General features: G+C 42.8%; 24 protein-coding genes, 2 long non-coding RNA genes, 2 other non-coding genes and 1 pseudogene across 45 annotated transcripts; 16 read left to right on the top strand and 13 right to left on the bottom strand.

The window, feature by feature from the left end:
* Positions 1-12,929: 12,929 nt before the first annotated feature.
* apln (apelin) lies at positions 12,930-33,636 on the top strand. Its single transcript, XM_076149028.1, has 3 exons — positions 12,930-13,582; positions 26,194-26,366; positions 29,372-33,636. Exons 1-2 carry the CDS (start codon positions 13,516-13,518, stop codon positions 26,358-26,360), a joined length of 234 nt encoding a protein of 77 aa, XP_076005143.1. The 5' UTR covers positions 12,930-13,515; the 3' UTR covers positions 26,361-26,366; positions 29,372-33,636.
* Positions 33,637-49,394: 15,758 nt separating this feature from the next.
* Positions 49,395-61,037, bottom strand: vimr2 (vimentin-related 2; the record flags this gene model as incomplete). The annotated part of the gene is made up of 10 exons (XM_076149271.1): positions 49,395-50,384; positions 51,991-52,115; positions 52,260-52,370; positions 54,726-54,857; positions 56,002-56,133; positions 57,131-57,226; positions 59,937-60,056; positions 60,138-60,296; positions 60,383-60,527; positions 60,859-61,037. Coding segments are annotated over 10 exons (1,242 nt in total), but the record flags the coding sequence as incomplete, so codon positions are not given.
* Positions 61,038-61,734: 697 nt separating this feature from the next.
* ocrl (OCRL inositol polyphosphate-5-phosphatase) lies at positions 61,735-75,980 on the bottom strand. 4 transcript variants are annotated; one of them, XM_076149021.1, is made up of 23 exons: positions 75,565-75,980; positions 74,935-75,014; positions 72,585-72,676; positions 72,224-72,262; positions 71,753-71,866; positions 70,204-70,389; positions 69,867-70,122; positions 69,592-69,765; positions 69,400-69,501; positions 69,171-69,285; positions 68,942-69,058; positions 68,569-68,750; positions 68,241-68,352; positions 68,040-68,149; positions 67,727-67,862; positions 67,475-67,585; positions 67,115-67,280; positions 66,634-66,869; positions 64,439-64,558; positions 64,245-64,329; positions 63,963-64,093; positions 63,656-63,767; positions 61,735-63,471 (listed from the first exon to the last, which is right to left on the bottom strand). In XM_076149021.1, exons 1-23 carry the CDS (start codon positions 75,610-75,612, stop codon positions 63,347-63,349), a joined length of 2,949 nt encoding a protein of 982 aa, XP_076005136.1. In that variant the 5' UTR covers positions 75,613-75,980; the 3' UTR covers positions 61,735-63,346. The 4 variants fall into 4 exon arrangements, with proteins under 4 accessions (XP_076005136.1, XP_076005137.1, XP_076005138.1 ...); XM_076149022.1 differs by having other exon boundaries at positions 63,963-64,090; XM_076149023.1 differs by having other exon boundaries at positions 69,592-69,762.
* Positions 75,981-76,623: 643 nt separating this feature from the next.
* Positions 76,624-81,023, bottom strand: LOC142999569 (protein eva-1 homolog C). Its single transcript, XM_076149172.1, has 7 exons — positions 80,551-81,023; positions 79,038-79,243; positions 78,809-78,932; positions 78,569-78,724; positions 77,982-78,125; positions 77,820-77,891; positions 76,624-77,314 (listed from the first exon to the last, which is right to left on the bottom strand). The coding sequence occupies exons 1-7, from the start codon at positions 80,639-80,641 to the stop codon at positions 76,938-76,940; spliced, it is 1,170 nt and encodes a 389-aa protein (XP_076005287.1). The 5' UTR covers positions 80,642-81,023; the 3' UTR covers positions 76,624-76,937.
* A 1,696-nt stretch (positions 81,024-82,719) lies between these two features.
* On the top strand, positions 82,720-86,543 carry clic2 (chloride intracellular channel 2). The gene is made up of 6 exons (XM_076149173.1): positions 82,720-83,036; positions 84,374-84,483; positions 85,153-85,278; positions 85,366-85,466; positions 85,555-85,736; positions 85,927-86,543. Exons 1-6 carry the CDS (start codon positions 82,983-82,985, stop codon positions 86,086-86,088), a joined length of 735 nt encoding a protein of 244 aa, XP_076005288.1. The 5' UTR covers positions 82,720-82,982; the 3' UTR covers positions 86,089-86,543.
* Positions 86,544-86,766: 223 nt separating this feature from the next.
* urp1 (urotensin-related peptide 1) lies at positions 86,767-88,301 on the bottom strand. The gene is made up of 5 exons (XM_076149209.1): positions 88,152-88,301; positions 87,811-87,939; positions 87,652-87,692; positions 87,451-87,556; positions 86,767-86,935 (listed from the first exon to the last, which is right to left on the bottom strand). Exons 1-5 carry the CDS (start codon positions 88,252-88,254, stop codon positions 86,904-86,906), a joined length of 411 nt encoding a protein of 136 aa, XP_076005324.1. The 5' UTR covers positions 88,255-88,301; the 3' UTR covers positions 86,767-86,903.
* Positions 88,302-90,576: 2,275 nt separating this feature from the next.
* Positions 90,577-93,690, top strand: c1galt1c1 (C1GALT1-specific chaperone 1). The gene is made up of 2 exons (XM_076149047.1): positions 90,577-90,725; positions 91,144-93,690. The coding sequence occupies exon 2, from the start codon at positions 91,158-91,160 to the stop codon at positions 92,115-92,117; it is 960 nt and encodes a 319-aa protein (XP_076005162.1). The 5' UTR covers positions 90,577-90,725; positions 91,144-91,157; the 3' UTR covers positions 92,118-93,690.
* On the bottom strand, positions 93,689-95,898 carry mcts1 (MCTS1 re-initiation and release factor). The gene is made up of 6 exons (XM_076149048.1): positions 95,721-95,898; positions 94,654-94,806; positions 94,462-94,559; positions 94,237-94,370; positions 94,034-94,101; positions 93,689-93,948 (listed from the first exon to the last, which is right to left on the bottom strand). The coding sequence occupies exons 1-6, from the start codon at positions 95,729-95,731 to the stop codon at positions 93,867-93,869; spliced, it is 546 nt and encodes a 181-aa protein (XP_076005163.1). The 5' UTR covers positions 95,732-95,898; the 3' UTR covers positions 93,689-93,866.
* A 413-nt stretch (positions 95,899-96,311) lies between these two features.
* On the top strand, positions 96,312-103,738 carry cul4b (cullin 4B). The gene is made up of 20 exons (XM_076149102.1): positions 96,312-97,200; positions 98,082-98,197; positions 98,345-98,448; positions 98,582-98,651; positions 98,784-98,857; positions 98,941-99,103; positions 99,396-99,485; positions 99,647-99,729; positions 99,812-99,879; positions 100,006-100,124; positions 100,220-100,412; positions 100,502-100,606; positions 100,701-100,811; positions 100,945-101,030; positions 101,137-101,235; positions 101,343-101,456; positions 101,539-101,644; positions 101,755-101,927; positions 102,019-102,171; positions 102,568-103,738. Exons 1-20 carry the CDS (start codon positions 96,735-96,737, stop codon positions 102,661-102,663), a joined length of 2,589 nt encoding a protein of 862 aa, XP_076005217.1. The 5' UTR covers positions 96,312-96,734; the 3' UTR covers positions 102,664-103,738.
* A 153-nt stretch (positions 103,739-103,891) lies between these two features.
* On the top strand, positions 103,892-112,433 carry lamp2 (lysosomal-associated membrane protein 2). 3 transcript variants are annotated; one of them, XM_076149003.1, is made up of 9 exons: positions 103,892-104,055; positions 105,777-105,889; positions 106,437-106,647; positions 106,755-106,916; positions 107,012-107,238; positions 107,392-107,511; positions 107,728-107,782; positions 107,882-108,052; positions 111,060-112,433. In XM_076149003.1, exons 1-9 carry the CDS (start codon positions 104,010-104,012, stop codon positions 111,200-111,202), a joined length of 1,248 nt encoding a protein of 415 aa, XP_076005118.1. In that variant the 5' UTR covers positions 103,892-104,009; the 3' UTR covers positions 111,203-112,433. The 3 variants fall into 3 exon arrangements, with proteins under 3 accessions (XP_076005118.1, XP_076005120.1, XP_076005119.1); XM_076149005.1 differs by lacking the exon at positions 111,060-112,433 and adding an exon at positions 110,640-111,053; XM_076149004.1 differs by lacking the exon at positions 111,060-112,433 and adding an exon at positions 108,502-110,514.
* Positions 112,434-112,599: 166 nt separating this feature from the next.
* atp1b4 (ATPase Na+/K+ transporting subunit beta 4) lies at positions 112,600-119,030 on the bottom strand. The gene is made up of 9 exons (XM_076149006.1): positions 118,923-119,030; positions 117,957-118,025; positions 116,790-117,006; positions 115,151-115,279; positions 114,919-115,026; positions 114,394-114,593; positions 114,142-114,198; positions 113,890-113,982; positions 112,600-113,791 (listed from the first exon to the last, which is right to left on the bottom strand). Exons 1-9 carry the CDS (start codon positions 118,923-118,925, stop codon positions 113,630-113,632), a joined length of 1,038 nt encoding a protein of 345 aa, XP_076005121.1. The 5' UTR covers positions 118,926-119,030; the 3' UTR covers positions 112,600-113,629.
* A 2,033-nt stretch (positions 119,031-121,063) lies between these two features.
* Positions 121,064-129,047, top strand: tmem255a (transmembrane protein 255A). Its single transcript, XM_076149162.1, has 11 exons — positions 121,064-121,204; positions 121,543-121,637; positions 123,787-123,929; positions 124,387-124,449; positions 125,888-125,977; positions 126,139-126,204; positions 126,343-126,431; positions 126,669-126,740; positions 127,099-127,261; positions 127,345-127,491; positions 127,586-129,047. Exons 2-11 carry the CDS (start codon positions 121,580-121,582, stop codon positions 127,727-127,729), a joined length of 1,035 nt encoding a protein of 344 aa, XP_076005277.1. The 5' UTR covers positions 121,064-121,204; positions 121,543-121,579; the 3' UTR covers positions 127,730-129,047.
* Positions 129,048-129,115: 68 nt separating this feature from the next.
* Positions 129,116-133,098, bottom strand: zbtb33 (zinc finger and BTB domain containing 33). Its single transcript, XM_076149161.1, has 2 exons — positions 132,998-133,098; positions 129,116-132,051 (listed from the first exon to the last, which is right to left on the bottom strand). Exon 2 carries the CDS (start codon positions 132,047-132,049, stop codon positions 130,124-130,126), a length of 1,926 nt encoding a protein of 641 aa, XP_076005276.1. The 5' UTR covers positions 132,050-132,051; positions 132,998-133,098; the 3' UTR covers positions 129,116-130,123.
* Positions 133,099-133,620: 522 nt separating this feature from the next.
* Positions 133,621-134,626, top strand: LOC142999497 (mediator of RNA polymerase II transcription subunit 4 pseudogene; annotated as a pseudogene).
* Positions 134,627-135,003: 377 nt separating this feature from the next.
* On the top strand, positions 135,004-137,811 carry nkap (NFKB activating protein). 2 transcript variants are annotated; one of them, XM_076149124.1, is made up of 8 exons: positions 135,004-135,645; positions 136,019-136,099; positions 136,258-136,322; positions 136,409-136,504; positions 136,596-136,638; positions 136,743-136,943; positions 137,042-137,191; positions 137,324-137,811. In XM_076149124.1, the coding sequence occupies exons 1-8, from the start codon at positions 135,191-135,193 to the stop codon at positions 137,496-137,498; spliced, it is 1,266 nt and encodes a 421-aa protein (XP_076005239.1). In that variant the 5' UTR covers positions 135,004-135,190; the 3' UTR covers positions 137,499-137,811. The 2 variants fall into 2 exon arrangements, with proteins under 2 accessions (XP_076005239.1, XP_076005237.1); XM_076149122.1 differs by having other exon boundaries at positions 136,406-136,504.
* Positions 137,812-138,104: 293 nt separating this feature from the next.
* On the bottom strand, positions 138,105-139,178 carry ndufa1 (NADH:ubiquinone oxidoreductase subunit A1). The gene is made up of 3 exons (XM_076149125.1): positions 138,934-139,178; positions 138,756-138,845; positions 138,105-138,189 (listed from the first exon to the last, which is right to left on the bottom strand). The coding sequence occupies exons 1-3, from the start codon at positions 139,033-139,035 to the stop codon at positions 138,169-138,171; spliced, it is 213 nt and encodes a 70-aa protein (XP_076005240.1). The 5' UTR covers positions 139,036-139,178; the 3' UTR covers positions 138,105-138,168.
* A 372-nt stretch (positions 139,179-139,550) lies between these two features.
* On the top strand, positions 139,551-143,278 carry upf3b (UPF3B regulator of nonsense mediated mRNA decay). Of its 2 annotated transcripts, none has more exons than XM_076149156.1 (10): positions 139,551-139,804; positions 139,970-140,076; positions 140,820-140,857; positions 140,947-141,045; positions 141,179-141,289; positions 141,440-141,483; positions 141,580-141,762; positions 141,861-142,018; positions 142,111-142,420; positions 142,503-143,278. In XM_076149156.1, exons 1-10 carry the CDS (start codon positions 139,694-139,696, stop codon positions 142,662-142,664), a joined length of 1,323 nt encoding a protein of 440 aa, XP_076005271.1. In that variant the 5' UTR covers positions 139,551-139,693; the 3' UTR covers positions 142,665-143,278. The 2 variants fall into 2 exon arrangements, with proteins under 2 accessions (XP_076005271.1, XP_076005270.1); XM_076149155.1 differs by having other exon boundaries at positions 140,751-140,857.
* A 760-nt stretch (positions 143,279-144,038) lies between these two features.
* rpl39 (ribosomal protein L39) lies at positions 144,039-146,072 on the top strand. Its single transcript, XM_076149059.1, has 3 exons — positions 144,039-144,125; positions 144,392-144,495; positions 145,854-146,072. Exons 1-3 carry the CDS (start codon positions 144,123-144,125, stop codon positions 145,900-145,902), a joined length of 156 nt encoding a protein of 51 aa, XP_076005174.1. The 5' UTR covers positions 144,039-144,122; the 3' UTR covers positions 145,903-146,072.
* Positions 144,990-145,122, top strand: LOC142999977 (small nucleolar RNA SNORA69). The gene has a single exon (XR_012963572.1). It is a non-coding gene; the product is annotated as a small nucleolar RNA SNORA69 (small nucleolar RNA).
* sowahd (sosondowah ankyrin repeat domain family d) lies at positions 145,864-148,123 on the bottom strand. The gene is made up of 2 exons (XM_076149057.1): positions 147,880-148,123; positions 145,864-147,672 (listed from the first exon to the last, which is right to left on the bottom strand). Exon 2 carries the CDS (start codon positions 147,564-147,566, stop codon positions 146,595-146,597), a length of 972 nt encoding a protein of 323 aa, XP_076005172.1. The 5' UTR covers positions 147,567-147,672; positions 147,880-148,123; the 3' UTR covers positions 145,864-146,594.
* On the top strand, positions 147,471-149,519 carry LOC142999468 (uncharacterized). Its single transcript, XR_012963316.1, has 3 exons — positions 147,471-147,572; positions 148,685-148,754; positions 149,398-149,519. It is a non-coding gene; the product is annotated as an uncharacterized LOC142999468 (long non-coding RNA).
* Positions 148,243-150,158, bottom strand: pttg1 (PTTG1 regulator of sister chromatid separation, securin). Its single transcript, XM_076149058.1, has 6 exons — positions 150,106-150,158; positions 149,450-149,536; positions 149,122-149,255; positions 148,956-149,037; positions 148,620-148,775; positions 148,243-148,533 (listed from the first exon to the last, which is right to left on the bottom strand). Exons 2-6 carry the CDS (start codon positions 149,529-149,531, stop codon positions 148,454-148,456), a joined length of 534 nt encoding a protein of 177 aa, XP_076005173.1. The 5' UTR covers positions 149,532-149,536; positions 150,106-150,158; the 3' UTR covers positions 148,243-148,453.
* An 807-nt stretch (positions 150,159-150,965) lies between these two features.
* septin6 (septin 6) lies at positions 150,966-166,145 on the top strand. Of its 5 annotated transcripts, XM_076148962.1 has the most exons (11): positions 150,966-151,053; positions 153,074-153,188; positions 154,910-155,105; positions 156,038-156,224; positions 157,901-158,062; positions 158,801-158,897; positions 159,703-159,871; positions 160,066-160,198; positions 160,344-160,534; positions 161,981-162,027; positions 162,955-165,536. In XM_076148962.1, the coding sequence occupies exons 1-10, from the start codon at positions 151,024-151,026 to the stop codon at positions 161,982-161,984; spliced, it is 1,284 nt and encodes a 427-aa protein (XP_076005077.1). In that variant the 5' UTR covers positions 150,966-151,023; the 3' UTR covers positions 161,985-162,027; positions 162,955-165,536. The 5 variants fall into 5 exon arrangements, with proteins under 5 accessions (XP_076005077.1, XP_076005076.1, XP_076005074.1 ...); XM_076148961.1 differs by lacking the exon at positions 161,981-162,027 and having other exon boundaries at positions 164,914-166,145; XM_076148959.1 differs by lacking the exon at positions 161,981-162,027 and having other exon boundaries at positions 164,252-166,145.
* Positions 166,146-166,894: 749 nt separating this feature from the next.
* On the top strand, positions 166,895-171,883 carry nkrf (NFKB repressing factor). Of its 2 annotated transcripts, none has more exons than XM_076149030.1 (3): positions 166,895-166,970; positions 167,654-167,778; positions 168,522-171,883. In XM_076149030.1, the coding sequence occupies exons 1-3, from the start codon at positions 166,966-166,968 to the stop codon at positions 170,774-170,776; spliced, it is 2,385 nt and encodes a 794-aa protein (XP_076005145.1). In that variant the 5' UTR covers positions 166,895-166,965; the 3' UTR covers positions 170,777-171,883. The 2 variants fall into 2 exon arrangements, with proteins under 2 accessions (XP_076005145.1, XP_076005146.1); XM_076149031.1 differs by having other exon boundaries at positions 166,913-167,278.
* A 73-nt stretch (positions 171,884-171,956) lies between these two features.
* On the bottom strand, positions 171,957-175,581 carry LOC142999449 (ubiquitin-conjugating enzyme E2 A). Its single transcript, XM_076149037.1, has 6 exons — positions 175,349-175,581; positions 174,191-174,271; positions 173,976-174,001; positions 173,291-173,380; positions 173,065-173,153; positions 171,957-172,937 (listed from the first exon to the last, which is right to left on the bottom strand). Exons 1-6 carry the CDS (start codon positions 175,390-175,392, stop codon positions 172,809-172,811), a joined length of 459 nt encoding a protein of 152 aa, XP_076005152.1. The 5' UTR covers positions 175,393-175,581; the 3' UTR covers positions 171,957-172,808.
* Positions 175,582-176,194: 613 nt separating this feature from the next.
* On the top strand, positions 176,195-176,266 carry trnae-uuc (transfer RNA glutamic acid (anticodon UUC)). Its single transcript has one exon. It is a non-coding gene; the product is annotated as a tRNA-Glu (tRNA).
* A 250-nt stretch (positions 176,267-176,516) lies between these two features.
* elf1 (E74-like ETS transcription factor 1) lies at positions 176,517-208,587 on the top strand. 4 transcript variants are annotated; one of them, XM_076149034.1, is made up of 9 exons: positions 176,517-177,299; positions 199,456-199,790; positions 203,551-203,743; positions 204,045-204,149; positions 204,287-204,448; positions 204,580-204,663; positions 205,365-205,557; positions 205,810-206,166; positions 206,799-208,587. In XM_076149034.1, the coding sequence occupies exons 2-9, from the start codon at positions 199,719-199,721 to the stop codon at positions 207,586-207,588; spliced, it is 1,956 nt and encodes a 651-aa protein (XP_076005149.1). In that variant the 5' UTR covers positions 176,517-177,299; positions 199,456-199,718; the 3' UTR covers positions 207,589-208,587. The 4 variants fall into 4 exon arrangements, with proteins under 4 accessions (XP_076005149.1, XP_076005147.1, XP_076005151.1 ...); XM_076149032.1 differs by lacking the exon at positions 176,517-177,299 and adding an exon at positions 186,094-186,353; XM_076149036.1 differs by lacking the exon at positions 176,517-177,299 and adding an exon at positions 186,095-186,353 and having other exon boundaries at positions 203,572-203,743.
* Positions 183,287-185,931, bottom strand: LOC142999450 (uncharacterized). 2 transcript variants are annotated; one of them, XR_012963314.1, is made up of 3 exons: positions 185,785-185,931; positions 185,524-185,682; positions 183,287-184,502 (listed from the first exon to the last, which is right to left on the bottom strand). It is a non-coding gene; the product is annotated as an uncharacterized LOC142999450 (long non-coding RNA). The 2 variants fall into 2 exon arrangements; XR_012963315.1 differs by having other exon boundaries at positions 185,524-185,679.
* Positions 208,588-214,771: 6,184 nt separating the features above from the next.
* tnmd (tenomodulin) lies at positions 214,772-256,419 on the bottom strand. 2 transcript variants are annotated; one of them, XM_076149211.1, is made up of 7 exons: positions 256,276-256,419; positions 254,029-254,163; positions 232,061-232,201; positions 227,161-227,268; positions 221,201-221,360; positions 220,604-220,710; positions 214,772-215,382 (listed from the first exon to the last, which is right to left on the bottom strand). In XM_076149211.1, exons 1-7 carry the CDS (start codon positions 256,321-256,323, stop codon positions 215,173-215,175), a joined length of 909 nt encoding a protein of 302 aa, XP_076005326.1. In that variant the 5' UTR covers positions 256,324-256,419; the 3' UTR covers positions 214,772-215,172. The 2 variants fall into 2 exon arrangements, with proteins under 2 accessions (XP_076005326.1, XP_076005327.1); XM_076149212.1 differs by having other exon boundaries at positions 220,604-220,704.
* Positions 256,420-280,896: the final 24,477 nt, after the last annotated feature.

Raw genomic sequence — 280,896 nt, 5'->3', positions numbered from 1 at the left:
GCTCTTGGCCCACGAACCCCAGGATAATTGGTTTAGTTTCCAGGGACTGAATCATAATTTGATCCAATATTTCAACACAGCTGTGGTTTAATGTCTCACTGAACCTCTCCCATATTGCGGACATATGAAGTGAATCATAGACGGGAAGACCTATCTCAAAAACTCCTCACATTTGTCCCGGTACCACACCAGAGACTGAGCTGCATGTACTCTATGACTCCACTGTTACGCTGACCTGATGCCATTAACTTCTAAGCAGAGGGCAGCGCTGAACTCCCAGAGCCACAGGTGTAACTCAGCGTGCTCAAGCGATCCTCATTCATGTGGACTCGACAGAATGACATCCATTTTTGTTAGATGTTATTTTCTCTCCCGCCCCATGCAGTTCAGTAAAAGTTACAGATTTTGCCCAGGAAGTTTTGTCAGAACGTTAATGCAGCCCATAAATCAGCCACTCGCTGGATTATCGAAGAATATCCTACAGAGCAGGAGTTTGGAGCGCGTCCAACACATGAACAAAGAGCTGCCTATCTCTCCCTCTGCTCGGCAATGCACTTGTTAAACTTTATCTTCTTCGGCTTCCTGTAAGGCCTGTACAGCGCCGCAACGTAACACTGGATATGCTTCTTAAATTGTTTTTCTGCTCCCCTCTCTCCCCTTTTTTTAATTTGCTGGTCACAGTTAGAAGCCAGTCAAGTGGGACTTGGTCAGTAATTGGAGTCTCTGCAGTGACTGCCTGCAGCACGGCACCAAACGATGCACTGGGGAGGCTTCCTAGGGAAACCTCAATAAGGTCTTCACACTTAAGAGTAGTCGTCATTAGGGTTTTTCCACTGTAGTGAACAGTGCACGACTTGTTGGCAACCTCTGAAAAAGTCAAAAGTCAAAAGGAATTGCAGGCATTGTTCTCTTTTAGGCGTATTTCTTTGGTCTCACCTCTATTTTCCATTATCCGCCAGTCATTTCCCAGGGCATAGCTTTGTTGTCCAAAGTGGGTCAAGGTCTATTCAATTCGCACCAAGGTCTCTTATCCATAATATCAGGCGTTTGCAGTACTTACAGTTTGTACAGTACATCATTACTCTGCATGGATTATTCTGGAAATGAATCCCACTGCTATTTGTCCTGAGCAAAAATCAGCTCAAATGGCCACACTTTGACATTGTCTCTATACGTTAACAAGATGGAGTTTCAAACGAAAACTAAAGCGATCTAATAATTGAAGAATGTGTCGATTAAGTAATGCAGATGAGACAGATGCTGAATGATCTACAAAGCATATAAACGTCCTCATTCACAACACTCTGGTTGGTAATAATTTACGTCTGGATTGAATTTACAGCCCAACGCGGACTCATCCAACATATTTGTCTGACATTCTCTGCAGTTTGCAAGATATTGACTGAGCTGCACTTGAGTAATAAGCAGGCATTAAACAGTGATGCTCTCCCCCCTTTAGGGATTATGTACTTATTTCAGAGCGCACTTGGTACAAAAGTGAGAGCATAAAAAAACGTGTTAATTGCAAAACTGGATTCACTGCCAAGTCAGTGGTAGTAGTAGAAGTACTGTAACTCCTCAAAGGTCTAAGTCCCTCTAGTTGACATAGAAAAGAGTCTGCAGGTTTCGTGTGAAGGGAAGAAAAAAAGATGAAAGGGAATTCAGTCCAAACTAGCTTTCAAACATTTATATTGCTCTGCCTCTTGAGATTTGTCATAACTCTGGAAAGTGAGATCAGACCAGAGCTCTGCAAGGGAAACAGATCCCACTGGTGCAGGTATAGCTCTCAGGAGTGAGCGTATACATTTCAGCCTTAAGATGCGGCTTCTGGAGCTCAGCGTATATATTATGACAACCAGACCACACTATGAATCACGGCTGGTTGCGATCATTTCCTGATTAAGAGTACGAAAATTCAGACCCGTCTCACACCTGGTAATGCACGTTGGGAGTCCTGACACGCAGGCACATGGGTGACATTGTGATGAATGGGCAAGTGATGAAACACAGAGATTCTGTGACCCTCCAACAAACAGTGCCGCCACCCCTCAGGAGGACGGAATATATTACATTCGCAGCCTCCGGCCTTGGAAAGATGTCAACATGATGTAGCAAAACTGCAGAGAGAGCTGCACAATGCTCGATTAAGTCTCATTTAGCTCACCGGTGCTGACAGTTTCATTTTCAGTGCCGAGGAAGAGAGGCTACACATGATATTGAAACCTCCTGTAATACAATGCAGTTGTGCTCCCGAAATCCAAGTCATTTTCGCCACTGATGAATTCCACAGACTGAGAAACATAACTCTGCGTCTTTAATCATGGCACGGAAGGAAGCAGATGAAATGATTGGGCTGCAGCATCCTAATTAAAACAGGAAGAGTGATGACTTGGCTGGTTTTTAGCGTCTTATCGTTTTGGAGACGTTTCACCATGCCGTGACTCGGCTCTCTGCGTCTTCCTCTAGATAGCGAGGCTACGGCTCAGGCTTCCCGACAGGCCCGGGCTTGACGTAATGTACAGCATGGCGTCACCTCGACAACACACGCCGCCCACCCAACATCATCAAGATACCGCAGAGCACAACTTGTTATGAAACAGCCGTGATGCAACAAGAGCATAAACAAAACGGAGAAAAGGCAGATAACTCCCCTCAGCTGGAGGTTTAGCGTTCTGTGTTGGAATTGCAGGAAGTGGTAGGTGATTTTAAAGATGTAAAACTATTGCTTGTACAGAATGTCCATAACTCACAGGCTATTTAAAGGCTCCTCTTGGCCTACATAATCTTTAATCAGTTAGGGTGTGTTTAAACAAGAGGGTCGGCCTGGTCACATTAATGCAGTCCACTGCTGTAGCACTGAACCGCGAAACTTGACATTAATCCTGAGGGTAATGTGGCCCTTCCTGTGGCTAATGAAATCTGAAGCTTTTAAATGGCTGCACCTAATGACACTCCCTGACAGTTTTTGAATTAAGCAGCCATGGCTGCTGGGACCAGTCTAAATAGCACACAGATGGCCCACACCAAAGTTCTGTCCACCTACCCCCATTTGTTTTTGCCCTTGGGCTGTTGCATGTGATGTCGTTCCTATTTGAGCATTAAAGCAGCAGAGAGATTTAAATGAGACAACAGGACCCTCAGCTTAGCTTTAGTCAACACTGAGAGATGCACAGTTGTTTTATTTGTTTATTCCTATTTCTAAATCAACAAAACTTACTGCTGCATTCTCTATGATAAACATGAGCTCCTTCAATGCCATTCAGTTTTCAGGATTCAGTTTTGGACAAAAATGTTTGGTGATTACCAGGTGGAAACTATTATCTTTATACTATTATATATTGACAACAACAACAACTTACTAAATTCCAACAGTTACAATGGCTGGTATGAAATTCCCTTTTCCATTCTTTTGTTTCTGCGACATCATATTCTCAGGTAGAGACATTTGAACGTTGAAATGTTCTGCACATCATCCAGGTCTAAAAAGGTCATTAGGGGAAGGAGTGAGGAGTTCAGCCAATCACAGGCCTCCGTTCAGGGGCGGGTTAGGGCGTCAATTATGGGCCTCAGTTCTATAGCTGCGAAATAATTGCAGAACAATGCTGGTAAGGCATCACAGCACACGTTTGAAGTGCATTTTGGCAAACACAGGGATATTAAGGGATTAAGGGAAATCACATGACAGATTTTTCTTTAGCACCGTTTCATCCTTTCACAGCTTTAAATTATTTTAATTTATATCCTATTTGTATATTTTTTGTGTCCAAATGTGTTTAATGAAAGTCTGGCTGTGTTATAATGCAAATATACAGCAAATGTCTCACATTTAATCTAACACAGACTCGATTGTGTCTGCCACTTTGTTGATTAGTGCTTCAGTTTACATTTTTACTGCAGTTGGAAGCAATGGAAAGGGATTTAAAGGGAGTATTTGGTAATTTCACTTCACTGCCAAAGAGGCTCAGTAAAGCCTCACAGATGCATGGAGACAGATCTGAAAAAACAAAATAGCCTAATACTTTAACTTAACTGAAAATGTATATAACAACACATATTCTATCCAATTGTACAGTAATAGCTTGTGGTTCTGCAGTATCTGTTCTCACGTTATCCTTTGTTGTGCTGTCAGATCTTTTTCAAAGTCTTATTAATCCAGGCAAGCTGCTCTGGAGACAGTTGAACTTGTCACAGCTGGACACAAACATGAAATCTGAAACCACATAATAGCTGATTTGATTGCTCTAAATTTATATAATGAGTGCAATCTTCCCAAAGCGGAACTTCAATTCATTTACAAACAGAACAGCGAAAAGAGAGAAGGGAGTCGATCTTGGAATTTTCTGAAGCATTGCCATGATGAATCAACATCTGTACACTCATTTCTTTCAGATGCTACAAACAAAACCATTCCAGCAAACCACTGAGGAAGACGGCAAACGCTGCCAAGGGAGACGGAGTGTGAAAATGGCTTGAGAACACAAAACAAAAAAAAAAGATAACACGGTTTATTTTATGTGCTTGAATTACATCTGAGGGGAACATGTTTCTAGAAAGCTGTCACATTATTATTTTTTGTTCCTATAAGAAATGAATCCAGGAAGCGAGGATTGCCTCCCGAGGGAAATCCTTGGATCTCCACGATATCAACACAGCCCAAGTTACTCATCCTGTGTCTAGCCGTTTTTTCCTTCGCCTGCATCGATCAACACCGAAACGTAACGAGTTGTGAGGTTTTCCAACAGCAGCAGGATTGCGTTCTTTACCCTGTATGATTTAAAGTGACAGCATACATAGAGCATGCCGGTTCTTATCTAAACTCAAGAGGCTCCCACAGTGTGGAACAGGCTCAGTGTCCAGATAATGAGCACGGCACAGAGGATCCTGGACATTTGATCACACACACATAGGATAAGCAGGGGCGAAATGCTTCAGCCACCATCTCCCTCAGCCGTTTAAACTAGTTGGAGTGATGATCAGAGCGGGGGGGGAAAGGGGATGTGCTGCCATTTTGATACCTCGATCCACCCAGCACCTTTAGCCGTCATCCAGGGTAACGGTGAGAGGCACTGCGTCGCCTCCTCGCCTCCTCTGGATGTCTCCGAGCGTTCAGGCTGAGCTGTCAGAGCGGCTGGGTGACGGCGCTGCAATCCAGACCTGCCGATTCCTTCCCCACAGAAAACGGCTCAGAATAAATATGTTGCCCAACAAAGACATTATTGAAGGGATAATGCAGTGGGAAGCATGTCACAAATATTTCAATCATTTCAAGTCTTTCAGCCCCATTAGGAATGGCACTGATGCAGAGGTTGGTGACTGCAGCAGCAGCAGCAGCAGCAGCAGCTTTGGGCGGCTCTGCAGATACATTCGTCAAAATGAGAGTTTGTCCTCATCCTTCCAGCTCTTCCAACAGCCAATAACGTCTAAATTCACATTTGTGTGGCTTGTTAAGGGGCAGCAATCAGCCCATTATCACTCAGCTTCACCACAATGTTCCATGTTATGAAAATTAGACTATATGCAAAAACCTGGATGTCCTCACTCACACACTCAGATCATGCAGGGATCAGATCCTGTCTCACTTTGCTTACATGGGGTGAAAAAAACCCCAAATTGGATTAACATCACATGACTAGAAACAGGTGCTACACTGACAGAGAAAGAGTGCGGCTTAAGTAAGGTTGTGCGATCCGGTTTGATTTCCAGCTCTAATCAGGGGAAGCGCTACTGTGACTCAAGTTCTAATCAGCTTAGGTTTTTCTTATTTAACCTTTATCAGTGCCTTTCCAAAGGCCCAAGCAAATCAGCTACCTAAACAAAACCCAAACATTAACCCAAAACCTTTCAGAGATTTGTATTCCTTGCTTGCTTAGACACTGCAACATGCAAATGATTTATGCAATTTGAGAACGTGCACGTACCAAACCGAGTGCGATCAAATTCACTGTAGAGTCCCAACCAGGCCAAATGACTGCAGGGGGTGAGAGGTTGGTTTCGACGGGTTCACGGCGCCGAGCTCGTGATGTGCTGTACCGGTGTGACAGGAATGTTAAACGGCTCCCGAAACCTGAAGCAGGAGAAACGGGCGCCGACATACAGTACAGCCTGATCCACGCGCTGAACTCTGTCAGCCTGGTCACCTGTGTCACACTCATAACTTAAGACTATCAAACGCATCCAGACTCCTGCAGAGTGTGTGTACCTTTTCACTTTATTCTGCATTTCTTCCACACTACTTCACCAACTACGGTAAACACATTTTGAAAAATTGCTTGCATCCGATCGTCTTATCAGTGCTTTTTCTTGCCAAACATTTTCATAATGAATGATAGTGATTTGAAATGTTTTTGGACTGCAGAGCGAGAATATGTAATGTGGAAAACAGCACTCGCAAAAATAACTCAACGCAGAGAACATTAAGCCGGACATCGGCAATTACAAAAAACCACTGACGGCCAGCAGGCTGCAATGTGCAATAACCATCAGAACAGTTTTATAATTGCTTTGAAAGCACAGATGGAGACAGTTCAGTGGAAGCAAGTCGATGATGTTTTGCTTACACTCCAACTATAGACTTTGTCTCACATCAATACCATCAACAAATGTTACGTTGCAAGCGTGTTAAGTGTATACCGGCTACTGTATGTGTTTACATCACAGTGCTAAAAGGCTTGGTTGACGCGGTGTGTGTGTGTGTGTGTGTGTGTGTGTGTGTGTGTGTGTGTGTGTGTGTGGACAGATCTGGTGCTTACAGAGAGAGCATTATCCATTTGTTCGCCACTGTCAGATGTAACAGCAGAAACAGGAAAGTCTGGCAGGTAGTGAAACCAAATAACAGGAACTGTTCAATTGACCCCAAACATCAGCTGCAAGTGTTATCCCAAATGTTGGCCTGAACTAAGATTTATTACTGCACGCATTCATAGATAGAAATGATGTGAAACTCAACTCCTTACGCCTAAAGTTTAGTTTCTGCGTAACTGAGAAAGGTCAGACGTTCCCAGAGAAGAAACACGACGAGTTCAGAGACATCCATTCATCAAGTGCCGCCAACATGCCAAAAGTACAAAGGACAGCAGATCTTGCGCTGGCTCCATTTCTTTTTGTTTGTCGTTCTCTCTCTTTTCACAGTCGTGTTTAACGTCTTTAAAATAGTCGCAACACAAAGACCATAATTCTTTTTTTGTGAATGGAACATATAGAAGGAGTTAGCGGCGCCTCTATACTGAAGTCTACTTTAGATTTGATGCCATGAGTGTTCACGTGACACTATTTTTCAAAATGCATGAGAATGTTAAAAAGCAAAAAAAAAATAAATAAATTACAAAGAAATCCCAGTAAATCCTCCATCTGCATTTCATTGTGGTAACATATAAAACCCTGTTTAATGGGTCTCTAAGCTCATGTAGAGAAATGCCCCGTCATCTAACCCCGCCCGGGGCAGGTGGGGACCACGGTGGCTCATATAAAACAGAAACAAATTATGCTCGGCATACTTGAAGTTTGGAGTGCACCATAAAACATAACGTGTGGTTGATGAAGTTGCCTCTTTCACGTCCTTTACTCTTTCTGTTCATAACCGTAACAGCTGGGGAAATACTCAACCAGACCTGCCTAAGCTGTACAGTCATGAATAATTTACCTTGATTCGACGTAAAACGCTGAAACACAGGATTGTTGAAGTTTTGCCTCCCGGTAAGAGCAAAGAGAATTTATAATGAGGAAGGTGACAAGTCATCAAACATGAATCAAGAAACAAAGAGCTGCCACTTTTCCAACAGATCCACAAGATTCTGATTGACTTATTTGCAAGAAACATCTGAAATTCATCGTCCATCTTTTACTCAGAGGGCAATACTGCAGCGTAACAAGAACATGATGTGTATAAATATTCAATAGAACGATATCTTCTCAGGAATTAAGCAAATTGAAGCAGATGTTAATAATATTGTGAGGGTTTAAAAGTTAAGTCTGTCTGTTGTACTACTCCGAATTTTTTTCCTAAGCCACACTTCTCTTTGTCCTTAAACTTCCCAGAAACTTCCATCAAGGTGAAAGAAATGAAAGGAATCAGTGAAAGGTTCAGTGCTCAGGTTTCCGGCAGACAGTGATCTTCAGGTGATGGAGGCTCGGGCTTTGTGAGCTTTCAAAGAGCCTTTCAGAGACACCTTAGGCTTTTTTTTTTCAGCGCCCGTCTTCTCCCTCAGAAAGCATGTTCTTATCTCTCATCTGTCAAGACACTTTTCTCCATCTCGCTATATGTCAGCAAGACCGAACGACTGCGGCCCTCAGCACTTAAAAAAAGAGAGAGAAAAAAATGCTGTCCATTAGAAACAAATCAGCCATTTCTAAACTGCGTGCCACTGGGCAAACTGATTCAAAATTCAGATAACTGCAACAGTGTTGAATGGGAAGAGAGCAGGTATCTGCTTTGGCTACTTCTCCTCTTCCGTTTAGCTTGTTTTGACTCCTTTTGATCCTCTGTTACAATACCGGGATGATCACCTTATCCCCAGCAAACTGAGAGAAAACACTCCTGGAGAATGGCTCACTCAAGGAGCAGGAGTAATTTGTATGAGCGCATGGGAGTGTGTAAAAATCTGGCCTGCAACCAATCGACTCCCCACTCTGCAGCACATTCCCATTCACATCAACAAGCGCAGCAAATTTTAAGGGCGAGGAGCCAAAGCTTAAGGTGGTTTCCTCAGCGCGGGCGCTCAACACATCCAGCTCTGTGGGTGATGTCAGAAAACGGGGCGTGTTTCACCTGCCACCTGGAGAAAACCCCTCAGCAGATCCTACTGATTACACGCCTGGAGTGAGAAAGGATTCAAAAGACATCCTCTATTTGTTGTTCTACTATATCTGTAGAGAAATCAGTGCCTGACAGGCGCATGGGGGCGCGGAGCGTGTTTGGTACATGCTCTTTGGGTTTGATCGTGCCCGTGCTGCACAGAAGAGTGGAAAAGATAGAGCGAATCACAAGACGGTTCCATCGTTTGGTAGAGCAGCTCGTGCAAAACGGGGATAGATTTAAAAAGGCATGTCGAGCAGGTGCGACATCACAGAGGAAAAAACTCAACTGATATTATGATTAATAAAACTGCTGGCGGGAAAAAAAAAGGCTTCTCGGGGAAATATGATGTTGCCTTTTTATCTGTAGGCGGTTACCCCGTACTGTCGTCTCTCAATGGATCTGTCTCCAGGGAGTGATGGACCATATTGGACTGATTATAGAGACAACCGGCTGAGAGTCATGCAACACCACAAGCATATTCTCCCAGGGGATAATTTGTCAAGTCAATTCAGAAAAATTGCACAAAACACAGCTCTGTGTTAAACAATCACTTATGCTTGATGAGTATTAAAGATTTAAAGACGATACTATGAAATGACTTAGAGGCAGATAGTGAAGGAATCTCATAAAATGTGATCAGACCTACATTTATCTGGTTAATCTGGAATAACGGCACCGAACAAATGAAGATGAATAATTTGTCAGAGCGAGAGGAAGGAGGATGGTGATGATGATGATTATGATGATGAGGAGGAGGATGGTTTGAATTCAAGCTGGACCAGCAGCACTCATGTCAAGGGTTTGTGATTATTCTCCGTATATGAATACATTAAGAGCAACAATAAAGGAGATAAACCCCAGATGGAGAATTTAGGCAAACAAAAGCCCCCCAATCCATCATGATTTCCTCCTAAGAAGACAAATGACAAAGCTCTTACTGGAGATGTTTGCCTATTTTTCCAAGATACCCATAAACTGCTGCATTTCCAGGCACCTGCAGCCTTTTATAGCTTTCTAATGATCACTCGGAATTTCATTCAAGTGTAAAAGTATGAAATTATGGGTCTGAGCGACCATGACAGAGTAAGACTGGCCACAGAACTGGCAGAAAATTGCTGCCCTATGTTCCAGAGGCTTGGCGAGCTCAGAACGTTTCCCAGCTGAACACGCACAGCCGCTGATAATGTCACGATTAAAAAGGCAGATAAGTTAAACCACCAATCCTCCGATTCTCGCATTTTATGACACGAAGCACGAGCCGTCTGAGGGGAGAACACATTTGTTTAAAGCTTCAGAATGGCTCTGATTCTCTCATCTCTTTAAGAAGATCCAGACTTTGAAACATGCTAATGAAGATGTCAGCCTCCTCTCATCGCTTATCTCTCCAAAGAAGCTTAACTAATTAGCAACCGTGACCCAATCTCACAACGAGGTTCTGTATTCACATGAGAAGCTCGCTGAGGCTGATTTGTTTACCGTTTTAATAAAGGTGCACTTTATCTGACGGATGTGATGGAAATGGAAGCGGATGTTGAAATGTGGAGTTCACATCTGCACAATAACAACAACAACAACAACAATCATCCCAGCGAGCCCTGCCACTGTTCATTCAATCAGCAAAGTGACAATACAAACAAACATCCGCACACTTCATTAGCATTTCAGATATAAGGACCTTTCTATAAAAGCGGATGGTAAACAGGAAAGACTTTAATTGTGAAAATGGTAAATAATGCAGCAAATCTGGTCTCCGATCAGGGGGGACTAATTTAGTCACAACTGCGACCTGTTGACAACTCCACAGGATTTACCAGCTGATGTCACAAAGAGAAAACGTGCCTCAGAGGAAACACAGGGACTCCCCCCCCCCCCCCCCCCCCATCAGTCTTTATCTCTGGAATGTTCGGTCCGGCAGTTATTAAAAACTCAGGAATCAGGAAAAGTCGTCATTGCTGACTGAATCCAGGCATACGCAGGATTCCTCTATCAAACGTTTCCTGTAAACAGCCAAGTGCTTCCTGTGTTGAGGCCAATGCGGCTGTATTGCTGCCCTCTGACTGCCGCTTGTGTCTACCGTGACTCATTGCGCATTTGTGGTAGGAAAGAAGTCGAATCTCGCGCCGGCTTACGCGCACGTCACAGCATCACAGTCCGCCGAGTCCAAACGCTGCACTCGGAGGAAACACCATCTGTTACATTCTCATTACGGGCTTTGCTTCCAGCTAAGACAATTAAAGCTAATGGAGTGCAAATGTTTGAGCCCTTATTGCCAACTTCACAATGCTTTACACATTCATATCCATAGCTGAGACATTTTAATGACCAGTACGTCTAAAATCGTAAATCATTGTAGGTAGAACCGGCACCTGGATTGCAGTAGGTTCAGGATAGTTGCTTCAATGTCAGCTCCTACACATTAACAGACCCCCCAGCGCAATGAAACAGCCAATGTTGAATTACACTGAATTTTGAATTACTCCTAACTACTCCTAACTACTAAGTGGGCTGGTAATGGCGCTATAATCCCCAGCATCTCACATTCGGCACATTTGGAAAGAATTGCGCTTGGCTTTCAGTCAGTGATCAGTGAGCACCTTTGAGAAAACGCTGTGAACAGATTCTTTTTAAAGCACTTGGGCGAATTATCTTCCAGCTAAAAAAAGGACAGGCTTGGATAAGCATCTTTAGCCCCCGGGCTCAGGCACCCCCGAGGTGAGAGGATTGCTTCACATGAAGTGAACGCTTCAAGTGCCGCGTGTAAAAATGGAAGCTGCTCTTGTTGTTAGGTTTTAAGAGGGTGGCAGAGACATGTTGCCCTCTGGGACCCGGGGCCTTAAGGAGACAATGGCCGGGCTGTGTGAAGCAGAGACTAGGGTCACAGGGCCCCTCTTCTCAGGTCTACACCGTAAAAGTGACTGTTTAGTGACAACACATAGAAAAAGGAGGTGTGTGGAGCTCTTTGCTGGAGGGGGGGTTGTGACCAAAGGCACCAGAGTCCATCCATCATGTGTCACCGCACCCTCGTGGGGACTCGGATCTATGGAACCACTGATCTTACAGAATATTAAACGGCTGTGTCAGTGCATTTTAAAGTTCATTTACCTACACGCTTGGTGTTTCTATGCACTCTGTGTCCTTGGGTGGAGCACAACATGATGTAATGTGTGGACCAGTGATTAGCAGTGATTTATCTATGACACACTCACAAAATGTATGTAACTTCCTAATTGAACTTCTTTGCGAGAAAGGAAGTAGAGATGTGACCCCTTGATGTTGGCCTATGGCTGAAGGCGATAAGAAAACATGTAATGATGTAATTGCAACGTCTCGCTATAGTTCTCACAATTCAGGAGTAAGAAATGCAACGTTTCCCGTTTATTGTCTGATAAACAAATGCAAAACATAAGTTGTCTGCTTTCATGGCGCTGCAAGGGAGGCGGCTTTCTGGAGGCTTTGTTCAGGCGAAGAATAAAATCTCTGCAACTAATAAATAAATAATAAAAACAAATGGCTGTGAGGCAGCGAAACAAACAGCTCGTGCTTTGAGCTCGGGCAAACGGCTGATAAGTTTTTTCCTGCGGTTACTCCCCAATGTCACGGACGGCGACTTCAAACGGCGCGGGTGATTTACGCTGTACCTTGAGCGAGACGGGTTCTGCCAGTGCTGCTGTGGGTAAAGAATAGTGCGAGGAAGAAAAGCTCTATACAGCTGGCGTGGATACAAAAGCAGGAAAACATGAACCTCATCTCACACCTTCCCTTCTTTCATCTGCTTCCCCCCCATAAGCTGGTATTTTTGATTCCTGGATTCCTGGCAAGCAGCCCTGTTTGCAATTCAAAGAGTTCTCAACAAGAGCATCTGTTTGGGTATTATCATAAACCTGCATACCCCCCCTCACCAGCCCACCCTTCACCTCCTTCCTCCTCCTCCTTCACCCTATTCCACCCTCCCAGCCCCTCTCTCTCTTCAGTCCGTGCGCACTTGCATGTGTGCGTTTGGAAATAGGGGGTGGGTGCGTGTGTGTGTGTGTGTGTTGAGGTGGAAGAGTTGGAGGGGGCGGCTTTTCCGTGACCCACAGAGTCAATGATACATAAGCCACATGACCAACTAGACTCCTTATCCAAGGCAAACAGGACTCACACACACACACACACGCTCGCACCCAAAGACAGACCTGCAAGCTGACTCTCAGCACATTCACAGCTTCACTGAACTTGGCTCATGCTGCCATTTCTTTGACAGAGGAAAACACACACACACGCATTCATACACACACACACACACACACACACTTCTACGAGAGAGCTTAGATAAAGACGTGCCTTCAGTCTTGGAGTGGCGCTGTCACACACTGATATACAACTACGTATTTAGACTCACAAAAGCAGTCAGGGAGCCACCACACACACATACACACACGCATTCCCAGGGACACAAACTGACACACTCACTTCTCACATACACACACAGGGGAGCAAACAGTCTCTCTCTCTCCCTCTCTCTTTCTTGCTCGCTCAGCTGCTCTCCCTCTCTCTCTCTCTCTCCCCCTCTCCCTTTCCCTCCCTTCCACACACACACACACACACACTGACACACACACACACGCGCACACACACACACACACATACACACACACACACATACACACACATACACACACACACACACCACTACAGTATATCAGCGAGTGACTAGCGGAGAGCCAGAGGGGAGTGCAGAAATGAATGTGAAGATCCTGACGCTGGTGATTGTGCTCTTGGTGTCTCTGCTGTGTTCTGCCAGTGCTGGTGAGTACAGGAGCGGCCAGGCTTGTCGCTGGCTGCCTCTCTTTGCTTTCTATTTCTCTGCTGTTAGCCTTGGGCTCGTGCAGGCAGCTGTAGTTGATCAGTTACCCAGCATGGTTAGCCTTGTGTGGGCTCTAAAATGCAGGAATATCAGCACCTGGCTATATACAGTACTGCACTGCAGTGGTTATACTGTCTGCTATTGTACTGCTGCTGGTTTTTTAATCTTAAACTTGAAAGGGGTTTGTGCTCATGGCTTTGATTTATCCTTATTCTCCCAGCCTCACCTTGATGTGAGCAGAATCTGGGACTTGGGAGATGAAATATTAAGAGGCTTTTATTGATGGACATTCATGTGTGTGGTGAGCAGAGCTGTTCTTGAGTGATACACAGGCTGGATGTATGGGTGACTGTTGTGGCTGTTATGAAATGTACGATATGCATGGCACATGTTCTCTAAGCTTGAGTGGCGAATGGAATGAATCTGATTAATTTATGGTTTAATGGGTGCCATCTGACTTCAGTGCTATATGATTATTACATGACTGTGAATGTGTAGCAAGGCAATACGGCATCTACATAAGCGTGTGTGCTTCCTGTGGTGATAATAATGAGGATTGTAATTGTTGTATGCATCGGTGAGGGGAACACAGATCCAAGATGCATGGGTCGTCTCTTGAGGGGCTCAGTCTTGATGCCTTGTCACAGTAAATTTCCGTAAAGTGCTGCCATGTACTGGACTAACTATCCATTTCAATGTAGATCTAAAATGTCACATTTATTGCAAAAAAAACAACTGCAACTTGGGAGCGTAAGTCAGAAGCTGAGCCTGAGTCTCTTTCATGGCTCGTGTGAGTAGATGTATTTTAAGAAATGTGGCTGTGGGGTGAGTTTGAAGACTGATGGCCAGTCTGCAGATGTGATGCAGGTAACATTGTGGTGAGAGAAAACAACAGTAAGGCCTGAGTAAATGCATGTTGGGGATTGTCACCTACCTATCAACTGCAGCTGCTTGGAGCAGACACACACACACACACACACACACACACACACACACACACACACACACACACACAGACAGACACTGTATTTATAATTAAAATGTATTACACTCTGAATTGGCTCTATGTGGCATATATTATAAGATGCTGCACAGACTGTGATTGCAAGATGGTTGCATGGTCTGTATGTTGTAAAATATAGGCCATCACATACAGAGACGAGATGCTGTACCGACCACTTGAGCTGTATACAGCAGTGGTTGTAAGACACTGTATAGACTTTGTGCTTGCGAGAGGCTGTCCACTCTGTGTATCGATCCAGAGCCACAGCACTCACAGTTCCCATGCTTCCCAGCACATTCGTTACAGCGACATGCTATTTTTGTCTGAGGCTCTCAGCACATGAGTAAATGGGAAGCAATTATCTAGCATTATGGTCAGTGTCGTTTTTCACGCCCTGCGTGTGGCTAAGCATGTTCCACGCCTGAGAGCCCACCGTGCTACACCAGTGACGGGAAAAACAAGGCTGCTGTGCCTCTGGCTTTTCACGGGAGCTGATCCTGCTCAACATTGTTTAAGTCATGCCGCTAATGTGCTTCTCTGTTCCCCGGCTGCTGCTGTAGTATCAGAGCTCCATTGACAGAGAGGGAGAGAGAAAGGCATGGAGGGAGTAGGGAAGAGGAAGAGATGCAAGTGTGTTGCGGTGCTGATGGGTGTGGGGAGTGATGCTAGCTGGAGTGTGTCTGCGTAGCACAAGCCTCTGCTACAGTGTGCGCTGTCGCGGGAAGGTGTCGGAAGAGGCTCTGCATGTAGGCAGTGGGTGTGAAGCCTTTCATCTTGAGACAAACGCTTTTCCAGTTCAGTGGGCTTTTTCTCTCTCAGGCATCTGTGTGTGTGTTCGTGTGTGTGTGTGTGTGTGTGTGTGTGTGTGTGTGTGTGTGTGTGTGTGTGTGTGCTTGTGTGTGTGTGTGTGAGGGAGAGTGAGGGGAGAAAAGACACACGCGGCAGAGAGAGAGAGAGAGAGAGAGAGAGAGAGAGAGAGAGAGAGAGAGAGAGAGAGTGTTTGTGTGTGTGTGTAAATGCAGAAAGGTGTTCTGAAGCAATCTGAATGTGAAACTGAATCTGGTAGACTGATGCAGGGTGGGGATGTGTGTGTATGTCTGGGATTAAATCTATGTATGAACTCACAACGCAACAGGCAATTCGTCTCAACAATCTAACGCTACTTACAATATTCATTCAGAACACTAAAAGAGCTGTGGCCTTCTCTATGTAATATTAGCATCCTTTAGCTGTGCACTTCAATTACCCATCCTCGAAAAAGCACTCTGCTTCATGAGTGGGCTTCAGCTTCAGCCATGTGGTATTCATAATTCATCCCCAGGCCGATCACTCTCCCTCCCTCTATAACTCTTAAGACTGCTACATAAACAGTGCTTATTCTCACAACAGCGTGACATCTCGGCTCCGTCACAAAATCTCTCAGACATCGAAACTCCATTTTTCAACGCTGTAAAAACACCCTGCCAATCTCCACCTAGGGAAGCACGGAGGCAAAAACAACAGCGGGCTAGCTTGGACGCACATGCGCACGTACGCAGGCACATAAACGGGTGGTGTAATTGCTCCGCCAGGTTGGAACAGGTGAGGCAGTTCAGGAGCTTGAGAGGGGGCCCGGATCACAGCCATTATCTAGGAAAGGAACCGTCTGCTTGGGAAGGGGGGGATTTTATGAGAGCTGTCAGCGGCGCTATTATTCCATATTAAACTTTGATGTACTGTTGGGGCTGGCTGCACTGTGGCACCAGCATGCATACATAGTATAGCCGGCCTCGTTCAAACGCTGAACCGAGCGTTACGGGTCAAAGCAGTGCCAAAAAGAGGAAGGCTACGCACACGGGCGTTTGGAGTAAGGCACCGCTGAAGTCTGATTATTTTGTTAAACAACATCAATAGACGCAAACCAACCGTAACCAGGAAGCTTTAAATCATAATCCTGGTTTCTGGGCGCTGGAGATTTCGAACGTAAAGGAGGTGTTTGTGCCTGCGGACGTGATTACGGTGGTCATGGAGAGAACAAAAGCAGCTAAACTTTTCCAGATGTGGGGGTATAACATAATAACACTGAGCAAACAGTTGAGTCAAAGGGGGAGCAGTGGAAAGGTTATTACGGGATTATGGAGAATCACAGAGCCCCTTTTTTTTTAAGCACAGGAGCTCGTGAGCACCAGCAGGGTTTAGACTATGTCATGCACGTTCACAACACACACACACACACACAAGATGAATGGATGAAATGCATTTCATGAAGAACCTGGATTTCCTCGTCATGCAGCATTACGAGTCAATAGAGCCGAGCGCCTGCAGCATCATTATAGGTGTGTGGCTTGCCTGCTTCAGACAGAACAAACACACAGATGGAGAGAACGCGCAAGAGAGAGAAAGAGAGAGAGAGACAGAGAGAGAGACAGAGAGAATATTTCATGGGATTTGTTTTGACTCTCCTTGATTTGTTATCCTCCTGCCCATGTGTCTGTTGCTTAGCCTTTGTGAACTTGAATAGTAGCATGAGAACCATGTTTTCATGATCCACTCTGTCTGTATCATCATTAGTTGGATTGATGATATGCAATTCAGCGCCATTGTCGGCTTCCATGAGGAGATTTTCAAAAGGCTTTTCCGTGATACACCACTTCACATCTGTATAATATCACCCAATGTGAGCTTCATGAATGGGACTCGCAATGGCTTTGGATTGGGTAGGAGTTGAAGAGCTTTAGAGAAAAATCATAACTCATTTGGTAGGGATATAAGGCTAACCTTTGGGCCAAAGCTCCCTGGAGAGCTCGGCGGTTGAAGACTTTGGCATATGTGACTGCCGGTCTGGTGTAATGTAATTCAGAACCCTTTGAATGAATAAATCTACTCACTTAGATCTTCCCTTGAGAGTATAAGCATTGAAGGGGAAAAGCAGAGGCAGTAAAAGACGGGCCAGGGGACAGGAAGAGACGCTATCTGAAGCGTAGAGGTTGGATAAGCTTTTCATGGTGGAGGAACCTGTAGATACATGGAGAACCTCACAGCTGGTGGTTCACCCTGTCCAAGAGGAGAATTTAGGGGTCATTTCTTCCGTTTATTTTGTTTCCTTATACATATGTCTGTCCATGTCTAGCTTCCTTAGAGCTGTAAGGGAAGAACCTGCAGATTGGGGCATAGAGTGGTGGTGGGGTTGGGGAGGGCCGGGGGGTGTCTTTGTTAAACAGACCTCATGTGATTGCCAGACCTTATCCTCGGGCGCATGGTACTCCTTACAACTTAATTAGAGCCAGATACTTTCAAAAACTGCTGTATTTTACTTGCGTCCAATATTACAGTGATTTATGACTCTCTGTTTGAACATTAAGTGTTACATTTATAGCGGTAGACCCAAAGATCAGATTCCTGATCAAGATCTGAGTGGACATTTTTATTAACAGGCTGCCAGACCACAGAATAAATATTGTGGTCTTTTGGAATGACGGTGCTTTAATTACTTTCACACTCAATTTGTAGAAAACCCAAAAGGACAAAAAAAAATCCTCCAGTAAATTTCCTTGAAGAAGTACAAATGCATTGCTATGGAGAATCAAATAAATATGGTTTTGTGGTATTGTCGTTCTATAGGCGCCATCACGGGCCAACAAGCTTTCATATTTGGCTGAGAGTGACACACAGCTGGTCATTGTTAAGATCTTCAAAGCCTGTTGTGGGCTTTCGTTACCATGAAGATGACACTGTGGATTGAGGCTGTAGATTGGATTGTGCAGAGGGACTAAGAGTTTGGGTCCATTTAGTGATGCCCCCACTGGGATCTGCCTAACAACAAGCCTTAGGCACCGGTCCATATCTCCTGTTTAAGCCGTGGTGAACCTCCTATTGTCTCCAACTGTTTTGTACCTTAAGTACTCACCTTATATAATATGGAATGCTTAAAAAAAACATATCATGAGATCTCCTCCATCTTCCACACATCTGGGTCCCTTCTGTGACAACACATATCATTCATTTATGAACTCATGCATTATTCATGACGATCGTTCTCCCTTTGATCACCAGTGTTATTTTCCCTGGGAGACTATTTCACACTTACACGTCTATGCTTAAACATTGGTCAATCAAATGTTCTGCCACTGACTGAGGGCTCCTGCAGATTTTGCATTGCAGCAGACAAAACTGAACGACTGTGTGAGAGAGTCGTGAAGAAAGATTTGGTGGTTTATCCAAAATGCATATTAGACCACTGATGGCCAATTTATTGCTCTTGCGCCAACATTCAAGAAAATGTTGACAGTGTCGGTAATTTTTTACCAAAATCTGTTACACCACTGCTTTGACTCGAATGTATAAGCCAAGCAATAGGAAGAGTGAAATGAAGGTGCTGCCAAGAAAGCATTTATTTACTACAAATTTAATTAGCAGAATTGGCATTCCAAGTTATCTCCCGAGCCATAGCTGGCCCCATACTATCAGCCTCCTCGTCCTTTGATGTTTCCACTACATAGAAGCACCGGTGCTACGGCCAAAATACGTTGATGTTGTTTTGCTTGATTTTCAAAGTGGTGCTGAGATGACAAGTTTGGGATGTGTTACTGCCTGCATCCTTGTTTTTCTTGTGCTCTCCATACTCTTTGATTTCCCAGGGTTCATTGCACCTGCCCATTGTATCTGACAGGTCTAGCACAGATTCTGACTAAGATTTTATTATATCTATCCCAGACAGTGTGACACTCAATCATCAAACATTGCTATGATCGCGCAGTTTGTAGGAGGCATAACGGTGTTGATCTCCCCACATCCTGTTTGCTGGATCGGGAGAGGGCCTCATGCTCCGTGTTGGAGAGGGCACCCTGCACTCTGGGCCCCTGAACATGAACAGATGTTTGTGAAAATCAAGAGCAAAACATTATATGGAATTCATAAACAAGTATCCACATCGTGCAAACAGTTTATCCTCACAGCTGATGAAAACCTCATGGACTGCAGAGGAGCAATAAACACTGTGTTTCAGTTTACCTGCAGTGGAAATCTCTGTGTGTGTCACTGCCTCACAGCATGAGTGAACGGACTGCCACAGTGGACACACATAAACATGTCCAAAATCTGAATAAGCATCATTTAACAATTCAACAATTTAAAAAATTCCAAATAATTTCACCTGACCTGAGACTCATACATATCTACTTCTTTTTAAGGAACAGTAAATGCAGTTGATTATAGCATGAATGAATCAGTCAATCTGGTTCAGCTGCAAAGCTGTCAAATGCACTGTTTTGTATTGGTAGAAAGGTAACCGCATCTGATGCAATGTTGATGCTATTTTCCTTTAAGAGTATATGCTATAGGGAGAGGCGATGGTTCCCTCAGGCTTTAAAAGCTGCAGTGAACCCTGTGCAGTGACGTTGCTCTCCCTCTCTTTCTGTTCCTCTCTCTCTTTCCCACATCTCAAATGGGAGAAAGCATGCAGGTTCACAGCATGGGGGGGGAGTGTGATGACACATGAGAGGGAGGGGCCGTGTTTCACATCTGATTAGTGTGCCCATGGAAACGGATGGTTGGAGGATCCCTTTGCCCTTGACATGCAATCTCTGGAGATTAGGGCAGTGGTTGGTAGCTTTACCTGCCTACCTGCCATGCGCGTAGATGGAGTCCGTTCTGCAACACCAGCACCTTCCCTGTTCCTGCGCTCGGTCATTTCAATGGACAAAATGTGATAAAAATCTCCCTTTGAGGCCATTTTTTGTTTGCTCGTCTGACTGCCCGTGTTCAGCAGGCTCCAACCTACTGTAACCTCATAGCCAAAGATTCACCCCTTCAGCTGGAGTGGGTTTGTGAATAAACCAACAGGCAGTCAAGTGGTGAGGGGAGTCAGTGGCTTCATTAGTTGGCTCAATGCTGCAGCTGGCCCTTTGAACTCGCAGCGCTCTGATCATAGCAGAGCAGGCAGTCTCACACCTCATCAGTACATACATGCTCTAATTCAGGAACATATACAGCTCCACACTTCACAGGCAGCTGACTAACTCAAAGAAACTGGCAGGCTGCAAAATTTACGCGCAAACTTTCTTCAGGTCGACAAGGGGTTAATGTTAAAAGCTGCAGTAATGGGAGCAACTTTTCATGCACTTTGGTTTCCTCAGTGGAGTTTGCATGGACAAAGCAAGCCTTCAGTGAAGCCACAAGCCTAGCATTATCACAAAACAACAATGCTGCATATCAAACAGGGCCCAGCAGAATTGGAAGAAAGCGCTTGCGACCAAAACAAACCCCCTGAGAAGAACACTCAAAGGCCAAACACTCAAAGGCAAGAAGAGTGGTCCAAAAGAGGTGGAAAAACAGCACAGACACAGTCAGAGGGCTGAGCATGAATTCACAAATTGTGCTCTGAAATTTGTAAATTGAGAACCTGGTGAATTTCAACTGACAATGGAAGTGCCTTTCACAGTGGCTGCCATGGTAACATGGTCTGAAAGTCGGCAAGCAATCGGTACCAGTTTTTGCCAAGGCCCAGACTTACTGGAAGGCATGCGATAAGCAGCATTTGCGACACAAAATGTTGATTTGTGAAAGCTGAGCAACGAGGGACCGTCTCCTTGCTCAGGCACCATTCCATATGTGAAGGATGAATGTGTGAGGAAGCAGCTAGCAAATCCCCACTACATTACTGTAATGCTGAGGAGGCTTACTGGAGGTTAAGAGAATGTTTGGCTTGCTCTGGCACAATTAACTCATCTTATCCATGCCTAACTAATCCTGATCCCCTAATGTGCTTATGCTGCGGAAGCATCTCTGCCTGTGACATGTCTCTGCCTGGCTGTGTGGGTTAGTATGTGTGGTAATGGCAACGCTATAGAGGGATTCATTAGCTGAAGCTACTCCTCTCCTCTCCTTTTAGTGAATGAAAAAGGGAGGCACATGATGGAGACAGCAGGCTTGTTCCTCCGACGTCATGGTAATAACCATGGCTACACACACAAGGGTATTTATTCTTCCTCCATCCAATATTGTTTTGTTACCCATAAGGATTGCACATGCACATAATAAGACACAATTGGATCGAGACAAAGCACATTACATGTACAAATTATGCTCTCTATATTATTGTGCATGTAGAACAAAAGCTGTCCTGTAAGTCCTTTACTTATTTACACATTTACGGACGATACACTGTTATGGATTAATATGGTATTAATAGTGTCCAAGGAACTTTTAATAAGAATCCATCCTCTATCCACTTATTGTACTTTAATTTGGTCACTGACTTAATGTTTACTTAGTGTGAACAAGGAGAGAACACCAGATCTAAAACATCATGACACCAGCTCCCTGAACATTACCTTGGGAAATTTGTATCGTCCAAAGAGGAAGTAGAATCACTCTCCTCTCCTCATTTCCATTCTGACAGCTGCTTGTTTACACATCAAGATACATCTGTACCAGCTGCTGTGAGCAGGAGTTATGGAGTTAAGGTGACACATAAGTGATGTACAGACAGAGAAAAAACACCGCCGAAGAAAGATTAATGTTTTGGAAATGCTCAGCCAACCGTGAAAATGGATCAATGTGACTGCACACAATTGATTCATAATCAGTGTGACTGAGAGTGATGAGCAAGACGAGTAAACAAACAAATAAGATTCGAGAGGACAGCAAATCAATTTGCAGCGACACAGACAAAATTAAACGCAGCAAGGATTAAATTTTGGCATCCATGCTTGACTGTGTGTTTGTATTACAACAGCATGAACCATGAACACAGATCAGCTTACTTGTTGCTATTCAGACTCACAAACTGATATAGTTTTATGTGTTATTTCCTAGCGGTAGAAAATCCATTATGCTGTGGCTGCATTTACAAGTGCAGACATTTGTTTATTGGTACTTTTGGCAGTCCATACACACAAATCAACTTTACTACCATCAATAAGCAGCTCTAATCCATTTGCCATGCTCTCTGTGTTTCTATATTGACACACTGCTCTGATTTACAGTTTGCTCTTGCCAGCCATGAGGGCAGTTGATGAACTTGGCATTACCCCAGAGGACATCCATTTCTCTTCTTTGACTAGATGGACAAGGGCTGGAAGATGTATATCTCTCCAGGCCCCGGTGATTGCAGATTCGACAGGGATAAGCTGTCAGTACTGCACTTTCGGTCAGGCCATAATAAGACGGAGGGCCAGCTATACGAAAAAGACAACATAACAAATATCGCCTTTGGAAGTGGTGGAACTAGGGCAGGGAAATAGGGAGCAGTCAACCAGCGATTCATCATTAGTCTGGAGTCTGGCCAGTTTGTGACACTGGCCACTATTCTCTCCCCTGCCTGATCACTTTCATTTCTCTACTTCCGCCCTTACTACTCTCCTGTTTGAGGAGGAAGCAAGCGTGTAAGCAGCGGTGTAGCAATAACCAGGCATTCCTGAAATTCTCCCTTTATTAAACTTTAATTTGGGAATTACCAGCTGCGAGGAGACAAGTTGGGATTTGGAAGGGAAGAGGGCAAAGCCACAGGCTCAAAGGTCACCAAAGAGATAAGATGGCTGATATTGCGAGACATATGTTATCGTGCCTTTTACTCTCTGAACATAAACATGGGAAGATCTCATGGGAAAAGATCAAATGGGATACTACAAAGGCTGGATCGAATTTCAGAGCAATAAGATAGCCGCGATATCTTTGTTTATGGAGATGAAACATGCATTATCCAATGACGACCCTACCATACTAACAATCAAAAGGTCTTATCCAGACGTAAAGGATACTGCTGCATTCAATCTATATGTATTTGACGACAGATGGGCAGAGATACATCGCCAGATGTTGCTGTTTGACATACCTGTCACACCATGATGCTTTTCCTAAGAGTTAATCTATATTGCCAGTGTTATCACTCCTGCCCAGCTTATTTTTAGCAGCTTCCATTACACTTTTTTATCCTCTAGCCAGATTGGATGGGTTGAGATTTGTCAGGAGAATCAGGAGATGTTCTCCCTTCAAACCCCAGTGCAGTGCTGTGGCTGACAGCTTGCCATGGCAGGAGACATCTAAATTGTCTCATTATGGACCTGGGTTATGACAGCCTGAGCCACCCAGAGAGGAGCAATGGATGGGTTGTGTGAGCCAAAGTACAATTACTTTGCCATCTTGCTTTGCGATGTGTGTGAGTGTGTGTGTATGAGTGTGTCTCCATGTACGTGTTTGCACCACCTGTTAAAGCAGCTCCTCGCTCAAACATCAGCTGCAGTGAAAGACTCAGTAGCACTGTTACTGTAAGTATCACAGCAACATGGGAAAAGCTTGATGTATCCAAGATAGAAAATGCTGGATAATGCAAGGTGCAGACATAACGTAGGACATTGGGATCGGAACTGAGCTACAACTGGCAAGGTGCAACTGCAATCTGTACACCCGAGTCACATTTCTGATATAAAAATCTGTCCACAAGCTGAAAATGTCTCGTTCGCTTTTGAACCAGGAGTTGGTCCAGCATCTGGAATGCAGACAGCGACAGCCCACACAAGAACATCACAAGTTAAAAATAGGTGCTGCTCATCTGTGGAGCAAGGAGGGACCACCGCGTATAAATAGTGGAACAATCTGCAATTGACCGCGATCTGATCACAATGCAGGCAGAATCCTGATAACAAGGCAAGGTGTAAATGCAAGTCTAGACATGGGACATCAGTATCCAGATAACGTCTACAGAGATCACATTTTAGAGATTACATTTTAAAATAAGGTGTAAAAGTGGCCTAAACACTATAAGTGTGTCCATGGGAAGCTGGGCTCTTTAACACAGGTTAGCCTCAAAATCTGCTCAAACACTGAATATTTTACTGTTGTACCTACTTAAAAAAATAATCTGCCCTCAGAATGTCTGAACCCTTATTTATTCTGTATCTGGAACAATAACAAAAGGATAAAGCTTAAGATTAGTGCGCCTGGGGTCAAAGATGGGCTTTAGATGCGGAAATATGCTGGAGAGACTTTCCTTGCTGCAAATGAATTAGGCCAGTGTTAGCCCACAAACAGTCTGTAATGTGCTCGTGGAAGAAGATTAGCATGGAAATGCAACACGAGACGTGTGCCATTTCAGGGATATACACTGAAAACATTCAATATGCTGCCTCCCTCATTCATACTGTTCAACCCCTTAGAAGCAGGGCACCTTGTCCTTTGTCAAATCTTTCTGAGGAAATGGTTCAGAAATGTAAATATTCTAATGCTGAAGGTCATTAGAGTTTGTCATCTTTCCAACACATTTTGGACTCTGCTCGTGAAGAAAACTGCCCTCCATTAAAAAAAGATTGCGGTTGAGTTTGAGTAAACGGGTTGTAGAATTTGTTTGGGAATTGTTTAAAGATTACAATCAGAGCACATTCCTGCTGCTCATAGCTGTGCCTTGTTCATATAGCAAACACTCTGGCACAAGTGTCATATGCTGAAGGATGAGTAAGTTGAAGGCACCAGAGAGGTAGGGAAGAGACGACGCATAACACTGGTCAGTGAATCAGGAATCCAGGATAATCACAGCTTGCTCCTTTCGCCCACTAACGCAGTCGACTGGGTGTCTTAGCTTAAGATGCGTCTTCACCCTGGCCCTCATAAACCCAAGGAAAGGTCATTCCATGGGGAATTCTAAAAATGGTGCCAGTGTCTCTCCAGGAAGGAGACTGGAATGTCATGACCCCATGTGAGTGATGGCACAGTAAAATTTGGTCGAGAGAAGTGAAGTTGGCAGTGAAAATGAGGGTTTGGGTTTGACAATTGGAATCCATTTACGAGGAATGATCAATAGGCTCTGCTTAGCTATTACTGAAATGACCGGATTTAAGAGATAGGTGGATTGTGATCATCCACCTTAAACATCTCATTACATGTATAACACTCCAAAAAACCTCATCTTTAGGGGAGTTCTTTCAGTCCGGTTGAAAGGTTATAGAGACCCTTGAGGTGGACCGAGCCATTTGGAAAAGAGGGGCTTAAGGGGATCAAGCCACACTTATTGAGAGATGACTGAGAACATCTGGGATCACTCTCAAACACAAACGTGCACATGCTCACACACAAACACTTGCAAACCCAACACACACCACACACACGCACACCATACATCCTGTGAGAGGGACACTGCTATTAAACTCATCTCTAATCTTGGATCAAACACGGCTGTGAGATGTACTTCAACAAGGTCTGGTACTGTGTAGGGTTTGTAATCTTGAGGGAGAGTGACGAAGATATGAGACACAAGGGTTTGGGTTTCCTTCTTAGACAGGGCTAAATCTGCCCTGCTTTGGTTCTACCAGTTTGACTTGATGAACTACAGTGCTGGGTGGGCTAGACGAGGCCCACACACACACTCTCACACACTTATCTATATATGTCTCTTGTTTCCTCATCCATTACCTCAGTGATCCCCAGTCGGATTTTGCTATGCATTCTTCTCAGTCACTGATGGACTTGGCTCATAATCAAAATGTGATACACTGGGTGAGGAGGAGGTTGTGATATAGCATTAGTGGAGAGGCCATTTTTGGGGATCTAATTGGACCTTCCTCTCTCTGCGTCCTCCAGGTCCCATGGCCTCCACGGAGCATGGCAGAGAGCTGGCAGAAGCGGCTACAGTGAAAAAGGTGGTCCAGCAGAACCCTGCGAGGGGTGGTCAAAGCCACAGACCAGCCGGGTGGAAGAGGAGACGCCCACGGCCCCGTCTTTCCCACAAGGGGCCCATGCCGTTCTAAGGCAAGGTGGGTTTCTAACAAAGAAAATGAGCTGAAAGAGTCCTGTATGTTGCCAAAGACAAAAGCATACCAACAATCTCTGCTACGTTTGCCGATCTGACCCACATGTGCTGATTCAATCACAATCTACTCTAAATCATAACTGCTGACTGATGGGGTAATATGGCACGTTTTGCATTTTTCTAAAAATGAATGATGTTGAGACTAACGCCTCTGAAACTCACTGTTGGCACAATGCGCTAGGGTGCTTAAGATCATGAATGGGAATCCATGGAAAAGACTTGAAAATCTGAATGACCATCAGAGCCAGCCTCAACTCCAACACAAGGATGTTATTGTTGGCACAGGAAAGTCTGTGTTTTAACAGATTATCGGACTTTGGCCTACCAGCTTGCATGCCTTCATAGTACGACCAAGGCTGTTTTCGAGGCTACATAATTTATTTCCTCATAGAGTTGATAGTTATACTTAGAAACCTAACCTTTGAGTAAGTTCAGCTGGAATAAATCTTTGTCTTTCCATCTGATTAAGTCACTTAAATCCCTTTACTAAAGATAACACTTTGGAGAGCTCAGTTTCTCACCCCAGGAGTGTATCTTTTCCTTCAAGAATAGTTTACTTATAGCTAAGTAAAACACAGCTTTGTGTGAAAGTTCTTTCATCCAAAATTTGAGAAAACATTTTTCTTATCACCTATTTTATATGGACCCCAAACCAGCTCTGTATGTCAGCAAAAAATAGATCAAGATTCATCAAAAGAATGCATACAATAAGTTAAACAAGATGATCAAAGCGATGTGCACTCAAGACAAATCAGGGCCGCTCTTTATGTGCATGCTGGACTGGTTAATGTTAGCATGTCATGGTGAATGGAAGGCAACAGCAGTACAATTATGTCCTTGAATTAAGAAGCAGAGGATCCATTCACACATCTCTCCCAGACCCTGTGAGAGAACTCCACGGGACACAATATCCCTGTAGGAGGTGCTGACCATACAACGCTATCCTGCAGAGGGCCACCATAAATTAACCCCATAGTGAGAGGAGCAACACAGAAGTGTCATTCCTTAAGCCATGGTTAATCAGTTCAAGGGAAAAGGGATGAAAGTGAAAGAAGTTTGGAAGCCCTAAAGCAGTCACATAGATTTTACAATCCATAGAGAATTATGGATCATTGTGGTTTTTTTCCATTTTTCTGAGGGGTTGAGAATTCTTTTGAACTCACTCCTACTTCCCATACGGGACTTCAGAGGCAGCCGCACAACGGTGAAAACAAAGAAAAAAAGGCCCTTGCCAGGGAATTCTATACTTGAAGGACAACATGGGACCTCCAGCTTCCCATGATCTGCCAATAAAATGTGAAAAATCTCTGTGAGTGAGTGGTCAGTGCCAGAATGTTGGCCACACAATAAGGGAAGCATCAGGAAGTTGTGAAACTCTGTAAAAGTGAACGGCTAACTGAGTCACAATGAAGTCTCCACAAACACCACTTAACAACACAACCAAGATTTCCCTTTCTTGTTTCATTTCCCTCTCCGGCTCCTCTCGTGCCTCCCTAAGTTCATAGTTGACCTCGTTCAAGGATTTCTTTATCCTAAATTCCACATCCAGGCCAATTTCCACCACATGACCATTCTTCAGAATCAGACGGCGCATTCGCAACAGTTCCAGTGGTAATGCCCTTCGTCGAGTAAATGATCCAAAGAGACAAGATACTGAACCTTTTCACAATGTAGTCCTAGCAGAGAGCAGCAAGGAATTAATTCTTCACAAAACCTGATATCTACCATCGACCCATTCAGCATTGAGACTTCGTTCTTCTTCATCCGTCTTGCTCTTTTCCTCAGCCTTAGCTTAGCAGCTGGAGATGCACTTTGTTCCCCCTCAGTATACATAAATGTCATGTCATTATTGGCCTCATTGTAATTACCGTGCTGTATAAATAGAGATTAGGAATGATAGACTTGACAGTGTCCATCCACAGCCCTATCCTCTTCCTTGCATCTCGCGACATCACCTCATTTCAGTATCAAGGGCAGCTCATCCATTATTCCCCAAGACACCTAAAGGCAAATGGTGGAACCAGATTGACTTTTCATCATTACACATTCCAGATGTGAGGGACTCCTAACGAAAAGATGGCGACCTGGGTCACGCTGTTGTGCATCTGAGTATACTCAGACTCGAGTGTGCTAACACGGCTTTGAGATCTAAACCATGCCAGTGACAGTCTAAAAGACGACAGGATATTACAGATTTACAGCTTCAGGCGATTTTTGAAAACCCACGAGACCCTCAGTGTGAGAAAGCTCTGTAAATGAGTCTAGTTTCAAAACAATGTAGAGCAGGTCTGCAAATCTTCCCACTCGCTCATGAGTCTGACTATAACTGGGGCTTCTAAACTGAGATCATACAGCGGCACAAACAACATAAGGACAAACAACAATATACAGTAGTTATTCGATATAAATCAGTTCTCAGACATTACATGAGCACAAAAATATGCCATCGTTGAACAAGAAAAAAAACTCTTATCCGTGAATGAACCTTGTTGTCATGCAACAAAGCTTTGCACGCCACTCTGTTGAAATCTGAGTAAATTATCACAGGACAGGAGGAGATAAAAGGCGAGGGGAGATAAAAGATTGTTTCATTGACAAGATCTGATCCAGTGCCCTGAGCGTAGTATAATGTTGGGCTTCTGTTTCACAGTGCCATACTGTATATAATTGTTTTCCTTACTCCCTGCTGCACATTTCAATCAGAGCCCATGAAATCTGGTTGTTGCATGTCTGGGATAACCTTGTCTTTATTGTTTTCTACGCTAACGTTGTACAAGTGCGAGATAACTCACAGCACAGTAAAAGCTTGTGTCTAAGTTCCTTGAGGGCACCCTTATTGGAGAGGAAATTGAAATGTCTGCATGACTCATGAAATGTTTTAGTACATGAAAACAAAACACAGGCTGATGGAGCTTCTCTGATCTTTGTTGTATTTCTTTCCCTTGGCAGGCACTGCTTCGAGCGCCCTCCCCCAGGTTCTGATTTCTATGCTCTTCCTTCGCCTTGGGGGGCCTTGCAACGGAGGGCCTACGCTTGCCCTGCCTGAAGAGTGATGTCCATAGCACCTGCTGGTTCTTCAAGCAACTTTGTCCACAAAAAAATCAGGACAGGCCGCTCACCCTCAGCTCTGAGAGGAATTGGGGGCAGGGAAATGAGGGTGGGGGGTGTTGAGCCCGAGCTATCAGATTCTAATTCTCTGTCTCTCTCTTTCTATCTCTCTCACTCACTCACTACTTATCTATCTCTATCTTCTCCCAAGTGTTTTTGTTTTTCCACCATTTGCTTAATAGAGCCCAATCACACACTTTGCATGACATGTGGTAGAGAGGGAAGTCTTAAAGCATCTGTCACTTCTCCATGGTGTGGTATTCCCATCTCTCAGATTCAAGGTTACTGCAGCCGCTAATTCCATTGCTGTGTGGCTACATATGGCTTTACGAGCTGAAAAGGGCGCTGATCATGCAGAAGGGCAGTGTTGGTTTAAAAAAATATTCACTTATGATACTCTTACCTGTCTGCTGCAAAAATGAATCCAAGGTTTTGCATTACAAATGGATGTGCAACAGCATTGCATTAAATGACATTATAAACCATTGCCCAATTATCATTATTAATGGTGCTTTGTACCTTCTAAATACAGAACGTCCACATGCAGAGTAAAATTGGACTGACAAGAGAACACACATTGTCAATACGATCTATTTAAAGTGACAGAATAATTCTACCATTTAGGAGAATCTTTAATCCAAAGCTTTTTGGTGTTTCTGAACTCGGTAAGACCACAGGGTTTACTGAAGCACTCAAGGTCGCTGTCAGTGTCCCAGCGTGGATGAGTCCTTTGACCCCAAATCCCAATCCCAATCCTCTCCCCAATCCCAATCCCCAGCCTTCTCACCACACTGCTGCCCTGCGCAGCCGCTCTACACGACTGTTAACTGGCAGTGGCGGTCCGCTCCACCGCCTCGCCTTTTAATGAAGTGCCAAATAGTAACCTTCTCCACAATGCTGCCAGGAAGGAAAGAATGGAAGGTAGGGAGAAATGAGAAACACATTACCTCTTGTTTAAAGTCTCGATACACTGACACATTATGCATTATCAATTTCTACAAAGAGAAATCCCACGTAAGATGACGAAAACCAGGCGCGCAGTTAAATTAGACCAAAAAAACATTGTCGCAAAGCAAACATCAGCTCAGAAAATACACCACCATGTTCAGCCTACCACTAGTGCTCCGGCTGATTTACTACTCAGCACAAGGCTGGTTTGACCCTTTGACCAATTTCTCTCACTGATGAAATGCTATGCCTTTCCATCATACTGGAATATATTAATGTTTATGTTTTATCTGTGTTTAAGTAGTTTTATTTCTTTTTTCTCAGGGTGCTGTGATAGAAGCTTGTACTAGAGCAGTATATTTTGTGCATTTATTTAACAAAACACACACACAATACATTTATAGCTTATATGAGCATATTTTCGTATATCTTTACTCTCCCTCTATGTATACAGCAGTATAGCCATGTATCCAGATTCAGTCCTTTCCCTCCATACAATATGTTGGGAACAGTTGCCTTTATAATCTGCCCTGCCACAGCACAGGTGGTCATGTCTTTGATCATTACACTCATTAAATCCTACAGCTAATCTTTCTCAGACGGATCTCCCCAAGGCTGGCCAGGGCCACTTACAGTCTGGACTCATTGTTAAATTGGCTTAGACTGAGACCACACCCATCCCACTTTACAATCCCCAACCCCCTGCTGATATCGGTAACACAACGTAGAGGTATAACCCGTAGAGAAGCCTCCTTTCAATACCTGCACATGTATTAGTGGTGCGAGCAAGATCCAAAATAATATCTAGAGCACATTCCACTGCAAACCAATCAGCAAACACCCTTGTTGGAATCAGTTTGGACCAGATATGCAACTGGCAGGTTAACGTAGATTTCCAATATTTTTTCCCTCTCACCATGTCTCATGCAAATATTATTATAAAACGTAGAGTCTACTTAGACCCAGCACGAGAAGCTTTTATTAAGAGAGAATCGAAAATCACAGTGGTAATCCACCCACAGCCAGGTTCACCTTGATTAAAAATGTATTAAATCCTAGGGCACTGTGAAGAGTAATAATTTCAGTTCCACCATTATTTTTTCATACCCTCTCAGACAGAGATGTAGATTTCATTAATGCTCCTTGGGAATGAGACAGCTTTGCTCAGGATGTCTCGTGTATTACTGGGGGAGATAGTAGGAGGATATGAGCTGGGAATGGAAGCTCTCAGCCACAGGGGTTGGGATGCAGGAGTCATGTCAAGGGGTTCAAATCAATATTTCCCCATCTCAGAAGTTTTTGTTTAAGGAGCCGAGCAACGTCTGTATCCGCACTGTTCTTCATGAATGTATCCACACCATCTGCACCAGCCACGCTGCCCAATCAGAGACTAGAGCAAACCAATGTTTATGGAAAGCACCCTTTGATCTTGGTCTGGTTATCAGTTGAATCCACAAAAAGCCAAATATCCCATGATCCAAAGCCTCCAGTTTCAACAAGTCCCAACAAATAGACGTGGCTTTGCTCCAAGACTTCTCTGTATGGGTTTGCAAGGCTGCACTATTGCAATTCCATTATGCTGCTGGAAAAATACACCCCGAAAACAAGAGTCTCTTGGTATGGAATGGTTTTCCAGTGTATTGTGACAATTTTCTTGTCTAATTCTTGTCTAGCTGGTTGTCCAAAGCTTACTTTATGAATACAGTGTGAAAAGCTGTATCTTTTGTGGATGTAACAAAATAGAAAAGTAGTCTGCAGCACAATATGTCGTGGACACGTGAAAGCTTTCAGGCATTCTTTTCTTGTAGATCATAGCCCACAGCCCTCCCCTGCACATCAGGTTAATGGGCCTTGTGGTGTGGAAGGACAAGCACGTCCAGGCTCAAACTGAAATGGTAAACCAATACATTATGCTCGGGGAGCAAAACCATTTTCCTTAATGGTCTTTTCCAGCAAGGCTTACACAAGAGAAACGATTCCTATCCTCTCAATGTTCCCCTCCAGTTCCCTTCCTTCTCTGTGACCATCACAAGGCCTGAGTAATGTTCCTATGCACTTGTTAGCATGTTTTCCTGGTAGAAAATGTTTGTTCCGAGAACTTACCCCCTTTACGTTTATTTTCTTTTTGTCCAAATGCATTTGGCTGGGAGTGTGTAAGGAGAGGGGATGAGCAGAGAGATAGATGTGTGTTGCTGGTGGAGCTGAGAATAAGCTAGCAGCAGGTTATAAAACATTAGCTTGGTCGTTGGTCCACCCACTGTAGACCGTTCACCCAAAAAAAACATGGATCACGGAAAAACACAAGGTTCTTATTTGTAGTGCCCTAGTGTTATTCTATCCTACCGGTTCTTGACCTGATTAAATTCCTTTAACACGACATTGAACCAAACATTTCACTCATTGTGGAAATGAAAGAGTTGGCATGCAACACATTCCATGATTTACCTTGTGAATCTCTACGTCCATCGAACTGTATCATGTTGGCCTTCAGAGTGGGTGTCTGCAGGATCAAGTGGCTGATATTCAATCCAATGCATTCACACATTTCCACTGGCTGGGCAATCCAAAGGATAACTAGATTTCATCTCCCATGGGAAATGAGTATGATCTGTCATTATCTTGGAGCCTCAAAATGAGACTTCCCATACCCAGAATAGAACAGGCCCCACCTCCCTTGATTGCGACACACTCTCCATCTATATAACCGCCGTGTCCGACATCAGCTACAGTCAGAACAATCTGAGGAGAGATGCAGTCTGTAGGCTTACACGCCATTGCAACAGTGTTAGTAGGTCTCAAGCAGATACCATTGAAAGACAATGTATTACCCCTGAAACTTATATTCTGTTTATGGTGTGTGCTCATATTACTCACCAGGCCAAATGTACAGTCCCTGTCTCTGTTTTGATGTTGAACTGGGCAAAAATAAATGACATAAATAAATAAATAAAACAAGTGTATCAGAAATGGTTGAAATACTGTGTACATATTTGAACTTTTGGTTTCTAATTTATAAAAGATAAGCTTTAGCTCTTGGAGTACTTATTTTATTTTTTTCCTTTCATGCGTAGCTTTGTGTTTTTATTTTCTATTTCTGTAAAGTGTGTAAATATATCTTTATGATAATAAGTAATATTAAAAATCTTATTTTAAGAAAACACTGCGTTGTGTCTTTTTTGTTTGATGAGAATGTATATTTGCATTATAGCCACAGCCTATTTCACAATGTGACTGTGAGCAGGGGACAAAGCCTAGGAACATCAACAAACAAGCTCGTTTGACTGAAATGTGAGGCTCAGATCAGAAAAATCACTCATTAGCAAAAGAGAATTACTTACATTTTTACCATTTTACTAAGAACTGCATTGTGTCATTGTCCAGAAACATCATCCACTCCACTGTCAGTATCACCTTCAGCTGAATTCTGAATAAATCTTCAATCACTGCAGTATGCACATACCTTTGGAAATGTAAATCAACTCCCCACCCATTAAGCAACTCCTCACCACTGACAGGTTGCCTTCCGAGAGCTTATAGTGCATACTAAGCATGCTGTACATTAATGCATCACAGCTGCTGAGCATGCACAGAGACTTTAGAAAGGTCCAGATGCACTACGATTCAGCAGTTGCACCGGTTATGTCTACATACAGTAGAGTCACCCCCAATTTTAACTGCTGGGCAATCATAAGATAATTCAGTAAAGATGAAATGATTGACGTACTGTCAAAATATATTTTGTTCTACACAATCCCGGTGTACAATCCTTTGTCTGTTTTTTTTTGTTGTGCAATCACGCAGTACATTTAACATTAGCAATGTTATACTTCAGTATATGATGAGTAAAGTCAAACTTAACTAAATCACTAGATTCTAAAACAGCTGGAAAAGTAAATTAGGCATTTGACATCGAGCACATGATTTTCTCATGTGAAATAAATGCTCTGTTTATCTGTGAAGAAAGCCCGACTGATGCATGGGGTAAAATGTCCATGGGAGCCATTCTTCCTCAGAATCCCTCATGGGGACCACTGAGGGAAGTGGCTGGTTAACACGCAGAGCTGACATGTCATGATGGACAAGAGGTGAACCCTTGAGCCCCAGCAGCCCCCAAAAGACGCCCAAGGTTATATCATCTAGCCTGGGTCAGCTGTATAATTGGTCTAGGGGTCACCGAGACGATATGGAGCGTGACAATGAGGATATAGAGTTACAGTTTTTAGCTGGGCAGTGAGGTCCACTAGAGGGGCATTACTGCGAGACCAGACGTCTCTTTGAAAGAGTTCAAGGTCCATCTGCAAGAGTAGCTCCAGTCCTGTTCATTGTCACTTTTGGAATGTGTGTCATTGCCTTTCAGCCACCAACGTGCCGCTCAGTAAGTGGGGGTGAGCGAAGGAGAGGTTGGTATATTGAGTCTGTTATAAGAAAAAATTGAAAACTTACAGCCCGATGAGTGAGGCAATGTGGATAATGAGTGTCAGACACAGTTGCAAAGTCTCTCGGGGTTCTTTTAATTATTGACAATATCCCAAAGCTAGAGAAAGATTGAAAGCAGTGGGATTTATAGAGGGAAAGTACGCGTGGTGCTCTGTGCCGTCTGTACCTTGGTGAATGCATGTATCTCAAAACAAACTGCGGGATGTAACATCTGGATTTCTTTTGGCACAAAGTCCCAAAATCAACTTCTGCCACATCATAAAATCTTTTTACTGCAGTTGGCTGCCCCACAATACCACCAACAAAGCCCCCAGAACCACTGACAAACCAACACTGATGGATATTTCCCAGCTCACTGCTGTCATTCAGCCACCTGGATTCCTTGAACTATAATTATACATGCACGCTGTGATTGCAAATTAAGGACACATGCAAGGAGCAGGTGTTACAAGAGTTTTTAATTGGATCTTTATTATTTGTATCCATGTAATTCCATATTGATGTAGCAATAAGTAAAAGATTCAAGAGAGAGTGTGCATGGGCATTTCTGCATCTGGTGAATGCAAACCACTCCTGACTGCAAACAGAGCCTGGAGCCAGGTAAGAGGCAGAACAACAGACTGTGTAATGCAACTCAGCTGTGTTAACACCAGCAGCTCTGCAGTGGCGACGGATCACTGGAGTGGCCGTAAAAACAAAGCCAGCACAAACACAGGGCGGGAGAAAGAAATGGCAAACTGCGGCTGGGGGTGACATGGAGAAAGATAAACTCTTGGCTCTGTGAGGTTTTCAAGATGGAGATTCCCCAGATGACGTCTTTGGGATTTACCCATCCACTGGTCATCTTAAACACAGCTTGATCTTAGACTCTGCAGCTTTCTCTGAGATGGTTACCTTGTCGACGAGGAAAGATTTCTTCCAGGATTATTCCGTACTGGGTACAGCTTAACCACATTAGCCTTATCTCGCAAGCCCGGAACAAAGCCAGTGCACTAGCCCGTGGGCCAATATAATCAGGGTCATAACTTTCCCATCATTAGAATGGCACACATTGATGACGGCCGGACTTGGGTCACAACACGTTACCTTCCTTAAGCCTCTGAGCCAAGACGGCACCTCTCCTGTGACAGCGCGGTTGGCACAAGTCTCCCTGCCATTCTTCCCTGGTCGTGGTTACACAAGTGTGAAGTGTCCACAGAGCAGTCTGGGGTTATTGCGGGGGTAACTCACGCTACATGGAGTCTTAACGGTCTCATATGATGTGGTAAACAAGAAACCCCCTGTGAATTATGGGACATTGTAAAACTAACCATAGCCCTTTGTGCTGTGCTGTCATGTTAGAACACTTTCCTTTGAGTAAGGACTTTTTACGGGAGTGTTTTCTGTTGTTGTTGGGACGCTTGTAACATTAACATTTCCGCATGTTTTCCCTCGAGTTACGTTTGTCCTTGAGGTTTTCCTTCGATAGTCCTATCTCTAAACGCACTACGTAGTGCAGGCCTCACATGTATGCGTCGCGTGCACACAGCCAGGAAACGAGTGAGCAGATCTTGAGGGTGTCAACCAAAACGACATGGTTATCAGTTGCGTGCATGGCACAGATTATCTGATGGTCTGACAATAGCACATCCTGGGCTGTAGAGAGATCGTTGATGAGTTCCATTCAAGGTCGTGCCAGTAAAGCCCTCTCCCCCTTCGTCTCCACTCAAACCCCAAAGCATTTAAAGAAACAATTTGCTGCTGATCAGGGGAACCTTGCAGTGTTATTATCTTGTTAGGGCCAGTTAAGAGGCCATGTCTCTGAGGGGCCTATCCCCCCTTGTCAGGAAGGCGTCACTTTGCGATGTGGGCTGCCATGCGACCACAGAGGTGTTAACAGTTCATACCTCTTTTCAACGAAGACACGCAAATAGATACAAACAAGTCACAAAGACATGAGTCACTTTACTAGCCTGGAGATATTTCCTTCGTCTGTCAAGTGGTAAAATCCTCCCTTTTCTCTCTCAAAGGTGTTGATGGGTGTTTTTGTTTGAGCCCAGTGAAAGTTCACAATATATAGAAAAGCTGTGCCCAGAAATAGACAAAGTATGGCAAGCGGTGAACCATGTGAGTGCAGGTATCCAAATGATACTCCATAATAATCCAAGCAGGCTTCACATCAAACAAACACACCATAAATCCATTCATACCTCTCAGGTTGGGACACATGGTATTTTGAAACAAGAACAAACAAGAATAGTTCTAAAAGCAGTGATCATGCTATTGCTAAATTCCCATTCCACTTTAAACAGCAAAGAGAAAACACATCACTGACTTCTAGCGGGAGCAAGGCCTGAGTCATGCGAACGAAAGACAAAGATGTCGTGACACACCCCTGACCTTTAATTGCCAACAGCGGAGTGCCGAGGGGCAATGATTGGCTGCTTCTTGGCGGCCTGTGGCCTTAGAGGATGAGAGCCATCATGCAATTGAACAGGATCAGCAAATCACTGTCAGATGCCCACCCGCAAGACCTCTACTCAAACCAAAGCTATTTTCCCATCAGCATTAGAGGGATTACAGACAACAAGAATAAGAAGAGGCCAGCATTACAGTAAATGTTAAATAACCCTTGTCGTTGCGTGTCAACAGAGATGCAATAGTCTCAAAGGAAAGAGACAGTTGGTATGTTTACATGTACACTATAGAGCTATTTCACCAAACATATATGACTTTTTGCTTAGTTGGCTTGCAAGGAGATGCATAATAGAAAATGCATGTCCGAAATGTTTACATTGATTGTAAGCTGATGGGATGTTGTTACATGCTTGAGTAAATCGACTGGTTCACCAACATTGATGTATGCTGATTTCAATCAAATGATGGTGTTTACACATTGGGGGAAAGAATGTCTTAAATGGGGAAGAATAAAATAATTCAAGTGGATGTTAACATACAGAGCGATCATGACAGGGCCATGCTGAAGTCTCTTGAGTGAAGTAGGTTTCCTGAAATGTAATCGAGTAAAAGAAACATTGGCTTCATTCATTTGATAAAAGATGGAAACAAGTTGCCAGTGCATGCCCCTGATAAATACATTAGAGTGGAGATAAAGACATCAGTCAGCAAAGGAGCATCTGGGTGATGTCCAGGCATTTCCAATCTGCCAACACAGATTAGATGATCTCCATTTAAACTATAATAACAGATTCCTGAAATCACAGCCAAAACTCCACAGTTTAACAAGCTTTTGAGGATGTTCTAGTAAAACCATTCCTATTAGCCTGTCGGGCAGTTTCTGATGTCTTAATGCAGGTCAGCTTCCAGACCTGCAGCTGCACAAAGAAAGACCATCAGAGAGAAGAGGGCGGGAGGGGGTGAGGAATAAACCCAGAATCAGCAGCTCTCCCTCTCCCTCCTTTCTTATCGTTTCGCACAGCCAGTTGAGAAGAACACAGACACAGCAGTCTCAGACACAGCCAAGCTTTCCTGGCATCTCTTCCCCCCACTATGGAGAGACGAGTTTGTCCTCCCATCTACACCTCTGTGTGAAGCCCACCACACATCAAGCATCAGCAGCAGCATCGAGTCCGTTCTTAATTGGCCAGCTGTCCGACTGGTCAGAAGTGCAAATTACGTAGAAAAAATATAAATATAATTTTTACAGTCAGTCGTTCAAGCCATATAGGGACACACATTAAAACTGTACACGAGAGTGCAAGCAAGAGCCATATGCAAATATGAGAATTGTCCTTGCCCCTACAATCCCACAGGAGCAAATCTGCATTTTACCATTTCTCCTTCAGGACATTAATTGATTAAAAATTCAGCATATGGTAATACAAAGCTTTTGAGTGTGGATGTGCTTGCAGGCAATAGATGCAGTCGAGTCCCTGCAGTAAATCAAAGTGATGTCTTATCAACTAATTATCTCAACTGAATTGTTTATCAGATACAAAGCCTGAAGACTTTCTTCCACTACAGTGTTGTGCATGTCTCTGTGTGTACTTATGAATATGTGACGTGTGACACGAGTGTAATCTCTGGCCAATATCCCCATGCAGGGCAAGTAAACACAGACATGAGCAGTATAGAAAGCAGACTGACCGTGGATGCCACAGGGAGACATAATGGAGACAAGTGGTGGAGACAGGGTGGACAGTGGACGAGGGCCAGCGGGTTCAAGCTCATTGCACTTCCTGCGGTTGGTTCTACTTCTTTTGTATTGGCACCTTGTTGTCAAATCTAAGAAGGAGGTAAAAAAACAAACATCACAGGTCATTTCACTGTTGTTGTCTCTTGTTTTAACTGTTTCCTGAAACACGGCAATTTTAAAATACACCCTTTTTCAGCTGAAAGTGAAAGGACTCTGTTTACGTGGTCAAACTGATTCCAAACATTCTAACAATGCCCTGGAACAATAGGTTTTCTGTCCTCGTCGCTAACTCACTGAGGGGTGGACAACATGAGTGGCAGTGAGAGCTGTTGAGACGCAACACACACACCGGGAAATTTATGTCAGCCTTCCATATTTAGAATGATAAGATTTAGGTTGGCAACTTTGAAGTGGAGGTTTAACACTTAAATATGACTGAAACATGATAGGCTCTAACCTATTTGGCTATTTGAAACCAAGTATAAAACAGACTATATTTAAACAAACCACAATTAGAACAAACTATATGTACTGTATATATAAGAGGTGAAACATAAACCAGATGAACAATCCAACCACAGAATGATTGATGTACTACCGACTACGGTTCGTAATATAGGTAGACTGATTTTAGGTAGTTATTGCGTCTATCCTTGAACGTGGGTGTTACATACACAGAACTCTAACACACACCTGAAACACATTCCACCTTTTCCTGTAGAACAGCTGGCTACAACGAGTAAACAACAGCAGCAAACCCAAAGGCCGCGATAGAGTGTTCATCAAATCAAACCTAGACCAACCAATCACATCCCAGACAAACACTGGGATGCGGGGGGCGAAGGAGGGTTTAGGTACAATGTACACGCTGACTGATAAAGAGAACACTGATTGGGATGATTCGATGTGACTCAGATAGCAAAAGGTCAAATATGCAGCAGTCACGCACACATTGACAAACATCGAGTGAGGAAAAACCACAATCTAGGAAAGAATATTCCAGGAATCTTGCCTTAGTAATATAACGGAATATTCCTAAATGGGCATGGCGATGTTCTTGGATGTCTCAGTTGGTATCATATTCATTATCCTGTACAAAAGAAAAGAACCCCTTTATTCTATAACTCAAAATGCCATTAAACATTCCTATTATTGCGTTAAATCGTGTCTGGAATCACTACCATTAAGGGTTACAACAAATTTATACGACCCTTAATAAAACAAAGTGAAGCCCTAACTGTTAACCGTGTGCTCCTATTTAACTGTGAAATTTTATGGTATGAAATTTAAACATTTAAGAGCACCTGGATTTGTAATGTGGCTGTGTGTGTATATTATGGGATGACAAGATTTTTATACAGCGACATGATTTGTGTGCGAAGTGAAATAAAAGCGAGACATAATAGCTCCCTCTGCGCTTATAGCATTTAAAAGGTCATCATCCACACCATTTATTTCTGCATGTTATGGGACATGCATAAAAATTCTAAGAATAAGCTGTTAGTGGATCCTGGGACTTCAGAGGATTATAAAGTGAGTTACCATCAATATTTTCCACATTTAAACACAGAGATGTTAGATTCTGTGACCTCAGAGGCTGTAATGAAGCAGTGTACATCATTTTGACCATTAAAAGCACACTCTCGGCTTGTGGCGGAGTAGAGCGGGCTCACAGGGGCCATCTCTTCAACAGCTACTCCACTCGTGTAAACATGACCTCTGTTAGACTAACAACAGCCTGAAAAATTCTAAAAGTAATCTCACTCCGCAGGGATTCGCTATAAAACCAGACCAGACACTTTGAAAATCCCCACGTATGCGTGCGTCAAACACGCGGCTTAGCAGAGATAGAGAGAAATTCAGTGGCACTTTCTGAAATGTGGTTTAAGGATAAATCATTGGTGCTGTCTGTGGAGCTCAGAGGGCTGGAGGTGAATACCATGTGTTCCAGTCATCACGGGTTCAAATCCAGCTCATGACCTGAGCGAGACATCATCCGTTTCCTTCCCGTGTTTCCTGTCACGTTCCAAACCTGTGCTATCTGGAAGAGCAGAGGTTTCCCATAGAAACCCATAGAACCTAGGCAGATAATACTGATATTTGGGCCTTTTCCAGCTTCAACTTCAAAATGATGGAACTGTGAACTTTTGAGTACTTCTGCCTGTAAACAGCACAGTGTGAAGGAATTCAAAACTGAAAATGGATCACAAAACAATGGAATGTAGAAGAATCTTCCAGAATTATTAATTAACTGATTCTAGTGCAATGCAACCCTAAAAAACTGAAGACAAATTGACGTAGCCACAATGCGCTGGCATGTTTTCTGATTTTTCAAGAAAATAAGACTTCCAGCACAACACTAATATATATGTGTATGTACAATATTCCATACTGGAATTCACATGTAAGAAGGTATTTACCAGTTACAAAAACATTCAACATACACACTGTATATGGAAAATGTACTTTCTGTCATATCTGTTCACAGAGATTTATAAATTTAACTTCAAAAGGTGATGAATCTGTTTCTCTGTATAGTCTTGAGTACATGTCAGAAGCTGTAATTAAGGGAGGTTTTGTCCACTTATTTACATATTAGCAATTGAGTATTACTTTAAAAATGTAACTCGGCGTCTGTTACTTCAGGTGTAAACCCCGTTGGTAACGTCATACCTCAGGGAGAAGCCGGTTGCCATCTTTCATATTTGTACAACGATGGTGAAACAGTTTAGAAGTCTCTCACACAGGTGCTCCGTTTCAATAAACACGCAGTGAAGCTCCGCGTGCGCCGACGTCACGTGTCGAGCTCACTTAACGCATGCGCAATGAGTCTCCCGGCACTTAACGCATATTAAGGCTTTAGGCTAAATTAAAGTTTTTCAGTGAGTTTAACCATCGCTGGATTCATCTGCGAGGTGACTGCAAGTACTGAAGCGTAAGTGGGCCATTGTTGCTATGGTTACCTGCAGTTTAATGCAGCTTGAGCAGTGATTATTAAATTGTTGTTGATCAGAACTATGTATCTGCTGTTGCCATGTTATACAAACTCTTTGGTGTAATTGTGCCTATAGATCTTGCTCCATGTTTCTGTAGAGTCACAGAGATACTGGAGTTTTCAGAATAAGAAATCATGCCTGTTAATAATTACAGACTGTTCAAATGTAATTTAATCCATCACTCTATTTATTTTGTCTATTCATTCATATTTTCACATGTTTTTTGGCATAAATTCAAAGATTGTGTTTGTTTGTTGCTTTTATCCAAAGCGACTTACATTACATTACCACCCTTTGCAGAGGGGGGAGCAATTGAGGGTTTCGGTGCCTTGCTCAGGGGCACCTCAGCAGGGACTCGAACCAGCAACCCACCGGTTCCCAGGCAGAAGCTCTACCCACTGAGCTACTGCCTCCCTAAATGTACATCAATGCCTACCTAAATTTACATTAAATGCAGCATGTAAAACATTTTAAATGTCATGTAAAACAAGTCTTTTTTTTGCTCAAAGTTTACTGAGCAGTGTGTGCAGACTGATAGACACTGAGATGCAGAACTTCCAGTTAAAACTGTCCTGCAGTGCCTTTTGTACTTGATAATAAAAATATACACAATGTAATTCAATACTATAAAACTGCAGTACCAGCTGCAGTAGTGAGTCCACACAGAGGAATAGTGGTGAGGTTTAACAGCGAGGACTCACTATTGACCCCAGTTATTGGCAGCTCTCGTTGACCTTTCATCACGTGCCAACAACACAACTCAAATGGCACCAAAAGGAGCAACCAAACAAGCCCCTTTGAGCTGGACACAGTCAGAATGAGAGGGAGAAACAGTTCTCTGCCTAACCTGGAAGTCTCACACATTATTACCTCACTGGATATGCTTCATTTACAGCCCAAAAAACACACGCAGCAAAATCCAACCGCAGCTGAAGTGCAGAGATAGAGATCAGCGACTCCTGACTGTGGCTCATTTTTCAGCCGTTATTGTTCATAATGGGCAATTATGACTAGTCCACATGCTTTTTATACCAAGAAACACAGTCACCGTTTCATCACTGTGCTTTTGTAACTGTTTTCAAACTGATTTCAGGCTTAGAAAAATATTCATTGTATTTATCAGAGATTCACCAACATCATCAAGTTTGTCCATTACATGCAATTCCATTTCAATTGTGCACCAATTACATTTTTCCAGTCCAGGACATACAGTACGCTTTCAAGTTCCATACCCCGACTCACATAGAAGATAGTGTTTGGCTTTATAGGGCAGTATTGCCATAAATCATTTTAAACCATTAGAAATGAGGCCACTGCATGCTTTTGCGTCACCCTGAGGTCCTTCCACTTTCAACACCAGCTTACTGTTCCTTATACACTGAATGTTTAGGGACTCTGTCAGCATCCAGCCGATCGCTCCTCATGAATTGGGAATGTGAAGCATGTTAAGTGTTGATGGGATGTGGGTACTATGTGACAACAGATGCCTCAACTCTACTCGATACGGTCCAGTGCCAAGATGAGCAGGAGACAGATAACAGAGTAAGACATCATAAAGAACCCTGAATGTTGCATAAGGTTCCACTTATAAAGGAGTAATGTTGTACGATCTTAATTCCAGGTCAATGAATATAATTATGATACATGGAGAGGGATGTGATGCAGCACACATCGTTGGTGCCATCAGATCTGACACGTAACCAAATCACATATGACATGCAGCAGCGTTCATAAGAAACACTGCGTATAAACCTGTGCTCTAATACGCTCGTTATCACACATAGCTCTCTCAGCCCAATAAGCAGCAATGCGGACATACAGACAAGCTGGATCTCTTATGTATAATAAATCACGGTCTTCTGTATTCCCCCAAGATCCTTCCTTTGAATGGGGAGACAGATGTTTATGCAGTTGCCATGGCAAGGGGCGTCCTTTAGCGAGGGAGCAACAGAGGTGTCGCACGATCCGCATCACCCTTTCAGGAGAATCAGACAGCGTCGGTTGTGTCGGCTGCAGAAATACCCTTCTTCTAAGGGTAAACAGGCAAGGTTGGGAAAGAGGACACACACACAGCAAAACATAGGCAGATTTTTATTCTTGCATAAATCAAGATTCCACCCAAAAACGACTGGGGGTGTTATTGATAGCATCAGTACGGAAGTAAAGATAAATATTTCCAGAAATATGGGCTGAATCCAACTATTATAGGTTGTATGTTCTGTGTAAAGTTTGGAATTTGTAGCTTATTTAGGGAAGTATACATGTTTCTCATTAAAATGAGAATAAAACAGATCAACATGAAACTATGAGAAGCAAACAGATCTGTAGTTCCCTTGATACTAAAGTTTGCAGGGCTTGAGATATACAAACATTAAAATTCATGTGGACATTATGTGGTTATATTAAATGAGACGCTGCTCTGAGTCTAATTATCTATTAATAGGGTTAATATTCTCTCTCAGCTCGGTCGGCAGACTTGCTGGTGTATATTCAGGATATTTTGATTGCGGCTAATAAAGTGTTTATTTTAATTCAACCATATGTAAATAATTTCCCATAAAAGTTGTAATCCATCCAAGGTTATGGTCCAATCCATGACAGAGAACTATACTTTAGGTACTCATATGAAACCAATTGAGATTTAACATGTAATTCTATAATGCTGCTATGATGCTGAAGGCACTTGGCACAAGCAGAAGGAGCTACGCACCTCTGACACACTGGGCTTGGCGGAGGCCAATCAAATCTGAGGTCTCAGCATTCTGGAAACTTTGAGGTGCAGGTCTGGGGCTCTATCTGGCCCCTTCACCAACCATTTGTCTTCATCTTCAGGATGGCTGCTGGCTCTGGCCTCCTCCCCTGCTTGTTTGATGATTAAACACGTTTTGATTTGCCGGGCCATGTTGTAAACTTCCTGTGTGGTTGCACCGTCAGGTCTGTGTTCCACGCCGTTGCTCCCTAAAGGCCTTGCATGAACACCATTATTATCCCTGCAAATTAGACCAGTTAACCCACCCCTGCTCCAGCTCACTCTTTGTTAACCCCTCATTTTTCACCATGTCTGGACTCCGGACCCAGGGATTGTAGAAGCCAGGCCCCCTGCCTCACCTTCCCCATCCACCCCTGTCCCGGCAGATCTTAACCCCTGTGAATATTAAACAGCGCAGACTGCAGGAATGCCTCAACTAAATTGGCAGCAGATGTTCTTGAGGGGATTTGGTTAAGAAGTGTTTGGTCTGCAAATGGAGCTGTAAAACATTGCTGGACTGACATGTCTTCTGGTGAGCCTCTAAGGTGAATCGGCAAAAGGGCAACGCCGTCATCTCGTAGCTCCACTCAGGCTCACCGGTGTCTGAACACTCAACCGTCCATTTAACGGTCACTTATGAAGAGGAGACAATCTGCTTCAACCAATAGTCAAGATTAAATTGGTAGATAACCTTCTTAACACTACAAAGCAGAACCAATTTGCTCCATGTGTTGTTACCCTTCATGTGACTCAGTTATATAATGACACATATTGAATACATTTTGCAGATTTCAAGGCACATTTTGTCAGTTTACAAGCTGATTACATATAAAACAATAATAACATTAAAGAAACACGGGACAGGAGAATGGAAACTGTTGGTACCTGCCGGCCGTGTCAGCGTTGAGGGGAAGCAGGCCTATGTGTCTGGGTGTCTGGGATAAGATGAATGACTGGCGCACAAAGAAAATGATTTCGTAGTTTGTTCCAAATTCTAAACCAGCCATACCTCCAGGCTACGACTGCCGACATAAACTGTGACACATGTGATTTCTTACTCCCGGCCCAAATTATGATAGTTTGGACTACTGGTGCTCTGGTTCCAAGTCCTCAGAGGCACAGGAAGAAGAATTGGTCACGGGCTTAAATAAGTCAATGGATGGCAACAATAGTAAATGGTAAGGGTCCTTTCAAGATTCTCAAGCGTAACAAAAGCATTTGCAAACCTTATACACGCCCTTCTGAATTACTTAATAAATTACATTTGTGGAGTGTTTACATTTAAGGTAATTTGATGATCACGGATTATTAAAGGCCCTTCTGGAGGGTCAGTGGGGTAAAGGACATAATGGAATGCAATTTACTGGTTCCTTTTTCTTCGTTGTTTGCTATCCCTCACTACATTTATATTTAAACACTATACTTTGATCTTTGTCTGTATTGAGATTAAGATAAATGAATGAAATGATGTCCAAACTAGTTCACTGACATTGTTTTTTCTGTGAATTGGTGCATTTTGCAATAGCTCAAAGATCAAATCTATGCACGCAACAATTAAAGCTTAAATACCTTGTGGTTCTCCAGCAGAACTGTGCTATACTGGCCTTAAACTACAGTACAGCTTGTTTCTTTGGTACTACTCTTCCTAACAATGTCCTGCATGTATACTTCCATCACCCCCCCCCCCCCCCCCCCCCAGCTACTTCACATAATGAAGCCACATTCCACAAGCAACAAAATGATATTAAAAAATAAAGGCACTGGCAAGTTACTACAGGATAGTGATTCATTAAAAACACAGACAAGAATTGATAAGAGACCTGTACAATAGAGACATAACAAAAGGTCCCTATATACAATAGAGATGTGAATGTAAGGAGCGACCAATCTGCTGAAGAGGTGAGGGTTAACAAGTGAACTAAAATCAAGACTGGCAACGATCCATGCGGGCCATCTGCCAAGAATCCAATACAGCAAATGGTTGGATCTGTGTAAGCCCTGGGCTGACAATAAAGTCTCTACACTTAGAAAGATGCTAACATCCTTTAATGGGTATGAAAGCCACTGCAGCAGAATACAAATCCTGTCTGTTTCCTCGTGTTCCCTGCAGCTCTGACTTTTATCCGCTTCCACCCAGTTCACCCTGTGAAGTTGATTAATTGAACACATAGGGGACAAAGGGGAAACTTTTATCAAGTTTGGCTGCGACTAACCCGCTGTGTGGAGTTTGGGGAAATCAACAGAGATGGGGGGGAAAAACGAACTGTCTTCACTTTATCTCACCATCGCAAGACAAGTCAGCACCTAAGCATTTGCCAAGAAAATAAAGGTATCAAAAATTCACTTGGATGGGCGATCACAGATATGAAGAGAGAACGTTGGAGGTGTCTGCCACCTGCTTTGGGACAGACATGTGGGGGCGGGGGGGATGGGGTAAATGTGGGGTCATGGCTGTCAGCAGCCTCTCAGTTATACTCGCCAAGTGGGAGTGTAGATTTGAGAAGGGCAAAAACTATACTGATGACATGATGGGGGACGCTGGGGTTATACAGTCACACTACCACCATCCACATTCCTCGTGGCATGGTGTATAAACCTAGTGTGACGGGGCTGGGTGTGTGTGTGTGTGTGTCCGTGCGTGTGTGTGTGTTGGGATTTGGGCATAAACATTCTTTTGAGGAGGCGATGCTGGTTTGAGGCTTTTTTTTTCTCAGGACTCCTGCCCGGTGTTGTGTGATGCTCCTGTCTCTCCCACAGTGAAAGCCTGTCCACGACCCTTATTAAAAGAGAGGGATGCCCAGTTCCTGCTACCCTCAGGCATGCCAGTACCGCCACAAGGGAGAGGGGCCCCATAATTTATTATTTGTTCCCCTCTTGTTAAGGAAATACTTTCTCAATAGCTCCTTCTCCTTTGTATATTTTTACTGTTCTTATTCTCTTCCGTGATTCAACCCTGTTCTCTCTTATTTATTTGCTTTCCAAACACCAGCTTGGTCTCTTACTTCCACACTGACATGAAGAAACTTTAAAAAATTACCTTTCTCCTCACCGAAGACAGTGTTTATTTGCTTGGGCGTCCTAGAAGGGATAAGAGTATTTTGGGGGTACCTATGTATAGGTGACAGCTGAGCTGAGTCATACAAGCTGACCTTGGTGCACGTTACCTCAGGCCTTAATCAAATTCTTCTGCTGCAGATTAAAGATCTGTTGAGTGATACATTGGCCTCACATGTTGTAATTTATAGAGCAGACTGCTGCCACTCTTAATGTAAAGACATTCCTTCACCATGTGACATTAATAGGATGTTATGACCACAGAATATGTTGTGTGAAATGGTTTAAATCAGCACGATCACTGCAGTCACGGTGAAACGTTCAGTCTGAATCCAAACATTACTCAGTGGGGCCAGACTCTGCTCTGTTTGTTGGTACTGGTCAGTTGTTGCTGCTTTCTCAACCCTCCCCATCCGCTGAGCCCTTCCAAGGCCAAAGGATGAAAAGGCCAAGCTGTGCGCTGATCACTGACCCGTGACTCGGCTTTGAAAGCCTCGTCCCTCAAATCAAATTGACCGGCTTGAAGGGACAGAGGTGCCAGAGTCTTGCCCCGGGCCACTCGGTGTCACGAACAAGCTTTGAGGGGTTAACAGGCATTTTTCTCAGTTGTCAAGGCCTTGTGATGAGGGCAAAGGAATACAGAGGGGGACAGAGGTCACCACACTCACAAATATCAAGAGTTTGCAAGGGATTTGAATGCCTTATAAAATAAATAATAATGGCTGGAGTGAGGTGGGCAGGTTAAGGAATGCATGCAGAGGTTTTGTATTCAAATTATAATAAGTGCAAATATTGTGTAATCTATGTCTGCCACTACTAATCAAAGAGAATTTGTACAGATTTCAGTCAAATTGAAAGTTTTAACATACAGATTTTGATTCCAAGTACAGAATGATCTTAAGTTCTTGAAGTTTGTGAAAGCAGAGAAAACTCTTAGGGCAACACGTTCAGTCTTTTTTCTAAAGAAACAGATATTTTATTATTAACAACAAGACGGAGACAGATTAGTCCCATGAGAACTGAGGGTGTTGGGGTAGAATGCAGACTTTTTATCTGAGTGATATAGAAAGGAGAACCGAGGGGGAAATATGTCTTCTGGGTCCTGTCCTCTGAGAGCTTGATTGAAGACTGCGACCCTGAGAAAACAGATACAGCGGCTTCCTCCCCGGACCAGCCATGTTTCATGTCGGGACAATTAAACAAGTCACCGCGGCCACCCAGCCGCCTCAGCCCAGGCCCACTCCTCTACCTCAACCAACTCCATTATTACACACGCCGGCTTCTCATTACTACAAGTGCACCGTGCGGCTAATCTTATCTGATCGGTTATTAGCGGCGTTCTTCATCTTTATGACAGAGCTAACAAGCCTTTGAGATCATTAATAGCTGCCAACATTCAAATCTTAGGTTAAGCACGGAGACGAATAGACAGAGATCATTCTGCCCTTTATACAGTTTAATTCAGAGGTGAAGCTCTTATGTTCACAAAAAGAAATCAGACTGCATGAGGCAATTTGCTTTATTTAATTTAAAACCAAAGCACGTTCTGATGCAAAAAATGTAAATGACTGCTGGTTATTCATCTTTACATTAACTGACAAGCTGAAACTGATGTAGAATATGAAGAAATAACTCCCAAGAAATGGATTACCAGACGCTTATTTCACAAATGACAGCAAATTGCGACATTGCTTTTCAAAGACGACATAATTAATCATACAGCCTTTCTTTTTCCCCGCAGAGATCCAGGTGCACATTCTGTACGAGCTGCAGAAAAACAACTTCATGAACCATTTGCAACACAAACACGCCGCACACTTGACCAGCTTGATTGCCAGTTAAACCAATATGAATGCATAACTGTAAATGGAAGATGAGCCACCTTGTTTGACTCAAGTTGCCGAAACCGAGTGAGAGCTGTCTATGTGTTTGTTAACAGTGCAGAGGGCGAAGGTTAAGAGCCGGTAATCAGGCTGTGGAAGTGATGGATGAGGTGGTTTCAGGAAGGGAATGTCTCCACGGAGCAGCGCAGGGTTGGTTGTGTGCGTGTCTGTATGTGTTTGGGTGAGTTTGTGTCTTGTTTAAGCGAGAGGGGGACAACGCATTTATGAATCATATCAGTGAGCGTGAAGAGATAGAAACCACTTAAGGAAATATCCCCGCCAGACACGGGATGGATACACACTCATAGTAGCGCAAACTACCATCCTCCCTCTACCTTTAGGCAGCTTCATCTTTCCTGGAGTCTCAGGGTCATCTGCCAGCGACCTGTTATCAATGGCCCAAGCTTAGGCCTCCAGACGGCATTAATCTGTCATGATAAGTTTACATCGGCTCAAATTGCTGCATGGTACCTCAAAAGCTTCATCCTATGGCTGTTTTGGGTCAGGGGTTTGGTGTTTCTCTTTGTCTGCTTCTAATCCACATGTGGGGGGGGGGGGGGGGGGGTATAGCCAAACTTCAGCAAGCCAGCGTGTCTCTTCTGCCTCCTTTCACAGGTCGCACAGCCTGTCCTCCTCTTCCTCCACCAGACCCCTGAAATAAAGATAACAGGTGACCAAAGTAATCAGAGTGAGCGATACTAAGCAACTGCAGCTCAGGTTGACTTGACAGAGCGCTAATGGCAGCTATTGTTTTCCAGATCAATGAGCTAGAATCAAGACAAATGATGTTTGCTTGTAGAAAGGTTCCTATAAATCAAGAAATCAAGGTTTTTCGCCTGAATTATAAAGAAAAACGACCTGGTAGATGGAATGTTTGCAGTGTAGTTGATCTATGTGTTGCTGTAACCTGCAGCAGACCTCAATGAACAGCAGAATGAATTAGAGTGTAATATGTTTCACATTAACACGAGTGCATTAGGGAGAAAAGGCAACGAGCATCTGCACAAACTGCTCTGAGGTTCCTTCACAGGCAATAAGCCATCCGATAATGGCAGCTCAGGGTCATTATGGTCTGTTCTGCAGACAGCACGGAGAGGAAAAAACAACCCGGCATTTTCATCTTGTTCGTAGTTTTAATCACGGCTGAGAAAACATTCAGTAAATAAAGGTGTCTGCCTTTCCTTTGCCTTAACTGTCTGTCTGGTAATGAAAAGGCTTTAAAACTGTGGCGAATCTGGAAATGTGTGTATATGGGGGCTGACATTAACAGGCTGCTGTAGAAAGGAGCTGGCAGTGGCCCAACACAGCTCTGACAGTGTGAGGTCCTCTTCATCCATTCTAATGAGCTATTGTGTTGGTTGCCTCTTCCTGAGCTCAGGCCTGCAGCAGGGCCCCCTGGGGGTCAGATGCAGTTGGATGGGCGATGGAGGGGCTAATCGAGTAGCAGGAGGAAGTCAGTGACGGGGGGCTAAGACTGGCTGAAGTGCGTCACTTTACAGACCAACATGGCAGATGGTTAAGCAACCTTAGTGGAAGGAGAGCATGACATGATGTGACTTCAAGGTCACATAGAGGAAACGGGAGTGTGGTCAGAAGCTGCTTCCTGTGATGTCAGCCCTTTGTTTGGAGGAATATGTTATTATGGAGCTGGTGGATGTCCAGCTGACATCATATCAGATGTTTGGACAATACCAGACAAACATCATCTCCTCACACACAGGATCTTACAGAGGTATTCCTTGTGTTATTCACGGAGAAGATTGTGTATAAAAGATGAGGTCAGACGGTGACAATGCTTCTGCTCATATGTAAAGAATGTTAAAGGAGATAACATCAGGTTGAATGAAACCTGCTGGAATCCCTATCCCAATATCTGTAGGTGCTTTCTTCACGCTCCTTGGCAGGTTTCATATAATATCTGGTGCATTATTGAGCTCTGTAGGAAAAGTCTGATTTCATTTCACCCCCTACAGCAAGGGAAGGCACAATGGAGGGGTGAGAGTCTGCAGGTTTTCATTTCAGACAGAGAATACGGCAGATGATTTCACAGACGGGCACACAGGACAGACCGAGCAGTGAAATCACTCGGTGTAGTCTTACTATAGAATAAAAAGCCTTTATGGTCTCGGCTCTCAAAGGCATACAGTGACCTGAGGCTGCTACACGGAGATGGTCTAATATCTGTTCCAGGGCACTTGAGCAAGGCAGATACCCACAGATAGTTAGAATAAAATAATGTGTTGTTATAGTTTTCTGACCTGTAGGCAGCAATCTCAATGTCTCTGGCCATCTTCTCATTGAGCAGCTCCTTGTAGTCTTCACACTGCTCCTTCATCTGGGCGTGGAACTCAATCTGCTGATGCTTCATTTCATCTATAGTGCACTGAAAATCATGCACAGCCACACACACACACACAGGTGGGGATTTGTGGGTTGGTTAGGGCAAGATTACAGGACAGAGTTGCTGGTCGAAACCACTGGTGGTCCATTACAGCCTACGATTATGATGATCAGTGCACTCTCTTACCTCCAACTCAGCAATTTCGTCCATGTACGCCTCCTTCTTCATTGGAATCTCATCCTCCAGCTCCTCATTGCACTTCTCGAGATCGTCAAGCTCCTTCTCCAGCTTGGAAACCTACAGAAACATAAGAAAACAAACAGCAGCTATTCAATCTAAATGTAACTGTGCATAAAGAAAGATCTATACGGGTGCAGGAGTACAGGTTCTTGCTCAAGATCACATCAGCAGGGTAAATAATAGTTAACATGGTGCTTGAACTTCTTGTTAATGACCTCTTCAAGCACAACAACTACCTGGTTAAAACAATCCAAACCAACCTGAACGTCGCAGATAGAACAGGTTACTCTACAATCTACAAACAAATGAATGGAGGAGCATCCCGCCCCCTTGTCTGAGGCGCGGCACCCTGCTGTGAGTAATTACAGCAATCACAGAAGTTCAACAATTAGCTGTCAAAGCCAGATGGGGATCCAGGCAGCCAAGCTCGTCTTTTATCGTGATCACAGAAGTAGAGGAAGACCCAGTTAGTACTCACAGGCTGATTGTGACTTCCCCAACCTGGTCTCATCGCTTACTCACACTCCCCTACATAATATGTGAAGTCTGGCTGCTTGTGTGTGCATGCGTGTGTGTGTGTGTGTGTGTCTATATGCAAGTGTGGTCATCCTCATCAGTGCCCACTCTATTATATACAATTCCGCGTCATGGCTGATTTCACTGCAATCTGTTTGTTTGGCCATGTTGCGTCTCAGCGAGAAACCAGACCCCAGGCATCCATCACAGGCACGGAGAGAGAGAGATAGACTGAGAGAGAGAGAGAGAGAGAGAGAGAGAGAGAGAGAGAGAGAGAGAGAGAGGAAACAGAGCAGATCAAGCCATGCTGTCCATTCGTCAGACTGGAATAAGCAGAACTAGGACTTGAGTGGTGCACGTTAGGGAAAAGGAGACGGTGTTGTGAGAATTGTGCATCTGCGTCTGTGGAGGGCAGTGTTTGTTTAAGGAGCTGCATGTAGAGCAGAAGCCACACAGTAATAAGAAGCCAACCGCTGTGTTTGTTAAAACTGGTTAGCTGTCAAGCTGTGGTCTGACCACTGATGGACTTTCACAGAACAGAGTTGAGTTGGAGCGCTTACTTACTCTCGCCTGCAGTCACCTGGTTATGTTTCTGGAGTCGGTGTTCTGGTTCATGTTTTGTTTTTTCGCCAGCCAGTCTATGCTTGTTTATTGTCTTAATACTTTACAAAAATAAGCAGAAATAAAAGTTTGAGACATTATTTCCAATAAGGAACAATATGTTTGAAGGTTTTCTTGTCTTAACAATGCAACTTTGAAGCTGCGGTGTCCCCCTGGGCTCCATGCTTGGGCTGTCATTATTTCTCATTTATATAAATGACCTATATAGTGTGTCTGCCATACTTTCTCCTGTAGTATTTGCAGATAACACCACTTTGCTGCTATCAAACTCAAAGTTTGATTAAGGAGGCTAATTATGGGTCATTAACTATTGAAAAAACAATTTGATTATTTTGCAGTTTCAAAAAGGACAGAAAGTTCATCTTGATGAGAACTCGAGCTTGAGAGAACGTATCAATTATATTAAAAAACACTAAATCTAAAGGAATGATTACAGCAGTAAGTCATTTTCCCTTTTGTAGCCCTACCTTTCTTATTGCAAGACACATATTCCAATTCTCTCCTCAACCTTTTTGTACATTTTGCTAGAATCGCAGCACATTCCGAGCCACACACTCCATCAGCTTCTTCATTTCAGGAACTTGCTTCACCTTCACATTTGCAGCACCTTTTGTTCACAGCTATTTTAAAAATGTCAAGATGGAGTCCATGATTAAACCCCCTGGGCGTCCTGCGTCTACCTGCACGCTATATTGTTTTTATCTTAAAGTTCTCCGGTATTTTTCCACTTGAGCAAATAAACTAAAAAATGAAATCCAAATGTCATTCAATTAAGGCTCCTCGCTTTCCTAATATTTCCCATTGGTCGATGAAGGATAAAGGACGAAGGTTTATTTCCTCTTCTCCGACTGTAAAGGAAGTCTGCAGCCAATGTGTGGGAAGTTTGAAGAAGTTTATGATGAAGAGGGTGAACTCTGCAGGCACCATGAAAGACTGTACTTAATAACAGAGGACATTTAAGGCAATAAATCCTGTCTGAGCTGAGGCTGAGCCTTTCACATCTCCTGCTGAAAGTGTTCACAGAGTAAACACTCTGGTCAGCGGGATCTCCCACACTGTTGCTCTACTGTCACTCAAGTGCTACCCACTCCCTTAGCCTGCTGTGGGAAACCATTCATTTACACCATTACGTCTGATTTAGGAGCTGATGGTCGATAAAAGAGCCAGTTCACAGTTTTCACATTTGTATTTTAAGTATAGAGGTGGAAAACCTATGATGGGAAGATTGGGATTGTTGGCTCGTAAAGGATGAGAACAAAAAGCGAGGCCACTCACCAGCATCTTCACTTGATTGATGTCCATTGTCTCCGGCAGGTCTTTGACCCTTGACGCAACGGCCCCGCCCACTTCCACTTGCTTTCCATCTCCCTTTGGAACCACGGCGGAGGAGGACACACCGCAGTCGTACTGCAAAGACAGAAGAGGAGGAATCATTACTTTTCTGCAGACATTTAATTTTGGACAGCAAAGCAGAGGACCATGGACAGGACAGAGCTGTATTTGGGCTATTTAGTACTTTGACAGGGGAGCAAAGAGCAATCAGAGGCCCTCTAGGCCCTCACGGAGGCTGATGTTAAACCTGTCCTGGTGTACACAACATTCCTGATTAGATGGAACAAATGCAACAGAAAGGAGAGACACTGGGGTGCACAGGTGTGTGGGAGTCAGCCAGCAATCACCATTACTGTTCAAACCCAATAGCAATCATTTTAGCATCGAGACAATTGCACCTCGTAATCGAGGCCAGGCACAGACAGGACTGTGTCCAGCTGGCAAGGGAAGAGACTGGGGGGGTGAGGGGAGGAGGCTTAGGAGGCGGAGGAGGGGTGAGTTGGTAGAAAGGGAGAGGGTGAATGATTGTGATTTGGACGAACAACAGCTTGTAAAGCTTTCCACCAAAGGACACACCTACGCATCCAGACAGACACACAAATATAAAGACAACGAACACCCTTGAGCCTTTCCTGCAAATCAGAGAGACGCAGACACACACACACACACACACACTCACAGTCCAGTCCAGTCCAGTCTAGTGCTGCCGAGGAGCCTGGGAAGGCGGCCAGCAGTCTGATTGCAGCCCTGACCTCTGAACCAGGCCGACATCCTCAGCCCAGAGGGGGTCAGACCCACCGGAGCTATAGTCTGACCCCAATGAAACACCTCTGTGCCTCCAATACACACACGACACACTGACACACACACACACACACACACACATACTTACAGGTAGACAAAGGCATTCTGTTCTGGTTCGGAGGAGCTCCTCTGATTCTCAAGTTCTTCTCTTGTGTTGTGTTAAGAGGCAAAGAAAACAACGAAGGGTGTCGCTGTGTGATTTGTGAAAGTTGAGATTTACATCTGGATGTGAGCGGGCAGTTTCAGAGGGAGAGACAGAGGGGTTATGTTCTGAAAATGGGAGGGGTCAACTGGTCAGTGGGGGGGAATGAGGATGGCATCTGGTTTCTGAAAAAGTGTGCATGAAAGTATCCAACCATGCTTCCCATAGTACTAACATACAGAGTCATGCTACCGTAGCCGCTTCATATTGTACCTGGAGGCTCTGGGCCAGCTGGCAGTAATATTCCTTTATGTGCAAGGCCGCCGTGACGTCGCGGCTGCCGAAGTCAGTCACCATCATTGCTCTTGTATCCCCGTCAGCTGGCTCCATCAGATCTTCCAGTTCCTGCTCATATACACACACACACACACACACACACACACACACACACACACACACACACACACACACACACACACACACACACACACACACACACACACACACACGTACTGTGTGTCTTCAGGTTTCAATACGTCGCCCTTGTTGTTGAAAAGCCCACATCCATTACAGAGAAAATTAACTGTTACAGAGTTGCAGTGGCAGCCGCTCATTTTTCTCCCTTTCTCCTCCACCTGAATAATGACATGGCCGCCGATTTATCAGGGGAATATGAGGGTATCTGAACTGCCGATAATAACAACAGTTAATAAAACAAAGGGGACTTCTGTTTTCATTTGGTATTCAGCCGCATTTCCCGGACTGTGAGTTATCGAGCGTGTCCCGGAGGGAGTGTGTTAAATGCCGGGCGCCGTGGCTTCACAGAGGAAAAACACGATGTGATGGAGTTGCTCCTGCTTCTCTCTCTCTCTCTCCCTCTCTCTCTCCTCCTCTCTCTCTCTCTCTCTATGCCTACAGCCTCTAGATCTGATACTGGGGCACGTCTGTCATCTCCTGGTGATACAGGGAATATTGTGGCGGTTTTGAGGGAGTAGGGTGTGTGTGCATGCGATTTATGTTACTGATGTGTATTGCATATGGAAGCAATTGTGATCATCTATTGAAAAATATACATATATAAGCGTATTTGGGACTCAAATATAGACTGGATTGAGTGCTGATTAGTTAAATGCTGAGGGGAAAACCTTCATGCTATCCATAATTTACCTATTTGGTCTTTTAATCCTCTCCTCACATGGCTACTCTTTCTGTTAACGGGGCTGTTTCTGCTACACCTCTTCTGCAAGGTGACTGGGGTCACGGTGGCTGCGTTTGTCACCCCAGGCCTGGGCAGTCCTCCAGCACTCATGTTTGGCCTAAGTGCTACGTTCGGGTATTTTCACGGCCATAAACGTTTCCCGCTTCGTCGGGCTGGAGCTATATATCCTCGCTCCCCTCTCACCATCTTGTGCTGGGCCTCCATGTTGGCCAGCTGCTCCTCGTAGATAGCCACTTGCTCCCTCAGCGCCAGACACTCTGCTGTCACAGCATCCACTTCCTGCATAGTGAAGGAAAGAAGCCAAGTTAAGAGAGAGAGAGCAGCACTTGTGAAGTAACGCAGTACAGCTCCATCTCTGGAGGAGCCTAAATGAGCAATCAGCATTGGAATTAACAGCAGTGCCATTTGGTCCACTGTCCTTCTGTCCAGCATGAACATCCATTAGGAGAACCAGCAGCATCACCAAATCCACCCTGTTCCAGAGAACAAGTAGAAACCGCAATGCAGAGAATGAGGAGGAAGGAGGGAGGAGGAGGAGGAGGTAGATGAGAAGGAGGCTGGCAAGGACTAACTAGACACAAAAGCCTCGTCTACCAATCCATTTGCCGGCAGGGGTTCTTACCTCATCTAGTCTTCCTAAAGAACCATATTAATTGGTGTTGAATGCGATTAGCCGGGGGGCCTGCATTTACATGTGAGCACAAAGATGGCTTGGTGAAGCTGTGGGTGGCAGAGTGGCAGAGTGGGAGAGTGGCAGAGTGGCAGAGGGGCAAAAGGGGCAGGCTGGCAGAGGGGCAGAGGGGCAGAGGGGCAGAGGGGCAGGGAGGCAGGGGGGGCAGGGGGGGCAGGGGGGCAGGGTCTCTGACAGGCAGCAGTCAAAAGCAAAGTATTCCTACCCTGCTGCCGTCTCAGTATCTGTTGGTATTTGGAGGAAATCGTGCTCTAAACTTCACTCTCATCCTTAGCAGTCTTCTTGTTTCACTTTTTACTTCCTTTTTATGTTTGGAGTCGAGTAAAAGTTGTGAAACTTGATCCACTCATCTCTTGGCATGGCTCCAATCAGTCTAGTGTTACATTAGTATTTGTTTTATTCCAACAAAACTACCATTTAGTCATGACCGCTTACAGAAAGGCCGCACACCCAAGCACTATGAGTCAGAGTAAAGAGGAAATTTCACTCATCTTTCGCATGAGGAATGATTTATTCCCAATGCGAGATATTTCCCCAGACGTGTGTTTTACAACATGGGGGGGTAATCAGAGCGCAGGCTACTGTCTGCAGAGTTGTTTATGTGCAAAATGTTCTGTAAGCAAATGAGGTTTCTTTGTGAGTCCAATTTCCAGGCTCTTTTCCCCTCTTTGCTTTCTTCATCCAGCTGTTTTTTTCTCCCTATTTCCCGCTTAAATAGTCCGATCTCGCTGTTGTACTACACCATCAGCCTGGGTTGGGTTGGTTGTGACATGTTACAGCACTCATTCCGACAACGTTGACAACTTGGTTCTCATTCTGGAATCAAATTTTCTGCCATTCTGGCTTCAAGTCCACTGGCCCCTGAAGATGGAGCAATACTGGCAGGAGAGAGGGAACACAATCAGTCAATGGCTGATTGCCAGATTTGTCTCTTTAGAAGACTTTGAAACAAGCTGACTCTGCACAGTTTCATTTATATACACTGTACCATTATTTGGAGAAAAGTGACACTAGCAGTGAGTTTGTGGGTTTGAGTATATACTTGTCAACTCTGCATCTCTGCTCTTCTTCTGAATCCTTTCCGATTTCCCAGCAAGTCACACCGCTCTCCAGCTGCTTCCAATTCGGAAATGGAGGACTGAGCCAGCAAGCATATTACAGCTCCATATTACAGTCTGCATTACATCTGTAAGGGAGAAATTAAAGCTTCCCTCGCATCTGGCCTGGCTGGGAGGAGGTGGGCTGTGGCACTGTGAGAGAGAGGGGGGGGTGTGCGTGTGTGCGTGTGTGCGTGTGTGTGTGCACGTCTGAGGGCTGCAACCTGAGCTACAGACCAAGATTGTGTGACTGCTAGTGATCAACACCCATTAGGTAGCGCTACAGAGGAGCAGCTGTAACGGTTTAGTTGATTCACCAGCAGGCAGAGAAAGAAGTGGAAGTCAGAGGCTGAGCAACACTGCCATCTAGTGCTCAGGCTATGTTATTACAACCAACTGGTCCTATTACAATCACATTTTAGTCTTTTATTTAGTCCAGTTAACATTGCTTTATATTTTAATTGCTATTAAGGCTCGTTTCTTTTCTTTAAATGTTCTGTTGTTCCTCTTTTTATGGAAAGCACTTGAGCTCCATTTGTGGTATTCAGGATGTTGTATCAACAAGGTTCTGTAATTAAACTTATTTCCTCTTCTAAAATAAGGTTCAGTGTTGATCAGCAAGTGAATGGATCACTTTTAGACAGCTGTGGTGCAGTTTTAAAGAGTTAATAAACTTTCACTGCTTTGTGCAGCAAGACTACCACTCAATAGAGGAAGCAAAAGTACAAGTTTATGTAACATCTCAGATTATTTGCCTGGAACTTCCTCATATTTCCATATTTGATGACACGTATACTAAAAGCAAAGCACTGCTACCCGCCTCTTTTCGTGTTCATAAATGATTGATTGCCTATCAATAACAACCAGGTGATGATAGGCATATGGAATGATTGTTCATCCCCGAGTGGCCATGATGGACATTTGCCACATAATTCCAGTTCAGCAGTGGAGTGTGACCTGCTGCCAACAGGATCTCTAATTGCATCTCTGGTGAGTCAGGAATATCACAATATAAGACATCTCAGAGATATTTCTGATAAATCTACTTTTAAATGTGAGGTTTGCATGTCTATTTTTTACCTACAGCATGTAGTTTAACCACTGGGTGCCAAGATTCTATCACATTGTCAGCTGTTTCCCAGTGTGGTGCCAGTTATGGTTGCTATGGAATTTTACATTATGTCTGTTGAGAATCCATTACCCCGGCAACATATTGGCGCTCCTGCTGGCAGAGGGTCTTTTCATGTAAAACCTGCTCGTGCTGCTGTTTCAGCCATTCCAGCTCTTTCTGCAGCTCCTCTGTGTCACACAAGATCTCATCCTGCATGGAGATAAAGACGACAAAGATCTTAGCAATGAGCAATAAAACAAATGTTCACAATCCTTTCACAGCAGCACCTACCCTCTCCTTGCGCAGTCTGCGTACCACTGCCTCCAAGCTACAGTCAGGCGGAGCCAAGGTGGTGCTGATGGTGGTGGAGGCTTGCTGCTTGTTCAGCTGCTCCTCTAGTTCCACTATCTGACACTCCAGAAACTCATTCTCCTCCTCAAAACAACGACCCTAAAAGAGCAGACAGGCGGATCGCAAAAGCCCTAATGTCAGACCAAGTGACTATATAGATTCAAGATATCAAGATTTGCCCTCACCAGTTCAATAAGATTTGCCAGGCGGTCATTGAGTGCAGCGATGACAACTCGGTCCTGAGCAAACTGCTTCAGGCCCTCCTTGTTGAGAAGCTTGGCAGCCACAAAGTCCAGCTTGTCACACTCACACTCATCAGCGGCCGCACCCCTGAGAGAAGGACACAATGTTCCAACGCCCGGCAACAGGATCTTTCAAAAACCTGCCCCATGCTTAACAATTTCTGCTAAACTGTGAGCACAGTGAGCATAATATACTATATAACCATAACAACTGTGTAACATAACAACTCCTTCAATCCATGGAATTTGGCCAAAACACTTCAAATAATGCAGAAGTGCTTCATGGAATACGACCATAACTTGTCACTTCGTTTTAACACAGTTTAACACTTAATATTCTTAGCTTTAATAATTGATTCTAGCTCAGTTTCACTTATCTCAACCTTCGTTCTGCCTTTTACCCAGAGATCCACACTGACCTGGCGGAGGCGCGGTACTGCCCTGCATACTGCGCACTGGACGCTCCATCCTGGCTCCAGTTATCCTCAAACAGCTTGCGGTAAGAAGACACTCTGATCATGGCGACGGCTCGGTGAAGACTTCGAACTGGACAACGACAACTCAGGCAAATAGGGGTGGCAGGTCCAAGGTGGGGGTTTTATACCGGCAAGCTGTGGGAATGTTGCGTCGAGGTGAAGGTTCCACCTAGTAGACTAACAATAGCGTGAACATCAGTCGGTAAGGATTTCACGTGTAAACGAGGAGTGAGCTCCCAAAAAACCATGTAGAAGTTGTTATTGTCGTCATGGCTTCTACAGAGAATGTTTCAGTAACTACAGGGGTGATGAATGGTCAACAACAACAAAAAGTGCTTTGTACATAGTTTTATTTCTGTTAAATAAATTAAAAGTACCAAAATATCTGAAAAGCTGAAAACAGGTGCAGGTTTACTTGTGTACCATAATAACAGAACAGACAAAAGAGAAAACATAACGCACAAAGACGCCACACAAATACACCAGCTGACAACACAACAACTGACAAGAGCAGAGCTTCATCTTACAGTATATAATATATGGATTTTCTTGTGTTTGGGTCGATGACAGCATTTGTCTTAAATATGCACTGGATGAGTAAATGTCTATAAAGAAACAAATCTCCCACATTCGTGTTTATGCTGCTGAAGTCACCATGACCGCTGTTCCTCCAGCTGGAGTCAGCGTTCGGCAAAGCTCAGCCAGCGAATGAGGCCGACAAATGTGAGGAACGCAGGGCCGCGTCGAGTCCGTCTGAGGAATCCTCCGCATTTATGGCATCGAGGAAGAGGAATGGTGAAACTTCAGCTCGTCGGGCCAGTCTGCAAGTGTCATCACAACGTGCGTCTCAAGTTTACAATCTTCCAGAGTTCCTGTAGTGTCTAGCATCGTTAAAATAATAGGAGATACGGACCGTGGAACATTCATGTCATCCGTATTTTTGTCTGGCAGGAGAGCCTATGATGTTTCAAAGATAGTGGAAACTGTTCGATACACACCGTATAGGACTTCCTTGTTCCATAACCGTGTCAAGTTCTGCAACACCGCCGAGAAAAAAAAAGTCCTCTGTGGCACGGATGATAAAAGGGGCACAAACACACTTTGTTGTGCAGAGTTATTGGCCAATAAATCTTCTTTTGTTTGCGCTCGGGGGAAAACGCTGCAGCACTCATTACTCATCGGGATTAACTGCGAGGAAAACAAAGTTATAAGCGCCATGGGATCCTAAACGTACGACGAGCCATACATACTGCGCTGGACATTTCAGATATGGCAGAAGTAAGATAAGAGAAACATGTAAACAAACACAGACATTAAGAGTACCACCTTCAAGACAAACATGACAAACTGTACACCGTCACAGACTTGCACCACTATAGCCGAGAGTCAAACTTCCATAGAAGTCAGCAGGGAGAGGAACACTATAGAAACCATTTAAGACATAAACACCACACACTCTTCACTGTATTCTGGTCAACCTGGAAGTTAGTGTGTGTGTGTGTGTGTGTGTGTGTGTGTGCGTGTGTGGAGAGACTTGTTTGTAACTCAAGAGGAAATGGTAAAAAAAATAATAATGACGTAAGGCTCATGGATGGAAGTTTCACAAAAACACAACAAACTTGTAAGAGGAAGGGATTTTCTATAAGAGCATGATAAAAAAAACAACAACAAGTGCCATAAGTTGACAAATTAGATCCAAAATGGTCTTTCAGGGCTAAAGGGGAACTGAAAATAAAAGGTTGGGAAAGAAAAACTGTTCAGTTCCTAATATTGCCCCGTAAGCTTGACTGCTCCAAAAATGGATGATTGTCAATTTTATCCCGGGAAGCTTAAACATTACTGTTACATCTCTACAATTCTTCTATTTCATTAAAAACCTTAAATCCTCGGCGTTGTAGGCTTCCGTTCAGTCTGGTTCTTCAAACTTCCGAACATTCATTTCTTCCTCCTTAGTGTAATCGAGTCCTTTGATAAAGCATCCGTGGTTTTGTAGTGTTCTTCAATTCCTATACTATCGTTCACTAATGAGGGGAGATTTTGGCATGAGCACCTTTAACTAAAGGTTCATCTGAGAACAGGAACCACCCTGCAGTGGAGGCACAGTTCCTTTAGGTCATCACAAAGTGCATAGGCGTCAGTTCAACACGTCTCCCAGTCATTTCCATGTCCGGCTGCGGTAACTGTGAACAAAACTGAAGCCGTGACTGACACTTGGTAGAACCATCACAGTTCTAACAACAAGTCCAAAAAGCACTTGGATGCTTTGAAAAATAAGAGTCAGCGAAAGATGGGGGGGGTGCAAAACAACTGCACTGGTCTCCATAGTAGACGGTGTTCCAGAGTGTTCCACAGGTTCCGATTCACCAGTAAGCCAGGTAGGGAGTCAACTTGGAACCCCAAATGAGGCCGTGAATCGCTCTTCGCCCCCGTTTTAGTCTTCATCTCCAGCCATGAGGAAACCGAGGATGAAGTCGATGGCTCTCTGCCGCTCCTGTGGCGTCTGCCTGCCAATCAGGTTGGGAGGTGGTCGGATGAGGAGGCTTGCAAAGAGGGTAGCTGAAAGGCAAAGACAGAGGAGACAAGAGGTTAGGAAAACATCTGCCACACCGCAAACAAACACAAATTCAACAAATGAAGAGAATTTTACGTAGCAAATGTCGATTCTGCTAAACCTGACGTACAGATCTAAACATTCTACACATAGATGCTGAAGCAGAGATAGAGTCTGTCTGTGTCGTACCTATGAGGCTGGCTGTTAAATTGTTGTCTTGCGAGTGTTTGAGAAGTTCTTTCAGGAAGGCCATCAAGTAGCGGAACACATTGCGGTGGGCACGAGGCAACTGCGAGATCAACTGTCAATCATAGATGGTGGAGACAGAGATTTAACAGTTAGTTGCATACATGGATCACATACCAACACTATGATTCTATGTAGTCAAGATATAAGCAAATGTTACAAAACTACAAAATGCCTTAGTGACTGTACATCCCATACTACAACATGCAGAGATGGAACATGAGAGTGTGTTCAGACTGGTTATCTGTACCTGTTTGCAGAGGCGGCTGTCATGAGAGCATTCCAGGCTCCGTTGGTAGAGTTCATAACACACCACCGGCTCGGGCAGGGCCTCCAGGAAGATCAACAACGCCTCGGCTACGGAGTGGTTGCAACCGGCTACTTGTGCAGTTAGGGATGAACGAGCAATGTGGGGGCGAGCGTGTGTGTGCATTGCGGTGTAGCATTTCACTGACGTAAGTAGATTACAGCTCTGGTGAATCAGCTGGGGAAATCTGGCTCAGTGTCAAACCGAGGGGTAAAAAAAGGATACAGATGGTCTCTGGGATGCTGGTGTCCAGGCAATCGATGATACTCTGCAGCTCCTCCTGTAAGCCTGGGGTCTGGAACAAGTCCTCCTGGGAAACACGGAAGAAGACGGAACATTTAACAGGACTCGTATGTGCCATTGCCTCCACCCAGTGCTGGATGTAGATACAGCGACGGCACCATGATGTCACTTCTCACCTGTTTACATGACTTGGTGTAGAGGTGGTTGACCAGAATCCAAACCTCCTTGGGGATCTTCAGAGGCTTGTCCTCAGTGCTGGCACCATCCACCATCAGGAAGCTGACCTTTGACCTTTCCTGATGACGGGGACAACGATAAAAATCAAATACATGTATATGCAGCTGCAATTTGGTCAATCTGTAGCACATTTCCTTGCACTACATACCACAATCAGTTCCAGGTATTTTAAATCAACAGATAAAGGAAACGAGATTCAACTCTTTCATGACGCCTTTCCCTCAATACGCAACTCAACCGCTTTGATCAAATGTAATAGGCACTACTAGAATGACTGCACATGGCACACTTCATTCATTAGTGATGGTGGAGGGGCTGCAGCGAGGTCGAGTGGATCTCTGGGGTCTGCAGCCACGAAGGACTTTACTAAGAACTGGATATCACATTCTTTTTGTCTCTGTAAACGGATCCCTGACACTCATGAGATACATCTGAAAATAACCACAGCTGGTTGGGGTTACAAATGAAGGTGTGTGTGTGTGTGGGGGGGTTGGGGTATCTGTCTGAGTATCTGTGTTCTCGTGCTGCTTGGGCTTGAGTTTAGAGGAACAGACCTGGAATTCTTCTCATTTGCCTTAATCACGTGGGCGAAGGGGCTGTGTGCAGTCACAGTGACCTGCTGCCAAATGAGATATAGTGTGTGTGTGTGTGTGTGTGCGTGTGCGTGTGCGTGTGCGTGTGCGTCTCTAACTTTCACAGAACTGATGCAGCCGTTCCTCATTGGGTCCTGGGAGATTTAATGTGTAACTGACCCAAGCAAATTACAAAAACCATTAGAACAGCTATTATGATCTGCTCAGTGAGTTTCAGCATTCACTGCCCTTCAGCTCTCTTTGCAAATTCAGTCGAGCTGCAACCTTCATGAATTCATGCTGTAAATGGCTTCGAGGGGAAACTGAAGAGTATAATTTGTGAATAGCATGTAGGTGTTTAAACAGTTTGTAGAATAGTAAACAATCTAAACAATTTAGGAATAAAGAAAGAGATCAGATCAGCTAATAGTTAATACTGGTTAGTAGTTAAATGGTAATCATGGCCTTACCTTTAAGGAAAAGGTTACCCCTTCCATCTACATCTGGACTTAGGTAATTTGTCTAACAATACAACAGACTTAGGGGGGGTCAACTAAACAGAAGCTTAGTGACGGATGAGTCATCAACCCTTGTTAAGCTGATAGCAATCAGTGTCAGAATGAATGTTACCTTTTCCATGTAGCTGTCCTCTTCCTGAGCAAGAAGTCAGCCCGCAACCAGAGTGAAGCGTTGGAAAGGAATGATCGAATCAATGAGAGGAAAACAGAGGAAGACAGAAAAAAGAGTAGATAGAGAGCACTGTGCATGAACACAGGAACAGAGACATAGTTCAACCGTGGCAAGCTTGGTGTATCAAACATTTTATCCAGATATCCAAGGCCAACAGGAAAAGGGACAGGGCTCATTCTCTTTGGTTTTTGATTTCACTAAACAAACAGGTAAATCCACATCCTCCTTCCTTTTATCCCAGTCAAAATCATTCACAACCAAAGAGAATGAATGCTAAGATATAGGAATGATTGTAGCTTAATAGGTGTAGCAACCCGTTCTAGAGCCACAACACAGAAAGTCAAAAGCAGTAGTAAGGAAGCAGACAGAGCAGTAATGTGTAGGGAGCCTTATTATAGGACTGGACGACAGTGAGCTGCGCCTGATTTCAGTAAGTTCTGCCTCCTCTTCAGGAACTCCAGTCCTTTATTTCTAGCCACTTCCTCATTTCCGACGCCTCTTCAAACAATGGCATTCATAGGTCGGGATATTGCTTTGCTCTGTAAATACAGGCAACGTACACTCTGTGAGTGCGAGTGTACGCTGTGGGAGTGAACAAGCCCTCACGTGTCGGCGCTCACGTTTCAGGCCGTGAATGGCAACAGAGTGTTTGAAGACTCTGCAGTCAGATTGGAATCTGAGCTTGCATGGTTTGAGGGGGGAAAGATTTGTTTCTACGTTTGGTAAACAAAATAATAGGTGAAGAGTTTGAGGAAAACGTGTTTCTGTTAAGAACCATGTTTGGCTTTCTAGGGTTCTAATTCACATTGTACCAACCCAACACTTTAAACTAGTCTGCGTTAGACTGCGTTTTCCTTGCAAAACAACCTCACCAGGTCAATGAGTTTGGTGATGGGGATTTCTCTGATGGGCTTCTTCATGCGGCACAGAGTCTCCAGTGAAGTGCCAAAGCAGCTGGGCAGGTAGTTGCCAGAGATGGTGATGAAGTAGTCCTTGCCACGGTCCAGGTGGAGCACCAAAATGTCCTCGATGGCGTCCTCGCCAGAGTTCAGCAGCGTGACGGCGTCTTTACTGACATAGGCCTCCAGGTAGATCTCCAGAGTCTCACCTGGTGGGATCGGAGAAGACATGAAGATGAGAGGGGAGCTTTCTGAGGAACCATTACAAATGATTTCATAGGAATGCCAACAGGAAACTGAACTATCACTCAATTTATGTCTACTGTTCTCCCTTGGCCACAGAAATGCGGCATATGCTCAAAAAAGTGTTCTCTGGGAAAAAGGTCAAGAAATCCCAGAGGAAATCAACAGACAATCAAGAAAGAAAGAGGAGTAGAATGATGAGAGGACTTACTCGGCTCTAAGAATCCATCACTCGGCTCGGCGCGGAGCCAAGGCTTACAATACTGGGAGTCATTGAGCTTGGGGATGAAGGCGAAGTGACAGGGGACCTGCCCGTCATTTGTTATTAGAAAGCGCTCTCGCTGAAGCTGCCTGAATTTCACATTCTCAAACGTAAACTGCAAGACAGGAAATGACAAAAAACAGAGGAAATAACATTAATCACAGACTCCCGAGTAACTTCATCCTGGGGAAAATGACAACAGGCTACTTTGCTTTAGAGTTATTGATTAGTCCATCATCGAATACGACATTGGAGGGAACTATAGTATGAGGAGTGCATGCATAAGGGCGCCGCTGTACTTCCTCTTACCTCTCGCCTACTCAGAGATACAGACGGGAGGAAATCGTTCTCCATTCTGTCCATCATGCGAACAATCTCCTCGAAAACCTTCTTGTGACGCTGCTCATTAACAACCTTAACCTGGGAGACAAACACACAAGCCTCAGTACTAACACACTCAGCAATGCTTATTTACCGATTCATATTATCATTAATGATTCTGTAAACGTAGATGTAGAGGTTTTTATGTATGTAATTATAGAATCTTGCAGTGTTTCTCACCCCGACACTGAATAAGGCGCTGACAGGCTTGTGGTCACTCGTTTTCAGCTCCATGTGGCTGCGGTAGTGGAGCTGTTTGACACTGCTCCCCCGCCACAGGATCCTGTCACACCAGGCTGGGAGGCGACACTTCCCGCTGATGGAAAAACACACACGGATTCAGAGGCGAGGGTCAGGAATCACACACACTCATGCTGCTGACTCTGTATTAGTGTAATGATAAGTCCAGAAAAGGCTTCCTGTCTTTCTTCCTGGATTAAGATTGTGGATTCACTGATTAAAACAAACTAAAAACAAACAAGAATATCTTTACCTCGAGTCCCACTGGTCCGTTTTGGGATCATACTTGTACGTGGGGATGAAGGTAATGTCTCCCTCCATGAAGTCTGTGAAGGCTCTCTTTGTCTGCCTCTGAATGTTCAGCTGCAGTATTCACAAGTTTAAAAAAAAACGATGAACGCTTAATCATGACAGCGAGGAACGTAAACCTCTGAGCTGCGGAACAGTCGCTCACCTGATCGACCTCCTGGAGCTTCTTAAGATCATTCTTCTCAATGAGCGTTTTGACCTCAGCAGCGTCGTACATAAACAGACGATAGTTCAAATCCCCCAGCCAGATTACTACACTGCAACACACAAAACAAGACAATGATTACTTTCACTGCAGTGAGATTCATAATAGGCCACACATCAAACTCTAGTAAATATTAATAAAGCTGAATATCTCATCACTAGGAAGGAGGATACTGTTACAGCTAGTGATGAGCAAAACCTCAAGAGTTATATTTGGACAATGGGAACATAACAAATGCGAGTACAAATTCACAAAACCTGAGACTCACTCGTGCTTGACAATACTGAGAGGAGGGTGGTCCAGCAAATGGAAGGTCATGCGGGCACATATGTCCTTGTAGTCTTGGTTGCGGCGCTCAAAGTCCTCCACGTGTGCTGCGAGGTGAGAGTTGACGATGCAGAAACTCGTGTTGTGGAAAACAAACCTCACTGCCACGCCTCCTTTGTTTCCCTACAAGAGAGACGCACAGCACGGTGTCGCTTTGGCATTTAAATACTTTTAATACCTTATTCTCGTGCACGCAAATACATTCAGGAATACGGGTTGATGTAAACCGCGAAGAATGTTTAAAATTAAGCCAAACAGAAAGCCAGGTTCAATAAGAGAAAACTATCAGCAGGGTAAGAGAAGTTTAAACAAACCATTTTTCCCATGATTCCTGTTCCCACGTGCTCAGCTGCCACTTCTTTAATGTGATTCTTGAGCGCTTTATTGACAAAGACCACCAGCATCATGCCAACTAATCTGATGATCCGGACCTGTGACGATAAGGAATAAGATCATAGCTGAAATACAATAAAGCTATTGCTCCACTAGCCAAACATCAGTGTGCACAATCTTGGAGTGTTTGTTTATCCATCTCCTCCTCACCCTTTTATACTTGGCTTTTGGGTGCAAGCTCTTCTCGATAGCCTCCACCCACAGCTGCTCCTTGGAGGAGTCCATGTAGAAGAAAGCCTCAGTGCTCAGGTCTAACTCTTGAAAACTGAAATTATAAACATAAATCAGGTTAACGAACGTTATTAAAAGCGCGGTTGATGTGTGACTTAATGAAGTAACAGAAGGTCAAAGTAGTCGTGCATAATGAAATGTCACTGACCCCAGGGCATACATATCAGGAGGTTCTGGGCTGGAGCAAAGCCACGGCTCCAGGCTGCTGTCTGGAGACTGACCGTTCACATTCCATGTACCTGTGAAAAACCTAAAGGAAAAGCAAGCAGCCGTTTGTTTGAATGAAAACTGTCCCCTCTCTCAGAAATTGACGTGGTTCAAATCAAGAATTTCAATTTACCTGAAGTTCTGGAAGTCCACGTATTCCTTCTCCTTCTTACCCAGGCGGTGTTTGATGAGGTATTCTCTCTGGCCAGCCTGACTGGAAAACATGGCCTGCCTCATGCTGTTGGTGGTGGGGCTGTCGCACCACGACGTCGGCCTGTCCACTTGGTCGTATGAGGATTTATAACTGCTGCAGATGGCAAATCAGGCCAGGGTTTAATACAAGAAACGTCACAAAAAAAGTTGCGATTCCACGACAACTGAGGTGTCGATGTGATCAGGTTAACTCACTCTGGTTTGGTGCTGGAGATGACGTTCTCTTTGGGCTGTAAGGAGAGAGCTCTGTCCTTAGGGATTGGTGCAGGAGGCAGGGGACTGGATGGAATATAGGAGGCTTTGCGAGGAGGTAGAGGGGGAACAGGAGGAGGTTCCCTGGCGGCGACGAGCCGGTTCTGATGGTTCTTCTTCTCCTCGACTTTCAAAGTGTGGTTGAAGCTGTCTTCAAAGCCAAAGTCGGCGGCCAGTGATTGAGCTGGGTTTTCTCTGTCTGTAAAACAGTGAAAGATAAACCGTCAGTGTCTGATAAGCGAAAGATCGTTCATATTTTCTCAATGGGTCCACAAATTACCAGTGCTTTTCTGGTTTGTTGAAGTGCTGTTGTTGAGGTTGGGAGGCGGTGCGCTCGTGGGTTTGACCGGGTTGACACTGGAGTTGGCCGTCTTGTTTCCTCTCTGTGGGGGTATGGGAACGGGCCCTCTCGGGGGCGCTGGTGCGAGGGGCTCCATCGCTTTGAGTTTTGGGGGTTTGGCTTCGACTAAGACGATAAAACCGCACGGTCAAAAAGGCACCGCAAAGGGATGCAGTCAGGACACAAGATCGGAGTGTGCCACAGAGCCTTTTTATGTGAAGTTATATCTGCAGTCCAGCTGCCCGGTCTGCGTCATTCCTACTGATGCCTCCCAATGCCAATATGTAATACGGTTTATGCAAATAACACAGATGAAGGTTAGGCCAACACCCACTAGAACAATGTTGACTATACATGAGCTGGACAATGTGAGTAACAGCATACAACAAATGGCTTGGTGATATCAGGAATGAAGACGTCACTGTGGCACTGAAGAAGATAAACAGGTTTGAAATCAAAAATATTGCACATGTCAAAATATTTTCAGCTCTATATTTATTATCTAGCAAAAACACAGCTGCTCCTTCCAATTCTCTAAACCCAGTTGTGTTTTGTGGTGCTAGAGGGAACTTCATCTGTGCGGCTTACCAAAAATCTGTCAGTACAAACAGCACGTGGGACGTACGAGAGCCTTTACTTTGTTATTCAAATGCTCTAGGACCGATATCTGCATTACTTCACTAACAATTTGAGGTGGCGCTCATTCCAAAGCAGCGGTATGCGTTTCATGCAGCGTACAACAGGAACGCACACGTCTGCCTGTGGGAGGTTTCGACAGCACAACTGCGACATCTCGTCAACACAGCTCTACCTCACTTACATATCAGCTCTACATCACATTATACCCTTTAGAACACTGTTGGTGCTGATCATCATAGATTTTCTCCTTATTTGCATCGTTGTCTCTGGATATTCAAAATAAACAGACCAATTATGTAAAAAATGAGATGTAATCATGTGAACGTCTGAATTGTTCTTGTCCTATGCAGAGTTTATTAATAGTTCCACTACTGAGTGTGTGTGTGTGTGTGTGTGTGTGTCTGTTGATATAACAACAGAGTGGCTTTATCAAGGCTTATTCCCAATTTTGAGGAGTGGCTGCTGCTGCTGCTCCGTTGCAGATAAGTCATCATGTGCTCCATCTGCCAGACAGCCACAAGAGCAGATTGATGAATTCCTATACGACTGCATAATGACAACAGTATCCTCAATACTTTAGTCACTTGGAATTTAGGTGACGGAAAAGTTATTATTATTATTTTTTTAATGTTGCTCAAATCTAAATTGAAGCTGCGATTCATACTGGTTGTATTCATTTTGACAGCCAGCACCTTTCAATGTGGATCTGAAAGAAGAGTTTGAACGTGTGGGTGGTAAGAACACACAGGGAATAAGCAAGCAGTGTAATCCACCCTCTCTGAATAAATGTTAGATGAGTGATTAAATAATTTATGATGAAGTGCACTGGACGAGTGACGTTGAGTCTTACCTTCCTGTTTGGCTCTTTTCACCTCTGAGAAGAAAGTCTGAGTCCGATCATCATCATGGAATTCAAACCGCAACTCCGGGGCTTTCTCCCCTTTGACTCGAATCCTGACACAGGCTTCAGAAACGCACACACACACCCACACACCCACACACCCACACACCCACACACACACACACACACACACACACACAAACACCACAAACGCAGAGAAAACACCTTTAGACTTTGCATACACATTAGAAATGCACTGTCTCTTCAAAACAATGCAAAGTGATTTAAAAGTGAACCAATTCAGCGTGCTTTCAGGAGGCCCTAGCAACTCATGACCTGCTCCCGCTGCTACATAAAGAGCCAAGCATTTGTCAAGCCATGTCCTGGAAATGTTGGACTGGGAATTTCTTACAGACTAATTACAAAAGTGTTAGCTTTGGGCGTTTGCCTTGTTCTCAACATATGAGGTGAGGTACTTACAGTCTACTGAGAAATCAATGAGCAGAGCCTCTTCTGCCTCTGAAACAAAGAACGGAAAGAGCCGTGAAGGGTTGGCCGAGCAGTTCAAAGGTCCGTTGTGGGAGTGAACCAGTGGTGTTATAAGCTATTCAAACAGGCTCTGATTATAATGTGTTGATTTTTAAATGGTGTCCTTCAAGAGCAAGGACACACTTCACGCTCTGCTGCGACCATGGGAACACGAGCGGGAACACTACTATCAGTCAGGGTTAAGGAATGTGAGATTACACAGAAGAACACATAGAAGTGAGGGAATACACTGTTACAAACGTTAAATCAATGAACCAAATATTCTGGTGCTGAAGAAAAAAAAGACACATACCTCGTATAATTTCAAAATGACCATTGATCGGTATAGACAGCTGAGGGACTGGAGAAGACAGAACCGCATCAGGGGTGGCTAGAACAGCCAGTCTGGATCAGAACACAACAGAGTCCCGGTTAACATAACATCTGCAAAGCTCTCGGTGATGATTGAAGCAAATCAAAACTAATGAAACATAAAGCAAATTCAACCATAAACTATATACAAAGCAGCAATACCGCTTCACGAAATCCCTCATTCTTAAAGCAGCCGTTTTTCATGCAGTTTAAATGTAGATGCTTCATGCACATGATTGACACTGGGAGTATTAGAATAACTGAACATTTAAGATGCAACATGGGGGAAAAGCGTTATTAGGTTGCGATTATATTTATCAGTTCTTTTGTAAACATGCACATACATAAAGAGTCCATTTTGTGATACTGTTGCATCAATTAAATGAGCAAATAATTACACAAAAGCAACAACATACTCTATCTGTTCCCTCTTTTTGTTGTTTAGTGTGACATGGTTCTGTTCTGGCCGCATTCAGTGCACTGTAACCATCTGCAGCTTGGTCAGAGCGTCTTAGCTTTGGGGTCATTATGTCGTCACTGCACTACACTGTACGCACATTCAAGTCTCCGATGTGGACTGATGTGGGCTGGGTCACATTTCACTCTCCAACAATGGGGCTGAGTAACGGCCAGAGACACCGCCTCAAAGCTGTGGGCGTAGCCAGTGTCAACATTTCCTTTTCCTCTTCGCAATAAGTCTGATAACTGATGAGCAAAGGAAAATGATTCAGCCCTGCGTGAGGAAATGTGTCGGGGGGGGGGGGGGGGGGGGGGGGCAACGCCATTCCACAGAATCAGTGACCCGGACGGCCTCAGATAGGGTAAATGACGTGACAGTCTGCTAGTGAGAACGTGGGCGGTGGACAAGATAACACTAAGACCATTTTGTTACTGTATAGTTTGGGCTCTGTTCCCTCGATATTAGAAATCATGCAGACCAATACCAAGTGAAAGATAGATAATGGGCTGAATCATCAACATCAAATGAATCATCACTCCTCACACTTTCAACACAAAACTAACATTGTGATGTTCACCACATTGGTATTCATTGAGAGGCTGCTGTGTTTCTGTCCCTCTTATACTAACAATGCCCCGTGTCAGAAAAAGCCATTTCAACCATGAATCCAACATGCAGTTGTGACACCGTGTCACAGTCTTATAAGTCATAATAATATCTGTATCTCCTTTACCATTTTCCCTGTCCAGAGCAGAGAACAGCGTGTGTGGCTATTATGCAGTTACGCAAAAGCTTCTTTGCCCATGTGAGTCTTATTACAGTGGAGGACTAAGTGGAGGAATTCCAGATAATGGGGAAGTGAGCTGGCTGGTCATGGAGCTAATTGCTCTCACCGTCAGACTAATGCATGCCACAACCTGCTACGAACACAAACAACACTCCTGCCTCCACACACACACACACACACACACACACACACACACACACACACACACACACACACACACACACACACACACACACACACACACACACACACACACACACACACACACACACACACACACACACACACACACACACACACACACACACACACACACGCACACACGCACACACGTTATCCACAACATCTCTCTCACAAAATAAATGCTGGAGCTGCAGACGGGCTCTATGGGCATGTGACTATGAGATGAATCCCTACCAAACAGCAGAGTAACGCTGTGTGTGCTGAATATCCTTTCAAGGGTTAAAATCTCCATTATGGATGCTGCTGATTTAATAATACAAAGAATCTGTAGCTGGTCCTCTGACTACTGAGGGGGAGAAGGGGGTCAGATGAGGACTTACTGATCTGTGCACTAACTGATTTACTTCATCCTGACTGGGGCTGACTATAATTCAAAACTACAACTCATGTCATTGCTATAATCTGGACCTATCTGCCCCCCCCCGATCCATTTCGATTGAAATACAGCAATTTAAAGTCGTGGCGCTCTGTGCAATGTAGTATAACTAACACTAAACCAAAACTCAATTTGAAAAACACAAACAAGAACATGAAGCATCCTTCACTGCTTAAGTTTATGTGGTCATTTGTTTTCCAACCCGTTGGCACTAAACCTCGGTTAATCTATAATCTGCTACAGAGATAGACTACTTATATACTATACATATACTTTGCACTACATAAACAAATTCCAAAGCTAGAAATAGAGCATCGGATGTTAAATACCTAACATTCCACTGTGTGCAGTTCTAACCTTGATCACGTCACTGCCTAGGAAAAGCAGATGCTGAATTTCAAGTCACCAGGTGCTCCAGTACTTACATAAACTCTCCACAGCGCTCAATTAGTGACAGTAGTATGGGCTCCTTGTTCCCAGACCTCAGCTCCTGACCTCTTACAGTGTGAGCAGTACAATCAAGGAATTATTGCGACTGGAGATGAGATGAGATGAAAAGGGACGCTCGGACATCACAAGCACTCAATTGGCATTTAAATCCCACCAAAGCACCAACGAGTGTCGCTTTCACTCGTGTCAGAGGGGTTAGTTAGTAATGGTAAGATCCACTCAGCATATTAGTAAGAAGCCATGCTGAAAGTAGGAGGGGAATGAATATGACATGTGTGTTTAGAGTATCTAATCGGAACCATAGCTGTTATACCCATGAACAAGTCACCGGAACATGGTTAGTAGTTAGCAAGCAGATTTCAAAGTTGTAACATTGGCTACAAAAGAACCAGGCTATTAAAATGACATAAACAGCCCCACTATTCAGAAATATACTGCTTATGTGGTTGCCTAGTTATCAGACACAACCCAGTTAGCAGACAAGCTAAGTTAGCAGAGCGCTGATAACCTTACCTGCACTTATTCACTAGCTAACATTAGCTACAAAGCTAGGCGAAGCAAAGTAAAAACACAATTGACAAAATGTTATAATTCATAAAGGATATTGCCAAGCACTTCTCGTCGGACATCCCAAAGCTCAAAGGCGAGTCCATTCTTACCGATATCCAGCAAAGAGCCGTTTATCATGAGGCCACAGTTCGCCGCTGAACGTTACGGAGAAAGTTAAATCTCCACCCGGCGCGGCGCGGCGGCCTTCCGGGGTGACAGCTGTTCTGGGGTTACGGTGGGCAGCTAATGCTAAACGAGCTTCTTAGCCAGATGTTCCCGCTGTCGGATATGGTCGTAAACATTCACAGGAAAGCGGGGAGTTAGAGTATCGGTAAGTATGCGGCATCCTCCCCGAGACCACCAGCTTGTATCGTTTCCTTCTCGGTGTCAGTGGAGAGCATCCAGGCAGGCTAATCAGATTCGGCCGGCCGCTCGGTGCTACAGGAAACTCTCCCTTCTGTCATCACTCTCTTCGCCCTTCTCTCCTGGTTTGTGTTTGTGATTGTAATGCCGCCACCTACTGGACATTAGTGTGTCTCACAGCGGCTTGTCTGGCGATTTCTATAGTATATTTGATTATTTCATTTTATTTTTCTAGATGTTTTATCCCTAAATGCAGGATCTCAATGTCTCCATAGTGCTCATTTGCTCTTTGTGCTCATTACTCGCCTGTCATTTACCTCCTTTTATCCTCCTTATTTTGATCAGATGTGTCTGTCCATCAAATGCTCCTGTAAAGCACCGACTTGCTGCCAATTTATGAAAAACCCTATGTAAAACCAATTGATTGATCAATTAAAGGGGTACCAATAAAACTGTACACACTCAAAGCACTTGGGGACATTTGGTTTCAAGTCTGTATTTCTGCCACAAGGAGGCGCTAATTTGCTGTAGAATGTGGATACCATGTCATTTTGAGTAAGCTGTTACCGCTCGTCGGACAAAATGATAACCTGCTCCACGTTTCTCTGAATTGCAGAGATGCTGCAGAGGTGAGGAGTCTGTTGCTTTGTTTCTGTACTGATTCATGCACTGCGTGTAAATTGAGCACAGTTATTTCCACAGAAATGTAGTCTTTATTGGTTAGAATTTACAGCAAAACATACAGAGCTCAGCATTTTTCATGGCAACTGAAAAACATAGGCAGACAGTGCCCACATTCATTTTGCAAAAGACTTATCCACTGAAATGCATGGAAAAATTATGTTAACTCAACTTATAAAGCAACAGGACTACATGTATTTCATTCTTAAATTAAAAAATATTAGATTCAATACTATTCATTCATCACTGAATGATGATACACCAATAAGGAAGCACAGTGTCATGTATTTAGGAGAAATCTAATATCTTTGTGTAATTTTAGCCGTGTTTTGAAGTCAGCTGAGGTTTGCTTTAGAAATACCTTCACTGATACATTTGATATCTATTAATTGTTGTAGGTTGTAATCTTGTGAATAGCATAAGGGCTGGAGTCTCGATGGGGCCAAATGTCTCCATTGGGCAGATCCCTCGCTTGTCCCAACTCATGGTCAACCATCTCTACGGTCATGGTGGGCGGACTGAAAATGTCTGCGGTACGGTATGATTGTGTGAGGCAGCGGAAGGAGGAAGTGTCTGAAAGGTCATCATCGTAGAGGACCTCCTTCTGCTGTCTCCCAGATGCTTTCAGCTCATCACCCAGCTCAGAAACCAAATCTTTAACATCTCTCACTATTGTTGAGCGCAGACCAAACAGGCAGAACAGGAAAATCAGACCAGCACAGATCCCAGAGACAAAGTACAACGCCACTCTCTCTGGCAGACCTGAAAGAGACGCACCCATGTACATTAGCGCTCAAACAAGCTTCAGAAAGTGCAGGCATAGGATGCAACAAATCATCAGTTGCAGATCAGATATAAACTGCTAATAATACTGTACCACTCCAGGCCCATGCTGGTGTTTGTGCATGTTATAGACATTTAGTGCAAAGTGGTGATACCAATTTTCAGATTTTAAATTGGTGGTTTTATGTGGTTTTACATTGCAATTATAATGTAATCTTACAAAAAACAAAAATAAATTATTAACTATTGCTGTAGATGACAATCACACTTAAGCCTCACAACCTTAGCCTAAGATCTATAGGCATTAGTGCACATACCCAACATTTTTTCAATGATCTCCAGAGAGTTGGTTAAGAGCACGTTTTGAGGCCTGTAGGTGGGGCCAGTGTACCATCCACCTGCAGGTGAGAGGGTTCTGGGCTCAGACGCCTGTGAACGTCTCCAACACATTTACAATTCATGTGTGTATCCTGTCTCTTTTTACCGTGTGTGTAGTCTGAGATCAAGAAAGGATCTGTTGACCCACGACCCACATCTTCCAGAAGGTATCGGGGCACTAAATAGCAAATGAGAGATTTAAGGTTTAATTTGCATGTATTATCTCACGCACGAGCAGTAACTCAACTGTTTGCCTTCAGTCACTTACCACAAGTGAAGGACACACGCAGGTGCTTCCTGGTGCCGGGGAAGCAGGGGTCCCCAAAGGTTAGAGTGTCAGCCGAAAGTGAGCAGATTGTTTTGCCATGACATCTACGTGACACTTTCCTCAGAGCAGAAGGTGACAAACACTCTGAAATAAAGGGATTTTAGAATATTATACTACAAACAGCTCGGATTTGCAACAGCAATAAAAGCCTCACTCAGTTAAGTCAAATGCAGCAGGATAAATGCCTCCACCAGGGAGGTTCTGTTTTTGCCTTGGTTTGTAGGAGTTAGGAGTAGGAGTTATATTTATCCAGGCATAGCTGGATGCTTAGTAGGGCTACAAATGTGCAACTACCACAATCTTCTAGTTGATTCAATAAAGTAGTTTTGGAAACAATTTCACTGTATCTTCAAACTGAGTTTCATTCAAAACAGTCCCACTATTATCCAAGTCTGGAATTCCATTAATATCACCTAAAGTAATAGAGATAGAGCTGTGACACATTAGAGAAATGGCACTTCTTGTCTACATAAATCAATATTTTTCCCAGTGACTTCTCATTGACACCAAGGCCTCCAGTTTCATACCCATGTCAGTATGTATGCCAGAAGTGTCCTGAGGGCAGTAGGGGCTGCCATGCAGCAGGTGTCCAAACGTGGCAGAGTAGATCACAAGAACAGTGTCATTCTTGCACATCAGCCTTAGACGCTCGTTTTCACACACCAATCTTGTGCGGTGGTGCTCTGAAAAACAGATTAACACAACAATAGTTGCCTTACAATGTTGGGATCCTGGCTCCTTGAATGTGAGGGCCTATGGGGGTCTACCTGGTCGGCACTTGTAGGACACCAGAAGGTACTTGTTGGTGTGTGGGCAGGCGTCTTCCCCAAACACTGGACTGAGGACAGGTATATGACAGAACTGCTGATCTTGACATTCTGACTGCACTTTCTGCAAGAGCATGAATACAACTGCTGTGTACTGGTGCTGAAGAGGACAAAGTGTTCAGTTTTGTTTTACTTCTACAAAACACAAGCATTGTGGTGACACAAGTACCTCAATAGCAACTGCAGAAATGCACTCTCTGTCTTCCTCTGTGGTTATGTTTGTGCTTTCAGAGGGACACAAATGCTGATTTGGCACACGTCGTCCATAGAATGCTGATAGGACGGCCACAGATGTCCTGGTGGGACACTCTATCGTGAGGGTGTCCCCTTCACAAGCATGGGCAGTGTGGTTCTTCAGAATCGTGTGAAGGTAAACTGAGAGAGAAACGAAAAAGGGGATGATAAAATAATTGTATAATAAAATTAATGAATTCATTGTGTCTGCTGAAAGAGGATTTTGATGTTTGACACCATCACTCATTCACGTCAAGTGAATGAGTGATGGTGTCAAAGATGATGTCAAGTCAATAGTGGTCAGCCCTAGTGAAAAGTCAACACCATGACACAAATCAAAACACTGAAACCTACAGCACTGTTGCTATGGTTACCGGCCAACAAGAATATCATAATAAGATAATGTGCTTTTTGTATATCTCATATCCTCACCCTGTTTGATATAAGGCAAAATAAAATGATTCAGATTAAATTTGAAAAACTATTAACTTCTCGTCAAATGAGCTGGAAACTAATTTCTAAATAACACACCATGTAAAAGTCTGTCATGGTCCAAAGGTCAGTCATGTGACTTATTGGATGCTTTATTTGCACTCGCTGCAGACTGGATATTGACAACAATTAGGTGGTGTCGCAGTCATTGGGTGTAGCTCTCCAAGACAATATTTGGACTGTGACCACCCACACAGGACCTGGAATAGACAGTGAAGTGAAGTCTCCCCTCCCACAAGTGCTTTGTGTGTGTGTGTGTGTGTGTGTGTGTGTGTGTGTGTGTGTGTGTGTGTGTGTGTGTGTGTATGTGCGCGCGTGCACCACAGGGGCAAGCAGCTTGCAGCTACAGGGAACGACTGAGAGGCAGTACCAGGCACTCAGTCACAATGATCTATTATTAGGAGATCTCTGCCAGGGTTAGACAGAGACAGATACACTGCAGTGCTCACAATAGACATGTCTGGGACAAAGGCAAACCTTGATCGCTTTGTATGATCATATCCCTGTCTTCAATTATGTCATCCATCATACCAGATATGACCAAAACTTACTACTACTTATGAAGCGTGGCTCCGTTTATTCAGCTTCATCACTTTTGCACATCTGTGTTGATAAGAGGCTTCATGCTTCTCTTCATGCTTCACATTTTTAAACCATTTTTTAGTAAGTAAGAAGTATTTTGGTCATAAAACTGATTTTAAATAGTAAAAAGATGGCTTGTCCCTTTAAAACTGTTCCATCTAATGAAGTGAAGGACCTGCAGCCTCCCCTGCACTCTGATTCTGGTCTTTCAGTCTGAGCTGCACCAGCTGTTAGGACAGCAGGATGTAGAGATAAATTAGGGAATGTTTAGTGTCTTTCAGGAGCTTCCTTCACAACTAAAAATGAACCGGTCAGCGAATTCACTTTCCCTTAACAACGCAATTATGCATGTGGAGGAAAAAACAGAGACTTACCAGAGAAATCGGGAGCCGACTGTACAGTGAGCGTTTTCAGAGTCAGAAGAAGAGAGAGGAGAAGACCTGCAGACCTCCATGGCACCATCATAACAGACCGGGTGCTTTGTTGTAATGACTTGATTTGCTATTGACTGGATGCCTGGGTGAGAGCGGTCAGTGGGTCAATGAGGCCATTGTGTTAACTGATAAACAGCCAACCTCCTTTAGCAATAAAAAGAAACACGGATCACAGTTTTACACACAGGTGACATAAGCAAGACATGAGAGTGTGAATGTTGCGTGTTTTTTCCATAATGAAAATGAAGAAAGTAAAACTAAGCACGAGAGTAAAAGATCACACGGTTTTTATTTGGGTTGTGGTGATAACATCTTGACCTTACGTGTGTTTGTAATGGCAAAATCCAGGCTGATTCTCTTGTTCCCCATGGTCAACAGTGAGGAACCTGTTCATGGAGATAAGGCACTTTTTTTTCCAGGAGGTGACTTCCAATTGCTGTGTGTCAAGTGCAGATATGTGTGTGTATCTCCAAATGTTACACATTTCCAGCACGGCCTTTCCTTTCCAGGAATAGCCAGAAATTCTCTCTTGTTGCCTATCCTCTCACACAGGCAGCAACAGGGAGTTTCAGTTTACTATAAACGGTGTGATTGTAACCTTAATTCCCCTTTTAGGCAATCTTCTTTTAAACGCATGACCACTGTTGTCATACCAACCAAACACTGATACATGTGAAACCAGTGAGGTCTGGACATTATCAGAAAATTGCATAAACAGCCAGTTGGAATGTTGAATGAAGCCAAATTCATTTCTGAATGGCATTCTCGTATCAGCACATACGTACACGCCAATAAACACTCCCTCCATATCAGCAAATCATACGTACTAATGGATCCGAATACACTAAAAGGCGTCCTAAATTAGAAGGTAAAGCATACATTTTAATTAGGTGCGTAAGTCAGTGTGACACTCCCACCTTCTCGTCCAGTAAAATTCCATTCACCTCCCATAGAAAACTCCCTAATCTGGCTTTGTTTGAGTCTGTACCGCTGTGTGTGTGTGTGTGTGTGAAGGGAGGCTCTCAAGTTCAGCGACATCCCAGCCTTTGTAGGCCTTCAAAATGGGAGATATCTTAGGAATGACTCCTCCAGGTAATTCACTCCTCAGTTACATTCCCAGAACAGGGAAAATGTTATTTATTGTTTTAATGTGACTCTCCATGTGAGTCTTCCCCCCCAAGTGTTGTATATTCCCATAACCCTCAGCAGATAAATGAGAACTGACGCTGAGAAGTCTTGTGGTGTGGAAATGCCCACACAGCAAAGTGTGGGGATTTAGTCTGAATTTTCTCTTCCCCTTTTTATCTTCGGGGATAATCTGGTATAAGCACCGTAGCCAACTGGGTCCACACCCTTAGACTCTCTTGGGACCTGTGGCCATGAGATGAATGTAATTATTTTTAATTTTTGGTTTGTTCTCATCTCTCAACAAAAAAAGCTTGAGAGGAATCAAAAGTAAAACCTGAACAGTGAAGGGATTTCCCAGAAGTGGTGCAAAAGTCAGCAACAAATATCACCGCAATTACATCATCAACACATTTCCTCATAGTTTCAAGAAAGCAGTGCTCTTCAACTTGAATATTGTACAATAATATACCAATAACACTATACAATTAGTCTTCTACTCTGACAGACAGATCATATAATGTTCTTAAATTGAAACAAAGAATTCAGGAAGTCAGCCTGCATTTGTACGATCATGCTTTTATTGCGTTCACAAAAAACAGTGTTTCTGAAATTGTGGGATTTGTGCCACTGGTGGTACTTGAAGCTCTCCCTGGTAGTAGAATTAAAAAATTAAAATCCATAGAAATAGAAAGGCAAAAAAATGGTGACATGTTGCTAAGGTGGTGTTTTGCTTGCTTGGAGGTTTGATAGTTTGAGAACCACAGCTCTCACTGTATGTTCAGTCAAACAGATGTGTTACAGTGGCTTTTATGCCATTCAATTAGATTTGATGTGTCAGATGCTTTGTGTTAAGATGAGATTAAGATCAGTATTTTGTCTAAATATTGCATTATGAGGAAGGAACTATTTTAAGCTCCCTTCATAGATTTTGGCATTGGGTATATATAAGGGTGCACCCCCGCCCATACTGTGGATCCTCCCTCTTGCTCCTGACTTGTAAAGTGTGTTCAGCGTGACAGCCTCCAAGGAGCCCTCAGACAAAACACAGCAGTGAGGAGATACACATCCTCCTGATATACACAACTACAAACGCACACTGGGACAAGAGCGGCGGTAGTTCAAGGACACTCCAGAGCAGAGACAGAGCAGCCTTGAGGACCTTCTTGGGGGTTAAACAGAACCAGAGACTTTGGTCCAGAAGGAGCGTGAGGAGAGCAGTTATCTGGACGTGACACAGTGACGACATGGCACTACGGCAGAACTCAGAGAAGGATCCAACCGTTGAGTTATTCATCAAGGTCAGTCAGTTTGTTTCTAACTTTACAATCAGATCAGTCAAACAAATAGTTAAGAGATTGTACTTACGATGTTAAAGTCCAAATTAAAACTTTAAAGTCCATTGTCAGAGAAATGTGCGGCTAGTATTCATATTCCGTCTGAAATTGTCACCTAATTTCTCTTCTAAAGGAAAAGAATCTAGGATTTGCTTTTTGATTTGTCATTTCTCGAAACGGGCATGGATCTGTGTATGTGTGTGTGTGTGTGTGTGTGTGTGTGTGTCAGTGTGTGTGTTTGTGTGTGTGTGTGTGTGTGTGTGTGTGTGTGTGTGTGTGTGTGTGTGTGTGTGTGTGTGTGCAGCATCAATCAGAGGACAGTTCTCGTTTCAATGGCACCATCCACAGATGATGTGCTGCAGATGTGAAATGTTTTGTCTCTTGTTGAGAGTGAAAGTGTGTTTTTTTATCAGTGATCTCTCACTGCAGACTGTAGAGCCTCCTTATCATCACACACCCAGAAGGAGCAAGGAACACGCAGAGCGAATGGCCCCAAACCTGAACCGGGCAACACCCATTTATACTTATACTTAGAAACACACACACACTCTCTCAAACATAGTAGACCAAAGGTGGGAAGTAGATGATATGACTTTGAATGTTTTCATTAAATTCCCTCTATTCCTCCTCATATGCATTTTCATGCAAACAGTGTGTTTGAGAAACTAATATCTGAAATCTATTTCAGCTGGATGACAATCAATTTTTATTTCTCTCTGCCTGTAGATGAGCATGTAATTATTTATGTTATCTAAAAGCAAACTGAATGATAAAGAACATATATCACCAGGACCAAGACTGTCATTATTAATGTATTATTATGTGCCACATTTCCAATTTAACACTCTAAAGGCAACATTCATTTACTTTCAATACTTGAGAGAGCTATTAGGATTATTATTCAATCATTAATCTTTAATTTTGGAATAAGCCACTCCTTCATTATTAGCATTGTTGGTCTCAAAGTCTGTTTATTCTCTGTTATGGTGCACACAGTGTTTTAGTTGATGGCATCAGTTCATAGATCTGGATCATGACTGACATAACAATGGTCGTGATCTGCCCCTCGCACAAACATATTAGCAACATATCAGATCCATTCTGAGGGAAACATCAGTTTGTACAAATGTCATCTGTTATCTGTAATTGCAACACAATGACCTTTCATTTATTGTGACTTGTTAGGGAGATTGTAATGCGTCATATTTCTGTGTCTCATCTCATATGATTGTGGCACTAACCGTTTTCCATCTAAGCGCCTGACATCTTTCTTACGTGTGGTAATTTTCCATGTTTTCCAGGCTGGACATGATGGCGAGAACGTGGGGAACTGCCCCTTCTGTCAAAGGCTCTTCATGGTGCTGTGGCTGAAAGGAGTCAAGTTCACTGTGACCACTGTTGACATGAGGAAGTAAGTCCTCCCCCCAAACCCTCCCACACACACACACTTCCTGAGCATCTGGTTGCAGGAAGTTTCACACAGAACTCTCGACATAATTTATTAAGAGAAAATTAGGTGTTGTTTTTTTCTCAGTAATTCAATCCATTTCTGCCTGTCAAAGGCTGCACAGCTCATTGTGACTCACAGCGGTAGAGGGAGGAGGCCCAAAGTGTACAAAGAGCTCTGTGTCGCTGTCACACAAACACCTTTTTAATTGGGCCCGTGTTGTGTGAACTTCTCAGAGCCATTAGAGGTGAACAAATAAGATCAGGAAACTTTGAAAGGACGCTGAGTATTGAATGATTCAGTTCACACACACACACACACACACTGTGGGACTTGAAAAGCTGGCCACTCCCGGCAATGTGTGTTTAAGGAACTAAACCAACAGCCAACGTTGAAATCATTAATCCAGAATACCATATTTCACATTTGACACCATCGATAACCTCTGCATTCACTGACTCCAGAATGCCTCCCTTGGTTTTGACATGTTGGATAGTAATTAGGCTCAGTGTGATTGTGGCCTTTATTTGACTCCCCCCCCCCCCTCTCTCTCTCTCTCCCTCTCTCTCTCTCTCTCTCTCTCTCTCTCTCTCTCTCTCTCTCTCTCTCTCCATCCTCCTATGTGCACTCCAGGAAGCCAGCGGAGCTCAAAGACCTGGCCCCTGGGACAAACCCTCCTTTCCTCCTCTACAACGGCACCCTCAAAACAGACTTCATCAAAATTGAGGAATTTCTTGAACAAACACTGGCCCCTCCTAGGTATTGTGTGCTTAATTATTCACATTAAAGATTCTGACTGCAGCTTCAAATGCATTTCTTCCCAGCTTCCTCTTATCCCCACCGCAGGTACCCTCATCTGAGTCCACTTAACAAAGAGTCATTTGACGTGGGCGCTGACATCTTTGCAAAGTTCTCCGCTTTCATCAAGAACAGTCCAAACAATGCCTGTAGGTTGGCTTTCTTGTGCTATATCCAATCTAACATAATACATAACATACCATAAACATTGAATGTCTTATATTTCTGAATCACCAGTCCATGAGAAGAACCTGCTGCGGGAGTTCAAGCGTCTGGATAACTACCTGAACAACCCCCTACCCGAGGAGATCGACCACAATTCCTCAGAAACCATCGTCATCTCCAAGAGGAAGTTTCTGGATGGAGACCGGCTCACTTTGGCCGACTGCAATCTGCTGCCAAAACTGCATGTCATCAGGGTGAGACAGTGCATCCTTCTTTTTAGCTGTGATCAACCGGTTTTGACTTACCCGCATGTAAACAGGGACATGTGGCTGCTCATGGGTAACAGTGAGAAGAAAATGAATAAACCTATGCAAAGTGTTGGCTTTGACATGCAGGAACCCTCATGTTTCTATAAACGCATCCTCTCTTTTTCCTGATTAACAGATTGCAGCCAAGAAGTACTGCGACTTTGACATTCCAGCCCAGTTTACCGGGGTGTGGCGATACCTTCAGAATGCCTACGAGAGAGAGGAGTTCAAACAGACGTGTCCAGCAGACATTGAAATTGAGAAGGCTTACTTGAGCGTGGCCAGCAAGAGGAAATAAACAATTCACTCCCATGTCTCCGCCCAGTGTAATCTGCCATAGCAAGATGGTGATCTGAGTAAAGGACACCTAAGTAATCACTGGCAGTTCCACCCGAAATGACCCGTGGTTGCAGTGGGACATGGAGAATCGTAAACTAAATGTTTTATTCTTTGTATACTGATTATTTATTCAGAGTCAATCTACAGACAATTTTTATTTTTATGCCACAAAGAAAAGGCCACATGTGCAATTCACCTTTGATAATTTACCAGATTGTTTTGTTTATATTGTAAATATAACTATTTTTCTGATCAGAACCCCTTATAGACACATGGATATGTTAGATATGTTAGTGTGAGCAGCTTAAGCTCCTTACAGGTCATGATGATTTTATGAAAACGTGTAATAGAATTTTGTATGTTACTCTGCAAAGTCTTGAGTGTATCACTAATAAAAAGTAATAATACAAAAATTATCTTGTGAGTCAGGGGGAGTGAATGAGTCAGTGTGTGTGTGAGAGAGAGAGAAAGTTCATTGAACTATACTGCTCTCTTGTGGAGGAAAAGCAACTCCTGAGAATTCTCCTGCATCAAGTCTCAAACAACAAATACATCTTTACTCAGTGGACACATGCAGACTACAGTAATGAAACTTTCTCAGATATTCATGTTTATTTATTTACCGTTTTTACAAATTAAAAAATAAATTTTCTGTTCTTCTGGTACAGATGATGAACACACTTCAGAAATCAAAAATGAATCTGATGATGGAGTATGAAGATGTTTCCAACCAGGCCATGCTGAGACCACAGCAGTGTTCCAGCTGCTGCACGACTAGTTGGTCACACAGTATTTCCAGAAACAAGCTGTGGCGGGAACAAAGAGCACAGAATTAGGATAAAGAGAATAGAATGCACATTTATGGAGCCATTCAAGGTGATCAGTCAGCCAACAAAAAAGAGGATGTTTGACATAATCCTGTAAAAACTGTATTTACCCTATGAGATGGCAATTCCCATCACATCAACATCACTGATGTCATCCTGGACTCTGCGCCCACACTACTGTGCCATGTTCTCACAACCTCCAGCGGCCGTGGCTTCCTGCTGTTTCAACTTCAAGCTACTTGTACCTCATATTGCCTATTTTACCTCAGGGTCTACGTAAAAAGTTTAACAACAACAATGATAATAATAATACAACCTTCCTTCTCTCTCTCTCTCTCTCTCTCTCTCTCTCTCTCTCTCTCTCTCTCTCTCTCTCTCTCTCCTTTCCCCCTCTTTCTGTATAAAAAAATATCTCCAAAATATCCTATAACTGTATGCACACTGTCATAAAATGTTTGCTCCAATAAAAACAAATTGTAAAAGCAGTTGCTCACCCCTCTTGTTTGTTTTCGGCAGGTTCTGCTCTGATCGGAGAAAAGCCTGCGAGCGAAGTTTGTCAACTGCTGCCAACTTCATAAGTGCTTCCTTGAAGTCCTCAACCTAAAAATCAGCACAGCATTCATGATAAAACAGATGATACTCTACATGGATCAATGTTGTATTTTTGTAAGAATTATCATCATTAACAGGCTTACCATGTTGGAATATTTATCCTGTTGTCCTGAATCTTTAGCTCCTTGAAGAAGAGAAAGATGAAAAGAGAGCTGAAACATCACGACATTAGTAATTGTATGTGTGAAAAAAGAACTAATTGAATTTTTGTTGCAAATGTTTGTACATTGTGTTGCTTATACCTTTATTCCATGAGTCTCTCCCTCCATTGCGCTGCATCAGGAGAGGGTACAGATTATCCGCCTCTCTCTGCTCCCCCTCAGCAGCGTTTGCTCCATCCTCCACCTCTGACACTAACTTCTGTATGAAGTCTGTTGAGACAAAACGGTCACCTCTCACCACTGTGTCCTAAAGTAGACTTGTGTAATACCGCCGCAGATGGCTACAGAGAATTTTGACCCATATCAGGCATGGCAAACAACAGCAAACATTTCAGCAAGCGGCGAAACTGAAATGCAAGATGACATCAATGCCAGTAAAGTAGATTATCAAAGAAAAATTAAGCAAACAGTTGTTCTTTTACCTGCTTGTGGTTCCACGTTGGAGTCAGGGTACAGAGGTAGAGCATGTGTCCATGTTGCAGAGCAGATCACAGCTATGAGGTATAACGGTGCGACAGACAGCATGCTGACTTTATCTTCTGATGGCCAGATCAGACTACCGCAGCTCGGTGCAGAACTTCACTTATATATCGCCTGTGGCCATCCATCACAAACTGATCAATACATTATCATCACAGCCAGTCACCTTCTTAATGGTTTTGAAGTGATGGACCAGGCGTCATAGACACAATTTAGGGGACCTTGTCAATTCAGCCTGAGCCTATCTCTGCTTGTACAGAGAGCCCTGACAAATGTTTACTCCAGCAGTAATCAGTGGCTGCCGGACCGATGCTTTATGTCTGACAGTGTGCGATGGGCTGCTCATCCGCCATGGAAAAACATGTCATTGCACACATCTGAGATCTTTTGTTGTTACACAGGGCTCGTGGAAGTGTGTCACTGTGTTTTCTGCGTCATTCTGTGTTGAATAGTATAACTTAGAATAGTAAATAACAGGCTTTCACAGAGGATAAATTATGTAAGCTTGTATTCGTGGAACAAAATCAGCCTTTTTAAAGCTTAGACAGTTTGTTTGTCTCATTGCATTTTGGACTTTTTATTTCTAAACACTGATCAAAGTATAGAGACCAAATCATCCTCTATGTAGTATTCAGTTATTGTATGATTCACTCAAACCTTTTATCTCACGATTCCTTTTTATGTCATGATTTATATCTAAATCTCAATGATTAAAAGATGTTAAAAAAAATCAAGTTAAAGTTTTTAGCTGTTGGAGGAGGCTCTCTGTCAAGCTGAAAGGTCACTGATGCTCTTCAGATGAGTTGTATGTTGCATCAGGTGATTTATAAGTCTGCCTCTACTCTCTGAAATTGCTACAACAAACATTTGATCCATCTGGCTGATGCCAACAGAGTTTGCAGCTATCACAAAGTAGGTTAAAGCCTAAAACACCAGACAAGACCAGTGACTGATTACCAGAACACAGATCAGTTCCTTCTTATTTTATCTTTTTATTTTGCATTTCAGGCAGTCCAGGACGGGGGTGTGTGAATGCGGGGTAGTGTGACTGTGGGGTTAGGTGGGGTTTCGGAGTGGGACACCATCTCTCTGGTTCTTTCCTTTCCTGTTTGTTTCTCCCCTATCTCTCTCTCTCTCTATCACAACCTATGATGCGATTTGTACTACCCTAAATTGCTGTTTGACATAATCCTGTAAGTTCTGTATGTACCCTATGACATCACTGCAACTCCAGTCCACTTGTACTCTGTGGTGTTGTGGAATAATGCCTTTATTTTGGAGTAACCGGAGGTGGGGAGTAGCGTGGTGGCCGTTGAGACACACGCCTACTGCGGTTGTATTTAGTTTGTAAATAAAGTAAGACTCCGATTAAGTCGTTGTACGAGCCTCATTATAAGAATAACTTGACATACTCCACCTCAGGGTCTATGTATAAAGTTTACCAACAATAGTAGGGATATCACAGCCTTCCTCCCTTCTCTCTCTCTCCTCTTTCCCCTCTTTCTATGTAAAAAATGATCTCCAAAATACCCTTCACCTGTATGCACAATGTCATGTATAATATCTGCTTCAATAAAGACAAATTGCAAAAAAATTAAAATAAAGCCTAAAACACCAACCATACAGATACAGACAGAAAATACTGCTTGAAAGGGGAATAAATAAAAGCTGAACTTGTTTCTTAGTTTAAAGCAATATATGATTATCACAAGGTACTAATTGGAGATGTACATGTTGAAGATTTGGTGTTATTTCAAACTTTTTTTTTGCTATTTGTTTTTGTTGAAGCAAACATTTTACATACAATTGTAGGATATTTTGGAGATCATTTTTTATACAGAAAGAGGGGGAAGAGGAGAGAGATAGAGAGAAAGAAGAAAGGTTGTATTATTAATATTGTTAACTTTATACGTAGACCCTGAGGTAGAGTACAAGTAGATTGAAATTGCATAGGGTACATACAGTTCTTACAGGATGATGTCAAACAGCAATGTAGGCTAGTACAAATCGCATTAACTGGTAAGCCATTTCCAATTTGCCAGGTGGTATGTTAATATAGTTTATCAAAAACAATGTTCAATTGAATAGCTTATTGTGCCAGAAGTGAATGCAATGTATGTATATTCCGTCCGATTATATTTTGATTTAGTGCAAATATGTTGTAAAAGCCTATAGAGAGATAGATAGATGAGATAAGAGAGAAACAAATAGAGGACATCCCACCCAGAGACCCACCCAACCCCGCAGTCACACTACCCCGCATCCATACAACCCCATCCTGGACTTTTCATATAATTCAACAATCGGAGGCTAAAAATGAAGTGGATCCTCGTAAACGTCCATAGGGGCGCTGTTAACAATATTCAGACTAAACCTCCATTAGAGGATCCATGAAAGCGGAAGTGTGTGTGTTGTATGTGAGTGTTGTGTGTGGCGTTAAATGTTTACATAGAGATAGTTTTCGGATGAGGCTAAGGTGTATTCAGACAATCGACATCATAGGCACGATTTACGTGGTAAGTGTGGTGAATGCTATTGAAGAATCGATCTAATGTACCTATATATGATTGACATTATTTGTTATATTCCAACAATGCTCTTTACGTTTAGGTTTACGTCATCTCTGTAGCGAAACAACGACCGTCTGCTTCGAGTTAGCATTCGCACTCCGCGTACATTAATGGACAATATTTAGTTACAAGTAACGTATAGGTAGCGATAAAAAGTATTACTCGTACTACTCATAGTCAGTCAGTCATATTCGCGGAAAGATACTGGAGAAATTGTCTATTCTACGCAAACGAAACTGGAGTCGAATGTTCAGGCTCCGGTTCGTACCAGTTCGTGTCCTTATCCTGTCTGCATGTAGTTAGTCGACGTGTTTACATTAGATAAGAATTTCACGCTGTGCCTCTTCTACTCTGCGTCCCCCAGTGTCTGCTGTCGCCATGTTCTCGGAAAGCGGCTCTTTTATGAAGGGGGTGCTCATGGGAGGCCTGTTCTGCCTGGTGCTGTCCCTGCTGGGCAGCTTAAGTCCCGCCATGGAGTCCGGCACCGAGGAGAACCAACACCACCATCACCACGTCAAGGCCCCCAGCAAAGAGGAGCTCAAAAGCCTCACTGAGATTGAGATGGAGGAATTGAGTCATCATGTTCGAGTGTACTGTATCATCATGGTGGAGCCCAAGTTACTGGTTTACTGGGCCACTGCCAAAGACACGTGGAGCAAACATTGTGACAGAGCTGCATTCTATACCTCAGAGGCTTCCAAGGCCTTTGAGGCGATCAACCTGAATGAGAAAGATGAGTGGGCCAGGTTACGCAAAGCTTTGAAACATGCTTTTGATAACGCGGGCGACCTGCGCTGGTTCTTCTTGGCACAGCCTACGACGTTTGCCATCATTGAGAACCTCAAGCATTTGGTCCTCACCAAGGACCCCACTGAGCCCTTCTACATCGGCCACGCTATGAAGTCAGGGGAGCTGGAGTATGTGGAGTACGAAAGTGGTATTGTTCTGAGCTACGAAGCCCTGAACAGGTTAGTGAAGGTGTTCCAGGACGAAGACAAATGTCCTGAAAGGGGACGAGCCCTGTGGAAGCTGAGTGAAGAGAAGCAGCTGGGCATATGTCTGAAGTATACAGGTGTGTTTGCAGAAAATGGCGAAGATTCCCACGGGAACGGCCTGTTCAACAGCAAGAGTGTCGACAGTCTTATAAGTGATAGCATGAAAAACAATCCCTCTAATGTGGTGGAGGGCTGCTGCTCTGATCTGGCAGTTACATTCGGTGGAATGTCACCCAATCAGATGCAGGTTATGATGTTTGGTGTTTACAGACTTCGTCCTTTTGGTCATGATTTTCATGACTCATTACTATTTTACCCACCTGAAGGCTCAGACAATGACTAGGGGTTCTTTAGCTGAACTTGGAACAATAAAGACTTCCTTCTGTGATGATGTGCTCGCTATTGGGAAATGGTGTTTGTGAAACTGGGAACTGGAAAAAATATTTTTATGTATTGCATTTTGTACCTTTTGCACTTAGCACATTCAGCATCCCATTCCTTTGTGGTGTAGGTAAATTGGGTGTGCCGTCCTTTTGAATGAAGATTGAACTGGAAGATGTATTCCTCTTTGTGCTATGAGACCTGAGATGGTTTGAGTGTTAAAATCATGTTTGTGTTTTTGTCTCACCCCTGTATTGGCATAAAATGAATTTTTAGCTAATGGTTGCGTACATACTCATCCCTCAAATCCACTTTAAGAATTATTTTTCAAACTTTATAGCAGTATGTGACTATTCTGAATTTAATATTCTATGGAACAACCAAATCATGCCGAAAAATTGGGATTGTTGAACATTATAATATGTAGTTAAATGCTGTGGGACATTGTCAGAACTGTGTCTGAATAAAACAAAAACATTTTTACCATGTTGTTGTTAATCTTTGCTCATGAAGTTATTTTGGGTACATAAAATAGTTAAATACCCTTGATTTCTATTGGATATACCTCATTGTACAAACTGTTTTGTCAGTGTCACAACAACTTTATTTCAATGTTATCAGCTGCCGTAGCTTCATGGTTCTTTAAAGGGACCAATAAACACATTCAGATGCAACTGCAGTTGTAGAAACATGTTGTTTGTCATCTGAGTAAATGATTCCTTCAGATCACAAGATTCCTACCAGACTGCAGCAATTTAGCCAAAGAACTGTGGCACTGATAAAACCCCTGACTGATTGAATATCAAGGATTTGTGAGGTTAAGTAATTCACCCTGAAATGAAATGTCTATATAAATGTCTAATATACATGTTTTCATCTTTAGTGAGAGAGGAACTGAAACTAATATGTTGCTGTATAATGAAATGTGATAACTTGATAGGCATTGTTGTTTTTGTGAAAAGCAAATCTTGTTTCAATTGAGGGATTGATTTTCTCATCCATCTACCTGTTTTCTTCTATACATGCTTTATCCTGTGCTGGATCAGTGGAGGGGGGTTTGTTTTGTTTACGCTCTATTCATGATGATAGCTATTATTACCACTTTATATCCAGCACTGATTAATGGTTACAGTTCTGATCCTCTTTGTAATATATTTAAGACATGGATACTAATGTATTATGAGTTAAGACAAGATGTAAAGACCCAATTTTCAGATGTTTCAGATAGGCTGTCCGGTTGTATTTACTTTTGAGAGAGCTCAAAGGCTGACAATAAACATGTAGAACCATGAAAAGTCTCAGTGAAAGGGTTGAGCAAACTCATAGATAAGTAATTGTGTTAACTGTGTCGCCTAGCCACTCCCTCTGTGAACAAACACCAGCATCCTGTACTGATGAACAAGGACTCTTATCTCTTAAACTCAGAATGAAGGACAAACAATAGGACAGACAGTGAATCTCAATTTCCTGGAAACCGTGCAATATGTAACACGCAGTTCCTCCATTCATCGAAAATAAAGATCTGATACAAAATACCAAGTGAGAAGGTGTTTTTATTTGTGCAGAATGGCGACTGCTTCAAAGCCTCCGGCAGGTTACACAACTGAGTCCATAGGTGTAAACAGTTGACTGGCAGCTCATGCCTCGCTGTCAGGGGAGTTTCACTCTTTCATGGAGGCGTCGGGGGCGGGGGGTGGTGGTGGTGATGTCATCATTTGTACGTCTTCATGTGCCACAATCCGTCATTAAGATAATGAACATTCTCAATTCCAATTCCCTTGTTGACTTTTTCTCTGCGGGCAAAACACAAAAACAGATTTAAAAGGCGAACATTGTGAAAGCAACAAGCAAAAAGGTATAAATATATTAAACCCTTACATGCTGTCTGCGGACATCTTCATAACGCCAACACAAAGTGCATGTTGTTTTCCCTCTGCCATTATGGCCTGTGCTTATTAAAGACAAACTCACAAGTTGTTGATGAGAATTTGCAAGCTTCGAATCATACACATGAAAAGTAACACTGGAAGATGAGGTGGATTATTAACAAAGATCAAACATGGCTTGGCTCAAAAGGATACAACCACTGTGTCCGCTCCTGCCGGGTAGAGTTTAGCACCCGGTGACGTCAACCCGGGGCACATGATGTTGGCTCCACTTAAGACAAATTTAATGGCGCCTTTGTCTACTTGCTGGTGTGGAAGGATGAAAGGATCTACGACACACAAATTAAGATTAAAGATTCGTTGGACATCCAAGTGGCCACACTGATACAACAACTAATCAACCGGACATTAGACTCTTACATTTATGCAGCAATCTGAGAGTTGGGTAGAATGGTCCTTCTCTCTGTCTGAAGAAGAGCAGTTCTCCGTTCACTGTCAGGATTTCAATGTGCTCATGGCTGCAACAACAATAGGAATAAAAGAACAATTACAACAAAATGTCAATAACACAAACAAATCTTCCATATGAGAGTCACGAAAGGGAAATCGTACCATCTCACTATCTTGACGGGGTCCTTTTTTGGCATAATGTGATTGAGCCATGATTCAATTTCGGGAAACTGTTCCAGTAACTGATTTTTGATTCCTTTGATCACTGATGTTTTCAGCTGAATACAGTTGGACACATTTTCCTTCTCGTCAAATCTGAAAGAGGGAACAGAGAATCACAGCAGCGTTAACCACCTGGGAAACAACGACACTGGTCAACACAAATGATGTATGAAATCTGTTTTATTGTTCTTTAAATGACGATGATTTGAAGGTTGTTTAATAGCCATATGCTCTGTGTACCCATGGCATTACACCAAATAAACTATATCAATATACTCAAGTTATGGTTGTGTTGTCTTAAGGAAATACCAACATCCAAACATGCTCATCCATAACAGTCAATACAAATATACAGCTTTAGAAATCGTTGCCTAATGCGAACTTCAAAGGATATTTACTTATGTTACAGTAAACCTTTACCCAGGAAAAAACAAAAACCCACACAAATACACCAAAAAACAACCACAATTTCATTATTTAAGATAGATATAAAGGTTGCTAAATACAAAGAAACACAAATATAAGCCTTTCCTTGTAACAAAACCAAAGAGAACGAAAAAAAAACAACCACACCGTACAAATACAGAATAAATCCCTCCAAGCTAAACAATACTGCATCTAGTTACAACTCGTCTTGGTATTTCCTATTTTTAGATGCCAGTTCAAACACATGGCATAGCGAAATAAGAGATTTCATGTCTTGACTTTGGCTCACTTATGATACATTTCCCGGATTGACAGAATGGTAAAATTCAGGACATTTATTGTTTTGGGTTTTTTGCGTCATTCGCATCAGCCGACGTTCACAAGTAGCATTTATATGGTTTTAAAAGATAGCATTAAGTCACGCGTAGTTGTGATCTGGTTAAACCGATGACACAGGCAATAAACGGATGCAGCTCATGATACATATCAGAGCGACTGAATGACTGAACATAAACTCCAGGCGCGTTGGCTAACCCGCTAGCCCTCTAGCTACAACACGGAAACAATACAAGACAACGTACTTTTTAAACATCCTCGCTGGTCACCTATACTGCGATCCCTAAGGCTCCCCGGGCTTATCAGTTGGGGAAAATAGAAATGTGAAACAAGATGTAATAAATCTCTCAAAACAATCCAATGACAATTCCACGCTTGTTTCGTAGTGTAGGGCCAGCAGAATGGGGATTGCGTCGTTTTGCGGCAGTTTCTGCGTTTCACGGCACACAGGATCTAATTCGTTTACGAGACCCACTTCGCACCCTACACTGTTACATTTAAATTAAAATTCTTTAATGAAATAATGAGTTGAACCACCAAATCGACTATTATTTCTCACTTGATTCAAAAAATAAATAAATTACATGGCAATGTTCGTTTAAGTGAGGACCGGCTTGTAAACAAAATGCACATACTTTGGTAGAAGTTTTCTATGCTTAATTGCTTGAATAATTAAACATAACGCCAATTCGTATGCGGCTTATAGAGAAATTGTAAAATAAAAACTGGTGTACTTTAATGAAATGCGTACATGTGCTGCTATGACTCCATCTTGTGGCCAAAGCTGATAAAACAGCCAAGTGAGGGGGGAAAAAGCTAGTGCAAAAAGTACTTTTGTACAAAGTACTTCCGGTGGGGTCACCGAATAGCTTTTATGAACGGATTTTTACCGAGTTTCGCGGCGTACCCGTCACTGTCATGTGGATTTAATTTCACTCTTTATTTGGTGTGGAAATAATTTTCTCTACGACCGCTCCCCCGAATCGTTCACAACGACTGTCCAACGCGTGTAGACAAGCGGGGCAAAAGAGGAAGCAATAGCCAACCATCTTTCTTCTCCTGCCAGCAATAACAAGAAAGAGACAGGCTAGGTCCAAGTGGAGCCGTGTAGTTTAGAAATTATTTTGTGTGATATACTGGATAAAGGACTGGTCAAACCGCTCCGTATTAAGCTGACGGAAACGGAGTTCCCCCCACGGAAAAAGCTGGAAGTTTGGATCAGAAGACTGGCTGTTGAGAATAAGTATTCCCGTTTTTTCATGTTTCCAACAGGTTTACCTTCCCCTAACCCCCCACCACCGCCAATCCAGGAGGCTAGACCAGCGGCTACTGATGTCAAAAACGACAGCGGTAACATCACATCCCCCAAGAAGAGGAAAATAAACGGCTCTGAGAGGGAAGACACCACTGACACCATCTCTTCCTCGCCTCCCAAGACCCTGAATTCCTCCTCTTCTTCCTCCTCCTCCTCCTCCTCCTCCACCTCTCCCCCTCCGCAGCACATTCAGAAGAAGTTGAGGTTCGAGGACTCGGTGGATTTCATTGGACTGGATGTGAAAATGGCTGAGGAGGCTGCTTCGTGCTCGAATAACAAGAACAAAACCGTGTTCCTGTCCGGTGGCGTGGGGCACCATGCGAACGGACTGACGAAAACCGCAGGATCCGGCACCTTTTCCAACAGTAAACCCGGTGCTGCCAAGAAACTAGTCATCAAGAACTTCAAAGGTAGCAAATACATTGAGGGATAATGGGATTTAAGGCCACTGGCGACCACCAACACCAATACACAACTTGCTTTTTAAGTGCAGATTAAGTGCTGCAATATTGTCACAGCTGGGTGATATAATGTCAGATTGTGATGAGACTAAATTAGAGCTGGAACCATATTAAAGTACATTATACAGGCAATTTTACCAATGCATTCCATCCCCAAAATTCTTAAACAATAACATGTATCAATCTTATCCCCAGAGTCACTGAATGAAACCTTATAACCCGAGGTTATAAGAAACATTCAGAATGAAACGTTTTTTGAAAGCTTGAGCCTCTTACAACACACAGCAACATAAATGCATTGGCCATAATATCAAAAATCTAAAAACTAAAAACTTGAACGCTGCAGTAGGCCAGTAGATCATCCACACCAAGCAGAGCAAATCAGTTTAAAAGGTCTGCAGCAAAGTATCATGGCATTAATATCAGAGTCTGTTAAACCACAACCAGAGTGATTATTTGTGCCACCTCTTAATTTGATATCATTTGTGAATTTGGCTCATATTATTGTATTTTGATGGCTCTCAGAAGATGTCATTACATTACCTGCTTGCCTCTTGTAAACATTACCGATCACCACTAATAGAAAAATTAAAAAGTAACTTAATGCGGCCTTTTGGGACCAGCAGAAGATTTTAAATTTAAATTAGTATATTACAATAATTAAAATCCCAGGTGATATCACAGTAAGATATACCATAGTACTTCAAATGCAAACAATCTGTTGTTGGAAAGTACTACATTGTCTTTCAGACTGCATAATAATCGGCATTCAAGGTATAGCTACTTGTATGTTGTTATTCAACCGTCGCTGCGTTTTGTTTTTCTCACAGAAAAGCCCAAATTGCCTGAGAACTACACACAGGAGACCTGGCAGAAGTTGAAGGAGGCAGTGGAGGCCATACAGAACAGCACTTCTATCAAGTACAATCTAGAGGAGCTCTACCAGGTATAGTGGCGGCCTTGCTTGACCTCTTACAATATGTGTGCTGTGCAGTCTGTAGACAGTGGTCGCCTGTACTCGTTTTCTTAATGTTGTGAGCTCGGCGAAAAAAAATTCTGAAAACAACTTGACACATTTTTGTCTTCCTCTCAGGCTGTTGAGAACCTCTGCTCCCACAAGATATCTGCCAAGCTTTACAAACAGCTGAGGGCAGTGTGTGAAGACCACATCAAGGCACAGATTGATCAATTCAGAGAATATCCTTTTATGGAGCATGTTTGTCTCCTATGTGTGTGGCTCCTGTACTTTATTGATTCATTCTGATGTGGCCTAGTGTGGGGTCATACAGTGTGCAGAATTGTCTCGGTATCTCCTTAACACTGTTCTAACGGATGCCCTGGACAGTGTGCTTTTCCTGAAGAAAATTGACAAGTGTTGGCAAGATCACTGCAGACAAATGGTATGTTTTATAATCCTAATGTACTCATGTGCGAGTCGTCCTTTTGCATATTGTGTCACTTGTGAAGATGGTTAAGAAACAATAGAAATGTCTTGTGTGTGATTTACTAATTATAATCTTCCTGTCTCACAGATCATGATTAGGAGTATATTTTTATTTTTGGACCGTACCTACGTTTTACAAAATTCAATGCTCCCATCAATCTGGTAAGTAACTCGCTGGTGTTACTTTTGTGGGAAAGGGCAAGTGTTGTGTTTTGAGTGTTGAACAGATCTATTCTGCTCCACAGGGACATGGGTCTGGAGCTGTTTAGGTCCTATATCATCAGTGATCTGAAAGTCCAGAGTAAAACTATCGATGGCATCCTGCTGCTCATCGAGAGGGAGCGCAACGGAGAAGCGATAGACCGCAGCCTGCTGAGGAGTCTACTGAGTATGCTCTCTGACCTGCAGGTAAATGACAGAGTGCACTTTCATCCTCATTACTTATCCAGACATGAGTGTCAGCTGCTGTCTGCGCCGATGATAGTGAGTAAGCTGTCGGAGCCCTCTAAAGCTCTATTTTAAATACTATGTTTGAACCGAGGCTAAATCACTTGAAATTCATTGTTGTCCTGTACTACAAAAAGTGAGTGTTTGGTAGCTGTTGTTTGTGATTATTACCTGCAGAGAGGTGTGATGTGCTGTCAGGTTTTCTGTTGAAAAATGGTTTTAATGACGCCAATGTTCTCTCTGTCCCTGACAGATTTATCAAGACTCCTTTGAGCACCGGTTTTTGGAGGAAACTAATCGTCTGTATGCTGCAGAGGGACAGAGGCTGATGCAGGAGAGAGAGGTGACTTATGTGACCTTAACAGTCCTGGGTCGTTTTGTTGTTTGGCATTTTATTTTTATTTTATTTATATTTTTGTGTCTTATTCATTGTTTCCTTATTTGATCTGACTTCTTGATACTGTCGGGTATATTTTGTCAAACCCCTTTTTTCATTTTCGACAGGTGCCAGAATATCTTCATCATGTAAACAAACGATTGGAGGAGGAAGCCGACAGGGTCATCACATATCTAGATCAGAGCACACAGTGAGTGTTGGACTATTATGCATTTTGCACTTAAATGGCAAAAAAAGTGTATCTATAATGTGATGGGGTTTTTTCTCATCAGAAAACCACTCATTGCTACTGTGGAAAAACAACTGCTGGGTGAACATCTCACTGCGACTCTTCAGAAAGGTATCTGAACAAATATGTTACATGATTACAGGAGTACACACTCAGCTTTAACAGTGATGCTGGCAGCAGTAGTCTGAGTTTGTTACTGTGGACAAAGATTGACATTCTGTGACTTGTAACCTCCAGGACTGACTCACCTGCTGGATGAGAACAGAATCCAGGATCTGTCGCTTCTCTATCAGCTCTTTAGTCGAGTGCGGGGCGGTGTTCAAGTTCTTCTGCAGCACTGGATAGAGTACATTAAGGTAGGCCAGCATTAAAAAGTCTCGGTTTGACAATTATTGGATATTTGGGGGATTCTTTAAAATGGTAATCGTGGCTTGTTGTTTTCCACATTAAGGCCTTTGGAAGCACAATTGTAATCAATCCAGAGAAAGATAAGACGATGGTGCAAGAGTTGCTGGACTTCAAAGACAAGGTGGATCATATAATCGACATCTGCTTCATGAAGAACGAGAAGTTTGTCAATGCCATGAAAGAGGCTTTCGAAACATTCATCAACAAACGGCCAAACAAACCTGCAGAGCTCATAGGTCAGTAACTTTCTTTCACATCTGGAAGCAATGCACTGTGAATGTATAATTAAATATCATGTAGTTATATAAAAGTTTCATTTTTACAGCAAAACACGTGGATTCAAAGTTGAGAGCGGGAAACAAAGAGGCAACGGATGAAGAACTAGAGAAGATGCTGGATAAGATCATGATTATCTTTAGATTTATCTATGGTAATGTTGACAATCACATTTACCTCCATTTATGCGTTTTCTCCATGTAGCTATTGATCTTAATATGTTTACCTTTAACATCTGTCCTTTTTAGGGAAAGATGTTTTTGAGGCCTTTTACAAGAAGGATCTGGCCAAGAGGTTGCTGGTTGGAAAGAGTGCCTCAGTGGATGCTGAAAAATCAATGTTGTCAAAACTAAAACATGGTCAGTATTACTCTGCCACTTCCTTACAAGCACACATGCACACACTTGCCGTCTCTCAAGGGGAGCTGAAAACTGAAATTCTAACATCAATACTGCATGCACTCTGACCTCTAACCTTTTGGTTTGTCTTCAGAATGTGGAGCAGCATTTACCAGCAAGCTGGAGGGCATGTTCAAGGACATGGAGCTGTCTAAAGACATCATGGTCCAGTTCAAACAGGTAGCTGCAGCATGTATTACTCAATTGTTTGATTGTTGGGTTCGTGTATGAAGTGGTAGGTGTTGTATGCCGTACGTGATGCTTTCATTTCCGGTACTATTTGCAGTGCCAAAACATCCCTGGCAACATTGAGTTGACGGTAAACATCCTCACCATGGGTTACTGGCCAACCTATGTGCCAATGGAAGTACATCTACCCCCTGAGGTCAGTGCTGAGTAAATATTGGAAGATTTTGAACATGCTGCTTTTATAACTCTGCAGTAAAATGCAATGGGGGGATGCTTTGAAACGCCTGCGTTATCTTTGTCCAGATGGTGCGACTGCAAGAGATCTTCAAGACCTTCTACCTGGGCAAACACAGTGGCAGAAAGCTCCAGTGGCAATCGACACTAGGCCATTGTGTTTTAAAGGCTGAATTTAAAGAGGTATATAATTGATTCCTATGAGGCTCTGTATTGTTTATAGGGAAATGCTAAAAATTGTTTTATTGGATTTTCCTCACGACAGGGCAAAAAGGAGCTTCAGGTGTCACTTTTCCAAACACTTGTGCTACTGATGTTTAATGAAGGGGAGGAATTTTCCCTGGAGGAGATCAAACTGGCAACAGGAATAGGTTTGTACGACAGCATCATGTTTTGTTTGGTTCAGTGTAGCATGGTCTTCAGTGATGGAATGAGGTCTGTAACGCAATTTTGTTTTGTTTTTTTGTCCCTGGGCTCACAGAGGACAGTGAGCTGCGGCGGACTCTGCAGTCGCTGGCGTGTGGTAAGGCCCGCGTCCTCACCAAAACCCCCAAAAGCAAAGACGTGGAGGACGGAGACAAGTTTTCTTGTAACGACGACTTCAAACACAAGCTCTTTAGAATCAAAATAAACCAGATCCAGATGAAAGAAACGGTACAACTATTACCTTATTTAAATAGCATTCAACGCTTTTGAGGATTCTTACTTAAGGAATCTTACTGTGACACTTCCTCCTCCCCACCAGGTGGAAGAGCAAGCCAGCACCACAGAGAGGGTCTTTCAGGATCGTCAGTATCAGATTGATGCTGCCATCGTGAGGATCATGAAAATGAGAAAGACTCTGAGCCATAATCTCTTGATGTCGGAGGTGTACAACCAGCTCAAGTTCCCAGTCAAGGTGAAAAGCACGACTCTGTCTCTTTGATCTCTACTATGTATAGCAGCTGTATCTTTAATGTCCCTTTTTTATTATAGAAGAAACATTGAAGGAAATCCAGCTTTGAAAATGTTTTAAGATTTGCCATGTATTTTGTGTTTGCAATTTGAGATCATTATTTTGTCAGAGGTTTTATTCTTGTCTTCCGTCTATTAGTGCACCACTGCATCTATTTCATCTATTGGTTTCTTGTGAGCTTTACTGAATTGGTCAGGTTGAGACCACCAATGCAGTTTCTAAACTGGGGATGTCACTTGGCTGGCTTGACAGGAAACCTAAACCTAAACATAAAAGTTTTAATGGTAACTATTTATTTTAGCTATTAACTTCTGTCTCCCCTCTGCTCTCCCTTTTCAGCCTGCTGACTTGAAGAAGAGAATAGAGTCTCTCATTGACAGGGACTATATGGAACGGGACAAGGAGAACTCCAACCAGTACAACTATGTGGCTTAGAGGAACAAGAGTGACAAGAAAAAAAAAGATAGGCAGATAGTCTAGTCAGGTTGAAGGCTTCTGAGTGATCGGTCTCTAATCTTTTGCTCCAGCAGATATTACCATTCTTATCTTCAACCCAGCGACCGACAAGTGAATGGATAGTGCTACACAGGATCTTTGTCAGGGCTCTTGTGATCCTGTGGACTGCATGCCCATTGAAAAGAGAATATTGTCAAAGTTTCTCAGTGCCTCTGAGAGAATTTGGATACCTTGGACAGTCGAAGAAGACAAACAGATGTTGTTCCGTTGCTCTTTTTTTATGGAGAGGAAAGAAATATTTATTTTCAAACTTAGATTCTTCTTTTGTCCATAGTTTGTCCTTACACTCTTTGTTATTCAGTCACTTTTTTTTTCTCTTTTTGATCACTCTGTATCCCAAAAACGAACACGTAACAATACTCTAAATGTACCACATGTTCAAGAGAAAGAGGAACGAAAAAATTAAACGGATGCTTGTTTCTTCAGCCAGTGTCAAATGTGAGACCAATGGATCAGCAGTCATTGCAGGAGTTTCATAAGCGGGCTGTTAATGTGTCAAATGTGTGAACGTGTGTCAAGGCTACAGAAACCTCTGCCACAAACACCAATCTTTCAAATCGATGTACGTGCCAAAAGGAGCACTTCTTTTATTATAGGGTGTATTCATGCTGCTATAACACACCAGTTGTACCACTATATGCATTTAGTCTCTCCTTTGCTTTGTTTTTGTACAGAGTTCAACAATGACATTGAATGATCCCTCCCATCTGATAGCCAACTGCTTTTCTTTTTTAGATATTTGTTAAACCTTTACAAAGTATATCTCTGTTTAAAGCACAATGACATTAGAACCCTATTTCCAAATCTTATATCCCTACAGGTACACATACGCTTTATTTTTGTAAGTCTCATTGTAGGGCTTGTGGGAATTGGGAGTTCATTGCCTCAAAAAAGTTCCAGAAATTCTGCTTGGTTACACTTAAAAGCCCATGTTTGTACGAGTCTGTTAGGTTTCTTGCTTCTGATTAAAACAACGTTCAATGTTTTTTTCCTATTTTATCATTCGTTTCTTTTAATTAACTAGGGCTTGGTTTCCTAGTCTGCCGGCAGCACGATTATGTTTATCTATATAAGGAGAGTCGTAACGCTGCCTCATGTCCACCCCTCATGGACACATTGGTTCCTATCTGTCATATGACTTCCATTTCCTGGTACAGTCGGCAGCGGCTCAGCTTCACTTCAAACCCCGGACACTGAGCTTCCCTGACGGCTTCTCTCTTTTCCCCTCCACCGGCTGGCAGACTACGCAAACCCTCCAGACTACAATGGCGTGGTCTGCTGTTTTGTTGTCATTACTCATGATTGGAATTGGTACGTATTAACAATTACGGTTTAACGTGATGAAACTTGTAAGACAGCTCGGGCCTCAGTTACTGCAGTACCACAGTTATATAAAGCAACAGCGGCTTAAAATAGTTGTCATTGGGCATTCATTCGTCTTTAATAAGTATTTGTTATTGTAATTTACGCCAGGTGCGTTGTTTGTACCGGGGATGAAAGTCATTGTTTGTGTAACGTTTTCTCGATCCGGGTAACGGGAGTCGTGATGTTTTGCTAACGTAGCTCGCGCGCTAATTGTTAGCTGCGTCAACAACCTCAAACTCGACCGCAACTTGCTCGCTTTTGCTCCTTTCGACAGCCGCGCTTCGACATTTATAGCCACACTTCAGCCTTTTTTCGAGCTACATTGTGTGATAGCTGTTACCGGGAAAAATGCCCTGACGTAAAAACGCAATGTACCGCTCATCCATGACGTATATTGACAAAGGTTAGCCAAGCTAGCATGCGAGTATTGGTAGGCTGTTTGTAATCTTAAGTATGAGCTCTGCCATCAAATGGATGAATCACATAAAGCGAGTGATAGCAATTTCCTCAGGTAGTTAAGTTTGATTTTTTTTGTTCCATTAAATACACCAACGCTGTGTACACAAGCTCAAATAATTAGCGTTGTACGAGTTTGACAGGTTTTTTAAATAGTTTCATGTGACAGTATTGCCTCGGGGAATGAAACCAGCCGTCATGTGAAGGACTTTGAACAGTTTACAGGCTTTTTAATGGTAGTTAAATATATGCTATGATAGTAAACTGAAATATGGCCGTCTAGGTCAAGCAAATGTGAGGCAGTCCAAACGAAAGGGGATGTCAAAAATGTTTAGTTCGATGGAGATCAGAGGAACATACATGACCCAACTTGTCAAATCTTAATTTCATGAGTTGTCCATATTTATTGGTGAACAACAAAGAAACGAACATTACAAAGAGTCATTGTATAAACAAGTTAACAGCTTGAGTGAGTAGGATTGTGTTTACGTCAAAGGTTTTAGGAGGGGGGAGAGAGTCAGACTGTGATTACTGTTCACCGTGATATGCACTTGCACTATAATAAACTCTAGCTTTATCACGTTGTATTGCTTAAAATGTGTCCCTTTCTCCCCAAAAATGTAGTTGAAATGAGTTCATTCATAGTGCATGTACAGTACAGCAGTTATTTTTCAACTAGGTCACATCAAGTGCTTCATGTACTCCTCTGAGTTTTGTGCGAGGCACCTGAGCCAACTTGATGACAAAGCATTATGTCTTAGCTGTCCAGTTAAATTGAATGAACCTTGGCCCATGTTCTGTTCATTTCTACGAGTCTACCAGCCAGTCAGCGGATTGGTATAGGACATTGTAATCGGCATGAGTGGAAGCCTAAATTGCAAACCTTGTACTTTATAGAAATGTTTGTGTAGTATTTCCTTGCTGTCCATGTTTGGAAGTGTGTGTTACCGGGATCCTTGTGTGTTAGAAAAGACTTTTGATAACACTAGGCCTTCTTGAAATGCATGTGCATGTTGTTATCATCCTGCTGGCCTGAAATTGACTTTTGTTTTCAATTGATTCTTACTTGTTTTGGTGTTTCTGGATCTCGTGCTGATATCTGCACCCTTTGGCGCTTTCCTGTCCTGGGGTTGTTCAGCACGGGCTGATTGCGGAGGTCATCCTGGGTCAGCTCGCTCCTTCTTTGCCTCAATTTTCCTTTATCTTTTCAGAATTCCAGTTGTCGCATGGCGTCGAGGTGTCCATCAGCAAGGATGACAAATTGTGCCTCTACGGCGAACTTATGGTCAACTTCACAGTCAAATATGAATCTGTTGGCAATACGGTGAGTGTCTGCTGTTGGTCACACTAACAAAATGTTCTGAAATAACTGAAAATGTTTGGTAGTTTGCTATATATGGTATCAACCTACACAGTACCCTTGTGAGTTTACATTTATATCAGCAAAGCAGCTCGGCCCATTTGATTCTCGGGTCTAAATGTTATCATGGGAAGAGGAAATGAGGGGAGTTACTACAAAGAGGATTCTTGTATTCAGCACTTCACTTTGCCAATTTTCCTGCTCCATGTCCTGTCATTGTCATGGTCTTTTTGTTTGTGGATCACTGTGATGCAAAATTCAACATACAGAAATTTGATTTTTACCCTTTCGCCCACTTAGTATCAATTTTCCATTATAGCTGTTATAACAGACTCTGGCCTGTCAAGGCCCTGTTTATGCTGTGCTAATGTAACCAAAGGAAATGCTTTCGTCCACAGATTATACTCGGTTGTTTCACTCTGTCCCATGAACCTCAATTTGTCTAACCAATACTTGTCATTGTGGAGCATGCTTGCCTGTTCAGTAAGACTAAGCATCGTTGTCTTTTCAGACTAAATCGGTAGAGTTTCCACTTCCCGAAAATGTCACAACAGTCGGAAGTTCATGCGGTGATAAAAGCTCCGTGTTGAAGCTGGCCTTCGGAGATGGACACTCCTGGTCTGTGACTTTCACTAACGATGGAAAAACATACCAGGCAACCAACATCACATTCTCTTACAACCTCAGTGACGCGGCAACCTTCCCTAATTCTTCATTAAGTGGTAATTGCAAAACCATACACTCCAAAGAACCGTCCACACAAATGAGACGCAGTACACTGTAGTTTGTATCATGACGCTGATGTGTTCTTTGAATTCCTCCATTTTAGGAAACCTGTCTGTGGATATAAACCCACACATTGCAGATGTAGAGATGGACACTTGTTACCTTTGCAAGAGTAAAGACACGCTCCAGGTTGGCATGGTCAATCAGACCCTGTGGAACGTGCTCATACAGGCATTTGTCAACAACGGCAGTAAGAGCGAGAAACGTAAGTACAGCTGCAGCGTCACAGTCAAATCGGGAAGCAATACATCTCTGCCAATGACTCTGACTGGCTACTGTACCTCTGCCCCCCTTGTGCAGATACTACTTGTGCTGCTGACACGCCCGCAACCACCGCTGCACCCACCACTCATGTCACAAGTACCACTACTCCTGCACCTACCACCACTACTCCTGCACCTACCACCACCGCCGCCCCAGCCCCCACCCTCCCCACTCCCACAGTTGGGAACTACATGGTCAAGGATGTAAACGCCACTTGTCTGCTGGCTGAGTTCGCCCTGCGAATTGGATTCACGCAAGACGACGTATGTAAACACAGATGCAGAATAAGTCTGACACAAGCCTGCCTGGCACTTTGTTTCAATGACGCGGTGGCTTTTTTTTATGAGGGAAATGTGGGACACTTTGTTCCATAACACCTGCTGAGTTGTTTTGTTCTTCACCCTCTTCTGCGTTAGAAATATGTGGAGATGAACTTCGAGCCCAACGGCACGACATCAAGCGGAAAGTGTGGAGTCAACAGCAGCGAGCTGGTGCTGACATCTGACACAATCACCATCATGCTCTCCTTCATCAACGTAAGTAAGCCTTTGAAATCCTGTTATTTCCAGGTGTGACGTGTCTCCAGAAGCAGGGGTTTTGACAATAAAGCTTCTTTTGTGGCGTTTATTTTAGATGTTATTGAAAGAGAAGGGGACGAATAAAAACAGCTCCAGGTTCTCTGTGTTACTTGAAGCATGTTTGATCCGCCCACATGAGTGTGATTTGTCTCTCTTGTATTTTTCTTTCATTAGGAGACCAACAAATTCCACCTCAACGCTGTGAATGTGACCGCAAAACCGAGCGCTGGTAATTACAAGTATCATAGCTGCTCACACATACTTACAAGCTCGCCGATGTTGACCCCACCCCCCACCCCCCATTTCTAAACTTGTACGTTCTTTCTAGGTGAGCCATTCTCCAACTCCAACAGCACCCTGAATCTGTGGGAGGCCTCGCTGGGCAGCTCGTACATGTGCAACGCCAAGCAGAACTACACCATCACTGAGAACCTCACCCTCTTCACCTTCAACCTACACGTGCAGCCATTCGGAGTCAACAACAACCTCTTCAGCACAGGTACGTGCTTCATGTCTCTCAAACGAAACTCGCCGCCACTGCCTAGAGCTGTTCTCTGCCGAGCTGTGTCTGATTAAAAGTACTGTGCTGTAGCTCAATGATTTAAGTATTTACCAGACTAGTATTACTGTTTCAACAAACAGAGTGCCAACAATGTTGGTTCTTTTAGAGTCGGTTACATGATGTGAGCGCTGGGTGGGGCCTTATTCACATCATCTGTATTAAATCTGTTTGCACTAAACCTTAGTACCTAGCAATGGTTTGCTTCACCATAACTGCTCCTGTCTGACTTCATATTACTTATTAACCAAGAAACTATCACAACTGTCTACAGGCGGCAGAATTTAGCATGAATCCTGGCCTGCTGCTTTTCTTTCCATGGCTCAGAAATTTGTTTTTATCGATGAACAATGTTCCCTCCTGTTGACCGATTTTCTCTTTACCTGCAGCTCATGAATGTACGATGGACGACAGCACCATCTTAATCCCAATCGTTGTCGGTGCTGCTCTGGTTGGCTTGATTCTCATTGTAGTGATTGCTTACGTGATTGGTCGAAGAAAGACCTATGTGGGATATCAGACCCTCTAAATCCAGTGTCGCAATCGGTCCCGAGCGGACGCTGGGGTTCCCAAGCCTGGTCCTTGGGGTTCATGTGCAATTGTTTTTTTCAAAATTACGTACAAAGAGTTCTGAAATGGGGACTAAACCAATTGGAGAGAACACTAGTTGGTCGGAACACTCAAAAGTTTTCTTTTGGTATTAAATATATACCTTTGTCACTCGTAGACGGGAAATGCGTACACGACATTTCTGAATTGCAGCTGCCTCAAGAGTGTGTAAAGCCGACCAGTTAAGCAAGAGTACAGGGAGGAAGGGAGGTAGAGAGAGGGAGATGGAGAGAGAGAGAAGGAGGGTTTGGTATTATTCTCAAGGACCAAACTTGTAGACCCCACCCCCCTACACTCCCCCAATGTTTCGCGTTTTGTTTTTTATCTGTATGTCTCTTTCGTTGTTGTTGTTGTTGTTTTTAGTTCATGAGCAAGTGCAGGATCCACACGTCTTCAAACAAAATACTGACATAATCGCACCTGAGGATGACAGCTGGAAGTCACATGATCTCTGTCCAATCAGACCACTCGGCCCAATCTGACACCTTCACTCCCGCGCACATGAACCCGGCCTCCCTCACCTCAGACGTGTGTCCCTCCTCTGCACTTTGCTCCATTCTGCAGACATTCCCCCCCCCCCCCCCCCTTTTTTTGTTTGCCTTTGTCGTTATTTAATCTTTGTGCGTTTTGGAGTTTTTAACCGTGTTCTTATTTGGCATTTGACGCCCGCTTTTATTTACATCCGCAGCATAGTGTTACAGTTTCCACAGCATTTCCTTCGCAAATCAAAGGAATGTTGTTAATCAGCGTTCTTTCTTTGTTACCAGAGACTCGTTGACTCGCTTTGAAGTTCTGCCGCATTGCACTGCATTAGGAAAGTTCTCAAAGGAAACGCTCCAACCCGTGTTTTTTCCCCTGTAGAGCAGGCGAAACCTCGATGAACGATCATCTCACTCGCACACTTTGAAGTCACACATTGACGCTGCAGGAAAGTTGAAAATATGTCGGCATTAGTTTTAGAAAAAGGGACGGCTTTATTTTGTAGGTCGACTTCCAACACAGTAAGTCGCATTAGAAGGTTTGCGTAGAAATGCACTAAGGCGGTGTTTATTTTTATTTTTATTTTTTATTTTGGGCTTGTGTTGAATCTGTGTGTCGCGTCGTCTCACCTGTGTAGAGTCCGGCTCCTATTCTGGGCTCTGATTGATCGGGTAGTCATACTGTGCTAGTTGCGGTATCATAGAGGGAGACTTGAAAGGAGGAGTGTGTATTTTTTATGACAGAAAGTCGGTCTGACACGCGATCGCCGCTGTGTGTCGTTGCTGGATTCCAGGAGAGTGTGATTCCCTTTTCAAATGTGCTTTACATATTCAGTTCCATACACGTATGAGTCACGCTGTGGCGCCGTAGCACCAATGATCTCTGATTTCTGCTTCAGATAGTTGCCGTCTCTCATTTTTCAGCTCTGTACAAACCAAGTTGCCTTAATTATTATTAAGATGGTTTTGCAGCACAAGTATTGTCCTGTTAGATTTAACAAAACAAATCACACAATCACTAGTTAGCTATCTTAATAATTAACATGATTTGACTCAAAATTTAATGACATTTAGCTGGTAGTATTGGAGAACAATGCGCCTGCTCCGCAAAGGGAATTCATGCTGCAAGTCCATCTTCCTTTCAGGCTGATAAATGTGTGTGTGTTATGTGAATACAAACAGCCGCTGATTTGTTTTCCATTCTCTTACGCTATCGACTGTAATAAATTGGATTTGCAACTAGTGTGTCAAGTTGAAGTGCACCGTTTTAATATTTTAAGATTTGTGGAAATAAAAGTTGATTGCTGTCCCGGATATCCCTGCAGTAAATGTGTATTGATTTGTGTCTTCTTTAACGTAGGTGCCATGTTGCCGTCTCTGCATTAACCCCCCTAACATTACTCCTGTTTCACCCCTGTGCTCTCTTCACTCTTGTCTAGCTGAAGATTGTCAGCATGCTGAGAGCTTCCTTGTACCCATAGTTGTTGGAGTCGCCCTGGGGCTCATTCTTTTCGTTCTGCTCGCCTATTTCCTGGGGAGAAGGAGAAACATGGACAGTGGCTATCACCCTTTCTAGTCGGATTTGCCTAATGGGAAAAATTGGATTCCAGTGAATTAATTGTGAGACTGATCACTGTGGTGTTTCTGTTGTATTCAGTTTTGACTTCCTGTCCTGAAATCTCTTGAATCACTCTGCCTTAATTTAACATCCACTCCTAATAATCATCTCTTGTTCTTCTCAGTTGATTTTTCCAGCTCTTGACTCACTTCCTGTCGTCACAAACTCGACCTTCTTTGAATTCCTCCTGCTGACTAAATCACTAACCTGCTGTCCTTGTGTGTGTCTGTCTGTCTGTCAGCTGAGGAATGCTTCCTGGACTCCGATTTGAGCTTTTTGGTTCCCATCGCAGTGGGCGTGGCACTCAGCTTCCTAATCATCCTCGTGCTTATCTCTTACCTGATTGGCCGGAGGAAGAGTCGCACCGGCTACCAGTCGGTATAATCCGCTCGGCCTCAGCCCACACAGCTCTTACAAATCTCCTGTTGTATTGCTGTTTTCCCAGCCGCACCCTTGCCCCTCGACGCAGCACAAACTTCCGCTTTTTCTGTTTTCCGTGAGATGAGTTTAACCTAAAACCGTTTTATCGTATTTCTCGTACAAAAGCTAAAATTGATCTGAACAACCACCCGATGATTTTAATTTTCTCTTCCTTTTGCAGCTTTGATGCCAATAACTGAATCAAATATTACAGCGTTTGATTGATAATGCATCATTTGATTATAGACTGCATGTTTTAAACGTGATGGCCGTGGTTAGCCATCTACTCTCTTCAGAGCGCCCCCTGGAGGCTCTTCCTCTGGGTGTCTGTGCTGTACAATAGGATATGTGTAAATTACTCTCTTGTATAGAATGGATGACACAGATTTTTTTGTTTTTGATGAGGTGAATGTAAGAGCAAGCCAACACACACACACACACACACACACTCACACCCACTGCTGTCATTCATATCCCAGAGGGCCGTTGTTTTCTGAATTGCACATACCTTCTTTCATAGATGGCTCCAATGAAACTCACCCTGCTGCGTGTATCATTCCTTAATTGTAGCTGAATGAAAGGGACACAGTGAGGCAGAAGAAGCTGTCTGAGCAGTTTTTAATGGAAATGCGGGACCTTGCACATTCATATTTATGCCACATATTCGTTCCACACACTGGGAGGAGGATGGGATTATTTTTCTTCAATTGCACATTCCTCACAAATGATTTTATGTTAGTTATTATTTGGTGGGTTTCTCATAGTTGTGCTCTGGTGTTATAATGGTTATGTGAGAATATTAAACGCCCTCCATCGACCAGTGAGTTTATACAGCTGGGTCACACCGCCTGGTTAAAATGCAAACTAATTCAACTCCATAATCCAGTTTAGTGAATTCACATTCATACATGAATCTGCTCATGATTTAATGACTAAATCTCATAAGATCTCTAAACTTTGTGTGCTAACCGACATTGGATCAAAGTACAAACATGACTCATATTTCTATTGATTGATCCACTGTGAGCTTCAGCTGTGCTACATTTCGACCCCCCTCCCTCTCCCCTTACAGTTTTGTGCCTTTAGGTTGTGCACCTCTTGCGTTGCTTGTCTCCATCTGATGAAGAATGTGATGTGATGAGCTTGTTAACATAAGTAGGGAACAAATTCAATAAAGTTGAGTTCTTGTTTTGTATATACTGTGGGGTTTTTTTTAGTTATACTCTGGTTTTATTATGGACCGAGAGTCTTGTGATGAGTTGAAATGTCAAGGTTTACTGTTCAGTGCACTGTAATGGCTCAAAGTGTCTGTTCAGCTTTTTATTGCCTGTAATGACTCCAACCGAATTTAGTTGTTAGTGACTTATGTACACACACGTCGTCTGTTGAAATGAGTGTACCATGATTTGATAAGATGACACACTGGCTCACAACTAATCCATGAGGAAGAACACTTACAGACCAGAACATTGTATTTATTATAAGCTAGAATAGGAATAAATACAACAGGAATACCAGGTTTAGTAGCACAGTTCAGGCAGGATTAAATCTATCACAAAATAGTTATGCCTTTTTAAAATGGTATTTCACAAAACCTATTTCACAGTTTGTCTCTTTATTGATCAGTCCTCTGTAGTATTTCATCTTCAAAAGCATTTTTTTTTTTTTTTACAAAAATGAAGGCAAAGAAGTGGCATATGATGCTTTTTCAAAATAATTCTGCTCTATCCAACCAAAAATAGTAATAGCGTATTTGCAGTCATTTATTATATATCTTTACTGTGTAAGTACAGTACAAGTCCTGCTTTCAGACAGTGTTTGCATGATAGATCCTTGAATTCTTCAAATATACATGCTTGAAAAGTATGCAAAACAAATTAGTACACTTTGATGTCACACCAAATGTGCCACACATCACCACAATCCTAACATGGCATAACAGAAGTTCTAATTGCCTATTAATGTTTTTAAGTAATAATTGGATTTGCATAGCTAGGAAAGCTAACTATTGGACAGTGTGTAAAGGACGCCTTCTATTTTTGTGAATTTAGTTTGATTAATGTTGCTAATCATTACAAAACATCATTCCAATTTTAACTCGCTCTACTTCCGCGTGCTCAGCACTGTTTCTGGTGTGTGCAGGTGTGTGTGCGCACACTTGCAGGCGTCAGAAGCACTCAAGGCACAAAGATACAACCGGGGATGAAACACACAAAAGGAAATATCTACTCGGATGTTCCAATAACATTTTTGAGGAATTTGCTTTTGCAGCAGAAGGCATGTAAATATTTGGGTGAAAATGAGGAGAAGGAAATCTACGTATTTCCTGTAAAATAAATGTCCCATATAAAATGTGTCATATATTTTCCTGCCCGGGGTTATATCTTTGCCCTACGCTCCGACCTCAAAGGAGAAGGTCACACTGCCCAGGTAGCGGTCAGTGGGTGAATCATTAATGATCCCTTTGCCGTTCAGTTTGCATTGTACTTGGATATGAGCGTCGTACTGGATTCCTGCAAAACGCACAGCCACGATCGGCGCTGAGTAGTTCACCTGCACAAACCAGAAGACACACAGAAGATCAAGGAATCGTCTCCGGTACAACTTTACAGCTGTCTTTATGTTACAGCACTCAGCATGTATCCACTCACGTGTCGCATCTTCCCATAGTATGGATAGTACTTCAGGTCAAAAATGTTTTTAGGGAAAAACTGAACCTCTCCCAAAGCTTCAGGCGGTCCTTTCTGAAAGCAGAAGTCACACTCTCTTTACTCGTATTCATATGATACACTTATGGCACTTTAATGGGCCCATAAAGCCCTTTGAGACATTGTATGTGATACTTTTAATGTAATGTGATGTTTATGGCTGATATCAAGTCAGAGGTGAGTCAGTTGCTGTACCTTCACTCCACAAGTCACATTCACTGGTTTGCCTTGACCAGGTAAGTAACCAAGAATCTAGTGTAAGAAACAAAAATGTCATCCTGTGATTCTTTGAAAAAAAAGTGAAATTCTGCACTACCTCAGATGGCCACAAGGTTTCACTCAAACCCACCAGCCTTTACAGTAACAGTAAAACACTGTGTACTTTCATTGATGAATGTACTTTTCCCAGATGCCAGGGGCCTGCTGTTGTGTTCCAGGCTTTCTCACCCGGTTCATTCGAAGGAGGACGCATGGCCTTCCCTGAGAGTAGCCATAGTGGGGGTCCTTCAGGCCCGAACAGTCCCCCAACCAAGACCTCTTAAACTGACACGATTTCCGCTCTGCACTCTCAGTCAGATCCTCCTGCATGAAGTACCTGTCCAGATAGCAGTGAACATTCTTCCTCTCCTGAACGGCATCGTTATATGCTGAAAATGTAGAACAGTGTGTGTTGGAGAGAGAGAGAGAGAGAAGAGTTGGGGGGTTGGAGAGAGAAGGAGGGCATAAATAAACTTTGGCTACAGCAATGCCCTGCCAGACGCAGGCCTCTGATTAAGGAAGCTTGACAAAAGCGGGGTGCAAAAAAAAAAAGCCATTCAATGGCTACACTGGCCACAAAGAGGCTTCCCTTCCCGGCATGCCCTGCAAGAAGCAAATGGAATAACGGACAAAGGTAGTGGAGATGAGGATTAACCCTTTTTGCGCCCACTTCCCCAGAATCACACTTTTGTTTTTACTGCTTCTCCAACTCACGCCGTAGATATTCTTCCATGGATCTTGAGTACTTCTTCCAGGATTTGCGGTCGGAGGCGTTAAAGACGATCTCGATGTGGCCTTCTAGATGTGGAGCCATCGTCATACCTGCCAGTGGAGACCCAGAGACAGTCAACTGTGCCGAGACTCAAGTAGAAGCAACAGACAGAAGGACGGGCGAGGAAATAGGGGAGGATGCAGAGGAGCGGATGGAGAGTGGGGATATATTTACCTGGTGGCATCACTCTATCATTGTATGTTGGATGATATGGACTTATAGACCACATGAGGCAAAACATACAGCCGCCAAACATAGCTGCAAGAAACGCATAAAGTACAGTGTAGAAGAGAAGGATGAGGCCTGAGAGGAGAAAAAAGAATGGAGAGAAAAGAAGGATTTAGATTCATTTGACTCAGGACGTGAAACAGTTGCAAAACCTCTTCATCTGTGTGTGTGTGGTCTGTCCTCATACAACAGAAGGTCTGGACATGTCTGCAAGGTGTCTGCAGGAAAACCTCACTGTGGAGTAAAAAACCCGGTGAACCTTTATTGTCTAGTAATTTTCAATTAACAGTCCATTAACAACCAATCAAACCAAACGTGCCCTAAGTTAAATGGCTTTTGCTGTTGGGGCAATTTCACAGGGGACTAGCTGCAGCCAGGCTCGCTTCCCCAGAGCCACAAAGGCTTTTCTGTTTAAGCTCAGTGAGAATTCTCCCAGCTGTCCTTTCACTCAGGAACACAGTGAACCTCCGGTTGCCATCGTAGTGAAGGTCTTTTTGCAGCCATAGAGGCCCGGCCAGCTCCAAGGAGCCCCAATCACCCCACTCTGGTATTGTGTCCCCACTTACACACTCCTCTCACAGGACACACATCACAGACCTCAACTCAGGGGTCTTTCTTGCACCGGACACATGGGCCCCATTTCCTTCTCAAGTGTGCACACAGTAGTTATGCTGCTTAAACGAGCTGCGACGTAAGTGTTGACTCTGAAATTATGAGAAGCTAAGGAGGAGCTGATGATGATGAAGCAAGTAATACACACTTTAAACTTCAACACACTCTTTGGAGCTTGATTAAAAATGTCTCACTTCTGCACCAAACCAAGAGACGGATGCATTTCCGCTGCTGAGCAGTACTGTTTTATTATTCCGTAGCTCAACTTCTAATTGGATCATGTTTGCTGTTGGACCCTGGCACTCAAGCTCAAGCTCAAAAGCGTCACATAGCAACTGAAGAGGCTGCTTCATCATCATCATCATCAACTCAACAATCTGCTCCGCGCTGTCCCCTCTGCCAAAAAGCAGGAAGGATCTCGCCCTGCACCAAAGCGCAATTTGCCAGTGGGCGCTATCAAAACACATATGGGCGTCTGCGTGCGTTTGACTGCGAGCGACAGGCCGCGAAGGATGCGAGTTCAGCTCTTAAGGTCGCCGAGGCTTTGGGAATGAGACTGTGGAGGGTATGGTAAGATGTGGAGGAATGTGATTCCCGGCCAATGCGAGGGCCGGAACAGAGCGCTCCCGCTGGGAATACGTCCCCAGGCAGTCTGTTTTTGTCATGACTCTCTGAAATGTCCATGCACCTAAGTAAACACCAGAGCATGAGGACACACACGCACACACACACACTTCTGGAAAAAAAATCTCAGTTCATTGTCTCGGAAAAACGTTCAAACGCCACAATTCCCACTGTAACCCACCCATCTGTCAGGAGAACCATTAATGATCACTAATTTGTGGGCGAGGTCACTAGTTCTCACACAGAATTAAGCATTTTTTGAATGAATTTCCACGTCCCTCCCCACACCCAAAGACACACACACACACACACACACACACAGGACACCCATCTGCCGTCACAAACTCACTCCAGCTCTTTCCAGAGCGACCCATGAATTCGTTGGTCTCTGCATTCCACAGGTACGTCTTCACATCGTCTATTTTCTGGTGCAGCGTTCTCTTGGGTAATGGCCTGCGCTTCCATCTCTCAAAGTTCAGGTCCTCCTGCTCCAGCGGCTGGTGCTCGGCCAACTCTTCCTGCTCTTCCTCCAGCTCCTGGCCATGTTTGAGTATCACTTTGGGAGGCTGGTGGAAAGCAAGAGGAGAAACAATCTGCCATCACCGCTGATTCCTACCTGCTCAGCTTTGCACACAGTTTTGCAGTAGAACATATTATATTCTTATTTCATCAGATAGTATAAAGCGTCCCATTCCCCTTGTTTCAGCAGATTATCAACCTGCTGGGGGTCTTTGTGGCCCTTGTTGGGAGAATGTCACCCTCCTGCTTGGAGCAGCAGCTGCAGACAGCAGAGTTGGAGGGTCACTGACAGCCAGATGTTAGACACTGACTCAGCATCCAAAGGGCCAGGAAGCACAAATCCACAAGGAACCACAGGACACAATGTCTCTTGATCACAAGAGTTACACTTTAGAACTGTTATTGGTGGTTTACAGGCCCAGAGCTACTGTCCTCTTTAGGTTTCTGTCTATTTTAGGGGTTTGGGCTGAAGGAAGCTCAATTTATATTCAACAATTATCAAATTCAAATCCAAAATATCAACTTTTTTGGATAATTAGGCGTGTTTGAGCCTGAGCGGTTGTATAATTCCACTTTTTTAGAGGCCATTTACTGTGATACCATTATTTTGTGGCTTTTTAATTTCAATCTTTTTTATAATTATTTTATTAAATATCATATTTTCCTGGCAAAACAGTAGTAAGATGATCAATTCAAATAGGGAAACAAACAAATGAGTACAAATCACAGACAATATTAACGAACAATGGATCAATTATTCATAGTGGATAAAGAAAATTGACAGACAATTTGTTTGAGGATTGAAAAAAATTGAGTTCTTGAACTCACATCATCATTTTGCATTTCATTGTAAAGTCCAGCCTATTGTTCTTATAGTCAAACATTTAAAGTGATATGAAGAATGTGTCAATGATATCAGCTGATCAATGATTGTAAATGACTCTGAAGATATGAAGCTTGGTGTGTTTCCTGTGCTCAGGCAGCTTTACACACTTACAGGACTTGTTGGATTATTTTTTAGGAGCGCCTCTTCAGCTCCTCCCTCTGTGGAACTGGGCTCCATATTCTTCATAGAAAGAAGAAAAGGCACTTGTTAAACCAATCACATCTACCGTCCTCATCCAATTAAAGGGCACACTGTACTTTCAACACATTTCAAAACCACCAAAAACAGAAAAAAGATCCATCACGTCATCGATCGGTCTCATTCACTAATAATCAACCCCCCCAGTGTTAGAAATAGATACATACATAGAATCTGAATGAAAATCAATGACGTACCTGATGTTTTCTCTTCAAGGAAATTAAAGGATAGGATTAATATGTCGAAACCTTCTTGGCCCCGGAAAAAAAAATGTTGTTTGTCAAAAAGCGTTAGGGGATGTCATTAGAAAGTTTTGTGTCGTGCAGAGTGATCCGGGTGTGTGGAGGCTCCTTCAGCTAGACGCGCATCATAGTGAATGAACGGTGCACAGGGACACACTGGGGGTGGGATGTGGGATGCAAAAGGGGGCTCTCTCTTTCTCTTTTTTTTTTTTTTTTCTTTCTTTTTTTTCAAATTTGGTCCCAGGGCCGTTTTGGCAGCAGACCGGGCTGGAGACACGGAGCGAGCTGCATTCTGCACACGCACACCATCTCACATTGTCTCTTATAGGCTGAAGTCAAAGCCCTGAATGCAATATTTATGACTTAATCCAACACTGGACACTGTAGTCAAGTCACCAGCCGCGGTTGCTCAATGCGCAAATACGCTTTTGGATGAAACGGTTTATGGTTTAAATCCTCAAAGTCTAACGTGAGGGGGTATATTGCTGATCTGACCTCAAACGCACCTTAAAATACAAGATCATCAATGTGATTATCTCATCTCTCATCTTCATCTTCATCCTCATCCTCCTCCTCATTATCCTCATCATGTATATACATTACAAAGCATCCATAGACTCTTGCAGCAGCTGCTTACCATAAGATCTGCTCTGATTCAAGTTCAAGTAGTCCTCATCCCTCATCCGATCTGCACTCTGGTCACGTCGCGCTCTGTTTCCCCGCGTAAAAAGTGGGAGAGGGGGACTTCTGAGGGTGTGTTTGGACATGAAAAGAGACCTTGCGTCATGGAAAAAATCTGTTCTTTGCGATTATAGTCCGCGAGAATATGTGTGTGTGTGTGTGTGTGTTTTACAGTAAAGGCCAACAATACTTAAGTTAGGTAAATACATCTAATTAGTTTTGTAAGTGTCTATAACTCTTAATTTAATGTATGTAAGAGCAGTGTGATAAACTCAAACTAGTATTTTTTTGGGGGGAAACATCATTGTCATCCAGGGGAAAATTTGCTTTTTAACACTTTTTAAAAATCAGTAATAATTTATCACTACGGTAATATAACATCTTAATGTGTAAAACAGTTCCAACCATTACATGAACGTCCTAGTGTTGAAAGTGCCCCCCTCCCTCCCCCGCCCCCATAGCACTCTGCTACTGATACAATGATACAAAGCCTGCAGACCATTTCAATGTGTACTGATAGTTAACATGACACAGCAAAGTAACATTGATGAATTTTGAAATTTCACAAACCATATATAAATGTTGTTATGTCGGCAAATGTATAAAGATGTTTCTCAGACCTCTGTTTCTTCTTATTAATTTATTAAGTAAGAGATCAAAGGTAATGTAGAGACTCACTTGTTACTTTACAATTAGTGCCATTGGTGAGAAATTGTGCAATAAGAAAGTGTGCTGAAAATGTACCACAAAAGTTGTTTGCATTACTTGTGAATTCGCTTTTTAAATCTAAAGCGTCTAAAGTGAAGGATTTTGTAACTAATTTTGCAATTAATTTAAACGTCCAACTAAAACATTGCAATGATATGAGGTCAGTAATGCGTTGGCTAAGTTGTACATTTTAATTTGGAGTAAAAGTTGTGAAATTCCTGATAATGTAAAACTTCATCAATCATTTTTTTTCAAACTTTGTGAGATGTGCATGAAGGCAACACGTGTCGCGTTCAAGTGTAATTGCAGTATCACCCACAGCTCCTCGGGGTCACACGGTCTGACAGCTGATGGCGCTCCAGGCTCACACTCTCGCAAATCAAGATTAAATATAAATCTGTGACATGTTTCTGCAGCCGCACACAGTAGGTAATTTGATATGACGTGTTGGTTGATTTAATGAAGCGCAATTTTCCACATGTAAGTTATAGGCCTTCTGCTAAAAAAAGAGTTAGCTTTGTTTTCAACTGTTCACTTAGCTTACCTCCAGAGGAGTTACTCACATTTGAGTTAATGTATTTAATTTAACCTAATTTATCTACGTGACTTTTGCTATCATAGTTTAAACGCAATATTCTAAAGATACGAACATTGCTCGACAAACCAGTTTTTCATTTGAAGCAGTCGCAAGTACATTTGACGTGCACGCGCTCTCTCGCCTTTGTGGTAAATGCATTGCACGAAACTTAAACGAAGTTAGCGCAAGGATTCACGAGTGTTTTTCAGAATAAACTACAAAGTTAGCGCAAGAATACACAAGTGTCTACGTCCGTTTTGTAAAACTATGTTAGTGACACAGGGTGTACAGAAACTAAATTGCCATAGTTACTGGCAATGACTGCCAAGGGCAACTCTGACTACACAGTAACACAAAATCAAACATTTGTACAGCGCTATTTGAAAGAATTTTCAAAGTTGAAGTCTCACATTTTTTTTACATTGGTCTAGAAAAGATAAAAAGCTTGAGTATCAGACACAGCCGCTAGGGGGCACTAGTGTCCATTGGTGCGAGCAAATCTACTTTATGTTTTAAATTTTGATTATTTCAAGTCACGTCTAGGTGAAGTAAGGCTTCAACGTTGAAATTCTCTAAAGTGATACAGTAAAAGTGCTTGCTTTAAACATAAATCAGTCATTGGTTTTGAATAACTTGCATTTCCAGCTTATTTTGAAAGAATTACCGTAGTCACTTGTGTACCCTTGCGCTGACTACTCCATGTTCCGTTTAAATGCTTTTACCATAAAGACGAGAGTACTCGCGCACTCTAAATGGACGAGCGAATGATTTTGACGACGGTGTTGTGAAAGACGTCTTGCTTCACCGCAGTGATTAGTTTTCCACCCAATTGCACCGTCCACTTGACATTCGGCTGATGAATCGTGATGTTCTTGTGATGATCTATAGGCTACGAAACTAAACACCTGCTGTATTTGGTTCAGAGGAGTATTACTTAAATATCTGCTTCTGAGGTGAGTAAGAGTAACGACACAAAACAAGTACTTTAGTTACTTGTGCCAGTCCGTGTGTGACATGCGCACACGGGGCCAGCAGCAGCAGCAGCAGCAGCGAGCCACCAGCACACCGACACACCGCGAGGACTGAGACCGACTGATGCGTCAACAGTCGGGGAGCCCGGAGATGTAAAAGAGACGGAGTCGCAACCAGCTGGGACGGAGGGTTCATGACCAAGCAGGCAAACACGCCGTCTGCATTAGCACTTAGCCCGCGACCGTCAAAACTGTTTCCCTGTCGAATATCTGTGTGTTTTAACTGAATTCGAATTATTTTTTTGTTGTTGTTTTGGAAGAAGGTTGAACCGAAGAAGCACACATCCTCCTGCCGGCATGCCTGCGGTCCAGAGCCTCCAATCCAGCGGGCTGACTCTCTCTGACACAAACATTGGTAGGTGTGTGTGCGTGTGTGCAAGGTCACCGGCGTGTCTGCAGCGGGGGTTCAATCATTTAATTCGTCTTTTAATGAACTCCGATCGCGTTGTGAACGAGTCCGAACCCACGAGTGTTCGCGTTTTGTGCACATTAGTGGCTATGTTAACTGATAGAGGTCGACCATTCTTTCTTAAAATAGACAAAAAAAAAAAAAAAAACACCACACTCGTTGCATCACCGGTGCTTCTTGTCTGGTCCAGGCCGCAGCGCGTCACTGCAGGTGCGGGGACGCTGCTGTGTGAACACCGGCAGGCTGGAGGTTTGGGCTCCAGCTGTGACACTGACACATATCGGCCTCTGCTGCTGTCAACCGTTACACCGTTACACCCTTACAACGCCTCCGTCATGTGTGCAGGGAGATTGAAATCAATGAGACCGAGTTACTGAGAACATTCTAAACAAAGCGATTCTGCCTTTTCAACAATATTATTCTTAAGAGACAGCTGGGAAAGTCAGTTTAGAGTTTATGAGTTTATCTCGTGGAAATCTGCTTCTCTGTAAACAACTTAACATTCCTGCCACAGCTCCCAGTAAGAGATGTATTGCAACATTTGGGATGTGTGGGAACATTTTGGTTTGTGTCCAAAGAAAAAAGACAATAGTAACTTTTTATTTAGAACCTCTGGGGAACATTCAGGCTCCTCATTTGTTTATATCTACAAAGCCTTTGGCACAGAAATTCAGGGGAACATTTTTTTCAAAGTTTCCATTTGATAGTATATATAAAACCTTTGCAAAACCTCTGGGAAACGTTCCCCGAAGGTTCCCATCCCATTGTGTTTATACAGCTATTATGCCTATAAAATTCTAGATTCCTTTAAATCATTTCTGCATATTTCTGTATAATCTGGTCGTCATGGTGGATATGATGGTAAATCACATGGAGACCTTAATTATTGATTTCACTCTGACAAACAGTGGTTTCCAGTTAACTCTGGCAATGGACGGACACAATAACATTTTCTCTGCTAAAACACGTGTCCCAGTTTGATATGTATTGGAAAAATAAACACTAAAATCTTTAAAGAAAATGTTTTTTTTTTATGTTTTCCTATGAAGACGCTCGGCCACAGAGTTACACAAATTGCCTGCAGTTTCCTATTGATCTCCAGGTCGGAGCATCAGTATTCAGTGGCAGTAAGGCCTGTGACCTTATCCCAACCAAATCATAAAAGAGGAGGTGAAGGTGACTTATATAGCTCTGCTGTTGGCTCGGCTCCAATGCATTAAAATATACGTATATATGCGGAAAGCAAAACAGGAGCAAACCAGAAGCAGGTGGACTTTGTTTACAGTCTGCAGTGGAAACGTACGCGTGTCTTATATAGCAGCAGCGTCGGCAAGAGACCCTTTAGAAATCTGTTGCTTTTGGGCTGCGGGAGGTTTTACAGCACAAACACACACAGACCAGACATGAGATGATATTTAACCTTTCACAAAATCAATATTTATTGGACGATCCTCCACCACCTGTGGAAATGTGCAGAGAGAGCCTAACGGTGAAATGACCGTTGGATGTTGTAAATGATGGACTGCATGTTGCGCACACACACCAATTGCTGGCACCAGTTGCTTTGGAGGAATCTGAAGACACATTGTCCTTTGACATATTGATTGACAGACGTGGGACGACAGGTGACAGCGTGAACCACTGTCAGCACACACCAGTGTTACTTGTAAACAACTGTTTTTGGGGTAGGTAAAAGTCATTTTCAATCTGACTGCTGTGATATTTTAGATTCAAACAACAAAGTGCAGGACAAAGTGTCAGTTCGGCCAAATTTCTGTGAGAGACGAGTTTATAGTTCATTCTATTTTTTGGAGACATTTTAAGGTTGCAACCGAAGCTGTGTGTGATTTCATATTGGAGCAGGAACTCTGGAACATAGCAGCTCATCAGTCATTTTATCTCTGTTGAGCCTTTTTTGACAGCGTGCGATGAAGGCCATGAAAAGTGTCTGTTCACAGGAATCGATGGGCGCATTAACAGGAGTGTGGCTTTCCATGCCACGCTCGTAGGCCTTTCAAAAGAAAAGGGCATTGCTTATGTGCCATTACTGTCAGCGTCACCCAGCTTATGACAATAAACATTTGCCCTCTTCCAGGTTCCTTTAAGAGGAGGAAGAGGAAATCAATCATCGTGACAGTGTTGCTGCTCATCGTCTCAGTGCTCATCCTCATCTTTGGCTTGGCGGCCACCACCAGGACGCAGAACATCACAGTGGGTGGCTACTACCCGGGAGTCATTGTGAGTGCACACACAGACGCACACACTTTCATGTAACACGGTCAGTATCTGTAATGAGCAAAGTCTTGAGTGTTTCCAGCAAAGCTCTTCCCGCTGCTGATGAAGCTAATTACCGGAGGTCTCAGAGGGGTGAATTTTCTCCACATTCATTATTCAGCATTGCTGTCATTAGAGGCTGAGTGAGGTAAAGTGTCTCGGCCCATAAATTTGTTTTCTTCACAGTGCTCAGCTTTTAGTATTCTGCCTCAGGAAAAGAGCAAAGAGGAGAGGAGACATGAGCTCGACGAAGACGCTTTCACCCTTAAACCACGCAGTTTATAACTCACACAGATGAGAGATACTGGGTAGCAGAGCAAAGAATCTGTTATGATTTGATGATGATGATGATTTTTCCAACACTTGACTCAGACACACACAGACACACACGCCCCTAACACTCATGTCCTCTTTGTTTCAGCTGGGCTTCGGCTCCTTCCTTGGAATCATCGGCTCTCATTTGATAGAGAACAAGAGGCAGATGGTAAGGAGACTAACATGGCCTCTGTGCTTTGAGATCACTTACAGCAACCACGTTCGCCAAGCTGCCAGTCGCTCGCCGTCACCTTATTACCGGCCCGCAGAGCCTTCACGCCGTCCAGATCTGACCGTAGGCGCGTGGCAGATCTCTGCCTCGTTTGGCCCCGAGGAGATCTTGGGCTGCCTACCAGGACAAGTATCGGGGGGCCAGAAATAGACAAGGTGTAAGCGGAGGAGGACAGATGTCCATGCGGGAATGTAGGGAAGGAAACTGCAGATGAGAGGAGCAGGGTGGGAGGTGGGACCATCACTCATGTCAGCAGGCCTGGAATGAGGAATAAGTTTGTACCGTGACGCCTGAGTGTGTGTGTGTTTGTGTGTGTGAGAGAGAGAGTGTGTGTGTGTGTTGATTGCATTTATAGTTTGCTGCGTTACAAAGCAGTTAGGCTGTCAAGAGACGTTATTTATCAATTGTGAGTGGACGTAAATAACTGCGATCGATATTTTAAACACACCGTTATTGATCGTTGCCTTGGCCCGCGGTGCAGCAACGGACGGGAAAGAGCGAGGATGAAGGGTAAAGCTTTAGTCTCTCGTGTCCGTTGATTACAGCTGGAAACTATGCAGGGTTGTGATCGTAGAAAAAGTACAGGAGGGGGGTCAAGAAACACGAAACGCCGCAGCACGAGACAACACAAGTAAAAGAAGAAGACACGAGACATCCGGACACACAATCTGCCTCCTGCACTCTCGTCGCTACGGTTACTCCTGTGTTCTGTTTGCAGTGATTCAAGCTCTTTAAGCCACTGTGCGAATCCCGTACGAGTCCCACTCTAGAGCCGCCGCAGACCGGATCCCCAGTAAATCCGAAGACCTGCTCGGGGTGACACACGTCCGCCCTTTCACCCTGAGCAGGTCCTCAAGTCTATCACAGGACACCGACACGCTTAAAAGAGACCAAAACTATGCGGCTCAGTTTCCAGTTCGCCCAACCGTACACGAGAAACGCTCACACACACACACGCGCGCACACACACTCCAGTAAAACGCTGAGTCAGGTTCAACCTCTGGACCTCGAGCGGCAGGCCTGCCAAAACCCAATTCACCAGCAGATGTGTGTGTTCTGTTTGAATGCTTCGTACCTACAGAAATATAGATCGTCACAGATGCGGTGAGCATTTGTTTGACGCTGTAGTGAGTTTGTAGCTTTAGTCGCCGTGTAACCGCACCCCCCTCTTCACTGCGGACAGGGTGGGGTGCTGTGTAATCCAATACAGCTGGTGGAGAGCAGTTCGGGGGAGCGGTGGGAGGCAACGTGGCCTCGTGCCAGACGCAGACACACCACTGGAGCCCTGCGACATCCTCCTCTTCCTCCTCCTCCTCTCATTCACAGATCCATGTGAAGAAGACCCAGGCTGACTCTCTTCTGTTTTCTCCCGCAGTTAGTAGCGTCCATCGTCTTTATCAGTTTCGGCGTGGTGGCTGCTTTCTGCTGCGCCATTGTAGATGGCGTTTTCGCTGCAAGGCACATTGTAAGTATCAACTCACTTTGTCGAGGTAGACAACAAACTAGTAAATACGTTGTACGGCCCAGAGACGTACGAACAAGCGTATTCATACACGTTTCACACACTCTGGCTCCGTCCGCGTGAGCTGCATGAGTGCAAACGGTTGTCCTCCCACTGTGCTGCAGGACCTCAGGCCTCTGTACGCCGGCCGCTGCGAGTATCACTTCAGTGCGTCTGCGTCCGAGCGCGACGTAAGAGACACACACACACACACACACACACACACACACACACACTTTTCTTATATACGTCCCTCCAAGTCAGTGTAGCTGCTGCAAAGAGAAAGAAAGAAAGAAAGGGGGGGACGTGTAATCATTGTCCACTTCCAGGTTCCCTGTCAGACGTCGTCACGCACGTCCTGTAGCCTGCGTGTGAGGAGCAACACGTGTTACTGCTGTGACCTCTACAACTGCGCGAAGTGAGTACCAACGCCGCGCCATCACACACACACATCCTCCGCACCAGCCAAACACCTCCCAACAGCAGTTACACTCACACACACACAAGTTCTAGAAGCTCCTTTGCCGTTTGCTTCCTGCTGTGATTGTCGACCTGTAAACCATTTGTGCCAATTTTGCTGAGGAATTTTTGTTGCATTGCTGGGTTGTATTAGAAAAAAAAAAGAATGTTTCTTTTCTTTTCACCTATGTTTCAGAGAGCATCCTCTTATGGGCCTTCAGAATAAAGATGTTTTGAGAAAGTTTAGGAAATCATCCATGATTTGGAAGTAGGTCCCTTTCTTCTCGCCCCACAGTGACCATTCATGTCCACTCATCACCTTTCTTTTGTTCCCATAAGAGTTTGTTGTGTTTTTGTTTTGGCATTCCCCTCTGCATGTCACGTTTGTGCCTCGCCAAAAACCACCCGTGCTCTTCCTCATCCTCATCTCCCCCGCCCACTCTCCCTCGCCGGTCTTTCCCCCACTCAAGTCTGGGATTGAAACCACCAGAGCTTAAGCAGACACAGATTCATTTGTCTCTGTAAATCTGAAATCCCAGCGTCTGTTGTAAGTGGATGTAATGGCTTGACTGGAGGCTGTCTTCCTGTCTGTCTGTCCGTCCCGTCTGTCCCACCCACTGGTCCAGCCGCGTGGAGATGATAGGTGGGTACCACGAGTACACCGACGTGTCCAGCTGCCAAGACGTGGTGCACCTCCACCACCTGTTATGGTCGGCCACCATCCTCAACATCATAGCCCTGTTCCTGGGGATCATCACCGCCGCCGTGCTGGGAGGCTTCAAAGACATGGTGGGTTCAGGTTGGACAAGTCGCTGTCCACGAGTCCCGTCACCCCCAACGATCTGACCCTCTGTGTTTTTCCTGCTTGCCAGACACTCGCTCCTGCCTCGGCGAGCTCGTCGGAGCCAGAGGCCATCATGGCTCCGGTGGCCACGGAGCCTCATCCGCCCAGCGCCTCGCTCAACTCGTACTACAACACTGCCCCCTGCCTGCCACCCTACACCGCCTATGACATGCAGGTACGGAAGCAGCCGGGATCCTGGGGTGCTGTGGAATCAGAATTGTATGTCCTTCGATTAAATGACCTTTGACCTTTCTTTCTTTTTTCCGCAGAGCTCCTACGCGTTCCCAGATTCCTCAGTCCTGTCCGACGAGTCCCAGTCTGGAGCCAGCAACATGTGGCCCACCATGATCCCACCACGCTACTCCCCTCCTCACAACCACCCTGACGAGAAGCCGCCGCCGTACAGCCCTTGAGGCAGGCGACGACCGGAGGAAAAATAACGTGTCGGGGGGGTCGCTGGGGTCAAACTCGCGCTCCGTCTTCTTGGCTTTTCCTCACAGCCGCCCCTTAGTGTGGCAAAGCCCGGGAACATGACACAGAAAAAAGGGAGAAAGGAGGAAGAGGAGGGCCAGTTTTAGCCCAGCTGAAACCCCCCCCCCCCCATCACTCACACTCGGGCCTGCTAGGTGTGTGTGTGAGCGTCACATCCAGGACTGTTTACACATCTGTCTGCCTTAACACAAAGTGGACCTGCAGCACCGTCACCTGGACTTTGTCGAATCTTTGTCGCTGTTCAAGGTCAAACGATCCTCCTCTGCTCTGGTGCACGCTTAACGTTGACCACACACACACACACGTCCCTGACGCCTCCCCGACCGTCGTGTGGCATCAACGCCACTAGACGGAAACCTTTGCTGTCTTACCTGAATCTACACACAGACAAGCTGGATAGGTCCAACGTAGTCTAACACACAATAGAGGTATGAAGTGCTCATAAATGTAGGTTTCGATGTACAAGTTGCACTTTTAGCACAATAAGTATACAATCGTAGAGCGTGGCGTCCATTTAAACAGGGCGAGGTGGTTTATGAGGACCTGCGGCGAGTGTTTAAACAGGAACAAGCTCTTCTGCTTAGTTATGAAGGACGCACCCTGTCTGTCTCCTCCCCGTTTTGCTTCCTGCATTTCCACTAAAAGGCATGCAGTTGCTGTTGTAAGCGTACTGTTCTATTCCCCATCTAGCCTCTCACCAAGCAGCACACACACGATACCCAAATGTGACTTGGCCAGGAATTGTCCCGGAGGTCAGAGGTCAGTGCTGGCTTCACTGACATCCCAGCATGACGCAAATCCAACCGCTTCCCCCTCCTTCAGCAGAGAAGCGAAAGAGAAGAGGCAGCGGGTCGAAGAAAGAAACGTTGACTTGGTTTTCTGCGTCCACGAGTCTTTGCCAGCTTGAATCGTAGCTTTTTATCATTTGGGGGAAGAAAAAAAAAACACTTTGTCGGGGGCTGATGAAGTGTTTCGTCCCGACTTTTGTTTCCGTCTTGCCATTAAAACTGTTTTGTGTATCTAACAGTGTCCGATTGATCATTTGAAGACAGACGTCTAGCAGGGAAACGTCTCAGGATTCCAAATTTCGAGACAAAATCCTCAAACTTGTACAAAAAAATTGGATCTTCCTGCTTTTCCTCGCTGACTCCTTTTCCTTCCTATTACAATGTTACAATCTAGGAACAGGTTTCTCCCTTCTGTCACATGTTGTTTACCTGAACGTTGTCTCCCTTCACGGACGAAATCAAAGACTTCAAAAGGTAACAAACAAAACAAACTCTTTGCCACAAACATACTGTGCATCAACACACCCACGTTCATCTGTTTATTTTAGAAAAAAGGACTGAATGGCAGATGAAGAACAGAATGCTCGCACTACTTTCTTACTCATGATGCTCACTAGACTCTGACACGATTTAAAAAAGAAACAGAAAACAGAACAAAAAGGAAATTAGAAACGGTTAGAAACTAAGTGCTATGGGTCCGGACTGAAACGTACGTGAATATCGACGCTATGATTAAGTTTAGAAGCGACGTCTCTAGACTAGCAGGCGGAGTTCTGGAGTGTAAAATCTCGTAAGAAACGTGATCGGCGTTAAAGAGAAAACGCAAAAAAGTACAGAACGACGACACAAACCGCAACAGTGCTGAAAGTGGGCGAAACACATTATAGCAACGCAAATTTTAAATAACCTTACAACGTTTTTTTTCCCTGCATCAACCCCCGCAATTTTGGGACGTATGGGATATTATATTTTAGGCTTCGCTTCACAAGCAAAGTAGGAGGAAGTGGGTTTTTTTTAAATAACAAAAAGGAATGATATGTGCATTACGTCACTGTTCAAATCAAATAGACCAGCATCAGGGATGAGATCGTATATTCCTTTAAAAACAAACAAACAGCGAGCACCGTTCCGAATAGTTTTAAAAAAGAAAAGAAGAGCAATATGGCTCGGCGTCGGCGTTTGGCTTCTTTTGTGCTTCAGACTCTGCTCCTGCTGAGCCTCACAGACCCGGCTTTACCTTAATAAAGCCCGTTGGCCCCCCTTTTGGACTTCCTGCGCTGCATATAGAAACGCTTCTATAAAACAGTTTGGACGCTAATGCCGTTATTTTTTTTGTTACATTTGTTACAGGAGATTGTGACGTATTACAAAAGGCGGTTCAACGTTAGGGTACATTGGAACTATTGACCGTTTTATGAGGGCAATATTACTGAGGTGGTCCCGGGAGACGGAAACAATACTGGGGGGGTGGGGAAGAGTAGGGGGGGGGGGCACAAAAAAGGCACAGGTAACAGGAGCAGCTCTTGCTCAGTACGTCTCTGGTATAACAAAGTCAAACTCTGATCCCCCTGGCGCTGGAGGAGGAGGAGGAGGGGGAGGAGGAGGCGAGTCCATGCTGGCTGTGTGGCCTCCGTGGCCTCCACCGCCACCGCCTCCTCGCCGCATGTGCGCATCGGGCTCCACGAAGATGTCGTCCCAGTGCAACATCCGGCTCTGGGTGGAGCAGTGGATGTCCTCGCTGACGTTGGTGATGTGCTGCACGCTGCCGTCCTCTGAGATGACCGGCACGCCCGCCTCCTCGCTGATCCACGAGTACGGCTTCATCTGCACCGTCTTGCACGGCAGCAGGCGGTACAGGTTGTTGTCGGCGTCGTCCTTCTCCTTGCGCCCGCTGGGGTCCTGGTTGTGCGCCTGCTTGCAGTGGGTGGACAGCAGCTGGTAGTTGATGAACATCTCGTTGCACATCAGGCACTGGTACCGCCGCTCGCCCGTGTGGTGGATCTCGTGCTTAGTTCTGTACTCGGCCAGGGCGAAGACCTTGTTGCAGTAGCGGCACGGGTACTTCTTCTCCCACGAGTGCGTGTTGAAGTGGCGGCGGAGGCTGGTGAGGCACACGTAGGGCCGCTTGCAGACGATGCACACGTAGAACGTCTTCCCGTCCATCACCAGCTCGTAGTGATCCTCCAGCTCCGTCTTGGGCTTCTTCTTGTTCGGCCCGGATTTCGGCGCCGCAGCCGCCGGGGTTTTGTCAAAGGGCTTTGTAGGCGTCGCCATCAAGGCCCTCTTCCCTTTGCTGACCTTAGAGCCCCCCTCCCCCGGATCCTCCTTCACTGGCACGATATCGTACGTGTCTTCCCCGATATTGGCGTAAACTTTGCACCCGGAAGAAATCGAATCGATTTCCGTGGCTTTATCCAGCGTCACTGTCTTTTTCGTAGCCACGGCCGAGTTGGGAATGCTAGTTCGATTGGCTGGACTTTCTGAAGACAAGTCCAAGAGCCTTAGTTTGAAGTCCCCCTGTTGAGTTGTACCAGAGACTTGCTTCTTGTGGACGCCCATGATCTCGGTGCTTTCACAGGGCTGCGGGACGTTGGAGGGCTCGGGGGTAAAATTACTTGACCTGGCTGGTGCTGTGGGAGCACTTCCTGAGGAGACTCTGGCAGGGGAGGAGGAGCTAATGGAGGTGGTGTCAGGGCTGCACAGAGGACGACTGTCTGGCAAACTAGCGGGGGGAGAAGGGATGCTGGGAGTCTTTTCACCGGCAGCTGCTGCTTTCTCCGGAACTGGGGCTTTTTCTTTAACTACATGATTCTCTTGATTTTCCTTCGGCGTCGCCTCATTTGAACCGGCGGCGGCGGCCGGCTCCATCTCCTCGCTAGACTTAGATTTCTGCTCTTTAGGTCGGGCGTCTGTTTTTGAGACAAACATAACGTCACTGTCCGAGTCCTCTTCGTTCCCGGTGGGCGTGTTAGTCTGGTTGAACTCCTCCGCTGATATGGAGAAGCTCTCCGTGATGATGGGCATGGCCTCTGCGGACGCGTCACTCTTGCTCCCCGTGTCCTTGGACAGACCCGGCAGACCCTTCACCTGGGACAGCGGCGACCCAAGGTTTGCAATGAACTTCACTCCCAGTATTTGTCCGGCGTTTATGAGCTCCTCCAGCATGTCGGAGCGTATCCGGATAATCTTGGAGCTGTAAATGTAATTAAGAATGTTCTCAAAGATTTCGGCTTTAATGAAGTTTAACTCGATCACTTGTCCGGCGACGGTGAAGAGCTGGTGGAAATATGTACTCGAGGCCGACAAGATGGTCTTGTGAGCTCTGAATTTCTTGTCCTGTACGATTATGGTGACATCACAAAATATTCCAAGGTTCCGCTGCTCATTCAAACCCTTCAGCAAAGCGGCTGAGTACTGTGTATCAGTCGCTGATATCAGCTTTAGGCTCGACATGTCTGCAGAGAGGGAAAGGGAGAGATAAAACCTTTATAAATGCACAATAAAAGAATGATATTATGCTGACAAACACACAAATCTGTACTGAGATGCCATCACACAACGGTCATTACAATGTTACAAGCCACAAAAGCAGCGTATTCAAACAGTTCCAGCATATTTAGCAGGAAACTACACATTTGTTGGTACTAAAATGAATGAATCGAATCGAATCTTTTGTCTGAAATGACCGCCTTAATAATTATGATGAACTTACTGTGAGTGAGTGTGTGTGGGTGTAAGCCCATCAGTTAGAGTCTGTATATCATTTTAATGCTCAATACTGCATAGTAAACATATGACATCACTATGAAATACAGTACAAATAACACATACTGGCCTTTAATTACACACTTAATAACATTCCAAGTACATTATTACTATTACTATTATTAATAACAGCTGGATACAACGCTGGACTAGAATGTGACAAATCTAGATGACAGCTGATTAAATTGCTTAATGAGTTTAAATGTGTGAAATACCAATTAGTACATCCGGTATTGATTATCTGATCAATATCTACAGCTACAGGGCGACAAAAACAAACGTTCACATTTATCTTAGCTGACGTTGCTGCACGTAAGCGTTAAAGTTACACTAAGTAAACATCTACAGTAGCGACATTGTAGCGGTGGGGCGCTACATTTATGTAACGTGAGCAGAAAGGTCAGCCGCGTCATTAAACGCATTCATTTAGCAATGAATGTGTTTATAAGCCGATATTCAGCTGCTGTGTGGGCTAACTGGGCTAATGTTAGCTGGGTTTCCTTCCTCCTTCGCTCTTGTCAAAGGCAGACAGCGCGGCCGGGACACTTACAAGAGCAACAATTTGGCCTGTTAGCATCACAAACAAAGATACGTTTCTGCTTAAATCAGCTCCATATAACGTAAAATGTTGTTTACCTGCAGCGGTGGTGTTTTCTGACAGGACTGTGAGCACTCAGCAAGCTAAGCTAATGTCTGCTTACAGACAATAGCTGAGAGCAGACTACCTGTCCTGCGCTGCGAGGACACTGTCAGCCACCAGGGGGCGACATTGTCTCTTCTTCAGCTTCCGACGCTAATTTTGATTCTTATGATATTTGGTGAATTATGAAATTATGAAATGTTAAATGATGAATAAACAATATATTAGAAAACACAATATTGGCCATGAATTCAGTGAATGATCGTTTAAGATTTTAGAATACACCCTATAATAAAATAGTTGGAAATATACATTTTTTTATTTGTGCTGTGATTTATTTTTCATAGTAGTTTCAATCATTTCTCTTTGGCTATTTTGCAAAACAAGCACACAAATGCATTTAAAAAAAATTAACCGTACTTCCTTTTTAAAGGGCTTTTATTGTGAAAGGTAGGGTACTTTGTGTGTGGAAAATTAATTAAATCTACTCTTAGCTCAGACCCCATTAACTCCTCGCTGTGTGTAAACTGTGTGTGGCCCATTTTAGAAATTTAAAAACATTACCTCCCTCAATGAAAAACCCGAAGAAGAAGTAAAAACATAGAACAACTTCCGGACATGCGCAAAGGTCACAGCCAATCACAACGATGGCGGAGAAGTCAACCAAAACGGTGTTGCTGTCTACTTTGGACGATTTGGAGGTTTTATCCCGGGAGCTGATCGAGATGTTGGCTCTGTCTCGAAACCAGAAGCTTCCTCAACACGGAGAGGACACTCAGACCCTGGAGCTGCTGGTCGAGAGGGACAGGGAACTCCGTGAGCTGATGCACACGGCCCGGCACCAAGGGAAGGTGCACCGGGAGATGCAGCAGCTGGAGAAGGAGGCGGAGAAGAGGGACAGCGACATCCAGCAGCTCCAGAAGCAGCTGAAGGAAGCGGAGCACATCCTGGCCACCGCTGTTTACCAGGCGAAAGAGAAACTGAAAACAATCGATAAAGCCCGGAAAGGCTGCGTATCATCAGAGGACATCATCAAGTACGCGCATAGGATCAGCGCCAGTAACGCGGTGTGTGCGCCTCTCAACTGGGTGCCCGGGGACCCACGGCGTCCCTACCCCACGGACCTGGAGATGCGGAGCGGGTTGTTGGGTCACATGGCGAACCTGCCCGCTAATGGAGTGAATGGACATCTGCCGGGGGACGCGCTGGCTGCAGGGAGGCTGCCGGACGTCCTGACCCCTCACTACCCCTGGCAGTCCTCAGACTCGGTTTCTGTAGGGATCTTGCCTCCTCACCATGGCAACGACTTTGGCTTAGAGCCTCCAGGTCACAATAAGGAGAACGAGGATGACGTAGAGGCGATGTCAACAGACTCATCCAGTAGCAGCAGCGACTCTGATTGACTGACTACTACTGAACTATTGCTCATTGAAATGGGCTCATTGTTTTTAATTGTTCCGTATTTTTAATTAATACAATACCTGAAACACACCCTAATATCCTGTGAGAATTCAGATGTCCTTTGCTTGGAGTTTGTCAGCCTACGTATGTTATTTGTGTGTTTTTTTGTGTGGTAGTTTCTATTTCCAGCTTTAAAAACCGTGACAGTAAATAAACAGTTGTTACACTTGGTTTCCTTACGTATTCATTCATTTTTTTAAAAGACATCTGTTGTTTCTATATTAGAAAAAACAAGACGAAACAATAACACAAGTTTGAAAAGCGATTAACAAACAAAACACAGCAGGTATAAATCATGAAGAAGTGTTAAAACTACAATAACAATCCATACCATTAGAAACCTGAGGTGGTCACAATGTTACATTTTTTAACCAAGGCACACAAAATTAATTTCAAGCACTTTCTTTAGTTTATAATCAGATTTCAGATTTGTTAGTGCCATGACTTACATGCACCCAAACGGTAGGTGGCAGTATGCAGCTTGATTATTGGTTTGCCAGCCGAAATTCCACATAGAAGAACATTTCCTGACAACCTGCCGGATATTCACTAGTAGAAGAAGAATATAGACGAGGAAGACGTCTGTGTTGTGGAACGATTTGCGTGCGCGCTCCCATGTAGCAACATGGCTCAAGTTAACTATTGACATATTTTAGAGTATTGGTGCTTAAACCGTTCTACTTAAGTTTTTTCTGTTTTTATTCTATCAATTAAAAGCGTCAGCGGGTATGCCTACGTCGGACCGGTCGAGCTCTGACGGCGGCGGGGTAACGCGGAGTCCCCGGGCCCGGAGACCACGCACCCGCTCCCGCAGTAGAAGTCGGAGTCGAAGCCGTAGTCGGAGTCGCAGTGGCAGCCGCGGACGGAGAAGCTTGTCCCCGTACAGCTTCGGCCCCAAGCTCCCGAAGCCACGTAACCGGGAACGGGAGCGAGAGGAGGGGGAGAGCCGTTTCCGAGAGGCGAGAAACATTAAACGGATTCGCATTGGGAGCCCCAAACGCAGCAGGTCCCGGTCCAGAGAGAGACACGGCCACAACAACCACAACAGCCACAACAACCACAGCCACTGGTCCGAGCAACGGGACAGTACCAGCAAATACGGAGGCTTCAGGGAGACCGACTACTACTACGACGAGCAGCGGGACGATGCTCAGCGCCAGAGACAAGAGGCGTTCATCGCGAGGTAAGTGGAAAAAGTCACATTTAAAAAAAGAAATGATGTAACGGTGCAGAGAATTAAACTCAAGGTTCAATACTCTAGTTAATTGGTTCACTATGTTAGTGTATATGGTAAGAATATAGTGGTGTTTTAATAATAACGAACAAAAAAGGACTCGTCTATAGTTTTCCATATTTTTTTGGAATAACATTTTTGACATTTGCATTTGGGCTTTTTCATATCGCAAGATGTTATCTCAATTGAAATAGGGGGCTGTGTCCTCATCTATACAAGAAGGGGGGGGGGGGATTCTTCTTCTTCTTGATATTGTAATTATTATACTTCTATCAGGATCACGATTGTTGAACTACCGCATCCATCTCTCATTCTGTCACAGGCGTCTTCAAGAGAGGGAGAGGATCGGCGAGTTAGGCTGTCCGGAAGTGTGGGGATACTCGCCCAGAGTGAAAGAACCAGAGTAAGTCTTCAATCACCTGAGATGGACCGTATTTTAATAAGCTTCCTTCCTTACTTAAAACAAGTTTTTTAACGTGTTAAATTTGCTCTCCAGTGCTGTGCAGACTACCTGTTTGTGTATAGATGCAGAAAGTTTGATCTTTTTTTTTCATTTACCAGCTCTGACGAATTCACACCTGTGGAAGAAGATCAGAAGAACAGCAGCTCAGAGTCCAGCTCAGAAGGTAAGTTTGCCTGCATGCAGTGTACGAATGTGGACGAGTGAATCCTTTTGTAGGTCTCAACAAAGCTTGTTCGTTGTTCATAGAAGATAAGAAGAAGAAGAAAAAGAAGAAGAAGAAGAAATCCAAGAAGAAGAAGACCAAAAAGCACTCAGGGGAAAGCGAGGCGGAATCCGATTCTGACGGTAGGAAATGTTTGTGTTCATGTGTCTGAAGGCGTCCTACAATCTTATTTCAGCAGTTATATAGTGATATCTATTGTGATTGTGATTTCAGAGGAAGATGCAAAGAAGAAGAAGAAGAAAAAGAAGAGCAAGAAGTAAGTTCCACTATGCAGCTCAATGGCAGCTTCCCTCACACGCAGACACACACACACACATAGAGGGAGGTGAGGATGAACTGAGCTTTGTTTTCACCTCACAGGTCAAAGAAGTCTAAGAAGAAGAAGGCTAAGAAGAACCGCAAGGAGTCCAGTGAGTCCAGCAGTGAAGAGTCGGGGGAAGAGGAAGAGGAGGACGAAGATGTGAACGGGGTTATGTGGGTGGAGAAGACCTGCATGGATGAGAACCTGGTGGGCCCAGAGGCTCCGCTCACCCATCTGTCTCAGGACGACAGACCTCTGGAGTGCGTGGATTTGTCATTCTCATTGTTTAAATCAATATTGAACAGTTTTGATCTTTTGAATTTATTTACCAGGCTGTCATTTGTTCTTCCTCCTCCAGCTTCGGTCACGCTCTGCTGCCAGGTGAAGGTGCTGCGATGGCAGAGTACGTGAAGGCAGGCAAACGTATCCCGAGAAGAGGAGAGATCGGTCTGACCAGCGACGAGATCGCAAACTTTGAGAAGTCCGGCTACGTGATGAGCGGCAGCAGGTACGTGAAGTTTGGTGATCTAAGGGTTGTAAACCTCTGGCTCCGTCCTTTGCATGTACCCGGCAAATCCTTCAGAAAGGACCGGGCTAGTCCCATCATACACACAAACTTACGTCTCTGCTAACCCCTCAGGCATCGCCGCATGGAGGCCGTGCGTCTGAGAAAGGAAAACCAGATCTACAGCGCAGACGAGAAGAGAGCGCTGGCGTCCTTCAACCAGGAGGAGAGGAGGAAGAGGGAGAGCAAGATCCTGTCCAGCTTCAGGGAAATGGTGTACCGGAAAACCAAAGGAAAGGAGGAGAAGTGAAGACCGCAGCGCTTCAGCGTTCACTCAGGTCAACCCTGAATGGACTCACAACTTTTTTTCCCCTTGTTTCAAATATTATGTTTATTTCAGATTTTGAAACAATTAGGTTTAAGGTGAATATGTAGTTTGGAGGGAGGATATGCATTGTAATGAATGTGTACAAATGTGGATCAGTTGCAAGTATTTCCTAAGCTGTTTTTGTATTAAATGCTTCATTCTTACTAATGAAGCCTGTCGGTAGCGTTTTGATTCACATTATGTATGTACATTTTCTACATGATTTCGACAGAATAATAAATCAAGTTCCATTATAGGTATAAGGTTATATTGTTTATTTTAATTAACATGAATGCAATTGGTCTAGAGCAGAGAGGACGATAATTCCCCCCAATCAACCAGCCAAGATTATGACTTGATTGTAATGCAGATCTACATTTTCTGCACATGTAATACCAAACTATAAGGAGGTTCAAAGCCTTCTATTTCTAACGCATCTCTTTCCTGCTGGTGGTGGAATTTCAGCATCTTTATAAAGTTTACAGAGGAGTGCAAAGGATAAAATGGAAAATAGCACTGCATGAACTAAATGAAAAGACAAACAAGTCATAGATATAATTATTTTAATGTAGAACAAAGTACGTTGTTTTCAGTATCTCCTGGTTTCATGTCCTCAGTTGATGTTCTCAAGCCCCTGTTGGAAGAAGGAGAATTATCATTCGGGGTGTCATCAGAGTGACTTCTCCTTCCCACACTCTGCTCATGTCTCTACTTCAGTCGTATTTAAACTCATTTCAAAACATTTACAGTCACTCTCCAAGCCAAGTTAATTTTTCCTGCAGCCCAAAGCCCATCACCTTGTATTCATCAATATTAAATTCTGTTTCTAAGGGACCAAAAGAGGAGAAAAGGGAAACATGAGACCTGGACCTTCCTACTCTGGCTCACCCTGTAGGAGTGGAATAGCAACAATAATAATCGTAATACACATAATACAAGGTGTGTTAAGATGCATTTTGAGGTGTGGATTTCACTGCTTTGACCTAAAAGATGAAAATATATTATTTAGGGAATAAATCAACAAACATACCTTCTTTAAGCATCTTTAGAACATACTCTTATCCTAACATCCAGTCTGCATAATTAAGTTTACATACTTTCTCTTTGGGGTGGCGATTACCTATTTCTAATGCATTAAATAAAAATAATATACACTAACAATAACACAAACCCGAGTATTGACACAGTACTGACACTCACCTTGGAGTTATAGTACTTTCCTGTCCCGGATATCCGCCTGTCTCTGTCCATCAGGGTCCAATGCCAGGGAACCCTTGCTGTTCTTTTTTCCTGTGTTGAAATCAGAGATATTATTGTAACATTGAAGAAAAAACAAACAGACAGACACGGTTACCATTCTTGTTAGCACCCTGCTCACCTTTCCGCCGTGTGTGAACTTCTGGATATTCGTTGTGCAAATGCCAGGGATAATCAAACACGCGGTCATGATGCCGAGGCCTGGCAAGATTTCATACCACATGATTCCTGCTTTAAGTCAAACCCAGCAGGAGCGACTTAGATGATGTGAAAGATGCCCTCAACCTGCCTTTAGTGGTTTATTTTGCTAGGGAAGCTAACAAAATGTCGTCCGTCCTGATGACCTGATGACGCAGCCGGAAAAAGAATTATACTTCCGGTGGGATTTTGTAAAATACTGTATGGCTCGTCCATAAATAACTTCTTTGCTTTTACGTTCTTTAATGGCTAGTATAAGTATTTATTTATGAATCTGTTTTTTTTCATTTTTTTGGGGGTACATAACTATTAACATATTTACCGATGATATTATTATTATCGTTGTTGTTGTCACCGTAGTATTCCATTTATTATTCTTACTCTTTTATTATAATTGCTCAAAATAACAGTACTTTACTCTGACCCACAAACGAAATACACAAACCAAAAACTACATGCAAAATAAAAAATAAAAAATAAAAAATCGGATTGACAACCAACACATCTTGATCCACAGCGCCACCCCTCTGCAAAACCACAGAATTGCAACTAATACCATTATAGAGGAAGTCAGGTCTGGTTAACGCTTTGGCTAGTAGCGGCTAACTTGCTAAAAAAAAGTAAACAAGATAAGTCTGAGCATGAGATGAAATTGCACCTTGTTACAAAGTAACTTTTCAGATATGAAAGAAGACAAAGAAAACACACGCCCGAAGGACAGAAGGCCGGAAATTAGGGGCGAAGATGGAGAAAAGACGGAGAAGTTGAAGGAAAAGAAAGAGGCCATGACAAAGGTAGACCCTGCTAGCTAAGCTAACGATATGGCTCCATAACCCGTCAGCTATGTAATGTGTGGAGTGTCAAGTAGTTTGAAGAGAGTGAATGAACTTAAGTTAACGCTATAAATGCACAGATCAGTTAATTGTACTAGTTAACCTGTTGTTGACCTGTTTTGTTAGATTGTGATCAGACGTTTACCACCAAGTCTAACCAAAGAGGAGCTGGAGGAGCAGCTGCAGCCGCTCCCTGAGGTGGACTACATGGAGTTCTTCTCCAACGACACCAGGTCAGATGGACTCATGAGTTATAACTGGTTTATCCTTTGCAATCTAATCATTTGGGGATTTTATAACGTTTTTAGCGATGTAGATTATATGTAAAAACAACAACAACAACAACAACAACATCCGCATGGCGAAATGTAGTCTGTAAAATTGCTTTTCGAACGCCTGTTAAATATTATTTTGTTGTCTGTTCATTCTTGTGTTATTTAGTTGTTAACCTTGTCAGCATTCCCACCTTGCAAATCACCAAAATCCTGTTACTGGACAGATTTAACAGACTAAGCTACAAGATGCTTAAACTGCTATTTATCCTCACAAAGGTTCTGGAGGAAATCCCACCATGTTGTTAAAATTGAAATTTGATACAGAACTGAAGTGGGCATGGATTTGAATATCTGACAGAGAGGTTTGGGTTGTAAAACTGAAGAAATCAATTGATGCATAAAGAGTAACCATGTATTCGGTGCTGGAGATGTTTCTCCCTGATGAAACTGACCATTTTTGATTAGTTTCACAGTTTAATAAACAGCTTTTCCCCTCCCTATTACCATACGCTCTGCAAATCCTTATCACTACCATTATCAACTAATTCCTCTTCCATCACAAACAACCCCATCTATAGGCGCTCTGATAGCTTTACTTATTCACTCACCTCTTCGTGTTTCTGCTCTTTCAGCCTTTACCCGCACCTCTTCGCAAGGGCTTATATCAATTTCAAAAATCAAGAGGATATTGTTCTCTTCAGGGACCGATTTGATGGATACGTGTTCATCGACGGCAGAGGTATGAATAGCTGAATAGCATAAATGTACAGAAACATGAATAATGAATGAACTGAGGTTTAATGCTTATATCTGCATTGTTGTTATCAGGACAAGAGTATACGGCCATTGTGGAGTTTGCGCCTTTTCAAAAGACTGCAAAGAAAAGAAGTAAGAAAAAGGATGCAAAGTGTGGAACCATCACTGAAGGTAAATACATTTACTAACTAAATCTGATGAGTAACAGGTTTTTAAGCATACATATTCAAGTATAACCACAAACAGATGTATTTGTAGTTATATTTATTTATCTAAGCTTTATTTATATGTCATTACCTTACAGATCCTGATTACAAGAAGTTCCTGGAGTATTATAATGGCGATGATGAAAAATTTACATCTACACCTGAGACTCTGTTGGAAGAGATTGAGGCAAAATCTAAGGACCTTGTTTGTATGTATACAGCTCCTTCAATTAGAAATGCATCTTAGACTTTTTTCATTGTCATTATTCAGTCATTACCACATTAAAAGGGGCATTTGATACAGGAATTGATTCATTTTATGTCTGTTAAAAATAAATGTGGTCTTTTCCTTCATCAAGCTAAGAAGACGACTCCACTGCTCGATTTCCTGAAGAATAAGCAGGTATGTGTGAAGTGTAAAACAACAGTGATGTGTAGTAGGGTTGACAGTTTGCATGATTGATAACCGTCTCCGTCTTATTTCTTCCAACCCGCACAGAGAATCAGGGAGGAAAAGAAAGAAGAGAGAAGAAGGAGGGAGCTTGAACGCAAGCGCGTGCGTGACGAAGAGCGTCGTAAGTGGAGGGAGGAGGAGCGACGTAAGCGCAAAGACGCCGAGAAGATGAAGAAACTAGACAAACCACTTGAGAAGGACCAAGTGAAAGAAGAACCAAAAATCAAGGTGAGTGGGGTATTTTATTAGGGATCCACAAAATGAAATGTACGTAGATAAAGACATTTCCAATCATGCCAATGTGTGCCTTATTTTCCACTGTGTAGCTCCTGAAGAAGCCAGACAGGGGAGAGGATGGCGACTCTGAGAAACCTAAGGAAAAGGCCAAGAAACCAGAGAAACCAAATAAAGACGACCGATCCATGGGGAGCGTTGATCTGAAGAAACGTCAAAATGTTGAAAATAAAGAGGATCGGGGGCGAAAGTGAGTCAACACATTGTTCCTTTTCCATTCATCAAACAGACAGGGAATACTTTGAGCAGGATTCTCAAGCTAAGTTTGTGATTTGCATGCAGAGGAGACGAAGACGGGCGGAAGGAGTACAGAGAGCGTGACCCCGACCGAGACAGGGACAAGGAGCGGCGGCAGAAGGAGAGGGAGCGCATCAGGCGACAGGACGAGGAACGCCGGAGGAGGAGAGAACGACAGGATGGCGAGAACACCTTCAGAAAGAGGGAGGAAGAGGGGAGGAAAGACAGGGAGCGCGTTTCGGAGAAGAAGAAAGGAGAGAGCGCGGCGGACGCTGTTCACACTGTGAGGTCGGAGAAACCTGCCAAAGACAGCAAGAAAGAGGAGAATGTTAAAAGGGAGAGGCTACGCAATAAGGTAACTACTGTCAACCTTTGAATCTTTAAGTCATTGTTTGTGATCTTTCGTTTTAATTCCAACATCATCATTTGTTTTTCAGGATCGGCCTACAATTCAGCTGTACCAGCCCGGGGCCAGAAGCCGCAATCGAGGAGGAGGAGGGGGAGGAGGAGGAGGAGGCGGCGGTGAAGAAGATACAAGCACCGCCGACAGGAAGCGAGATAGTGAGCCTAAGAGAGTGGCCGAGAAGGGGAACGACTGAGCAGATTTATACTTACGGCATGTCCAGCTAGGCAAAGGAGAGAGGAGACAGGCCTGCGAGGCTCAGAGCAGCCATGAGGCGACAAAGGGCCACATGCACTGCTGATCAAAACAGGGCTGCATCCGGCTCTCCAAACTCAAGTCAGAGGCAGAAATGTGAGAGTGGAGTGTCTCGGCGCCTGAACGCGACCCTCTTTAGTATTGTTTACCGGGAAAAAAAAAAGAAGCGGAACCTTTGTAAATCTCGTAAAAGGTTTGGCTGTAGGGTGCATTAGGTGAAGCCAAAGCTTTGTTGGGACCTCATGAAAATAAAGTGACCTTATTTCAGTATAGTTTCCTTTATATGAAGGATAACACCTGGATCATCTGCATTTTGCTTTGCTTTGCTCCATTGCTAGTCATACATACAAACCTGGCCAAGCTTATTAGTCTTGGATATACAGGTAAACAAGAGCTTCTGTTAAAATCATTGAAACTGAATTGGTTCCTTAATCCAAACATATGTTAATAGTTGTTTCTAGTTTTGATAAAGCTAGAAATATCAATGATCTGCAACTCAATAGTCACTGTGCTCCGGGGACGTATTCTGTCCTTATCTTGTTCCCCCCCCCCCAACATGCAGGAAATCATGTGTTGTTATTGAAATGTTACAGTGACTAAGGACAGGTAGCCATTTCTGATGAGACTGTGTCAGTGTCACAACCGTACATGCATGCAGGCTTTAATCAGTCTGACCAACTTGTGGCCTTTGCCTTTTCTAATCTGAAATGCTGCTCCACTCAAATGTTTGTCTCTGATGCACTAAACTCAAATACAGCATGAAATCATATCCCTGCTGGTGATGCTACTGCAGCCACACCAGGCTGGAAATAAACAAGTTCTTCATTAAAATGCACATGTTTCTCCTTTTTCTTGATTGGTTAAGAGTTGTTATGATGAGTTATGAAGCGTTTATATTTTTCAAGAAGGAAGTTTAAGGTGTTTGAGGTCGCCTGCTTGCAAACTCAAATTGAAATTACAAATTGGAGAAGAATTTTGCTCCATAAATTGTGAGATTCATATTGTAAAAAACTTATCGCTTCATCTTTATTTCCTTCCTAAGTGAAACTTGAGTGTATCTTAATAGTAAAAATATTTTTAAATTAAATTAAGATTTCAGCTCGCGAAACAGAAATATAGCTAAAATGTTGAATAATATATGACATGAAAACTGATTAATGTCGAAATAAAATAATAAATATGGCTCTTCCATTATTGCAATCGTCCACTTTTGAACACATCCCCCAACAAAATGAGGGAAGAACGTAACTGAAGTAAACGTCCTCAGGGTGTCGCTGTGAGCAGAATACAGGATTCCATAAGTCAACGCTTATTGGTTAAAAGCGCCCTTCATCACTTCCGCTTCCCTTCCTTCTTTCTCTTCTACCACCGCCATAGTGGGGAAAGGACTGTGGACAAAATGGTAAATACAAAATCCTTAAACATCCGCGTTATTAACCACTTTAGACCTACGCCGACACTAGAATTGATTAGTTAACATGTCAGCGGTATTAAATAAGGTTAAATATAGTCTGATAAGTTTGTTATTTAATCATAAAAAGTGTTTTATGGCGCTGGCTCGCATAGCCGTACGGCCCACGCTTAGCCCTAGCTTGTTCGGACTGTTGAACGTCATTTGAATGAATATACTTGTTCTAAAGGGCTAACACGTTGTTTGTCTTTTCTCAGTCGTCCCACAAGACTTTCAGGATCAAGCGCTTCCTCGCGAAGAAGCAGAAACAGAACAGACCCATTCCCCAGTGGATCAGAATGAAAACCGGCAACAAGATCAGGTGTGTTGATGCTCTGATGCGGCGCTGTAACTACATGCATGCGGTTGTTAAGCGATACAACGGGGTTTCGGATACGCCGATGGGCATGTTATGGAAGAAATGGTGGAGAATATAATCAAAATAGGTTAAATTAATGTCCAATGTTAAAATGTGTAGACATCTGTAAGCATAGTTGTCAGGAAGCAAGTCATTTTGATATCATAGGTGGTTTAATAATGCACATTTGTTAAACTTGTCAGACAAATTCAGATTATTGAAGACATTGCTTTGAACTCTGGACTCTTCTGACCCCATGTTTAACATGGCCGTACCACTTTAAGATCAAGACAACAGAAAAGTCAGTGCTATTGATGGAGTCCTTTAGAAATGTAATAACCCGTGAAATCATGCCAGTGAAACCCTTAGATCTTCCTCTCCATATTGAAATATGAGCCCTTACAGTGACTAATGGAGATACGAAGCTGGGGCTCTTGAGGTTAAATGGTCATCACGTCAAAGCAGGTCTGCAATTGCAGCTCTCGATTTCTGTGGAGTGCTGTCATTAATCCTGCTGAGAGCAAACTTCTGCTAGAGACTTTGCTCCTGCTCACATTCTTGTGAGGAGGATGCTCTTTGGCTGGAACAACCGCTGTGTTAGCGCAACAATACATTTAGTTTGACTTAGATGAGTGATGTGCTCATTAAAATGATTCAGTAGGTAAATTAGAGTATTTCCTTGTATTGAACTGCTGGATCACTGCTCAAATGTTTTGCCATCACAACCTGGTGCCACTGAAAGGTGCCTCTTCCTCTAGGTGCGTTAGTTGTGTTGGGAACTGCAGCAGCATTTGCATGTTTTCAAATCAATCCTTGCAGACTTCCTTAATTTGACTACATTTCCGTATTTGCTGAAGGCTGGTACATCAATGACTGATGTGCTTTACTGTAAAAAATGACCCCATTACAGCTGTAAGACTGTAGGAGAAATGCATCCAACTGTCTTGTGCGTAGAGATTAGAACAAGTAAATTAACAGCAACTTGTAGTCAGCACAGATTGTAAGTGTTATTCCAGACCTTGGGTACATGGATGTATAACTGCAGATGGTTTGTCAGCTGCCGAAGCATCACTCGTCATGGTGGAGACCAGAGATTAGAAACTAGACTTGTTTTTCCATTTGCTGAAGACTAAACTTAGCCCTGAGAATGTGCCGACCTTAAGCATTTAATATTGATAAAGTTACCATGGTGAAACCTGAAAACTTGTCTGCATGGTTCTGATAAACTCGTGCCATTTTATTTAAGTGTTGCGTTCGAAGTGCAGCTGTTGAGATCCTGGAAGTGTCCCTGTAAATGCTCTATTTTTGCTTTGTTCTTGTAGGTACAACTCCAAGAGGAGACACTGGAGAAGGACAAAGCTGGGCCTGTAAACATGACGATCCTTGGATCTCCAAAATTCCTCCATTCCAACATCTGCCAAGACCTCCAGCTGCTGGGTCTGACCTTGGAGGGAGCCATGTTATCTGGAGCGGCAGTCTTTTTGTACAGATATTCTGGTTGTGCTCATGTTTGACAATAAAAGATCGGTGCTCAAACTGCACACGTTGAGTTGTATGGGTCTTTTTCTAATGTTTGGTTGAGCAATTATTAAGCTGGCCGACTGAGGTAAACCAAAACTCACAGGGGGGGTGAGGCACTGCTGACATAGAGGAGATTTTACATTCAAGCAAAGTAAATAGGAAATCTGATACCCACTACTTCATGATTCATGCATAATTGTGGTTTATGTTTAGGTTTTAGCTGGAACAGTGTGACTGGTGTGCTGCTGTAGAAAGGACCACTATCCAAGAAGCTGAAAAAAGCTTAACAAGCCAGGAAATGTTTACTTATGGTGCCAAAAGGGAAAACGTAGCCACGTCAGCAAGCAATTTATTACTCATCCGGGTTGTTGACACAGTTCAGTAATGTACAAGGCTGGGTAGTTAATTAAAAGTGCTTGGGGGGTTGGGGTGCCAATGTCAGCTTAGAAATGGAGTAAACAAGCACAAGAAACTGCCTTTATCAAGTGTTACCTGTTGAATGCCGATATTCAAAATGGCAAAATACAAGACTTGACCCAATTTCAGCTCTTATGTCCAAAAAAAGGAAACGATGGTATGAGTTTTCTGAAAGAGCCGAAACGCCAGCTGCCACTTCTTTTAGTCCGAACAAAGCTGTCCTCTTCCTTCCGCTCACCCTCCTCTCCCTCATCGGAGACACAGTTCACCGCTCCGGCGCTGTTGTTGTTGACATTCTGCTCCCACCCGGTGTTGTGCTCATCATCCCAGGTGCCGAGCAGCTCCTTCATCTCCGGCGGGGCGTTTCCCTTCAGATACTGCCACGGCCTCTTCCCATTGTAGTCCATCGCATCGACGTTCGCCCCGAAAGCACCAACTAGAAGTTTGATGACCATGTACTGGCCGTGCATGGTGGCTACGTGCAGCGGGGTGAGTCCTCCGCTCCCCCGCAGGTTTATGTTCACACACAGCCCCTCGCTTTCAGCGTACCGCAAAACTTTCACCAAAATCTCATCTTGTCCCCTCTTGGCTAACCAGTGCAGGACCGAATACCCGCTGATGAAGTCCCTCCTGGTCAACAGATGAGGATCCACGGAGATAAAATCCAGAATGGTCTCATAATTCCCTTCCACTGCTGACAGCATCCACGCGTGCTCCATCGGGTACAAAGCCCAGTCTGTACCCGATCCCTGTGAATACGTACTGAGCGTGAACGCGGACAGCCCGCCGAACCCGCTGTTTCTAGAGTTGTTCAACAGTAACTCCTTCAGATAGGTTCTACGCATGGCGGGGGTGAGAGAGCCTCGTTGGGAAGCCTCTCGCTGCTGGGACACATCTGACCCGGTTTGATCCGAGACTTGTTGCTGCCTCTGAAATCTCGACCTACGCGGGACAGCAAAGGGCAAAACCTGCACGCCATAACTGGACCGTCTCTCCACAACAGCGCCCTGTCCCGACGCTCTGCCGTGGGTGGCGGGACTGCTGACAGCTGGGTCGTATCCAGCATCATCTGACGTCCGATCGCCGCTCGCAGACATGCAGCCGTAAGGACAATGCCAAATTTATTTTTAAAACACGCCAGAGGATATCAATGTCGACTTATAAACAAGGAAAAGTTCGCCTCTGCTCCATTAGACTCGCTACCTGTGTGGTGGGAGGAGAATTAAGAGTTTTAAAACGAATGTAACTAAATGTGCCCGAAGCGTTTTCAGCTTCAGAAAGTTCCTTATTTTCCAACACAACAAACTCAAACCGGTTCCTTTCAAGCCGTCATTTCGCAATCGTAGTTTAACAACTTAATAGTAACTAGATTAGCAGCCACCCGTGTCAGGTTGCGGTTCAGTTGCTCACCTGTCCGCTAGATTGGTGTAGGATTCCACTTTTCGTTGTGTCGATCACCAGATTTCACTCCGCGCCACAACTACGTTACATTAGACGCTTCTTGGTTCAATCGTTTGTCCATAAATGTCTACACTTTTGGTCCCAGGGGTAGTTTAGATTCCGCAGATTTCCCTTCAAGAGGAACTGAGACAAAGTTCATTGTAATCTCGGGCACCACCAATAGAAAGAAACCCTCACATGTGACCACTGACTGAAGGACCTTAAAGCAGGAAGTACAGTACATTCCTACACAGCTTTGGTGAAATGACTAATGAACACCAGCCTGTAGGGGCCAACACACACGGAGATCAGTGTTTGAATTATTAACACTTTATTTCAGTAAAACAAAGCAATAAAATAAACATGCATAAAACATTTAAGTAGCAAGTGATGTTTTGGCAGTTAAGTTTTGGTTTCTCGGGGGAATAAAGCAAATGGGGTTAAGGGCGTTCACAGAGCCGTGTGTGGCAACGCTGAAGAGTCCTTGGAGTCAAGGGTCATAACAGAACAGTTTCACTTTTAATAAGCTGCTGTGCAAGAGCATTCAGTCCAGATCAGATTCTGGAGGGAGTTCCATCGCCAGCTCATCAATAGTTTGGAGAAAGTCATCCAGCTCTGAACAGGCTTAAAAGAAAAGTGATTAAAATAGTTTCATGATGCATCAAATCTTTGCCACATGATACCGATAGAAAATGATGATGATGATATACCTGAAAATCTTGGCATCTTCATGGGCGACAGGACTGTGAACGGCATGTATTTTTCTTCCTCGTAGATCTGAGGAGATGGTGGCAAACAAGCTAGTCCAGGGAGGGCAAGGTTGCCGAGAAGAATCAGATCTTCAGGTATGCTGTACTTCTCAAACTCTAGAAAGAGGTCAAAACCCATAAGAGATGTTACAGAGCAGCCAATAAGAAAGCCTCATTGTGCACAATTATGACATTTACATACAGTATGTACAGAATCCAGAGAAATACGTTTTTGACACATGATTTCCTAAGTTTCAATGTAAATAAAGAGAAAGGATAAGCTGGTTTGACAGTTACCTAGCGGGTCATAAGGGTGGAATGACTCAATTTCGGGGTATTCCTCCACTTTAATCTGAGGGACAGGCTTGACTTTACTCTCCTGTGGAAAACACATTGTTTTAATAAAAATAAATTGAGGATTGCAGCTCAACTCCCACCTTTCTGATATCAATACACATGTTACCTGTGGTTTGTGGAGCTTCTTCTCTTGTGCATTTACAGCAGGAGTTGAGATCATTTTGTTGACGTTGGCCAAAGCCTTACGCCCAGATGGCAGAGGAGTGTGTAATTTCTTGGCCGGTGTTTTCATCAGTTTCTCTGGGGAAAAAAATATAACTAAATTATGGGGTGTACTCAAACCACATCCTGCAATACCAAAGGTTTAGTAAATAATTGATTCAGCAGTCATAAGAGATGTGAAGTATTTTACAGTTTGAAAAGTTGTTTTTCTGCCCAACAGACCCAAATGTCATTAGCGGACAACTGAAGGGAGCCAATTAACTTTGACAAACCTGGAGCAGACTGAAGACGGTGTCGCATCTTCAAAGCTGGAACATGGAGGAATGCATTCTCCTGCTCCACAATGTTTGCCATTGTACCTGAAAAACACATTGGACATCTGATATTACAAACATTTAGATAAATAACTCCACACAAAATACTTCAAGCTCATCTTTTCCAATGAAAATAGCCACGAGACATTAGGCCTAAAGCTTGACAAATGGATCTACATTTTCATGATACATTTACTGAAGCTCAAGAGTAACATTTAAGTTTTAACATTAATTAATGAGATTCCCCAAAGGAAAGGAGCCGTTTTTTCCACTAGCTTTGATCATACAAATGTTCACATTACGTCACGCTGCCCAGCAACATGCTCAAGCTACGTCGTTCGACAAAGTTTTGATAAAGTTGTTTTGACGAACACAGACATTAAGACAACCAGGTTTGTCGTTACAATTGACATAAAGCACATAAATGTTTAAAAAGGTAAAGATGACGTCGGTTGACTTTGTTGTTACTGTTACGCGAACACATTTGAACTTTTCCTCAGCTAACGCAGCTTTATAGCCCTTCGTTTTAGTTCGCGTTGAGTGGATATGGACCACGAAGTCACTGGCATTAAGAATTAGAAACAGTAATATCTTTAAAACAAATTATCTTTTACCTGTTCAGTGTGAAACGCTTCTATCTGCTGCTCGTTCGGTTTAACGCCACAACACTGTTTTGATGTGAGGCTAATTTACAACCTTCGCGGGTCCTTTTTAAACCGCCTGCCTTCATCCGATTGGTCGCTTGAATGAGTGTGACCCAAATTTTGCCTGAGTGATATTTTCGAAATATATATAATCTAATCTGGTCTGATAAAGATAACTACATACATATTTAAACATTTCAATGTATTTACAGTGTAAATACACTGTCGAGAGTTTGCGTCTTATATTTTCACTTTCATTAAATGCTCTTATTCTAAAATAGAGTTGATATATTTCTACATACTCCATATATTATATAATATTATACTTTGTAATATAAACCCATTATCTTTTAGGCAATTTTAGACAAAAACTCTTCAATATTGTCAATAATTTACATAGTATATAGCAGTTTACTTACACGGCATGTTAAGTACTCTGAGTAAATTAGCTTATGTTCAAGCATTTCTTATACGTTTGTATTACTAAATAGTGTTATTCACAGAAAATCGCAGCGCATAACGGCGCATGGTCCCATGAAGTGTAGTTTTGCATGCTTAGTCATAAAAAAAAATCTCCATTATTATTTATCTGTCGATGGGCTTTCTGATTGGACTGATCCATTAAAGCCGTCATGTAGGGGGCATCTGCCTGTACTGCGCCTTTTAAATATAGATGTATTTGTTTGTTTGAAATCAGCATGTACTCTTAGAAGAACATCGTATAAATAATATCTACATTAAACTGAAAAAAGTACTCTATAAAAGTGAGACAGTACAGTAATTCAATTGGTACTCGCAAAGAAATATCTGCTTCACAATGGTATATTCCTACTAGGCCCTCTTTCAGTGTTGCTTCCTCTCGTGAGCAGCAGAGCTTTGGTTCCAGCCATGGCGTCTACCGAGATAGCAAGGCAAGCGGTGAGTATGCTGCTTTATATAGGATGCTGTTACCTCTGCGAACACATACATTATATATTGCGTTAGTTTAAACACACCTTCGTGTATCCATTAACGTTGCATTGCAGAATATGATTTTAAGTAAGTATCTAGTAACCACCCGTATTTCATGGCTGTGTTCCATCCCAAACAGGAGTGCACAATGAATGATCAAAAAGATTGCATTTTACTCTGATTATATATAATTAGACGACTTATGCGTCTGTGTTTATGGGTACGAAATGTGTCTTTTTGTAATTAACCGTTAAGCGTACGATTGATCGAGAGGGAGCTGAAATGTATTGATTAAACTAAATGTATATAAAGCTTTATGTGCTGGTTAGTAACATTATCTTTCACACTGAATGGTATTTGGTTTTAGGCAAAATCGGACGTAGTCTATATCCGCTAAAAGTCTATCCTGCTGTACCTATCCCACGGTAGGTAGGCCATTCATTCTCAACGCCCCCGTTCAGCACAGCAATGGTGCTCGTTTCCGTTATGTTGTTTCATGTCAGCCCCGTTAACTTTCCTTCGGGCGTTGTCTGACGTGAATAGAAAACATCGTTCTGGACAAATCATATTCTGGCTGGTCAAGGCTTTGTGGATCCAGACACAGAAACACACATAGGCCTGCAATTTGCAACGCGTGTGTGTAAAGTTTGCCTGGATTTAGTTTTGGAAAATGGGAAGCCACTAAAGCCAGAGAAAGTGCTCAGAATAGCGAGGTTGTGTAGTTTGATATCCCTTTGTGGCTCAATGAATGAAAAACCACTGTGTGGAAGTTGGCTGTGTGTGTCTTGAAAAGCAGGAATGGTTTCAGGAATGTTGCACTTGTGGAGGAAGGCTGAAGGCTGTTTGTCCACTCACATTAAACTCCGTTTTCCAAACAGGCCTTCAGCTGTTTAAACCCAATTTCAACTATCCAAATAATCCACAACTGCTCAGCAACACTAGATTGTATGTCGGGTTAATTTAGAGTGAGTCCCAAATTCATCATCAATACCCCAAAGCACAAGGTACATTTCCAGGCAGTTTTGTGTGATGTTAAACCACATAATGGCCAGTTTACTGAGGTCTAGCTGGTTGAATGCTTTGGCAGTGCCGTGTAATCTAAATTCTTTGCTTTCCTGCACCTCGTAATGTGGAAATAGGCTGCAAAAGCAGGATTCAGTTTACCACTAGTCACACGCCCCCACAAACACACACACACTCAAGTAACAATGCTTCAACACTGTGGTGTTCAGCTGTAACGCTGAGCTAGAGATGGACGTCATTAAACGGTGCAATTGCAGAGTGAGTGAAAGTGGAACAAATCGAAAATTCGTGACCTTAAGAATCCTAGATACACATCACATGCACCACATGGACGACATACTGGCAATATTGTACAATACGGCAATAAACTGTTCTGTTGACATTGTCTCCTAGATGTGTTGATTCAGCTCAGCAGTAATTGTGTGCTGTGAAATTCGACTGCATTGTATTAAAGGGTGTTTACAATATTCAGTTCCTCTTTTGCATGTGAATGTGTTGGACAAATTACAATGTATCAACAAGACCTTAACATTATGAGCTTCACTAATGCAGGGTTTATAACAAGTGTGGTACGTTGGATCGTACAGGTTCATCTCATAAAGTTGCCGCTGTACATTCCAGCTTATTTTTTGTCGTGTTTTACAATGTTATCTTAAAATGAAATACAATACTTTCCCATATATGTACATTGTGGTTAAACAGAGTCAGACATGAGCACGAACTAGAATCCAGGAAACAGGAAGTGAATCAGACTGCACCTGAAACCTTGTCTCAAACACTAACATAAGCAAATACAGTACTACTTCATGTCAAGGCAATTGTTGTTTGTCACAAAAAAGTTGTCATGATGAGAAAAATATACATTAAGCAGTGTTAATAAAGAAACCAGTGTGTAGATGATTAATAGTCATTTAGCTGATGTTTTGTATTGATTACTTGTGTGTGTGTGTGTGTGTGTGTGCAGGGAGAGGGTGCCCGGGCTGTTCCTCTGGCAGGCCATGTTGGCTTTGACAGCATGCCTGACCAGCTGGTCAACAAGTCTGTGAATCACGGATTCTGCTTCAACATCCTCTGTGTTGGTGAGTGCATTGTGCTGAAATGTTTTTCCTCTTTCTCCTCGGGCCGAAAAACACTTTGCTTCTGTGAAAACCAGACATTGTTTTCCACTACACACATCAGTCCACTCAGTATTTGACCCATTTAGATTTAACCCCGGCTCCCCTATTGAGTCAAATGTTTCCAGATACAGGACACTTTGGTCTGCACTTAGGAAAGAAATGACCCCAGCGTGATCAGTAAAAGATTATTCATAAAATTATTTATGTCATTAAACTGTAGTGCCTTGAGTGAACTTCCTCCTTCACCTATTGTCGCTCTTTTATTGTTCTTTCATTTCAAGTTCATGTTCTAACATTTATCACACAAAGTGGAGGACATGTGAGGACGGTGCAACATGTCAATAATGTCCTTACAACTGTGTCGCACACGCCCTCCTGCAAATTGTTCACACTTCATAGCGCCGCATTCCTGGTTGAGATGTTGGAGATCAAATGTCTGATGGTTATGATGACCTGTTTACTGTTTTAGTACTGGGTATAGAGCAGTAGCTATTGATCAAGTAACGCATCCGAACAAGAACAAAAGCACATCATAGTGTTTGGTTATGACTGCAGCAATGTGTCGCACACTTGGTTTTACAGTTTCTAGATTGTTATTGTAGGAAATGCCTTGTGGTCGTCTCTCATGTTATGGCTTTGACTCTCCTCCAAGCTGAACATATTCATCTTTTCCATTTTCTGGCCTTGCAGCATTTATTTATAAATGTTTTGCAAAAAGGAAAAAGCCCAGTGATTGTGTGATTATTCCGACTTTGATTGACACAATTGATATCATTCATATTTTGTGCCTGCATTGTTGCAATCTGGATGTCTTAGAGAAGGAGTGCTTCAGAGAAAGCTGTAAGAAAAGACGACATGCTTGTGGAAGCTAATGGGATACATATAAATGCCTTTGTGTGACACAGAAAACATTGCACAGTAGTACAAGAATGACTTGAGGCTAGCAAATGCGAGCAGCTTTTTTTGTAGTTTTGGTTGCTGTCTAAAATTACAGATGTGTGGGTCCATTCCTTTCACACTTCAAGGTGTGTATTTTACCAGTGATTTCTGAAGCTTTGATCGATATCTCCACGTTTGGCACCACTCTCAATCACCATTTGTCACCATTTGCAGTGTGTTCTTGGAGTTCTTCCAAAATAGACGCCAAATCGCCTCAAGCATGGAAGACTTCTCCACAGTGACCTCGTCTGTGCTCACAAACAGGACATTGGGCTCTGCGTTGTCGATTATTCCTCCTTGCAACATTTATCGCTATTTCTGAGTGCAAGTTTAGAAATTTGGGACAAAGTGAGACGTCCCACTGTAACTCACCAGCCTATAGTGTAGGTCAGGCCATGGTGAACAAAAATAGGCTCTCTTGCAGTGGCAGAATAGTAACGGAATCATCTGACAGCCTCCAACAGTAAACAGATGTCAGAATATATCAGCAAATGAGACACTATGTTTGGTATTTCTGCCACTTTAACTATTTGAAAATAATACATTTGTGCGCAGCATGTTCATACTTTCTATATCGGGTTACTCGCACTTATTTCTGCCTCTTTGCCGCTGTCTGGTCTATTTTAGTTTGAGTAATGAGATGATTGGAGGGGGAAATAACATTGAAATGATCCAAATAGTGAAAAAGATCCATGTAACTTTCTCCAGCCCTGAGTGATGGCCTTCTTTTCTGTGTCTTCTAGGTGAGACAGGTCTGGGGAAGTCAACGCTGATGGACACCTTGTTCAACACCAAGTTCGAAGGCGAGCCCACCCAGCACAACCAGCCAGGGGTGACGCTCAAGTCCAACACCTATGAACTCCAGGAGAGTAACGTGCGCCTCAAGCTCACCGTGGTCAACACCGTGGGCTTCGGAGACCAGATCAACAAAGAGGACAGGTAAAGGGCCGGGTAGTCTTGCTACATCTCTTCGAGAGGAAATATGCTTTAAACAAAACCACAAGCTTAATAATCAAAGTAATGTTGCATGTGGACGTTTCTGAAATCATGATATCATCTCTAGGTCCATTTTTAATACAGTTGACAGTCCTTGTGTGTGAGTACGCTTTGTTTCTGTGAGTAGTATTGGAGCTTAGGCAGCAATCCGTACTCGACAGTCCTCAGATACAATTACTCGGTGAGCTTGCCAAGCCTTCCGTGAGGTCAGGTTTCATTCAGTCCTTATCCTCCAAACAGTCCCTTGATGTGGAATCAAGTCTCCATTTTCAGTTTTTTTCACAGTCTTTTCATTGTGTGAGTTTTCAGATCAATAGACGGGTCTAGAACATTGTGAGTCTTTGTGCTGAAGGCTGAAATGATCAGATTTTTTTTTATTTAGTCTGATCCAAAGCATTCCATCAAGCATAAGATCTCGTTATCAGGTTTGCTCCCTTTCATGTGATCGCTAACCCTGTTTATTGAGCCAGTTTGGATTGAGGATGATGTCATACTTGGCATACTAGGCCTGTGAGAAGGTTGCGGTAGCTTCTAGAAGTCCCACTGAATGCCAGTATCAAGTGTTGAACACGGAGGGACTCAGACTACTGCTTTACTACAAGCACACATACACTCGCGTCATATGAGCTGCTACAGGCAGAGTGTGTACACGTGTATGTAGACGCCTCTGAAGCTTCCTGTGGGGCTGCACTCCTTTATGTGTTCTCCAAAGGCTATTATTTAATCTGTTCTGCTATTAATTTTCTTTAAACCAATAGCAGTTACATCAGAAATACATGGAGCCGAGATAAACAAGTGTTCAATTTCACGGCCAATTTGCAATACCATCTTGTTATTTATCCAACATTCTCAAATCTGCTTCCTCTTTTTCACAGCTACAAGTCCATCGTGGAGTTTATCGATGCCCAGTTTGAAGCATATCTGCAGGAGGAGCTGAAGATCAAGCGGACGCTACACAGCTACCACGACACCCGCATCCACGCCTGCCTGTACTTCATCGCCCCCACGGGACACTCGCTCAAGTCCCTGGACTTAGTGACCATGAAGAAACTTGACAGCAAGGTGACCGACACTACAGACTACATGGTTCTAACTTGGTGCTTCTGTCAGAATTTATTCACCTAGATTGTGCAGTTGTTTATCGATGTATTCGGGCATGTAAATGTTTTAATCAGAGGACCGCCGCTGCCTGCATCTCCTCACTGGGCAGACTCACTCCATACTTCGCTTACGCAACATGTCATGTATAATCGCATTTTCCCTTTAATTAAGTATTGAGTGCATGTCAAGTTGATTGTAAACCAGTGGAGCGTTTATTTGCTCGTTTAAATCCACTTTCAATCTCCTCATCAAGGTCTGTTACTCTCAGTACACCAATGTTGATTTATGCCAATTTCAATCTGATTATGGTGTTCATGTAATTTTTAAATAATTAGTTTATTACTTGAATCAAATTAGAATCAGAGTTTTAATATGCACGCTATCAAGATGTGGTACACTGCAATTTCGCTGCTGCTTTGCTGCTGCTTGCACATCCAGCCACTCTAGTCATGGGTCATAAACCTCTCCATGCCATCTGCCTGCATACATGTTGGCTCCAGCCTCGTTGCCGCTTCGGTGTAGGTCAGCTGTGAAATGCTACCGTCGCGTCGCTGTGAGGTCCTTTTCCCCAGGAGCTTATTTGCATGGACCTCCTGGCTCTTGCACAAAGAGCTGCCTCAGTGGTTGCCAAAGCAGCTGTGGCCTCCAGCAAGCTCTCGCAGCATTGTGATCCGGTGCAGAGCCTCCGCTTGTGAACACATCCAGCAAGGGGCGATCGAACATCACTCAGCTCAAGCAGGACATGAAATCCCCACCAGATTCAGCACTGCCCATCTCTTGTTGACGCTGACTTTGACCTCTTTCGTGACCTGGAATTTCCCCCTTTTGTGGATCGGTATTTTGTTATTTTAAATGGCCCTTAGAGTCTTTGGCTGTTGCTTGTGGGGGCTCTTAGTTTGCGAGCCTTACAGGCATCGTGTAGGTGGTCTGGCACGCTGAGAACAGTTGAGTAGGAGTGAGAGTCTCTTAGTTTTCATCTGCCTTCTGCTGGCATGTTGGAAAAAATCCTCTGACTGTTTTTGCCTCCTCCTTCTTGCTCAGCTGAAGCAAAGACAATCCATCCATCTCTCCCTTTCTGTCTCCCATTGTGATTACATCCAACACGGATAACGTAAATGTTGGTAAAGTCAACAGAGTCTGACAGTTAACACCATGTTTGGAGAGGTTTTAAGAGATGTGGAGCAGAAGGTTGAGCCCTGTGGCCATCTTTGCTGCGTTTGCTATTTTTATCTCTGTGCTTAAGAATGTGTAATTGTCAGAAATACTGTAGGCCTGATTTGCGAAGATCCCTGGAGCAAGAGCATTTTTTTGCTGTGCCTTTTAAAAATAGAGCCACAGCTCGTTGTACAGCTTGCTCTGTAAAACTTCACTTCATCCCTCAGCATCCAGTCATGGAAACGTGGAATTACACGTTTACAGTTGCGAGTATATACGAAATACAACCTAGATGTTAAACAGCTGTTTTTAAATCGCTTATCTCTCCCTGAAGACTTGATTTGTATCGGTGTCTAGAAAAATACAAGCTACACAAATCTCAGCATGGACAGGCTGCTGGAAGCTTCTCTATATTAAGCTGCATATCTTAAAATGTGTCATCCTAACGCCCTCATAAAATCCTTCCTTTCTCTCACCTACAGGTCAACATCATCCCCATCATTGCCAAGTCCGATGCCATCTCGAAGAGCGAGCTGGCCAAGTTCAAGATCAAAATCACCAGTGAGCTGGTCAGCAACGGAGTCCAGATCTACCAGTTTCCCATCGATGACGAGTCTGTGGCAGAGATCAACTCCACTATGAATGTAAGATTCAAACTCTAATGAGGAGTCACACCTGATTATGAGGTCAATATTCTCTCAAGACGCAATTAATGGCAATATTCTCTGCAATTTATCCAAGTAATCAGGCAGATTCCTTGCGTGCGCCTTTGACAATTTGACAAATTCTGGTTTGTGTGAACAGCATTCTGCGTCACAACAAGATGTTACGCAGAATGAGGACATACAGAGTGTGTGTGTGTCTGCTCAGGCTCAGTCAGGGATGAGTGTTTTTTAGAGCAGCACAGTCGGGAAGCTGCCAATGTGGGGGGGAAAAGGGCCTGTGACCGCTGACAGACGAGCTTATGATGACTGATATTGTATAAGCGGAGACATTAACTGAGCCTGACTGGTTCTGTTAGAGCGTGTCCCCCCTTGGTCCTCTGGTGTGTGGTCTGACCGTAGCTCCGGTCCTGATAAAAGGCTGTAAAACTTCCTGTGAGAGTTGTGTATTGATTTCAGACCCAACTGCTTCCAAATGACCCTGTTAAGTGCATTTAAATAGCATTCGGCTTAATGTTCTGTTTCATTGTAGACTTGTTACATTCCTAACCAGAGTTTTAGGATTAGCCCTGATTCCTGATACCTGACATGTGCTGAATGTATTGTTTCTGTATGTGTTGTGGATTTGCTGCGGTATGTTGGGAGAAGCAGCAGAGCTCTCAGGTGTGAATGGCGACATACCAACAACATTGAGGTTTCTTTTTCTCCTCTCCTCCACAGGGTCATTTGCCATTTGCAGTGGTGGGGAGCACAGAGGAGGTGAAGATTGGGAACAAGATGGTGAAGGCCCGGCAGTATCCCTGGGGGACCGTGCAGGGTAAGGCTTTGAGTCACATCCTGCACAGGAAACCAGAGCGTGCTCCCTCTCCATTTCTTCCTTCTTGACTGTAACAGCTGCAGCAAACTGGCTGATAACGGTTATATAACCTCATTTAGCTGCTGTACGTCACAGCTGCAGCAGCTCTTACTAGTTCTCCTCTATGTGCATCATACAGATTAACAATTTATGACATTGATGTTTCTGTTCATTTATTAAACGTTTAACACTGTGTGATTGGGAAGAAATGGATAATAGCTGTACTTGCTGTGTGAGTATAAGAAATGTATAGAGATCTATAATTAGGTTTCACAACAGCCTCACATCTAAATTATTATCAGCAGGCCGCGTGAGCATGGATGCATATGACTAATCCTTCCCAGGCCTTCTTCCCTCAGGCCTTTTCTGACTTTGATTCATTCTGCCCGTAACTGTGCATGATTGTGAGTACTTGTGTGTGTGTGTGTGTCTATGGAGGCATGCATGCGTGTATTCACGGGATGTCGCATGGTCAGTGTGAAAATGGTTGTAAGCCTCAGTCACGTGTCCACATCTCTAGCCAAGCTGCATGTCATGGACAATATTCTATTAAGTAGTTTGAATAAAGCAGTGAGTCTGCAAATTATTCTCTGAAATCATGATTATTGTCATTATCTTCCACATTATCCGCTGTGGCACTTTGTGAAAGGTTGAGTGATGCTTGCGTTTTCTGTTTTGGCACTGCACACGTACAAGATGCTGCACAGGAAAAGATGTTTTCTGACACTTTGGGTAAAACTGTCTCTGTTTTATGTGTTTCTGGCAGTGGAGAACGAGAATCACTGTGACTTTGTCAAACTGAGGGAAATGCTCATCAGAGTGAACATGGAAGACCTGCGAGAGCAGACGCACACGCGCCACTATGAGCTCTACCGCCGCTGCAAACTGGAAGAGATGGGCTTCAAGGACACGGACCCCGACAGCAAACCCTTCAGGTAGAAAACTCAAAGCTGCTTCGAGTTTGTTTTTTATATTTTGGTGTAAAATGCAAATTCTGGCTCAGTGTAGTGTTGCTGTTATTCATTGGTGTCTCTTCTTCCTTTCTGCCCACCCACCCCCAAGTGTTTGAAGACAGTATCAGATGACATGCTAGTATACATTTTTAGAATTGTTTTCCTTTCTTTCCCAGTCTGCAGGAGACGTATGAAGCCAAAAGGAATGAATTCATGGGTGAGTTGCAGAAAAAGGAAGAGGAGATGAGGCAGATGTTTGTCCAGAGAGTCAAGGAGAAGGAGGCTGAGCTCAAAGAAGCAGAGAAAGAGGTGTGTAGGCACGACACAGGTGCACAACACACAAACACATGTATTTGCATCATTGCACTTGAAACCAAACCCTGTTTTGAATAACCATTCGCCGTCATTTTCTGTCTCTGTCCTGATTGACACATGTTCTGTTTCCAACACACAGCTCCATGAGAAGTTTGACCGTTTGAAGAAGCTCCACCAGGATGAAAAGAAGAAACTGGAGGAGAAGAAGAAGTCCCTGGATGATGAACTGAACATGTTCAAACAGAAAAAGACTGCTGCAGAACTCTTGCAGAACCAAGCCCAGCAGGCAGGGGGCTCCACCACACTTAAGAGGGAAAAAGAGAGGAAAAAGTAAGTATAGTAATCTTCCCCTCTGTTTTTACCCTCATACAGGAAACCACCTCCAATGGAATTAGGTTTGGAAAAGCACGGGATATTCTTACAATGACAGTTTTTGTTTGGGGGTAAAAGTCCACGTGAAACCATGGATACCATTGCTGATAAATGTGCAAAGTTGTTTTAAAGGCCTTTGGGGACTATGTGCTTTATATCAGTTTGCTGCTTTCAGGCGAAATCTGAGCTTTCAGTTGACTTTGCGCTGCAGACGGGGCTTAGTTTCGGTCTGTCCCACTAATATCACACTAAGCACTTCAAGGTTTTCACCTCACTGCTCATTAATAATCTTCCCGTAGCTGTGTATAATTGAACGGTAGATACTGGAGCAGCAATCCCTCCTGCTGTCACTTTGCTCTTTTACTTCTGAGATAGACAAGCGCCCCTGGTTTCCCCCCCCACACATAGAATAACAGAGAATATTGACAGTGTTGGACTTTTGCCAGGAGGACTCACAGTTAATAGGCAGTGTGGAGGAGTGAGAGGAGAGAAAGTGATGAGCTGTCCTCTCCTGAATAGTTGATTAGGGGCCAACTGTGAGCTGTAGATTCCACTCAGAAATCACTGCAATTAAACGCTAACTGACCATAAAATCCAACGCTCTTAACAGACGTCGATTAGACTTTATTTATTAACTGATAAGGACTGATAAATGATTTACCTTTTGTTTCAAAGTCACACATCGTATTTTTAACGTTGCGACATGTCTGGAAATTCCCCCCTCCCCTCACTGATCACTTCTTTGTCAGTTGCAGCAGCCGATTTTCTCGACCTAAATCCAGAACCGGTATTAATGTATGTCTGTATTTAATCTGTCTTTTTCCCCAAATCATCTCTGGATATCTCGCACCGTGTTTCTTTCCAGTTTCTATGGCGAGAGAGTTGATTCACTTACGGGGTGTTTGTGAGAACGCAATCTCCGTTAATGTGTCCGTGCGCGGTTGCAGTATGCTGTTCACCTTGTTGCTCTCATGTTGGTAATCACTGCTGGTTGTGTGTTGAAGCTGATGTGACTCCGTGCCTGTTAAAAAAGGAAGAAGACACTTGCGCAGAGAAGGTCCCTTCTTTTTGTTGTTGCTTCACTTCTTCCCTTTTTGAATTTATCCTCTTCACAGCCACCTCCTTCTCTTTATAAACTCCCCCTTCCAATAGAGCACCTGTGCAGGCTTTGTGTTGTTATGCTTTGTTTGTGGGTCACCGATCAGTCAGACTAGAGTTGTCTTGCACCTCCAAAGTGTTTTTTTGTAAGGATTCTAATTACGTTTACGTCTCATTAACCTTCAGGCCAGTCATTGTTTTCTTCAGTCGCCGGGAGAGTCGTTTGTTACCCCTGCATGTGGTGTAAATGTGAATCTGTGCTGTGAGTGTTTGTGTCACCCATGTTGCATCCATAATGTTTTCCAGTTAACCCCTCCCACACTTGCTGCATGCTGCATGGGGCACCTTTCCTGGTAAGGCTTCATCCTTAAATATACCACCATCATTGCAAATTTTGGCCTACGAGGACAGAATGGCTTTAAAATGAAAGCAAGAGAATATCTCATTACCCACAGTGGAATTGAATCATGAACAACCTTGAAACGCCTTTATTCACACATGCGCGAAAATGTTTTAGTCTTGAAGTCCCTTCAGTACATTATGAGTTACATCTGCAGATCATCTCCTTAAGCTGGCGGCACTCACAGTCTGTTACCAGCCTCTAAATCAACCAGTTTATTAGACCCCCACCCACCCAACACTCACATCTGATGTACTGTCCCATCTGCCTGCTGAGATCTAACAACAGTCTCTTTTTTGTGGGGCTCCCAAGTCCTCGCCCCGCCCCGCCACGGCACAAAGAGCCATTCAAGGCCGAGCCAAGACTTCACAGGTCACACCAGTGCAGCAAACAGCCTCAGGGGCCCGTCCCTGTTTGTAGAGATGACATGTTTTGTTGATCTCGCGGCCATATGACGACCCCCGCACACCCAAAGTTGCTCCCGCCCCACCGTCCCGCCGAATACACAAGAGATGTTGTGTCTCAACCGCTGGGGAGAGGCAAAGTGACAGTAGACATCTGTCCTGCAAGCTGTAAACTCCACAACCAGCTCCAAACTGTCAGATCAGATGAAAATTAGATGCTTTTGATTGACTGAGCAAAATATAGAGAAACAAGCTGCATTTGTCAGCTTCAATTAAGCAAATGAATAGTTCTACACACATTTCTGGTTGAAGCATACTGACGTCTTTACACTAAACTTTTGCAGCTGCAGTGCCTGGAACAGCATGTTGCCATTTGTTTACTAATGTTGCTGTGATGTCATTGATGTGAATCCTGTGTGTATCCTGATGTTTTTAACGCAAAGAAAGAAATAACAGCCCTTCTCTCTCATTTACAGCCTAGGATTCCTGTAAAAGTGCTCCCTTGTGGCCCTCCTGCTGTGAATGAGTTTCCACCCCATCATCCTTACAGTACCCTCCCCCTCCCCACCTGCACCCAACCCCCCCTCCCCCCCATAATCCAACCCCCCTACATGTCCCCCTGCTCTGTGGAAGACCCCTGAGCCTTTGCTATCAATTTGACTCCTTATTTGTTAAAATTACACCACTCTTATTTGCTGAATGGTGCTTGTCTTTTCTGTGGTTTTATACAAGCAGTTATTCGGCACTTTTGTAATATAGATATACAAAAAAAGAAGTGCATTTCACTTCAGGTTCGTTCTCTGCATGATGGAGTGTGCTTTCAACATTAACATACATGACTACTGTTGTGATGGGCAGAAATGTGATGAGGCTAAAGTGAAACGTGCATCAGCCATGCGGACGTCGCCGTGTTTAGTCTGACATCCACAGCAGACTACAATACAGAATCCGCAATCTTATGTAATAAATCAGCTGTAATTCTTTGAGATTTAGAGTATGAATACAATTGGGCTTTTAATAGGTTTTTATAGATGTATATACAGCATAATTATTGCAGATGTGGTTTCATTTTAGCCTCATGCATGAGTAGATATGAGCTTGATCTTTTCTTCACTCCTCCCATACACTCATTCCTTGTCATGTGTTATGTGCGCTCTTGTATTAGCTTTCACATTTGCACTTTTATTACACAAATGTGATTTCCTTTTTATATATATACAGTATATATATATATATTTTTTATATATGATGTGCCTGTTCAGTGCAGTTGTAACCTTTTTATTTTATTCTTTATTAGGGCACACTTAAAAGTCATTTATCCTATTAATGATGTCCATCGTCCTGCCTGGAACCAGTGTTTGTATCAGTGTTCCATATCAAAAGAGTCGTTTATATCAAAAGAAAATAAAGGCCAATTTTCACCAATATGACAACTGTGGCCTTAATCATTGTGTATGAGAAATGTTGCTGTAAACTCACTAAAAGTGGGGAAATGCTGGATTTGAAGTGAACAAAAAGTGGTTCATCTTTATTCACAATTCAGAGGACATGTTATTTCCAAGTAATATCATTTCTCACAGCTATGCTTAATAAGGAAATATCAAAAATTCATGTTTGTTGCCTTTTTGACAGAGTGAAGCCATAACCTCAAACCAGTAACTGTTATTTTTTTCATCTTTGGGACCATGCAGTGGCAGATCATCAGGGTTGTGTTCCTTTCCCTCCTCCTAACCTAGAGCTCACTCGTCTGTGTGTATTCACTTTCCTTTGCAGTAATCCCTGGCTCTGCACTGAGTAGGTCCTCGGCCCTCAGGGACCAGCCTTTGTGGGTACTGAGTACCTCAGTTGTGACCAGAGGCTTTGTGGACCCCCACCCTTCAGGGTTTCTTAATCTTTGTCTGCTTTGCATAATATGGGTTCAAATGTATCTCTATTTCACTGCTGCTCTAACCTCATCATCCTGTGCAATTTTAATTCTTGCTTTACTGTCTGTCTAACATGTGTGGCTGCGATGTTTTTGCTTTGCATTTCCAATAACTGATCACACGTTTTCCTTTCGAAATTGTCAGGGGAATGATCCATAAAATGATGTTTGGATTGTAACCAACTTCAGTGGTTCAGATACAAAGTAGACTAATGTGATTTTTAACACATCCAAAAATGTATTAATTGCTGAAAACTAACTATGCGGCGTCACCAGCAGGCACATCATTCCTGTCATCATTTTATACTTCATATACTGTTTAAACATGCTGGATTGTCACACCACCACGACCACCCATTCCGTCCTTATGATAGTGAAACTAGGGAATGACTTTTTGCTCTCTGACATGAGTTTGACGTCTAAATCTTTGACCTCAGATCTAAAGTTTTGTAAGATTTTCTGCTCTGGCAAATCCTCTAACAGCTGCCCTTCTTTCTCATTCTCTCTTTAGCTTCTTTTAATCTGTCTTCACCACCTGAAGAGGGGATTGCAGCTTCAGCAAGAACTAAGCACCCAATACCTCTTCCTGTCTTTCTCACTGTATCAACCTTTTTTTTCCTTCCATTGCATCTCCTTTGTTGAATATGGCCTAATGTGCACTCACATGGTATTTTTGACCACTTAACCAACATAAATGCAGGCAGGTTGGGCACCAGGCACAACTCAATCTGCTGCTTTGTCTAGTGTATATAAAGAGGTTTGTTTGTGTCAGTAACCACAAATCACCCGTTTACATGACTCATAGTTTAAGATAAATTACAATGACCTGCACTATGCACACATCTTTTCAATGGGAACGCTGGCTCTTTATAGAGTACACATGACGTTAGCTATGGAAACATCACGGTTTGCTGTAGAAAAATGAATTCAATGACAGCTACTCTTACTTCTCTATGTAAAATATGTTTTGAAGTATAGTACAAATGAATAGTAATGGTTTTACTTCTTGAAGCTGGCACAGTTTGAAATGGAAATCTGCCTCCATTTAACCATCAAACCACCGCAGACACAACATAGCTGAAAGCTAAATAAAATTGGAGTCATAATCACGCAAAAGCCAAAGCAATATTTATCCTCAGTACTTCATTTGAGAAATGATGGAACTCATGTTTACATGTCATGATTGAATACCATGGAGGTCACATGTAATGGCCTTTACACATTGGGTTTTTATAATCACCAGCTTATTCTATATTTTGCATGCATCTTTTTATTTCATTGCTGCTGTGATCTTGACCTTTGACCTGCTTGTTTTTTTGTTTTAGTTTTTTTACCCCTTGATAGTTCATTATTGCAGTTTCATTGCTGTTTCGGTCAAATGTTGCATATTATTAATGTATATTTGCTCTGTCCTATGGTTTCAACTCATTTTGCCAAATGTTAGTATAAGTTGGACTTGAACTGAATCCCAGATAGAAGTATTGAAGAATACTCATGCATTTATATAATTTATAAGGATATATTTTGTGTATTGAAGTGGAGATTTGTTGTTTATTACCTATGATCGTTGGATGTGACTGAGTGTAAAGTGACATTTTGGTGTCAGAAAATGCCATACTTTTTTCTAGCATCTTCCATGACCTCTTGTAGTCAATTGCTCTCCCACACTAGTACAGATTATTCAGTATCTTACTTTGGTTTGATTCCATTGATGTACATTTTCAATAAAAATATGAACTTAAACATACTACGCTTTTTGTTTTTTTCACTGCCTTTCTTACTGTGCTATTGCATCTGTGATGTGTATAATGTCAGTTTTTGTCTTGATATTTAGCTCAGTGGTTTGCAAACTTAAAACTGAATACATCCAGATAAAATTTTAAGTTCAAAGACAAATATTTTGTTGCATCCACATAGAATGTAGTATAATTAATCCTTTAAAATGTATATATTACCCAAATTATATTTCCAAATAATTTCTAAAACTCATCACATCTCTGTGCTCATATTGTCATCATACAGTATCTATAATGCGACACGTGTTATGAATACAAAAAAAATATTACAATCACTTATTTTAGTATTACCGGAATGAATATACACAATGGGAAGAAACACAGAAACAAATTGAAAATAGGGTTTCGATCCTTAACAACTATTTTTTTTTCTTATTTTAGTAATTTCAGGGCCATTTTAAAAGCTGTTTCATCGTAACGGAGTATTGTGCTTAGATAACCGAGATAAAACGAGGACGATCCATTTTAGAGGAAGACTAATGTATAAAAATAAGGAAAATAGGTCAGAATACTAATTTAAAAAGGGTTAGTGTGGACTCCCCGGGTAACCGTAATCTGGCTCCAAACTACACACCCAGCTTCCACTTTATATATTTGCTTCATGTATTGTTTTATTTAGATTTATTATCAATTGTGAACGACTTCATGTGGGGTAGAGCGGCAGCAGCAGTCAAATGTGCTTCGCCTCCGAGTGTCCGGCGGCAAAGCATTGTGGGCCAGTGCGGTGACAGACGCCATGATTTTGCCGATGCTGGACCAGAAAATGGATGCTGTATGCAACTTCACTGTGTTTTTGTAGCTTCTCTTGGGTTTTGTACTGCACTCCAACTCTCCGTCTGTGTGTTTGATAACCCAAAAGTCCGCGTCGGTTACTTCTAAGTGCGGGTAGACTTCCACAAAAAAAGTTAATATCAAAAGTCGCTGTTGAATGGGAACTAGGTTAGCTACATCCTGCTAACGCTAGTTAGCACAAGAGGCTAACAAGATAATAATTGCCGCCGGTTCATCTTAAACGTATCTCCGGTTTGTTGCCCAGCTGAGAGACGCGTACGTTAGTCCGACCAAGGCTAAAGGCTGAAGGTAAGAATGTGGCACAATAAATAAAATGAAGGTTATTGTAATTTGTTGCGGTTGAGCTTGATGAACGCATTTCCGTGTCAGATGGCCGGGATGTTGGACCGTCGGCCTACTGCGTCACCCTTTGAGGGCCTTGTTTTGGAATGACAAAATGTCACTACAAACGTTCCTGCTACGTGTATAAGTTCGCTTTTCGTCCAGGGAAAAACGGTTTATGTTCTTGTAATGAATGCTGCTCGGAGTGTGGTGTATACAGGCGCATGTTTGGGGTTTCTGCGGCCAGCATGGAGTATTAACCCGTTATGTACACACGCCTGAGCCTGCATGTTTAATCTGTGTTAATTCTCCTGACAGACTTGTGATCCATTTTCCAACTAGGTATGGCCCGGGTTTGACTTGGACTGTGCTGGTGATGGCAGAAGGGACGGGCATTGGCGAAATGCCCTCTTTTGACCCAAGTCATAGTTCTGAAGCTAAAAAGAGACATACTACTTCGGATGGCAGTAAGTGTTATGATGCCTGTCTGTCTCTGTATGCTACACACGTCTCATAATGTCAAACTTAAATGCCACACTTTGCTTGTAAATGATCAATAACTGATTTGCGGACAATCTAACCAAACCATGCATCACTTAAAGCTTTTAGATCTATCTTGGAGCCCAACCGATAACAGATTTTTGGCTCTGGTGCACATGCTGATTATTTGGCTCATTGTTGACAACCTGTATTATCATTTAAAGTCCTTCAGAAAGAACAGCTGACTAATCAGAATGTATTAAAATACTCGGAACAAGAACAGATTTTCTCACATGATATAAAATCCAATTTCAAAAAATAAGTAAATATGTGGATTTCAAGTAAAACTCCTGAATGTTGCATCTTAAAACAATATAAGGAAGGAAATCAATTAAAAAAAATTAAGCAAAGTTAAATATCATCTTGCATTTTATTCTCTTCTCAATAAAAATATAATTCAGTTTTACTGTCATAGCCATGACATCCTCGCATACAGCTGGCAACATGTACCACCACATTCTGATCCTCCTCGACTTCCTCTGAAACACAAAGTCCTGCCCCCAACATTCAGTTGAACACAGAAATTCACCAACAATGGAAGTAATTTTTCTGTTTTTTTTTTTTTATCCCAATGTTGATGAAGTAAAGTGTAGTCAGCTGTAACAGCCATACATAAATCGGACATCCTTTTGGGTTCCTAATAACTCTTTTATGTGTGCCTTGGTTGCAGGAGACGAGCCCATGAGGAAAATGCCTGTGTCTAAATTCGGTCCGAGGCCGAGGTTTGAGCCGGTACACTTTGTCAGTGGTGGTAGTAGCGGAGGGCCTGGCACCGATGAGAAGGAAAACGACAAAGATCGCAGGAGAGGCGAGCCATACGGTGGGAGACAATGGGACTTGCAACAACCTTCCTATAGCGGTAGTGCTCGAGGTCACGGCTCCTCCTCCATGAAGCCTGCTTTTGACAGAGTGCCGTCATACAGTTCTGACTCTTGGGGTTCCCATAGAGATAGGGACAGGGATGTATCTTCAGGTGGTACAAGTGGGTTAGGTTATGGAGGAAGGGGTTCTAGCTCAAATTATATGGAAAAAACACAGCAGGACTACACAGCCAAGTATGACACCACTCGAAGCTCGGAGTCCTTTTCTCAGCCACAAAGATACAACGGATATAGGGGAGGGAACAGATCAGGTACCTGGGATGCAGGACGTCAAGGTTTAGGCTTTGGACATCAGGACAGGCCATCATCGAACAGGCCATTCAACAGAATCTACAACAGCCCAGGCAGCAGCAGCCCCCTCTCTTCATCGCAGCCCCTTGCCATACCCCAGTCAACAGTGGATGAGAAGCAAAGGCTAGTTATAAATGTGGCTTCTGCCTTGGCCGTTTCGTTCAGAGACCCCATGTTCATGACGGGAAGTGACTCTCCGAATTACAATTTCATGTTGAGCCGCAGCATCCAGGCCTGCAAGACCAATCCCGAGTATATTTATGTCAATATGAAAGATATTCCTCATGCTGACCTGCCGAAGAACAGGAAAGTACCATCGGACGGTTATGCTTGTGAACTGAGATGTCAGGCCGTGTATCTTGCTACTGGGTACTCCGGTAGTAAAAATGGAGCCAGGGACCGTGCCTCTGAGCAGGCTGTAAAACTCTTCCTGAAACCAGTGGAGATCCGCGTTGTGCAGCGTAGATACAAACACTCTATTGTCAATGATATGGTTGTATGCCAGGTGCAGAGCCCGACCCCGGCCTTTGTACCGCCACTCCGTAACCCTGAGGATAAACCAACGCCCAGCTCCAAGGGCCAGTATGAGCCTGACAAACGCAAGCACTGGTCTGAGTTTGTGGTTATGGAGAATGCTCATGACGCCATCTGCATCCTCAATAACTCTGCAGCGTTTAATCGCATGAAGATTGATTATAATTTCGACCTGCTCCCCAATTGTGCTTGGCTTTGTAGCGTTTTCCTCCAGGATGAACTGGTAGCACAGTCAACTGGAACTAAAAAGAGCTCAAAGCATGCTGCAGCTGAAGAAGCAGTGAGGAAACTTCGCCTGAATCAGGTAGAACAACAGCGACAGAAGCAGCAGCAGCAACAGCAGCAACAACAACAACAGCAGCAACAACAGCAACAGTCACAATATTCCAGAGGAAATAATCAACCAGTTTCCTGCGGTGGACGCTTTGGACAAGAGGGTGTCAAAAAGAAACATCTGAGTGAGTTGGTTATCCTGGAAAACTCTGACAACGCCATCTGCATCATCAATGACACGGCTCAGTTCAACAAAGTGACTGCTGATTACAAGTTCACGGTTCTTCCTGACCATCGCTGGAGGTGCGAAGTTTACTTGGAAGGACAGTATGTAGCTGCAGGTATCGGCCCTAAGAAAATTGTGAAGCACGTTGCTGCAACCGAGGCCCTAGCGACTCTGAAGCAGACACAGGCTGTGGTGAAATCCAACCTAAGGAAGGAGGGTCACAACGACGCCATATCCCGTTCCCAGATCCTGGCTCGTTCCGGGGAGGAAGCCACACGGCAGGAGATTAAAGAAGACAACATCGGAAACCAGCTTCTTCGCAAGATGGGCTGGAAAGGCGGTGGTCTGGGCAGAGACGGGGAGGGCATCGCAGAACCTATCCGAGTCAAGGAGCAGTTCTCCAGGGAAGGGTTGGGCATGGACACAGATAAATTTGGAAATCAGCTCAGCAAGCGCGACATTGACGACATTATCCGAAACTATGTCAGTTCAGACCGTCAGGACGACCTGCGTTTCTCTACTGACCTCACCAATGACGAACGCAAGCAGATCCACCAGGTATCTCAGAAGTACGGCCTGCGAAGCAAGTCGTACGGACAGGGCAGGCAGCGGTTTCTGATAGTCAGTCGCAAAGTACATAAAGACCAGCTCATCGGTCAGCTTCTACAGGAAGGGCAGGTGGGCCGATACGAGCTGGTGAAACCTCAGGCCTCCCACTGATTTGCATGCAGAGCTCCAAAAAGAAAATGTCATTGGCTTGGACTTCAGAAAAAATCACACTTGAGTATAACTGCCATGATTATTCTTCTGTGTGATGAACACTCATTAATAAATGGGGATATTTCAGGAAACACCTTGGTGGTTTCTGCATTCCTTTGCCATGAACTATAATTTAGCTTTAGCAGGGGCTTTAAAATTGGAAATATACTTTGTCTCTTGTCTTCTGCCATTCCACCCTTCCTGTTTTTTTTTCTCCCCCCACTTTTGCACAACACGCTTGTATTGAGTGCTTTGTGTTATGTCCTGATGATGCTTCCGTTACTTCATGAACTAAAATGCGGACAAGAGGGTTTGTCACCAAAATCGACTTTGTTTCCTGATTGCTTAAAGAGGGACTCCACAGTTAATACATTTAAATTCATAGTGGTCATGGGGGAACACTCTTCAGCATGTGAAAGCAACAGATGAAGGCTTTTGTAGCTGTGAAGTCAGAGAAACTGCCCCGTATGACACACAAGACAAAATTGACAATTAAGGTAGTGATTCTTCTATCTTACTTTTTTGGTTCTCAATTTCCTACATATCAGATTCCAACAGGAAGTTCATTCCTGCAACATCATCCTCATCATGATAAAATGGCTTTAGTTTTCAAGTACCAATAGAAAATAATTTGATGTGACATAAATGGTCAGTTTGCTCTCAATCAAGAAAGTATTCATGCTTTTGTTTTCCCATGCAAATTGGTGTTCCCCTTGACTACAAAGTTGAATTTGATTTGTAAAAGAGACGGTGTAAGCATACTGGAAGAATGTGCTTTTCACTGTTTGTGAACAATGAAGAAAGGGATGAAAGGTGTTGACGTCCAACTCTTAACTAGGTGCTTATTCCAGTCTCACTGTAGTGGCAAGTTCTTCGTTCTGCAATGTCTGCTTTGAACACCTGGAAACCATTCTAACAGAAGCAGCATCCGCAAGTACAAATCTACACGTTGGAAAAGTGTCAGCTGTGATCTTTGTTAAATGTCAGATGTAATGGTTTATGTGAGTACAGTTAACCTGTCTGCTTGTTTTCACAGCTGTAATAACTAAATAAATTAAAACAGATAATCATCAATGGGCTGAACTTAATTGAGATGGATATTTTTCTACTTGATAAGTAAAAAAAAACAAAAAAAACAAAGTGGTGTATATTTATTTTATTTACAAGAAAATGTACAGTTTGTTACATGGGTTACTGGTGCAAGGTTCAATCCAACAACAAGACACCATCCTGTTCAAACAGTCATCAGCTTATTCATTATGACAGCTGATATGTAAGATTGGAAAACAGCATAGAAATGTTCTCACACAGCCTTCAAATGTCAGCATTATGAAATTCTCTGCATGAAACAGTTATGTGCTTAGAAAAGTCTTGATTTCTTTGTGTAGGAGGGGAAGGGGCGGAAGGAATCTTATGCCATTTATAAATCAAAAGGCAAGTTTAACAAGTGTTGTAGGGAGAAAAAAGACCCCCAAGGCAAAACTTCAGTTATAATCGTGTTCAGCACTATAAGTGTCCACGCCTTGTAACTCTCACTGATACCTCTAAAAGGCACCAAACCAAAAGGAGTGAGCCCACTAGATAATAAGGGGAAACCACCCACTAACTGCTTCACTTTTCTGATGGCGTCTACACTGCAAACCACACTGCAAACACTTCTAACTGTCACATCATCCAGCCAGTATCAACAGGTAGAAAAGTGACAGATTGCTATTGCCTTTTTTTTTTTAAAGAAACGTCGGGGCATGTAGCAAGTAACCCAGATATAACAAGGTACATTAACTTTTAACAAACATACGCTATTGCCCAACGACAGCATTCGGCAGGAGTGAATGCCACAACACAACAGCATACAAATGTAGCAACAGTTATGGGACAGACAAATATACTGAGAGGGATTTAGAGATGTGTTGATTTATTTCCGTGAGAACTTTTTCTTTTTTGTTTTTTATATCTGGGCTGAAGTGACTGTTCGATTCGAACGACACGTGGGTCAACAGTCACGCCAACTCTGTTCAACAATAGCAGAAACCCTCTTCTCATACTCCCGCTTGTTTTCCTGGTACAGCTGTGCTGCTTGGCTGTTGGCTGGACTGTTCGGGTTTGGCTCATCCAGTAAAGACTATGAATAAACGACAAAGAATGGCAGTGAGCAGGGTGTGTAAACAGATTTGATTACATTATTCCAGATGTTAAGTCATTGGAGGTCTGGACATCCGTCACACACTTGCAGCAAAATGTTCAATTACCTGTATTGAAGTTAAGATTGAAGAGACATCATAGGTTGGACTCCAGCGATTCTGAAGTATATCTAAGCATATGCTTCCATCTGCATAAACTGCAAAAGAGAGTACAGAACGTTAAGGGTTATTTCAGATAATACAGAATACAACATCATTTCATTACAGAGCAGATAACTGGTTTCAGGTAGTTATTTATACTCTTATGGTTGCCAAATAAATGTGTCAAACGTACCATTTGGATGAAACATTTTGGAGACAAATCGCACTGTTGGAGGCTTATTTGGATATTCTTCTGTGAATTCAATTGTAAGTTTGAAGGTTCCTAAAAGAAAGAATAACAGCATGAGATGTACAGAGCCTAAAAATACTGCACAAAGCAAATGAGCCAACTGGTGAACTAAGCAGGGTTCTGAATGGCTGAGCATTACAGCACTTTAAACTGCTGGGAATGAATGCATGTATCAGTTCTTCAGAGTATGATTGTTCTTGGTCTTAAATAGCTCTGTAGAATTTTTTTTAAATCATTTGAATTCTATTCCCATGCAGAAGCACTGAAACCCAGATACTCATAGCAAGATTTCTTCACATAAAGCCCCAAACAGTTCACAACAAGTAGCATGGGGTGATGAAGACACAGCGGGGACACAGTCTTTTATGTCCAACAGAATGGCTCGTGTTCTTGGAAAAATGCCTCCATTCTTGGTTTTCTAAGACAATATGTGTTAGACCAGGCCAACAGGTTTGTGGCTAAGAAATGCTGAACTTGAGCCTCCGGACCACAGACTCCAGTTCAGCATCGTCACTATGCCTGTTGAACTAACTGGGAATTTCCCGCAAACTCAGACAAAAAAAACAAACAAAGGCATCCAAAAACAACCAAGAAAATGTGTTTCTTTCAGCAATTAAAAAAGACTTACCATCTTCGAAAGGTGTTCCCTCTGGCCTGAAAGACAAGAAATACAGACAGGCTCTTTGTAAAAACATCCTGCTGTAATCTTTGCATCTCCCATCTTAAACTGCTTACAAACCCTGCAGACATATTCTATGACGTACAAATAAATCATTACAGTCTTAAGTGTAAAAGACTAAATCTCCATCATTTTAAATTTTTAATCAAACAATCAAGACTTACCCAAAAATGACAGCGTTCCATACCATGATATTGTTTTCCGATGGGGCCCCACTAACCCCAGCTGGAGGATCTTCTTGCAGCCTAGTGAGACACAGTAAACACAATGGATGAACACCGCTCATGTCATAACAAGGCACAAAGGTTTATTTTAGACTGAAGCAACGTAAACAGAAGTCAAATTTTCCAACTGCTAGACATAATAAGCCTGACTTATTGTGTAGGCTTCACATACAAAAACATGTCAGCTGTGTTGTCTCAGGTAAAAGACTTTAAGGAACCAGATGGCTAGAATGGGCTCGGCCTTAGTTTGCCTGGCAAATAATATGCAAGACTAGAATTACAACAAAAAAAAGGACAATCTGGGACAGTTGAGCTCATTGTTTGGTTCCCCATCATGTGTCGACATCAGCAAATCGAAAATCAATCGAAAGCAATATCAATACATACATAACCACAATGACAGCGTTATGATATCAGACTAGTTATCACATAGAATGTTATACTGGTGCAACATTGTGGTAGTTCGTTGCCATTGGAGATCTGTTCAAAGCACTACAATGTTTCAATTACACATTAAAATAACTCTCACTCTCCTGTTGCATAGGGGTTGCCAGGTCTGGATAGTTGATAGGTGACATCACTTAGATACGAATCGTATTAAATAATGTGCTACATGACTAATCGGACCTCTTAGCCTGGCTGAGAAGGGCCACTGGTTTAAGTACGGGTGGTAAAGTTACTCATTACACGTAAATGATAGTTATGGAGCAGTAGAACGTATTGCTGTTACTTGGGATAACGATATCAACAACGAATAACACAGAGAAAGGAGTCAACATGAGGCAAATACCCCCCGGCTGCTGAGCTAACAGCGCCTCACTAACCAAGGTAACGCAGGCTAAGCCACCTGCTATCTACTGTCTGTTCTTTGTCAATAGCAAATCAGTTACTTTGTTGTTGTCGGCCGCTCAAAATGAGCAACAACAGCCCCAAACACAAACACACATTCCACCACACACGACAAATATTAACATTTCAAACTGTAACGATCTTTATGGGTATAATACAATCCCGTGTCTGCTACAGTTAGCATTAGGTTGCTAACAGTTAGCTAGAGCTAGCATTGTCGGCTCTTTCGGTTTGTTTTTCTCCGCTTACCGTTTGAAATCTCTCATTAAACGTCGTCTTGCTGGAGTTGACATTCTGTTCACACGGGACCCCAAAGCCTTGACATAAACCTTTATATGTTTCGTGTCAGAAAATATTATTTTATGGTAGTATTATTTGAACACCTAGCCGGCTAGCTAACGATTTGGGAAATATTTGGCTGTGTCGGTGTCTCAGGGCGATACCACTATCAGCGGGGAGAGGGGTTTGCGCCGCTTCCTCTGAGACCTGTAAGGCAAGGGACACACCAAAGTGCGACTACAGAGCAAAGCGCGTAGAATGGAGCGGGGTGTTGCTATTCACTGTAACAATGCATCTGGAAATAGGCTTGTGCTTTTTACGTTGCTAATGCTTTCCCGTCTTGTATCTTGTATTAGTCCGGGGAAAATTACGTCATATGTTTATCGTCCATGTAAATGTTCTGTGCCTTTACGGTACAGAAGATCAAACGTTGTATATATGTGGGATGGGATCGTTAAATACCTCAATTTATTCTTTTTCCGTGTTACTTTGTCGGATTTTTATCCAGATAACAGATTCAATTAAACAGTAAAAGGGAAAACTGCGCCATTGCAAAGAAGTATCTTTCGTTGCAGCTTGTATTCAATTTGCAGTTACACTTAATGTCCACTAGATGGTACCTACCTACCAAAAATGGTAAAAGTGGTTTGTTATAGCATCATAGAATAGGCGGAATAAAACGAACGTTTTGCTATCAGTTATCGGTGTCGGACACATGCTTTACGTTATGGACGGATTTGACATCAAGTAAATATGCGTGTGGCTCTTGGTTGTCTGACTCTTCTTATACTCAGTGTCTCGACGTTATGTCAGTTGTCCCATATGGTCTAGCGGTTAGGATTCCTGGTTTTCACCCAGGCGGCCCGGGTTCGACTCCCGGTATGGGAACAAGTCTTTTTGCATTTTATTTGGCACATTCAAACAAGGATGGCAATTACTAAGATAAGATATGATACAATATTAATCGTACCTTCCAATTATAACGTTGGTATTTCAGTACTTTATCACTATTCCCAACGTAAATGTTAGTAGTTGACGTCACAATCACATGTATCATCTCAGATTCTGGTCAACACTTCAGAAAACAGACCCCGCCCTTTGAAGCGTTATCCTCAACTGCTCCTGTATGGGTTTGCACAAACCCGGAAAATGCGCATCAATATTTTCTACTATAATCGTATAACTCGACTTTGAATAAGGAAAAACATTTTGGGTCCGCAACTCCGATGGACTTAATTGCGTTTTTAGCGGTAGCAAAGAAGACCATGTAAAGTCACACCTGTGACGGCCTAACACTCAAATTAAATATTAATAATATTGTCATTCAGCGTGTCGCTTAGAAACCACTTCGTTGAGCTTAGCGAAATGTGGTTATCTCCATTTCACAGTGGAAGATTACCCGTGTATATACGGTCGATTTCAAAATTGTTAATTTAACATTTCTTCTTTTTTCCACATCGTACATTTCGAAAAGTAAGCAACTTTAGTCTGCTTACCTGACGATCATTATTTAATAACATTGTTTTGTTTTTGTTTTAGATTTTCTTCAAATTCGCTTACAATTTCTCGCTAAAGTTTATACTTCTCAAACCGTCCTGACTGCAGTGGGTCTACCGTAGTCCTAAAGTACAGCCAAACTCTGGTGCCAGGCCAATCATTTCCGAGGAAAATGTGACTGCTAGGAATTCCCCACGCATCAGCCCTGCCGGAGAAAACTGCAACCTTGTGTCAGGAAGCCCACGGAGACGATAGAGGAGTGTGTGAGTGAGTGAGTGAGTGAGTGAACTGTCCGCGGACTGTACGATCATGTCCACTGTCTAAACTGTTCCCGGGATTATCACCATCCGATAATGATTATTTCAAACGTCGTCGTGTTTTCGTGAGGACTTGTGAAGATGTACTGATGACAACTTACACCAGGGTAAGTCTTCCTACTGAGTTAAAGGCAGGATTTAATGTTGCCTATTAGTCATAGCCCAGAGTATAATGTTTTGAATCGGGGTTCGGTTGAAATGTTTTCTTTTCCGTGGGCCTTCAAGCTTATTTTGACCTTTCTTGTCAAAACTCAGCAGGTAATACTTTATGGCTATTGTATTGATTTGTTTACAATAGCCCTTTCAACGCCGATATGACACATCATTACTGAGAGCTTTTCCTGGCTACAGCTGACAAAGCATGCTGAACTCATGATGTGAGTGATGCCCTCAGCATGTACACAAGCCGCTGCTCTGCTCTGCCTACTCCATAGATGTGTGTTCCTACCCTTTGTGTGACTCAGGCATGTGACTGGAGTGTGGAGAAGATCCTGACCATGTTTACAGCTCTGTCAGATACTTATCATCCATTCTCTTACTTTAAGAGGTGTATCTACGTCATTTTGGGGCATTTTCCCTATCGTCTTATCAGGATAAATAGTCATTTACTATATCCTAAGATGGATTCATATCGATTTAACAAAGATATCTTGACCCTCAATTTGCTTTGTCAGGTGTGGTATCCTCTTCCAACAGCTTTCCTGTAGTGGCTGCCATGCCAACTATGTAGAAGTCATGGAAAATGTGACTGCAAATGTTATGAGTGAGCATTTGGGGGATTTATAGGGATTTTGGACACATTTTTTCAGGCTGGAGTTCACAAGTAAAACGCCCAGCATGTGTTAATCAGACCCCATAGTGTTCCATAGTGTGTTATTCACGTACCAAAGTAGCCCGGGCTGAATATATGAACGAAATACTTGCAAATCCTCATTTAGTTGTTTCTGTTTCTTTGTGAAGGAAGTTTTTCACACTCGCAAATATTCTAATGGCTCAGAAAGAAGACACACATCACTTACATCGCTAACATATCAAGAAATGTCATGTATTTGATCAACCCTCTTCTGTGGTGAACATAAATGTTTGCCAGATGTTTACATTTTTGGGCTAAGATGCTTGTATCAAGGGAGAGACCAACAAACCCTCAGTGGCTGACTGCGATCGCTCCCTTCTGAGAAGGCACTTATGACGCAGAGGGAAGGGGAGAGTTATGAGCTCTTACTTGTCCATCCCACTAGAGATAGGACCAGCTGGACCCACTAACCCTTCACCCACCCTTTTGCTCCTCCTCCTCCTCCTCCTCTCTGTCTTCCCTTGGTGGGAACACTGGCAGAGGCTTGTGGATAATTGGAAACTTCAATCAACTGTAAGCAATTACTTAGTACAAGACTTCCCAAATATATTTAGCCTGTTTTGTGGTGTCATCTTGTTTGCTTCAAGCATGTGTGTTCCTTGTTTTTACAACAGCCGACTGTTCCTCAGCCCATCCTGTGTATCCAGGCCTTGTTTTGGCCTTTTCACTATACACAGTACAAACCAGCATGCCTGTGAGTGATATGGTTTACGGTTACAGTTGTTGTGTGTTTGTGCACATTCGGGTAGTAGTCTGTATGTAATTTCCTGAAGCTTAGTTGTCGTGTGACACAGATGTCACCATCAGCAGTCTGAGTAGCATGATGATGACTCGAGGACAATGAGGCCTGTGCTGCATTGTGCTCCATTTACTGCTGAGGACTCTTATCAGTGTTCAGACCTCAGACTGAGACACCTCTTGTCCAAGATCTGCCAGGCAGACTTAATGGGCGTCTGGATATTGATTTGACTGCACAAGAACAAAGATTGAGCTTTTATGCTATTTAGAAAGCAGTGCTTCAGCCTCACAATGGAGCTTTCAGAGTGGCCTTCTCAGAGACAGTTAAGGAGAATACAATAACAGTTTTCCTTTTCAAATTGCCACATTGGTAATATGTATAAATAGCCAAATCTCTTTGTGACAATCTGAGGGGATACCTGAGCACTTAAAGCTGGTATGAAGTATTTTTATCCAGGGCACAGAGTGAAATGGATACATAAATCTATGATGGCCCTCAGTTTGGATGTAATCCCACAGTGCGAGAGTGTCCACCAATTTATAAACCCCTGCACACTGTTCTCAGTTTGATGAATGAATAGCATAACTTTGTGAGGTTGTAATGTAATGACTAAACTCAGGTGTAAATTAATGTAATTTGGTGCTTACAGAATAGCCACAAGGTGGCAATGTTCATATGCCTTGGCCAAACAAACAATCATTTCAGATGGCTGAAATGACTTGCAGAAATGAGGGAACCAACTTGTGAAAAGAGAATTAAAACTGTTGAACTTCCTCTTTTTTGTGTAGAAAATATCCCATGTTAGACTGTTTCTGTTGAAAGCACACAGGGGAACTTCAGTTGCTAAAGTTCCTTAATTGTAGTCTGCTGTTTGGACACCTCATGCCTTGACATCTGAATAGCATTTTGTCAGACATGTTTGATTGTAAGGCAGCAGCACTGAAGCAGGGCCAGTGGACATGACGTCAGAGAGAAAGGAGAGACGAGGGAAATTCCACCTGTAACCTCATTCTGTGTGCTTGCTGCCTATCTCACCCTGAAGCATGTGACTCTGACTAGTCATTCCAAGATAGTTTCGCCATGAATCCATGCAGTGTGATGACGTAATTCAGTATTGGTGTTAAACATTCATTTAATGACTATTTATGGCCTATTATTAGAACATAGTATAGGAATCCTGCTTAACTTTATTTGTGTTTGTGACAAAATGAAGTTAGTAGAGATTGTGTCTGTGATATCATTTGTGCTTTATGCTAACAAAAAGTTAATCTCAACATGTGACTTATCTTCAGGGAGAACTAGTGTGCGTTTCAGTGTTTTGTGTCCAGTTGGCAGCATGTTTACACCATGAGATTACTTTGATATGTTTAAGGTAACTGCTCCATGTTGGCACACACAGTAGATGGTAATATGCAGTATCAGTATTTGCATTTCGGAGTGTTTTGGTTAGTAAAACCTTAACTTGAAGTTTGTTGACAACACAGTGACTGACTGATAGAAACTGTCTTCATCTGCAGTGTGGCACATTATTCACCATGTCCTTTCCATGTCACTAATGATCTGGCGAATGCTTCACAGAGGGCCCTTGCCAGTCAACCTAAGCACTGTTGCTTGAATTCAAACAGGGAGCTTTGTCTGATGTGCGCAAATTGCTTTTCTTCCCTTAGCTGAATTTTAAACCGAGTGCGTCAAAAGTGACATCTTAAGCACAGATAAAGTGGACAACATTTGAAGTTAACTCTGGCAGTTTGAAAGGCAGATGTCTGTTTTTCTTTATATCTCTAATTTCTCTTGACCCCATTGTGAAGGTCTCTCTCTCTCTCACACTCTGTGTTTGTGTTTGTATACTGTAACTCAGAAAGGGTCAATCAGATTGCCAGTAGAGGGGGAATGTCTGTGGCTTGGTCTTTCTCCTGATATGGATCTGGATCTGTACACAGATTCCAGAATTTAAATTAGTAGCAGTAGTAGTTGTGGTGTATTTCCCGGTACGTTACCCTGTATTGTAGAAATTCAAACTTTCAAAAAAAAAGCATTCTGTATCAGCTGCACCTTATGGTTGCAATTATGCAGTATTTAATCTTAATTAAATGTTCAGTGTCGACCAGGATAATGCGATGATAAATCTGTTGAGTCCACATGAGAGAGAGGAAATAAAAATTCACTTTAAGGCGATTGTACATGGTTTGCTGATGAGAAAATGCTACGGAGACAGCTTCATGTTGTCACGGGGACATCACTGTGAGTGGATGGAAATTAAGGTCATTAGGTCAGCATCAAATACCATCACATTACACTCATGCTAGTGTTCAGAACTGTGTGAGAACAATTGTAACTGCATGTTAACATAGATCATGTAGTTATGCTTCCGTCGCAGGAATCTCATTGGAGTAATTAAGAAGTCATGTGTGGGGTCTGCACTTGCTGATTGCTCTTGTTTTTGTCTATATTTTGGAGTGACAAGCTGTCCTCAAGCTTGGTGAATTATTTAAATACACACAGCCAGTGGGTATTATAATCCAGGCCCAGAGTGACAGAGCAATATGCTGTTCGAGCCTTCTGGCATTTTATTAATAATGAGCACGAGATAAACTAGGACTCTTGGGTTGATAAAAACTGCTGGCTCCCATCTTACACAGGAGCAGGCAGGAATTAGCTTGTGTAACACAGAAGGGAATACACACAGGATTCTTAAATGGCACTATGTAAGAAGAGGAAGTTTCACTGGATACAACGAACGCTGTCGTCCTTGCTCCTGCCTGTACAGAGGTGTGTTGTGGATGATCTGGATTGTTGGCTGTTGTCTACTTGTTTAATATTCATAAATTGTTGTGTATATGTGTGTTTGTTGAGCAGCAGTTGGCCTAATCCCACTAGACCTCATTCTGACACCAACTAGTCCTTGTCTATCTGTTTAAAAGCTGTTTCATGTCACCATCTCTAGAAACAAAGTGCCAGGTAAAGTTATTAGTTTACTATTAGTAGACTTCAAACTAAGTTTTAACACCGTAGCAATATAGCATGTCCTTATTAAGTCATTTGCAAGCGTGTGCAAGGTCCATGTCATGTATCAGTCTAAATAAAGTCAGCTAAACTGAAGAGCAAAGGCCTTGTGGTCGGTGCATCATTCTGTACTGATAGGTGACAATGAACCCAGTGCAGGCAGAAGGCATTTGATTGTTGAATTCATTGTCTTCCTACTTATGCATCCACACAGCTCTTTGTTGGGACTGTGTGGTCGTAGTCATAGTCAGTGCAATGAGTCATCAGAAGCTGGTGGGGCTCAGGATGATCAATGTCGGAGAGGTTTTCGCTGTGTTTTTAGTTGTGTTTGTCCTCCGCCAACCTCTAGCTGTCTGGTAATAATAGAAACTTTGATCGTCGAGCCAGCCTAGGGTGATGGTTGCCTCGAGATCACTGCAAACAGAATTTGGTCTCACCCGCCTGAGGGAGTAAATGTGATTATGTTCCGCATCTCTTTGGTTGCTCTCTGCGACCCACACCTCACAGAGGGTTTTTGAATATTTTATCTTTTGTAATAATTCTTATTCGAATTGAGTTATCTCAAATTCTGTGCTGCTCTCTGTAACTAACGTTGTGTCGCCTGTACGTGTCTGAAAGTATCGGACTTCCCTTTTTTTGAGAAGCGAGAGCAGCAATCAAATGACCTCCAAGCTACACAAATATTTCTGTGTCCTCCACAAGCTCACATTTCTCAGCCTGTCAAGGTTTGTTTCAAAATGTTCCTCTGGTTTATGAGTCCAAAGCACTGTAATACAGGGGTCTTCAACGTTTTTCAGGCCAAGGACCCCCAAACTGTATATAACCATGTATAAACATAGCTAGCCAGTTGTTGTGCATTCAATTCTAAGCTATTCAGTGACGTGCGGTGAGGTTCGTGGCTGGGAGGCACTGACTCTTTCAAAATCAGATTTACAAGTATATGACAAAATGTGACAAATTCAACCACATCTGGTTGAATTTGCCCCAAACTTGCAGGGAATGATCCTAGTGCCATCTAGATGGTGTGTTTGAATTTCTAGAGGTCTCGCTCATACCTTGTCCAAGATATGGGCCTTTTACAAAAATGACCCATTATGGTTACACTGACCTTTTTGTGACAAGGGTGGTTTCTGCTGAAACCTGTGATTGAACCAGAGACATTTAGATCTTCAGTCTAACGCTCTCCCAACTGAGCTATTTCCGCCATTTCTGCTTCAGTCATAGCGCTCAGACGCTTTCCACTGCCAAAATATGGGCTTTTTACAAAATGACCCATTTGGTCCATGGTTACACTGTCATGTTTCCTGAATTTGACCAAAATTTAAATTTGCCCCAAACTTGCAGCAAATGATCCTAGTGCCATATACAGTAGATGGTGTGGTTGAAATTCTGGAGCTTTAGTTCTTACCTTGTTCATGATATGGGCCTTTCACAAAAAGGAACCCTTGTTGGAGACCTCTGCTGTAATATAACTCTAAACCGAAAAGAATCTGACTTTCCTGAGTGGCTTGGTGGAACAGCTTGTCTGTTTTGGTTTGTGGGGCATTGTTTAGATAGAGTGTGTCATACGAGGTAACTCCATAAGGGAAACAAAGTGAAAGCACAGCGCTCGTCCTTCCCGGGGACATAATTTTTATTAAACTCTCACCGTGATACAACAGGTCATAGTCATAGTTTGTCGTAAGATATATTGCTTCTCCTTTTGGGTTTGGAATCTAGTCTCTCTGGCCTGAACCACATTGGCTTGCTTATACAAATGCTCTGCCTTTTAATGGGGACATACCACAGGAAATGGGGGGCTTTGTGGCTTGGTTCTGTTATGGTTGGCCTCTGTTGTGTGCAGAATCAGAACATGAGAGTGAGCAGTGGCCTTTATTTTTAGGCCGCAAAGGAAAGGTGTGCCTCTTCTGCCGGTCAGCAGGGTCACATGGGCCTGCGCTGATCACGTCAAGGCTCTTTCTCTCCATATGACTCTTACAGGAACAAATGAAGAATGTGTGCTGTGTGTGGTGGGCGTCATGGCATGGAATCTTATCACACAGCACCCTTACCTTAAACATCTTCCTGTTATTGGAGTGTGGATTTGATTGATTTTGCTCATCCAGTAGCACAACATTTATGATAAAATGAAGTGCATAAAAAATGATCTCACTTTTATGTTCTTGTTCAATTGGGATGCCAGTGATTTTGCAGAAGTTTTATCATTAGTATTTATTATTTCATTATTACTTTTATTAGACAAAGGGGACAATTGTGTGATGTGCTACCTTGCTTTCTAAACTTAACACATGCAAGACCATACTGGACATTTACAAGGACAGTTAAAGTAAACAATAAAACAAACAACAACCCCAGAAACTTCTCCTCCACTGTCAGTCGCTTTCTGGCTTTGAGTCTCGTCTTTGTCCATATCTAGTTTGCAGACGTTGACTTAGGAGAGACTTGTACGGGAGGCATTTGTTGTTAACAGGAATCAAACTTGTGACATTTTGGTTAGTACGGTTTCTCTTATCAGCCAAGAACAGTGTTATCTGTGGAAGAGTCGTAAAGCGTCTCAGTGCCAGCCGTGCCCTCTCGCCCATTTACTTGCTCCATTTTTGCTGTTTGTTGGAGGGAAGCTGCTTCAGGACACAGTTGATTACCCACGATTACGAGATCTGCGGAATGCAGCACAGTTCCATGCCAGTTTTGTTTTCTCTAGGCATTTGTAAGGAGCTGGCGGAAAAGTAGAGAAAGTACTTCAGGAATTAAAAATGACAAACGTAGCACTGTACCAGGGGAAAGTTTCCTCACTTTATTGCAAACATTTTCTCTCTTCTAATGTGTTTTTTCTTCATATCAGTGCAGACCAAAGGAGTGTACACATGCACACACACAGAGTCAACATCTATAATTGAACAGATGCACTACATGGGCTTTAGGTGTTTTCCAAACCTAATCTATACACAATCAGGTCATCTCTAAGCCTTCGATACGTCGAGTTATATCTGCTTTTTTGTCTGTTTACACGCCTGGACTTCAGCCATGTGGTAATGGATTAGTCTGAGGAGTTTATGTCGCAAACGGTGAACTGTTTAGGTTTTTTTGGGGGGCTTGGACAGTATTTAGAAAGGCAGTGATAAATGGAGCTTATTTGGTGTAACTTTCCCTCACAGCAAGGCTATCAATTTGCTCTGAAGAAGAAAACAGTCGCTTTCCAACTCTGAGCTGACTGCTACTGAACACAGGCCAGGTGGAATAAATGTGATGAGAGCGCTCGCTGGTGATTTAGAGGCTGATTTTTGGGGGTGTTCTGCTCCAAACAAAGCCTGTCGCAGCTGCAATTAAGTTTATTGTTCTCAGTTTTGAAATACTGAGCTCCTGTGATGTGTATAAGGTTACAGTTTTCGACCAGGATTTCATTAACAGGTTGTTTTTCCCCCTCATCACAACTGTACAGTGTGTTTTTTTTCTAGAGAAAATGTGCACATATGAACGAGGTGCACGTACAAATGCACGCCACTCACCGCACACCACTACTTCCTGTTTGCTACATGTGCCATTTCTGTGTAAGAGTCTTGTCAAGTGTCAGATCTCTACTTTAGCTTTATGTTTGCTCATAACCGGAGCTGTTCTATGCACAAAATCCCTGAATGTTGACAAGAAGGAAGAGGGGGAGGAGGAGGAGGAGGAGGAGGAGGAGGAGGTTGTAGCCCAGAGTAAAGCCCAGAGTGAAGCACCAGTTGCACTGTCATACCTGACTGCAGTGAGACTTTGATCTTTATAGTTTCATTTGTTTGTGGCTCCTGGTGTTGTTGAAGATGTTTTACGAGTGTCTCTCCTTCAGGGGGGGAACAACACCCATACAGCTTAATCTGCTCCATCAGACCTCTAACAATTCATTGGAAAGGTTCTACTGGGACACACAGAGATGTGATCTTTACTTGATGTGAGCTTGCATACAGATTTTAATCAGCATGGCTGTAATGCATGGTCAAAGTCTAAAGTAAATTCTTACCTGTCCAACTATTTACTTACACCTACAACACTCCGCCTCTTCTGGAGAAACTCGTCTGTCGTCTTTTATGCTGTTTAAGGTGTGGCCCCACTGGTCGGACCTCTCGGCTCTCCCCTCCCCCGCTGCCGTCCCCATCCAATCCCCGGTAGCAGCTGAACTCACCTGAAAGACTTTGCATGCGGAGGCCGTTCCGCTCGCTGATTGGCCAGGTGATAGCTTTGTGCCTCAGGGCGCCCCTACCAATGGCGACAGCGTTGCGTGACTCATAGGGAGAGGACAAGTTGCTTCACTACACTTCTCCTTTTTCTGTTTCAGACAGCAGCCATTACATTCTCGTTTTTTTTGCCCCCCTCTTCCTCTGCAGTTTTGTTTTGACACTGTGAGAAAGAGGTGTGGAACTGGCTGGTGGTCCCACACCTTCAGTCAGTTTTGTGCCCCTGTGAAGATAAACATTTTGGATTATTCCCTTTGTTTTTGCTTTGTTTACTCGTGATCTTTAATGGTTATTGAGATCAGCACTTGTTCGCCTGCTATTATGGACCTTGACACCCAAATCCTGTGCCTTTGAGGTGAGTGATGATATCATCTCCTCCTTCTCATATTTTGTTTTTGTAACAATTTCTCTGCCTGTAAGAACAAGTGTCTAATAGAGAGTTTACTTCATTATTTGCGTTTCTATCCATTTATATTTACCTACATTATATTTAGATTTCTCTGTGTACAAATAAGTAGGAGTCGCTTTTGTTTGTGGACAGGCCTTAAAGTAGTCAGGTAGCCAAACGATTTTAATCTTGGCCTATTAATTACATGCGCACAGTTAAATATGTTTTTGTAAGAAACCTGTCATGTTAGTTCAATGCGTCCTCAAGCAAATGTTTTTCACCCTACAGTTTAAGCAACCAATGTATAGAGAAACACCAAAACAGTGTTCATAGTTCTCTGCCTGCTTGACTTATACATATTGAGCTTTCACTGACATAATTGTACGCTGGAATGCAATTGTGTTATATAATTTGCTTCAGATACTCTTGACACGTCTCATCATGTGACCACATGACATGGAGTAATAGTTTTGAGTGTTGGCGTTTTATTTATGTTACAGGAATCTTTCTTGCAAGAATAATCGGACGATATGTCTGATTGTTGCTTTTCTTTTATGAATCGTTACCTTATATGGTGTGTTGTACCAAGGGCGGGAACAGTGTTTTGCAAGCCCCCTGACCAAGCCCACATGTTTTTTTCCACTGGTGGAGTAATTGCAGTACTTATTTATAATGCCAATTTTAGTCTATGCTTGATTTTTAGACACATTGTTGTTGAAATGTTAAAATATTTGAAATGCTGCGGTGCTAAAGCGAAACCTTCCGCGGTGTTGCTCTTGCTCCTGTTCACCGCCACAGTCTTGTGCATGCAGTGTTGCATACATCAAAATCTCTTCATCATTTCATCAGTGTAGAATGTCGCTCATCTTGTTAATGTAAGGACAGAGCAGGTTCTCATTTTGATTTACTCCCAAGTTTGAATCACAGTGTGTTGCTTCCTCTTTTGGTGCCTCCTTCTGCTGACCTTCCCTCAAGTTTAGCTTTTCCATTCATTTTGATGCATAAGGTGTATCTGTTTGTAAAGTTTGCTTAGTGCAGCAGTGATAAACACATGCTTCCTGTTTCACCAGAAATCCACTCTGAACTAACAAACTTGAGGTCCACACTAGATATTGTGTTCATGCAGTATCATTGAACAAACATGGGCACCGTTTGAGGAACATCTATATTTCATAACCCTTTTATTGAATCTGCTGTCAAGTGCAGTGTAGCTGTCTGTGCAGGTCTAACATTTCCATCCTATTTTGGTCATACTTTTTATACAGTTACATGCAATAGCCTCAGCTTGTGATTGTTTCATGCCGTTGGCATTCAGAATTGATTTTGTTGCACACTGATGTAATTTTCAGTTGGGGCCCAAGACAGGCAACTGAGAACTGATCACATCCGAGATAGTATGTAAATAGATCCGCAGCGCTGGCTGAATTAGAATAATATTAATGTTGATGACCACAATGAGTCTGTTCTTGTGTATTTGTGTTCATCACCTGCAATGGCATCAACTAACAACCTAAGAGAATAGTCCTGTTGTGTTGAGCAGGTATGAGTTTGCATTTGTCCTAACTTTTAATCATACTCAGTGCCCACCCTGATTTGGATTGTAAATGAGGCCCTCGAGCTTCACAGGAACTCACGCCGTAGCTGCAGTGTTTCTCTTTCAGAGCACATGGAGAGTCGGGGGAAGGAGGTGGTGGGAGGGGGGGGCGAACGGACGGACGGACGGACGGAAGGACAACAGTGTCAGGTTGACTTTTCTTACAATACAAAGTCAACAAGTCTTAGCCTGTAATTAGATCATTAGGCCTGGGCAAGGTGGCGGCGGTGTTGCGAGAGTAGGGCTAGCGAGGGGAAGAGGTGGGGAGGAGTTTATCAGTACAGTCGTAGCACGCCAAGATTTGGAAAAATGGAGGATTGACTCCGTTTAGTTATCATGTTACAGGCCCCTCGGCTGGCTGTTCGGCCACGTTTCTTAATGAAATGATTGCAAGTATTGATTTTGTTGACATGCAGATCTTATTGCAGCACAGCCCAAATACTGAACAGGGAGACTGACGTACATGACACATCCATAAGCTCTAATTTAACCTGGTGGAGACATAATGTAGATATATTTTCTTTAGCTGTAATTATTTGTACTTGAGGCAGAGAGGCTGTCGCTTGTTCTATTCTTTGCCAGTTGGCTATCACATCATCTGCTGCCTGTGGTAGTCACCTTATTTAGCCTGATTGTTGAAAACCTGTAGACTGTAAAGAAAATAATATTAACACGTTGCGCACTTGTTCAGGCACATTTTCTTTTAATAATGCTTTGAGTAAACTCCTGTATGAGAAAGCACAGTCACAGTCTTCATTGCCTTTACACTTTCCTGGTTATTTTGGAGTTTCATCACGTTTCCATGTCAGTTTCTCTGTTCCATCTCTCCCATTTTCATTTCCATAGTTCTCTCTGTTTCTGGAGTGGATGGAAGTCCTGGAGCTTTACAAAGCAAACTTGTGACTGGATGACAGTTTGAACTCCTGTGACCAGCGGGGAAAATCTGGGTGGGGAAAGTTAATGTGTAACATTCTCCCCTGCCCTAACGACTACTGTCAAGGTACCAATGAGCAAGGCACCGAGACAGTCCAGACTTGTACTCAGCATATCTCGGCTGTAAGTGCATCTGTGTCAATGTATACCGCATATACTCAGCAAAGCCTCCCTGGATAAATAATGGTTTGGAAAATCGATTGAGCAACTGTCTCTCAATGTTGCAACCGTCTCTGACACAGAACATGCTGGGACTGGCAGTGTTCTGAGGTAAGACCGGAGCTGGAAGAAGCTGAGTCTGAACACTGAGCTGAGACTCTGTGAAGCCTTTTTTATATCAGCAAGATTTCAATTCAGCCTTGAAAAACAACATTCCTTTCACAAATCCCATTTTTTTATGTGATATCTGACTCATCTGCAAATTAAAATGTCAAATTCTTGCCATTAACGCATTTCCAGACCGGACAACTCTTAAAGCCAACCAGCCAGACGTGAGTGGTAGACAAGACCGTCATGTTCCGAGAGAGAACCGCAGAGAGAGCGAGGGAGGCAGAGGGGGAAGAGGAGGGGAGGTGTTAAGTGGAATATCAGGTCACACCTTTTGATAACACTCCTGATTATGCAACATACAGTATCATGCTGGCCAGGGCATGAGATTTCTTGCCTGACGGGAAAAACCGAGGTCAATGGCTGCATGCACATTTTTAAATAAGATTGATTTATATCTATGTTCTAGTTACATTCAGGTAAAGTCAGAAGGCAACAACAGACTGTAGAGAGTTGAGGTTTTCAAACATGAGCTGCTTCTATAGAGACTTATGAGCTGCTCCTTGGCAGTTTGTTTAGCTCAATAAAAGTTGAACTGTCATAGAAAAGTTACTCACTGCTTGTGTGGGTGGAGGCATGTTTCAGATGCACCTTTACCTTGTCTAAGCTGTAACCAGAATATAGAACCTCCATAAAAGAAATTCTATTGGGCCGCTGTAAATCGTAAATATGCAGCAACAGCTACCTCACTGCTGTAATTTGTTTGTAGTCTATACGGCTTGTTTACATATTTGCCTTGCTGTGTTTTCTTTGTGGATATATGGGTTCCACCCTGCATGAGGTAATATGTTTTAACCAAAAGGGTCCTGACTGTGAGATGCATTTTAAAATGAAACAGGCCTCAAATATAAACTCTAATGTGAACTCCCTCCGACTCTTTCAAGCTCATTGAAACGTCACACTGGCATTAACACACTGTCACTTGGTGGAGTGACCCAGGCCCCAGAGGGAAATGGTTCCCCACATGATTTTCAGAGGCTTTTGTTCCAGACGCCCCAGCTGTAACGATGTCTGGAAATTCTTCAGCAGCAGGCAGCCAAATGGAAAAGTGGTCGTGCCCATAATGACTCCGGCAATGAGACTCAAGTGATCTGCTAAACTCCTGTCTGAGTGGAAAGATCTGAGACCAGACTTTCTTGTGTTTGTTGTGATATTTTTGCCTCCTTTTCCTTGCGTCTTTGCTCTCTTACTCAAATGTCAGTTTTTCCCCGTCATCACCGCCTCACTCATGTTCTTCATAAGGTTGATGATGATGATGATGAGTGATTCAATTGATCTCAAAATGACTGACTGTTGCCTTTATATGATGTGTGGTCTGTGTGGCAAACAGTAATAAGCAATAAGAGGCGGCTGAAGCACAGATTTGACAGATTAACACTGATGATGAAACATTTCACTCTATATACCATTAACACTGTAAATAAATTCAAGCCTCAATTCACATAAGTGCCAGCATCCACTCACACACTCATACCTACACACACACACACACACACACACACACACACACACACACACACACACACACACACACATACATATACAATATGGCTGCATGTACAAACAACTCCATATTGACATTTTCCCTTTGTAAAGTTGCCCATCCAGCAAATTCCCAATAGAAGCTGCAAATAGGTTACTCTCATTTGAGCTTATTGACTTGGTGTCTGACTTGGTGCTGCTCATTAGCGCTGCTCCATTCACACCAAAACAGTCACTTCACTTCATTTACTTATAACCTTAAATTGTTAGGCAGGGTATCTGAGCTCATGGCACTGGGAACTATTGGCAAACTTCTAACTACATCTGTATATTATCATTATCTGTCAATTATAATGTCTTTACTTGAACCTATAAGCCAGCAATATCAGCAGTATCTATTTGTGTGTGTGTGTATGTGTGTGTTGAAGATGTCTGCAGCACGAGTCCTCACACATTCATGCAGGGCCTTTGCTGGCCTGTATGCGGCCCACCTGCTCTCTCGCTCTCTTTCTCGTACCACAGAAGCCGACTTTACGAGCCCTCTCCCTCGGCTTGTTCCTAAGCAACAGCCACTCCTTGTTTGCCTATGCGTTTTTGCATTGTGATTCTCACCTGAACAACATAACCATGGGCCCCTTTGGGACGACGCTGTCAAGTTGCCTCATTCAAAGTAGCATTGATGGAAAGGTTACCAAGTACAGAGGTCTGTCATTAGTGGATACACGTTCCACGCGGGTATTCATCACTCTATGGCTCAACAATAGCACCAGTCTGAACCCATGTATCTTATTAACCAGGTAGTTTATTGTACCAATCTCCTCCTGGTGCACCTTCCTCATTGCCTGACGATCATAAACAAGTGACGTGTTTCATAAAGCCTTCTCAAATATTGACCAGGCCTGGGCGGACTGTCCTTCTGTTGCCTCTGCACACTCAAATAGTCCTTCCAATAGCTGAAAAGAGGATTTGAATAAAGTCTGCAGCTGCAAAAACGAACAATGTTGACTTAATACAGGAATAAGCAGCTTTCATGTTGTTTTTGGTCGACTACATCATGATGTATCGCTCAAGTTGTCTGTCAGTAATGTTGTAATACCTTAACGTCTGTCATGCCTTCTTTGATGTGACAGGTTGCAGTCTCGGTGTGTTACTTTGGTCACATACTGTAGCTTAACAGTTTTTCTCCCCTTTCATGAAGTGTCTGCGTGACGCCACTTAGATCCTAGGTTGAGGCACACGTTTACTGGCTCTTAGATTAGATAGAAACATTGGCCAGTGATACCTAATACCACACTGACCTAGTATCCAATTGTGTGAAATCAGATAAGCTCTTTGGAAGGAGCTAAGCTGTCTCAGCGTGAGTGGTCCTATCTGTGAGGATTTACCTCGGATCAGATGGGAAGAGCTGATTTAGTTGTTATTAGCCGTTAGCAATCTCCAGAAATCTTATAAACAGCTTTGTGGAGGCACCTAATTAACATGTTTCACTGTGTCTTCGCCCGACGTGATATATTTGTAACACAACAAAAAGGGCAACTTGAGTCTATTTCGGTCAGATAATCTTGTTTTAAGAGATTTTGACCTGAGAGAGAGAGAGAGAATGGCGAGACAGTTAAAATGAGATTATTACATTTCCCTTTGAATATGTTCTGTCTCTAGGCGTGTTGTCTGTTGCATATTGCTGCATGCCTGCCTGGCTGTGGGTGGACACATCAGCCTGCTTGTGTCCAGACCTGTTTGGTATGCAGTCTTCTCTGCAGCAGCCGGGTCCCTGTTCCTGTCCTTGGCTCACACTTGGAGCCTTGAGATTTCAGGCTCCATCTGAACACATACCTAGTACGCTTTTTACTCTGCCTCCTGCAAGGGCGTTGCATGAAATAGCTTGGCAGGGTTCACTGTCCTCGGTCATATATGAGCTCTGCATGGAATTTCTCGAGAGAACATTCATAAGCAAATGGTTGCTATCACCACGTTTGGTAGTTTCAGACGAATTATCAGGAATGCCATCGTTGGCCTTGTTTTCATTCAGGGATGGTTGGTAATATGCAGCTTTTGTGTTGTGCTGGTATTATTCTGGGCATGACTTCCCCTCCCCCTCTTTAACCTGTGTGGTGACTTGATATCGTTGGTATGACTGCAAACACATCACGGATGGGTGTGTGAGTAAAGTTACAGGCTCAGATTGGTTCAGTTTTAGAAAAACTTCTAGACTTGAACAGAGATTGTATATTTTATGAGATTTGCTTGGGAATTCTGGGTGATGACAGGCTCTCGCGGCTCCCGCTGCTCTCGCTTGATGTTTCCTCTTTAAATAATGATCATTTCTGTGGGACATTTGCATACTGTGTAGAATGCAGGGAATTTGCTTCTCTCGTCGAGTCATGTAGTCAGTTCTGTTCTCACAAAGAAAAGACAACTGACACAAGTATGCAACCTCTTTAACTTTGAAAGTATGAGTTTGATCATTTAGGCAAACAGCAGAGAGGCTATGACATCATGGACTACCTACAGAGGTATACGCTGGATCTCATTGTATACAGACATGATTTCAGATCCCTTAACCTTACCAAACTGACCTTTAATTACATTTAGAAGAGTAAAATGTTACAAAATCATTGTAGTTCAAATTGGATATTTATGTTCCAGACAGTGACATTCATACACACATTTTGTGCTCCTGGCAAGAGCCTGAACATGGTCACAGTGTTGCTGTTGATTTGTGTCTCCTGAATTTTGAAGTGTGGGTTCTAAAGAAAAGAGATAAATGACTCAACATTTGTCAAAGTTCACCGGCTGACCTACTGTAGATGCCCCATTCTCAATATGAAAGTGCAGAAACATGGTATCCTGCTGTAGAAGATCACACAAATTGCTGTTTTGAATTGAAAAAAGGTCACTACTTTACGAACAATAAGACACCACTCTGAAGTCGCAGCATGTCAAACTGCAATATCTGAGGTTGCAAATGTGTTTTCTGACAACTTTGCTGCAATTTCCTGTCCTGTTTTCACAACATCAATGGTTCGTTCTGTCTATGGCATGTGGCCTGTTGCCACATAATAGAGAAAGACTGCTGGGGGTAGCTTTTACAAATGGACTGCATCTGCCAGTTAAAACAAGCCACATAGGTTTAGATCCAACATGCTTCTGGTAAGTGACTTACATTCAGGGTTTAAGGACATGGTTGGTTTTGATGTCTGTCTTAGCATGTTTGTGCTCTGTGTGAGTATGTTCATGTTAAATTGGAAGATGTGTTAATTAAACTGTTTAAGGTGTGACTTAATGGAAGGCTTATGTATTTGCCTCTTGGCACTTATTCTCAGTGGCTTATCAAAAGAGCGCGGGCTGCTGCTTGCACACACAGCACTTATCTTGCAAACTGACCTATAAGTGAGAATTTGTGTTACAGGAACCTTGTCGTTTCTTCAAAGAATTTGTGTAAAACCAAATCATGGGGCCATGTCTGATGTACGCATGTGTGTGTGTGTGCGTGTACGTGTGTGTATTTGGGAAGGGGGTTGGGGTTTAGTTGGGGTTAGAAATGCTGTGTGTGTGTGTGTGTGTGTATGCTTTGTGTCAGCATTGTGGGGAAGACATGTCTACAAATAGCAGGTGTGGCTCTAACAGCGCTATTGTGACGCTTTAGAATTAGAATTCAACTTACAACATGCTTTTAACCAAACGCCAGAAGGTATGAGAATATCTACCAGTGACACGTTTGTAGATCATGTCCTTCTGTCTATCTGAAGATACAAAAGAATATAAGTGCTGAGCATATTTGGGGTTTACATTGATACATTTCTACATCAGGGTATTGCACAGGGCTTAGCCATTTTCCACACTAAGTGCGAAAATTGCAGCACCTATATGACTCACATAGTAAATGCTACCTGTCAAGTGTCATATGTGAGAGAGTAATACCACGTAGTGTGTGAAGAGGAAGGAGGGGGAGTAGAGAACTTTCCGCTCTTACACAGAGGAAGAAATTTTCTTCTGAATGTGGTTTAACAGACAGGAAGCAGCAGAAAGCCGCTGCTCAGTGATGCTTTTCCTGTGAGCTTAACACTCACAGGTCAGTTTGTTGGTGTTTTTTCTGAAGCATTTCTTAAATACGCCACTGCTATTTCTGGCTATCTTTCTGTCTCTCCATTGCCCCAACAAGTAACACAGATATGCTGCTGCTGCTGCTGTGATAAAGGGCATCTCACAAGTGTGTACAGAGGGAGAGCAGCCAGCCATATCTCACAAAGCAACACGCCTGTTATACAATCATAGGAAAACCTTACCAGAAATGAGCTGGAAACTGGCCTCTCGGGGACGTTTTAGGAATTTTCGTCATATTTCCCAACCAAAGCCAATGTCTCATCCCTCTTTGACATATCATCTCTATTAGTGAGTGCAAACAAGGGTTGTCACAGGGAAGCATGGGTCCTGAAGCCCGGGTGGAAAAGTACAAGGCTTGCAGGAGATGAGATTAAATTCCTCTCTCCTCCTGAAAGTTTGTGCTTGAGGTGACGTTTTTGCTTTTCAGTCTTCATCTGGCAGAGCCCAAATGCCTTCTGGTGCAAGACAGGCCGTCAGTGTTGCCTTGGGAGCAGTGTCCTCTTGTCTGTGTCTCTGATGCCTTGTATGTCCCAGGGGCACTGCAGCTGCACACTATGACAGAGCGTCTATGGGCACCTCTGTACCCAAGGCTGCCATTTTATCGCCACATGCATGGTGAGATTACTAGATTACACTGAATGCACTTCTTTATTCCGCGTAATACATTATGTTGTTTGACTCATGGTGAGACACGCTGTGTTGTGCAACACTGGGGCGGTGAGTAAAATTGAACAATGCAGAGAAAAATACACAACGTGTCGTTTTTATGTTGCTGATGTTGTGTTTTGCCAAAAGGTCCTCTTTGTGGTCTGTGTCTGGTGTGTGGACGACTCCTTAATTGCTCTCCTGTTGCTCTGTTGAATTAGCAAACACCTTTCCAGGGCTATGACCTTCTCTGCTGTGTATAATTCACACTGGACAGCTTGTCCGTGTTTTTATCGGCTATCTGAAAATGAAGAATATTGTTACACAAGTTGTTCTCCCCTCCATTTATTTGGCACTGAACATGCCGGTGTTAAATGCTGTTGTGGGATTGAACATTGGCCCAAACGGGAACCGCTACCCAGAAATGATGACCAGGATCCTCTGGTGCCCACACGGACTATCGCTGGGCTGCAGGAGCCCTCATATCACCGAGTCATTTCCTTTACAGGAACCCAGAGAATCCTGCAAAAACAGCCTGTATGTGCTGACAACCATTCAAAAACATGGTTCATAAGCGGTGAGGCCACGCTTTTTCTGCCATTTTGCAGAATTATGTTTTACTTCTAGTCGTCTACGGCCAGACGGTGAAAGGGAAACTTCAGTTAGATTCGTTTATGCTTCATATTTCTGTCTGTGGCTGCTGAAGCCCCTCTCAGTGGTTTCTCAGGCCTTCACGCTGAGCGCAAAGTTCACTACTTGTCTCTGTTTCTATCTTTTAACCTTTGCTGGTGTTTGGACTGGGCGTTGAAGACTCTTGATTTATACTCATTTAAAACATATTTGTACCTGTGATAACTAATCTAAACCTCTGCAGGGAGAAGCTTTTCTGAAATGCCAGGAATACCACTCACTGTCTGGCAGGAAAAGTCTCCACCCTCCTCCCACTTCCTCCTGCTTATCCTCTCCTCTCCTCTCTTCTTAATTTATTTTTTATTTTTATCCAAAGCGCTCATCAGCTCAGAGCTATTCAGAGATTCTCTTCGCCCAGCTCCTCTCCCTGAAATGCTGACAGCACTGCAGCTGTGATCTCACTCATTCAAGCAACGTCTTCTCCGCCCCCGAGCAGAACCAGTTCCACCCATTCTTAAGTCCTGTGAATGCCATATCACAACCTGAGCACACTGAACAATCAAATCACCCCGGGAAGATCTGCATTTTTGTAACCTGAGCTGAAAATGGCTGATAAGTAAAGTTTGCCCTGCTCCCTTTTTCTGTATCCTACAATGTTTGCACTCACCACATGCAGAGTGACTCATTGCATAGTCATTCAATTGGCTTAAATTACCTCCTTTCATGGTCAACAATGAGCTCAGCTGAAGAGACCAAAGCGGGGGAAGTAGGGCCTTCTGGGAATGCTGCATTTGTTCATGAATCCTGACTCTAATTGGTTGTTATTGCGACTGGCAGTCACCATGTTGTAGGGGTGGAGTAGGCCAATGTTTGCTTCGTACTCCCCCTCAGCCTGCTGTAAACCAGGTTGCCATAGCTCCTGTAACTGACTAACTGACAGGCCATTGTGGAGCTGCTGGGCCTCATTTGTGCCTTTATTAAGTCATAAATAGGGCGAATTGAGTGAAATATGAGGGGAGACGAGGTTGACATGTAAGAAATGTTGGAGTCAAACCCAGCTGGCCCGCAGCCCCAGACGCCACCGAGACTTCCCGCTCGGTTACTGTAGTAAGATACTCAAGTGTGTCTGAGAAGGCCCCACCCAGAGCCGCTCATGGACGCCTCTATTTGCTCTGTGGAGTTTCACGCATTGACTCTCCAACAAAGTCCCTCCCTCGCTCATCTCCTCCTCCTCCTTCTCCTCACTGACGTAGTAAATGCAGTTACAACCCGGCCCCTGTGCCGGGACAAGGCAGCTGTTGTCATGTGCTCGGGGATAATGTGCAGGCTGCGTCTGACTAATGGCTGACTCTCTTCTTTCCCTGTCTACTGCGAGCACTTTGCCAACTGGGCCATCCAGATCAATGAGGCACTGACAGTGGGGATATAGAGGATGCGTGCGAGCGCATAAACACGTCGGTATCAATCTGATGCGGGCACTGACTCAGCAGAGACAACTGGACACGGAGACAAATTATGTCAATAAGAGTGTCGCATGGACAAATAAGGGAAAAAAGACACTTCCTTTCGATCTCGACTCAGAGTGATTCTGTGGGCGTTTGTTTCCTGTCATCTCATAAACTGATAAGCACAAATGGAAGAAGAAGATTTCATAATGACCCCATATGATCCAGATAGCTGTGTGTTAACCTCATCCCACATGGTGTGACTTAGTTCAGCCTCACACAAGGCAGATGACGGGATGTGAGTGTGTGTGTGTGTGCATGAGTGGTCTGGGTGGAGAGTGGATAGTCAGAGCCAGAGACATGTCCACCCACTGGTTCCTCTGTGCCTTTTGTAGTTGTTGTTGTTTGTTTAGAGGGTTTGGACATCTTCCTCCATTTGGAATCCTCGTATATCTCAAATCTCCTAATGACTCACTCTCACTCACTCTCCCAGCAAAACACAGAGCGGACCAGATGGCAGGGTCTTGCTCTGGCAGAGGTGGGCACGGATGCTGCCCACCAGAGTGAGCAAGAGGGAGGGAGAGCTTGAGTGGAGTGAAACATGAGCCCTCAGATTTATATCCCCCCTTCTCTCTTCAATCTGCTTTCCCACATCGATGCTTTCCAGACCCCGGCCACATGTCGCTGTACTGGTCTGCGTGCGCAGCCGAGAGATAAAGGGCAACTTAATTGCGAAATGTGCGTGGACCTTCTGTCCCACAAGCCGCAGGATTTCAGTCCCTTCTCATGTCTTTTCCCAGAACACCCCCTCCAAAACACAATCGGGCCTGGAATGCAACTTTGTCAGTCTCACAGGCATTTCAAAGCAATTTCGCCCCACCCTGCAGCAATGGGAAATGGGGCGGGATGGTGTGAGCGTGTGTGTGGTGGCAGTGGTAGTCTGTGTGTGTGTGAGGGTACTAAACATTTCCATCTCTTCCCTTAAGTGAGTGGTGGGATGCAGGGCTTGGCCTCCCTCTTATGCAATTATTCAGCCTCCGAAACCTGCATTTGGATTTGGGGTAGTTGTGACACACCTCAACACACAAACACTGTTGTCATGCGCACACACACACACACACACACACACACACACACACACACACACACACACACACACACACACACACACATACACACACACACACACACACACACAGCCACAAGCACAAGACCACCAGTTTTCCTCCCCCACTGCCTGTGATCATGGTAACTCCCTGAGGGCCAGCACAGAGGGGCTTCTGAGCATCATCAGACGAGTGATCTCTCGCCTGCGTGTGTGTGTGTGTGTATGTGTATGTGTGTAGAGGGAGTAGTAGGCATGCTCATTCAGACCCTCTCCACCCCAGAACCCACCCATGTGATCATAATATCAGCCCCCTGAGCTGTATGTAGTTGGGCGGTGGGTTGAGGCTCACAGGGGAAGATGAGGACAAAATGGGAAAGTGAGGATGAATCACAGTGAAATGTGAACCCAGATCCCCTGAATGGTTGCACAGCGAGTGGTGTCTGTGTTCAGGTTATTACTTTTCTTTTTATCTATCCATGCATGCTTTTGAACATATAGGCTTGAGTGCCACAAATGGTAAACAGCAACAAGCTTGGAGCAACAATGTCGACTGCACGCTATCCGTTGGTATTCAAATTGATTGTTGAACCACTAAGGAACAACACAAACACTGTGTGAAACATTTTCTGTAACCCCGGTATCTGTGTCCTGTCTGAAACTACGCAGGACTGACAAGGACTCGATGTTGTCTCTGCTTCTCTCGCTCTTTCTCTCTCTGTGTGCGTGTGTGTGTGTGTGTGAAGTGAGATTACACAGATCTAAAATGTCTCCTGACCTCAGACTGCCTGTCTCTCCCTCCAGGTGTAGATGCTCCAGGGGCAGCAAGACCCAGCCTCCGTGTCAGAGAGGGACAAGGCTGCTCCCACCTGGGCCACAGCGCTCCTCTGAAACTCGTCGCTTGTGGTCTCCCCTCAGAGGAAACCTGCAGATTAGAGACCAGGGAGGGGGACGCCGCGGCAAGCCAACGTTCACAAAGGGAAGCCATTTTGTGCGTAAAAGCTGAGCCATAGTCTCCATAGCCGCCTTGAGCCGTGGTCGTCGCCGAGATATTTTCCTCCGCCGCCATGACGACTGCAGTGCAGCCCAGTGAACTGGTGTTCGAATTCGCCAGCAACGGGATGGACGAAATCAATCAGGTACCAGAAATCACAGTGGAGAAACAGTGGCACCACATTCTTACGTGTTCATACAAACTGGCCTCATTTGCATAAATCAAACATCTGGGGAAAAGACCTTTGGGTTCAGCGTCTAAGCATCCATCTTAACAAGCAGATTTAGATTTATGTGATGTTGATAAATGTGAGACGTCTCAAAGCAGGGCTAACAAACTTGTGTAAACAGCATGGACACTGGGTTTGGATTAGCTGTGGCCCAGAGTTTGTGATCTTTGACTCTTAATACGGGCCAGTGGAAAAGCAGGAGGAGGGAGGACGGGAGCAGAGAGGAGTCTGGGAAGAGGAAAGTGGGTTGCTGGGAGTGTAGACATGGAAAGAGTGAGAAACCTGAAGTGTTGGCTATGTTAGGGTGCGTGGGAAGGAAGGGTGGGGAATCGGTTCGTAGGACAAAGGTTACTATGTGCACGTACAATGTAAACCTGTACCTGTGTGTGTGTGTGTGTGTGTGTGTGTGTGTATGTCTTTTTAATTGCGCGGTCAGGTGTGCAGTTTTCTCCTCCGCACAGCCCTCTGTGAATCCTGTTGAGCCGGCTCGATCCTAAGAGTCTGTGTGTGTGTGAGTGCGTGTGCGTGTTTGCGCGTACCAGTATCTGTGCGTATCTAGAGTGACAAGTTGTCACTGGATCCCTGAATAGCTCTGGTTCAGGCCTAACCTGACAGACCAGTTAGAAAGGTGCTTGGAAGGGATGGGATAATTCATCAAAAGATCTTGCATTGTTCCACCACCACCGTTTTGTTCCTTGCTGCACCCACTCCGCCTATTATGCAAGTGTTGTTCTATTATGTTCAGAGTGCTGTAAATACCCCCTGAGCCCCTAAAAAAAGGAACAACATGCCATCCCACTGTTACGTTGCTCCTATTTGCTCTGAAGATCATTTCTCCTACAATAAAGCCACAAGAAAGCTCAATGATTCACCTTGTTAAGTTGTTTTTTAGGTCAGCCAGTATCTCCCTAAGGTGTATCATGTAATGGACTGTAGAATGATAGTTAACTCTGTATTGTATCATTCTGTGTCAGCTCTGGATAGGTAAGAAAACAAACACATTGTAGGGTGAAACAGCCCTTAGTAAATATGATAGTATTGTGATAATGGCTCTCATGCTACAGGCGATTCACTTCCTCAAATATCGGTATTATGAGGATATTGAAAGTGCGCCGACAGTTGGAGTTAATTGTGACGGGGCAGGTAAAGCAGAAGAGAGCGGGTGTGGGGGGAACAGCTTGCACAGATGTAGTTGCTTTTAAAGGCAAAATGGGGAACTCAGAAATGCAAATAAAACCGGATTCTTATCGGCCATCATTAGAAACTGCTCAGTTTCCCAACCAAAAGCGCCGTTCACGTCAACAAAGAGGAAGAGAGCTTTAACTCTCTGATCTTCTGTATTCTGTATTAAAAGCTAAAATTATGTCACACCCCACACTGGCATGATGATGCGTGTTGACAACATGCTTTTCAAATTGAGATGTCGCCTGGTTTGCAGTACAACACCGGTGCTGTTTTGAAGTTGTTGCCAGAAAAAAAACCAGAATCCAGTTTCATCAAAACAACAGCAGAGACGGCAAACTCAAGACTCCTCTCTGTCAGCAAACCGTGTTTGGTATTCAATCTGTCTGTGTTTGAAGGGGGGGTGGGGGTTGGGGTGTGGTGGGAGGCGCTTCTGTTTCAGGAGCTTACAGTCCAAATGTCTACACCCTCCCACACTTCACTCAAGGACAGAATGCATCAGTAAACTCAGACAGAGGGATTTGGTACCCTCACTGTCTAGGTATCTGATAATATGGCTAGAAAAGGCTTGGATTAATGGGAAAACATTCAGTATATGTCAATGACACGTTGATAATGTCCGTAGCCAAAGCAAATCTCTGGGTTTGTATTAGCCCCGAGAGGTCCCATTGTGTAGCTCAGCACAGGCCATGAGACAACACAAGCTGTTTGTTGTTGATCTTCAAAGATATGACAGTCATGTGCCGCCTCAGCTCCAGGGCGCTTACCTACATTATGTTTTTGTGCAGGTGATCTGTAAGTCTTCAGATTCAGATTCAGTCTTTTGGGTAATTACTACCAGGCCTGCCTTTGAAAGCCTTTCACAATTTCTACAGTGTGCAAATAGGGAGCTGGTCTGTTAGGTTCCTGGTTAAAGTGTAGCCGAAATGTGAATGCAGCCATGGACTCCGTTGCCCCCCTTTTTTTTCCCACCCCCACGGCTCAGGGCGCAGACACCTGGTATGCCCTAGAGGTCCACACCAACAATGGAGACTTGTGCAAAGAGACAGATAAGCCTTTATCCATGTTCGTCCTGCTTCACCTGTTGTATTACCCCCTCTGTCCTTTTCTCACTTTAATTAGACCACGACTGTAAGATGGTTTAACTCAATTCAGAGAGGGATATATTGTAAGAAATGATGATGTAATACATGTTTGTTGTCTAATGCGAGCGTTCGCGATTTGCCTCAGTCGTTGTTGTTCAGTCCACAGGTTAGGTGTTGCTCTATCTATTATGTTTGCATAGCGTCGCTAATTCGCGAGATAATTATAAGCAGCTTATAATGATGAGCAGGTGATTAACAAGAACAGGTTTCTAGTTTGACCATGAAGTAAAAAACAAAAAGCAATCCTCAGTCAAAACTCCTCCATATGGTAGGTGGACATTATTCATGCAGTTTTGAAGTGTACTCTGCTGCCATCTGCTGGTAGTGGGCTGTACTGAAGTTGCTCTGATCTGCCTCAATGGTAAGATATTAAGTTAAAACAAAACATTTACTATGAAAAAACAGCTTAAAATAAAGGAAATTTGTCACATTCAGATTCTGGCTTTGGGGATGTTGGGTAACACAGCTCTCTGTTACCTGCCCGTCCTTTTGGTCCCATGATATTCTCGTATTGTTTTCATCTGCATTGCAGTAAACAAATGGAAAGCCGTTGCGCTACGCGATAGAAATCACAAACCACATGGATTTTAAGTCTTTTAGAGGAGCATATGACCCACTTAATCAAATGACTTACTGGGTCTCTGCCTCGTTCCCATTGACACGAACATGAGGGCACCATGAGTGTTCTTGACACCAGTCTGTGCTGGAGGAGCTCTGCCTCAGCTATTCTTGTGCTGTTCCCCTGTGGTTTGGCTCCTGGTGATTTCCTCTGATCCCATGCTCCCTCTTGCTTTGGGTTGTGCAATGCTGGAAATGAGGCGGCGAGCTCGGAATTCCCAGAGCACGTTACACGCGCGATGAAGGGGGTGCTCGACTGAAATTCATGATTGATCCATTAACATTCATTTGGGTTTATGTAATTTCTGAGCATAACATTTACCTCCCAGGAGAAGTAGGCCAAATCAAACAGCTGCTTCCCGTCTTCTTCAGAGTGTCCCTGTGGACAAATGCAACACCTCTGAAACAAGCTCTTGTCCATGCTGTGTGGCTCTACAATAGCCACAACACAAGAAGAGAGCTAATATGGTTATGTCATTACAATCATGTAACTTTCAGACATTTATATCACTTATGACAAGTTGTTATGAAATAAATGCAGTTTTTATTTTGAGGAATACATACCTTTTGACATATATTTACACACACACACACACACACACACACACACACACACACACACACACACACACACACACACACACACACACACACACACACATTTGTCAGTCTCCCAGACATGTTAAGTTTTTTTGTCCCAGAATCTTATTCCTTTGCTTGTGTGTCTTCAGTTCGTGTCTCTCTCTTTTCAGCTGGACGACCCCTCAGTATTCCCAGCCGTGATTGTGGAGCAGGTGCCTGCAGCCGATCTGATGCAGGTCTACTCAGGTCTGGAGTCTGACGAGGTGACCAATGGCATCATAGTGGACACCACTCTGCATGTCGTGGAGGAGCCCATCTTGGTGGGAGGGGTGGATCTCTCAGGTAGGAATGAAAAATCTGAATGTATTTGCCTGTTTGTCAATGTCATCATTCATTTTTATATTGTTAATGAAAGAAATGTGAATCTCATTATTTTACTATTTATTATATTACCATTTACTATTTTTTTACACTATCCTTGTCATTAACATTTTTTTGGTTTGTAGTTTTCAGACTTTTACCGTTTCTTGTGTGTGAAACTCGGCAAATGAAACTTGTGTGAGGAAGGAGGTCAATGAACAACCCAGAAAAACACGGCAGTAACCAAATATATTTACATACATGTTGATGACTTTGTTCCTAGAAACGACAGTCTCAGGCGCAGAGGACAGCATAGAAACCAACGAGGCTGCAGCAGCACTTCTTAATATGGAGTCTCCAAACAATATCTTGGATGAGAAGCGTATGCGTAAGTGATCTCATGCTGGTAATGTTCTGCTGATATGCTTTTAAGCATCCGGGATATTTTTAGTGCAAGACAAACATTGAGTCATGGAGGGTTTTCATGTCTTTAACTGTAGTTGTTTATCTCCTGGTTATGTGTAGTCCACACCTATAGCACTCTGCTGGAGTCCGACTTGACATACACCCCACTGAGGCCTGACCAGATAGACAATAGCGGCCTTGACATGTCAATGGATGAGGACACCTCATCCATGGACGAGCTTCCACAAAAGTGTCCCTTGAAACCCCAGAAAAAAACCAAAGGTAATCCTCTTGTCCTCTCCTGCAGGCATTGTTAGAACACTGCAATTATATCCTGTGCTAAAATTCCAGTCTGGTAGATAATTGGTGACTTTTCACGCATAAAATAGACTAAGCCTCAATTTCTGTCATAGTGCGAAAGCCGCGGGTGGTGCGACCCTGCTCACCTATCACCACCCCTAACCTGCCACTCAGGAAGAAGAGCAAAGAAGGCAAAGGTTAGTCTCACTAACTAGTCCTCTCCTCTGTAATGAGCCAATAAAAATCAAGGTCCCCCCTCCTCTTGTGTATGCTCTGTTTCCTGCTGTGGAGTGGGGGAACAGCAGTCCTCAACCCCCGCAGTCCAGCGGGGTTAAATCTTGGCGAGTTAATGGATGAGGGGATCTCGGAGTGCTGCGTTTCACTGGGAAAGAGAAGTGATTGCAGGCTGGAGGGCACATTGATGCACTTGCAACAGCAACCACAGTAGTGCTGCTCGACGTGAGCCCTCATTGCACAGTAAAGTGTGACACAAAGAGGAGGGGGGGATGGGGGAGTGGGGTGGAGACGGCAGGTTCAGCTGCACACATATACATCATCCTGTCACCATGTCTGGGATTCAAGTGACTACTGGGAGGGTTGCTGTTTTTAACCACTTCTGGCCAAAGCATCTCGCAAATTAGAGTAATCTACTTCCAAGCCTTGTATAATGAATTGCTTTCGTTAGCGCGCACACACACACACACACACACACGCACACGTAGAAACACACACTCAATTGACACAACATGAGTACAAGTGCTTTCTATTGTAATCCTACCTGGGTGAACCTGTCATTTTGCATTTTTAAAGTTGAACTCTGAAGCGCTAAATGAATTATAGATGCCTGATGGCCTCTTATGCATCTCACCTGACTTAATTATTCTCTTTCACATCACAGGCAACACCATCTATCTGTGGGAATTCCTTCTGGCTCTGCTGCAGGATAAAAACACCTGTCCCAAATACATCAAGTGGACGCAGCGGGAGAAAGGCATCTTCAAACTGGTGGACTCCAAGGCAGTGTCCAAGCTGTGGGGAAAACACAAGAACAAGCCCGACATGAACTATGAGACCATGGGCAGAGCTCTCAGGTAAGAGGAGCGTGCGTCCCCTGAGCACTGTGTCTCAAAGCTCTTTCCTCTGACAAATGAAAAACTAATTTCCCAAGGCGTCGTTGTCATGCATAGTGGCTGCCACCGAGCACTGAACCGTGCAGACATGATTCCATAGAAATGTTCGTAATAACACTCCAGAATGGCAATTTAACATCACACGAGGCTGTTCAGAGAGAATGATAACCTCTGTAATGTGTTAAACAGCATTTTATGGCCCATCTCCTCCAGGTACTACTACCAGAGAGGCATCCTGGCTAAAGTAGAGGGGCAGCGGCTAGTCTACCAGTTCAAGGAAATGCCGTCTGATCTGGTGGTGATTGAGGATGAAGACGCAGGCTCTGATGCCAATCCAGGCTACGGGAACCAGAGGTCCAGCAACGGGCGGTCCGTTGTCCGCGGGGGATCCAAAGGGAATGGGAAATCGCACGGTCAACACACAGGATCAGTGAAACAGATGAAGAAAGAGCCTGATGATGAATTCCTGTACCAGGAAGCCAACGGTGGAAACGAGCAGCTTTTCCAAGCTGTCCATGTGTTGCAAACCAGTCACTGCACAACTATTCCTGATCCGGCACAAGCCATGAGGTAGGAGCGTTTACACACAGGTTCACACTTTAATCAAAGGTTTTCTTTTATGTTGAGGGCAAAATTAAGGTTTAATTTGATTTGAATGTAGCACAGTGGGTTTTTGTGTTGTGAGATAAGATTAATCCTGATCAGAGGTCTCTCAATGTTACTAGACTACAAATTCAGATAGGAACACACACACACACACACACAAACATATACGCCCACAAAAAGTCACATCATACAAAAAACCACTCAACCTTGTCTCCAGCTGAAACTCTGTCATCTCGTTATTAATGTTAGATTTTTTTTGAAAGGTTTGTTGCTTGTTCAAACTGTGAGGCTTCAAAAACAGCTTTTATAGAAATGGAGGTAAACTGCTTGATGTGAGTGTTGACACACAGGTGGACTTTTTCTGGGGCATTTAGGAAAGAAGCTGAATAGAGTTTTTCCACAATGCAGATTGCTGTATTAATGAGGGCATTAGCGCTGCTCTTTAGGATCGTAGCTAAACTCTTTGTGCGGAATTGAATAGGGCTCCATTAAGGATTCATCTTTATCTTTATTCTCCAAGATACAAACTGGATATTGTGAATATAATGGCGCTGTAGCTTAGTGAATTATCTAATCAGCTCATTTTGTTTTTGAAGGACCATCAGTGCTCCTGCATCAGTTCCCATGGTCCTAACATCCCCCAGTTCCCTTCAGTCTTTGCCCCTCACCACTGTCTTGGCAAACGGGGACTCTGGCCACTCCCCCCCTCGGGTAATCCTCCATACTGTTCCCTCGACCACAGCAGGCGGTAAAGATGTGCTCACCATCCAGGCGGGCTGTTTAGCAGACGGTCTCCAGGATGGCCTTCCTCAGCAGCTTCTAGTCAACCTGGGCTCCACCACCACCTCCTCCTCTTGCTGCGCGTCCCCTCCAGGAGTGATCAGTTCCACAGCTTCAAGCCTCAACGGTCTCCCGCGCCTGGTCACCATTAACACGACCTGCGGGCAGACCATGGTGGCACAGCAGCCCGGCACGGTAATCGCCACGGTGCTCAAGTCTTGCGACCTCACCGGGCTGCAGGTCAAAGAAGAGATGCTGGACCCCACTTACTTCCATTCCATGGTGAATGGTGATCCATCACTGATAGCACATACCTTTGAGAGGGAAGAGATAGAGGTAGGAGAGGCCGAGCTGCAATATAGGACTGTGATCATTGGTACCAGTCAAAACCAAGGCCAGGGGTTTGGAAGTGGAACTATAATTAATGGACACTCCTCCCAGAGCAGCAGCCCAAGTGAGGGCCTGACCCCTGTGGAGGAGCTGGAGGTGCGTGGGGAGATGTCCCTGCAGCACGAGCAGGAAATCAAAGTCCTGCAGGATCTGCCGCTCTCCGTCCAGCTGCCTGCAAACTTTATCCAGATAAAGACGGAGCCCACAGAGGCTTAGGGGCTGCGGGATTTTAAGACCAAGACTTAAGGTTTCTTTTCCTTCCACAGAGCAAAGGATCTTGGTTGTTGCTCCTTCAGGTCGGTCAGTTTGGCCTCAGGATTCAATGTTTACTCACATATTTTGTGAACATGTGCCTAATATAAAAATCAAGGGGGTGTTTAGTATTTTTAAGATATCATAAGATTATCTTCTGTTCACCTGACCCCCAACACACACACACACACACACACACACATACGCAACACAGACATCCCCCTCTTGGAAAATAGCCATTAGTTAAACCAGGGAGGAGGTGTACCAAATGTGCCAGTTAAATTGCTAATTTTCTTACCTGTACATCTCACTGGACTGGTAGCAGTGTAAAAAGAGGCTTTGCTCCAAAAAGGATGATGCAACAAACCAAAAAATCGGAGGACTGAATGCCAAATGGTGCAATGACATCAGACTTGAGATTGACATTTGTGCTGTATGGTCCAGTGTCCTGTTCGTTTGGATGAGGGATGGATAAGCACATCATGGCGTCCAGTCAGAGTTAAATTGAAGAGTGCCTTAGAGGAGGAAGATGAAACTGCTCAAGACTCGTGCTTGGAAATGTCTGGGTAAAGCTGAAAATGGACTGGATGGTTTTTTTTCAGACCTTTCCTACAAGACCTTATTATTCATTTTCATGTAGACAAAAATATATGCATTCCCTTTCTATTACCCCTGGCCTTAAAATACTGTGTTACTATGGAAATGGGCATTTTTCTGTCCACCAAGGACAATCCGACGTTAAACCTGTTTGTATAGAGCTGCAGACCTGAGGCAGAGGAAGATAGGGAGGCAGGAATGGAGAGAATATGCAGGATAAAAGCGATCTTATCAATGTATGTCCAAGGTTTAAATCCTGTTTATATGAAATGAAATATATATATGGAAATATACATACATATAATATACAATTGAGATTCAATTTTAAGGCCACAATGAATTTATTTATTTTGTGAATTTCTAAATTCTGTATAAAAAGGCACATTTGTCTAATATTTACATGTGTAAACATGAGGGAAAATACAAATAATATGAAAGTAAATCCAGGAAGCTTATTTAGTTCTTTTCTTTGTTTTCTTTTTTTTGGACCAACATTCTTTTGTATAGCATTCCATGTAATCAGCTTTTGGTATTTTCACAGTTTTGGACTTTTAAGTGCTCAGTGCAGCATCGTTATTCCCCTGTTATATTCTCTTACATGCTATTGTAGATACATTCTGTTGTGTATGATTTTTAACTTCTACTGAATGTGCTTAGGTTCTTCCCTTTCTCAGCAGACATACCTCCACCCTTTTTTAACAGTCGAGCTGCGGGGGCTGTGCTTTCAGAAATATTATGGTCTGTGTTTCTTCATAAACCGTTCAGAAACTGTATCCACGGTGTCTTTGGTATCGCATGTCATATTTGTTTCCTTCTTTTCTTTTTTTTCCTCAGTGATAAAGGGTAAAATGATCTACCAGTGTAGCCTCCTCTCCTCTCCTCTCCTCTCCTCTCCTCTCCTCCTCCTCCTCCTCCCCCTTCTAAGTTGAGTCTTTCCCCTCCTTTATTTTCCATCCCACTTTGTTAAGGACCTCTCAGGCTAGATGTCCGATTGGCCCCTTTGGTCCTGCTGGAGCTGAAGCCATATTGATTGTGAGTGCTAGCGCGGCTAAATTGGTTGTATTTTCCCTTGGACTGTGGCTGCAGAGAGTGAGGACAGCCAGACAAACTGACCTCCACCTAAGGACAGGAGTTAAAAGGCTGCTTTACAAGCCCCGTAACAGCCAAAGGGCTCTGCATCTGCACACAAACACACACAAACACTGAATGTATATTCACATGCAATTATGCAACATTTCTGACAATCAACATTTACACTGGGTTACATTACTCTGCTGCATTGAAATCCAAAACTCAACATGGGGATCAAGCTGCCTGTGTTTTGCTTTGCAGAGGTTTATGTTGTATATATTCCTGTACCTGCCATACCCCCTCCTTCCTCCACCCTCCTCCTCCTCTTCCTCCTCCTCCTTAAAAGCACTGTTAACTGTGAGATGGTGAGGTATGTCCACTGCTTATTTCTGCCTTATGTTTTGTTATTTCATATTGTTTGGGGGTTGTGGATGTCCTCTGTTATGCTGAATATAGACTAGATTTTTAAAAAAAGAAGTCCATGTTCTAATTAAAGCAAAATCTTCCTCACTAAAGATCATCTGTTTGTTTTGCTGTCACAGAGGAGTGGAGGGAGTGCTGTTGAAACGTTGAGCTGCACTAAATCATAAATTAAAGAAGGTAACGGCGAAATTAGACAACAGCTTACAACTGGCTCCTTGGGTTATTCATCCAAGACTGAAACTGAAACAAACTGAAGCTTTAACCTTGAATATTTGAAGTCGTATTGCTGATGGGTCTGGGGGTTTTTTTGGGGGGAGGGAGGGGTGGTTTAACCACATGACATTTGATGAAGAGAAAAGCTGGGAAACTGGATTGGAGCCATTAGCCAGAGTCTGATCGGACTGTACTTAAGAGCCCTGCTCCTCCAGTGTGTCTGTGGGTGGATGAATATATTAACATGTGACATGCCCAGAGCTGAAGACTGCTGAGGTTGTCACAGTGGCTCCACGAATGAGGAGGTGTGTGTGTGTGTGTGTGTGTGTGTGTGTGTGTCGTGGTTGGCAGGTGAAGGGGTTATACTGGCCTGGATTGAGACCGTTGGCGAATGTGTTATGTTGAAGTGTGTGTGTGTGTGTGTGTGTGTGTGTTTCAGGATAGGGGGTGTTGGGAAAGCTGTCTGGCAGCAGGTCTTGTCTACTCTCCCTGCACCCACATACACAGCTGTGTGCCACACAGTCCAATCTTGCCATTGGGTTGGCACACACACGCACACACATACACACACACACACAAACACACACACACACACACACACAGTCCAGAAATGACACATTCACCACTTCAACTCCTTTCCTCCTCTTTGCAGATGGGAGAATTATTTTTGATTGAGTCTGAAATCATAACAGGAGCGGCACGTTCCGTTACAAACAGCCTTCTATTCCATCCAAATAGACACTTTTGCGTTGTTGTGCAGCGGTTCATCGATCGTCTGCCATATGGTAAGCGGAGACTGTTATGGATTACTAAAATAATGAAAGGCCACTAACAGTTGTTATGTCTGTGCTACGCCGTGGTTAGTGAGTCAGAGACCCCTGAAGATGGAGTGAGAGCCGGGCCCTGAGAGACGAGGACTATTTCTGTGTCGCCTGCAGCCACTGACACAGCGCGAGTGTTTACTGCTGTGCCATGCTGCCTCTCACAGTGGGAGCAGTTGAAGGATGACGGCTGACATTATTGTGCCTCCAGCCTGTAGCAGGAAGGAAGCAGGGAGAGATTATTTAACCATCAGGTCACCAGACTGACTGGAACATTTCAGAGAAAGGGACCTCGTGGCAGCAGTTTCATGCCTATTGTAGCTAAGCAGTGTGTACATGACAACCCACATTTGAGGTTGCGACCGTGCCACGATAAAAAACAATTTTTGTTCACAGAAGCAACTTTATAGGCTTTTAATGCCAGGCTGAAAGAAATGAGGAATACATGCAGAAAAACGAGGTCTGGCTTGTGAGAGACGGCATCTGGAAGCAGCAGTACACGTCTCACCCCACATGATGGCACTGGTAATACATGTGTGCTTATCAGTGACCGAGCTGCAGTCATGGCATGGACGGATCTGTTCCTTCAGGTCACTAATCTAAATACAGACACTCCTCACGCGTTGGTCTCTCACTGTCGTCCGGCCCAGAATAGGAACTCGTCGACCTTAAACCAACAGGCAGCATCTGACATTAAAAACAATCAAGTGGAAGTTAAGTTTCCTTCCTTTTTTGATAAGTAACCAAATGAGAATTGACTTGTGAGCGGACTTGATCGTAGCTATTCCTCAGGCCAAGGTTGGTACAAATGCTTTGAACGTGTCTCAACCTAGCAGACACACTGTATCTGTTTTTTTTTAAATCTTCTCTTCATCAAAGCAGTGACAAACACACTCTGGAGGGACGTGTGTGTGTGTGTGTGTGAGTGAGTGAGTGAGTGTGATCTTAGTGTTTCAAATGCATGAGAAAACTGTGGCGGGCACCATTTGAAATTAGATTTTCATATGTGCTTATCCTTTCATTCTGTTTAAGGAGCGCTTCACTGTCACGGCCTCACAGATCTGCTTCATATCTATGGTAATGTCGGCCCACTGCGATGAAAATCTTAATTAAACCTCGTAAGCTAACAAACATGATGAACTATGATTGTTGGGCACACACATAATCTACAGTAGATTGTGGATTTTTTTTTTAGTTTTTAGAACATTTGGTTTAGAAAGTAGTTTTTTTTGGCAACATGAACTGCTAATAAGATTTTTGATGGATTTTGAGCATCACCTGCCACAGTTTGCGTGTGTGTGTGGGGGACACACAAACGAATGCACTTGTGGAGGCTGAACAGCAGCGGAAAGTTAGATTTGATAAACAACACAAATATTACCCAGTTTTTAAGAGTCAACACAGGTCACTGTTGCTGTCAGTTCGTCAGACGTCGCTCTCGTCGTAATGAAGGTGGAATTAAAAACCAATGAATGGGCTCAATGAATCGACTCTCCCAACGACGGCAGGGTGGACTTGTTTGCTTCTTGCTCCGGCTACGTCAGTCACTTAACTTCGTCTGATTGCATGAACCGTTTGATTTATTGAGCCGCTTATTGTTTAATTGTCACATTTGATGCACGTACTTCAATGTGCTCCTCTTGATTACGTCTGCCAAAGCGCTTTTCTGTCCCCCCTGTGCCGCTCTGGCGTTTACAGATGATATTTGAGAGATGGTGGCTGTTTTGCTGCTTTTGTGCTTGTTAAATTGAGGCTCATTACGTGCTGGTTAGGGACTTTGAGATGATGCTTTGCTGTCCATTGTGCACACACAGCCAGAGGGGGCTGTGTTCATTTAGTGTGGGTGATTTTTGGTGAGTTGAAATTGTTGATCTTGTACTTACAATGGATAAATGTGCTGCTTTTTTCAGAGATTAGATCCTTCAATTTATTTGGTCCACCATGGATACGCATTTACACACTGTCAATCATCTTTATTAGCCATTAGATATGTGGTAACCCAACATATCTAGTAAAAACAGCAGAAGCAAATCATTGGGCTTATACCATGTCAGCCTCTGCTGATGGTCATTAGTTCCCCACTGGGTTGTATTTGCCTGGGCACCGGTGAGCCTGTAGACCCAAATCACAACTACCAATGCAAACACACCTTTCTTCTACCACCACTTCTACTGACTGAGATTCGTGGTAGGTGTTGGTTCTCTACGTTGTGGGATCATCTTCCTCTCTCTCTCAGGGTCAAACATATCGATCCTCATTTTTGTTATCATGCCTGCCGTCCACCACATCTCTAACAGAATGCTTGTTGCTCTTGTTCCGCTGTGTCCATTTCACTGGAAGACTGATCACTATCATCAGCCAATCACATGTGACACCATTTATTGTTTTTAAATGAACTCAGACTATGGAGACAAAATGAGGTTTCCACTTGGGGTTTTCTGCAAGATTGAGAAAAATGCTAGAAATGAGACTTCATCCTGTTTCTACATTCTAAAGGGAAGCACTGAACCCAAACAAGTCACCGATTCAACGCACATTTGCATTTCTACAATCAAAGATCAGAAGTATTAGTGTTTTCATTAAAGCCAATTTCTAGTCTTCAGTTCAGTTCAGTTGTTCCTGCAGATTCCCTGAATGCGTTTGTATGTGCACACAAAGAAACACACACACTGAAGCATCGGGAGCATTGAGTGATCAGCTTGTTGGTTCCACGATATTACCACCAACGCCACATGTTTGTCTAACAAGTTTAATACTGGATTCCTCGTCCCTATTGACTTCGAGGATCTGTGGCGAGCCGGCTGTAATATTTGTGTCAGTCTTTCAAGTCAGGTTGAGTTGTCCCATTCAAAGCGGCTCTCTGGGCTTTCAATGGCAATTTACTCTCACGACTACACAAAAGAGTCCTTAGAGTCCTGGGAGACCTTGCAAGATCGACTTGAGCAATACAAAAATAACACGATTTCCAGGCCGTGTGAGCGCGCACGCCACACAAACAAACAGCGGCCCGGCTGTATCAGTTTTAATAAACACTTGAGTATTTGATGCGATATGGGAGAAGTAGCAAGAAATGAATTATATAAACCCTGACTTAAAGAACTTTTCACAACTGCCTGAAGTGCTTTGCAGTATACTTGTCAGTTTATTTGAAATATGTTTGCAATTATTGCATTTGCTAACTCATGCCACTATTTTTTACTTGACATGTTGCTTTGGGCCATTGACTTCATTGATTTAAAAATAAACAATGCGATTAAGGCCTGAACTCGTCTTAAGTGCATTTCCATAAACCAAATTTTTGTTTTGCACCGTTTTACGCCAAAACCACTTTACTACCAAATGATATTGATTCAGACGACATTATCATCATATTGAACCAACAGTCAGTGTTTGACATCGGTCAAATACCTGTTTTATTGCTTTAATCTATGTATCTTTATATGCTTCTCATTTACCCAAGAGAGTTTAGTGATAAAGTAGAAACAAAATGAGCTTAAATGTCTATTAATTTGATGCAGAATGTTTTTTTTGTAATGAGCAGTGGGACTAATGAATATGATAGAGATTTGTCTATTAGATGGATTGGATGAGTCAGAAACTACAATAGCACACAAACGCACCGGGGAATTACGTTTATTTCAAGACAGTTGTATTGTTTCATTTGATTGGACAACTGAGATTAATGAAATGAAATTATAATTGGAAGAATCAGAGAGAGAGATTGAAATGTATGGAAGGCTACAAAGCAAACTGCGACACCACAACACAACGTCTTTCAACTCTTTTGTCTTTGTGTTTCGCTTTTGGAATTACACAAATCAAATAAAAAATACCCATGAGGAGATTTGCGCCTTGTGGTTTTGATTTTGATAACACAGCAGCTATTGCATTTATTATTACGGTTACTTGCAGAGAGTTATTAGTTTGAGCTCAGCAAAGGTGCGAGCAACATTAAAAGCACTTTGCAGAAGTGAAAACAATGCAGAATATCATAACTACAACAACTACATCAAACAGGGCAATTGAGGGTTTGTGCACCTTTTAATTATGGCCAAAGCATGAATAGCAAAAAACCGAAAAAAGAATGTAACAAGAGCATAGATGTTTTGATACACAACAGTATAGAATGACTCAACATTTAAAGCTATCAAGTAAAGAGAAAAGAGGAATGATAACATTAAGCTGCATCCACTGCATTGGATCAAATATGCAACAACACAATCAGCTGTAAACAATCAGAAATATTTCCAGAAATAATAAGAACGCACCAAATTAGGTTTAAACAAGCTTATACTTAGTGGGCTCACTTTCAGATTAGATAATAATTGTGTGCAATGGACTGCTTCGGTCTCACAAGTGGTGTGGAGCATTGATCAGAGCAGAATCACACTCACACTGACGTTTCCAGATGGGCAAAATCTCCTCAGATCCTCCCCAGCATGCGGGCGATCCACCAGTTGCAAGGCATCACAATCTGACAGATCACCCGGCCTCCTTGGTAGTAGTATGGCCACGGGTTGAAGCCACCCAGGGGCTCGTAGTAGCGCTGGCAGTAGCGCTCGCCTTGACGACAGTACTGGCAGCAATAGCCCATTTCATCCAGACGATTATCCAGTTCAATTCCGACGTCTCTCTGCAAAGGACACAGGATTGGGATCATAATCGCACACATGACAAATGCCATCTCCCCCAAGGCAAGGGCAGAGGATGAGGGATTTGATGGTGTGAATTGATGAGCCTGCTATGGCTGTGGGTTAGTAGGATATATGTAAAAACCTAAACAGGAGCAAAAAGATCACAATTGATGTGAAAATGTGGTGGCAAAGTTGTGCCGTGCTTGATGACTGTGACAAAGAGATCAAGATAGCAGGGAAAGTAGGCCGCCTTGATTTAAGCTCCAGGAGCATAAAACATGATATAATACCTCTGACCTTTCTATTATGCTCGAGGAAGCAGTGCTCCTTTCCTGCACCGCGCTCCATCTCTGATCCCAGCCTTCTCCACCTCTCTTCCAGGGCTATCTTCAATCAAAGGGACGCCAACGTCGGTAGTTACCGGTGTAATTACACTATTTCTTTCATCTCCGACCTCTTAACTCCCCCGACCGCAGCCCACACTCGGCACCAAAATGGCTTACCCTCCTCCAATAGAGCATTCAAATTAGAGCTCCCCATGTCTTGGCGCCCTCCTCCTGACCTTGACTTTAAGTGCATGGCACATTCCTAAAGCAATTAGCAGAGTAATGATCGTCTAACAAGGATTCTTTCATTTGCTCTCACTGGCTGCCTCTGAATTTATAGAGGGGCCAAATGAAACCCAAACGAAAGGTAAATTGGGTAGAATTAATGGCCCTTGGAATTTTTCCATTGTGCCGGTTGGTTCATGCCCTCATAGACTCGTGGGACTGAGTGTCATGCCTTTGATCAAGAGCAACTCCAAATGGGGTTCAGAGAAGTGCCACTTAACCCTCGGTGTGGGTTGAAGCAGCGACTGCTCTCGCTATGCATTTGACCACATTTCAATCTCTTTTTGGTAAATGAATCCTCTGAGACAGTCCGCTGCCACAGACCTACCTGGACCTCCCGTTCCGTTGGAACACCGGCCTGATTCTTACAATGACCGAGTCACTTAAAAAAGCACAGCCTACCGTTGGGAGAGAAGAATGTGTGGGAATCGTTTAAGGGGACGGCACCCATAGGTCCCTTCAGTCCTCCACTACATTAAGCATGGAAATTAGGGGTTTCATTGCATCTAATCTTTACAGTCAGGGTAGTCTGTCTCTCTCACACACACACACACACACACATACACACACACACACACACACACACACACACACACACACACACACACACACACACACACACACACACAATGATTTGTAGATGTTTTATTTGTCCAATTTATTCTGCTCTTTCCAGTAGTGAGGAGCAGACTATAATCACTTCAAAAAGCATGAATCAGAAAAATAAGAGTCTGCTCTTAACATTGATAAATTACACGCTGGTGAGACATACTTGAAACACATAGAGACGGTGTGAGATGTGATACAGTATTAAGAAAATGTGGGATTGATTCATTGTTCCAGGCAAGTTTCAGGTCATCAGCTTCAAGGCAACAATCTGTTATGGAAAGCAGCACGAAAGCCGCCAACGGACCGGCGATAATCGTATCTGTTCCTGGCAGATCAAGCTGTGATGTTAGGAAATCCTGAGCTCTGGCTTAGAAAATGAAGAAGATATTTTTATTCAAATGAGGTTGTGTTTGTCAAAGCAAACAGCCATATAGGTGCCATTGTACCTTAAAGACAATTAATCAGAGCTATCCTTTTAAGACGGAGGCTACATATTAATCACTGCGGCTTTGAGTTCCCGTCTCTAGTGGGCTGCTGCAGTGATCAGAATGGTTCACCTTGGGAAATCTGAGGCAGTCACTCACAAACAAGCAGCATTAATGAAGAGTAAAAGCCATTACCCTCTTGCTGCATCTGTGCACGTATGCACATTCAAATACACTCACACACACACACACACACACACACACACACACATACGGACACTTCTGTGCATAATGTGAAGCACTGGATATGAATGAGTCTGCAGAGTAGAAAACTGTGTCAGACATTCAATAAGATGTAATGAATCAAAGCACGCTTCCTTTAAATTCCACACTTGTTGATGTTATTTCACACACACTGATCACTGCTTTTCATGAGCTTGAAGCACATGCCTGGGTATGTTATTAAATCTCATAGCCAAGCTCATCACTTTCATTCTGGGATCAAAACACCAGAGATAACATTTCTGTTTCATGCCCTGCTTTGTATTCAAAGGGGTTTTCATGTTGACACATAGGACAGTGCTGCGTATGAAATGCTTTGTCGCTTGTGCAGGAACTATGTCCTGATCTCAGATTTCATCTCACTGTGCTCCAAAGAGAAGTAGAATGACAATGGAATTCTAACAAAATGAATACGCCGATAGTAATACACTTCAGGACACACTGCTGGCTTTCCTAAGTGATAAGGAGCTTTGGCGTCAGTGCAACTGCCTGCACAGACAGAAATTACACTCACAGGTTTGAATTGCATCATCTTCTGCTGCTCGTATTCATGACGGCTGACCCCAAACTTCAATCTTGTGCTCTGTGAGGATGGAGCGCAGGTCCCATTGCCACGCAGCTTTAACCCGCAAAACAAAAGCTCGGACACACATAGACCCGCGCGCTGGGCACAAACATGTTAACGTGTCTGTGCGTGAGCCCGTGCAACATCGAGGTCATTTCATCTCAGAAGCCCATCCTCGCCGTGGGGGTCAAGGACAGTGGCCGCGTCCCCTCAGCTCTGTCAGTTGGTAGTTATTCAGTTTCAAATTTCCAGGGCCACCGCTGCTACACAATGCGCTCAGACGTGGCAGCCATGGCAAAAGGTCAACTTCATATATCTACCATCCTGTCACAAGGACTCAAAGGATTATTCAGCTTTACAAACGTATGCCGCCGAGAGACGCCGCACGGAAATTCTGCCTTATGAAACGCAGATGAGGTGAGTGCACATGTGAAAGAGGCAGATAAAAAGAGGTCAGCAGCTCGGGAAATAGTGTGAGTAACAGACTGTGTGTGTCTGTGTGTGTTTAGATGTATCTGGGTATGTTTTTGAATGTGTGCGCATTTTCATGAATTGTGGCTCCGCAGGAAAGGAAAAAAAAAAAGATTTGGATAACGCATTTGGCTTCCCACTGGCATGAACGGGAGTTCAGACTCCCAATTACAGGCTGCTGCCTTCCCTCTGCTTGGTCACAAAGGCCTTTGTTATCACTGGACCCACAAAAAGCGGCAGGATGCAGAGCTGGAATGGATTGCAGCCGTATGATTTACTCAGCTGACACAGGCAGAACATTTTAAAAGGGGAACTGAGGTTTTCATCCCCTGGTATGTTTTAATTGCATGGTGGCTGCATCTCGCCGCCACTGAAGATGAGGATGAAGACCAGGGAAGCGGGGGAAAATTGAGGACTTGAGCAGGAGGTGTTCCTGGGATGGGCCTGATAAATGTTAATATTATAGGACGTCTCATTTCTCTGCATGTCTCTCACAGTTTCTTACAGCTCTGAGGAGGAGACGGAGCCGAGCTCATTATCCTCGAATTTAGCTTTAGTGGCTATTCAGCTGTGAGTGCTGAATGAGGCCGTGTGTATGTGTATGAATGTGTGTGTGTGTGTGTGTGTGTGGGGAGGGGGGGGGTTGTATGTGTGTGCATGACATTTTCACATAGGCAAGGCTGTAGCGTTGGTTTTAACGCTGGTTTTACTTTTTTCTTTAGGTCAGACGGCCAATTGGACGCGTTCACTTATGGTCTTGATAATTTTTCTGCCATACAGCTTCATTCTGTAAAACATTAAAAATGGATGGATTTATTAACTACTATCGATTTTTGTGGCCTGAATTTAAACTCCTCCCTCCCTCCCTCCTGCTCTGCTTGTGAGTTTTCCTGCGTGTGTGTGTGTCTGTGCAGGTGTGTCTGCTGGTTGTTCCTGCTTCCTCGCTCATTAACCAATCAGTCTCTTTATCCAATTACCTGCTACACACACCTGATCCTCATCCCCTCAGCAGTCCTCCCACGGTACATTTCCAGCCATTCCCTGGTGTGTTTTCGCCAGATTCTCTTATGTGAGTTGTATTGCAACTTGAGTTTCCGGTGCGCTGATGTGATTCTGTTGTGAGGTCCCAGTGATCGTGTTTTCTATTGCTCCTGGACTTATGACTCCTCACAGACTCTCACCTCCGATGGATTTTCTCTTTTGTTGTTCGCCTCCTGGATTATTGGCCCGTTTACCTGATTTCTTGTTTCTGAAACAAGCCTTCAGTGCAGAACGCGTTTAATTGTTACATTATTCATCTCACTCCCCCTGACCTCATTTTGCTGGCTTTGGAATCGTCTTGACTCGTCCTCATCCTAAATTCTGGAGCATTTTGCCTCATTCTCATCTCCAATAACAAAGCTGGTTTGAAAAAAATGACATGTTTGAGCAGTGGACACATTGCAGCCACAGCTTAAATATACAATCAACTGAGTGATGTTAGTTCAATCCAACAAAGTCATTCTAATTCTGGGATGTTTTCTTTTTTTTTTTTTAATTGTGTGTAATTGCCAAACGGATTCCACTTACAGAGGCTTCAGCAGCTGTGATGCACAGCGCAGCCTGACTGAGTTGCCAGTGTGTATCCAGCATAACTTTGCTCTCACTTGCCATCAAAAGTGTGCGTGTGTGTGTGTGTGTGGTGTCTTCGTGTTCTCACATCCCTGTGGGCTTTGTATGTGTAACCGCTGGTCTCTCCTGTATGTTATGCCGGCATAATATTTGTAATGTACTGTAATTCATTGCATGATCTTCCTGGGAGTGAAGGGTAATTAATCAGCACTGCGTGGTTTACATGTGCTGCGCCTAAATAAGGCACTTGGATTATCCATTCGTTTTATATGCTTTGATAATTAAAACATTTATAAAAGTAGCTCATCTGTTCAGTGACCTTGAGAGCGCTCCTCTTGTACACTGCTTTCTACTGCCTCAGAAAAAAAGTGAAAAAAGGCACTAATGGGCGCTGTAGGCAGAAGTTGCTGCCTTTCAAGGGCTGGATATTCCTCTCAATTAACGGAGAGACATTAAGGGAGTTTTCAATGAACTGGCCTTACTTAAACAGATATATAGAGCAATTGCTATGCCCTCTGGTGCACAAAGTCAGTTTTAACATCAATTAGTGAGCGATTTATATGCAGAAAGAGTCTCGGCACAGCCAGAGCCGGAGTGAATGTACTGTATTTTATGGCGTGGTCCCCGGTATACAGAGTCTACTTACGTAATCATTCACGGGAGGGTCGTCGCCGACATCGCGAGTGAAACGGTGACCTGTGACCTCTGCGTCAGGTGCGTCCTCTGCAATTTCGACCTCATGGAGCTCTGCGCCTGAACACACACTTCAATTAGGGAAGGCAACGGATATTTATGCACTTGCAAAACAACAGTATTTTCATTGTTTGAGCTAAAATGAGAAAGCTCTTAGATTGAATTTTGCCTGCTATTGTCTCTTTTCCCAGTGGCCTCCTGGTAATTACAAACATTCAGGAGAAAATATGCTGGAATTCATTCCAAGCTTTTTCATGCTGCTGTCAAACAATGGGGTTGCTGTTGTGATGCTGTACAACACACAAATCACTTTCCACAGATTCTGATTAGTTCAACCCACACGTCCTTAGGAGAAAGATCCATAAAAAGCAAATCTCCAGGTGACCATCAACCTCTCAACTCTCTAAACACACAAAGAGTCGTCTCGTCAGGTTGCTCATATTGTTGGAAATCATGCAGTCTCTATGGATCTCCATCTGGCCAGCAGGGATGCCCTCCAGCGGGTGTTAATCGGCTGCATTTAGAGGCAGAGGTGCCCCCGTGCTCTTACCGCTCATTGGGGAGGGATGTATCCAGTGGATGGGCAGATCCTGGCAAAACTCCCAGATCTTGGAGGTAAGGAGGAAGGCTGGGTTAATAATAGGTTCCTCTGCGGGAACCCACACTCGAGAGTCCTCCACCTTCATATCCACGGCCTCAGATTCATCTACCTGCAGGAAGGCAGGACAGCAAATAGCCCAATGGGAAAATATGAACTGCAAGTACAAAGTAAAAGCAGCAAGTATATATGGCAAGGAAAAGAAGTATATGAAAAGAACATGTCAATGTATCACCAAACATTAAAGATTTGACATGAAAACTCTTGAAAAAACAAAAATAATAAAATCTTCTGGTCCCTGGGGTCGGCTGATGGGTTACATGTGGGGAGGCAGTGGCTCAGTGGGTAGTGCTTCCGCTTGGGAACCGGAGGGTCACCGGTTCGAGCCCCTGCCGAGGTGCCCCTGAGCAAGGCACCGAACCCTCAATTGCTCCCCCCTCTGCGAAGAGTGGTAATGTAATGTAAGTCGCTTTGGATAAAAGCGTCTGCCAAAATGATCGTAATGTAATGTAATGTAATGTTCCTGTATTCTTGAGGAAATTGAGAAAAATGCATTGTGCCGTTCAGCCAGAACCTTAGACAGGAGGTGTTCAAACAATAGCGACACAATGCTGGATATGATTTATCTCCTGTTGAAAGCCTGAATGTGCAAAATAACCAGAAAATACAACCGCCGCATAAGAAAACAGAGTACAGAGGGTGGATGTACATGTACTGCAAATTTGTACTTAGGTGCAGTGCTGGAGTCGACACATTTCCTTTAGTTTCCACCCCCCCCCCCCCCCCCCCCACACTCTTCTCTCCCCTGAGCCTCACCGCGGCTCCAGCTTCACCTTTTTAACTCTCACCTTTGTGTCCGGCGAGGAGGCGGAAACTTCCCGACTCCCATTGCCCTGACTCCCTCCCTCTCTCTCCCTCTCTCTCTCTCTTACCCTCCAAAGCCTGGAGGTTGAGCTTTCTTTTAAACATCATTGAAATTCACAGACAGTGATGATTTGACTTTTAAATTACTTTAGAAGTGGTCTTCATTACTCGGAGTGCGCCTGCAATATCCTCTAATGTGACAGACACAATAAAGACCTGGGTTCTCCTCCCTCCCTCGACCACAATGCTTCGCTTGGCACCCAACGCCATCAGTGGGGCTTAATTTGTTGATACTGTAGTTCATGAGCTGTAAAGTAAACTATTATTGCTTAATGATAGGGACTTACATGTCAGTGTTGTCTAATAGAGATATATGAAGGGATTTGGTAATGCTCTCCCCTAACAGTGTAGATATTTATTTTATTCATGTATATGTAAATACACACACAAACAAACCCCTCTTCCCATTCCCTTGTTAATTAGCAAAGCAGAACAGAAAAACAGTTCACTTGACAAATGTTTTTACAAGGTGATTTTCTCCCAGTCTAAAGCTTAATTGCACATTAGTTAAGCTTGACGTGGAATCCTGGGGCTAAAGCAGGAGCAAGAATCATTTATTTTGGGTCGTGCCCCTTCTCCCTCTCCGCTCGCCCCGTCACTCCCCCATTGAATTAAAATGTTCTTTCCGCACCGGTTCTTCTGTTGCCGTGGCGTGACACAGTCGTGACCCGCGGGGAGACAAAATAACTTTATCTTGCACTCTGTCACATCAATGACTGTTGTTCAGGGGCTGTTGACGCACCTCTAGCGGTGGTCTAGTGGTTGGTGGCGGTATGGCAGCTGGGGGGTGGGGAGTGGGGGGTGGGTGGTGGGGGGCTTGGGGGGGTGGGGTGCTGTGGGATGGAGCTGGTGGGGCTCGCCATTCCCATGGTTGCGGAAATTAAAATCAAACTCATGGGACACAAACAACACTCTCTAATTGGACCGCTTAACCACTGAAGCCAAGTGAGTCTTCTCTGGAAAGTAAATGGAGGTCACGACACAGGGCTCACAACATGACTTTGACTTCACAGCTGAGAAACGACTCCAATAACTTGTAGGAGAGAGCGCCCTGGGGGGAAGTGGGAAAGGTCAGCATTTTAGCATGGAGCAGGGATTTCTAAATGCCAGTTGACAAGCACAAAGACAGCATGATTGCAGCTCTCCACTTTATACACTTTTGAAAGGCTTTTCACAGTTGCCATTGACAAATGATATATTATTAGTACACCAGCAACTTTTTCTTTTTTTTCTCTTTTGATCAAGTATTGGGCCTTGGGAGTGATTGTAATTTGTTTTGTGGTCCTGCTCCTTGTGTATGTATGCTTTCTGCCTACAGTGCACAACTTAATTATACCCCAGTTGTGCTGCAGTTAATGAATTTAGCCTCTCCTGCCATCGTGTCCCCCAGGGGGAAAACATAGTCAACATGACAGATAGGTTACTGGCGCTACGTTTGGTGGTGATCAACAGAGATTTCACTGATGCGATCCAAAAGCTTTCACGTACCATTAACGGACATAATGCGGCCAGGAAGCTGTGACCTTTCACGCATCCACTCACTTATCCAAGTAGCTTCTTCACTTCTTAGTCAGTGGTGGGGAAAAACCCGGAGTCACTCACACCTTGGGGCCAGGTGATACTGGGATCATACTGGAGACCAAATGCTGAGAGAAGTGTGCTGATCTATACATTGGGGAAACCAAACATCTGCTAGAGAAGCACATGTCTAAGGCTAACTCCTTAGATCAAGACTGAGCTGTAAAACACAGACAATAAAGGCCCTTTAGATGACAATAATGTACATACCATGGGTGTGTTTGATAGCAGAATGGTTTGCGGCTCCATTCTATGAGTGACTTCATTGGCCTTGGCCTTCAGATGACTCCCATGTAACCCGAGGAGTCACCTGACTGAAGGTGTGACTGTATGAGTTACTGCTAGTACTAATACTACTGATTCAAAACGGAGCAGCAAAGACGACTGCCTTGAATTACCGCTACTCAATGCTGACCTTTTTTGTTGCAGATAGGCATCTCTAATCTCTCACACTGAAATCCACTCATTTCATATCAGCATTCAGACAAACAGATAAAGAGTGCGGTGGCATGTAGGCCTTTGGTGTACTTTTCTATCCTATCCTATCCTCTTCTATTCTAGTGTTATTTCTCACTACATTGTGTTTCTGTCTGCAGTTGTTGTGTGAGTGGGAGGTTTTGGGTTTCTGGGTGAGCTTTGGTCATCCATATTAAGTGGCTGTTTAATGGAGCCAGCAGCATCCATTGACAATGTTAAGGGTGTGAGGGAGGTGAATGGCAATTTTCATGTCAGACTTGGTGAGCTGCAATGAAGCTCAGGGATTACTCCCTCAGACATTTCATAGAGAAGGCAAATTGAAAAGGGAGAAGAAATCCTGGCAAACAATTCCTGTTTGTCACCTGGTTCTCCCTCACAGGGCCTGCATTTCCTTATCAGCTGCTTGCAGTTTTTCCGCAATTTTTCCCATTGTTTTTACCTCAGCCCTAAAGCCTGCTACTGCTGCACCGAGCCCGCTTTCCAAAAAGCCTGTGGCTGGGCTCAAATAGGAACCATTAATGTTTGGATTTAGCCCCTGTGAGCTTTGTGAAGTCACCACCTGAGGAGGAACTTCCTCTGCTGATCTTCCTCAAGGTCACGTGTGGGTGGATGGATCACAGACCATCGTCTAATGCGAGGCCAGGCCTTGGAGAGGTCAGGTTGAGGTCCCTGTTTATGACCTAAAACTGGCCCCCCTGATATTTATTTCTCTTGTGCAGTCCAATCCTGTGGTGGACCTAAACATCCTCTGGAGCAATATTAGCAGGGGTATTTTGCCGTGCAAGGTACCTTAGAAAGAGGAGTGATGACAAATTGAACATACTTTATTTTTTGGTGTAAATACTGTATATGGGACCATTATATCAAAACTGCTTTTGCTGCTTTAACTAAAATATCAAGATTATTGTGACTTTTCTAAAATGCTTATCCTTATTCTCACCATTACTACTGAATTAGGAATATGTCTGCCATTCTATGTAACTGTAGTCAAAATGAGAAACGGCTACACCAAGAGGCTGTGTTTACCTTGCAGTCCTGCTGCCAATGGCGTCTGCCGGTTCATCAATCAAACCTGTGTGTCGTCCTCTTTTATGCGGTCGTGCACGAGTATGTGACAGGGAATCAACTTGCTCAAGCACCTTAACGACCCATTGTCATAGAATTAAATTCAGCAGTCTGAGCAGGCGCCTCACATGGCCGACGTCCGATGTCCCTTCATACACAGATGTGTGATCATTCTTAGTACTTGTTTAACACATTTAGGATCTTGATTTAATACACTTTCATCTTTCATTTAATGTATCTAAATTTTACAATACTATAAGTTTAGAGAGTGAAATCCTTTTGGAAGACAATCCTGGGATCCATTTGATAGCGAGTCTCCCAGCATGGGCCCACTTGGAATGCATCTTCTCAGCAGGAATACAGCCAAACAACAAAAAACCTGCCTCACCTGGTTGACTGACTCATAAACAAAAAAGTGTGCACCCAAACATAAAAGAGACTTTAACATGAGATCCTGACAGAAGAATTAAAGGAAAGAAACTGCTGCAAACCCTTAGTTCTCACAAACACTGGGATAAATGTCAACAAAGGGCAATAAGAAGAACATTTTAGGTGATGAGCTACCAAACAATCTGAAGACCATTTATTTTCTTTAAAAGGGTCCAATTTTATTTTCATTTTTGTAATAAAAGAGGCTCTCAAATTGTGTTTTATATCGCAAAAAAAATCTACTCCAAACAAAGTTACTGTTCATTGATATTGCCTATTGTATGTTGTGATTGTGTTTGTGGAGTATTGCACTTGTCTCCTTAGCGCCTTACGATCCTTGTGCGTGGTATACTTACCCCGGAGTGTGTTACACTTGGATGGAGCAACTTGATATAAAATCGCAATTTGACAGCATCTGGAACTTATTTTTAAGATTTTTATTGTACTTTTTCAAACTTTATTATATTTGATATGGTGTTGAAACAGCAATTGTACTCAAGACAGCTTCTGTAACTTTTATTACAGTAATATAGCTTTCCTGGCCTCACACGACACCGTTTGGAGCTGTGAATTAAGCCAATTAGGTTTCACTTTCCAAAAGAAATGTCAGAGATACTGTATATGGTGCCGCCTGGGCAATTAGTATCTGTAAATGTGGATCAGATATTAAGGATATGAGCGGAAAAGAGATGTTGATGTTTTTGGTGGAACATCTTGTGCTCGCTCTTAGAGTTAAAAAGTAAAGTTGGTTTTGCTTGGACTGACAATCGGCTTCTTCTTTTTTATTTTTCAAATAAAGCAGTGAGCAGAGTGCGTCAGCTACGATGTGAAATGTAAATGAGAGTGTGCTGGCAGTACAGACATTTGAGAAAAGGCTTTTCTCTTTGAACACATGACCCAGTCTGTGAATTGCAATGTGACACTGAAAAACTGGGTGTTTTGATTGATAGGACTTCGTCCATTCCTCTTGCTTAAGTTCACACACAAGTATAAGACCTAGAAGATTGAAATGAATCACTCTGAATCTCAATAGGAGCTTTGAGAAATTTACAAAAAAAAAGAAGCATCTGTAAAATAAATACAATTTTAATGGCTTAGCTCTTTTAGGCCTTCGCACCCCCCCCCCCCCCTTTTTTTTTGGGTACAGCCTTTGGAGAAGATGATTAAAAACTAACATCAGCTCAGGATTGACAGCAACCAGCATTTGATGTGAGGCACAAAGAGGTGATGGGTTTGTGGGCAGCTTTCTGACAGTTTCAGAGGCACCACAAACCCCTGTTTATTCTTCAGTGCAAGAGGTGGGGAGATAGGGTGAGATGGACAGGTTGAGGATTTGTGCTGTGCTCACAGCACTCTGCTCTGGTTATCTCCCTACAATATGCATGACAGCTTCTGTAGAGAGTCTGAGGTATAGAAGACATCTGAGGGAGGAAGCTTACCAGTAACTCTGTGTCCTCAGCCTCCACCTCTGCTACTGTGGGTAGTTTCCTAGTTTGGGTCCTGATGTAGCACCTCTGATGTTTGGCAAACCGAATCCCAGTGATTCCCTTTGAAAAACGAAAAAGAAACGAAGGAATACTCAGAAATTCACATATATGTATCATTCATTAGCTTTCTGTGATGTGGGTATCCATTAACTGAGGCGATCACTTTTAAAAAGTGCTCAGCTTCATGCTGATAATCAAAGCACTCAAAGTTAAAGAAGTTAAAACCTAATGAATAAGGGGAGGTATGTTTTGATCTTTTTTAGAATTCGTTTTCTTTTACCACAGAATAAAAAACGATGACTGCTTGCTTTTACTTTCCACCTCCTTGTGTTCCAGTGTAGCAGTGTAATACTTTACAGCAGCATATATTGCATCGCAGAGCTAAGTGACAGCACTGAAAATGAAGTGTTTTCTACAGAGAGTGCCCCCATTGAATTAGCCAGTCATAGGTCCCTGTCACTCTCTTAATCTGCGCAGTCAAGTGTGAAGCCACTCTCTTCAGCACCACTCATGATCCTCCAACATATGGACTGTAGCTCCATTCAGTCTGACACAGACGGCCTCAAAAGGCATGAAAGATCTATTAATCCTCCCTTCTCTGTTAATCTAAGATATTCAGCTAGAATAAGTCTGAAAGACGTTTGGTAGATCAGATTATATCCAATTTATTATCCGCAGAGCTGCTCATTCAGCACACTGTACGAGAGCAGACTGCAGGATCTACGTCTGCTACGGCCACTTTAAAATTGTATCAACTGAGAATTGTTTGAGCGGCACCATGAAAATGGACTTGATTCAATCTAAATTTAATTACAGTAACACGGTGATTGTTATGACATCTCCTTTGAATCGGTTAACTTGACCATGTAGGTGCTATTTCTACATTTTCTGTGCTGCCGTCAATCAGAAAACCAGATACCAGCTGCACAAGACATGAAATAAAGTGGTGCCTGTCACAATCTACTGTGTGTAATTTCATCTGTGGCGGAAAAGGACGGGGCGATAATAGTCTCAAACACAAAAGCATAATGTTTATGCCTGGCTTTATTGTGATGAGTCTGTTTAATTTGGATCTACTGTATTGGTGAGCTGTGCCAGAGGAGGAGAGGGCAATCTTGTGATGAGATGGAATGATTACCGAGGTTGGTGAACCAGAAAATGAAGAAAGACGCATTATTACAGGGATGAGAAATGGGAAAAGGATGTAGTTTTAAAAGACAATGTTAGAATATACACTTGGCTTAACCGGGAGCTTGTCTGTGAACAATGTTTTGATTGGAGGATGGGCGCGTTTCAATTTCAGGAGGCATATTCTGAATAATATCAGTCTTTATGAATGTAGACAGAGGTGGTATGCCAATGTAAATTTAGGTTTATGTGACGACAGGTGAAGTTGTAATGCTTTTGCTCTCAGGTAGAATAAACTTTACTTCACTGGGGGAAAAACAACACTTAAAGAAACACAACACAGCAAATGTAACACAATACATCTCACACGTCTGTAACCTTGTTTTTCCTTCTTAATATTCTTGTGTTTTAAAGGCGTACATCATTTGCTATGGATAACAGTCTCACCAATTATATTTGATCAGTACAGTAAATCACTGAAATCCAGACAGCTTGTTTGGTTATGCACATTTTTCAGCAATGCTTTCTAAAGGATGAAAGCTGCAGGGGGATGTTTGTAGTTTCCATATAATTCAATCTAAAGAAAACATGCGGTATCGCACAATGGCAGGAAGTATTGTTGTATGTACGCCAGTGGCATTGACAACGTAAGTAAGCTCCATTGAGGACAGATCTATTGTTCATTGATTGGATTTTGAGATATTGAATGACTAAAATGTGAGCCGCAGCAGGTTGTGTCCACGGAGATGAGACTACCAGCTCCCAGTTTTGTAGAGAAGCCACAGCACAGCAGGAGACGGTAAGAAATGAAGGAAAAACAAAGCTAAAGATGGAAGTCACATTAACAGAGATGTTATTTATGTGCCAGCTGTTCCTTCCAACATCTGCGGTTACGACTGGATGGTTATCTAAACTTTAGCCTCCATGCCATTTCAGAGTAAGCAGCTCGTACAGACTCTGGCACAGCCAAGGACGCAGTTAGTAATTCTATATGTGTTTCAGTGAAATATCTTCCCCTTGCTAATAAGACATTGGCATATGTAGGTAACACTTGTAGGGAGGAAAATCCAGGAACACTTACAGTACTGAGAATTTCATGTGGTTGACAACGCTGAAATATTTTGTAGCTTTCTACTACCTTGACCCGGTTCGCCGGTATTGGACTTAAGAACTGTGGGAAAGGCATTTTCTCTCTTCCTTTCATGAAGTATAGTTCTTGTGTTTCCCAGGTGGAGGCATAGAGTGGAGGTTTTGAGTCTGTGTCTCATAGCTTTTAGAGAATTTGACCTGGTCTTATAAATGGATGTCACATAAACACTACTGGGTCAGTCCACCCTTGATAGGAACTTTCCTTATCAAAAAGCACTTCTCCAAGGCTCTTGTTGATGTTGCAGGTGTTGCAAAGTGAAAGATGTACATTGTGTGATAAGAGTTCTGAAAGAAAAAGGCTCATTCAATTTTTTTTTCATCCTGGTGGAAATGATAAGTGGCAGAATGTTGAAGAATTTTGGAAGGACGTGAAACTCAGAAAATATGATTCAGTGATAGAAAAAAAAGTCAAAGATACAAGACGGCAGAGTGTCAGCGAAGATCAGCAAGCTTACAATTCTGCTCCAGGAATATGAGAGATTTGGATTTGTACAATTCAGCAGCTCTAATTGAATCTCTTTCACTTTGAGATCATTTGTGCTACTAAGATGCAGTTCTTTTTTGTTTACTGATGCCAATTAGCGTTCCGAGCATACTGGAAGTGTGACTCATGCCTGTTGATTAGCAGTATTGTAGTATTTGCTGCTACCAAAAGGAAATAAGACCATGAATTTGAACAAACAAAGCTGAAATATTTATATCCAATATCCACGATGTACACCTGATGTACATCGATGTACACCTGAGTTCAATTTATTTTGTGGATGAGGCAAAGCAGAGAGCGGTGTCATCTCAAGTGTTAGTAAGTAAAGTGTGGTTAAAATAGCACCCACACAAACTATTAAAGCTTGAATTTACCTTTTAGTCCAAAGATCTATACTCAAAATGATCTGCTCACTAATACACATACAAGTGGGCAGCAAATTCTTATTTTTTGTGTGTCCTAACCTTTTATTTGATGCACATATTACATTTATAATCATCAGAGGACACTCATTTACTGCTGCAATTTGTCATTTTGTTGCACTAAAATTCAAAAACAAGGTTTTAGCCAATTATTGTTAAATGTGATATATATTTTTGTGTGGTTTTAGTATTTCTTATGAGTAAAATGTCTCTGTGCATATCTTTATTTCCCCTCCTCTGGCTTACAATGGGTCTTATATTGGCCTTTAACAACAGTGAAGGGATTTGGCTGGTGGTCCATGGTCCTGGCGGCATAATCCTCTCATTTTCCATTCCTCACACAGCCCCGAGGCTTGACGGAGATTGTTTTAGAGGTGGCTCAGCTCTGTGTAATAACATGCAACATTCCCCTTTTATATTAACAAAAAAATATTTTTTACCCTCAGCCCCCCTCTAACACAGTCTAACCTATTATAAGTTTAGTGTGGGCTTTTTTTTTTTTTAGGTCACAGTAAGGTTTGAATTACTCTGCTTCATTCACTTGTTTCCCAGTATTCAATGGTGGAGAGCAGAATCAAAGTGATCTCCCTGGGGGATCCGCCTCACTATCAGGAAGTGGAACAGGCAACAAACATATGCGCCTGTATGTGTGTACGTGTGTGTGGACGAGAGAGAGAGAGAGAGAAACTCATAACGGGTTAACTTTGTAGGTGTTATGATAGACGGAAAACCCCTCTAAGTTCTTGTTTGGATGAGTTTTATTCAGAAATGTTTAACCTTCCATCCCATAATATTATGCAAATATGAGCATTCATTACCGAACCTTGCACTCATGCAGGATTTAAGGATGAAGCCTAATGAGTTCTGTTGGAGATTAATTTGCTGTTGAGAAACAAACCGAGGTTATGGTTAGATGAAAAGGTTAGATATGAGAAACTGCTAGTTATTTGGCTTTGTAAATGCGGGGTTAATGGTAGAGGTTAATATTTGGATGCTCAAGTCAACTAAATTCAAGTTTTATTTATACAGCATATTGAAAACAACCTAAATTGCACTAAAGTGCTGTACAGGGGTGAGACGAGCAATAGAGCATGAAAGCAATTAGCAGAAACAATAAAATGAGATTAGGACAGGCTACGAGACGGCCTGGCAGACATGACAGGACAGAGTTAAACATCAAACAGTCCTACACGCCAGGGAATAAAAGCAGGCTTTTAAATGAGACCCAGAAGAAAGAGGTCTTTGGTGCAAGACCCCCCTGTTCTGCCTACACTCCAGTACACAATAAAATCACAACGAGCACAGCGGCTGCTTAGTTGTTGACGCCAGACATTGTGTACCGCATATATGTGATTTAAAAAAAACCCTATTTGATTCTGCACCCTCTGTGTTCACCTCCCTGTAATTTCCAGGTTTTGATTCTCTGTGGGTTGAATCATAGTTCAGGCTCTTTTTTTTTCACAGAGAATGACAAAGGAGGACAAAGTATTTCAGAGAAAGAAAATGTGATTTCAGGAAAGGATAAATGTTTTCAGCTGACGCTTGAAAAGGGCAGGATGAGATCATCATAATCTTTTCTCCTGCAAGAACAGTTCTGATAAGTAGGACGCGATCACAGCAACAGCAGAGAATAGAAGAGATTGGGCGTTTTTGTTTAAATTTGACTTACATTTTTAAAGTCGTGAATCTCAAGGACCTCTTCGCTCCCGTTTCCCATTCTGAAGATCTCAATGCGCTGACTTGGGTCAATCTCCAGCATGCTCTCCGTCTCTATGCCATCTACCACAGCTTTGTACTGATGGTCATACACCTGGAGCAACAAAAAGAGTCGAAGATCGGATCAATACAACATGGATCGATGCAACAATGTAATATAGATCAGTGCTTAATTGTTAAAAGCGACACATCATACAGATATCATTATTCTTTCATGCATCATTGCAATATTTTAATGTTAAAGAAATTATCCACTTCTACTCTCCCTTGCTGCAGCACTGTTGTGCAATCAGAGTGAAAATACTCTCTTTAAGTCCTTTTCTGAGAAGCCTGCTCACGTCTCATTGGTCAGCAGCATTAGGCCTGAGCTGGGAACACCTGCAGACTGTGAAGCATGGATGCTGGCCAGATACCTACTAATCACTAGGCCGGTTCTTCATGGGTGTGTCTAACAGATGTGTTAACGGGTAAATTGACACGTTACACGTTGAGCTCAACATGTACAGAAATGAAAGACCAAGCCAAAACGAAGCTTACAGGGCAGCTTAGGACCCATGGGTTTGTCGTACATGATTTTAGCTGTCATCATGCTCACTCAGACGACCCGGGGTATTATGTTATGGAATGAGGGAAAATAACTGAAAAAGGTGGAAAAAAAAAAAATATACAGTATAATAACTCCCTTACTTTCCTTAACTGATGAATACGAGTTGCAGGGAAGTTCAGCCTTGGAATTTAAAAGCCTTGGTGATGAAATATGTGGCTTTATGAAAATGTACTCAAATAAGGCAGTTAGTGGTGTGAAACACTGCAGAAGCTACAGGATTTAACCTTCTGACACAAATACAGCATACAACTAATGTAGGCAATATTTCACAACAGTTTCATCTGAACTGCCACATCCATACAAAAAAAGGTCAGTAACATTCACTTGTGCAAATATTTCAATTGACAATCTGTGAGTTTAAATAAGAGAATGTATCAGTAGCTGCCTGCGGGAAGTAAAATTAAGGCCCCTTTTTGAATCCCCTGTATGGTTACAGCTTTCTCTTCACCGCTGCCTTAAAGCTGTGTTGTTTATCACAACTGCTTGCTTATGTTCTGTTCTTGGACACGCATGGATAACTCTTAAAATTCCCTGTCTAAAAAATGATTCATGCCCACCAGCTGAAAATATGCTATTAATATTTATGTGAGGGTTGTGTTATGATGAGAAATATATTGCTGAGTTCATCTTCATCTGTCTCAGTGGCAAATCAGAGCTTCGCCAATGAGACGCATGATTAATGAATACACTCGGATGGGAGTCCATCAGGATTTATACCCCTCATCAGAAACATCTGAATGTCCTCTAACGCTCCAACAAAAAATTAGCTTTCACTTTACAGTCTGTTACAAGTTCTGTATTTAACATGTTTCGTGTCTACTGGGTGAAATGCATCATCGGAGACATTGGGATGCACTGCAGTGTGTGCATACTGCATAGACTTTTTGGTGGGAGAGCAGAGAGAGAGTAATAATGATCAAATGGGGTATAATTCTTAATAGAAGATTACTGTGAGAATGGCACTGGACTATAAATCTCCATTAACACGGGTCACAGTAGCCTTGGCTCAAAAGAGAATCAGAACTTAAAATTGTCAGGAGAAGCCAAATTAAGATGGGCTTGAAATGTAAGTGTCAATTGAGCAGTTATGGATTAAATTGGGGCCATTAAACAGTCTGAGAGACTGTGTGGTGAATTAAAGTTCTATTTGAGCATTTCTTTTATATTAACATAAAGGTGGAATGGGGGAATGGATTCTGGAGGCTTATTGATTTATACTAAAACAGTGAATTACAGTTTCAGCATGCTATCACTTTTGATGACAATCCAGCAGCGAGAATCTCCCCACCTCACCAGGCTGAAATAGATAATAATGTATTACAACAGTTTGACTTTAACTGGTTCAATATCCAAAGCTACTGCTGTGCGGCATAATTGGCATTCCAAAAATAGAAATGAAATCGCCTCTTTGGATTCTGTGAGTTAGAATATGCCTTATCGTGTTTTACTGCATGCTGCAATAAGGGAAAGGTTTTTGCACACATCATAATATTTGTCTTTGTTAAGATGGTGGTTGAAATTGTTCCTCCTCTAAATCTCACTATTTTAATACATGCTACATGGTTGAAATGATGTAGTTGGGAGATTGAAATGATTTATTACTTATCTTTTGTTCCTGTTCTAAATAGCAACATACAGATGATGTCACTTGGCCACACACTCTCTTCAACATAACAAAGACCCTGGAAAAACCCCATCCACTGTAAAAGTTAATTAGCTTTCCATATGACACTGTACGGGCAGAAAAGGCCAGCACAAAGGAAGGGCTCCAATTTATTTCATATGCTACAAGTGGGAGGTGGAGGTCTACTTTATAATTAGTTTGGTCACAAAGACTTTTATTCCATTTGACACTCTCCAAACATTATTAATTATTGTCACATTAAAATGCAATGGGGAGAATTTTACTGCAGGTAGATAAAGAAAACTGAAGATTTGCCATATTTACCCAAATAATTCAATGTATTGTTTTGGTGTCAGGTACAATTACTAATACGTTTTTGCGTAAGTGGCTCATTGTGATGCACTAAACATTTTCCATACTGCAGCAAGCGATTCAGCATCAACGGTTAAATCAGCTGTCTTGCATGTTCTCCTCATGTCATAAATTGGGAGTTTTGGAGCTTTAGAAATGCAAGCGTTAAGCGTTAAGTGTTGAAAGGTTTGGTATGTGCAATACTCTACATACTGTATCTCCTTCTGTGAATAGTGCCAGAGTGAAGGCGTCTGTAGAGTGCAGAAGGATGTAATATCTTTGCATTTTCCATGCCAGAATCAGACGAATGGAACAGTATAGACATACTCATTACCAACTGCGCCATTCAAAGTCAACACGTGTGGCCACTCAAATGTAAGCAAGAGCATATGGTGTTAATTATTTAGCAAGCTGAGTATCTATAGTGGGAACCCAGACCTGCTGTTTCAGTACTTTTCTTTCCTTCTGCATAGTAATATCCACTGCAGTAGATTCACAGGACAGAGTTTTATGTGGCAAATCTGGCACATCATCACTCCATGCAGGCATCAAAAGTGAAGACTTGGCTACAGTTCTTACCAAACAAGTAGTGATGAACAAATGGTGCATAATGCTGAGAACTTTGAAGCCAGATGATGCCCACTATTTAGCAGAAAGGGAAACACTTCCTCAATAGTCAATCACGTCTCGTGTTCTTGCGTGGAAGGAGTTGTGGCAGCAGGATTTGGGTGCAACAGGTAGAAAGGGGAGGAGGGAATCAATTTACAATTCATTGCCTTAATCTTAATCGTGCTTTAGTTGCCACAGCAGATAACTGTCAATGATGACAATTTTGTAAATACATAACCTCCAAAAACAGGTCTTAGTGACCATTTGCAGCTATGTTCTATGCTATGAATATATTGATGTTGATAACATAATTCAGGGTAGCATTGCTTTTTATTTATTACATTTCTAAACATATTACTTGTATTAAAAGGAAATCTTCAGAGACAGGTTTACCAATTGGGACTTGAAGCAACCCTCAAAAACCTCGATCTCAATCTCATGTTCTGTGCTGATTCCCTGTTGTCTCAGTCTTACAACTTCTAAGACTATTTTGGAAGTGCACAAACAACTCAAAGATGAGAGCAGTTAGTTTTAGCAAGCCCAACATCAACAAGAGTCCAATGGTGTCTTTGAATTTTAATGTTATTTTTCAAAACTCAACACTGTATTTGTACATTTTAAGGTTACATTTACCTAACAACTTGGCATTGATACTGATGCACATTGACTGACAAAGTAAAGATTCGACAAACTAAAGGGTTTTATTTATTTGAGTGTCTTCCAGAATGTCTACAGTCCCTCTGGAACACCTGGTCTTTTCTTACATCACAACATCTCTTTGACTTTGGTAGGGAAGAAGAATTCTGAGCTCCACAGCCAGAAAAACAGTACAGCTGATGATTATGGGGCGATTTGTGTGGAAGCCTTCACAAACAATGCCTTGTTTACTTCCCTTGTCCAAGGTTTCCATCTGAAGTGGGCCTTAACAACATCCACCTAGATGATTTCAACGTAGATTTACCAGGAAAGAACCGAACAAGAGACGGCAGGCAGGGCCAGACCCGCAGGTTGTTTTTGTGCCTGTGTGCTGTGGTTTGGCACCTGAGGACATTAAGCAAAGGTCAGGTAGATGCTGTTACAGGTGAGCGGGTCGCAGTCGGTGCTTTGTGTGTGTGTGTGTGTGTGTGTGTGTGTGCATATATGGAGGAGGCGGCTGTGGGAATGCGAGAGATGAGTTGATGACAAATATGTCCTTTTAGGTGTCCTTGAGGGTTCAGAGATAGAGGCTGCAGTCAAGCGGAACTGGATGCCTGTCATTCACGGCGGGGCAGTGATGGTGGTGGGTTACATTGGTAGCCAAAGCGGCGTGGGGGCTGCACAGAGCACAGGGTCTCATGGGAACCATACACAACCTTGTGATAGATTGAAGTGGGCAGCAGCTTAGACAGTGGTGGTGTTGAACACTCTGTCCTATTTCAGTTTTAGTGCTTTTGAAGTGCTCTCTGCTTTTGAAACGACTGACTTCTGGGATTTGATGAAATATTTCAAAAAGAAGCTTTGTATGTGTATAACTAACTTGGAACTTTTCATTGCTGGATTTCAAAATCAATTTTCTGACAGATCTTTTGGGGGAAAAAAGCACTGGATGTAACAAAGGTGTGTAATATAGATTTTTTTTACTAAATACATTTTTTGGCAACTTCAAACATCATGATTGAGGCATTAATGGAAATAAATAATGCAGGAGAAAACATAAAAGTTTTGTAGTTTTGTGTTTACAACACACCCTTTCATTTTCTGTCTAAATTGAAAAGTCTTTGAGGGAAATAGATGGGAAATGTAAAGGAGGTATAATGGCCGATGATTTTTCAGATGATGTCGTTTGTTGGTCCTCTAGTGTTTGGAGAGCAAACAACTTTTTCACAACACACACTAACAAATTACTGTACAGATTGGTGTGTGTGGAATTTGTCACGATGTCTGTTTCCCTCTGTATTGGTGCTGTGCATGCATGTTCATTGCATGTGACGTCCCCATACAATACAATCAAGCCTGATGCCGAAACCTGGACCTCCACTTGGGCAAGGTCATCCCGGGTTTGCCTGTTGAGCTCATGGGGATAAATACCAGAGTACCTTCTATTTTCCAATAATGAACAGTGCATCCTGTAGACATCTTGCTACATGTATGACTAAGGTGTGGGATAAAGCTTCTGAAACTAGCCAACATGAGGGATTGAACCACAGCTAGAGTTCCCTTCCATTTGCTGAGACACAAATGGCTGGACTTTATTTACATCGGTTCTGCTCCCAAGACGATACGGAAGCTTGACGCCATGAGCACCAGTTGGTAAGTGTAAGTAAAGTCTGAAAGGGAAGCTTTCTCCAAACAGCATAGCAGCTGCTTGATAGCATTAGTTCATTGCTAATAGCAGATGTTGTTAACTGGCTGGTTAAATAAGACTGTCGGTGTTTACAGACCTCAGTGGTGTAAACTTATGTCGCCAGATGTTTTCTCACGTGATTTATGTGGAAATCATTTTGGGGACAATATTTTTCTGATGTTACGCCGCTGAGGTGTGTTGACAATCACAAGTCAAGTGAATGTCAATGTGGTCTAACAATTCTGATTGTCAGCGTAACGTAACAGTGACGTTTTCTGTAACCGTAACGATATGATATCAGCAGGTCAATTGCAATGCATACAAGTTATACAGTCTTATGGCAGCTGCAGTTGTGCTTTGTACATCACACACACCCTTTGAAGATGACAGGACAGAGATTTCTGACTCTACTTGTTCTCTTGTGCTGATATTGATTTAGGGTTAACCAGAGTGTAACCAGGTCAGTGGTGTCTGTCCGTGCTTGGTGGGTCCATATTTTCACATTTATAGATATTGGAATGTCTATGAAAGTGTTTTTTTTTTTTACCTTTACAGCTTTTTGGTAACAATAGAGTTTGTGTATGGGTTTTAAGGGGTTTATGAGACTGGAGAGATTGGACCATTTGCTCAAGAGCTTCAATAGTTTTCACTAGATGGTAATGACATAGTTTGGTGTCCTCAGTAGACCTCCAGCATAATACCGCCCACCTCCAGAATAAAAATAGATCTAATCAGCCAGGATAACTGAAAAAACCTGCTGGAGAAAAATGGTACAATGGGCTGCTTGCTTTAAAAAAAGCTGTTAATTGAAACCGTAGCCATACTTAATCTGAGGAGGGTGACATTTGTTTCTGAAGGGAAAAAGGAAGTGTCTGATGACAATAGTCACGCTTTGATGGGGCAGAAGCACATGGAGTTTAATACTGTATGTTTGGGGGCTTTGTTCCTATCATATTAGGACATTAAATGTAATGTATGGTTTACCCTTTTCACATATTTCATCCAACAATGTACATCACATATCTGGGATATAAATCAGCCAAGACATACCAGTATTGTTAGGGAAGAATTGCAGCAAAAAAAAGTTATTCACAAAACAGCTGGGCTGATAGAAATGGAGGCAGTTGATCACCTTTGCTTTCTTGCCAGTGATGTGGAAGCTTTCTGCCTTTCTCCCTTGTCTCCATTACAGGCTTTTTGTCCTGCAGCATCTGGCTGTACCGGTTGTATTTTACAAAGCTCAAGTCTCTTCACATGGCCAGTCACACGAGAACTACTAATGCTTCCCAAGGGTTGCACTCTGGTTGGCAATGTTTTATTAGTTTCTCATTTTCTCAGGAGTAAAAATTGAACATCTCTGTTAGATTTGCCAGTACAGAGGGGTAACCTTTACAAATAAAAGTGAAAACCCTACCTAAATGATTAATCCTTCCTTTGAATAATGGCAATAACAGAGACTGTTCAATTTAACCAGAAATTAAAGGGAATTCTAACAAAGCTGGGTGCATTCTAAAGACATCAACCTGACAAGGAAAAAGAAAACATTCTCCTCTGGAGATATTGCTGGAAAATGAGGACCCACAAGGGAAATAACAACCCATATACTGTAGATTTCCCAGACACATATTGATGCAGATGGCCTTCACACATGTTCACGTGTTCCTTACAATCACCGTGGATGTGTGTGTTTTCTCTCCCTCTCTTTCTCAACTATTAATAAAACTACACTCACCTTCGTTTGTGTGTGAGGTGTCACTTGAGAGTTGCCTGTGTGGAGGAGGTGGGGGACATCCATAGTTAGAGAGGGGGGGGATCTGATTGTGTGGTGTCTAGAGACATGGGGATTATGCTTGTGGACACTGATTACCAAGCCTGTCAACTCCCAAGGCCTGCAGAATAGGGATAAATGAAGTCAGATGCTCTCAGGCTGCCAAACACATGCAGTCTCCTGTTTGGCGATGCTTGCCGAATACCAGCAGCTGCTTTTGGAGGGGCGCCAGCTTGGAAAATTCAATTTAGAAAATACTGGTCAGTCACTAATGCCTCATCAACTTAGTTGGTATAGGGAAAATGAGCCTACTGGCAGTGCACGGTATCAATCTCACTGAAGACAAGTTGACAGCTAGCAGAATTTCAATACAGTGCATCATGTTGCAAAATAGTGGAAACAGGTGGCAGCACCTCACCTATGTTATGATGGCTCAGCGTCAGCGCTGTCGTTTTGTTTCATAGGCGAATCTTCGAGTCATATGTCAGATTGTTGTATTTACTTAATAAGTGTGATGAAGAAATGGTGAGCAAAGGAGGAAATACAGCTTTTAGTTCTGTTCTCTCAACTGGAAATATTATGGCTTGTCATTTTAGTTCTCATAGTTGGGAGTACACAGTATGTTTGACAGGCAAACCCTCAAAATACAAGGCTTGTAAATGGAAAAGGGCACATAGACATATACGGTCAGCAGTATCTATTGGAATACTGCACTCATATCTTAGTGTCCCTCTCGGCATTAGGCAGCAAATCAACTGTTTCTGTCCAGCATATGTATTTCAGTCACTGGGTGTTGCCAGCTCAGTCCTGACGGTACTTGTGTTCACTCATTGTGCCCAGCACTTAAACATGCCAAAGGTTTCAAAATAGCCCACTAAATAAAACAATTTAAAAACAGAACCTTTAAGACCCGTGCCCTCATTGGAAACACTGCACTCGTTTGGGTCCTGTGCATGTAGAAGTGTCACCCTGAGGTGATTCATATACATATCATACAGAATATTGGAGTACTGATGTGTACATGAGTAACAAAGCCATTGCCAACGATTCTTTGCCAAGAGATTGCCCAGACATTCTCACTGCCATATCAAGCCATTTTTTAGTACATCCACTCTTTGCTTTTAGTCACTGCAACATGGGTAAGAGTCAGAACATCAACCACACATCACCTCCTTCCAAGTATTTTCTAAATATAACACCAAATCGCATCTAGCTTTAAACTTCTAACAGGAAACTGTGAGCACTCACCCACATAAGCGTAATGACAGGACACAAATAAGAGCCAGACTCCAAATATAAATATTCGCGAGGCATTGAAACATTTCTGCATTGTAATTACCACCACTCTTTTCAGTGGTTTTGTTGATTATGGAGGTAAATACAGGATACCGGTAATTAAACAGCACTGGAGTTTGCCCTCTCTTTTATGTATTTAGTTTCTTATTCGTATTTAGTATCTGTTAGGACATAGTACATTTAATTCTACCAACTGGCCTGAAAGAAGCCCGGGTGCTTTCATTTCAAATCTACTGAACTAAGACTTCAAAAAAGTGTTGCCTGTTTTGATACGATATCATTCCATACCCGGAGTTTGAATTCTAGCATTGTTGTGGCAGATTAGGATGTTTTTGGAAGCCAGGCAAAAATCACAGTCTGAAAATGTGGCGTATGTAGCATTAAATGGAAAGCTAAAAAGTGGCTCGGAGTGGAGTGCTGCGGGGAATTCACCCAGGCAATTACCTAAAGCATCAATTTAATGTTTAAAATGTTTTAAAGCTGCCAATGTTAAAGGGCACTTCAGCAAAATGCCAAGGTCATTAGTCTTTCAGAAAATAAGCATGATGTGTCAGGATGCAAAGCTTAATGAACCTCCTCTCGGTAAAGTACATTACTACTATCAGAACAAACAGTTAGTTGTGATAAACATTGCACACATCTTCTTTTAAGGCTTTTTCTTCAATATCACTGTATTATTATTATAATTATAATTATAGTAAGAAAGATGCTACTGCACAGCCACAATACACTTTTCTTTCCCCAGGTGTTTATTTTTTTCAAACCATTTTGCATAGATGTCCAGTAATCATACAGATAAATCTATTGTAGCACAGGCAGAGGTGAACAATTTTACACCGATTATAGACTCTATAGACCAGCATGGAATGTAGCCACAGGTGAAAAGAAAACCAAAAAGATAACACTTCATCACATATCCTCCTGAAGTGCATTAAAAATCATAAATTGACGATTCCCAACAGTGCAAAAGCATCCGAGGGTGGATTTTCCTCTAAAGCGCAGCAGAACGGAAAAACACATTAAATCCATCAAAGAAATGTCTTCCTATAGGCAGAACGGTGATGAAAATGCTTCATAAAGGTAATGGGTTTGAGTCTCCTTATTGTAATCAGATTGGTATTAGATGCAAGTTAGACGGCACGACAACCATTGGTCCAGCAAAGACCCAGCGTGATGTATCTGAAGTCTTTCATTTAGATTGTTCACAGAGCTGCAGCAGGGTGCAGTTATAGATGCTCCTTTTTCCAAAGTGAAAAATAAGAACCTATCTTAAGCTGGGGACACACGGGGACTGTTAAGTCTTGATGAGACGGTTCATGTACACAACTTATCTTTAGTGGGACCCATCAAAGGTGTTACTTCACAGGTGTCCACACATGACAACTCAGGGCTTTGTAGAAAATGGCAGCTCGACAGCCTGAGTCACAACTTCAGAATCTGCACTGATGGAAAGACCAAAGACTATATTCTCTGCATTGCAAGAATATGAACAAATTCAAACCAGAAATCCCTGCAGTTCCACCGTGTGGATGCTTAAGACTTGTCCATACATGACAAGAAAATAATTCACTCTGACTGGCAGACATGACTGCGTCCAGACAGCCAGCTTAAATTTAGGATCAATATAAGACCAATCAATAAAAGTGTGCTCCCAGCTATAGAAAAACATCACAAAGACATATGGATTCTGTCCTTTGTTGGTCCAGTGCAAAACCAAGTAGAGTTTTGAATAGATGTTTTCTGCAGAACCCAACAAAAATGAGAAAAATGATTTAAAACTAAAACAAGTTGCCAAATACAATGGCTGCTGTCGTACCTTTATGTCAGGAATAATGGAGCGTAGCCATAGCTGGCTTGTGGAATAAGGAGCATATTTGTGCAGGAACTCAAGTGGAATTTTGGCAGATTTCAGACACTATCATTCTTTTGCAGTTTTTTCCTTCACAGTGGAGCCTGTGACTCTTGAACGTAGCCTACCTCTCTCTTCTATCAACCTACTCATACCTGAAAGGGGTGTAATGACCCACTTTCTCTCCTTGTCTCCAGGCGACTCTGCCGCTTACCACGTTTGACCACCTTGCTGTGGTCGACTACAATCTGCAGCTGCTGTTAATTTACAGGAGCACTGTGCACCCCTTTTCCAGCTCTGAAGCATATATGACTAATCACACCAGTCATTTTAAACAACTTGAGTTCTCTCTGGCAATAAATCACCTTGATACATGCTACTGTGCTCATAATAGAGCTGCATTCAGGAGGGAGGAGGGTGAAGGAACTTTGGGAGCTATTCAGTCTACTTTTTGGTCAACACAGTATTGTAAAACAAACTCAGGGACTGGGACATGTTGTATTGTTGTTCAGTGTGTTATTTGTTTCTGTGATCTCAACAAAAAAAAATTCTAAAATCAAAAGGAAAACAACAAAGGGTTATGTATTCTTTGTAGAACAGTCTAGGGAATATGATGTTTTCCTTAACTCCTGGTTAAAAAATACATATCTTCATCACTGTCCTACCTTTCATAAAACCCCCAACAATGTGAGTTGCATTACTACGCAAAAGCGCTTTTGAAGAAAATGTGAAAGAGGCACTTACTTTTCAACCAAAGTTGAAAGACAGCACGTGAAGTTGTCTCGACCGATTTCAGATCTCTTACATGCTTGCTTTAAAAGTTTTATCCAAACCCCATCCAAACCAGAGATGCCAGTTACAGTAGGAAAAAAACAACTTCAAAGTGGCCAAGAGTGTGTATCTTTGGTGTTATCTTCACCTTCCAACTGTATCAGGAAACAGACATTTTTCCGTGCCTTTCAAAGACGGCGTAAGCAGCTTCTCAAGAAATGACAAATGATGAAACACTTCCAGACTCCATAGTCAACGTATGATGGCTATGACTTCCTAAGACTCAGCGGCAACCAAAAAGAAGCATAAAAAGGAAATGAAGTTAAGACACAAAGGCCTTGATCTTGCTGACTGTGTCTTGCCGTTTCTCTTCTCCATCTGTCACTGCATTGTTCCTTGCTGCATCTTCCTTTCATGCCTTTCTCTGCCAAGTAACCACTGTGCCAAGCCCAAGAACAATCTGCTTCCTGTCAAGAGTGCTGAATGAATCCTGTTGCTTATTGTTGAGGTGAACACGTTATTTGAATACAACCAATCTCCTGTAATAAAAGGGCTGTTGTACTTTATGAAATATTCATTAAAGGTATCCCCTGGAGACTTGGATGCATTCAGATGCATGTCTCCGAATCGGAAACAGATTTCAGCAGACAAAAAAATTGCAAACAATGACTGCAAGCCTGTGAACTATGAGGCAGTCAGACCGTCACCACAGGAGTGACCTCTGTAGTTGATAAGTCTCCTTGTCGCTCTGCTGGTTTTCAGCCATACCACCTTCTAATAAATCAACATGAGCACACTGTGGGATCCAGCAGCTAAATGGCATTTAGGAAACAGCTTGTGAAAGCTGTAAGGCTGCAATTTGGATCATTTAGATGCACGGCAAATTTTTGGCCAGACGTAGAGCATTAACAGCAAAGGGGAACAGGAAAGTTTTTAACAGACTGCAAACAATGTTCAAGAAGCAGAAGTCAATGAGGACTGAACTTCTGAAGGTTCATGAGGGCAATTAGCTGCTGAAATCGGAACTGTGACATATTTAAATACACCTCTACTATAGCAGTGTGTTGTTGGTTATTATTTAAACTTTCACACAGAACTGACACACAGATCATGCTTGACTGTAGTTCTCTGTTTCAATGTGTGTGTCAAGCATGAGTCCATGATTGAAGATCCCACAATACTTAATATAACTGCAGTGAAGACAAATACATATCTGATAAAACATACTGACTGATTCTGAATCTGGGTGGTTTTGGTCTTTATGTCGTCTACTCCTGCTGCATCCTTTTGGCTATAATTGGCCGTTGAGAGGGAGCGGAGTCGTCTTTTGTTTTTGTCCCGTAACAAATTCTCCATCTTTCTTGGAACTCTAATTTATGGGACAAATGTACCATCTCCCTTTCCATTTCATTTACTTGCTCCTGCCAACTGTTCTGGTTAGCGTTGCTTGTAGAAATGTAGTTCTTACAGACTACTATATCTGCTAGACATTGTCCAATATGTTTTTTTCCCTCTGTTTTTTTAAGTGTGCCGGTGCCTTTATTCAGGACTTCAAAGTTAGACTTGGCAGAGGAAGTTTATGATCATTTATCAGAACACAGAACAGCAAATCCCTACCACTATCTGTCACATAGAGCATGTTGGGTACGCCTGTAACAGGCTACGGCTTGGACAATTCCTCCTGCTGGGAGATTTACAGACTCATAATTGTTCAAACATTGTTTACACCGCGCTACTGCCTTGAAGACACAATAAAAGGAGCAGTGATAGTCCTATGTGGAGACACTGAGCTACAATGCTGGAACTACGGCTGTTGATGAGACGCTCTTCGTCTGTTGCCATGGACCCTGTGTGGGCTGCATGTCAGTGCTGTTCTATCCCTTATGTTTTAATAACACTGAAACCTACTTTGAAGACCCACAGGGGGAAACACAACATATTCTCCTCCCAGTGGTCGAGCTTTGTGATTTTACAGCTTGACATTGTCTCATGGTATAAAAAAAAATAAAAGGAGAATCACATTTAATGCTGTTGGTCAGCACAATTCATTATTATGATTATTATAGTCCATGAGTGTTGTTTATTGATGAAATAATATATTAAAGAGCTCATAGGGAATAGCTCACATGCTCACATGCTGAAAGAAGGGTTCAGTTTGCATTCATTCATATCTTTGCTATGCAGATAGTATGAATATAAGAGTAACCTACTCTCTCATCAATGAGAGACATTGTTGCTATTTTCTAGGTTATGGTTTTACTATAAATCTTCCAAAGGCAGAGACAGAATTGGCAACCTTTGCTAATAAATACTGGCCATGCTGATTAAACTACTCAGTAACTTAGTGTAACATCTTAATCTCTCATACTGTCTACACATCCCACACCAATTTAAACACTCTGTTGTTTATGACCAAAGATCCTTGTTGCAATGCTGATGAGATCGGCGAAGCTGAACTTTGCTTGATCTCTGGACTTCTAAAGAGTGTACTAGTGTTTCTGTATCTAACATTATGCAAAGGATTTATACGCCTTAATAAGCTCCACTTAACATTTGTACCAAAGCTGGGATATCCAGGAATTCAAATGTAACACAACAATAAAAAACAACAAAATAAGAGAACAAATCAAATATGTGGACATTCTACTCTTTCATGCATTTCCCATGAGTAGATGCAGTGCAGGGCTAAACCCTTCTTGAGTAGTGGAGCGAGAACTCCTGAAGACTCAAGTTGTTGACTTAATATGAATTTTTGTGTGATGTCCTGTAATATGAATACTTTGTGTCTAGGTCTGTGACATCTCCAGCCTCAATCAACACAGGGGTGATGTTTTAACTGCTCTTCCTGGCACTCAGATGAAGGTTTAGGTCAAACTGAAAGCTAGAGAAAGCCAATGTTCCTCTGTAATGTTTTGGATGAATTTGGAATGGAATATCACTGGAACTCCTGGCTGTCTGCATTCGATGATCGAAGCTCAGTGGGCTGTCATAGGCGATCCTCATGTATTCGTTAAACAAAAAGTTGCAACTCCCAGTCAAATAATCTTTGAGCTCTTTGAGTGGGAGTTGATGTTTAGCGCGAACGTGTCATTGTATTTACGCCTCGCTACTTCTGTCAGAGTCCGTCACTTCCATTAGCAACCTGTTTCTGTCTACTTAAGTGGGCAGGCTATTGCAATTTAGATAGACACTCCTAACACAAGATAAACAACAACACTAAACAATATATTTGAGAGGATGAAGTGGAGATTTAGCATTTTTATTAATAGTGAAGTGCTTACGGGTGAAGCGAAACAACTCCTTGACCTTAAATTATCTTAAATTATCGTACTCTGCTTATGTGACAATTGCTTTGGAAATAGAACAGGCTAAATATGAATTGTTACAGGAAAATGGCATTTTAAACTGCTAATTTAATATAATGTCAAAGTCTGACTAATGTATGACTTGAAAAGAGCCTAGTTTTCCCCTTAAATAACACAAGTGTAATTTTTTTGTCTATTACTATTAGAGATTCATGCATTCACTAGTCTTAATTTATATCAATGAATAAAACTGCAAACAAACTACGATGTTAATAAACTGTGAGCCATACCTTGGATAAAATACTCCATGTTCAGGGAAGTATAACTTGCGGTCTTACGATTGTTGGATTTTCAAGCATGAAAGTAACAGCAATTTATCAAGGGGGTAGAGGTACATGAAAGAACATTCCTTAGGCGAGATTACATGCATGACCTTCAGCGACCCTTGAATTTATCCAAGGGAACAGAAATTACATTTTAAAATGTCATCTTACGCTATGTATACGTGCTCTATACTTACATTATCCTATGATTAGTTTATAATACAATATTTGCAGGCATTTACTGTTAATTTCATAAAGCAGACCTGTTGGGAGTTTCACTTTCTTACGCTTTAAAGCATTTTTGGAGTTTTCTTTTTAATCGTGTCATTGTCACGTGTCATATTCCAGACCTCAAGCCTAATTGAGAAACAATATAAACATCTGTTCCTCTGTGATTAAAAACGTTAATGTGTACCAAACCCCACAGGACAGTTTGCCGAAAAGACCCCTGGTGTAGTTGGCAAGGAGAAGGCAGTCACAGTGCGCCACCTCCACTTATTATCGAGAAGAGCAGAAAATTCAAACAAGTATCTCTCATCTTCCCCTATTTAATATGAATCCACTCTCAAGCTGCTCTTCCAGGTCAGTGGGTCAGCGTGTTACCACCATGATTACCATGAAAAGGATCTTGAAAAGCTTTATCACATCAGCTGACAAAGTAAAGTACATTTTCTGAGAAAATGAGACACACCAGCGGAGCAGCAGCTGGCATCCATCAACAGTACTCATGACACTTATTGGAAAACCCCACATCCCATACAAAAAAAAAACATATTTCAGAGCACATAGAATAAAATTGATGTGTTAAGTAGTGAATGATTTTTTATCTAGCATCATCTTGCACTCCACTGCAATTTGCACAACTTTCTGTTTGCACTGATCATTTCCATTTCACTTCCGTTTTGCACTAAGACTCCTTGCACTATTTATTTACATATTTATTAATTTATAATTATAGTTAGTATATATAGTATGTATAATGTATATAGTTTATTCTGTATATATTCTGTATATATTCTGTATTCTGTATATATAATAGTACACTTTTGCACTTTCTGGTTGGATGCTACTGCATTTCATTGGCTTGTACCTGTACTTGCTCATTGACAATAAAGTTGAATCTAATCTAATCTAATCTAATCTAATCTAATCTAATCTAATCTAATCTAATCAATTGTCGTTGTGTGCCATGGAAAATATTTGTGTTGGATTCAGTCACACATGGCCAGTCAAATCACATCTCGTCTTCATCAGAGCGGTTGTATATGGGTGAATAATTGTCTTTGATCATAAATAGCATATATTCCAACATATCTGCATGTAAATCTGAACAGCATTAAATGCAGATTTTAAATTTGCACTGTGGAGATAGAGATTAACTGATGTATAAATATGGCAGATATGGTATTATTAGTAAATAGCGAGCAAATAGACCCTTGCAGGTAATCTTTGCTATCTTGACCTGATTTGAAACCATTAGACCATTAGTAACTCATAAAACCAACCAACCAACCGAAGAGTCGTCTACTGTACGTATACAGTATCTGTATACGTGATGCTGTACTAAGATGGATGATACAGTGTATCTACAGTCAGTAACCTAAACATCAGATTTACAAGAATTCATCCTGAGTAGTTGTCTATAAGCTTCACTCTGATTTACAGCGATGTATGTTGTTGGAAAATTGTTGAATAATCAAACAAAATCAACATTTATATTGAATGAATGTGAACACACGCAAAACAGATAATATAATATTTGGTAGAGCTTTTCTGCTTTAGGTCCATAGATCACAAGGTGAAGCTTAGGCATTTAAAACCAAATAAAGAATGGACATTGCATTTTTGTGTATTCTGAATCTTATGTCACTACATCCCTGCACATTTTCAATCGTATCAGAGAGTTATACTCCTGTGCATGGAGGCTAATGGGGTCAATGATAAAAGTCAATGTAACCAACCCTTGCTGACATAAAGGCAAAGCAGCAGAAATTGCTATTTTGTAAGTATCAGGATACAGATTCAGGTCCATCTGAGTACATAGAGAGGTAAATATCCCCAAATGTCTTGATCTACTGCCTGGAATATGTTTACAAAAGACAGATGAAGCAACTATTTCCACTATGCTCTACTCCAAACTGTGAGTCTGCAGCCTCCTTGTGTTGTGTTGTGTTGTGGCTGTGAATGCAAGTTGAGGATAGAAGCAGAGTGGCTTACAGGGAGAGTGGATGTGAAAGCTCAATCACATTCTAAATTGTACAACAGAGCAGAGAAGTCTACTTGGCAGTCACACTGGTGAGACGGAGAGGAGAAACTGAGTCTGGGGAACAAAGGGACAATTGTATCCGTTTACCTCTGCACTGCACACTGTACATGAAGGTAGTTCAGCCAAATGAAGTCCTGGCAATTAAAAAGAGATTTTAAAAGAAAATCACAAACTCTATTAAATGCTGTGTGGCACAATAAATAACTCCCAGTGGGCTTTGCAGTGCTGTCACGCTCTCTGTACCAGTCACCATCCCAGAAGAAGGCAATGTGCCACAGCCGCCATGAAGCTTTGCTACCTCTGGCGTTCCACTGGCAACAATTTAAAACAGCTCTGTTTTGTTTTTTCCGGTCTGCATCCTGTCGTCCCCCCACCAAGTAGCAGGCATAATGCATCATCTTAGGAGGAAGCCCTTAGCGACTTAATTTAACAGCCAGGGAGAAACACCAGTGGACACTGGTCTGCTAATGAATGAAAGAGCTTGACATGCAAAAACAGAAAAGATTACAGACTGAGGGGCATGGCTCCCAAAAGGTCCTGACAAACCAGCTGTTTAGATAAGGCCCACTGCTCTACCAGAATAATAATTCCTCCACAAGCGGCTAAACAAACAAACAGGGTAACAAACAGAGTGTAATGATAAGTTAGTGTTGCCTCCTTTTATTCTTGGAGACAAACTAGAAAAAAGTGGCTGCACAGGGAGAATAGAGAATCAAATCACGTCTGGTATCGTATCAATCCTCCGTCAACCCTCCCGGTTGCCTGTTGACACCAGGACAGTGAGGGGACTGTCACAACACAGCCTACCAGCAATAAATAAACAAAGGTGGGGCGACCCGGCCTTGAAAAGTCTTACACCTGTGACCGATGCAAAAGCAGCAGGTGCAGCTATGTTCATTAAAGAATCCGGTTGTGACAGCGAGGCCTCTAAGAGGCCATCAGGAGGAGCGGCACAGCAGCTACCTTGGGACCAGGGAAGGAAAGGCATCAAGGTGAGCAATGCAATTTCAGCTTGAATAATGGAGCACTTTCCTCAGGTCTGACATTCATGTATTTCTCAGGCAATTTTGCCAGCCAGTCCAACAGCACCTGAGAGCTATTCAAGGTTCCCCGGGAAAAAAAACTTGTTGACAATGTATACAATGTGTGCAGATTCGCAAATGCTCTGCCTGCCCATGTGGAGATAATCTCCCTGAAAGTGGTTTATGAATTAAAAATGCAGAATATATCACTGTGATGATGAGAAACGAAGACTTTTTCCTCTGTGCACAACACACATTGTATACCACAGACATCAAAAGCTAGATAGATAAATCTATCCCTTTTCCTGCAATGTAGTTTTTCAAATAATTCATCGAGAAAACTATTCATTTTCACATTGGATTCACCAGCCAGATTCTATTTTCATAGAGTTGCTGATGTAAACTGGTAATAACAGAGGATTAATTTACAAGGAGGCAAAATCCCTCGGCGAGCCTTGTGGCCCAGAACAATAATGAGTACATAGTAAACAGAAATTTGCCGTAAGCCAATCGAGAATGCAGGCACCTAATCTGCACACCGATATACACACAATGCAGTGTAATACATATACAATCACATTGACACAAGCACAACCACGCCCTTACACACATACACACACACACACACACACACAGGGAGAGGACGAGACAGCAAAGTATCTTCCCCAGGCCTTTGTAACAACATATGTTTGGAGGTAATTAAAAGAAGTTCCCAAGTGGTTATCATGTCACATTGAAATACAACACACAGAGCAAATTACCTCTCCATGGTGATTTATACCAAGCTGGCACGAGGTCACGTTTCTCTGCTGACATGTGAGAATAGACTGACAAGTGGCTGGAGTCATGTTGTAGTATACAGCTGTTATTATAAAGATACCTTTCTATTATTATCAACAAACTGAAAGTGTTCTTTTAATATGTGTAGTAGTTGTACTAAATGAGAGTTAAGTATTTATGTAACATTTACTGATATTGATAATTGCCAGTGGCTAAAATGCATTACTTTTCTTTTTTAAATCTATTTTTTATTCAAAGTGTAATTGCTGGTGAAAAATCCATTTAACTGTCTGGCAGTATGTGTGTATAATTTGTTGTATTTTAAGACATCTGGTACTTCATCAAAAATGCCTGCAGTGTGTGGCATTTGGCTGAAATGTGTACCAGTGTGTAGGAAAAGGTAGGGGGGAAGATACCAAGGAAGGTGATCAGATAAGCAAAGGCACCTCAGAGTGAAGGAGAACAAAGAGGGAAGGAGAAAAAAGAAGTGAGCGTGATAGATGTGGATGAAAATCCTTCTTTTAGGACTTTAAAGTAAACTGAGAAAAGTTATTTCAGAGAAACAAAATAGAGTTAAAGGAAGTTCCTCCGAGTTCCTGAACTGGAACAGCGTTTCTCTTGAATGATGTGCTGATCCTTGGAGCAGGTTTGATCTCTTTACCTTTTTATCATTGTATTCTGCTTGGATACGGCAAAAGAACTGTTCTTTATCTCGGGAATGTTTTCCCCCCCCCAAACTGTAAACCCATTCTGCACTCTCCCTACTTCACAAACCTCCCAGACTCTTGATCTATGAATCTGCTCCCCTGAACAGTACTCAGACCTGGATGTCCCAGCATTTATCCCTAAAGAACAAAGGATTTCCATGGACACTTAAAGGATCATTTTGAACTGGACAGACCGCACACACCCCTCCCACTTTCATCACACCCACCTCTAAGTAGTAATTGATACCATGTTTACCTTTTTGTTTGTATGAAAATGTAAAATTGGTTGGTATTCATTCTTTGAACAGTGTTTAGTTTAATGAGATAAAAGAATATAAAAAGAATGCATTGAAATGAAACAATTTGGAGCTTTGTTAGGTTATTGAGAGTTGTGCATTGATGATTGTATTGTTTACACATTTCTATTATCTAAATAATACTAATTTACCGTTCTTTTTTTAAGGATGTCATTTTTTCTTAATTCCTCATTTTCAGGCATTTTGAAGCGTGGGTCTCAGATTTTGTAAACAAATTGGCAGGATTAGAGTAATTACTCACCTGTCAGGCGCCCAAAGTTTATGATTAAATTTCATTAATCATTAACAGTACTACAGTATGGTATGGGCAAGCATTGTTGTTTGGTTGCATTGTTATTGCTTCCAATTCACAACAGCAGCTGTGATGTGATCTGACTGCAAGCCGACACTATTAACATTGATTTTCCCAACATTTTTGAAAAACATTCTCTTATAAAGCTTTTGTCATTATCATTAGGTAAACCAACAAACGGGACCATAAGCAAAAACTAGCAAATGTGTGGAGCGAGATACAGTTTGTTTACATATTTTATTCTTTTAATAAATAGTGCATCTGTGGTAAAATATATAAAACAGTAGACGGAGAGGGAAGAAGAAGAGAAGGAGCAAAAGTAGAGATAACTAATAAAGTCGGTGCAAAGTCTGCAGTCCCCAGATATCTTCGCCGATGATGCATAGCAAAGTTTCACTGTTTTGCTTTTCTGACTTGCGTCTGAGGGAGCTTCCCATCTGACGGACAGGTGAATCTCCTTTGAAGTGGCTCCATCTCAGTCAGTGATGTGAAGGCCAGAGACTTTGCCTCCCCCTCAAGACCCCATTAAAGCAGAACCCAGGGTCTACAGGTTTGATATTCATCGCCTGGGCAACCTCTGCCATCAACACATTTTGAGCCACGTGAGAATGATCACAGCTTATTAAAGTGGAAATAATGACTGCTCTACCTCCGGCATGAAATATTTAACAAGGACAAAGGAGATGGCTCAAAGGTGATTTATATCTGTGTTGAAAGGAGAGAACGTGGAAAATGGCGTCTGAGTAGGAAGTGCATATGAACCCTGGTTAACCTACGCATACAGGCAATACTGTCAGAGGCTCAAATTTGTATCTTAATGGGAGCGGAATAGTGGCAAAGCTCCCCGAATTAATATCTATTCACCATAACAATGATGTTTGTGTAGCAGCAAGCGATGTCTTGCATGGTACATTTAGTTTCTCCTTCTCTAGAGATCTGACATTTACTGTTTATATACAGTACAAAGCAAATGTATAGCTTGCAATCTGTTATTAATTATTAATTTAAAAGTCCGGCGTTAACATCATTTAATTTTAATAATTTTCTCTCATTTTGTGCAGCTCTGCCCAGAACATATGAAGCCTCCAATTTGTAGATGTGAAATTATTGATACTGTATATTTTTCCTCTGGCTCGGGTAAATGAGCATTTCTGGCCACTTCAAATCAGGGGGAAGGAGCAGAGGGAAAAGGGGAAAAAGGGTTCTCCATCAAGAGTGATTAAATTGGATTTTACAAGATGAATTGCCAGGACAAGAGTTTACACCAATTATATTGCTGAGAGGTTTGAGCCCTACTACAGTCACGCTGGTCAGCGGCAATTAATCTCCGCATTGAGGTATCAGGATCTCGCTCGGTGAAATGTTTACCATGCGAAAGCAGAGTTGATAAATGCTACTGGCCGACATTTCTTGCAGTAAAAATCTGGCGGCTTGGTCCAAGATTTCATCAAATTATAGATCTGACAGCCAAACATCATCATAGCAGAAACACAGCTGTCTTTCCCATAATGCACACATCTTTTAATCTAGCGGAACACAATACAGACTGCCGAGACGGCATTTGGCTCTTTGTGTGGCCATCAATTTTCCTCACAAGCATTTGTATTCTTTTATATCTATACACGATTTGTTGATGTGGAATATCAGTGTCTTTTCATCTGTCTTTAGTTACAGACGGTAGCAACATATGGGGTTAAACGATTCGTCTTACCTTCCCCAGACTTGGGTTCCAGAGATATCGCAGGCTGAAGGCACAGAGAGCCAGAACAAGGAAGAGCAGACCCAGAATTAGAGCTGCTCGCTGGTAGGTGTGGTACTTAGCCTTCTTCTCCTTTCCCACCTCAACCTGCAGACAATTTGGGGGTCCAAATTACACGGTCAAGTGAGGATTGATGCATGACTCAGATGGTAAACAGTCTAGAACACAGATTAGACCCTTAAGAGAAGTGTGTTTTGTATTTTCACTCAATCCAGTGGATGCAATTTGATGTAGTTTATTGGTTTGTACATTATTTGTGAGTATTATGAGGTTCTATGTGGCATTTTGCTCTAAGATGAGTTAAGTTAGTTCATGTAGGGTTTCAATTTGTGTATTAAGTCTATGTAAGGTCAGCAAGCCAGAGTGGCGAAAAGTTAAAACCCTGTATCTCCAAATAGGTTTATAATATTAGCATGTTGCAACCCATCTTCCTGCTGAGAGCTGACTGCTGAAAGTGCCACATAAAGGTTACATTTATTAAACTTTTCTACAAATTAGAACTCGCTGAAGTCAATTCCCTGAGCTGAAGGCCACAAATTAATAAAGACAGTCTTTTGTTCCATCAGCGCTCCAGCAGGGAGGAAATGAAAGCTTCTCATTCACACTGGACCACTTTTGAAGGACAACAGAAAAGTAGATATGTAAAAGCTGAACAAACTTTCATTAGCAAAATCGGTGTCGCTCATCTTCAAAAGACGATAAAGCAGCTTTTGTTTTCTGTTGTGGCTCAGGTTTGGTTGCGGCAGATTTGAGAGCTCTTTAATAAAATGTCATCACTACCTTTGCATTTTGAAGATTGAGATCGTCCTCTTTAGCCTTCAATTATGCCTTTATCATTCATTAGTAAATGCAACAGTGCTCATATAAAATGCCATTGCCACTATATGAGTCACATCATTGTATTTTGCCTTCTGTAAAGCACCAAGAGGGAAAAAAAGTAAGTGGGCTATATTAGACCCACATCCAGAATTTCTCCAAGTGGGGAAAATAGATGGCTGGAATCATCAGCTATCCTGTGACGGGTTGCATAAGCAATGGAAACTTAACGACAGACCAAACCTCTGCCTGTGCTTTGACTATAGAGCAGAATACTCACAGGAAGGTGGGATTTAACTGGAGACAGAGAGACAGACAGGGGGAGCGAGACAGGCAGGGAGAGAGACAGTCACAGAGACACAGAATGGAAGCATTAGTCAACCAGTGTGTAGGGGTCTTGGAGTTCAGAATCAGCCAGGCAATTCCTCTTGAGCTTTGTAGAGAAAAAACGCCTGGAGTCTCTTGTTGTTATCATGCAAAGCAGGAGAACTTCTTCAAGAAAAACAACAGAAAAACAAGTAACCCAACAAGCAGAGGCAGCGCTTTATCACACAGGGCACGTTGATTCCAGTTCAAAGAGGATGACAATAGTTCCATATCACTGGGGCTGGATGAGACAGGCACCATGACAACTAATGAAGAATTTTAAACAGCAAATTACTCAGGAATAAGCAAGCCACGTATGATTTCTGATTCATTATAATTCTCTTTTGATATGAATCTGCTGCCATTTTATGCACCAGAGGAATGTGATGGACAGGCTAAGATCCTGCTTTTTTTCCATAAAATATAAAAGCACAGTGCAGGTACATACCCCTATTGCTCTATTGCGCACAAGTTCGGCAACAAGTGAAATACGGAATGAAAATAAGAAGGATTTTGAAGCCAAAAATCCCTGCCCCCCTTCTCAATAATAAAGTCGGAAATATAGTCGATTCTCACTGTATTTGGTTGCTCCTTGCCTGTGAGAAGCAAGGATATAGAAGAATAAAGTGAAAGCGGCGGTTCAGGTGAAGCTGAGAATGTGAGTGGGAAAGAAGAAAGAAAGCCAAGGAGAAAAGCCATATAGGAATTAGACGGAAAAAATTGCTGCTCTGGGAAAATTCAGGATCACTTAGCGAGAGATGAAGTTTCCCTACTTTGAATTCAGACATCTGACATATTTTACAGAAAGCTGAGATTCAAATATCACAGGAACCAAGTTTAAGTGTCTAATTTATTGTTTTCCATTTAAAACCACTATTTTCTTTTTAAGGGTGATCAGATCAGATTTTGTTGTCACCATACATGCAAAGACCAAATTTTAATTATAATGCATTCATGAAGTGCAAGCAGCACAGGTGCATGAAACCAAATTTAAAAAGTAGCAGGGATTTCACTCACATCTTTCCACAGAGCCTGTTGACTGCTGGATTGAGAGCTGGCCTCCATAATGCAAACCCACGGGAGGAACCTTTTTCCGATCCTCTGAGCTGGGGAAAATACTCACGGACTGCAAAAGGCAAAGAGTCCCAGCTTCATTCCTTTGACTGTAATTTGGGAGTGTGCAGAAGGGGAGGGAATTTTGACATGGAGTGGAATTACTGAAACATTTGTGATACCCATTAAAGCAAGACAGATGTCTCCCACGCCAGCCTGCTCTCATTTCAAAGGTGGAAAGCAGAGGACGGATTCAGACCCAAAGACAAACTCTCTGTTGAATTACTTGCACTTTAGACCTGAGTGGAAATACTACTTACAGGAATTTCCTGCTGGGAATCTCTGAATTGGGACAGAGGGCTAAATCTATCCTCTACACAAATATGTATATTTTCAGTTTTAATTTGTGGAGTGTCACATGTGAAGTAAAAGGTGAAAATATACGCATGAAAAGACAAATGAGGTCAAAACTATCTGCTTTGTTTCCTTTGTATCTTGAGCATCTCTGGCTCTTCTGAGGATCATATTACAGCTCAAGGTTCATCATCCAAAACTCAAATGGAAAAGTCAGACCGCTCAGGCAGTACATGTTTATCATTGCTAAGACTATGCCTCTTAAGTTTGGGGGGAAAAAAACTTGTAAGTATTGAGCCAGCTTTAGTTTTGCGTGGGGAAATCACACCAGCAGAAGTTCATACATTGCATGGGGAGCTTAATAATGCCACCCAATTCCATCCAGGTGTTTCATCTATACATTCCACAGTAACAATAATAATTGTTGAAAATGTCACCGTGACTCGACAAAAGTGTGATTGCACCTACAGATAGATCATTTCCCCTTTTAGCTTTACTGTTTTAACTCGGCTTGTATTAAACCTTTCAAAAACCTTCCAATCTTTAGTTTTTGCTCAATCAGACGGATTCAGATGATGACTTAAATTTAAACTTACCTTCATGTAGCCAAGAGAAACTCACATACACACATAAAAAAAGTAAGATCGCTTATTTCTAAGTTGTGTCAGAAAGTACATTTTTAAAATATAGATGAATAGGTGTAAGTTTCACACGTACAACTGTAAATTAGATTTGAATGGTGTTTGGGTTGAAAACCAGTGAATCAATAATTGTGGTAACCCTTTTGGCCACTAGTTCAAACAAGACACACACTTTCTGTACCGGTTCATCATTAACTTGAGTGTCATATGGACAGGTAGCAAACAGCTGGATTATCAGTTTTATATGGCTGATTAGAGCAACGCACATAACATATGCAGCAGGACTAAAACCATGACACGAACCTAAGCGAGAGTCAAATGTAGAGTTAGGTAATAATTCCCTGTAGGTTTAAAGTATCTCGCTGACTGCAGGTGTTCTCTCTGGCATGTGTGCATTGTTACCAGATTTCTCGTGGGTTACGATTGCAAGAGAAGACGGGACGTGGGAGCTGCAGGAGACTCTTCAAACCCTCTATACAAAATTAACAACTAGTGCAATGACAGTGCCCACCAGAAAAAATGCTGATAGTTTAGAGGAGAGGCTGATTAAAGATGATGTGAATTTGTTTCTCTTGCTTTTTGAGATTTTTGCCATCTTTAACACTGCGAGGCACCAAAGTTGGAATGCCAGGTATCAACAAACAAACAAAGAATAATCACTCAAGTAAAATGCTGAGGGAATGCCTGATAAAGCAATTAATCATAAATGCTGTATCATTATTAGGCTCACCTCATCACACAGTAGTTTTGTCCTTATCAGACAGGCCTTTGCCCATCTTCACAAACTCCCATAAAAGAAAGAAGGAGGAATGGAGTTGACAGTGTCTTAAAAGCACGACAGTATGAGCTCTACTCACCTGTTCCAAAGCCTCAAATACACAAAAAAAGATATAGTGAGTTTTATCTTGACATATCTTGTGACAGGGAGAGAAAGATACAAACCAGCTGTCAATCACAAACAGGTAAAAGGTGTCTGTGCAGACTTCTAAAAAATATCATCTGAGGAGGCTCTGAAAGCAGTAGCCAAACACCGCGATAACATGTTTTGAAGTAATTCCAGTTTATTAAAAATACAATTTCACAACCCAAAAGTTCCACATCACTCTCAATTTAAGGAAGTGAAGAATGAGGAGCGGGTCAATACCAACTGAGGAGGAACATTTCGGGTAAAATCAGTCGAGCCTTTCGCGTGGCAGGCAACATTTGAACACGTATTAAGTCTGTCAGATCTGATAGTCGTGGGGCCTCGTCAGCTGTTTCCATTCGATATAAATCTTCACAATTACTGTGACATTTTGCTTGGGAAAATCAAGCAGCAGGTCTTTCAGGAATAGTGTTGTGTCAGCAGCAGAGTTGAGCATCCTGGGACCCTCATTCCCCCCTGATAGCATTCAACACCAAGCTGGGGCTTTGAAACCTACAGAATGGAATAAACAGCAATTTAGTCTGGAGTGCAAAGAAGATATGCGCAGATTAGAGCTAAAGGTTGATGGAAACGACCCCAAGTAAACCAGTAAGAATCGCAAAAAAATAAAATTGAGTTTCTCCTCCTCTGGCCTGATGGCTTTGGTCCGAAATTTTGTGTTTTTGTATTTACTTTTTGCAGATGAACTGAGCACTGTGACCTGTTGAGAAACCCAACAAAGCTACCAAGCAATTTGGAAAGACAAGGTTGTCTTTCCAAATTAATGAACTGTTTTTTTTAGTCAGACAGCTGCAGTTCCAGTGCAAAATGCCTTGTGGTGATACTTCAGCAAAGAGCTCCCTCCACAAACTTGCTGACTGTAGTTTGTCATGTTCGCCGTGGCCATCTGGGGGGGAAAAGCTGTTCCATGTTTGTCTTTTTACTCTTAAGCCAGCCTCTAAAGCCTTGTCAAGCTCCTGTCACTCAGAGCGAAAGCAGTGGTTGAAACCCACACATTCATTCTCCATGTGCACATCCACATTCATTAACAGTCCCTTTCACATGAAAGGAGGCTGTCAAAGGAAATATGGGGAAGATGCTGAGGGAATGTCTGCGAGATAGACGAATAGAAAAATACAGAAAGAATAAGAATGTATGTGCCTCTCACTCCCCTTTCCCCCCCACATACACACATATTGACAGCCACACAGTCCACTGTGGATAGCATCGCTGTGTACTGAGATTCGGTCCTTACAGGTCAAATGTGACACATAATCCTGTGTGATTTGATTATCCGCTTCCTGCCTCGATGCCGCTCCGCCGCCGTAGTCTTTCATTACAGGGGGAGCAGAGGTGTGGCGGACTGTGCTCATCATGAAGAGGCAGCCGCGGATACTGAGTTGGTGTAGATGAAAGATTTGAGACCCTCCATCCGTCATGTTTGAGGATTCTCTTCATGCTTCACCGATGCCAGGAAGGAAGTGTTCTCCTGCGCAGGAAAGGAAGTGTGTACAGCGCTCTGTTTCTCAGGAGTCACTTGAGACTTCAACAGACTGGAACGAAGGCCTGACACATTGTGTTGATCTACTTTTGAGTGCAAACGGCTAAGTGAGGCCCGATACGTAAACATTCAATTGTAGCTTTCTGACATGGCTCTTACTGCAACATGTGCAATATGTATGAGATGCATCTGCTCAGGGTCACTGGAATTATTTTTATTCACGTTTTATATAATAAAGATATTCTATTAAGGTGCCATGTTGTGCTTTTTGTCATTACAGTGTGTAAAATAGATTACCTTGACACCTATAGAAATGCATGCAGTGAGACAACTCTGTGTGCCTGAAATTATAATATAATATGGCAGTCTAACACACCTGCTTGTAAACACACCCATGAAGTATAAGGCTGGCATGCTACTTTTTGTCCAGTTTGTGTGCACGGTGGTGCTGCAGCATGGGAGTGTAGAAGTGAATTTATGTGTATGTGTGCGCGCATTAAATAATTGAATAGGTTTCCATGTCTGCCCCTAAATGGAAATAACAACATGGACATCTGTATCATATCTCCTCTTTTACAGTGCAGAAAGTCTTGGGTACACGCATAGAAAAAGTAAATGTAAAATGATGTGAAATTCAATGCACTCATGAATGTGGTTCCTACTGTCCATAAGCCATGTTAGAGGAGGCAAGAGAGTGAAAGTTGGAGGGATAACTATGCACCCTCTCAAAGGAGTTCCACCGAGTTGACATACTGAGGGAAGCAGATGAATAGGAATGTGGATTACGACGCTGCAAATCTTCCCCAAGTTTATACATTCATTTCCCAAATCTCACCTTGAGAGTAAAGCTACTTGCTGGGGGATTTTCTCAATTTCTTGCTTGAGGGGACAGGTGTATTTACCTACATAATTGTATTCCTCATCCAATTTATAATGCGATTAAATATTAATACAATTCGGAGTTTGAAGAGAGGCAGATCTGTGAAAATTATCTAGACAGCAATATTGTGAAATTGTTCTTCTTCTCATCGAGCATAAACGGAACCAGAAACACTGACAGGGAAAATATTCTTCTGCTCGGGATGCATTGAAACGATATTTCCAAAAATAAAGTACTTGGAGCGAAGGATAAAAATAGTTTCAGGTGTTTCTGGCTGTGATGATGATCTTGACTCGTCTTGGCTGGGGCTTTGTTTGGTTTGTGTCGGCGCTCTCTGGGGGAACATTGAGTGGTGTAGTCAAAGTGGAACTCTCCTGAATGAGCTTTGAGCTTCTAGTCCCCAATATGCTCGCATGTGTGCCACAGAGTCAGACAATAGAGCCAAACGTAAGTCACAGCCAAATAGTAATTACCTCTGCACCCTGCAGAAGCAGACCAATTGACTCCTCTAGATGAATGACAACAGGTAAAGGGCAGTGATTAGCCGCAGGCCCCAGAAGCTTTGTTTGGTGTATAGGGAGCTGAAATTCTCTATGTAGGGCAGAAGATATGATATGCTTCACTTATTATCCTCTTATTGGTGTGTGGACTTATTATGGCGACTATTATGTTGTGTATTGTCTTTGTCACAGCCTGCTGGTAGCACACATATCACATGTACTACACCCAAATATCTATTTATAGCAGCACTCTATCAGTATTTTTGAACAGTTAATGCATCACAGGCAAATAATTACTTAATGATTTATTCATGTTTTGAGAATATCTATAATTGATTGATATTTAATTAGTTTGAATAATATTTCATTTTCTGGGCTCACTGTTAGTCATCAGTAAATTAAGCAGTCGCTCAGAATAAATGATGGTTAGACAGTTATGGGTTGTTGTTTTTGTTTATATAAGAGAGAAGATGAAGGATATGCTGTGTGTACGCCAGCGTGATAAACAACCTTTTGAATAATGTTCTCTTCAGTGAGCGTAATCAGCACGGCGCTTAAGGTTAAAAAGTCCAAAATTAAAATTAAAAGCTGCATATGATGTGAAAAAAACGTCCTGCTGGCATTTTGGATTCACAGCTGGGAAACAAAACTTGATAAACTAGCAAGACAGATCACCGATAAACACCTAGCAGCTAAATCCGAGCTGATAACAAATGCTTCAAAAATGTGCAAAATGATATAATTGCCTATAAATGATTAAAAGCTTCTCAGCTCCCATTTGTACAGTGTGTGTGTGTGTGTGCTCAGAAAATGAAATACTACCCAAACTCCTTAAATCCGCAAATATAGATTTTTCATTTATTCAATAAATCAGAAGCCAATTGTTTGTCTCTGATGTATTATCAGGAACAAAAGGCTCTGAATCTAAAACAGTCATAAATGTGCCCCTGTTTGCTGAATATCAACAGGTCTGTTAGCGTGTCACACAGGTTGAATCCTGTACAACTAAAAATTGTTCTCATATTTGCATAATTTTCCTGCCTGAAGCCTTTTAGAACATCTGCCTTATCAGTCATCCCTATTTGCATATCAATTAAACATTTTCATCAATAGGGCTATAATGATTAATTCATTGCATTGAACCATTGATTATGAATTATTCAGCTGCATCCATCTGCTGAAAGAAATATTCAGAATGAATAACAATCAATTTGAAATTATCTTAACTAAACTTTCGTCAACATTATCATCGAAGGTGTCACGTAATCCCGTCATCTGCTCCAATTCTGTTTGGAACCATATATTGCCAACACTTCAGGCACCTAAAGTCCACATAATATTGGCTTCCCACAGAACACTGGCAGCTGATGAAACTTCTACGATACACAGAACTGTAATGAAGCCATACAGGATTTATGTAGGATCTATTAAATCATCTGTTGAGGTGACACAGCATTTTCACAGCTTAGCAGCCGAATTGTTTGATTAGTCACCTAAGAATGCTAAACCCACCACAATCTGTTCTGATATTGATTAGTATTTGTACTTCCCCTTATCTTTGTAAAAGCACACAATAGAACAAAGGAGTATTAAAAGAATTCTCCCTCACAAGCTTCAAAAACCTTTGTTAATTTAATGTTCAAATGAATAAGAATTAGGGTACATGATTGTTTTTGGCTCTAGTGTTCTCTTTAGGTCATGGATACAGATATATAATGGTGCGACGTACAGGGAAATGAGCTAAGTCAGGGAAATATGTTGTAAAATTGATGAAGACCCCTTTAGGATGATGGCTGTCTGTGATAAGTGCATTTGAAATTCAGTGTTGAGGTATGAAGCAGGGCAAAGTAAGCAACATGATGCAACAGAACTGTAATTAGCTGTGTTGAAGAATTAAAGTGCAAGCGTTCTCTTCCTGTCTGTGTGAATTAATTGAGAATAGAAAGTCTAAATGAATTTTATGTGGTTGTTTCCATGTGGCAGACTGTCAACCTGTCCAGTCTGTCCTGCAATGGATGCAGGGAAAGACTTTCAGCCTCCCATGACCCTGCACAGCACAAGCAGGGATAGATTAAATAATAATAAAAAAAAACCTTTGTGCCGTTTGATGGTGACATCGCTTTGGGCTGCAACATGAAGAATCCCTGTGACGGATTCTGAGAGCATCTGTGGACACATTCCTCAGAACTGTGATCAAAAGCACGTGTGGAAACGGATCTGTGGAAGCACGTCTCTACCTAGATCTTCACCTAAATCAATACTGGAGGAGAATTTTCAAAGTAATGCCCTTTGACACTCAATTTTTCCTGTGTGTGACCACATCTTTAAATAGAAAAGCACGGACCCCCGCAGAAGCTTCTGAATATGGTTATGAAAACGCCTGTATATGGAGTAGTTTATTTTTAACCCCAAGGTATACTAGGTTTGATATATGCATATTTTCATATAAATGGATTCTGAAGTGCTTGATAGTAATTGGAAGTAAGATTTATAGACCCAACCAAAGCAAACCTTCAAAAGACGAAGAAGTCATAATAAACTGAATTAGTTAATATGGGCTATTTTCTCTCAATATGTGCAAAAGTAAACGGGAAGCAACAAAGGACAGATCGACAACAAACCTTTATCTTTGAGCTCACTAAGAGAGGGACAAGATAGACCTATTCATTGCGTATTAATTATCATGATTTGCTTCTACAGACAGAGAGGCCATGGACCATTCAAATAGACCGTTACTTTCTGAGAACCTTAATTCTATGGGCACTAAATTATTTTAATGCAGCCATTTTTCTCATCCTTTCACCAGATGAAACCATAGACGGCACACAACTATATTTTAATTTGCCCGAGCGACATGATTCTCCTCATCACATTAGTTACATGTACAGTTTAGAATGAAATATTGTCTTTTTCTGGCATTTATGTTCAGTTCATGCATAGGAAATGCACTTAAGGGTGAGGATAGTAAAGGAAGTAAAATAGGAAATATGATGCAAGCTGCAGTCAACCCAACACCTCGGCTTTCAGTTGACAGTTCAGTTTTAGCTCCCGTGTTAGACTATTAATCAATCAATCAAATTCTATTTTTGTAGCGCCTTTCATACTGTGTGCTGTTATTGACAGACATAAATATCAGTAATAAAAATAAAGATGCAGTATGACAATCTAAAAGAGAAGAGATAACACCATGGGTAAGGAGAGTTAATGGCCTTTAGTCACAACACAGTGATGCAGATTCTCTCCAGTAAAATCACTGATATGATCTACAGAAGAAAACATTGCTCACACAGAAAGAACATTATGTAAGAGGTGGGTCAGATACAACACCGAGTGCAGTCGACTCGCTTTAGTATCAAATGACGACGTATGAGTCTACAGTCAACACTGATTATCACAACCTTATGATTTTAATTATTTGAAAACAAAAATTCGGCTTTTCGAGCCGTCCAAATGTCTTGAAGCTGCAGCATGTAACTTTTTGCCTTGAGGCACAAAGTGTATCGTTAGTCCTGCTCTCCTCCTCCTCCTCACTTGGTCAAGTTCCCAACTGACACTCATCACTCTGTTTGATGAGGCATTTGGCCTGAGGCTGAGGCACCCAGCATCCATAAAGCAAGCACAGAGGAAGCAGTGGCAATCTGCAATAAAAAAAGGCAATAATTCTGCTCTTCATCACGCTTTCCAAATAGTCTGAAGGGGTCTTCACACCTTTGTGCTTTAGTCTGGTTCGGTCAGACTTGGGTGTGTTTACTCCCTTGGTGTGGTTTATTTGGGCAGGTCTTAACACAGCAATCAAACTAGGGTGCGGCCCAAAACAATCACATCAAGACCCTTTTGGGTAAGTGGTCTCAATCTGATCATAAAGGAACTCTAGAGTGGTTTGTTTGTGATGTGAACATGGGTGTGAACCTTTTCTGAACCGCTTACAACAATATCTACTGATTGATCAGGCTACTACATTATCATCTTCAGGTTGGCATGCATGTAGTATGGGACTTATGTGCTCCGTTCTCCTGTTCTGCCATCGCATGGCAGCAAATCTTTGCATTCCAGGATTCTGCTGCTATAGTGTTGCTTTGTTTGGCATCAAATGATGACTACAACTAAAAGCATGAGCCAATAATGTCACTGCCCCCTGTGCTCCGGCCCATTGGTACGAAATCTATGGAAAGACATTGAACTCACAACCTTCGACCCTTACAATAAATTCTATACACTCATCGACGTTGGCGAAAGCAAAAGGCTTTGTGCAAACATAGTGATATTGTACTATACCTTCTACCATTTTGCTGCACTTTAATGTCAAAGAAATTAAAGCAGAGAATAATCACTTTGCTAATTCAACACATGCTCTTGGCATTTGAGAAATCTTCCAAGGCTTTGCGGTAATAGCAGGTAGAACATGGCAGTTAAAGCCCTTAATTTCCTGTGGTGGGGCGGCAGTGCTACAAGGACAGAGTGGGAACATGAGAGGGGGAACACAATTCCAATTTATCAGTGAATTTAATCAAATGGAACTAAACTGATTAAACTATATTTCATACAAAGGGACAAAAAAAAGCGATTCACTTTATTTAACATTTCCTCACTGAAATCACCTAATATATAATTTTAATCAAGTCATATGTATTCTCTCTTTTAAATGTGCTCATTCAGATATAATAGGGGGCTCTAATTGCTGTGTAATTACATTGTGATATAATTAAACCATGATTAGCAGACTTTAGCGTTTTTATAGGTGCTGCTTTTCTTCTCTCCCATTTCTCAAATATTCTTTTCCTCTCTGCGAGGAAAAGGGAGTCCAACAATGTCCAAACATTTCACATTACAACTAAATTCAATTAAACTTCAAGCAGCTTTTCTCCCCCGTTTGGTTTTTACTCCTTTCTCCAGTGTAGCAGCAGCCAAATTAGCTGCTTGCTTATTATAGTGCAATAAATACAAAACAGCTTTATCTGAATGATTAAAGTGAAGATGCAAGTAAATTTCAGATTAATTAGTTTTATATTGATGTTCCTAAGGACAAAGGAAGAACTATCAGAAAAGTTTCTTTTGCTTTACACACTTTAGCGAGCCTGTTGTTCTTCTTAAGTGGCTCTTGGTGTCTACATCGGCTTACCAGCTGCCAACAACTTCACACCATCCATTACTTTATCAGAAACTTTGTAATGAAATTGACTTAACCTCTAGCTACCAATCCTTCCTCTATATATCTAAAATAATCCCCTGAGACCCAATTTTCTACCTGTATCCCTGCACCGTCTTTGAGTTATTTCCTCTGTGAGCACAACTGAGCCATCATGCTGGACAATACTGAAGACAGAACTTCTCATGATGATGAAACCTCCATACCGTCGCCAACTAAAAGGTCTCCAGGGTGTGTTTGATGCACCTTTAAAACTTTATTGGCGTACCTGAGCCGAAAGATATGAACAACCTTGCCATTTAATGATTTGCACGGACTGAGATTGCAGACAGTCTGAGCAAGGATTAGATTAAATACAGGCGATAAGTGCAGAAAACAATATAAACAATCCACCGATAAGCTTCTTTAAGCATTTTATCGTATACATTTGGACTGATTAAACTTTGCAAACCTGAATTTACAGTGTCAAGTCTTACTTTAACACTTTTCCTCTAAAGATGAATTTGCCTTGGGTCATGTGTCAATGCCCGGGCCAACAAAATAATGATCCAGTTCCCAACAAGTGGTATCGAGCAGCAAACATTTTTCATATTCCTAGAGGTACCTCCATTAGCTGCTGTAGCACTTTCTGAATGTTGACTCTCCAGGGCGCAGCTGGAAAGAATTACAGTAATGGATTGAAGGTACGGAGGTGGATGGAGCGCCGGTCCAAATGTTTTGACAGAGCCTGTTACAGTCGTTCCTCCTCCTTCAGCTTCCTTCTCTTTCTGTCTTTGCAGATGCTGTCCTTTATCCAGACCATTGTCTAGAGGTCTTTTGGGATGTGTGAGTCATGTGGAGGTAGCTGGTCATGCAGAGCGCTGCATGCTTCAGGGAGTAATCACAAGCCTCCAGCTTTCCCCATCAACATTCTTTGCTGCCCTTAGGCCAACAAACCAGATTTTTCATGTCAGCTGGCATGCGCCTTCAACTCATAAGTAGCTGTTTGACTTTCAGAAGTCTCACATCATCCAAGCATATGCACTCCCAGGCAAGGTTGCCATATCCTTGGTCCATAATTATATGCCAGTTATAAGTGTCCACTTGCGCATGCAGATGGGCTGGGCTCCTTAAAAATCCAGGTAGCAGGTCATACCTATCAAGTCAGACTATTTATCATTCCCCGAGGCGAGACCTCACGTCTTAATAATAAATTTAAATAGTTCTCATTACTTTTGTGCTCAGTTCTACGCCCCGTCTACAAACACACAAGCATGCTTAAACACAGCCAACAACTCACACTGACACAGAGAAGAAAGCTCAAAGAAATGGCAACCTTTCAAATGATCTTCCACGTGTTTGTACTTTTGTTTTAAATATTCTCAATATTAACATTACTATTTAATCTTCCCAGCTCTGGCAGCTGACAACCTGGTACTGCGCCAAATGTAATCCAAAAGAAAAACAAACTTTACTTTTTCAAAGTAAACCTCACAAAATGACAGACTGTCATGTAGACTTGGATTCCTCTCATTTCTTACAAAGCTCTAAATAATTCTAACGTAAATGTGGCTCCAGATTTTCTCCAGACAAACATTCCGTGTTTGTGTGTTCCAAAGGTCCCTGTGTCAGCTCGCCACCGCCTGAGCCGCAAGGGGACGTCCAATATGGAGCTGAAGTGTCTTCAGGTCACTCACTTAACAACCTTTCTTGTACACAACAGGAGTGTTACTGTTATCTTATCTCAAGTTCATTCATATTTTTCTGTCATGTATGCCCTTATTAGTCTGACAATGAATGAAACTGATGAATGAGTGTAAATGTGACTTTTCATACACATACAACATGTTGCACTCTTTACTTAATCTAGAGGTGAGTAGGTTGGCCTTGACTGGGATCAGCTTTGTCTGGGTTGTCAGTTAAAAGAGACACGTTGATTATCAGCAGTCTTTCACACAAATCAAAATCTAAATGGATAAACATCATCTTCATACAGTAATATATTCCTTATCAAGATGATGTTTATCCATTTTGAAACCTCATATGTACATCACCTTGGATAAAAGCGTCTGCTAAAGGACTAACTGAAAACGAACAAAGTAATTTTTTGTCTGCGGGCTGAATAACTTTTCCTCCACAAGTTAAGACAAGACAAGACAAAAACTACAGGGTTGAATCTGCATGAGATATTTACCAACATAAACAAATAAATTAAATAATGATGATACTATTAAGTCCACATCATCTCCTTACATGCATTAAAGGATTAACAGCACGACTGTAACCCCTACCTACTCTCCATCCATTCATCCTTCTTACTCTCGAGCATGTGACAGGTGTTTTAGATCATCCTATCAATGTATTTAAAAATTCCAAGTGGGGCAAGATGATGTGTGATTGACTTTCAGCGTGATGAGAACTCTGGAGGAGAGACAGAGAGAGTGTTGTCTTCCCTCATTACAGCCATCCAGGCCCAGCTGCGGCGACAGCTGTGGTGTACATTAACATGAGAGCAGGGACAGGCTACATCACTCCACACGTTTGTTATCTGAATTTCATACTTGATTTCAGCTCTGATCTCCACTTGATTCTGATAAGTTAAGAGTGTCACAGTGAATAAACATGTAAACACCTGCTCATGTTAACAGTTCAAACCGATTCCTCAATTTCTGTGTCTGTTTAATTCAGACACACAGATTTGTTGATTTTTACACATTCTCAACGTGTTTGTGCACGGGTTTTAAAAAACAACTGCTGCACCATCATGGAAATCTTTATTGAAATTGTGCTCTGATTGGGAGTCTGACAGCTCTGTGTATTTGTCTTGACACCAGGGCAGAGCAGGCTGCGGGTCCACAAGGCAATTTCTCTGCACAGTTGCCATCCAGTCCCAGAGTTCCTCCAGTGGGTCAGCACAGCGAAATAGTCATTACAAAGTCCAGCACCGTCAGCAGATTTGAGGGGAACTTTTGTTGGCAGCAGCTCCATAGCCAGAGCAGGTTAACTATTAACGCGTCTCTGCTGCGACTATCTAAAATCTATCTAAAATAAAAATGTCTGCCAGTATGAAATATGTATAACCAAAACAACAATGTCAAGTGCCTGTTCTGAGATGGAAAAGCATTTTTGAACCACATTCCTCCGACACACAGGTGAGGTGAAGTGGAAACTGGAGGTTTGACTGTCTAATTGGCCCTGTGATGGACTGTTGACCTACATTATACGCCTGATTGAAAAAGAGGATGTAAAGACGAAGGCTTTGCATCTTAAAAGTCTATACCTGTTTCCTAGTTCCATGTTATGTAATAATCCCAATGTGGTTTGATACATGTGGAGGAAAAGCCTGATTTTTTTGAGTGTAGGGCTAATGGACACTATTATTCCACAACACTGTGCAAAAAGGAAATGGAGGAGCACATTTTGAAGTAAGTATTCTCTGCTTTCTCACTTTGCACAGATGAGGTATAAAATAACCTAAGACATAGCGTGCAAGGTTGGACTAATCAAATAAACTTGACTTGATTTGTACCTACTAACTAAAAATGATATAGTGTGATGTTTGAATCTCATTGTGTATATCGTCAGCATGTAGTATGAATTTGGGATATGCTTTATTTGATTAGAAATGTTCACAATAAGTGCTTCATTACTTCATCCTTTGGAAATACTCAAGGACATGTCCAACAATTAATTTTACGCAGCTTCCCAACCATCTTTATCCGTCCATTCAATTCTACATAACATAATAGTTCTACATGTTTGAGTTGATAATGGGGCAATAGTTGTATGTGTGCTTATGCGGTTCAGTTGGATTCCCTCAACACAGTGGCTATTTTTTCGCCATATTCTAAAATCTCCCATGACATTTTCACACATACATGTGAAGGGAAAAATCAATTTATGAATTCATCAATATATTGCAGTAGTACAATGACTGTAGAAAGAGACACGATCATGTGAAACCCTGAGCAGGATGAAAGTAATAGATGATGAATATTATATGCTGTGTCACAACATTTCTGTATCAGCTAAGGTGAAATGACACCACTAAGAAACTCAAGGTCAGGCAGGTTAAGTCACACACCACACACCCACATCCCGTCATTCCTTTCTGTTTTCATACATATTTCTGCCCTTTATTGCTTCCATTTTTATTTTCCTCTCGTATAGTGCTTTGTCAAGCTGACAAGTTCCCAGTAAATTAGGCTTATTATTATTACTATGACAAAACTTCCACCTGTGAATGCAATATCCCACTGACCTATCAGTTTTATTCTGCTCTAGTAAGTGTCAAAATAATGTAGTTTGTATGTAAGCAATTATGTTTGGGTGCAAAAAACTCTTTGAATATGGAGCAGGTACAGGTTAAATCAATCATGGCCATCCATCTGGTTTTCTGGGTCATGCTGGGTGTGACTGGAAGAAAAAAAAAATTCCCCAAGTGCTCCTGAGTTTTATAGGAGGAAGAAGCTCTATAAACTGAAATGGAAAATGGAGCAGGCCTTAGCCTTGATAAGGTTGTCGCACAGACACAGATCATCGCTCATGCAGCATTGCTGTGTTCCACTCTGTATTGTTGACTATACCAATGGTTGTTTTAAACTGAACATTTTTCTGTGAAGTTTCCCTCCAATCGCATCCTTCTTGTTCTGCCCTCTGAGCACCACAGCTGGACAAAGTGTGTTTTGTAATACTTAGAGCCCACCTTTGACACATCATACCTTTTTCATAACCTGATGATTAAAAATAAAGCTGGATATATTTGAGATGAGGATTTTTTTTTCTTGGGAAGTAATTAGAAGGTGATGTCTGCAGAACTCATAAAAGGCATTGGAACAATGGTGGTAACCATAGAAACCTTGTGGCCAGAATTGTCTTCTGGGAGATATGCTTTAATAATATATTGGCCAAGCAGAAAAGACAAATATAATACGTCTCTATAGAAATGCCAGTCAATGATTGGATATGACGGCGTCCCTTCTGAGGGACACGATGTAAAAGGGCATGTGTGCTGGGAAAAATGAATTGCCCTCTGTGGTACTGAAGATAAATACCCACAGGTAAAAAGGCAAAGTAAGACATGCAAATGTGTTTTACCACCAACTTATGCTACATTCAAGAAATTACAAAGAAAATTAGAAATTAGAAATGGGAATAGAATGAAGTCCTCTACTCATTATGGTGACTATAGCAACACAAAACTATTTCCCTGTGTGCAATTAGGACTGCAGCAGATGACAACAGTATTGCTTGGCAACCAGTGTATCTGGTGTCTGTGATGATTATACATGTATGAACTAGTTTTTAAAATATTAATTACCTACATTATTATTAACTTTTTGACATTGACTGATGTCATTACACTGCAGGGTAATTTGCACATAAATGGAAATGCAAAGTAAAGGTTAATGTCAGAACTTAGTGAACCATATCAGCATCTTCACTACCATTATCTTCCGAGATATTACATATAATTGTGCACCTTTCAACCAGCTCATGGCTGTAACTGTTATCAACTGGATTTGAAGCTTGCATGTGCGCCAACGTGCCATTGTTCTGCTGTACATCACAATGATTTGCTTCCCTGCATGACCCTTCAAAGGACGGAGTTAAGTGGAAAAGTGTTTCCTGCACTGTTCCAACTGGTTCAATATTCAACTGCACTGTATGAAGTCTAATTGCCAGTCTACAGTCAGAATAATGTCTTTTGACTTGCAAATACACTCCACGCTCATCAACGCTTCAGTCTCAACCAACCACAGGCTTTGCCACACACATCCAACGAGGTCATAGGCAGTTTCATGCTGCTTCTGTTTTTTGCAAGACGTTTATTTATTTATTTTTGTTGCACTTTACACGTGTGCTCATGCCTGTCTGGCCCAACGGACACCCCAACTATTACTCAGAATGTTAAACATATAATTTAGTGATTTAATTAGACTTCTACCTTTCTGTTTCTATGCCGACATCTTAAAATACTGTATAATTGCAGCAGATGCATACAGTAGAGTATCCATTGTGACTCAGTAGTGCTAAACCAAAGCACGCACGTCACGATGACGTCTGTGAGTGACATGCGTGCACATTGGTCTGATTGGCTACCTGCTACTGACAGGTTTCAGCAACAGGATGGTAATGCGTCACTCACAAGCCACGGAGGTCAGGCCCATGGTACATATGGGTGACGTTTATACAGTACAAGCTAATTGAATCTAAGTCATTTATAATTTAGGCTTATGTTTTGCTTTCTATCTTTTGCTGAAAATGGGTGCTGTTGGGTGCTGAAAATGCCCTTATGAAATGTATCCCTGAATGTGTCTGGAACTATCAACTAATCTCATATCGTCATGTTTTGGCTTTAAACCTTACCAGTGACACTGTGCAGTGCCTTTCTCTGGAAGAAATCAAACGGCAATGTAGAATTAATTTAAAGTATGTAAGGTCAGATTTTACAAACAATAGGATTTGATGAAGGACTTTCATTCTGCTAATGCAGTTTTATAATAGAACATCATTAAACTGGCTGAAATGGATGTCCTCTGCCCTGGCTGTTTTGAGAGCTGGCTTTGATTTGAATGTGAAAGGCACACTATCACACTGACTTTCTTGTCAGAAATTGTTTGTCATTATGTGTTTTTGTCCGTACTAACATTAAATTCTCAGCATAACTCTTGGGTGCAGGCATTCTTAGTTGTTACACAATTAGCCTCGGAGCGGTTCAATTTTAGCCTGGCGCCATAAGAAGCAGTGAGCCAGGTGAAAAGACTCTCCAATTTGTCCAATTCTACACTTGTGTGGATTTGAGTAATCATCCAGCTATACTTGCTGATTAGCTCTGAACAGCAAAGCTAGAGTCTGGACTGCAAAGCAACTCCATCCAGAACATATGTAATTCTATTCTTTTTATTTGCACTTTGCCGACGCCTTCAAATTGCATCAAAAGCCATGCTGCTTTCACAAGACAGACTTGTATATAAAGAACAAGAATTTGGATTAATGAAAAGAGCTGTACATCCTTACACTAACAGCTACACACAGTGAAAAAGAGCTCAAACAACAACTGGGATGACAAAGACGAATTGGATAACTTTATGAGATACCAGCAGATAATGATTTTAAGCTGGTATGCGCTAAAGTAATCAAAAAATACATAATTTCTTGGTTCTTAGGAGAGCTCGCTGTAATGCATCTGATGTGTTCGTCTCCTTGTACGGAACTATCGATTCATCTTTGAATCTTTTTTCTTTTAACCTTTAAATGTTCTCCTACTGTACTTTCCATAACCAAGACAGAGCAATGGCCCTTATCCACAGGCACAAACACACACGCACACACACACACAGGACACCTTCAAGCTAAAAATGACATCATGAATATGTGTTGAAGAATACCGTGACAAGTGGCGAGGTACATCGAAAGTTCTAACAGCTGCTATTTCTGACTACCGTGCACTTGGACACTGGCATGTTATAAAAGGACTATTTATTACTGTGATGTTAATTACCCTCCTGGAACTTATCATCTCACAAATTCATACCCGTCAACACAAACGTGCTCATATTCGGCGGCGTCTTGCTCACCTGCTGTTTTGGCGCACCGCTGTGACTCATTCAGCTCTGATGAAGAATGTGTGTGAAGACGGCCGGACCGTAGCAACAACAATGGGACTCTACTTTCGTTCTGCTACCTTGAAAGATGACCGGTCTTATTGCCAACTCTGTGAAGAATCGGGATTGGGTGTACAGGGATAACGATGTGCATGATTCATTTTCTTTGGAGTGAATCATAATTTAGCCTGAATGAAACTGAAAACATTTTGCAGCACCCCTGGCTAGTCCCCTATGACACCCAACTTCGGAAAATACAGCACTAAAATATTTTCCTGTTCTTCTCTCCGCATAATTAAAACTTGGATGTTCCAACAACCGCTTCATTTGTGAAATGAGACGCCCGTGTGCATCATGCAGTGGTGAAGGTGAGGACAGAGTGGAGATGATAGTGCCTTTGAATACGCAGAACAAATCATTAATGTTACTTTCTTATCTGTTACTCGGCTATGATGGAGACGAGCTTCACTCTGCGTGCTGTGTGATGTTTGTTCTCATTTGCTGCAGAATGATGTTCACACCTCTGCGTTCACACATTTGAGGCTCCCCAGTCGTGTCTTCTCCTTCATCACAGCCTTCTGTTTACAACAACCTCCCTGCCACTGTCAGCCTCCAGGCCACGACTGTGGTCCGTGGGAGGGTAGGAGTGGCACCAAGGACCCCTGCTGTCCTTGGTGCTGTACGCCCCCCCACATGTGTAAGGTTGTGGGTGGTGGATCCCCTGCCAAATTCATATCCATTTCACTTAGCGCATGTAATCAAGTATACCTCACTTTCACACTTACAATCTATTTTCTCTCCTGATTAGATCGTTATCTTAGTCATTTATACTGATCGACTTCTTAAGGGGCTTAGTTGGCAAAGAAAAGGTTTGATGTCTTGGCAAATTTGTGACTGGTCAAACTACATGGCGTAACAATTGTTCAATACAAGAACCTACAAGCATCTGCAGTGTCTAAGAGACTTTTAAAAAGTGGAAGGTATCTGTAGAGAGAGACGATAGAAAATAGAAGCAAAAACTATAACTGCATATCCAACTCACAACCAATGTTTGTTAGTGAATGTTTTTGTTCTGATTCTAAGCCAATTATTGAAACAATCCCATGAATCACAATTTGTGATTTATGTAATTTAATTCCGCTTCTGCACAGGAAGCCATTTAACTTTATTTATGTGCATCCATTTATAGCATTTTGTTAGCATTAACGTTAAAGCAGCAGGTACTGTAAAGGTTAATCAACCTAATTATCTAGTTATAGAGACAAAGGAGACGGAAGGATGAAGTGAGAATATATTCATCACCGCGCAACCCCTCACATAGCCCAAAGTTACACCTCTGGCCATGTGTTTGTAGGTTTTCTTTCCAAGCCAACACTTCGCCACCTCCACAGACCCTTTGTCAAAAAACAGTTACTAATTAAGGGAGTCAGCTATCAAAGTATTTCAGTGGGCAGAAAATCCCAGAGACTCTTGTGTCCTTGAGGCACTTGGAATAAGGCCACTGACACACAGGAAGGAGTAAAGGTGTGAAATGTGACACGTGACAACCTGACACAGTGAAAAATGGCAAGTTGGGGGCCTGTGATAACACCATCAAAAAGATGAGTAACAGAAGTGTATGTGGAGACGTGACCTGATGTCAAGATTTCTTTCACAAGAGCATGATCACATTGGCGTTATTGAATATTTTTCCATCTTCCAAGTGCTTATCGGTATCACTTTACATTGCCCGTGACAACTTCGGCTTCATCCATTTCCTTGTCAGAAACTTTCAAATTGATTTGACACACGCCTCCCAATGGGCATCTCAAGCACTCTCTGAAGTGTGTTTTCGGGTTTTAGTTATTTATCAATCTGACAATCAAGCTGACGTCTCTGTGACATGCTTGGAAATTGTTTTTTGAATTAAAATCCAGACATGGTAAAAAAAATGGCCTGAAATACTGAAAGCCCCAGTATGCTTCTGAAGAATGGAGTTGTATGATCTGTGTGTGATGGTTGATGGTGTTTGTAACAGAACGCTCATGCAAGTCAATGGTTGGATGAAATGTTTGCTTGCTGAAGGTCAAAAATCACTATTAGTGTAACAATTCTAAGGACGGTTCGTGCCTATATTTGTATTTTCAACGCAACTAATACAGGGAGAACAAATTCATGGTGTACATGTACAAACACACTTACTTTAACACTTCAACACACCTGATCAGGTTGCAGCGTAATGTGCTTGTGACAGTTAGATTATCTGTTTGTCAACGTTCCAAATTTTCTCAGACAGTTTCCCAGCGGGATATTAGGTTTCAGACCATCTGAGGGGATTCCACAAGCAGCACGCTGAGGCTTTGTTCACCACGCATTTGCAGAGGAGCTGATTTCAAACGATTCCTGTGAGAGTTCTGCCTCTGTGCTGCTAAATGTGTTGCATTATCAAACCTGGCAGTATACCCAATATTTTCACAATCCAACACTTCTGCTGCCCTAATTTTCCGCAAGTTGTGTGCTACTGCCAGATGCCATTGGCTTGTTGACTTAGGCATCCCAATGAGCAGCTCTGTGCTTGTGTTGCTGTCACAAAGATGACTCTCCACATTAGAGGTAGGAAACTGTCATGTTGCAAACTGAATGGTGGAACTGGAAGAAACTTGTGTAGAAAGCGAGTTATTTTTCCCACAGCACACAATGTGCTTATCAGGAGCCAATTTCAGCTCCATCCCTCTCCCAGTCAGTCAAACTGCACTCTGGCTCTGAGTGAGTCGTTACAATCATACTAAGCTTTGCTACTGCTGTAGCTAATCTGTATGTGACTACTCCAATAACGGCAAGAAGCAGTAGCCTGGCAGCAGCTGAAATGCATGGACGCATAAGTCCCAGCCACAACCTTCCAGCCAATCAGAATGCATTCTTTGCCATGAAACTATACAAATAAAGCATGTCAAGTAATGTAATAATGTCACAAATATAAACTGAGGCCTCCAGAGTGAAACAACTGTTTTCACATCAATAGAACATGTGGAAAGAGCTATTAACGACAAAGAGAAACAGCCTGAGGTAGAAGAAAAATCAATCAATTAGAATCATAGAAAACATCAGAATATTGCTAAACATATCAGTGTAGTAACAGAGTGGTTGTATCCACAGTGGCGTTAGCTTGCTGTTATCAAAATGATTGTTTAGACTCACACTGTTAGACTAATAGACCCGGTGCTTTTAGTGAGATAAACCATCTGAGTTTAGAGGAGCCTGTGTTATATGCAGACGGTGACAGAAACATTTATGCAAAATCCACATTTGTTTTCCTTATATTGAAATCTCTTTATTCCCTGAAGTTCATATTTGTGCCAGGATGACATTTTAACGACAAAATAACTTAACGAAGGACGATTGGAAATGTTATCTGCGCACTTACACGGGGTCTCACCAGCTTTAGTACCAATGTTGCCTGTTATTGTCTACAACCATGCTATTTAATTTTGAAGAAGTAGAGCCTGACTTATAAATGCACTGGATGCTGAGGTCAGTGTAAATAACACATCTGGTGATCACAGGCTTTTATTATCTACATTATCGATGCTGTTTCACTTGCTTCTATTGATTGGTTGAATCGATTTTTTACTCCAACTGATTTTGATTGATCTTGATGGAGGGGTGCAGCTGGGAGGGAGGGACCCATTAATTTTTAGTGTCGATTTTTTTCCCCCCTCTTCTGATTTCTTCATATTGCAAGGCAGTTCTCATTATCTTTTAGTAATTTCCTCAAAAGTAATACCACTAATGTCATTCAAATATATATCAGGAATATTTGTCCCATGATTGACAATCCATAGGTGCAACTAAACCTGTATACAAATACTATTAGGACTATAATAGTAATTTCTTCCTCTTTCGGGTGGCACCGTTACCTCACACCAAGCAGGTCTTCTGCTCAAACAATTGATGGGATCAATTAAGAAAAACATAGTTATAGAACAAGACATATTTGGTCTAGTCTTGCCATTACTAGATGTGATTTTTGATTTGCTGGTTGGGCGCTTAAAACATTGTGCAGATATGATGTGGCGGTGTGGCTCAGGATGATACAGCTCTAGTCTTGGAGTCGGAAGGTTGAGCAAGACGCTGATCCCCTAATTGCTCCTGTGCAAGTTGGAGGTTTACCTCTGTCAATCACTGTATGAACTTTTAAGAACAACTTTGGTTAAAGGCTCTATACAAACTTTTAAAATGTGCTTATTTATAGAGCCACAAATACGTTTTCAATAAATACACATGACGTCTATTTGAATGAGACTGAGGGTAAAAGTACAAGGCGATTTAAATGGCCTTTGAAGTGCAGTAGGCTGTTGGCATTTTCAGCCTTTCAGTGGAGTGCAAGCAGATGGGAAGCTCTATAGTAGCTTCTACACACACGCACACACTGCACTCTGTTGGCTACAGATGCAACAATTCTATCTTTTGAAAATGACTTTATTTTGACCTTCTTGATTGATGAAAAAATCTAGATAAACAATAGATAATAATATTTCATGATAGACAATGTTTCTTTTGTTTTTCTGAACCCTGGCCGTGCCAAGGTAACAGACAGGTCGGCATAACAGACATTTTCAGCTTGTTTGCTTAGGGGCTGCAAATATGAAGCCTGTTCCAAAACAGATAAACCCTGTCCACTGGTAGTGTGTATACCGGGCTTAAGCCTTGACATGTGTTTTGGCAATGAACATCTGCTGTGGCCAGCGATAATCCTATAGGCAGCCCATTAAGCAGCCCAGGTACTCAGATAAGATATACAGTACGCCTATATTCACCCCCTGTCCCTATCATCTTGAAACTGATTTCCAATAACTTGTCTGGGTCTGAACCCTTAAGCTGTGTCAGGCTAATGCCACTTATCTTGTCTGAAACATTAAGAAAGCTCTTTTCTGAGGTTAGATTCATGCTGACTACACCAATGAAAGCTTTAATCATTCAACTCAGTGTCAGCGACAGCGCTTATCAGCAAAATCCTGCAGATGGATTCTAGTGGTGGGCACATACGCACATTGTGGGTTTAATTTAGAGAAAATCATATGTCACAACTCTGGATTCCCAACCAATGATAGAAAGCAATCACGTTACTCAGTCGTGACATTTCCATGATTTTATAATACTGCTGCTGTAACTCTGCGATTTTCATCTGTGTGAACATCATCATAGTTAATCGTTCTCGCGAATGAACTCAAATCATTTAGGTCAACATACCAGCTGCAGTGAAATGTGAATGTGATTTACATTTGAATAATTTTTATATCCTGGGTTTGCGATTCAAGACGAGCCACCAATCATGTGACTATCTGACAAACAGTAAAAGTAATATGTCAATTCAGTTATAGTACTGAGATTTCACCACTGAGATCCAGTAACTTGCAGAAAAATCTAATTTACCTGAGCGTAAAGCTCTGGGACGGTAATCCAAAGGGAGCTCTAAGACCCATATATTTATAAAGATTAAACATGTCTCCGATTGCCTCACATTGGCTCATTTACTGCATTTCATTTCCAAAGTGTACACACATTGTGAATTTAATGAATTCCGCTTCCTCAAACAAGAAATTATAATTAAGAGGGAAGCTCTTGAAACCTTTCTAGGACTTTACCAGCAATTTGAACTGAGCAGCTATGCTCTGTAGATGGATGCAGACTGTCGATGCTCTGCCCACATACTTATCTTGCCCAGCTAGTAACTATCAGGTATCAAACATCACTGAGTGGTCACTTTGATATGCAAAAACTTTCATTTCAATATTAATGATACATAGTGCTGCATAAATGTGCTAATTAACTCAGGATTAGTAACCTGTAGACTTGGGCATAGAGATTCCAGCCAGGCTTCAATGAGAAATGTTTGTCGTTGCCAATGGGATCATTGGCATGAGTTTGAAGAAAATTTTAATTTTGGGGAAACTTTGAAGAGGTAACGGGGGACCCTTATCACATTTGACATTATTTGGATAGGCCATATCTTGGCCTAGGTAACACACAAAAAATTAAAATTGGGGGGAAATTTTGAAGAGGTAAGGGGGACCCTTATCATTTTGGGAATGCCTTGTGGGACAAGGTAACCTGTTTTGGGAATGCCTTGTGGGACAAGGTAACCTGTTTTATTCAGAAATAAGTGAAAATCCGTGTAGGACAAGGTAACCCATCTTATTCAAAATAGGAATAAAAGAGAAATCTTTGTTGGACAAGGTAACCCATCTTATTCAAAAAAGAGGGGAAAATAAGATGGGATAAAATAAAAGACGTAAGTAACCACGCAAATTACCAGTCATGGGTAAAAGTCGAAGTAAACTAAAAGGTGAGTAAGACCAGCTTGCACCAAAATAGAAATAAAATAGAAATCCTTTGCGAGATAAGGTAACCTCTTTTATTGCAGGGCAAACTAATAGAAAAAGAGGCATGAATCAAAGTAAAACTACTACAGGGGAAACTATTTTAATTTTTTCTCAACTGTACTTAAGTGTTTTTCTTGCATCTAACTGTCCTTTTCTTTTTCTGATGCTCTTATTTTATTTTAGTGTAAAGCACTTTGAACTGCCTTGTTGCTGAAATGTGCTACATATATAAAATTCTGAAAACACCTTATCACATTTGACATTTTTTGGACAGGCCGTATCTAAGCCTAGGAAACACACAAAAAGACAGAAATTCATACACAACACTGCGTGGCACTAGGATTCATTGATGCAAGTTTGGAGCAAATTTGACCAAATTCCGGGCCATTCCTGTAAATGCCCATATCTTAGACAAGGAAGAAGCTAAAGGGCTAAAATTCTACGAACAGCCTCACGACTCTGGATACCCCACCAATGATAAAAGCAATCACGTTACTCAGTCGTGACATTTCCATGATTTTATAATACTGCTGCTGTAACTCTGCGATTTTCATCTGTGTGAACATCATCATAGTAAATCGTTCTCGCGAATGAACTCAAATCATTTAGGTCAACATACCAGCTGCAGTGAAATGTGAATGTGATTTACATTTGAATAATTTTTATATCCTGGGTTTGCGATTCAAGACGAGCCACCAATCATGTGACTAT

This window comes from Genypterus blacodes, unplaced genomic scaffold (assembly GCF_046128005.1).
Source record: "Genypterus blacodes isolate CSIRO-AG114 ecotype Tasmania unplaced genomic scaffold, CSIRO-AGI_Gbla_v1 ptg000044l_1, whole genome shotgun sequence".
NCBI lineage: Eukaryota > Metazoa > Chordata > Actinopteri > Ophidiiformes > Ophidiidae > Genypterus > Genypterus blacodes.
The sequence above is the reverse complement of the archived record's forward strand: the minus strand, read 5'-3'. Positions and strand labels throughout refer to the sequence as shown.

Excerpts from the sequence above, each read along its gene's own strand:
- apln (XM_076149028.1), top strand. The coding sequence starts at position 13,516 with ATGAATGTGAAGATCCTGACGCTGGTGATTGTGCTCTTGGTGTCTCTG. Across the intron at positions 13,583-26,193 it reads GCTGTGTTCTGCCAGTGCTG|GTCCCATGGCCTCCACGGAG; the intron begins GTGAGTACAGGA and ends TGCGTCCTCCAG.
- ocrl (XM_076149021.1), bottom strand. The coding sequence starts at position 75,612 with ATGGACTCGCCTTTGAGCTTTGGGATGTCCGACGAGAAGTGCTTGGCA. Across the intron at positions 69,059-69,170 it reads CAAAAGCCAAGTATAAAAGG|GTCCGGATCATCAGATTAGT; the intron begins GTGAGGAGGAGA and ends TTATCGTCACAG. Across the intron at positions 68,150-68,240 it reads AGCTCCAGGAGGTCGATCAG|CTGAACATTCAGAGGCAGAC; the intron begins GTGAGCGACTGT and ends TGAATACTGCAG.
- LOC142999569 (XM_076149172.1), bottom strand. The coding sequence starts at position 80,641 with ATGATGGTGCCATGGAGGTCTGCAGGTCTTCTCCTCTCTCTTCTTCTG. Across the intron at positions 78,725-78,808 it reads GTCCTACAAGTGCCGACCAG|AGCACCACCGCACAAGATTG; the intron begins GTAGACCCCCAT and ends TCTGTTTTTCAG. Across the intron at positions 77,315-77,819 it reads GATCTCAGACTACACACACG|GTCTGCCAGAGAGAGTGGCG; the intron begins GTAAAAAGAGAC and ends CGTCTCTTTCAG.
- clic2 (XM_076149173.1), top strand. The coding sequence starts at position 82,983 with ATGGCACTACGGCAGAACTCAGAGAAGGATCCAACCGTTGAGTTATTC. Across the intron at positions 84,484-85,152 it reads ACCACTGTTGACATGAGGAA|GAAGCCAGCGGAGCTCAAAG; the intron begins GTAAGTCCTCCC and ends TGTGCACTCCAG. Across the intron at positions 85,737-85,926 it reads CAAAACTGCATGTCATCAGG|ATTGCAGCCAAGAAGTACTG; the intron begins GTGAGACAGTGC and ends CCTGATTAACAG.
- urp1 (XM_076149209.1), bottom strand. The coding sequence starts at position 88,254 with ATGCTGTCTGTCGCACCGTTATACCTCATAGCTGTGATCTGCTCTGCA. Across the intron at positions 87,940-88,151 it reads CAACGTGGAACCACAAGCAG|ACTTCATACAGAAGTTAGTG; the intron begins GTAAAAGAACAA and ends TTGTCTCAACAG. Across the intron at positions 87,693-87,810 it reads GAGAGACTCATGGAATAAAG|GAGCTAAAGATTCAGGACAA; the intron begins GTATAAGCAACA and ends CTCTTCTTCAAG.
- c1galt1c1 (XM_076149047.1), top strand. The coding sequence starts at position 91,158 with ATGTTCTCGGAAAGCGGCTCTTTTATGAAGGGGGTGCTCATGGGAGGC.
- mcts1 (XM_076149048.1), bottom strand. Across the intron at positions 94,560-94,653 it reads CCCGTCAAGATAGTGAGATG|CCATGAGCACATTGAAATCC; the intron begins GTACGATTTCCC and ends TTGTTGTTGCAG. Across the intron at positions 94,371-94,461 it reads TCTCAGATTGCTGCATAAAT|ATCCTTTCATCCTTCCACAC; the intron begins GTAAGAGTCTAA and ends TGTGTGTCGTAG.
- cul4b (XM_076149102.1), top strand. The coding sequence starts at position 96,735 with ATGTTTCCAACAGGTTTACCTTCCCCTAACCCCCCACCACCGCCAATC. Across the intron at positions 98,449-98,581 it reads CAGATTGATCAATTCAGAGA|GGATGCCCTGGACAGTGTGC; the intron begins ATATCCTTTTAT and ends CACTGTTCTAAC. Across the intron at positions 98,858-98,940 it reads TCAATGCTCCCATCAATCTG|GGACATGGGTCTGGAGCTGT; the intron begins GTAAGTAACTCG and ends TCTGCTCCACAG.
- lamp2 (XM_076149003.1), top strand. The coding sequence starts at position 104,010 with ATGGCGTGGTCTGCTGTTTTGTTGTCATTACTCATGATTGGAATTG. Across the intron at positions 107,783-107,881 it reads GACCGCAAAACCGAGCGCTG|GTGAGCCATTCTCCAACTCC; the intron begins GTAATTACAAGT and ends CGTTCTTTCTAG. Across the intron at positions 108,053-111,059 it reads CAACAACCTCTTCAGCACAG|CTGAGGAATGCTTCCTGGAC; the intron begins GTACGTGCTTCA and ends TCTGTCTGTCAG.
- atp1b4 (XM_076149006.1), bottom strand. Across the intron at positions 115,027-115,150 it reads TGATAGAGTGATGCCACCAG|GTATGACGATGGCTCCACAT; the intron begins GTAAATATATCC and ends CTCCACTGGCAG. Across the intron at positions 113,983-114,141 it reads ATGTGACTTGTGGAGTGAAG|AAAGGACCGCCTGAAGCTTT; the intron begins GTACAGCAACTG and ends TTCTGCTTTCAG.
- tmem255a (XM_076149162.1), top strand. The coding sequence starts at position 121,580 with ATGCCTGCGGTCCAGAGCCTCCAATCCAGCGGGCTGACTCTCTCTGAC. Across the intron at positions 124,450-125,887 it reads TAGAGAACAAGAGGCAGATG|TTAGTAGCGTCCATCGTCTT; the intron begins GTAAGGAGACTA and ends TTTCTCCCGCAG. Across the intron at positions 126,432-126,668 it reads GACCTCTACAACTGCGCGAA|AGAGCATCCTCTTATGGGCC; the intron begins GTGAGTACCAAC and ends CCTATGTTTCAG.
- zbtb33 (XM_076149161.1), bottom strand. The coding sequence starts at position 132,049 with ATGTCGAGCCTAAAGCTGATATCAGCGACTGATACACAGTACTCAGCC.
- nkap (XM_076149122.1), top strand. The coding sequence starts at position 135,191 with ATGCCTACGTCGGACCGGTCGAGCTCTGACGGCGGCGGGGTAACGCGG. Across the intron at positions 135,646-136,018 it reads CAAGAGGCGTTCATCGCGAG|GCGTCTTCAAGAGAGGGAGA; the intron begins GTAAGTGGAAAA and ends ATTCTGTCACAG. Across the intron at positions 136,944-137,041 it reads CAGGACGACAGACCTCTGGA|CTTCGGTCACGCTCTGCTGC; the intron begins GTGCGTGGATTT and ends TTCCTCCTCCAG.
- ndufa1 (XM_076149125.1), bottom strand. The coding sequence starts at position 139,035 with ATGTGGTATGAAATCTTGCCAGGCCTCGGCATCATGACCGCGTGTTTG. Across the intron at positions 138,846-138,933 it reads AGTTCACACACGGCGGAAAG|GAAAAAAGAACAGCAAGGGT; the intron begins GTGAGCAGGGTG and ends ATTTCAACACAG. Across the intron at positions 138,190-138,755 it reads GAAAGTACTATAACTCCAAG|GGGCTTGAGAACATCAACTG; the intron begins GTGAGTGTCAGT and ends TTCTTCCAACAG.
- upf3b (XM_076149155.1), top strand. The coding sequence starts at position 139,694 with ATGAAAGAAGACAAAGAAAACACACGCCCGAAGGACAGAAGGCCGGAA. Across the intron at positions 141,484-141,579 it reads ATTTCCTGAAGAATAAGCAG|AGAATCAGGGAGGAAAAGAA; the intron begins GTATGTGTGAAG and ends CAACCCGCACAG. Across the intron at positions 142,421-142,502 it reads GGGAGAGGCTACGCAATAAG|GATCGGCCTACAATTCAGCT; the intron begins GTAACTACTGTC and ends TTTGTTTTTCAG.
- rpl39 (XM_076149059.1), top strand. Across the intron at positions 144,496-145,853 it reads AAAACCGGCAACAAGATCAG|GTACAACTCCAAGAGGAGAC; the intron begins GTGTGTTGATGC and ends TTGTTCTTGTAG.
- sowahd (XM_076149057.1), bottom strand. The coding sequence starts at position 147,566 with ATGTCTGCGAGCGGCGATCGGACGTCAGATGATGCTGGATACGACCCA.
- pttg1 (XM_076149058.1), bottom strand. The coding sequence starts at position 149,531 with ATGGCAAACATTGTGGAGCAGGAGAATGCATTCCTCCATGTTCCAGCT. Across the intron at positions 149,256-149,449 it reads CCGTCTTCAGTCTGCTCCAG|AGAAACTGATGAAAACACCG; the intron begins GTTTGTCAAAGT and ends TTTTTTCCCCAG. Across the intron at positions 148,776-148,955 it reads CCACCCTTATGACCCGCTAG|AGTTTGAGAAGTACAGCATA; the intron begins GTAACTGTCAAA and ends ACCTCTTTCTAG.
- septin6 (XM_076148959.1), top strand. The coding sequence starts at position 151,024 with ATGGCGTCTACCGAGATAGCAAGGCAAGCG. Across the intron at positions 153,189-154,909 it reads CTTCAACATCCTCTGTGTTG|GTGAGACAGGTCTGGGGAAG; the intron begins GTGAGTGCATTG and ends TGTGTCTTCTAG. Across the intron at positions 160,199-160,343 it reads TCAAAGAAGCAGAGAAAGAG|CTCCATGAGAAGTTTGACCG; the intron begins GTGTGTAGGCAC and ends TCCAACACACAG.
- nkrf (XM_076149030.1), top strand. Across the intron at positions 167,779-168,521 it reads ACATACTACTTCGGATGGCA|GAGACGAGCCCATGAGGAAA; the intron begins GTAAGTGTTATG and ends CCTTGGTTGCAG.
- LOC142999449 (XM_076149037.1), bottom strand. The coding sequence starts at position 175,392 with ATGTCAACTCCAGCAAGACGACGTTTAATGAGAGATTTCAAACG. Across the intron at positions 174,272-175,348 it reads TTAATGAGAGATTTCAAACG|GCTGCAAGAAGATCCTCCAG; the intron begins GTAAGCGGAGAA and ends GTGTCTCACTAG. Across the intron at positions 173,154-173,290 it reads CAAAATGTTTCATCCAAATG|TTTATGCAGATGGAAGCATA; the intron begins GTACGTTTGACA and ends TCTCTTTTGCAG.
- elf1 (XM_076149034.1), top strand. The coding sequence starts at position 199,719 with ATGACGACTGCAGTGCAGCCCAGTGAACTGGTGTTCGAATTCGCCAGC. Across the intron at positions 199,791-203,550 it reads GGATGGACGAAATCAATCAG|TTCGTGTCTCTCTCTTTTCA; the intron begins GTACCAGAAATC and ends GTGTGTCTTCAG. Across the intron at positions 206,167-206,798 it reads GATCCGGCACAAGCCATGAG|GACCATCAGTGCTCCTGCAT; the intron begins GTAGGAGCGTTT and ends TTGTTTTTGAAG.
- tnmd (XM_076149211.1), bottom strand. The coding sequence starts at position 256,323 with ATGGAGGCCAGCTCTCAATCCAGCAGTCAACAGGCTCTGTGGAAAGAT. Across the intron at positions 227,269-232,060 it reads AGATTCACGACTTTAAAAAT|GGAATCACTGGGATTCGGTT; the intron begins GTAAGTCAAATT and ends CGTTTTTCAAAG. Across the intron at positions 221,361-227,160 it reads CTGAGGACACAGAGTTACTG|GTAGATGAATCTGAGGCCGT; the intron begins GTAAGCTTCCTC and ends GCCTTCCTGCAG.